Below are 286583 nucleotides of genomic sequence, written 5' to 3'. Positions count from 1 at the left end.
CCCGGGGAACTTTTTTCTACAGCCATGGACTAATCTATAAAGACCTTATAGTGAGCCACAGGGACATTGCAGGGACATTTCCCGGGACATTGCAGGGACATTCCTCAGCCTGTCCCTGGAAATCCAGGAGAGTATATAGAGGACCGGCTGTGACGCTGACTCTGGAGAAGGGTGGAGGGGACACCTGGCCCGGTTACAGGCGGTGACGTGTGATCAGATCTGGTTACATCTGTGCCCAAAGTAGCATCTGGAAGTCATGGAAATAGCCGGTGAGCAGGCTTCCCCTCCTGTCTGGGGGGTTCATTTGGCATCCCCGGTGATTTCACCACCGACAGGTGCGGCTATATATATGACACATCTGCCCCCCCGCCCCACCCACCCCTGTCCTGGGCTGATCTCCGTCTCCACAACAAACTGAAACAAAGTCCTAATCACATGCCGGATACAAGTCCCTGACTCAGAGAGCATCTGATGTATCCAACTATGGCTCCAACACTGGCCGTGGGGCTGTACACCAATGCTGGGCAACCTGCTGGCTTTTTTGGGGGGCCGCTTGCAGCCCAAAGAGGGCCAATCAGATCACGGAGTTGACTGTGCGAAATTTGCTTGAAAAAAAAAATTATTTTATTTTTAAAGTTTATTTATTAATATTATTTTCTTTTATTGTAAGAATGTGGGAGTATTTTAGTGTTTAATTAGTACAGACTGTATACAGACGGGGGAGCAACCTAAAAAAAAAAATTAAGAAATCTGCAGTAACTTAAATTTTTACATTCTTGTTGGGTCCAATGCAGGCCCGGACTGGCCATATGCCCAGTGGGCCGCGGCGGCCCGTGGGCCGCAGGTCACGTCTCTGTAATGTAGGGGGGGTCTGTATGGGCTGTATTGTAGAGGGGGCTGTAATGTAGGGGAGTCTGTATTGTAGAGGGGGTCTGTAATGTTGGGGGGTCTGTAATATAGGGGGGTCTGTACTATAGGGAGGGGGTCTGTACTGTAGGGAGATCTGTGTAACATGCAGGGGGTCCAGAACTGTTAGGGGGGTGTCTGTGTAACAAACAGTGGGGGGGCTGTTTAATGTAAAGGGGTCCAGAGGTGCGGTGCTATGTAATGTAAAGGGGTCCAGAGGTGCAGTGCTATGTAATGTGAAGGGGTCCAGAGTGCTGTGTAATGTAAAGGGGTCCAGAGGTGCGGTGCTGTGCAATGTAAAAGGGTCCATAGGTGCGGTGCTATGTAATGTGAAGGGGTCCAGAGTGCTGTGTAAGGTAAAGGGGTCCAGAGGTGCAGGGTGCTGTGTAATGTAAAGGGGTCCAGAGGTGCAGGGTGCTGTGTAATGTAAAGGGGCCCAGAGGTGCAGGGTGCTGTGTAATGTAAAGGGGCCCAGAGGTGCAGGGTGCTGTGTAATGTAAAAGGGTCCAGAGGTGCGGTGCTATGTAATGTAAAAGGGTCCAGAGGTGCGGTGCTGTGCAATGTAAAAGGGTCCAGAGGTGCGGTGCTGTGCAATGTAAAAGGGTCCAGAGGTGCGGTGCTATGTAATGTGAAGGGGTCCAGAGTGCTGTGTAAGGTAAAGGGGTCCAGAGGTGCAGGGTGCTGTGTAATGTAAAGGGGTCCAGAGGTGCAGGGTGCTGTGTAATGTAAAGGGGCCCAGAGGTGCAGGGTGCTGTGTAATGTAAAGGGGCCCAGAGGTGCAGGGTGCTGTGTAATGTAAAGGGGCCCAGAGGTGCAGGGTGCTGTGTAATGTAAAAGGGTCCAGAGGTGCGGTGCTATGTAATGTAAAAGGGTCCAGAGGTGCGGTGCTGTGCAATGTAAAAGGGTCCAGAGGTGCGGTGCTGTGCAATGTAAAAGGGTCCAGAGGTGCAGGGTGCTGTGCAATGTAAAAGGGGTCCAGAGGTGCGGTGCTATGTAATGTGAAGGGGCCCAGAGTGCTGTGTAAGGTAAAGGGGTCCAGAGGTGCAGGGTGCTGTGTAATGTAAAGGGGCCCAGAGGTGCAGGGTGCTGTGTAATGTAAAGGGGCCCAGAGGTGCAGGGTGCAGTGTACTGTAAAGGGGTCCAGAGGTACAAGGTGCTGGAACCCCACATCCCATCATTAACCGCCGCCACAAAGCGCCCCTTTGTCCCTCCTACCTGGGCAGATCGATAGCCATTGGCTCCTGCTCCTGTTATTTAAATCCAGGGACAAGGGAGCGGGGGCTGAGACCCGCTGTCTGTGTCAATGGAAGAGGAGCCAGGAGCGTCGGCGGGGGGGGGGGGGGGGGGGGGGGATCAGGGCTGCTCTGTATAATTCTATTGCACAGAAAAGGTAAGTATAGACATGTTTGTTATTAAAAAATGTAAAAAAAGAATAACTTCACAACCACTTTAAGGATGTATATATTGTTTTTCTGAAATATGATCCTGTTGGTGTATATTGTGACATCTTCAATAAATCCCCTATCATGGAGGCTTCTATAGCTGATGACAGGCGCACTTTACTCTCACCCACCCATCTTTGTGAATGGAGTCTTTACGTCCCTCCTATTCTAGATTGAGGCCCCTCCTATTATAGATAGAGGCCCCTCCTATTATAGATTGAGGCCCCTCCTATTATAGATCGAGGCCCCTTCTATTATAGATCGAGGCCCCTTCTATTATAGATTGAGGCCCCTCCTATTATAGATTGAGGCCCCTCCTATTATAGATTGAGGCCCCTCCTATTATAGATTGAGGCCCCTCCTATTATAGATTGAGGCCCCCCCCTATTATAGATTGAGGCCCCTTCTATTATAGATTGAGGCCCCTCCTATTATAGATTGAGGCCCCTCCTATTATAGATTGAGGCCCCTCCTATTATAGATTGAGGCCCCTCCTATTATAGATTGAGGCCCCTCCTATTATAGATTGATAGATCCCTCCTATTATAGATTGAGGCCCCCCCCTATTATAGATTGAGGCCCCATCTATTATAGATTGAGGCCCCTCCTATTATAGATTGATAGATCCCTCCTATTATAGATTGAGGCCCCTCCTATTATAGATTGAGGCCCCTCCTATTATAGATTGAGGCCCCTCCTATTATAGATTGAGGCCCCTCCTATTATAGATCAAGGTCACTCCTATTATAGATTGATAGATCCCTCCTATTATAGATTGATAGATCCCCCCTATTATAGATTGAGGCCCCTCCTATTATAGATTGAGGCCCCTCCTATTATAGATTGAGGCCCCTCCTATTATAGATTGAGGCCCCATCTATTATAGATTGAGGCCCCTCCTATTATAGATTGATAGATCCCTCCTATTATAGATTGAGGCCCCTCCTATTATAGATTGAGGCCCCTCCTATTATAGATTGAGGCCCCTCCTATTATAGATTGAGGCCCCTCCTATTATAGATCAAGGTCACTCCTATTATAGATTGATAGATCCCTCCTATTATAGATTGAGGCCCCTCCTATTATAGATTGAGTTCCCTCCTATTATAGATTGAGTTCCCTCCTATTATAGATTCTGATTCAGTGACTTCTCTGGGTGATTTCTCATTCATGACTTATTTATAGTCTGTAAGTACATAGCTCTGTATGTCATCATTCACCAAATCCAAAGGGGCTGATCATTAGTATATCATTAGTCAGCACATCACATCCATCAGTCCTCCAGATTATCTCTGATCCCCATCAAATTCTTCCAATGAGGGAACTTTAACTCACCTACCTCTATCTACATCTCCTGTACCTACCTCTATGTACACCTCCTGTACCTACCTCTATGTACACCTCCTGTACCTACCTCTGTGTACACCTCATGTACCTACCTCTACGTACACCTCCTGTACCTACCTCTGTGTACACCTCATGTACCTACCTCTATGTACACCTTCTGTACCTACCTCTGTGTACACCTCATGTACCTACCTATATGTACACCTCCTGTAACTACCTCTATGTACACCTCCTGTACCTACCTCTATGTACACCTCCTGTACATACCTCTATGTACTCCACCTGTACCTACCTCTATGTGCACCTCATGTACCTACCTCTGTGTACTCCACTTGTACATACCTCTATGTACTCTACCTGTACCTACCTCTTTGTACATCTCCTGTACATACCTCTATGTAGTCTACCTGTACCTACCTCTATGTACACCTCCTGTACCTACCTCTATGTACACCTCCTGTGCCTACCTCTATGTACACCTCCTGTACCTACCACTATGTACTCCACCTGTACCTACCTCTATGTACATCTCCTGTACCTACCTCTATGTACTCTACCTGTACCTACCTCTATGTACATCTCCTGAACCTACCTCTGTGTACACCTCCTGTACCTACCTCTATGTACACCTCCTGTACATACCGCTATGTACACTTCCTGTACCTACCTCTATGTACTCCACCTGTACCTACCTCTATGTACTTCACTTGTACATACCCCTATGCAGGGGCGGACTGACAACTCATGGGGCCCTCCCCCCGGCAATAGAATATTATGGGGCCCCTGGGCTTACAGATGGCCACCACGCCAGGAGGCAGCTAAAATCGTGGGATTTTCACATCAAAAGCATGTCGGTTTCGGACATATCAGGGACAGATGTAAAAACAAAGATTTTTACATACTGTCCCTGGTTTTACTGAGCCTGGCATCCCTGATGGGGCCCCCTAGTGGCATGGGGCCCTCGAGCAGTGCCCGAGTGACTCAATGGTCAGTCCGCCCCTGCCCCTATGTACTCTACCTGTACCTACCTCTATGTACATCTCCTGTACCTACCTCTATGTACTCCACCTGTACCTACCTCTATGTACTCCACCTGTTACTACCTATATGTATACTTCCTGGACCTACCTCTATGTACACCATCTGTACCTACCTCTATGTACACCACCTGTGCTAACCTCAATTTACTCTTCCTGTACCTACCTCAATGTACACCACCTGTACCTACCAAGATGTACATCATTTGTACCTACCTCTATGTATTCCACTTGTACTTACCAATATGTACACTGGCTGTACCTATCTCAATACTCAATATACTCTGCCTGTACCTACCTCTACGTATTCCACCTGTACCACCTAGACATAAACCATGTGTACCTTCCTCTGTGAAAACCTTATACTATGTATTCTCCCCCTGCTGATCTGTGCGCACCTCTTTTGCCCCCCCAGAAATCAGAGTTTCCCATAACCCAACCCCCCCCCCCCACGTCCCCTCTTCCTGAACTCCTCTTATTTTCCTGCCAGGGATTTTTCTGGAGTTCCCGATCCTGCTACGAGTTGCCACATCTTCCGAGAAGAGCGACCTGTGACAGGACAGACAATAACATCTATTTTTACTCTCTGTGATTGGAAGATGTTGGCGGCTCCGCTGTCGGGACAGTGCCAGCCATCACCTGCAGGCTAATTCTGTAAAGCTGCCTGTAAATGGCTGAGCAACAGCTAAATATATAGAGAGATGTGGAGGCCGACCCCGCTGACCTCCTTCTCAAACCCTACACAGTACAGATGGTATTTGTTCCCAGAAACCTCACCTCACTGTCATGCTGATCCTCGGGATTCAACGCCTTATGAATACCTGACCTGAAAGAAGCATGCAGCCAGTGAAGGCAGAACTCTGGATCTGCAGTAACAGGAGAAGGTGGACAGTAATGGGAGCCACATATCTCTGCCATGACGGGAGCGTAGTACATTGGAAGTCAAGTTTATGGCTGATGGGGGTGTCAGCCTGTAATGGCCTGTGTGTCTATGTGCTGCTGGAAGCTGACTGCTCTGCAGTCGCTGAATGTTGGAATGTTGGAGATGAGACTTTGGTTTCATGTAACAAGGTGTAAAGGTTCCAAGGTGGAGGTAAGGTGATCCACCGAGCTCCACCGCACCGCCTGCCCTCTCCACGCTATACGGCCCACCCAACAGGGAATTCCCCATCTCACTGGCTGACCGTGTCACAGGATATGAGATACGCTCGTTATATACTGCGTACAAACATGGCGCTGAATAAAACGACATTCCACTCAAAATCCAAAAGTAACCCCTTCACTTCGATATGAGACTAGCATGCAACAAAAAACTGACGAACGTTAAAATCTGATCGTTTCTACGAAGCTTTAGGCAACAAACCTCCATTGCAGTTCTCTACAATGCACGGACTGACACATTTTGGGCTGCCTTAAAGCAACGCAACATAAAGCGCGTTAAGTCATGCGCACCAACACACCACAACAATGTAAATGGGCCCAATGTATGCAGAGGCCCACAGAATACTCACCCTCCAACAGTACACACACCACCAGGCTTCCAGTGTTCGGATCCCCTGGGAACACCATCTCAAAAGGTTGGTAAGGTGTTCCCAGCTCCTCCCACTGTGGAATTTTCTGCTTGGTGGCACAGAGACTTGACCATCATGATGTCCCTGTCCCACCTCCCCCTCATTACTCTTCTGTGGTCTCCATGCCCAACATCAGCAGCAGTCTACCCAGTCTATCTCTCTCCCCACCAACCCAAACTTCCATCTGGGGCCATAAGGATTCTGCTCTGGTGCTGCAGCTTGTTAAAATGAATAAATTCATCCATCTATACATCTTTCAATCCATCCATCCATGAATCCCTCAATCCTTCTATTCATCCATAATTCAACCCGTCCCTCAATCTATCCATCTATCATTGAATCCCTCCATCCGTCCATCAATCAATCCATCAATAAATCAATCAATCCATCATTGATTCACTCAATTCATCAATCAACCCATCCACCCATCCATCATTCAGGAAATCCATCCATCAACCCATCAATCAATTAACCTATCCATCCATCAGTCAATCCACCCATCCATCATTCAGGAAATCCATCCATCAGCCCATCAATCAATTAACCCATCCATCAGTCAATCCATCTATCCATCATTCAGGAAATCCATCCATCAACCCATCCATCAGTCAACCATCCTTCAGTCAACCATCCTTCAGTCAATCCATCCATCAGTCAACCATCCTTCAGTCAATCCATCCATCATTCTGGAAATCCATCCATCAACCCATCCATCAGTCAATCCATCCATCAGTCAATCCATTCATCATTCTGGAAATCCATCCATCGGTCAATCCATCCATCATTCAGGAAATCCATCCATCAACCCATCAATCAATTAATCCATCCATCCATCAGTCAATCCATCCATGCAGCATTCAGGAAATCCATCCATCATTCAATCCGCCCATCCATCCATCCATCCATCAGTCAATCCATCCATCATTCAATACACCCATCCATCAATCAGTCAATCCATCTATGCAGCATTCAGGAATTCCATCCATCAGTCAATCCACCCATCCATTAGTCAATCCATCCATCAGTCAATACATCCATCCTTCAGAAAGTCCATCCATCTATCCATCATTCAATTCATCTATCCACCCATCCATTTAGTCCATCCATCTATTACAGTAATAAATCAATCAATCCATCAATGATTCACTCAATCCATCATCAATCAACCTATCCACCCATCCACCATTCAGGAAATCCATCCATCAACCCATCAATCAATTAACCTATCCATCCATCAGTCAATCCATCCATCAGTCAATCCATCCATCAGTCAATCCATCCATCAGTCAATCCATCCATCCATTATTCAATACATCCATCTATCCTTCAGAAAATCCATCCATCTATCTATCCATCATTCAATCTTTCTATCCTTCCTTCTATTCACCCATCCATCCATTCATCATTCAATCCTTCTATCCTTTATTCCAGGGGTGGCCAACCTTTTGACGGTAGAGGGCCACTTAAGCGATTTAGTAACCAGCCATGGGCCACAATGAGTGAGGCAGGCAGATGACAGGTCTGTGTCCAGTCTGCATATGCAAAGCAGACACACACACAGCCCAATCTACTCTATGGGCCCTCCAATCCAATCAGATAGAAGGGGGCAGAACCACTCCTGTTTTTTTTTTTTTAGCAGATCGGATTGGAGGTAGGCAGGTGTAAACGGACAAAAGTCTGTTTACATCTGCCTCTCCATAGAGGTGAATGGAGGGTCCGATTGGGTTGGACCGATCATGTGAAAGGGGCCTAAGGCTGCTTTTACACTGATGATCTACGGTCTATTGCGGCGCAGTGTACTTTGCCATAGTACTTTGCCATAGACGTCTATTATATCCTGCAGGTGTGGTGCACTTTCTGAAAAAGCTGCTTGCTTCTTCTACCGCCGGCTTTATTTACAACACTGATGCTCCAGGATGGCAGGTCTGCAACCTGCAACCTGGGCTTGCCAACTAGCCATCCCAGAGCAGGGGGTCGCGGGGCCACATCAGAGGGCTCCGCGGGCCACATGTGGCTCCCGGGCCACTGGTTGGGCACCCCTGCTCTATTCAATTCACCCATCCATCCATTCATCATTCAATCAATCCATCCATCATTTATTCTATCTATCTATCTATCTATCTATCTATCTATCTATCTATCTATCTATCTGTCTGTCTGTCTGTCTGTCTGTCTGTCTGTCTGTCTGTCTGTCTGTCTATCTATTCACTTAATTCATCAACCAACCCCTTAATCATAATCAATCAATCAAGTTTCTGTTGGAAATAAAATCTCAGTCCACTAAACTCCAGCTACAATTCCTGTAAAACACCATCTTTGATTGAACTGTTCCTTTAAACGCTCCCCTCCATTCTCCATTCCATGTCAGCATTTTTCCAGCGTCCTCCACTCCGGTGATGATTCATCGTTTCGGCCTCGGTCGTCTCTCCTCCTCAGCGTCCGCGTTATTCTGAGTTATCGGCGTTAAAGTGGTGATTTCTGTTAGACGTTCGGAGTTTAGGGGCCATTTCTCAGCACAATATTCCCATCACAGCCCCCAGCTGACGCGGTCAAGGTGAAGACAGGCGATGAAAAATGTCATAAAAAACAAAAATCAGCTGAAACAATGGATGAAAAATGGTCGCTATTTCACGCTTCATGTGTGGTGGAGACCGAGAGGCGAAAGAAATTCTGAGCGCAATTTGCTGAGCTTCCTTATAAATGGAGTTTAGGAGATGAAACCCACTTTTTGGCCGCGGTGATTATCGCACAATAATGCATCTATTTTGAATAGTGTACGAATGCACTAAGGCAATGCAGCTCCAACGTGCATTGCCTTAGTGCCTAGCCTGCCCATATACTGTCTTAGCCTGTCCATATACTACCCTAGCCTGTCCATATACTACTCTAGCCTATACTGTCTATATACTGCCCTAGCCTACCCCTATACTGACCTAGCCCGCCCCTATACTATCCTAGCCTGCCCCTATACTGCCCTAGCCAGCCCCTATACTGCCCTAGCCTGTCTATATACTACCCTAGCCTGTCTATATACTACCCTAGCCTGCCCCTATACTGTCTTAGCCTGTCCATATACTACCCTAGCCTATCCATATACTACCCTTCCCCTATACTACCCTATACTCAGGGTCGGCATTTGGGGTGTGCGAGCTGTGCGGCCGCACAGGGCGCCATGGGCAACAGGGGCGCTGTGCGGCCACCCAGAAGCGTACTAAGGGGGGGCGAACCGCCCCCGGGTACCACACACTGGGGGGTGTCAGACCGGCACCCACCTCCGCGATTGTATTACACCCGCGGTGGCATTTTTTTCGTCTGTGTATGTTTAGGTGACCAGGGGGCGAGGGGTGAAGATGGGGGGCGCCACAGGATTAGCTCGCACAGAGCGCCTGAACACCTAAGGCCAGCCCTGCCTATACTGTCTATAGCCTGCCCCTATACTGCCCTAGCCCGCCCCTATACTACCCTAGCCAGCCCCTATACTGCCCTAGCCCGAACCTTTACTGCCCTAGCCTGCCCCTATTCTGCCCTAGCCTGCCCCTATTCTGCCCTAGCCTGTCTATATACTACCCTAGCCCACTCCTATACTGCCCTAGCCTATCCATATACTACCCTAGCCCAGGGGCGGACTGACTATTCGGGCACTCAGGCACTGCCGAGGGCCCCATGCCACTAGGGGGCCTCTATCAGGGTTGCCATCCTTAGTAAAACCAGAGACAGTATGTAAAAATCTGTGTTTTTTAAAAATCACAAAAATTTAGCTGCCCCGCCTCTCCAGTACCTTTTCAGTGTGTGTGTATATTGTGTGTCTCTATGTGTATACTGTGTATGTATACTGTATGTGTGTGTATACTGTGTGGCCCCATAATCTATTGCCTGGGGACCCCATAATCTCCTATTGCCCGGGGGCCCCATAATCTCCCATGTGTTGTCAGTCTGCCCCTGCCATAGCCTGTCCATATACTACCCAAGCTTGCCCATTTACTATCCTAGCCTGTCTATATACTACCCTAGCCTTCCCCTACACTACTCTATCCTGTCTTTATACTGCTCTAGCCGGCCCCTATTCTGCCCTATCTCACCCCTATTCTGCCCTAGCCTGCCCCCATACTTCTCTAGTCTGCCCCTATACTGCCCTAGCCGGCCCCTATTCTGCCCTAGCTCACCCCTATTCTGCCCTAGCTCACCCCTTTTCTGCCCTAGCCTGCCCCCATACTGCCCTATACTTCCCCTATACTGCCCCTATACTGCCCTAGCCCGTCCCTATACTACCCTATCATGTCTATATTCTGCCCTAGCCTGCCCCTATACTGCCCTAGCCTGCCCCTATACTGCCCTAGCCCACCCTATACTGCTCTGGCCTGCCCCTATACTGCCCTAGCCCACCCCTATACTGCCCTAGCCCACCCCTATACTACCCTAGCCTGTCCATATACTGCTCTGGCCTGCCCCTATACTGCCCTAGCCCACCCCTATACTGCTCTGGCCTGCCCCTATACTGCCCTAGCCCACCCCTATACTGCCCTAGCCCACCCCTATACTACCCTAGCCTGTCCATATACTGCTCTGGCCCACCCCTATACTGCCCTAGCCCACCCCTATACTACCCTAGCCTGTCCATATACTGCTCTGGCCTGCCCCTATACTACCCTAGCCCACCCCTATACTACCCTAGCCTGTCCATATAATGCCCTAGCCTGCCCCTATACTGCACCAGTGGGCGTGATTTATTTCATTCTTGGACCCAAGCAGCACAATGTCTTGGGCCAGCCCTGGGCGTCTCTATGCACCTTAGGCTGCATTCACACCTAGGCGACAAGTAACGCCGCGTACGCGGCGTATTTTGCCGCGATTCGTTTAACTTTTTTTTTTAACAAATCATTTCCATTGCTGTCTATGGCCGAACGCCAATGCCGCCTGAAAAAAAGGGTCCGGGACTTGTTTTCAGGCGGCAGGCGTACGGCGTTTCGGCGTTCGGCGTGAGATATGAACCATCTCATGGACAGCAATGGAAATTCGCCCCTCCAGCGTATCGAGCGTCGGGCGTTTTGTCGCCAAGGTGTGAATGGAGCCTTATTCTCAATGCGCTTGCTAACGCACTTGCTTTGGCGAATGTTCGCATGCAACAAAATGAATGGTAACGTTTTTTTTTTTTTTTTTTAAGGGCTGTGCACTTATTTTGTACATTTTTCAGACAACCCACTGAAATGAACGAGCGACCCTAAACCTGATGCGCAAAACCGCATGCGCTCCGCTGCGCCTACATATGTGAAATACAAAAAATATTCCTAAAGTATGATGTCATGTTTTCTTCTGCATGGACAGATTCTTTATAATGAGATGCCCCCGCCAGAATGCGTCAGTGGCAGTGAAAGGGTTAATCGTTCCGCGCTCTGCGATGAAAGGAAGGTGTGTTGTGAACGTTGGGTTATAACAATGAGAGTGACGTCATCCCCCCCACATTGCCGTATAAGGCAGGATTCTCTGTATCCGGGGAAGCCCCCGATATGAATTATTCCGGAGGTGGAGGATTCTCTGTGCTGCCCACGCCTGCCATCACACATCTACATTAACAATGGCAGGACAGCTTGTCAATTACATTGCTGCAGAGGAAGCTACAGTGCAGGGAAGTCACATACTGTGTGTGAGGGCTGAGCGCCACCTAGTGCCGTGATAGTGCACTGCAGCACACAGGAGATGAGGATGAGCGGATGGATGGGATTGGTTATCCTTGAATGTCTGTTTATTAGGGACAGTGAGAACAGCAAAACCCAGAACAATTTGTGTCTCAATTGTGGCCCTGACATGATCATCCCACGAGGGCAGGGCAGTCTTAATAGCATCATGGGCCCCTGGGCAAAGTAATGCTGTGGGTCCCCTACAATGATGACAGTGGGGAAGATTCAGGTAGGGCTGCGCACTGTTACGGAGGCGCAGCGTACCGTTTTAACTCTACGCCTCCGTAAATTACTTGCGCTACGCTTCATTCACAAAGCAGTAGCTCCGTAATTTGCGCGGGCGCTCCGTAAAACTGCCCGGCGTAAGCGCGCGTAATTTAAATGATACCGTAGGGGGCGTGGATCATTTAAATTAGGCGCGTTCCCGCGCCGAACGTAGTGCGCATGCTCCGTCGGGAAACTTTCCCGATGTGCATTGCGGTAAATGACGTCGCAAGGACGTCATTTGCTTCAACGTGAACGTAAATGGCGTCCAGCGCCATTCACAATTTACTTACGCAAACAACGTAATTTTAAAAAATCGCGACGCGGGAACGACGGGTATACTTAGCATTGGCTGCCCCTGCTAATAGCATGAGCAGCCTTACGCAGAAACCGGTGAACGCAAACGACGTAAAATGCGAACGCAGGGCGCGCGTACGGTTGTGAATCGGCGTGAGTATGCAATTTGCATACTCTACGCTGACCACTACGGGAACGCCACCTAGCGGCCATCGTAAGAATGCAGCCTACGATACGACAGCATACGACACCGTGACGGACGGGGGCAATCTGGCGGCATTTTACAAGGCAAACTGGCGGCAATTGATGGGCACAGCGGCGACAATGGCATGGTACAATGGGTGAGTTTGGCATTGCACAGTGGTGACAATTGATGGCACAGTGGCAACAACTGATAGCACAGTAGCTGCATTTGGCATGGCACATTGGCGACAATGGCATAGCACAGTGGCGACAATTGATGGGCACAGTGGCGACAATTGATGGGCACAGTGGCTGCGTTTGATTGCATGGCACAGTGGCTGCATTTCATGGCATGGTACAGTGGTGACAATTTTATGGCACAGTGGCTGCGTTTGATGGGCACAGTGGCGACAATTGATGGGCACAGTGGCTGCGTTTGATGGCATGGCACAGTGGCTGCATTTGATTGCATGGCACAGTGGCGACTATTTTATGGCACAGTGGCTGTAATTGATGGGCACAGTGGCTGCAATTGATGGGCACAGTGAGGCTGCTATTGATGTGTTTTTTTTTCGCCCACCAAAAATTTTGAGCACCAGTCGCCACTGGGTCCTAGTCTGGGATTTGGGGGTTCTGGGTACCATGGAAGGACAGGGGGAGTGGCTGAGGGAGTCCAGGGGGGGTCAAACATTGGACTAAGTTAGCATTGCGCGGTTACCCATAATCCCCCTGTGTAGCGGCGTCCTTCACCCAGAGACCTCCCCTGGTGTACAGTGTTACATGAAGTCGCCCTCTTCAAAGCCGCACAATAATCTGTCCGATAAAAGACATTAATCCCCGAGCAATTAGTGCACAATGCTGGATACATTCACAGGGCTTCCTCCAGCCAGCCGCCAAAGGGGGAGGAGACGTCCAAATCACCACCATTATCAATGCCCTCCCTTCTGGGCGGAGCCCAAAACTTCTACATATCAATGAATAGAATATAAAGTCATCGGGACAGGAAGCCATGGGAAATCTGATATGGGGACATCACAGGCAATAATGAAAACTCACGGTAGCTTTAAATCTGGACTCCAGATAGAAAAGACACAAATGATCACAGAAAGTACCACCAAATGTGACCTAGTATCAGCCCCTTGCAGTCAATGTACAGCAGAGCTCAGACTGGGAGAGTGAGAAGCAGCACTACAAGCCAATCAATTGTGCTACAGTGTTCATTTGCTAACAAGGGACATGTTGATGGGAGAAGAGAGCAGAGTGACAGAGAGATTAGCGCATCAGCCTTTCCCATTTACTGTCCACTGACAGCCTGAGTTTGGAAAAGTGAGTTGAACGATGCCGGCTATCAATCGGCCTGGAAGATTGAGGACAACCTCTGTCAGAAAAGAAATACTGTCCAATCATAGGTTGCGGGCAGGTCCAGATTGACCTGGGCTCAAAGTAAGTGTGTGGAATAATATTGGCTAGCAGAGTGGCTAGCAGATTGAAGACATCTTGTGGCAGAAAAGAAGTACTGTCCATTCCAGTGGCGGCGGGTGCTCAAAATATTTTTTTTTGGGGGGGGGGGGGGGTGCAAACAAACGAAAAAAAAAAACATCAATTGCAGCCTCACTGTGCCCATCAAACGCAGCTACTGTGCCCATCAATTGTTGCCACTGTGCCATCAAATGCAGCCACTGTGCCATGCCATCCAACACAGCCACTGTGCCATCAATTGTCACCACTGTGCCCATCAATTGTTGCCACTGTGCCATTAAACGCAGCCACTGTGCCATGCCATCAAACGCAGCCACTGTGCCATCAATTGTCACCACTGTGCCCATCAATTGTTGCCACTGTGCCATTAAACGCAGCCACTGTGCCATGCCATCAAACGCAGCCACTGTGCCATGCCATCAAACGCAGCCACTGTGCCATGCCATCAAACGCAGCCACTGTGCCATGCCATCAAACGCAGCCACTGTGCCATGCCATCAAACGCAGCCACTGTGCCCATCAATTGTCACCAATGTGCCCATCAATTGTCACCACTATGCCATCAAACGCAGCCACTGTGCCATGCCATCAAACGCAGCCACTGAGCCATGCCATCAAACACAGCCATTGTGCCATCAATTGTCACCACTGTGCCTATCAATTGTCGTCACTGTGCCATCAATTATCACCACTGTGCCATGCCATCAATTGTCGCCACTGTGCCATGCCATCAATTGTCACCACTGTGCCATGCCATCAAACGCAGCCACTGTGCCATCAAACGCAGCCACTGTGCCCATCAATTGTGCCCAACAGTGCCGCCAGTTTGCCCCCCTCAAAAACCGCCAGATTGCTGCCCCCCCGTCCCCCCTTGTCCCCCAGCACTTACCTTTCTCAGGTCAGCCATCCTCCCTCAAAGTCTTCTCCTGAGTCCGGCCCTCGATGTCGCTTCAGCCAATCAGGTTACCGATAACCAGACCCGGTGAACCTGATTGGCTGAGACGAGTGTCAGTGTTAACCAGGGAACGCACACCCCCCTGCATCTCCTGGTTAACTATTTGGAAGCCGATTAGAGCCAACAGGCTGTAATCAGAAAGCCTGGCTCTGATAGGCACTTCCAAACACCAACAAACTGCCGTTATTCAGATGACCGCTTCTCACCAGGGGGCCGGCCATCTGAATAGTGGGCGGCAGCATTAAATCTCTATGTATTGTACACTTGAGTGACGGCGCAGGGGAGAGAGGGGGCGGCGCTCCTGCGCCCACTATGGACGCACCGCCGGTGGTCCATTCGTAGGCTGGGGCAGGTCCAGAGACACTGGGCTCAGATAAAGACTGTTGAATGATGTTGGCCAGCAGACTGAGCACATCATTTGGAAGAAACAAAGTACTGCAGGGGAAATCTCTGGCTTAAAGGTGAATATTGCAGAATGACCTGGGCTCAGAAAAAATGTGTTGATAGATGCTGGCTAGCAGACTGAGGACATCTTGTGGCAGAAAAGAAGCACTGTCCAGTCATAGGCAGGGGAATGGTCCAAACTCCAGAGTGATCTAGGTTAAGAGGAAGTGTGTGGAATGATGTTGGGCAAGAGACTGAGGACATCTAGTGGCAGAAATAAAGTACTGCATGAGAAATCTCTGGGTTGAAGGTGAATATTGCAATAAAAACTGTGTTTCTTTTAATTTTCTATCTCTATGGGTTTGAGCTTTGCTTTAACTCTTCACTGTTCTACCTAACACTAATATTTAGCTGGAATTGGACCACAAGGATGGGGGGGGGGGGGGGTTTAACAATCCATCAGCCATGAGATCTATGGCCTGGATTCGCATACATTGGCGCATATTTATGCCGGCGTAGCGTATCTAATATACGCTATGCCGATGTAGCGCAGAGAGGCAAGCACCGAATTCACAAAGCACTTGCCTCCCAAACTGCGCTGGGTTCCCTCGGCGTAAGCCGGCGTAGGTGGAAGTGGGCGTGACCCCATGCAAATGATGGGCTGAGTGCCATACAAGTACTTAAAACGAACGGCGCATGCGCCGTCCCGTGGACGTATCCCAGTGCGCATGCTCAGAATCACGTCGGAACTACTTCCTAAGATACGACAGATCACTGCCTACGACGTGAACGTAACCTACGCCTAGTCATATTCACGTACAACGTAAACGACATAAATTACGACGGCTTGTGTTCCCTTTGCATGGATGCTGCTGAGTTACACCTCCTTTATGGGGCATAACTTTGCGCCAGACGTAGGACTTTATGCGCACTGCGTCGGACGGACGGACCGTATTTATTGGGGTATAGCGCGCAACCCCTAAAGTTGGCCAGAAATTCCTGTGGAAAAAAGGATTTTGTACTTACAGTTTTGGTGTCTTGCGCGGCGTCCATCGGCGGCCTCGTCGGGTCCGGCGTCCGTCTGCGGCTTCGGGTGTCCTCTTCGTCGGGTCCGGCGTCCTTCTGCGGCATCCTCCTCGCTCGTTTCCCGCTTTCCCGCGCCGAGTTTGAATACTGCGCCGGCATATATCGAGTGCAGTACACTCGGGCAGGCTCGGCTACTGTCGCGCTCACGTCCTGTACGTCCAGGACGTGAGCGCGGGAGGAGCCGTGACTGGTCGACTATACACGAGTGTACTGCGCTCGGAATGTGCCGGTGCAGTATTCAAACTCGGCGCGGGAAAGCGGGTATCGGCGTATATCGCGCACCCACGTTTTGCCCTGATTAAATACGGTATATTCGTGAATCAGCGTATCTCCCTCATTTGCATATGTGAACAGAAAATCAATGGAAGCGCCACTTGCGGCCAGCGTAACTATGCGCCCACGATACGCCGGCGTAGGAAAGTTACGTTGGCCGGATGAAGCCTATTTTCAGGCGTATCTAGTTTTGTGGGCACAGCGCACAGATACGACGGCGCATATTTGCACTTACGCGGCGTATCTGGAGATACGTCGGCGCAAGTGCTTTGTGAATCCGGCCCTATATGTTCATTTTTTATATCTCCAGCACCATTCACATACATCTCAGCAGAAATCTTTGTGAAAAGTCTCCATCTCTGGGAATGTTATTGGAGTCGCTGTTGTGGGAGGAGCCTGCACACATGGAGTTGCCAAGAGTGGGATCATTAATCAGATTGTGTGGACACAGCGGAGGAGACACTCCTAGTCCTGAGCAGAATGCAGAGCCAGGGAGGCTGAGCGCCCAGCAGGTGAGAGATCGCAGAGTGAGCAGCTGCTTCCTATCTCTGAGCTGTCAGGCGCAATGACACGTCTGCCTCCTATTGGATAACAGGAAACCGTCTTCATCCCCGCCCGCATTTAACCAATTCAGTGCAGTGGTGTGTCAGACCTCTGCAGAGGGACCGCTGCTTCCACTGCAGATCAGATGAGAACACATCCATAAGGTGGGTACACCCGAGTTGAATTGATTTTGTCATTTTTCTTTTTTTTTAAAGAACATTTGTTCAGTTTTCTAATCATTAGTGGGGTCAAATCGACAAACATTTTCACCCGCAGTAACTAGAAAATTAGAAGGAGCGGGATGGAAAGCTTTGGTTCTGGTTTGGGAAAGTCCATTTATTCTATTAGCTAGATTCAGGTACGGCGGCGCATCTTTCCGGCGGCGTGGCGTATCGTATTTACGCTACGCCGCCGTAAATCAGAGAGGCAAGTGCTGTATTCACAAAAGCACTTGCCTCCTAAGTTACGGCGGCGTAGCGTAAATGGGGCCGGCGTAAGCGCGCCTAATTCAAATGAGGACGAGGGGGGCGTGTTTTATGTAAATGATTGGTGACCCGACGTGATTGACGTTTTTTACGAACGGCGCATGCGCCGTCCGTGTACATATCCCAGTGTGCATTGCTCCAAAGTACGCCGCAAGGACGTATTGGTTTCGACGTGAACGTAAATTACGTCCAGCCACATTCACGGACGACTTACGCAAACGACGTAAAATTTTCAAATTTCGACGCGGGAACGACGGGCATACTTAACATTGACTAGGCCAGCTATTTGTTCGACTAACTTTACGCCGGAAAAAGCCGTACGTAAACGACGTAAATAAAAAATGCGCCGGGCGCACCTACGTTTCAGAATCGGCGTATCTAGTCATTTGAATATTCTACACCGAACTCAACGGAAGCGCCACCTAGCGGCCAGCGTAAATATTGCACCCTAAGATACGACGGCGTAGGAGACTTACGCCGCTCGTATCTTAGCCTAATTAAAGCGTATCTGGTTTCCAGAATACGCTTAAATTTACGACGGCGCAGATTCAGAGTTACGACAGCGTATCTACTGATACGCCGGCGTAACTCTCTCTGAATCTGGCTATATATTACCAAACGTATTGGGACGCTTGCCTTTAGGCCCCTTTCACATTGAGGCGTTTTTCATGCGGTACAGCGCTAAAAAATAGCGCTGCTATACCGCATGAAAAAATCGTGCCCTGGAGGCTTCCATGTGAAAGCCCGAAGGCTTTCACACTGAAGCGGTGCGCTAGCAGGACCGCTCCAAAAGTCCTGCTAGCCGCATCTTTGGAGCGGTATTGGAGCGGGGTGTTTACCGCTCCTATACCGCGCCTTTCCATTGAAATCAATGGGAAACCGCAGTAATACCGCTCTGCAGAGGCGCATTGCGGGCGGTATTAACCCTTTTTCGGCCGCTAGTGGGGGTTAAACCTGCACCGCTAGCGCCCGAATATCGCGGTAAATACGACAGTATAGCGGCGCTAAAAATAGCGCGGCTATACCGTCACCGCACCTCCGCTGCCCAATGAGAAAGGGGCCTTACACACACATAAACTTTAAAGTGGTTGTAAACCCTTACAGACCACTTTGACCTACAGGTAAGCCTAGATTAAGGCTTAAGAGCCCTTTCACACTGGAAACGCCTATAGCGGAGCGTTATAATAGCGGTAAAACACTGCTATTTTACCAAGTTTTTACTGCGTTTTCAATTCATTTCAATGGAGAGGGGCGTTTTTGGAGCGTTTTTTTTCAGCGCTCAAAAGCTGCTCCAAAGATGCTGCTTGCAGGACTTTTCTCAACGCTCCTCCAGCGCAACGCCTCAGTGTGAAAGGGTCCATTGAGATGCATGGGGAGCGTTTCATGAGCGTTTTAATAGCGCTATTTTTACCGCGGCAAGACGCCACAAAAACGCACCAGTGTGAAAGGGCTCTAACTGTAGGTCCAAGAAATATCTCCTAAACCTACATGGTTAAGGAGATATTTCCAAGAAAGATGGCAACGATGTCTACGGCGCATGCGCTGTAGACAACGGCACGCAGGCGCACTGAGCGTGCCGCTACTAACGGCATCATGCCGTTAGTGGCGGCTCCCACGTGCGATGTCATCGCTGCTCCGGCCAGTCACATCGCTGGAGCAGCGACACCCGGAAGTCACTCCGGGTATCATGGTGGCGACAGAGAACGTGTCCAAGGACCGCTGCGGGGGCTTCGTTCTCAGGTAAGTAATATATAATGAGCTAGTATGCTATGCATACTAGCTCATTATGCTTTTATCTTGCGGGGGGGGGGGGGTTTCCCACAAGAGACTTCCACTTCCACTTTACTTCCACTTTAATGGCATCCCAGTCTTAGTCCGTAGGGTTCATAATTGAGTTGGCCCCGCCCTTTGCAGCTATAACAGCTTCAACTCTTCTGGGAAGGCCGTCCACAAGGTTTAGGAGTGTTTATGGGAATATTTGACCATTCTTCCAGAAGCGCACTTGGATGTTGGACGCCTGCACAACTCGACCTCAATTGATAGAACACCTTTGGGATGAATTAGAGCAGAGACTTCGAGCCAGGCCTTCTCTTCGAAAATTCGGAATTCGAAAATTTGGAAATTCGAAATTTCAGAAATGCAAAAATATGAAAATTCTGAGATTTCGGAATTAACAAATTTTGACAAATTTCAGAATTTTCTTATTTTTGCATTTCCGAAATTTCCGAATGCTCTAAAAAAACGAATTCGGAACTAAACAAGTTGCACATGTCTAGATTTTACACAGTGTCCCAATTTTTGGGGAATTAGGGTTGTAGTTGTACTTTTTACCATTATTTCTATTCTATTATTTCTATTCTATTATTTCTATTCTGTTTCAACTCTGTTGCAGATCAGGAGTAAACATGGAGGCTTTAGAACGCAGTGGGTGGTCTGAGCTGCATCACGCGGCTTACAAGAATCACGTCTCGCTGGTAGAACGTCTCATTGAGTCCTCTGGACCGGCAATCTTGGACACCACAACGGATGACTCCATTCAGAACACGCCACTGCTGCTGGCCGTCTCCAGCGGGAGCCATCAGATGGTGAACTTGCTGGTCAAACTTGGCGCAGTTGTTACTTGTATAAACAGACACCGGCAGGGAGTTGTGGAAATCTGCGCTCTTCAGGGCCACCTTCACCTTCTCCAATACTTCATTGGTCTTCACAACAAGAATCTGAATGTGTATAAGAAACTTATTGCCCTTCTGGACTCTGATGAAGAAGAAGAAGACCACGTCGTTGGGTCTTGTTCCATGATTTCTCAATTGACCAGCCCCTCGGGGGAGGGGTCAGATGGCCATCTAAAAGGTTTTATCGAGGAAGGCCTGGTTTCTGGGTTGGTTGGCGTCTTACGGAGAAGTTTTGGTGAGAAGGTCAAGGCTACAACATTATATCTGCTGAAAAATATCTTGAGGTGTAAAAATGGAAGGAGGAAGTTACTGGAGATTGGTGGAATCCAAGTCCTTGTGTCTCTCATGGACAGTAAGTTGAGGAATTTATTTCCCACCATAATGGACTCGGTATGTGAACTGAGTGCTGAGGAAGACTCTGCTGAAGAGCTCTCCAAAACCTTCATTCCAACCCTCAGAGAAGTACTGTCCGTCCTGGAAGAGGAGGCCCCGGAGGAGGTCCTACAGCCAATATTACAAGGGACGGGCCTCCTCGCGGCCTCCTCTCCTCCATGGAAGGATGCAATGGGGAGGCAAAGTGGTCTTCTCACCCTTATAGTAAAACTATTTCAGGTCTGCCAGTCAAAACCCCTTCTAATTTCATGGAGTGATGCTGTGGGACGTATCGCTGAAGGCCACCAAAATAACCAAAGTATTCTCATCAATGAGAACGCGGGATTGTGCCTTCACCACATGATGAAGTCCAAAAACAGAGATGTCCAGATGTCGGCCGTGGAAACGTTATACAGGTAAATGAATCTGAAAATGTATAGTAAATGCTCTGTATTAGTTGTCTCAATCAACCATGTGAGCACACAACTCTTGAATAAAGGAGGGGCCCTTACATTTGGGCCCCCGATCTCGTATGCCCAGGAAAGGTTGTGCCGCTCTAAGCAATAGAAGACACAGATGAAGGGCAGAAAGGAACCGTTTTACTTGCCAAAAGATCTGTAAAGTAACCACTTTAAGAACCCAATGGGCCAGATTCTCGTAGATTCCGCGGCGGCGTAGCGTAAGCCATTTAAATACAAGCCGCCCCCTTTGAATTACGCGGCCTTACGCCGGGCCATTTACACTACGCCGCCGCAAATTACGGAGCAAGTGCTTTGAGAATAGGGCACTTGCTCCGTAATTTGTGACGGCGTAGTGTAAATGGCCTGGCGTAAGGCCGCGTAATTCAAAGGGGGCGGCTTGTATTTAAATTAAGCGCGCCCCCGCGCCGATCGAACTGCGCATGCGCCGGCCGTAAAAATAGCCCAGTGCGCATGCTCCAACTCACGTCGGAAAACGTCAATGAAGCCGACGTGAGCGTAATTTCCGCAAATCCCTATTCGTGAACGACTTAGGAAAACGACGTAAACGACGGAAAAAGACGACGCTGTCCCGACGCCATACTTAACATGGCATACGACGGACCTTCATAAACTTACCCCCTCATATAGCAGGGGTAAGTTTACGCTTACGGAAACGACGTAAATGACGACGAGGCTGCGCAAAAAACGTTCGGGAATCGGCATATCAGGCTCATTTGCATAGACAAACGCCATCTAGCGGCCAGCGTGGAATTACATCTAAGATCCGACGGTGTAAGTGACTTACGCCAGTCGGATCTACGCCGTATCTATGCGTAAATGATTCTAAGAATCACTCGCATAGATACCCGGGCTCAGAAACAGAGATACGACGGTGTATCTGGAGATACAACGTCGTATCTCTTTTGAGAATCTGGCCCAATATGTATAACCACTTAAGGACCCACTACCCACTATATACGTCGGCAGAATGGCACGGCTGGGCACAGGCACGTACAGGTACGTCGCCTTTAAGAGCCCAGCCGTGGGTCGCGCACCTGTGACCGGGTCCGAAGCTCCATGACCGCGCCCACGGGACCCATGGACCCGATCGCCGCCGGTGTCCTGCGATCGGTCACAGGAGCTGAAGAACGGGGAGAGGCGAGTGTGAACACACCTTCCCCATTCTTCTCTGTGGCAGTGACACTGATCGTCTGTTCCCTGTTATAAAGTGACCTCAAGTTGTACACAAAGATGAAACAAATCCTCCTATATAAGTTGTATCTGTTTATCTGCGGGATTCTCTTCTCGACATCCCTTCAAAATGCTGAATTTATAAGCTTGTCAGAGGGTTCAGAAAAAAGGGGGCGGAGAGCTGAAGTTACACTCTGTGAGGGGAGCTCTGAGAGCTGATTGGAGGGAAGGGACATGACCCCCTCCCCATTCACACAGCACACAGCAACAGAGCTGAGGCTGTCAATCATGCTGGAGGTCCCTCCCCTGTCACCATTTTTCTCTCAGTGTCAATAAAAATTCATGATGATAGCAGAGGAACAAAGCAGTGGACAAAAATAACACTTAGTGCTCTTAATTGAGACAAGTAGACACTATAGAGGGACATGCTTTGTTCATATTTCTTGTTTGAAGTTTACAAACACTTAAACCCGTCTCATGTATTTATCTCAGGTTGGTGGAAGGGAATCCTCACACCAGAAGGCGGGTCCTGGAGTCAGGCAATCTATCCAGCCTCATCCACCTGCTGAGGAGAAGCAAATCTCAGCGTACACAGGAGGCGGTGGCCCGGGCACTGTGGACCTTGGCAGGGGACGAGATGGAGGCTCAGAGAATGGTGGCTGCCAGGATAGGTGCGGATCAGATCACCATTCAGAAGTACAATTCTCCGATGTGTAATTTTCGGACGCCAGACAGCGCCAATCCTGCTCTGTATACAATACAGAACCCTAATTATTATCAGCTGCACAGTGTCACCTGTCCTGTAATTTCAGGGTATAGAATTCCTCTTACTGGCAGCTCCAGGTCAAGGGAAAGTTCCTCCTACAGTTGTGCTCATAAGTTTACATACCCTGGCAGAACTTATGATTTCTTGGCCATTTTTCTGAGAATATGAATGATAACACAAAAACATTTCCTTCACTCATGGTTAGTGTTTGGCTGAAGCCATTTATTATCAATCAATCGTGTTTACTCTTTTTAATTCATAATGACAACAGAAATGAGCCTGATCAAAAGTTTACATACCCTGGTGATTTTGGCCTGATAACATGCACACAAGTTGACACAAAGGGGTTTGAAAGGCTATTAACCACTTAAGCCCCGGACCAATATGCTGCTAAATGCCCAAAGGCGTTTTTACAATTCGGCACTGCGTCGCTTTAACAGACAATTGCGCGGTCGTGCGACGTGGCTCCCAAACAAAATTGACGTCCTTTTTTCCCCACAAATAGAGCTTTCTTTTGGTGGTATTTGATCACCTCTGCGGTTTTTATTTTTTGCGCTATAAACAAAAATAGAGCGACAATTTTGAAAAAAATGCATTTTTTTTTACTTTTTGCTATCATAAATATCCCCGAAAAACATATATAAACATTTATTTTTTCCTCAGTTTAGGCCGATACGTATTTTTCTACCTATTTTTGGTAAAAAAAAACGCAATAAGCGTTTATCGATTGCTTTGCGCAAAATTTATAGCGTTTATAAAATAGGGGATATTTTTATTGCATTTTTATTCATTTTTTTTTTACTACTAATGGCGGCGATCAGCGATTTTTTTTTCGTGACTGCGACATTATGGCGGACACTTCGGACAATTTTGACACATTTTTGGGACCATTGTCATTTTTACAGCAAAAAATGCATTTAAATTGCATTCTTTATTGTGAAAATGACAGTTGCAGTTTGGGAGTTAACCACAGGGGGAGCTGAACATTTTAGGCTTCACCTAGTGTGTGTTTACAACAGTAGGGGGGTGTGGCTGTAGGTCTGACGTCATCGATTGTGTCTCCCCTATAAAGGGGATGACACGATCGATGCGCCGCCACAGTGAAGCACGGGGAAGCCGTGTTTACATACGGCTCTCCCCGTTCTTCAGCTCCGGGGAGCGATCGCGACGGAGCGGCTATAAACGAATAGCCGCGCCGTCGTCCCGGATCGCTCCCCGAGGGAATCCGCCCGCCGCACGCAGCGGGGGTCCCGATCGGACCCCCGACCCGCGGAAAGGCAAGGACGTATATATACGTCCTTCTGCCTGTCCGTGCCATTGTGCGGACGGAAATAGTCGTGCGGCGGGCGTTAAGGGGTTAAAGGTAACCGTCCTCACCTGTGATCTGTTTGCTTTTAGTTTGTGTGTGTGTATAAAAGGTCAATGCGTTTCTGGACTCCTGACAGACCCTGGCATCTTTCATCCAGTGCCGCACTGAGGTTTCTGGATTTTGAGTCATGGGGAAAGCAAAAGAATTGTCCAAGGATCTGCAGGAAAAGGTAGTTGAGCTGTATAAAACAGGAAAGGGATATAAAAAGCTATCCAAAGAATTGAGAATGCCAATAAGCAGTGTTCAAACTCTAATCAAGAAGTGGAAAATGAGGAGTTCTGTTAAAACCAAACCACGGTCAGGTAGACCAACTAAAATTTCAGCCACAACTGCCAGGAAAATAGTTTGGGATGCAAAGAAAAACCCACAAATAACTTCAGGTGGAATACAGGACTCTCTGAAAACACGTGGTGTGGCTGTTTCAAGATGCACAATAGGGAGGCACTTGAAGAAAGATGGGCTGCATGGTCGAGTCGACAGAAGAAAGCCATTACTACGCAAATGCCACAAAGTATCCCACTTATAATACGCCAAACAGGGATATTTCACACATTCCCTGTATACTTGTAGTTTTTTAGGCAGGTGTAGCCCACAGAGGGTCCTCAATCTGTTATGAGAAAAATAGGAGTCTGCCATTGTTTTATTTTTTTCCAAAATGCTAGTTGACTGGTTCTGTCCGGATTCCAAATACTTGACTGTGAGACCCGGGCGCAGCATGCAGTGTATCAGAGAAAGTGTTGCCGGCAGGATCAGCAGGTGGAAATAAAGCAAAAAAAAAAGAAAAACGAATGCAGCCACCACATCTAAGGACTGGTTAGCTGAGATATATTACTATTATTATATTGACTGCTGTGTTTTTTAAATGACAGATGTTTTTGTGTTGTTTCTCCAGGTGTACCTCTGCTGGTTGAATTCCTCTCCCTTCCGTCTTGTACACTGAACTTGATTGGGACCGGCGGTCTCAGCGCTCTGGTCCAAGGACCCTACGACGTGAGAAACGCGGTGATGTCTGCTGATGGAGCCCGCCATCTTGTCCGCCTTCTGAGATCGCAGGAGGAGGAGGTGGTGCTGAGCGCCATCCGAGCCCTCCAACACATCTGCCTTGGAGTCGGTATGTGGCACGCATAAGGAAAGGGTGCGAGGAAATGACATGCGTAATAATGTATATATATATATATATATATATATATATATATATATATATATACATATGCAGTGGAACCTTGGTTTAAGAGTAACTTGGTTTGAGAGTGTTTTGATTTGCAACCACCTTTTTTTTTCAATTCTGACAAGCAGAATTCAAGCTAAATATGCCTGCAGTACCTCATTTGGCCTGAGGTGCGGGGGCACATGAGCCGAAGTGTCCTCGGGCCTTTTTGACCGTTGTTGGTGCTCTCTGGCGCCCCCCCCACCTCTGGCCGCATTTGGTATTGCATCCCATTGAAGTCAATGCTGAACAAATTATTTTAGTTTACATTGATTTCAATGGGAAAACTCGCTTTGATATGCAAGTACTTTGGATTATGAGCATTCTCCTGGAACGGATTATGCTCGTAATCCGAGGTTCAGCTGTATATATATACATATTAGGTGGTAGATGTCCAAACATGGTCAACAGCTATCTGTTGGATATGATGTGAAATAGACTAGCAGGAGAGATCAGACTACACAGATTGTTTAACCTCTTGTCTTTGTAACTGACATTGATAATTCGATCTCCCGGAGTTCCTCTCTATCACCTACTATCTTGTGTTGTTCAGGTTTTGTTCCACATGTCAAGAACCAATGTGCCGTGGCCAGCTCCAGCGGACTGAAATTTCTCATCGCATTAATGCGGCACTGCGACTCCGAGCGGGTTCGGGTGGAAGCTTCTCTCGCTATCGCTGCCTCTGTTCTCGGTGGGTCGGCAAAATGAGACTCTATGTCTTTAAAGTTATTTTTCATGTATTATGTTATTTGACTTCTTTAGAAAGAAAGAAGAGAAAACAGAAAAAATGTGGAAATCCAACTCTGAGCTCCAACCCGACATATATCTGCAGGCTGGTCTGATGACATCACAGGTCCTTCCTCTTGTGTCACGGGGGGTGGTGGCCCATCCTATCTACAGTCTAGGTCGAACATGCCAAATTGCAGCCCCCCCCCAAGATGCATGAGTGTTACGTGTCAGCAAAAATCCCCTCCTCCCCCAAAAATTGTGAGCGCTAATCTGCATGCTTAGATCAAATTCTCTCATTTCACAATCCCCCCCACTCCAATAAAAATAAATCCCATTTCCCAGTACAAATCCTCTACCCCCTCAAAATTCCCCTCCAAGCTCAAATCCCCCCCCCCCCACCCTTAAAATCCCCCGTCCAGCAAAAATTCCCCTCCTCCAATCCCCCATCCTAGCACAAATGCCAAGCAATCATCCCTACTAGCACAAGTCCCTCTCCTAAAAAAAAATCCCCTCCTAGCACAAATCCCCCCCCCACCATATTACCTATTGTAGCAAAACCCCCCCAATCCCCCATCCTAGCACAAATCCCCCATCCTAGCACAAATCTCCCCCTCCAAATGTCCCCTCCTAGCACAAATGCCCCCCAATCATCCCTACTAGCACAAGTCCCTCTCCTAAAAAAAAAAATCCCCTCCTAGCACAAATCTCCCCACCATATTACCCTTTTTAGGCACCCCCCCTAAAATCCCCCATCCTAGCACAAATCTTCCCCTCCAAATGTCCCCTCCTAGCACAAATGCCCCCCAATCATCCCTACTAGCACAAGTCCCTCTCCTAAAAAAAATCCCCCCCCCCACAATATTACCTTTTGTATCTCAACTCCCCCCCCCCAAAAAAATCCCCCATCCTAGCACAAATCTCCCCCTCCAAATGTCCCCTCCTAGCACAAATGCCCCCCAATCATCCCTACTAGCACAAGTCCCTCTCCTAAAAAAAAATCCCCTCCTAGCACAAATCTCCTCCCCACCATATAACCTATTGTAGCACAACCCCCCCAATCCCCCATCCTAGCACAAATCCCCCATCCTAGCACAAATCCTCTTCCCCCCATCTCTCCTCCCAACACATATTACCTCAAATCCCCACTCCTAGCACACCCCCCCCCCCCCCCAAATTTCCTCCCCTAGAACAATTCTTGTCTCTCCTAAACCTTGTGGACAGCCTTCCCAGAAGAGTTGAAGCTGTTATAGGTGCAAAGGGTGGGGCAACTCAATATTGAACCCTACAGACTAATAGCTGGATTCAGGTACGGCGACCCATCGTTGCGGCGGCATAGCGTATCGTATTTACACTACACCGCCGTAAGTTTGCAAGGCAAGTACTGTATTCACAAAGTACTTGCCTGCTAAGTTACGGCGGCGTAGCGTGAATAGGCCGGCGTAAGCGCGCCTAATTCAAATGAGCATGAGGGGGGCGTGTTTTATGTATATGAAGTGTGACCTGACGTGATTGACGTTTTTTAAGAACGGCGCATGCGCCGTCCGTGTACATATCCCAGTGTGCATTGCGGCTAAGTACGCCACACGGACGTATTGGTTTCGACGTGGACGTAAATTACGTCCAGCCCTATTCACGGACGACTTACGCAAACGACGTAAAATTTTCAAATTTCGACGCGGGAACGACGGCCATACTTAACATTACTAGTCCAGCTATTTGATGGAATAACTTTACGCCTGAAAATGCCTTACGTAAACGGCGTATCTTTACTGCGTCGGCCGGGCATACGTTCGTGAATCGGCGTATCTAGTGATTTACATATTCTACGTCGAACGCAATGGAAGCGCCACCTAGCGGCCAGCCTAAAAATTACACTTTAAGATACGACGGTGTAAGACACTTACGCCGCTCGTATCTTAGCCTAATTTAAGCGTATCTGGTTACCAGAATACGCTTAAATTTGCGTCGGCGCAGATTCAGACTTAGGCTGGCGTATCTACTGATACGCCAGCCTAAATCTTTCTGAATCTGCCTATAAGACTGGGATACCATTAAAGTTCATGTGCGTGTAAAGGCAGGCGTCCCAATACTTTTGGTAATAAAGTGTATCTCTGATATCTTTGATTTGTAGACCTTTTATGTGATTGTAAATGTTGGCCGCCGTCCCCGCCCGCTATCTCAGCTGTTTGTTGTACGGACTGACTGACCCGAATGTATTTGATCTTTTCACGTCTCAGTGCCTGGCTATAAATGTTGGGGAAATATTTACCTTTGTGTCGCCGGGTTGTCGCAGTGACGGGGCGCTGTGTATCAAAGCGTGAATTGCTGGTTCTAGATCTGCCGTACAGTATGATTGATATCCGCTGGGGTGGACAAGTGCTCACATGCCTGCCGGACGGCGCGAGACGGGCGCAGTGTTTATTCAACAGAAAATAAATGTATAGACCACAGAATGTATACCTTGTCCTCCTAGGAGAGTATAGAGAGGTGGAAAATCTCTGCAATCCATAACAAAAATCTTTTATTTCTGGGATTATTTATTCTAACTATACTGTATATGGGAATTAGTGTTGTGTCAGTCTTTGTTATATATTGTACACAGTAACTTCTATACATTGTGACATGCTCAGGGCCGTCTTTAAAGCAGGGCAAAAGGGGAAGCTGCCCTGGGCCCTGTCATTGTTGTGGGGCGCAAAGTCATACCTCCCAACTTTCTGAGATGGGAATGAGGGACGCCTATCAGCAAAAGTATGCAGGCATAGGACACACCCCCTTGACACGCCCCCTTAAAGGAGAATTGTACAAAACAAAGATTGGTTAAACCCACAAGTGCTTTTTTTACCACTACTATTCCTTTATATTGGCTTTTGGAATTTACAAATGAAGCCATTTAGAAATCAGATGAAAAGTTTAGCGCTGGGAAATACTTTTTTGATAGATTAAAAGTGCATTTTATATACAACTATATAGAGATCAGACCAAAATGAGGGACACATGAGGAGAATGAGGGACAGAGGGACATTGCTCCAAATCGGGGACAGTCCCTCGAAATCAGGGACAGTTGGGAGCTATTTTTATTTTCTTACTACATATCCATTCAATACAGAAGTCATTTTGCAAGTCGTCTTGAGAGCGCCTTGCCAAATCGCCCCTAAAGTCGTGCCGCCCCAGTGTGAACCAGCTCTTTCATTAGACATGTGCAAGTCGTTTTGGTTCGAATAACATTTTTTGGTTATTTGTAGATTCGTATGTATCGAAATTTTAGGAACGAATTTAGTTAAAATTTGTTTTGTTTATTTGTTTTCTAATAAATTCCAAATTTTCAACGATTTGATTTAGAATTGGTCGAAAATGTATCGACTGATTCAAATTCTGTGTGAAAAATACCTTACCCATAGTGAATTTTTCACCCTCTGTGGTCAGTCTAATGCGATCGGAAATTCTGACAAGAAAAGTCCGATGGGAGCTTTTGGTCAGAAATTCCGACCGTGTGTAGGCTCCATCGGAATTTTTCTGTCTGAATTTTCGCCAAGAAAAATTTGAGAGCTGGTTTTCAAATTTTCCGACAAGAAAAGTTCTTGGATGAAATTCTGATCGTCTGTATGCAATTACGGCGCGCAAAAAAAACATGCATGCTCGGAGTCAATTTGACACATGCTCGGAATCATTGAACTTAATTTTTCTCGGCTCGTTGTAGTGTTGTACGTCACCGCGTTCTTGACGGTCGGAATTTGGTGACCATGGGCCAGATCCACGAAGCAGTTACGCTGGCGTATCTATTGATACGCCGCGTAACTTCTAGGTTGCTCCGGCGTATCTTTGTTTTGTATCCACAAAACAAGATACGCCTGAAGCTGGGCTAGATCCGACTGACGTACGTCTTAGTACGCCGTCGGATCTAAGGTGCATATTTCCGCTGGCCGCTAGGTGGCGCTTCGTCGATTTCCGCGTCGAGTATGCAAATTAGCTAGATACGCCAATCCACAAACGTACGTTCGGTCGGCGCATTTTTTTATGTCATTTCCGTAAGGCTTTTTTCGGCGTAACGTTACCCCTGCTATATGAGGCGTATTCAATGTTAAGTATGAACGTCGGGCCAGCATCGAATTTTACGTTGTTTACATCGTTTGCGTAAAACGTTCGCGAATAGGGCTTTGCGTAGAATTACGTTCACGTCGAAAGCATTGGCTTGCTGCAGGTTAATTTGGAGCATGCGCACTGGGATACCCCCACGGACAGCGCATGCGCCGTTAAAAAAAACGTAATTTACGTCGGGTCAAGACGTATTAACATAAAACACGCCCACAACTTAGTGATTTGAATTGCGCGCCCTTACGCCGACACATTTACACTACCCCGCCGTAACTTACGGTGCAAATTCTTTGTGGATACGGGAAATACGCTGTTACGGCGGCGTAGTGTATCTTAGATACGCTACGCCGTACGTAAACATGCGCCGCGCTACGACGCATGTTTGAGCCAAAATTCAGTCGGACAAAAATCCACGGTTTTCTTGTCGGATTTTCCGATCGTGTGTACGCAGCATTAGTAATTGTTCACCCCGGTCAGCTTTATTGAATGCTCAGCCGTCTTCAGTCTTTATTATAGTAAATCCTTTTTTTTGCAATGACCAGGAAATCCGGAAAACCTGGAACTCATCAGTAAGTCCTCAGGGTTCAGTTACAGCCACATTCTCCGTCTTCTGCACTCACCCAATGATGAGGTCCGCCTAACTGCCGGCGCGGCCATCGCCACCTTCGCCTTCAACAGCCCCAGCCAGCAGAAGGAGATTGTCCAGAGTGGCGGGGTGACCTGGGATGACTTCAGCCCCTTCCTGGAAACAGACGATGAGAATCTAGGAGCCAGCACAGCCTTCCAGGTATGAAGTGTATGGATCATTGCGTTTATATTGGATAGATTGGCGTCTACTGTATATTGGATGGTGTATAGCCAAGTAATTCTGATCCTTATAATACCGGACACAATGTAGCAGATATTATACACATCATGGCCCGGATTCAGAAACAAGATACGACGGCGTATATCCTGATACGCCGTCGTATCTCTGAGTGCGGGCCGTCGTATCTATGCGCCTGATTCAGAGAATCAGTTACGCATAGATATCCCTAAGATCCGTCTGGTGTAAGTATCTTAGGCTGCATAATCACGCTGGCCGCTAGGTGGCGCTTCCGTCTAGTTACGCAAGGAATATGCAAATCAGGTATTTACGCCAATTCAGAAACGTACGTCCCGCCCGCGCATTTTTTTACGTCGTTTACGTTAGGCTTTTTTTGGCGTATAGTTACCCCTGCTATATGAGGCGTAGCTAATGTTAAGTATGGCCGTCGTTCCCGCGCCGAGTTTTGAAAATTTTACGTCGTTTGCGTAAGTCGTTCGCGAATAGGGCAGGACGTCATTTACGTTCACGTCGAATCCAATACGTCCTTGCGGCGTAATTTTGAGCAATGCACACTGGGATATTTTACGGACGGCGCCGTTCAAAAAAAACGTCAAAAACGCGGGTCAAGTAAAATTTAAATAAAACACGCCCCCAACATCTCCATTTGAATTAGGCGGGCTTACGCCGCAACACATATGTTACGCCGCCGTAACTAAGGGCGCAAGTTCTTTCTGGATACGGAACTTGCGCCCAAAGTTACAGCGGCGTAAGGAAAGATGCAAGCATCTTTCTGAATCCGGCCCCATAAATCCATCCCTCATTTGCCATCATTTGTTGCCTTTTCCGTTGGCTATTAATTGGAACTCTAATATTTTTCTGTTCTGGTGGCCAGAGAAATTCCTAGAATATCCAGAAAAGACCAAGAAGAGAGAGATGCAAGGCCCCGAGGATAATTTTCCCACGGCGGCGGACTGACGGTGCTCTTGGTCAGAGTGTCTTTCCAGCACTAATGCACAATAAAAATGTAGACTATAGAGCCGGCAACTCGTACTTCCAGATAAGTTACTTTATTTCATTGAGTGAAATGTACAAATAGCAGTGGCTTACGCGTTTCGTCAATAAGGCTTAATCATAGCCATGGCTATGATGATCAAGGCTTGTTGCCGAAAAACTTAAAGGGTTAATAAAAGAAAAAAAACATTTGCTTTAAAATAACAAACATGTGATACTTACCTCCACTGTGCAGTTCGTTTTGCACAGAGTGGCCCCGATCCTCGTCTTCTGGGGTCCCTCGGCTGCTGTCTCTGGTCCTCCCCGCAAGAACTCACCACATTAATGCGAGAGAGCTCGCATGGTGGTGAGTCCTTGCGGGCGCCATAGCCGCTCACTCTATCACTCGGCTCCGCCCCTCGGCGCGCCGCGTCACTGGATGTGATTGACAGCAGCGCCAGCCAATGGCTGCGCTGCTCTCAATTCATCCGCTCTAGCCAATCAGCGGCCAGGCTGAGCGGCGAAGAGGATCTCGGGACCGAGCGCGGGACTTTCGAGGGGTCAGGTACATAAAACGGGGGCTCGGGGGAGGGGGGTGCGGCAACATCAGATGTTTTTTCACCTTAAGGCCCCTTGCACACTGGGGCGTTTTTCATGCGGTACAGCGCTAAAAATAGCGCTGCTATACCGCATGAAAAATCATGCCCTGCAGTGTTCAATGTGAAAGCCCGAAGGCTTTCACATTGAAGCGGTGCGCTAGCAGGAGCGCACCAAAAGTCCTGCTAGCCGCATCTTTACCGCGGTATAGGAGCGGTGTGTTCACCGCTCCTATACCGCGCCTTCCCATTGAAATCAATGGGAAAGCGCGGTAATACCGCCCGCAACGCAGGCGGTATTAACCCTTTTTCGGCCGCTAGCGGGGGTTAAAACCTCACCGATAGCGCTCGAATATCGCGGTAAATATGACGGTATAGCCGCGCTACAAATAGCGCGGCTATACCGTCACCGCGGCTCCATGCTGCAATGTGAAAGCAGCCTAATGCATAAATTGAAAAAAATGTTTTCCTTTACAACCGCTTTAAGCCACAGCTATTTGTACACTCCACTCGATGAAATAAAGCAACTTATTCGGAAGTACGAGTTGCCGGCTCTATATTCTACATTCTACATAACACACAGCTCCTTTCTGTATCTGCAATGTATAGAGCGTCCTGACTCTCCTGTAGTCCAAGGGAGGGGGCGAGCACGACACTCCACACCAGGGAGAAAGCCTTGCATTACTGTGTGGAGTTACAGACAGAAGAACAGGAAGTGAGGATTTCTCAGAAGAAATAAGGACATTTAAAAGCAAAATGGAAGGATGAGGTAAGTGAAGGAGGACTGCACTAAGGTAAAGGAAGACATTTAGGGAAATAACTTGTACCATACAACCCCTTTAAATAAAAAGAGTGGAGAGCCATGATGTCACTCTTGGAGACACTCCCCTGATGGATTGCAGACCCCCTTAGTGAAGGATGAAGTCATGTAGTATAATGATGACATCACACAAAGGCTTTGTGAAGTTCTAGTATTATGCCGCGTACACACTATCATTTTTCGGGTTGTAAAAAATTACGTTTTTTTTTAATGTCATTAAAAACGATCGTGCGTGGGCTCCAGAGCATTTTTCGGGTCCTGAAAAACGGGCAAAAAAAAAATTCGAACATGCTCTATTTTTTAACAACGTTTTTAACGTTGTCATTTTTCGGGTCGTGTGTGGGCTTTAACGACGTGAAAAATCTGTGCATGCTCAGAAGCAAGTTATGAGATGGGAGCGCTCGTTCTGGTAAAACTACCGTCTGTAATGGAGTAAGCACATTCATCACGCTGTAACAGACAGAAAAGCGCGAATCGTCTTTTACTAACACGGAATCAGCTAAAGCAGCCCCAAGGGTGGCGTCATCCGCATGGAACGTCCCCTTTATAGTGCCGTCGTACGTGTTGTACGTCACCGCGCTTTGCTAGATCATTTTTATTTCACGATCGTGTGTAGGTAACGCCGTTTTAATGATCAAGTTGAAAAGAAAATCGTTTTTTCTAGAGCCTGAAAAACTTAGTTTTTTACAACCCAAAAAATGATCGTGTGTACGCGGCATTATAGTGAATAATGTCCCCTCTATAAATGGCGTCTGTTTTCCTGCAGCTGGTGGTCTTGGCTCCGATTATTCCCGATAAAGATCCATCGTATACCTGCGCGGTGGGAATTCAGACGCTGATTGGGCTGCTGGAGAAATCACAATCTAACAAGACGCAGGCGCTGACAGCTGATTGTGTGGCCAGATTGTCGCACTGCCGGGCAGGTAACACAATGACCAACATGATGCATGTATTATATGAAGATGGTGATCCAGAGCTGTGTGCTGGCTCCATATGCCGGATAGTTAGGGTGAGATCTGAACTGAGAATACTCCTCCTAGTCCCTGATCTAATCTGGGGTTTGTCTCTAAGCAGGTGCTGGCTGGGGTATTTCTGTGCTGGTTATGTTCAGTACTTTTGGGATTAAGTATATTTTTTGCTTTGTATGTTGCCCAGCAGAGGTGGTGCTGTTTGGTAGGTAAGGGTTAACTCTGCTGGCCAGGTTTTCCCGGGCTTTTCTGAAGAGTGCCGCCCTCTGCTGGGCAAACATATAAAAATGGAACTGAATCTAGATCAAGATTTATTTGAGGACGGAACTGCTAAGATGTAAGCTGCCACTCTTCCGGGTTACCACTAGGGTGACCACATGTCCCGGATTACCTGGGACAGTCCCGCATTTTGCAGGTCTGTCCCGGGCACATTCATTCCAGGGCAATACAGTGTCCTGGAATGAAACTGACACAACTTGGGAAACAACTTGGATAGGGTATAAGGATTATGGGGTGTCCAACGTGACCTGAAGAAACATCAGATGAGGACAACTTTTTTCTCTATGTAAACAAAAAAAAAAAGATCTTGGACTGTACTCCCTCAGGAATAACTGCAGTTCTAATGCTTGCAGATACTACCAGCCCACCTGGCTGCCTTCACTACCAGCCCACTTGGCTGCTCTGAAGAATGCCCCAGCACAAGGGATTGGGATTTAGCTCAATGCTGTCCCTGGAAAGTATGCTACGCCGGGCACTCTCTCCCCTTGTATGTCCCTGGGTACACTGAGGTACTTACACTATCCCTTGCTCCCCACTGCACTGGGCAAGACTCCTGTTAAAGTGGAGGTTCACCCGAAAAGTTAATTTTTAACATTAGATTGAGGCTCATTTTGTGAAGGGGAATCGGGTAGTTTTTTTTAAATCGAAGCAGTACTTATCGTTTTAGAGAGCGATCTTCTCCGCCGCTTCCGGGTATGGTCTGCGGGACTGGGCGTTCCTATTTGATTGACAGGCTTCCGACGGGCTTCCGACGGTCGCATCCATCGCGTCACGATTTTCCGAAAGTAGCCGAACGTCGGTGCGCAGGCGCCGTATAGAGCCGCACCGACGTTCGGCTTCTTTCGGCTACTCGTGACGCGATAGATGCGACCGTCGGAAGCCTGTCAATCAAATAGGAACGCCCAGTCCCGAAGACCATACCCGGAAGCGGCGGAGAAGATCGCTCTCTAAAACGGTAAGTACGGCTTCGATTTTAAAAAAACTACCCGATTCCCCTTGACAAAATGAGCATCAATCTAATGTTAAATATTTTTTTTCGGGTGAACTCACGCTTTAAGGCCTCCTACTGCAAGATCTACAGATCTCCCCAATGCCAGCCAGGGTGTCTTCTGCAAAAGACCCAAAGGAAACAGAGATTCCTCTCTAAGGCTTCCTCTTCTTCATTTCCTCAGCTCCCAGCCTGGAGGCAGAGCCCCCCCAGGCCCCAGGGTCCCGTCCCCGGATTCACAACAGAAACCTCAGCACTCCATCTTCCACCTGACTCCCCTGCTGGCTAGGCTCCACGATATTTAGGGGTTATTCCAGCCACCCTGCCAGGGCGTTCTGCTTAAGGATTGGCCAGATGTCCTCAAGTTAGCAGCTCAGGACCTCCTACCCCCCCCCCCCCCACTAACTTCCAGAAGCTTCTCCAAGCTTCTAGAACCCAGGGGGAGGCAGTAGAGACCTGTCCTTCAACCTGACCTACAATAACGCGACCTAATTACAGACTCACACAACTACCATGAGTCAACAAATACATTTACCTAGACTAGTTGCACCCTAGAGGGTTCTACAGAAGCATACAGTAAGTTAAGCCACTACTCTTGGATTGCATACTCAGAAAGTGGTGAAGCTGAAGGCTCAGCATGAGAGCTAGGCAACTAGCATTTTCAGAAGCAGGTCAGTAATGGATGAAATTGCTAGAAATATTGACTATGGACCTGTGATCTCTCCATGTCCCCTCAGGTTTAGCGGCTGCCATGGTCTCCATAGATGTTGTCAGCTTCCTGTGCCGTCTTCTGTCCAGTCCATCCGGGCAGGTGAAGGGCTCCGCCGCCATCGCTCTGAGCTTCCTCAGTCTGCACCCTCTGGCTGAAAGACAGCTGCTGAGAAGGTATCTGAAATTGCAGATCTTAACTGAACATTGGTTTGGTAGCCCTAATCCAAATTTAAAGCAGAACGAAACCGATCGAAACGGTTTCCCAAAACAGTTACATTCATAGCCTGCTGTGAATGATAACTATTACAGTTGCTTGTGTTCTCAACCGAACTGTCAAGCCACCAAATAGCCAGTAATTGATCACATGGCAAGTGCAAATCAAATAGAGGCACAGGGCCAGATTCTCAAAAGAGATACGCCGTCGTATCTCTGAGTCTGGCCCGTCGTATCTATGCGCCTGATTCTTAGAATCAGTTACGCATAGATTTCTTTTAGATCCGACCGGCGTAAGTCTGTTACGCCGTCGGATCTTAACTGCATATTTACGCTGGCCGCTAGGGGCGCGTACGCTGATTTACGACCTAGAAATATGTAAATCAGCTAGATACGCAAATTCACTAACGTACGCCCGGCCGACGCAGTACAGTTACGCCGTTTACGTTAGGCTTTTCCCAGCGTAAAGTTACCCCTGCTATATGGTGGCGTACATGCGGCGTACCAATGTTAAGTATGGACGTCGTTCCCGCGTCGAATTTTGAATATTTTACGTCGTTTGCGTAAGTTGTCCGTGAATGGGGCTGGACGTCATTTACGTTCACGTCGAAACCAATACGTCCTTGCGGCGTACTAGGGAGCAATGCACACTGGGATATTCCACGGACGTCAATCACGTCGGGTCACAAGTTATTAACATAAAACACGCCCCCTTGTTTCAAATTTGAATTAGGCGGGCTTACGCCGGCCTTTTTACGCTACGCCGCCGCAACTTACGGAGCAAGTGCTTTGAGAATACAGCACTTGCCCGTCTAAGTTGCGGAGGCGTAACGTAAATCGGATACGTTACGCCCACGCAAAGATACAACGAACTACGAGAATCTGGCCCTAAGAGAGGGCTTGACAAATTTGCTTGGAATCTAGGAGCCAGCTAAAAAAGTTAGGAGCCAAAAAACGCGCCCCGTCCCGACAAGCTCGTGTGCAGAAGCGAACACATACGTGAGTAGCGCCCGCATATGAAAGTGGTGTTCAAACCACACATGTGAGGTATCGCCGCGATTGGTAGAGCGAGAGCAATAATTCTAGCTCTAGACCTCCTCTGTAACTCACAACATGCAACCTGTAGAATTTTTTTAAACGTCGCCTATGAAGATTTTAATGGGTAAAAGTTTGTCGCCATTCCACGAGCGGACGCAATTTTGAAGCGTGACATGTTGGGTATCAATTTACTCGGCGTAACATTATCTTTCACAATATAAAATAAATTGGGCTAACTTTACTATTGTCTTATTTTTTTAGGTAAAAAAAGTGTATTTTTTCTCAAAAAAGTGCACTTCAAAATCCAAAGTACAAACACGCATGCTCAGAACCAATGTTAACCATAAAGACCCATACACACGATCTGACTTTTTGACAATAACAGTTCAATGAATGTGTTTTATCGGACAATCCGCGTGTACGCTCCATCGGACAATTGTTTTCGTTTTTTCAACGGACAAATGTTCGCTGTGCATGCTCTCAAACTTTTCGGCAACAAATGTCCGATGGAGGATAATCCGATCGTGGGTACACAAGTCCATCGGACTAAAATCCAAAGTACAAACACGCATGCTCAGAACCAATGCTAAACATCAGACAACAATAGCAGAAGTTGCCCAAAGGGTGGCGCTAAAGAGCAGAAAAAACACTTAGTTTTGCGTTTGTTGGTTGAAAAAGTTCTGCTGTCTGTGTGCAGAACAAGTTCACGGCCAACGCCCTTGGCACAAAAAATCCACGTATTTGTCTGATGGAAGTCCGATCGTGTGTACCAGGCTTAGGTTGCCCACCTGTGGTCTCTGCATACTGTCCGTCCTCCTCTGACCATAGTCTCTGCTCTGGTTGCAGATGCCGGGAGGATCCTGAGATGATGAAAGTTTTAATCTTCTACAATAAGAAGCGAAGGTGGCCGGAAAACTTTCTGGAGCGCTGGAGACACATGAGGGCGCTGACTCTGCCACCCATCCGGAATCTGTCTACAGAGGGGCACACAGAGCCCAGGAGGTGAGCAGGGCCCATACTCATCCCCAACTTTTTCATTTTTGCCAGTTACAAGGGGTTCCCTCCCTGGGATAAGTTTCTGTGTCTGCACACCTACTGTGCCTATTATTAGAGGTTCCCACCATTCCTGCACACCAGCTCCACCCATTATGGGGGTCCCACTATCCCTGTGCTGAGTTCCTGGGTCTGTACACCTGCTATGCCAATTATAAGGGATACACGCCATCCCTGTACTTGGTTCCTGAATCTGTACACCTGTTATGCCCATTATAAGGGATACACGCCATCCCTGTGCTTGGTTACTGAAACTGTACACCTGCTGTGCCCATTATAAGGGATACCCACCATCCCTGTACTTGGTTCCTGAATCTGTACACCTGCTATGCCCATTATAAGGGATACCCACCATCCCTGTGCTGGGTTCCTGGGTCTGTACACTTGCTATGACCATTAGAAGGGATACACGCCATCCCTGTGCTGGGTTACTGAATCTGTACACCTGTTATGCCCATTATAAGGGATACACGCCATCCCTGTGCTTGGTTACTGAAACTGTACACCTGCTATGCCTATTATAAGGGATACACGCCATCCCTGTGATGAGTTCCTGGGTCTGTACACCTGCTATGCCCATTATAAGGGATACACGCCATCCCTGTGCTGGGTTCCTGAATCTGTACACCTGTTATGCCCATTATAAGGGGTTCCCACCATCCCTGTGCTAAATTCCCGGGTCTGTACACCTGCTGTGCCCATTATGATGGGTTCCCACCATCCCTGTGCTGAGTACCCAAGTAAGGAATGTTGTCAGGGAAATCTCACTGTTGGAATATCCAAGATATAAAAGAATCCAGGAACTGACAGAGCCCACCAAGTTTCACCTATAAATAAAATACCAGTTTTTGTGAAATTGGCCCTTTAACCACTTCACGCCGATATACGTTGGCAAAAGGGCACGGCTGGGCACAGGCACGTACCTGTACGCCGCCTTTGTCCTGTTCCTGATCCTGTTCTCCCGCGGACCCGATCGCCGCTGGTGTCCCACGATCGGGTCACAGAGCTGAAGAACGGGGAGAGGTGAGTGTAAACACACCTTTCCCCGTTCTTCCTAGTGTGGCTGTCACTGATCGTCTGTTCCCTGTGTTAGGGAACGACAATCAGTGACGTCACACGTCCAGCCACGCCCCCCCACAGCAAGAACACTCCCTTAGGGCACACTTAACCCCTACAGCACCCCCTCCTGGTTAACCCCTTCACTGCCAGTGTCATTTTTACAGTAATCAGTGCATTTTTATAGCACTTTTCGCTGTGAAAATGACAATTCGAACAAATGTGTCAAAAGTGTCCTATATGTCTGCCATAATGTCGCAGTCACGAAAAAAATCGCTGATTACCGCCATTACTAGTAAAAAAATTTTTTTATAAAAATGCCATAAATCTATCCCCTATTTTGTAAACGCTATGGCCCAGATTCACAAAGCACTTACGCCGACGTATAAAACGTTACGCCGACGTAAGTGCCAATATGCGCCGGCGTATGTGTGCGGCAGACCCACAAACCAATATGCGCCTAAAAACAGGCTACACCCCGCCGACGTAGCTTGCACACGCCGGCGTAGGGTGGGCGCACATATGGGCTGGGCGCATGGTGCTGCTCCCATTGATTAGCCATTCAAACATGCAAATGAGGGAAATACGCTGATTCACGAACGTGCGTGTGCCCGGCGCATGCTACGTGAGATGCGCGTAAGTTGTACGTCCGGCGTAAAGTTATTCCCCATAAATTAGGTGCAACCTGGCAACAGACATGCACAGGTCTGCACCAGGGAACACAAGCCGGCGTATTGTGCGTTGGACGTGTGTCTGGCTGGGCGTACGTTATGTTCATGCGTACGCAGTGATCCGACGTAGCATAGGCAGTTGTGCCGGCATGGTTGTGAGCAGGCGCAGGGGGGTGCTGAGTATGCGTCCACGTCACGGCGCATGCGCCGTTCGTGATACGTACCTATCTGGCGCTCGGCCCATCATTTGCATGGGGTCACGCCCACTTCCACCTACGCCGGCGTGCGCCTTCGAAACCTACGCCACGCTGGCGCAGCGTTGGGAGCACTGGCTTGCTGAATGCAATGCTTGCCTCTCCGCGTTACGTTAGCGTGGCGTACGGTGTGTGCTCTACGGCGGCGTAATGTGCGCCTTGCTCTATGTGAATCTGGGCCTATAACTTTTTAACTTTTGCGCAAACCAATCAATAAACGCTTATTTACCAAAAATATGTAGAAGAATACGTATCGGCCTAAACTGAGGAAAAAAAATATTTTGTATTTCTTTTTTGGGGGATGTTTATTATAGCAAAAAATAAAAAATGTTGATTTTTTTTCAAAATTGTCGCTCTATTTTTGTTTATAGCGCAAAAAATAAAAACCGCAGAGGTGATCAAATACCACCAAAAGAAAGCTCTATTTGTGGGAAAAAAAGGACGCCAATTTTGTTTGGGAGCCACGTCGCACGACCGTGCTATTGTCAGTTAAAGCGACGCACTGCCGAATCGCAAAAAGGGGCCGGGTCCTTTAGCTGCATAATGGTCCGGGGCTGAAGTGGTTAAACTTTCCTTTATTTTTGTAAATACCATTTGCTGTATTATTATTTCTGTTCTTTTTCATGATAAAATTGTGAGGGTTTTCATTGGCTGGGAATAATGTTTCTCCAGTCCCAGGCGTATGCGAATATTTGTGACGTCAGCCGATGATCAGACGAAGATGGCGTGGAAGAATCCTGCGGTGAATGAGACCCCCACAGATCCATCACTTCCTTCCGGCGGGAATGTTGTCAGTTTTCTCCATCAATAAATGAACGGATTTTCCATCCTGAACAATGAAACAGCGTCATCCCCGTCCGCATTAGAAGATCCGCAGCAAGACCGTGACCAGATTTATCTATAGAGAGAGATCAGAACCAAGTCACCACAAAAGAAATCTCTTTATTTTAGGGAGGATACAGAGAAAAATATAAAGCGATATTTCAGGTGTTGATGACTTTCTCTCCTGTCACATGACATCCAATATCCAGAGCCAGACGGCGAGGTGACCAATGGGATCACATGAATCTGATTTCCAGAGACGGCGATCAATGACATCACTGATCACCCAATATGGCCAATAATACATTTCACATGAATTGTTACTTTGTATCTTATAATCCACACTTCATCTGCAAACAATAAAAATACCCTATTTCATGTACTTACCTGCTTGTGTCCTGTACATTAGATAAATCCTTCAGATATAGAATTTGGGCTAGATTCAAGTAGCTGCGCCCCTTCTTACGGCGGCACAGCGTATCGTATTTACGCTGCGCCGCCGTAAGTTTGAGAGGCAAGTGCTGTATTCACAAAGCACTTGCCTTGTAACTTATGGCGGCGTAGCGTAAATGGGGCCGGCGTAAGAGCGCGTAATTCAAAAGATGATGAGGGGGCGTGTTTTATTTAAATTATGGTGACCCCGCGTTTTTTACGTTTTTTACGAACGCCGCATGCGCCGTTCCTGAAAGAATCCCAGTGCGCATGCTCAAAATTCCGACGCAAATCGTCATTGCTTTCGACGTGAACGTAAATTACGTCCAGTCCTATTCGCGAACGACTTACGCAAACGACTTAAAAAATTTAAATTTCGAGGCGGGAACGACGTCCATACTTAACATTGGCTGCGCCACCTAATAGCAGGAGCAACGTTACGCCGAAAAAGCCTTACGCAAACTACGTAAAAAAACTACCGCCGGGCGCACGCACGTTTGTGAATCGGCGTAACTGGGTAATTTGCATACTCTACGCCGAAAACGATGGAAGCGCCACCTAGCGGCCAGCGTGAGAATGCACCCTAAGATACGACGGCGTAATAGAATTACGCCAGTCGGATCTTAGGCTAATGTCGGCGTATCTAGCTTTCTGAATACAGAAAGTAGATACGCCGGCGCAGCTTTGAATTTACGCGGCGTATCTATGGATACGCCGGCGTAATTCTTTGCTTAATCTAGCCCTTTGTATTCTTCTATCCATCCAGACGATGAGATGTGTTCTGGAATCCTCCTTTATATTAACCCATTCCCTGTAGCCAAAAATCAGCTTTATTCTGTGCTGATCAGTGGCGGCCTGTCCATTAGGGGAGCAGGGCCCCCCCCCCCCCCCCAATCCATATGCCCGGCCCCTAATCTCCATGTAGGGTGCCAGACGCATGGATTTCAATGTGGGTTGTTCTTTTTTTTTTTTTTTTTTTTTAAGCATGTGAGAGCCGGAGGCTCTAATCGCATATCTCCCACTTATTCCCTGATTTCGAGGGACTGTCCCTAATTTGGAGCAATGTCCCTCTGTCCCTCATTCCTTTATTTATTTATTAACATGATATCAAAAAGAGACAAACATGGTCATAAAATACATCAAAACAATAATATCAAGCAATAGACATATTGCGGGACCAACCATACAGGTCACCGAGCTAAGATGGTCCCCAGATAGAGGATCACGGTGAAGAGGGAGGTCAAGCAACGCGGAATCTCAACTAGTTTCGCAACTGGGTTGCTTCGTCAGGAGAATTCTAAAAATGATACATAGTTGTTAGCATAAGGGGCTATATATGCAAATGATAAACATACATAGGCCAATTAAATGTCAGCAAACAAATATTGGAATATCGGCAATATATAAAAAGACATTACTTAGGTGAACAAGAGCTGTGTGGCTTACCTATAAAAAGAGCACCAAATCGCTCGGAAGTCGCAGCCAACCGCGGGGGAAAGCCTCCCACGGCGACCAAGGGGGACAACTGCGGAGGTGGACCTGTTTAATTGTATAATATAGGTATACCATGAGTTGAGACTAAGGGCCAGATCCTCAAAAGGGATACGCCGGCGTAACTGCTGTTACGCCGGCGTATCCCTGTTTCTAACTATGGAACTGATCCACAGAATCAGTTTTCCATAGTTAGGCAGAAGATCCGACATGTGTAAGGGACTTACACTGCCGGATCTTAGGATGCAGTACCGCATCCGCCGCTGGGGGCATTTCGTGTCGAAATGCCGCCTCGGGTATGCAAATTAGCACTTACGGAGATCCACAAAGCTTTTCAGCTTCGTTTTTTCTCCGCAAGTTTTAGTTTGCAAACGCAAAATTAGGGCTGCTTTTACAAAGTGTAAACTGCGACGCGATTTTTTTTTTTGTTTTGAATTTTTTTTTTTTTGCCGTATCTTTTTTTTTTCCGACGCAACTTTATTGACCCGTCGCGATCCACAAAGCTCGGCGTAACGTAATTTCGCGCTATGCACGTCGGGAAAATGACGTCACGAGCATGTGCAGTACGGCCGGCGCGGGAGCGCGCCTAATTTAAATGGGAATCGCCCCCATGAAAAGAGGAACGCCTTGCGCCGGCGGAATTTAAGTTACACAGCCAAAAATTTCTAGGTAAGTGCTTTGTGGATCGGGCACTTAGGTAGAAATTTTAAGGCAGTGTAACTTAAATGGGAAAATTTAGGTTACGCCGGATCTTTGTGGATTACCCCCTAAATTGTTATATAACAAGATGATAGTGAGGAAGTGTCACCGTGGTGGATTACACACAAATAATGTAAAGTGGGTGGGGGAACCATGGAACCCAGGAAGCAGGAAAAAGGGAGAAAAAGAACAGAGGGGAAAGGAGAGGGGGGGGTGAGGGGTGGAAAGGGGGGGGGAGGGGAGGGGGAAAGGGGAGGGAGAGGGGAAAAAAGGGTTGCTGGATGGAGCAACGCAGAGTCCTAGGGCCTGGTGTCCAACACATCTTCTACAGGACTCAGCCGGTTTAAATGTCCCCAACAACGTGACATCATCGCGAGGCGCCGACGCATGACGTCAACACGTTAGACCGCCGGCATGATGCGATTGCTAGGTCGGACCAGGGCGGGCACAAGGTCGACGATTGGAGGAGAGCCCGCGGGGGGGGGGGGGGCGCCCACCAAAATGAAGAGGAAATAGGAAGGAGCAACACAGCGCTGATACTATTAGTAGACATGTATATAAACAGAATTGTACAAAATAAACATTGGTAATGTATATAATACAGTTTAATTGGGTATATAAGTACCCTACATAGAAATTAATTAGTACAGGGCATTTAACATTAAAAAGCCCATAATAATGGGCAGGCAGCAATTCTTAAAAAGACATGAATCTAAATATCAATGAACAATACAAAAGAGACAGAGAATTGGGATATGAGCATTAACCAGAAGGAACAATCATAGGGGACAATGGGGGGGGGGGAGCATAGAGAGAGACAGAGAAGTAGGGCTAGTAAATAGTGTAAAGATGTAGTTAGTTCTGTAGAACCAGGTTCTTTAATTACAGAAATGATTTAAACTAATTAACTTCATTAAGGTATCATGGCATTCAGCCGCTCAATCCAGAGTGCTTCTCTTTGCAATAGCACTCTGTCTCGATCCCCCCCCCCCCCTTGGGTCAATGGCCAATACCTCTAGGGTCATAAATTGTACCGCTAAAGGATTGTATTTGTGGTGAAGGCCTATATGCCGGCCAATGGTGGTCAATTTTCCATTGGTCGAACAATACAGGTGATCACCAATGCGTTGTCGGAATTCCCGAATGGTCTTACCAACATAAAATACATGGCAACTGCACAGCATCAAATAGATCACACCAGTAGTCTCACAATTAGCTGAGAATTGGGGAGAGAAAACTTCTCCATTAGGGAGTCTCTGTGTGTGTCCCTCCAGGATCCAAGGGCATCTAGGGCAATGCCCACATCGTGATGTGCCCCTGAACGAGGTACGTCAGTAGCTTTGTAGTGGCTACTGGTCAGACGGTCCTTAAGTGACTTGGCACGTCGGAAAACTATTTCCGGGGTGGTGCCCACGTGTTTGTTAAGGGTGTGACGGTCTGTCAAAAGATTCTTGTGCCTATTCAGGATGCTGCGCAGTTGGCCATGATGGGCTGAAAATTTGGCAATGATCCTTGTGTAGGTTGCTTGGGAGTGCGTGGGGTGGTGTATAAAAGAGAGGTTCTGGTGCGGGCATTAGCCTTATTGAAGTCCTTCCTTAAGGTGGTAGGGGTATACCCTCTCAAGAGAAGACGTTCTCGTAAGGAAGCAGCCTGGGCATAGAAGTCCTCATCTCGCGCGCAGTTTCTATGTTAGCGGAGATACTGTGCGAACGGAATGCTGCGCACAAGGGATTTAGGATGTGCACTGGAAGCGTGTAACAATGTGTTACCAGGTGTAGGTTTACGATATAAATCTGTGCCCAGAGAGCCATCAAAGTTTTTGGTGATCAGGAGGTCTAGGTAGGGAATCTGTTTATCGTTAGAAGAAACAGTGGCCCAGATTCAAGAAGCACTTGCGCCCGCGCAACCATAGTTGCACGGCACAAGTGCTTACTTGCTCCGGTGTAACGAGTGCTCCTGATTCAGGAACCTCGTTACACCGAATGCAGCCTAGGATGTGATAAACATAAGCCTCCTTATGCCTTCACATCTCAGGCTGCATTCTTGCGTTGGCCGCTAGGGGGCGCGGCCTTTGTGATTGGCATGTAGTATGCAAATTGCATACTACCACCGATTCACAAAAGTTGCGCGGGCCCTGCCTACGCAAGGTACGGAGTTTCCGTACGGCGCCTTTAGCATAAGGTTGCTCCTGCTAATAGCAGGCGCAGCCAATGCTAAAGTATAACTGCGCCTCCCACTCGCGACGTTCAAATTTAACGTCGTTTACGTAAGTGAACCGTGAATGGCGCTGGACGCCATTCACGTTCACTTACAAGCAAATGACGTCCTTGCGACGTCATTTGCCGCAATGCACGTCGGGAAAGTTTCCCGACGGAGCACGCGCTGTTCGCTCGGCGCGGGAGCGCGCCTAATTTAAATGATTCCCGCCCACGGCGGGATCATTTACATTAGGCAGCCTTGCGCCCGGCTGCTTAGCATATTGCCCGCGCAATTTACGGAGCAACTGCTCCGTGAATCGCGTGCAAAGCGCAATATTTGCTTGGGCGCAGAGAAAAAAATTTGCTCTTTGCCCACACAAATATTGCGCGATTCTACTTGAATCTGGGCCAGTGAAAGATAAATGGTCAGAGTTTTGGTTCATTGTGTGGACGAATTCACCCAATAAGGTTAGGGATCCCATCCACACAATGAACAGGTCGTCAATGAAGCGATACCAACAAAGTACAGCCTGTAGAAAGGTATGGTAAGCCTCATTGGCCAACGTCCTTCTCTCCCAGGCCCCGAGATATAAGTTGGCGTAGGCAGGGGCACAAGATGTGCCCATTGCCACGACTTGGCATTGCAAGAAGTGTTGATCCTGTGTGGAACTTTAGACTCATAAATCTGCTGATTGCGCTTGTGAAGATTATATGTACAGAGGGGCGTGTCTGTCCTGTCATGGGGCCATCAGCAACACTCCGAGATACTCAACAGTTATAATAATCTCATTCCAAATATCAGAAGATCTGACTGCAGGTTGGAGAAGAACGGCGGAGGAACGATGAAGGTGTGCGCTCTCCTCTGCCTGTCCTCATTGGTCCTCCTCAGGACAGGTGAGATCTCAGGTCACCTAATGTATATGATTGTCTTCTATACTTCAATTAGTGATCTCCCCAGTCCCCTCTGGATGGAATTATTGGAGATATGCCTCCTTCGGTGAATTACGCCTGGATCTCCTTCAACTTGCCGCCCAGGTACCGACTGACAGGTGATCAATCCCTCAGTGTCCGGCTACTTTGATCCCCGGTGGTTTGTCGAAGCCCTTTTGGATCGCCAGCCTCTCAATGGCGCTCCTCAGACTGACTCCCCACCGAACAGCAGTACAGCTTGGGATCCTCAAAGGTGGGAACCCAGTCGATCACTGGGTCCCCGTCGCTGTTCAGATACTCCAGGCCAACATGGTCCCAGAACCAGGAACATGACGTGGCATGCATGCCCCTGTCCAGGTAGGCCATAACACTGGGGCGCCGTGATGTGGCAACCCTAAAGTTGGGTGCCACACTGGACGAAGAAGACCCAGAACCAATGGCGTCTGCCTCATAAATACCCCTCCCCAGCATGCACAACGAGGTCAAACCCTCCTGATTGGCTGCTGGGAAAGAGCACCCAAACCTTGACTCCACTGCTGCCACCTGTAGCACCGGGGTTGGAAGAACACCCCAACGCAACAGAATAGCCCACAGCACAGCCCAACTGAGACAGAGACCCTGTTTTGCACTTAACAATCTGGATCAGAGTTTAACTACACTCTGCTCTTACCCTAAAATTTAACTAGCACCGGTACCATAAAGTACACAATCGCTACATGTATAATATGGTTGCGAGCTCTGTGCTACTTCCAGCTCCAGAGTGGTTTTAGCAGTTATCTCCATTTGCAGGCAGTTCCAAAGCCTAAACCCCCAGCTAACTCCAAGCAGATCCTGGAAATCCCAACTCCAGGCACATCCAGAAACCCCCAGCTCCCAACAGATCCAGAACCCCCAGCTCCCAACAGATCCAGAAACCCCCAGCTCCCAACAGATCCAGAACCCCCAGCTCCCAACAGATCCAGAAACCCCCAGCTCCCAACAGATCCAGAACCCCCAGCTCCCAACAGATCCAGAACCCCCAGCTCCCAACAGATCCAGAAACCCCCAGCTCCCAACAGATCCAGAACCCCCAGCTCCCAACAAATCCAGAAACCTGCAACTCCAGGCAGATCCAGAGACCCCCAGCTCCAGGTAGATCCTTAAAATCCCAACTCCAGGCAGATCCAGAAACCCCCAGCTCCCAACAGATCCAGAAACCCCCAGCTCCCAACAGATCCAGAACCCCCAGCTCCCAACAGATCCAGAAACCCCCAGCTCCCAACAGATCCAGAACCCCCAGCTCCCAACAGATCCAGAAACCCCCAGCTCCCAACAGATCCAGAACCCCCAGCTCCCAACAGATCCAGAACCCCCGGCTCCCAACAGATCCAGAAACCCCCAGCTCCCAACAGATCCAGAACCCCCAGCTCCCAACAGATCCAGAACCCCCAGCTCCCAACAGATCCAGAAATAGAAAAGATTTTGCTACAGTTGGGCATTTAATAAATGCTAATAATATCTTTTACTTGTCAGGAATCCAGTTTACAGAAGGACTTATCTGAGGGATTGAAGTTATCTCTCAGTAGATAATAAGCATGAGACACTCGATATCCCTGGTGCCCAACCTGTGGCCCTTTAGTACTTGTTGTGTTGTGGCCCTTGGACCCCAGCAGTCTGTAGTGAGGGGGGGGGGGTATAATTGTATAATTTCTCTGACATCTCCACCTTTTATCATTAAAAAGCAAAAAGCCATCTTTGAGCTCCAGTCAGTGACTTTGCCTCGGCTGTGATGATGTAATCAGTCTGCTGCAGGTAGGAGGAAGCATTTCCCCAGTCTCCCCTCCCCCAGTGATCAGACTGCACATTGTAACTTTTTAGCAAGGTGAGAATCTGCAGCAGAAGCTGATCTGTCAGATATTAGTGAAGACACCCAAGAACTATACAGGCACCAGGATATACAGCATGATTGTGTCATCTCTGAGCCCAGAAAGTAGATGGTGACCCCCAGGGTAGGGTGACCACGTGTCCCGGATTGGAAGGGTTACACTGTCACGTTATTCAATATAGACTGGGAATGGGATCACCAGGGAGGACGGTGAGCAATCTCTCTCTGTGTTTTCTCTGATTTCAGGCCAAGCAGAGGAAAGGCCATTGGTGGACACAAAGTACGGGAAGCTCCGGGGGGTCATCGAGCCGGTAAAGGAAACTCCAAGAACTGCAGATGCTTTCTATGGGATCCCCTTCGCCAAGCCTCCAGTGGGCTCACTGAGATTTGCATATCCGGAATCGATCGAGCCCTGGGAATCCACCCGAGACGCCTCCCAATATCCTCCCATGTAAGTGTCAGGAATTCACCATCTGAGCCTCTTCATGTGTTCTGCCCCATCTTCTAAAAGGGTTCAGATCAATCCGCCAATAACAGATGTTTCGGGTTTGGGTGGATGCCGGTTGAGTCAGCCACCAGATCCCTACACCAACCCTGGAAGTCCGATCCCCATGCTGGGGGTTCCAGCTCCACCCACCTTCCCCAGGGCCATTGTGATGGGGTCTCTCTTATTAATCTCTAGATTTGCTATTTATTCTACATTACTGAGAATGCAGCAGAAGGAGTGAGACCTCTTTCCGAAGGTTTTTAAAGGGGTTGTAAAAGTTCATGTTTTTTCACATTAATGCATTCTATGCATTAAGGTTAAAAAACATCCAACGATTGCCACCCCCCCCCCCCCCCCAGCTCCCAGTTTTACTTACCTGAATCTGTGGAATGCGTTCAGGGGCAGACTGACCATTCAGGCTCTTGGGCAGTGCCCGAGGGCCCCATGCCACTAGGGGGCCCCATCAGGGTTGCCAGCCTCAGTAAAGCCAGGGACAGTATGTAAATATCTATGTTTTCTTTTACATCTGTCCCTGAAATGTCCCTTACCGACATAATTTTGGTCTAAAAATCCCAAGATTATTGCTGCCCCGCCTCTCCAGTACCTTTTCAGTGTTTGTATGTGTATTCTGTGTGTATGTATACTGTGTGTATGTATTCCATGTGTATGTATACTGTGTGTATGTATACTGTGTGTGTATGTGTACTGTGTATTCTGTGTGTATGTATACTGTGTGTGTACTGTGTATTCTGTGTGTATGTATACTTGGTGTATGTATACTGTGTGTATGTATACTGTGTGTGTGTACTGTGTATTCTGTGTGTATGTATACTGTGTGTATGTATGTATGTATACTGTGTGTGTGTGTGTGTGTACTGTATATTCTGTGTGTATGTATATTCTGTGTGTATGTATACTGTGTGTGTGTGTGTGTATTCTGTGTGTATGTATACTGTGTGTGTATGTGTATTCTGTGTGTATGTATACTGTGTGTATGTGTATTCTGTGTGTATGTATACTGTGTGTATGTGTATTCTGTGTGTATGTATACTATGTGTATGTATACTGTGTGTGTATGTATATTCTGTGTGTATGTATACTGTGTGTGTGTGTATTCTGTGTGTATGTATACTGTGTGTATGTGTATTCTGTGTGTATGTATACTGTGTGTATGTGTATTCTGTGTGTATGTATACTGTGTGTATGTATACTGTGTGTGTGTGTGTGTGTGTGTGTGTGTGTACTGTGTATTCTGTGTGTATGTGTATTCTGTGTGTATGTATTCTATGTGTATGTATACTGTGTGTTTGTATACTGTGTGTGTGTGTGTGTGTGTGTGTGTGTGTGTGTGTGTGTGTACTGTGTATTCTATGTGTATGTTTACTATGTGTGTGTGTGTGTGTGTGTGTGTGTACTGTGTATTCTGTGTGTATGTATACTGTGTGTATGTATACTGTGTGTGTGTACTGTGTATTCTGTGTGTATGTATACTGTGTGTGTGTGTGTGTGTGTGTGTATGTGTATTCTGTGTGTATGTATACTGTGTGTGTGTGTATGTGTATTCTGTGTGTATGTATACTGTGTGTATGTGTATTCTGTGTGTATGTATATTCTCTGTGTATGTATACTGTGTGTTTGTATGTGTATTCTGTGTGTATGTATACTGTGTGTGTGTGTGTGTATGTGTATTCTGTGTGTATGTATACTGTGTGTGTGTGTGTATGTGTATTCTGTGTGTATGTATACTGTGTGTATGTATACTGTGTGTATGTATACTGAGTGTGTGTGTGTGTGTACTGCGTGTAAAAAAAATTGGAAAACCATTTATCATTTTCCTTCCACTTCACAATTAATTATGTGCCACTCTGTGTTGGTCTATCACATAAAATCCCAATAAAATACATTTACTTTTGACAAAATGTGGAAAATGTCAAGTATGAATACTTTTCAAGGCGCTGTAGTAACAAAAATCCTCAGACAACTGGAGAACATGTCCACACAAACTACTAGTCACTAAGACAATATGGGGATAAAAAGTACTAAATGCCAAGGTGTTACGATATCCCCTTGGTGTCTAATTGTTAGACACCAAGGGGATATGAACCAAATAACTGCTAGCAGTCAAAGGAATATGAGCGCAATGGGCACTGCTAGATGCCAAAAGGATATAGGAGCAAATATTAGTAGTTACCAAGGGGATATGGGCACAAGAACTTCTAGATGGCATGTGGATATATACACAAGAACTGCTAGATGGCATGGGGATATGGGCACAAGAACTGTTAGATGGCATGGGGATATGGGCAAAAGAACTGATGGCATGGGGATATGGGCACAAGAACTGCTAGATGGCATGGGGATATAGGCACAAGAACTGCTAGATCCCAAGGTGATATGGGCACAAAAATTAGTATACACCAAGGCGATGTGGGCACAAGAACTGCTAGATGGCATGGGGATATGGGCACAAGAACTGCTAGATGGCATGGGAATATGGGCACAAAAACTGATGTCAAGGGGATATGGGCACAAAAACTGATGTCAAGGGGATATGGGCACAATAATCTCTAGATGTCAGGGGGGTACAGACATAAAAATGCTAGAATTCATAGGGATTGGGGCATAAAACTTCTGAGTGTAAAAGCTGCTAGATGTCCGAGGAATAAGGGCACAGAAAGTGTTAGATGCGAGGGGGTCATCTGCCACTTTGCGGGAACCAGTGACAGTAATACAGTGCTAAAAATATGCACTGTCACTGTACTAATGCAACTGCCTGGGAAGGGGTTAAACATCAGGGGCAATCAAAGGGTTAACTGCGTGCCTAGCCAGTGTTTTGGAGTACTGTGTGAGGTGCCTTTACTAGGGGAAAAGAAGGATTTTGTTCCCTGCTTTGCAGGAACACAGAATCCACCCCTTCCCCCTGTCAGAATGGAGATCTGCCTGGTTTACATAGGCAGATCTCAGTTCTGTGTGTCTTACCGATGATTGGCGGGTGCCAGGGGATGTCCAGTGCCCGGCACCCGCAGATTGGCTTCTGCTGTGAATAATCACAGCAGAAGCGTCCCACCAGCGCCCCCTGTAGGCGGAAGTACAAAATCATGTATATATACGTGATTCTGCACAGGAGAGCTGCCCTGTAGCACTAAAACTATGGGGCATCCCCCCTGCTGAACTAATGGGGCCCGGACCCTGTACAGGAGGGCCGGCTGTACCCCTCCTATTAGCAGCCTTGTATAGGAGGGCCCGGCTGCCAAACTGATCGCACAGCCTGCACATTACAGCAGCAGAGACACAATCCAGGTATAGTCTGCGTCTGCGTCATCATCATCATCCGCGTCCACGTCAGCGTCTTGTATTTTGGTCTTTCAGGTGTTTGCAGGACATGGGGATGATGGAGGGAATGGCCACCTACTACAAATCTACATTTAAGATGCCCCCGGTGTCGGAGGATTGCCTGTATCTGAATATATTCACTCCGAGCGACAGAGAGAAGGAATCAAAGTTACCTGTGAGTATCGCAACAAAAGAGGAGGCCGCTGGTGATAAAAACGATGGGCCAGATTCAGAGAGACTTACGCCGACGTATCAGTAGATACGCCGTCGTAAGTCCGAATGTGCGCCGTTGTATCTTTGTGCGCATTCTTAAAATGAGATACGCCTCACTGTTGCCAAGATACGACCGACGTAAGTCTTCTATGCTGTCGTATCTTGGGTGCATATTTACGCTGGCCGCTAGGGGCGTTTACCTTGATTTACGCGTCGAATATGTAAATGAGCAAGATACGCCGGTTCACGAATGTACGTACGCCAGTCGAGTGAGTGATAGTGATTTGTACTTTGTATCAGTTTGTGACGTCACCCCGCATTCTTGTGTTTTTAGGTCATGCTCTTCATACACGGGGGCGGGCTGGTGTTGGGTGGAGCCAGTCTCTATGATGGTTCTGCGCTCAGCATCTACGAGAACGTGGTTGTCATTTCCATTCAATACCGACTGGCAATTCTGGGATTTTTCAGGTAAAGGTCAAAATGTTTCCTCCTAAGTTAAAAAAGCAAAACTCCCATGAAGGTCCCGATTTTTAATTATTTTTATGTATTTCTTTCTCTCCCCCCCCCCCCCCCCCCAGTACCGGAGATAATGAGCTACCCGGTAATCTGGGTTTTATAGACCAGGTAGCGGCCCTCCATTGGGTGCAGGAGAACATCGCTGATTTCGGGGGTGATCGGAACTCTGTCACCATATTTGGGCAGTCCGCCGGGGGAGTCAGCGTCTCTGCTTTGGTAAGTTCCAACTTGTCGACTATTTGAGGCAATATAAATATACTTTAAAACATACCTCCCAACTTTCTGAGAAGGCAATGCGGGACACCTATCCATAAAGTATGTAGGCATAGGACACACCCCCGGCCACATAGGACACCTCCTGCCACATAGGACACACCCCCTGCCACATAGGACACACCCCCTGCCACATAGGACACACACCTGCCACATAGGACACACACCCCTGCCACATAGGACACATAGGACACCCCCCTGCCACATAGGACACACCCCCTGCCACATAGGACACACCCCCTGCCACATAGGACACACACACCCCTGCCACATAGGACACACCCCCTGCCACATAGGACACACCCCCTGCCACATTGGACACATAGGACACACACCCCTGCCACATTGGACACGCAGGACACACACCCCTGCCACATAAGACACATAGGACACACCCCCTGCCACATTGGACACACACCCCTGCCACATTGGACACGCAGGACACACACCCCTGCCACATAAGACACATAGGACACACCCCCATGCCTCATAGGACACATATGACACACCCCCATGCCACATTGGACACATAGGACACACACCCCTGCCACATTGGACACATAGGACACACACCCCTGCCACATAGGACACATAGGACACACACCCCTGCCACATTGGACACGTAGGACACACACCCCTGCCACATAAGACACATAGGACACACCCCCATGCCTCATAGGACACATATGACACACCCCCATGCCACATTGGACACATAGGACACACACCCCTGCCACATTGGACACATAGGACACATACCCCTGCCACATTGTACACATAGGACACCCCCCTGCCACATAGGACACACCCCCTGCCACATAGGACACACCCCCTGCCACATAGGACACAACCCTGCCACATAGGACACACACACCCCTGCCACATAGGACACACCCCCTGCCACATAGGACACACACCCCTGCCACATTGGATACATAGGATACACGCCCCTGCCACATTGGACACATAGGACACACACCCCTGCCACATTGGACACATAGGACACACGCCCCTGCCACATTGGATACATAGGACACACACCCCTGCCACATTGGACACATAGGACACACACCCCTGCCACATTGGACACATAGGACACACGCCCCTGCCACATAGGACACACACCCCTGCCACATTGGACACATAGGACACACACCCCTGCCACATTGGACACATAGGACACACGCCCCTGCCACATAGGACACACGCCCCTGCCACATTGGACACATAGGACACACGCCCCTGCCACATAGGACACACACCCCTGCCACATTGGACACATAGGACACACGGTATTTATTATCCTTCCCTGTTCTAGGTGCTCTCTCCTTTAACAAAAGGACTCTTTCACAAAGCCATCGCTGAGAGCGGTACGGTGGAGATGCCGGGGATGGCGGTCAGTAAGCCGGAGGAACTCACCTTCTACCGTGATGTAAGTCCACCATCATACATTGCTTTGTACAATAATTGTGCAGTGGACAGTATATAAGAACTATATAAAAGGATAATAATAATGTGTGACTGTAGGGGGACATTAGAGTGTAAGCTCTTCTGGTGCAGAAATGGATGGGAATGGCTCATTGTTTTCTGTACAGCACTGCAGTGTATGTGAGAGCTATATCAATGGATAATAATAATCTGTGACTGTTGGGGAACATTGAAGTGTAAGCTCTTCTGGTGCAGAGACTGATGGGAATGGTTAAGTGTTCTCTGTACAGCACTGTGGTATACGTCACTATGTATACGTGACTGTGTTGGGGCATTAGAGTGTACATTTTTGTTTATTAAAAATCTTACAAACATACAACATAATACAACCCTATTTACATATATACAAACAAATAAATATAAATGAATATATACATAAATAAACAAAAACAAACATACTTACATCAACAAATAAGGGAATTTTTTTTCCCCCGTAAATAACATAAATAGAACGATATACAAAGAAATATAATTCTAATATCTATAAACGACTAAACTATGCAAAACACAACCCTACTTCAACCTAAACAACCCCCCAGGCTAACACTGATCCCATCCCATGCATGCAGTCTTTTCCAAAGAATCCAACCTTATATAACAAACTTGGGGACGTGATTGGACAGAAAGAAAAGCCGCACACCCAGAGATTGACAGACAGCAGCTATGAGGACCTGACATTCCTCCAAGTCTTTGTCCAGGCCCCCGGCCGCCACCTGTTCCTCTCAAAACCCTGAATCTTCCCAACTTCACCCAGAATGTTGTGCGCCAGCACCTCGACAGGAAGGATTTTTTTTTCAGAGTGGAGACCTGACACCGTGCATTCCATATGAAGTAACGGAATACTAAGCTAACTAGAAAAAAGGTCTCAAAATCAAAATCCCAGTGAGTTTGGAAGGCTCCGTATGACCACTCTGCATAACTTAAAGCGGAGGTTCACCCTAAAAACAAGTATATACCATTCAATCCAGCATACTGCCGACATGTACAGTATGCTGTTTTTTTTTTTTTCGGTTTACATACCGTAGTATAGGTATTTCCCCCCGGCTTCCGGGTAGTGAATCCCGCGGGAGTGGGCGTTCCTATTCAGAGATTAAGTGATTGACGTATGACAAAAGCTTCACCCCCGGCGCAAAAGGCGCGTCACCAGTTTCCGGAAAAAGCCGACCGTCGGTGCGCAGGCGCCGTATAGCGCCGTATAGAGCTGACTCGACGTTTGGCTTCTTTCGGAAACTGGTGATGCGCATTATGCGCCGGGGTGAAGCTTTTGTCATACGTCAGTCTCTGAATAGGAACGCCCACTCCCGCGGGATTCACTACCCAGAAGCCGGGGGGAAAATACCTATACTACGGTATGTAAACCGAAAAAAAAGAAACAAACAGCATACTGTACATGTCAGGAGTATGCTGGATTGAATGGTATATACTTGTTTTTAGGGTGAACCTCCACTTTAAAGGGGTTGTAAAGGTACAACTTTTTTTCCTAAATAGCTTCTGTTACCTTAGTGCAGTCCTCCTTCACTTACCTCATCCTTCCATTTTGCTTTTAAATGTCCTTATTTCTTCTGAGAAATCCTCACTTCCTGTTCTTGTGTCTGTAACTCCACACAGTAATGCAAGGCTTTCTCCCTGGTGTGGAGTGTCGTGCTCGCCCCCTCCCTTGGACAACAGGAGAGTCAGGACGCCCACTAACACACAGCTCCTTTCTCTATCTGCAACTTAGAGAGTGTCCCGACTCTCCTGTTGTCCAAGGAAGGGGGCGAACACGACACTCCACACCAGGGAGAAAGCCTTGCATTATGGTGTGTAGTTACAGACAGAAGGACAGGAAGTGAGGATTTCTCAGAAGAAATAAAGACATTTAAAAGCAAAATCGAAGGATGAGGTAAGTGAAGGAGGACTGCACTAAGGTAAAGGAAGCTATTTAGGAAAAAAAAATTGTACCTTTACAACCCCTTTAAGCGGGAAAGGAATGGGCATTAGAGTGTCAATTTTTGTTTATTAAAAATCTTGCAAACATAATAAAAACATATTTACATATATACAAAATATATACAAATATATATAAAAACAAAAATAGCTCACATCAGCATAGCAAAAACATAAAGAAAATGAAATATAACAACCTAAACAAAGCCATAACCTCCACCTAAAACACCTATGAAACCATTACACATTGATCCCATGCATGCAGCCTTTTTCCTAAAATCCAATCTTATATAAAAATGTAGGGGACACGAAAGGACAGAAAGAAAGCCGCACACCCAGAGACTGACAGACAGCAGCTACGGAGATCTGATATTTCTCCACACCTTTGCCCAGGCCCTCAACCGCCCCACCTGTCCTTCTCAAGACCCAGAATCTTTCCAACCTCACTCAGAATGTTGTGCACCACCACCTCAACAGGAAGGATTTTTTTCAGAGTGGAAACCTTACATCGTGCATTCCATATGAAGTAAGCTAACTAGAAAAAAGTTCCAAAATCAAAATCCCAGTGAGTTTGGAAGGCTCCGTATGACCAATCTGCATAACTTAAGCGGGAAAGGAATGGGCACTAGAGTATAAGCTCCTCTGGAACAGAGATGGATGGGACTGGCTCAGTGTTCTCTGTACAGCACTATGGAATATGTCGGAGCTATATAAGTGGATAATAACAGTGTGTGACTGTGGGGGAACATTAGAGTGTGAGCTCCTCTGGTGCAGAGACTAATGGGAATCGCTTGGTGTTTGCTGTACAGCACTATGGAAAATGTTAAAGCTATATAAATTAACAGCAATTTTTTTTAATTATTATTATCTTTTACACATGACAGGCTCACTTTATCGGCAGTTTTTTTGTCACAATTCTTTAAATCAAATTTTTTACAAAAGTTTTTACTTATGAGATTTCTGATGGGGATTTGTGTGCCCTCCCTGCAGGTGGTGTCGGAGGTCTCCGGCTGTGACGTGTCCTCGGTGGTGGAGTGCCTAAAGCTGAAGTCGGAGGAGGAGATCTTGTCTGCCACTGAAAAACTGGTACGTCAAATTCAAGGACAGGCTCAGAGCTGCATTGCGTATCTTTAGATACCAGGGGGCAGATCTACAAAGAAATTACGCCGGCGTATCTATTGATACGCCGGCGTAATTTCAAAATTCCCACGTCGTATCTTTGTTTTGAATCCTCAAAACAAAATACGACGGCATCTCGGCTAGATCCGACAGGCATACGTCTTCGTATGCCTTCGGATCTTAGATGCAATTTTTCGGCGGCCGCTAGGTGGCGTTCCCGTCGAAATCTGCGTAGAGTATGCAAATTAGCTATTTACGGCGATCCACGAACGTATGTCGGCCCCGCGCATTTTTTTCCGTCGTTTGTGTTCGGCTTTTTCCGGCATATAGTTAAAGCTGCTATATGGTGGCGTACGCAATGTTAAGTATGGCCGCCCTTCCCGCGTACAATTTAGAATTTTTTGCGTAAGTCGTTCGCAAATAGGAATTTGCGTAGAATGACGTCACCGTCGTAAGCATTGGCTGGTTCCGGTTTAATTTCGAGAATGCGCACTGGGATACCCCCAGGGACGGTGCATGCACAGTTAAAAAAAAAAACGTTGTTTACGTCGGGTCATGACGTATTAACTTAAAACACGCCCCCATCACATCGATTTGAATTGCGCGCCCTTACGCCGCCAAAGATACACTACGCCACCGTAACTTACGGCGTGCTTTCTTTGAGGATTCGGAAAAAAAAAGTAAGTTACGGCGGCGTAGTGTATCTTATATACGCTACGCCCGACGCAAATATGCGCCGATGTACGTGGATCTGCCCTTTAGTGTTTTGCTTTTAGGCCAAAAAGTAAAATGTTGGTCTCGTCTGATCAGAGCACCTTCTTCCCAATGTTTGCTGTGTCCCCCACATGTTTTCTGTGTCCCCCACATGTTTTCTGTGTCCCCCACATGGCTTCTCACAAACGGGACTTCTTATGTCTTTCTTTCACCAATTAATTTCTTCTTGTCCCTCTTCCATAAAGATCAGATGTGTGGAGAGCACGACTAATAGTTGTCCTGTGGACAGATTCTCCCCCCTGAGCTGTGGATCTCTGCAGCTCCTCCAGAGTTCCCATGGGCCTCTTGGCTGCTTCTCTAATGAATGCTCGCCTTGCCCGGCTGGTCAGTTTAGGTGGACGGCCATGCAGTGTAGTTGGATGTTATTGAAGCGTTGTGACTCTGCACAGTATCCATCACGTCTTTCTTTTTCTTCAGGGATTCCTGCCGTTGCCGATCTGCGTGGACGGCGTCTTCCTTACTAAACCAGTGGAGGAGATCTTGGCCAACAACGAGAGCAACCGAGTCCCCCTCCTCCTGGGCGTCTGTAACCATGAATTTGGATGGATTCTGCCCCTGGTAATATCATCCATACCCCATCCCCCGTCAATCATCACCCAGACAGGGACCTGCTATTCACAAGGTTCTAGAGCCAGGGCTCTCACACTGGCAGCCCTCCAGCTGTTGCGAAACTACAAGTCCCATGAGGCATTGCAGGGCTGACAGTTACAAGCATGACTCACACAGGCAGAGGCATGATGGGACTTGTAGTTTCGCAACAGCTGGAGGGCCGCCAGTGTGAGACCCCCCTGCCCTTGAGAGAGTGAGAACAATGTAACAGAGGCTTCCACAAGACAAGAATTATGTGTTCACTCTCCCAATCAATAACATGGATTATTTGTAACTCTCATCCTGTTAGCATTAGTAAATAGATAGGAAAGTACTGTATATCATATTTACTTGTTCTAAACTTTTATTTTTGACATTTCTTCAGTTTTTTCCTGGGGTCTTGCCTAGGCAAATGATGTCATACATCCCAGGAGTCTTCAGGAGAGGATGAGGGGTTTTGTCAGCTAAGCACACCTCCCTGCATGTATGCCTGAGCTAAGGGCAGATAGATTCCAGGATGTAAATGCTACATCAATCATTTGCCCCCTTCTCAAGGTGGCCACAACCAAAAATGCTAGGGGGGGGCTGTTCAAAGTGATTGAGTGCTGCAATCTCAGCCGCTCTTGGATGTGTCCTTCTGAGCAGGGCCATCTTAATAGCATCATGGGCTCCTGGGCAAAGTAATGCTCTGGGGCCCCCTACCAGCTTGCCCTAATTTACACAGCAAAGTATAAATAGTTAAATGAATTAAGTATAGATTAATTAGTACTTTCAATAAAATCGATTTTAAACAATAAAAAAAATGCCATAAATCAAAGACAAGACAACGCAAAGAACGCGGTATGGGGGAGACAGGAGGGCACAGTACAGGTTCTGGGACACAGCCATCCCGGGACAGCTTAGTAAAAAGCGTGACTGTCCCAGCAAATCCAGAACAAGTATGATTGGCAAGATTATCATGGGGCCCCCAAGCACCTAGGGCTCCTGGGCAATTCCCAGGGGTGCCCATTATAAAGGCAGCCCTGCTTCTGAGCAATAAAACATTGACAGAGGCTCTGACCCTTCTCTGATCCATAAAAGAAAAAGCAGCTGGGCCCCTAATGTTCTGAAAGACCCCCCATCCACACTCAATGAGTAATCATTTCTAGTCAATGGTTTTCATGATGAATTTACAGTGACCATCAGCTCCATCTAATGGCCATAGTATTGTTTTATTTTTGATTATTTAATAAAAAAAATAAAAAAAATTCCTTCTATTATTATTATTATTATTATTATTATTATTATTTTTATACAGGATTTATATAGCGCCAACAGTTTGCACAGCGCTTTACAACATCAGGGAAGACAGTACAGTTACAATACAATTCAATACAGGAGGGATCAAATTAGTTGTTTATTGGGTGTCAAAGTGGCGGCCCTCCAGCTGTTGTGGAACCACAAGTCCCATCATGCCTCTGCCTGTGGGAGTCATGCTCGTAACTGTCAGGGCAAATAGCTTTGCAAGTAGTTTTTATAAATCCACTCCAAAATGTATAGAGGTTTATTCCACAGAAAATGTTCCCCCTCCCCGTGTTCTTCATGGAGGGGGTTATTATCACATCATAGGAGTGTGACTTTCTTTTTGTGTCGGCAGATTTTCAATATGACGGAAATAACAGAAGGAATGAATAGGGAGTTGGTACAGCAGGCGCTCGAAAAACTTATCATGCTGGTGAGTTACGGTGGGGTTCATAAAGGTTTAGCGGCACAAAACTCAAATTAATTATATAATAGACATGTACACTACCGAAAAATATGTCTGTTTTTAGTTTCATTCGGTTTCTTTCGTAAATTCGTAAATTCAAAAATTCGGAATTCGTAAATTTGAAATTCAAAAATTTGGAAATTCGGGAATCCGAAAATGAGAAAGGAATTTCGAAAACTTGAACGAACAAAAATCCAAAAATTCGAAATAATAACTAACTAATAATAACTAACTATTAAATTATAGGTTTTGGAATTTTGGAAGGTTGGACCCAGCTCGGTACCCACACAAGTGTTTATTGTATGGTTGTAATATGTCGTTTGTATATGTCAATGTTATGTGTATGAGGAACTTATGAATTTTAAAATGATTAGTGAATTTAAAAAATGTTTTTAAAGTAAATATGTAAAGTTCTTCTATTTATGTGAAAACAATAAAAAATAATTTAAACAGGTTTTGGAATTTTCTTTCAAATTTGGCTGTTAGTGAACGTAAGAAATACAAATTTATCTGAAGTTACGAATTATCCGAAATGAAGAATGCTGCATCTAAACAAATGGAATGAAATAATAATAAATAATAATATGTTTTGATATTATTATTATTATTATTATTATTATTATTATTGTTATTTACTATTATTCATTTGTTACCTTCCATTTGTTTAGATACGGCATTCGTCATTACGGATAATTTGTAACTTTGAATAAATTCGTATTTCTTACGTTCACTAACAGGCAAAATTGAAAGGAAATTACAATACCTATAATTTAATAATTAGTAATAGTTAAGTTATTATTAGTTAGTTAATATTTCAGATTTTCGAGTTTTTGAATTTTCGTTCTTTTGAATTTTTTGGATTTTCATTCTTATTTTTGGATTTTTTTAATTTTCGAATTTCCGAAATTTAGAATTTTCGAATTTTCAAATTTCTGACAATTCGGAAATTCGGATGTTTTCAAATTGATGAATTTGTCTAAATCCGTTCAAAAACGAATTTGGAACCAAAACTAATTGCACGTGTGTATTCTATAACATTGATTTAACTTTATTTTGTTTATACTTCCAATTTATTTATTTTATTTGTTTCTTCATTTTTTATTTTATCTTATTTGTTTGTAATTTGTTTCTTCATTTAATGTATTTATTTAACAGATACAGTATATTGTTCTGTAGTGTCCTATGCAACTATTCAGGTTGCACTGGGAGGATAATTATCACACTAATAATACATGACATCTACTATGACATCACAAGTCTGTTTAGTATGTCTGTTTTTCAAAGATCTTTGCTAATTTATTATTTATATAAATGCAAATATGTGAAAGCATGAAGGGCCAGATTCAGGTACATTTACGTTGCTCCGCGGCAGCGTAACGTATCTGATTTACGTTACACCGCCGCAGGTTTACAGCGTAAGTGCCTGATTCACAAAGCTCTTACCTGTAAACTTGCGGCGGTGTAACGTAATTCCGCTAGCCCGCCTAATTTAAATGGGGCGAGCACCATTTAAATTAGGCGCGTTCCCGCGCCGAACTTACTGCGCATGCTCCGTCGGGAAAATTACCCAACGTGCATTGCGCTAAATGACGTCACACGGACGTAATTTGTTTAGACGTTAACGTAAATGGCGTCCAGCGCCATTCACGGACGACTTACGCAAACGACGTGATTTTTTTAATTTCGACGCGGGAACGACGGCCATACTTAACATTGCTTAGAACACCTAGGGCTCAGCCCTAATTTTACGCGGCGTATCTCGACGGAAACGACGTAAAGTTAGAGCGACGGGTAACGCGGACGTTCGTGAATCGCCGTAACCAGTCATTTGCATATTCTACGCTGACCGCTATGGAATCGCCACCTAGCGGCCGGCCTAGAATTGCATCTTAAGATCCGACGGTGTAATTCAATTACACCTGTCGGATCTTAGGGCTATCTATGCGTAACCTGATTCTATGAATCAGCCGCATAGTTAGGACGGGCGGATCACAGAGATATGACGGCGTATCAGGAGATACGCCGTCGTATCTCTTTTGTGAATCTGGCCCAAAGTGTCCACTCTGTTCCACGGCGCCCTCCACTGTCACCTTCCAGATCCAGCGCTACGTTGCGCAGACCACATTGGAGCTGCTGGAAAACAATAATAATAATTTCACCTGTTCTTACCTTTATTGGATTAGGTGAGATCTAAGATGAAAATAAACTAACCACAAAATCCTGAGTAGATGTCAGCCGTTGTGGTTATATCAGAAAGTTAGCAAGGGAAGAGTGATACTAATTGTAGGTTATAAGGGGTGCACACCCCAATTGATAATATATTTAGCAAGGATACCCCAAGGAGCTTTAATTTGCAGCAAAAAAATAATAATAATGTTCTATGGTATCAAAAAGGTATTTTATTGAAAAAGATTTTCCACAGAGAGAACATCTCATGAAATCAAAACATGAGTTCTGTGATATACGGTAGTTTAAAAACATGTACATATTAATACAGCCGTATGAGTTCATTTACAACATTGCATGATCATTTTATAATAAAGTCATCCTAAAAACTCAGACACGTTTCAACTAGGGTTGTCGATACCGAGTATTTGCGGGAGTACTTGTACTCCTGCAAATGCCCCCGATGCCTGGCCGAATACTCAGCCCCCCCACGCCGCCGCTACGCCGCAACGCCGCCGCCGCTTGGTTAATACGGGTGGGGAACATTACATCTTTCATTTGAATAGCTGTAGTGTTTTCCGCCGTGCCGCGTATAGACACTCCCCCTTGCTCGGGATTGGACGGGTGATCTGTCCAATCCCGAGCAAGGGGGAGTGTCTTTACGCGGCTGTCACTCACAGCAAGGGGGCGGAACGGACTAAGGTTTTTCTTTGTAAGTCTGTTTTATTTCACTGAACAATAAAAGAGGATTGCTCAGAGCTGGATTAACTCTGTGTGGCAAGATTGGGCACAGATGATATGAAATCTTATACTCTACATTGTGACATAAAAAAAAAATACAAATTTTCGGTTTTACATCCACTCACCATTTAATATGTGGCTTCTTCAGTGATAACACAGCATTTAAATGTGACAGTACACTGGTACAGATCTTTAGAACATATTTCATGAACCTCCATTAATGAAAGAACTGACGTCCAATGAATGAAAGGGGCGGGCCAGGAACAGCCTGGGGAGGAAAGAGCTAGATGATGCTGGGCATCTTCTTTCAAGGAAATGGGGCGGATTTCTATCTAACTTGCTGCAGCCTCTAATGCACATGGTGAGGGTTACAGTTTCATATCCACCTTCTATCACTGCTCTGATTATAATATATTTCTATCATTTGTAGAATTTGAGCCCTGATGTGCTCCCGTCTGTCCTGGATGAATATCTCTCTGATGTCAGCGATCCGTTTGCATTCCGTGACCGTTTCCTGGATCTCTGCGGAGATGCTCTGTTCATTGTACCTGCACGTAAAGTCGCCAACTATCACCGTGGTATGGGACCCCTGCCATACACAAATTATTAACCACATAAATAGATACTTGTCTCTAGATTGTAAGGTCAATATATATATATATATATATATATATAAAACATTTGACGTGTGAATGCCTCAATATGTGTATTTTCTATAATCATCAGCTCCATCTAGTGGTCATAATGCAGTATTAAGCTGATTAAGGTATTTCAGGAAAATGCTGCATTGTGGCCACTAGATGGAGCTGATGATTATAAGAAATACACATATTGAGGCATTGGCACAGCTAATTTTTATTTTTGGTTTCGCAATCTGACAGAAAAGTTAACATTCCAAATCCCATTCCGGTTTGCTGTAACAAAAGGCCAGTGAGCAGCAGAGGAGTCTCTGGGTGTGTTCAGGACCACATGAGCCATTGTAGATTGTGTGATCTGAGCCAAACGTAGTGATAATAATGAGAAGAGAGGCTGAGGACTGGAGGTGTTGCAGGTTCACTACAAGAACTTCTACTGTTCCCATTTTAATGAGAGGTCTACCAGAGAGATTCTGGGCCAGATTCAGATACGAGTTACGACAGCGTATCTCCGGATACGTTGTCGTAACTCTGAGTGTGCGGGGTCGTATCTATGCGCCTGATTCGTAGAATCAGTTACGCATAGATTTCCCTAAGATCCGACCGGCGTAAGTCTCTTACACCGTCGTATCTTAGGCTGCATATTTACGCTGGCCGCTAGGTGGCGTTTCAGTCGAATTCCGCGTCGAGTATGCAAATTAGCTAGATACGGCGATCCACGAACGTAGGTCCGGCCGGCGCATTTTTTTACGTCGTTTCCGTAAGGCTTTTTTCGGCATATAGTTACCCCTGCTATATGAGGCGTATCCTATGTTAAGTATGGCCGCCGTTCCCGCGTCGAATTTTGAAAATGTTACGTCGTTTGCGTAAGTCGTTCGCGAATAGGGCTTTGCCTAGAATGACGTCACCGTCGTAACCATTGGCTTGTTCCGGTTTAATTTCGAGCATGCGCACTGGGATACCCCTACGGACGACGCATGCGCAGTTGAAAAAAAACGTAATTTCCGTCTGGTCAAGACGTATTTACATAAAACACGCCCCCTTTAAACTAATTTGAATTGCGTGCCCTTTACGCCGCCTAAGTTACGCTACGCTGCCGTAACTTACGGCGGAAATTCTTTCAGGATACCAAAAAAAAAACTAAGTTACGGCGGCGTAGCGTATCATAGATACGATACGCCGGACGGAAGAATGCGCCGATCTACCTGGATCTGCCCCTCTATGTTTACTGACAGCGGGGAAGAGACAAGGGGGGAATGTCGATTGGTCGATTGGTAAAACTAATTCAGATCATTATCTCATGGATAGGGTCAGCTTCAAAAAACCTTCTATGATGGGCTACACTCAGTGGCCTTGATTAAATTAAAACCCCATGACCTGAGATATGTATATGTAAGTAACTGGTATATTGACTTTGCCTAAGCTGAGATGATGTCATCAGTCTGCTGCAGGTAGGAGGAAGCATTTCTTGTGAAGTTGGCCTGACTCTCCATCTCTTATTGAACAGACTCCGGACTTCCTGTCTATTTCTATGAATACCAGCACCGCCCGTCCCTGTTTGATGGAGTCCGGCCGGACTTTGTGAAGGCGGATCACGTGGATGAGATTATCTACGTGTTTGGAGGTCCCTTCCTGAGAGACGGTGTTCTCTTTGCCGGTAAGCAGAACTCACAATGCCGCCATCGAGGGGGATTATTTATGGGGGGATTTCTTTGGCTCAGATGTGTGGGGGGGGGGGGCAGTGTGATGAGTCAGGCCAGTCAACATGGAGTCAGTAGTGCTCTGTCCAGATGTAGGAAAATAGGGAGAGCCGCTATGAGAACTGTCACTAAGTTCAGGTTCACTCGGGGGCTGCTCAGTAAAGCGTAAAGTAGGGTTATATCCTATCAGTTGCCATTTGTGTCCCATTGCAGAGATTTCCCTTCACTTCCTGTCTCATCGCCAACCAGTGAAATGAAATCCCTTAAAAGTGAGGGAATCCTGGTGTGTCACCAGCAGGGCCGGCCCTACCATGGGACCCGATGGTACCATTGTACCAGGCAGCACTTTCAGGGGGGCAGCAAATTTCCTGCCCGCACGCCATCCCATTCCGCCAGCTCCACTCTCCACTCCACTGTGGGGCTAATTGCCGCCCGACCGCTCCTCCTGTTGCGCTCTCCGCTCCACTGTGGGGTTAATTGCATGAATAGAGCCATAACAGGTCCTTTTTATACTCCTATATACATGTATAGAGCCATGATAGGTCCACTTTAGTTATCACGATATAAAATAATGGATGTGGGGGCATTTTAGTGGGCGTAATTTTTTTTTGGGGGGGGGGGCAGCATTTCATTCTTGGTACCAGGCAGCAAAATGTCTTGGGCCGGCACTGGTCACCAGAACTGTTCCCCACTCTGGTGTCAACCCGAAATTTGTGATTTTCTTTTATTTTCACTTTTGATGATAATGGTGAACAGGACAAATAAAGAAGGTGCGTCTCCCCCAAGGGTGGCAAAGACAGCAATAAAAGCTGACATGGAATCAATAGATACGCTGACGTAACTTCTTTGTGGATCTGGCCCATAGTGTTTACAAAATAGGGGATAGTTTTATGGCATTTTTATAAATATTTTTTTTTTTTTACTAGTAATGGCGGCGATCAGCGATTTTTTTCATGACTGCGACATTACGGCGGACACATCGGACACTTTTGACACATTTTTGGAACCATTGTCATTTTCACAGCGAAAAGTGCTATAAAAATGCATTGATTACTGTGAAAATTACAATGGCAGTGAAGGGGTTAACCACTAGTGGGCGCTAAGGGGTTAAATGTGCCCTAAGGGAGTGATTCTTACTGTAGGGGGGCGTGGCTGGACGTGTGACGTCACTGATCGTCGTTACCTATGACAGGGAACAGACGATCGGTGACAAGCCACAGAGAAGAACAGGGAAGGTTTGTTTACGCTCACCTCTCCCCGTTCTTCAGCTCCTGTGACCCGATCGTGGGACACTAGTGGCGATCGTGTCCCGCGGGCGCGGTCACAGAGCTTCGGACCGGGTCGCGAACGTGCCGCAGCTGGGCAACGTACCTGTACGTGCTTGTGCCCAGCCGTGCCATTCCGTATATCGGCGTTAGCCGGTCCTCAAGTGGTTAACAATTTTTTTTTTTTAAGTCTTCAGATCTCCAATGTTCAATTTAAAGTGTATTCAGTCAATAAAATGGTTGTGTTGTTTTCTTGCCAAGGTGATGCAACGGATGAAGAGAAGGTCCTCTCCAGAACCATCATGAGATACTGGGCCAACTTTGCATGGAACGGGTAAGAAGACTTTGGGCCAGATTCTTAGAGGAGATACGACGGCGTATCTCCAGATACGCCGTCGTATCTCTGCGTCCGGCCGGTCGTACCTATGCGCCTGATTCTTAAATTCAGTTACGCATAGATATCTATTAGATCCGGCAGGCGTAAGTCTCTTACGCCGTCGGATCGTAACTGCATATTTACGCTGGCCGCTAGGGGCATGTACGCTGATTTACGCGTCGAAATATGTAAATCAGCTAGATACGCAAATTCACGAACGTACGCCCGGCCGACGCAGTACAGTTACGCCGTTTACGTTGGGCTTTTTTCTGGCGTATAGTTACCCCTGCTATATGGTGGCGTAAGTGCGGCGTACCAATGTTAAGTATGGCCGTCGTTCCCGCGTCGAAATTTGAAAAAGTTACGTTGTTTGCGTAAGTCGTCCATGAATGGGGCTGGACGTCACGTCGAAACCAATGACGTCCTTGCGGCGTACTTTGGAGCAATGCACACTGGGAAATTCCACGGACGGCGCATGCGCCGTTTGTGAAAAACGTCAATCACGTCGGGTCAAGCCTGATTTACATAACACATGCCCACCTCTTCACAATTTGAATTAGGGCTTACGCCGGCCTATCTACGCTACGCCGCCGCAACTTTTTTTTGAGAATACGGCACTTGCCTGTAAAAGTTGCGGATGGCGTAACGTAAATAGGATACGTTACGCCCGCACAAAGTTAAGCCATTCTACGTGAATCTAGCCCTTAGTGGTCCTTCCTGCACAGAATCATTGATGTTGATTGGTAGATCCCGAGGACGAGGCAGCAGATCCAACACAGGTCTTCTCTGAGAACTTTATAGGACATTAACGATCTACAAATCCTATAAAGATATCACTGAATTGGGGCATTCTCACAGTCAGGGCCGGCCTTAGGTGTTCAGGCGCTCTGTGCGAGCTAATCCTGTGGCGCCCCCCCATCTTCACCCCTCGCCCCCTGGTCACCTAAACATACACAAAGAGGAAAAAAATATTTGTTACAAATAATTTGTTTAAATGTAACTTTACATTACACAGCACCCTGCATCTCTGCACCCCCATCCAAGGTTTTTCCAACGGAAAATCCGATCGTGTGTACGTGGCATTAGAGTTTTTTTCTATTATAAATAGACCTCTAATGCCGCGTACACACAATCGGAAATTCCGACGAGAAAAGTCCGATGTGAGCTTTTGGTCGGAAATTCCGACCGTGTGTAGGCTCCATCTGACTTTTTTTGTCGGAATTTCCGACAGCATAGATTTGAGAGCTGGTTCTCAATTTTTCCGACAGGAAAAGTTCTTGTCGGAAATTCCGATCGTCTGTATGCAATTTCTACGCACAAAAAAACACGCATGTTTGGAATCATTGAACTTCATTTTTCTCGGCTCGTTGTAGTGTTGTATGTCATCGCGTTCTTGACGGTCAGAATTTTGTGTGACCTTGTGTATGCAACACATGTTTGAGCCAACATTCCGTCTGAAAAAAATCCACAGTTTTCTTGTCGGAATTTCCGATCGTGTGTACGCGGCATAAGAGTCAGATAGATCATGAGACACAAATGCTTTGAATATAATGCTCTGTACTACAATGTGAATCTTTTTTTTCTGGCAGGAACCCCAATGGACCGGATCTGGTAGAGTGGCCTCTGTATGACACAAAGGAACAATACTTGGAAATTAACTTGAAGCAGAAAACATCGGCTCGGCTAAGGGAGGACAAGTTCCAATTCTGGAGTAGGATCCTTTCTGGGACGTTGGAGGAGATGAGGGAACACTGAGCTGTAGACCTCCATCGATTCTCTATATGTCACTCTCATTCTCTCTTCTCTTTTATGACACCCCAAGATGAAGGAACCCACATTCACTTTACATTTTCATCTCCCTCCATTTCTTTCTCTATCTCTTCTGCTCTCTCTTCTGGCCTCCTCTCCCTCCTTCTTTATCTTCTGCTCTCTCTTCTGGCCTCCTCTCCCTCCATCTATCTCTTCTGCTCTCTCTTCTGGCCTCCTCTCCTTCCATATCTCTCTTCTGGCCTCCTCTCCTTCCATCTATCTCTTCTGCTCTCTCTTCTGGCCTCCTCTCCTTCCATCTATCTCTTCTGCTCTCTCTTCTGGCCTCCTCTCCCTCCATCTATCTCTTCTGCTATCTCTTATGGCCTCCTCTCCCTCCATCTATCTCTTCTGCTCTCTCTTCTGGCCTCCTCTCCTTCCATCTATCTCTTCTGCTCTCTCTTCTGGCCTCCTCTCCCTCCTTCTTTATCTTCTGCTCTCTCTTCTGGCCTCCTCTCCTTCCATCTATCTCTTCTGCTCTCTCTTCTGGCCTCCTCTCCTTCCATCTATCTCTTCTGCTCTCTCTTCTGGCCTCCTCTCCCTCCATCTATCTCTTCTGCTATCTCTTATGGCCTCCTCTCCCTCCATCTATCTCTTCTGCTCTCTCTTCTGGCCTCCTCTCCTTCCATCTATCTCTTCTGCTCTCTCTTCTGGCCTCCTCTCCCTCCATCTATCTGTTCTGTTCTCTCTCTTCTGGCCTCCTCTCCCTCCTTCTTTATCTTCTGCTCTCTCTTCTGGCCTCCTCTCCCTCCATCTATATCTTCTGCTCTCTCTTCTGGCCTCCTCTCCCTCCATCTATCTCTTCTGACCTCTCTTCTGGCCTCCTCTCCCTCCATCTATCTATCTCTTCTGATCTCTCTTCTGGCCTCCTCTCCCTCCATCTATCTCTTCTGCTCTCTCTTCTGGCCTCCTCTCCCTCCATCTATCTCTTCTGATCTCTCTTCTGGCCTCCTCTTCCTCCATCTATCTCTTCTGCTCTCTCTTCTGGCCTCCTCTCCCCCCATCTATCTCTTCTGCTCTATCTTCTGGCCTCCTCTCCCTCCATCTATCTCTTCTGATCTCTCTTCTGGCCTCCTCTCCCTCCATCTATCTCTTCTGATCTCTCTTCTGGCCTCCTCTCCCTCCACCTATCTCTTCTGATCTCTCTTCTGGCCTCCTCTCCCTCCATCTATCTCTTCTGCTCTCTCTTCTGGCCTCCTCTCGTTCCATCTATATCTTCTGCTCTCTCCTCTGGCCTCCTCTCCTTCCATCTATCTCTTCTGCTCTCTCTTCTGGCCTCCTCTCCCTCCATCTATCTCTTCTGACCTCTCTTCTGGCCTCCTCTCCCTCCATCTATCTCTTCTGCTCTTTCTTCTGGCCTCCTCTCCCTCCATCTATCTCTTCTGCTCTCTCTTTTTGCCTCCTCTCCTTCCATCTCTCTCTTGATGTTCCTCCCTTCCGTCTTCTCCTCACTCTCTCCATCTGTTTTTTTTTCCTTCCACCTTTTTCCAACAACATGTTCATATTTTGCCTTGACCCCCAACCCATCAACACCCCCATTCAATTAAAAATAAAATATTTTTGTTTTCAGCATATACCTTTAGATCTAATGATATCATCACTGTGCCTCTGTAATGCAGTCAAATCATGGCTGGTGGGAGGGGCTTGTAGTGTGCTGTACATAGATAGGTGGGGACAGACAAAGGTGGGTTAGGACAGAAAAAGGGTAGGTGGGGGACAAACAAAGGTGAGTGGGAACAGAAAAAAAGTGGGAGGAGACATAAAAAGGTGATCGGGGACAGAAAAAAGTTGCAGAGGACAGACAGAGGTGGGTGGGGACAGACAGAGGTGGGTGTGGACAGACAGAGGTGTGTGGGGAACACAAAATGGGTGGGGACAGACAGAGGTGGGTGGGGGAAAACAAAAGGCGGTACTGATTTCTGCATTGGAAATAATTGAGATGATGATGCTGATATGATGAGGATATTGGTGAGGTTGATGATGATGATAGAATGATATGATGATGAAGATGATGATAGAATGATATGATGATGATAGAATGATATGATGATATTGATGAAAATGATTATGTTGTTCATAATAATATGATGATGAGAATATTGATGAAGATGGTATTCCCATTCCATCAACCACGACAGCTTATTGAACACTCCACAATCTAGCAGACACGATCCATTTAATTTCCCAGAATAACGAGACAATCTCCGTTCTCTGAGTCAAATAGGTAGATTCACGTAGAAAGGCTTATCTTTAGGGCGGCCTAGCCTAGCCTGTTTAGGCTACACCGCCGTAAATTAGTTAGGCTAGTAGTGATTTTCAAACCACTTACCTGCTAATCTACGGCGGCGCAGCCTCAAACGAGCGGGCGTAAGGGCGCCTAATTCAAATGACTTGGAGGGGGGCGTGTTGTATGGAAATGAGGCTTGACCTCACGTTTTTTTACGTTTTTTGACACTGCGCATGCGCCGGGCGACTACATTTCCCAGTGCGCATTGCGGCTAAGTACGCCGTACGGGCCTATTGATTTCGACGTGGACGTAAACTACGTAAATCCCGATTCGCGGACGACTTACGCAAACGACGTTAACTATTTCGAATTTTGCGGCGGGAACGGCAGCCATACTTAACATTGGCTATGCCACTAGAGCATAGCTCTAACTTTAGGCGGCCTATCCCTTACGGAAACGATGTAATTCGACGGCGTAGGCCTGGCGTACGTTCGTGAATCGGCGTATACCCTCATTTACATAATCTACGCCGGCCGCAATGGAAGCGCCATCTATCGGCCATCAGAAACATTGCAAGCTAAGATAGAACGGCGCAAGTCGGCCTATCTTAGCTTTGCTTAAGCGTATCTCTGTTTGAGCATACGCTTAAACAAACGCCGGCGTAGATTCAGAGTTAGGTCGGCTTATCTACTGATAAGCCGACCTAACTCTTTGTGAATCTACCTAAAAATGTATATGCTTTAATGGTTAGCTCTCAGGTTTATATACAGTTACAAGGCATGTTTCAGTAAGCACAGGAACAATCAAACTCTCCACCCCCAACATCACTCAATGCTTCAATCACATTCTTTTAGATAATTACATAGAGGAGTTAATTATCCCCCAGACGTTATGTCTCCGACAATAAGTGATTCACCTGTATAATACACATTTCTATGTCAGACGTTTTGGCACCGATCTGACATAATTACTACAGTTGACAAGTACATTCCACACAGTATTAGCATACCTAATGAGAGATCTTTCAGGAGCCTCAATTAACATCTCAAAAGCATGTGTCCTCACATTGAATGAAAACACTCCACTGACCTGGTGTGGGTCAGCATGAAGCAAACTGTAATATCGCAAGATATCCTGCAATATGAATTATCAGTAATGTCCCATCTCATGTAATTTATAATTAATGGGGTAGATTCAGGTAGCAATTCCGCCTGCGTATCCATAGATACGCAGCGTAATTGCTAAGTAGCGCCGGCGTATCTACTTTCTGTATTCAGAAAGCTAGATACGCCGACTGTAGCCTAAGATACCACTGGCATAAGGCTCTTATGCCGTCGTATCTTAGGGTGCATTCTGACGCTGGCCGCTAGGTGACGCAACCGTAGTTGTCAGCGTAGAGTATGCAAATTGCATACTCACGCCGATTCACAAACGTACGCGCGGCCGGCACTCGTTTTTTACGTCGTTTGCGTACGTCGTTTTCGCCGTAAGGCTGCTCCTGCTATTAGGAGGCGCAGCCAATGGTAAGTATGGACGTCGTTCCCGTGTCGCGATTTTCAAATTTTTCGGCGTTTGCGTAACTCGTTCGTGAATGGCGCTGGACGCCATTTACGTTCCCGTCGAAGCCAATGACGTCCTTGCGATGTCATTTACCGCAATGCACGTCGGGAAATTTTCCTGACGGAGCATGCGCAGTACGTTCGGTGCGGGAACGCGCCTAATTTAAATGATCCACGCCCCCTACGGGATCATTTAAATTACGCGCGCTTAAACCGGCCCCTTTTACGATACGCCGCCACAAATTACGGAGCAAATGCTTCGTGAATGAAGCGTAGCTCCAGTAATTTACGAAGGCGTAGCATAAAAACGATGCGCTGCGCCGCCGTATCAGTGCGCGCCCCTACCTGAATCTGGGCCAATATTTCTCAGTCACCCTATGCCCAAATGGGGCACAGGATGACCCTAGACCCAAGAGTTATTAGTGATGCTGGCACAGGAGTACCCTTCATCCTTCAAAAGTCTCTGGGTGTCATGGGTCATTCTGTTACATTGATCATAGCACCCAACTGTCCCTGGTTTCGAGGGACTGTCCCTAAATTGGAGCAATGTCCCTCATTCCTCCTCATTCCTCCTCATTCGCCCCTTATTTTGGTCTGATCTGTATAGATGTATATAAAATGTACCTTTTATCTATCAAAAAGTGTTTCCCAGTGCTAAACCTTTCATCTAGTTTCTAAATGGCTGCATTTGTAAATTCCAAAAGCCAATATAAAGGAATAGTAGTGGTAAAAAAAAAGCACTTGTGGGTTTAATAAATCTTGTTTTTTTTGTACAATTCTTGTGGCAGGGGGTGTGTCCTATGCCTGCATACTTTTGCTGATAGGTGTCCCTCATTCCCATGTCAAAAAGTTGGGAGGTATGCCATACCTCCCAACTGTCCCTGATTTGGTACAATGTCCCCTCAGTTGTCCCTCATTTTGGTCTGATCTATATGGTGGTATATAAAATGCACTTTTTATCTTTCAAAAAGTATTTCCCAGTGCTAAACCTTTAATCCAACTTCTAAATTGCTGCATTTGTACAGTTAAAAAGCCAATATAAAGCAAAAGTAGTGGTAAAAAAAAAAGCCCTTGTTGATTTAATTAACCTTTTTTTGGTTAATTCTCCTTTAGGGGGTGTGGCAGGGGGCGTGAAAAAACAACGTAAAAAAAAATGCGCCGGGCGCACATACGTTTCTGAATCGGCGTATCTAGTAATTTGCATATTCTACGCAGAACTCAACGGAAGCGCCACCTAGCGGCCAGCGTAAATATTGCACCCTAAGATACGACGGCGTAGGAGACTTACGCCGCTCGTATCTTAGCCTAATTTAAGCGTATCTGGTTTCCAGAATACGCTTAAATTTAGGACGGCGTAGATTCGGAGTTACATCGGCGTATCTACTGATACGCTGGCGTAAAGCTATCTGAATCCAGCTATCAGATTGTAATGTGTGTGGTCACTTTAAGAAAGCTGGCAGTTTGTATAAAGGAAAAAGTACAAATTGGCTGAGAAGAGATTTTTCGGTGATCGTCGCCCGGAGAGAATCGTTCCTATTGGATGTGGTCTTTGTCCCAGGCGGTGTTTCACGTTTCATACAGATGGTAGGTTGCACTTCGCTCCACATAACATGAGAAGCAGATACAGGAGTGTGTGGAACTTTAGACTCATGAATCTGCTGATTGCGCTTGTGGAGATTATATGTACAGAGGGGCGTGTCTGTCCTGTCATGGGGCCATCAGCAACACTCCGAGATACTCAACAGTTATAATTATCTCATTCCAAATATCAGAAGATCTGACTGCAGGTTGGAGAAGAACGGCGGAGGAACGATGAAGGTGTGCGCTCTCCTCTGCCTGTCCTCATTGGTCCTCCTCAGGACAGGTGAGATCTCAGGTCACCTAATGTATATGATTGTCTTCTATACTTCAATTAGTGATCTCCCCAGTCTGGTTACTCTATGTTTCTGGAGTATTTTATATACTGTATGTAGCATTACCCCCGGAGGAGATGCTGGTTGTTTTGGGTGGCACATTTACCTCATGGCTCCCCCGAATTCCTAGGGGTGAATGATGCGTATTGCATTTGGTAGAAGTAAAAGGAATGTCCAGACAGGTGCTCTTTATTACCCAGCCGCGTAAAAACAATAAACTTGTGGTGAGGAAAGTAAAGTTGAAGAAGAAAGGAGAATTGCAGATTCAGGCGTAATGATAGGAAACAGTCCTACTCCAAGCAGATCCTGAAAATCCCAACTCCAGGCAGATCCAGAACCCCCAGCTCCCAACAGATCCAGAACCCCCAGCTCCCAACAGATCCAGAACCCCCAGCTCCCAACAGATCCAGAACCCCCAGCTCCCAACAGATCCAGAACCCCCAGCTCCCAACAGATCCTGAACCCCCGGCTCCCAACAGATCCAGAACCCCCATCTCCCAATAGATTCAGAAACCCCCCGCTCCCAACAGATCCAGAAACCCCCAGCTCCCAACAGATCCAGAAACCCCAGCTCCCAACAGATCCAGAACCCCCAGCTCCCAACAGATCCAGAACCCCCAGCTCCCAATAGATCCAGAAACCCCCAGCTCCCAACAGATCCAGAACCCCCAGCTCCCAATAGATTCAGAAACCCCCCGCTCCCAACAGATCCAGAAACCCCCAGCTCCCAACAGATCCAGAACCCCCAGCTCCCAACAGATCCAGAACCCCCAGCTCCCAACAGATCCAGAACCCCCAGCTCCCAATAGATCCAGAAACCCCCAGCTCCCAACAGATCCAGAACCCCCCAGCTCCCAACAGATCCAGAAACCCCCAGCTCCCAACAGATCCAGAACCCCCCAGCTCCCAATAGATCCAGAAACCCCAGCTCCCTACAGATCCAGAAACCCCAGCTCCCAACAGATCCAGAAACCCCCAGCTCCCAACAGATCCAGAAACCCCCAGCTCCCAATAGATCCAGAAACCCCAGCTCCCAACAGATCCAGAAACCCCCATCTCCCAACAGATCCAGAAACCCCAGCCCCCAACAGATCCAGAAACCCCCAGCTCCCAACAGATCCAAAAAACCCCAGCCCCCAACAGATCCAGAAACCTGCAACTCCAGGTAGATCCAGAGACCCCCAGCTCCAGGTAAATCCTTAAAATCCCATTGGTGTCAGCAGGAGGAATGGTGCCCCATGTTTGGTGTCAGTGAGAAGAATAATGCCCCATCATTGGTGTCAGTTGGAGGAATAGAGCCCCATCGTTGGTGCATGGGCCAATTAAAGGAGAGTGAAGGACTGCAGTTTGGGCATCACAGTTATAGAATGTTTGACTTCACTACAAGTAAAATTAATTTATTATTATTTTTTTATTTTGGTAAAACCAACTGATTTCTTGAAATGCCCTTCCCCCTTCAGGTAGAGTTCACCTCACTTCCTGTCTCTGTGACACCAGGATATGAATGATGGGAGAGTTTATCACTGAGACAGAAAGACACAAAATAGAAAAGATTTTGTTACAGTTGGGCTTTTAATAAATGCTAATAATATCTTTTACTTGTCAGGAATCCAGTTTACAGAAGGACTTATCTGCAGGATTGAAGTTATCTCTCAGTAGATAATAAGCATGACACACTCGATATCCCTGGTGGTGTCCCTTTAGTACTTGTGTTGTGGCCCTTGGACCCCAGCAGTCTGTAGTGGGGGGGGGGGGGGGGTATAATTTCTCTGACATCTCCACCTCTTATCATTAAAAAGCAAAAAGCCATCTTTGAGCTCCAGTCAGTGACTTTGCCTAGGCTGTGATGATGTCATCAGTCTGCTGCAGGTAGGAGGAAGCATTTCCCCAGTCTCCCCTCCCCCAGTGATCAGGGATTTATGATTTCTCCAATCACAAGCAGGGGGCGGTGATTGTGCTCCTCCAGGCATCCCTGACCAGGACAAGTACCGTCAGTGAGTAAAGCGGTGATGTGGCGGCCTTTTTTGGGGGCATCAGATTGGCCCGGGGGGTGGCTGTGTCAGTTTCATTCCGGGACACTGTATTGTCCTGGAATGAATGTGCCCGGGACAGACCTGCAAAATGTGGGACTGTCCCGGGCAATCCGGGACACGTGGTCACCCTAACCAGGATATACAGCATGATTGTGTCATCTCTCAGTCCAGAAAGTAGATGGTGACCCCCAGGGTAGGGTGACCACGTGTCCCGGATTGGAAGGGTTACACTGTCACGTTATTCAATATAGACTGGGAATGGGATCACCAGGGAGGACGGTGAGCAATCTCTCTCTGTGTTTTCTCTGATTTCAGGCCAAGCAGAGGAAAGGCCATTGGTGGACACAAAGTACGGGAAGCTCCGGGGGGTCATCGAGCCGGTAAAGGAAACTCCAAGAACTGCAGATGCTTTCTATGGGATCCCCTTCGCCAAGCCTCCAGTGGGCTCACTGAGATTTGCATATCCGGAATCGATCGAGCCCTGGGAATCCACCCGAGACGCCTCCCAATATCCTCCCATGTAAGTGTCAGGAATTCACCATCTGAGCTTCTTCATGTGTTCTGCCCCATCTTCTAAAAGGGTTCAGATCAATCCGCCAATAACAGATGTTTCGGGTTTGGGTGGATGCCGGGTGAGTCAGCCATCAGATCCCTACACCAACCCTGGAAGTCCGATCCCCATGCTGGGGGTCCCAGCTCCACCCACCTGCCCCAGGGCCATTGGGATGGGGTCTCTCTTATTAATCTCTAGATTTGCTATTTATTCTACATTACTGAGAATGCAGCAGAAGGAGTGAGACCTCTTTCCGAAGGTTTTTAAAGGGGTTGTAAAAGTTCATGGGCCAGATTCTCAGAAGAGATACGACGGTGTATCTCTGTTTTTGGCCCCGGGTATCTGCGTCTGATTCCTAGAATCATTTACGCATAGATACGGCGTAGATCCGACAGGTGTAAGTCACTTACACCGTCGGATCTTAGATGTAATTCGACGCTGGCCGCTAGGTGGCGTTTACGTTCAGTTCTCATTTGACTATGCAAATGAGCCTGATACGCCGATTCCCGAACGAATTTGCGCTGCCTCGTCGTCGTTTACTTAGTTTCCGTAAGCGTAAGGTTACCCCTGCTATATGAAGGGTAACCTTACGCCAGTCCGCCGTATGCCATGTTAAGTATTCCGTCGGTTACGTCGTTTTACTAAGTCGTTCGCGAATACGACTTTACGCCAATGACGCTCACGTCGGCGTCATTGACGTTTTCCGTCGTGAGCTGGAGCATGCGCACTGGGCTATTTTTACGGCCGGCGCATGCGCAGTTCGATCGGCGCAGGGGCGCGCTTAATTTGAATACAAGCCGCCCCCTTTGAATTACGTGGCCATACGCCGGGCCATTTACACCACGCCGCCGCAAATTACGGAGCGAGTGCTTTGCGAATATGGCACATGCTCCAGAAAATTGCGGTGGCGTGGTGTAAATGGCTTACACTACGCCGCCGCCGATTCTATGAGAATCTGGCCCTACGGCAATATGGGGATAAGGGGAAGGGGTTAAACATCAGGGGCAATCAAAGGGTTAACTGCGTGCCTAGCCAGTGTTTTGGAGTACTGTGTGAGGTGCCTTTACTAGGGGAAAGAAGGATTTTGTTTCCCTGCTTTGCAGGAACACAGAATCCACCCCTTCCCCCTGTCAGAATGGAGATCTGCCTGGTTTACATAGTCAGATCTCAGTTCTGTGCGTCTTACCGATGATTGGCAGGTGCCAGGGGACGTCCAGTGCCCGGCACCCGCAGATTGGCTTCTGCTGTGAATAATCACAGCAGAAGCGTCCCATCAGCGCCCCCTGTAGGCGGAAGTGCAAAATGATGTATATATGCATGATTCTGCACAGGAGAGCTGCCCTGTAGCACTAAAACTATGGGGCAGTCCTTAAGTGGTAGAGTCCCATCCCCCCTGCTGAACTGATGGGGCCCGGACCCTGTACAGGAGGGCCGGCTGTACCCCCCCTATTGGCAGCCTTGTATAGGAGGGCCCGGCTGCCAAACTGATCGCACAGCCTGCACATTACAGCAGCAGAGACACAATCCAGGTATAATCTGTGTCTGCGTCATCATCATCATCCGCGTCAGCGTCAGCGTCTTGTATTTTGGTCTTTCAGGTGTTTGCAGGACATGGGGATGATGGAGGGATTTGTCACCTACTACAAATCTACATTCAAGATGCCCCCGGTGTCGGAAGATTGCCTGTATCTGAATATATTCACTCCGAGCGACAGAGAGAAGGAATCAAAGTTACCTGTGAGTATCGCAACAAAAGAGGAGGCCGCTGGTGATAAAAACTTAAAGTCTAAATAAGTTTAAAAAGAAAAAAAAAACACATATATACTTTAAGTTTCATATCTCAATTGTTTCCTTCTCTTTCTTTAAAAAAAATGGGTTCCCCCCATAAATACCCTAAAATCAAACCAACGATCCACATCTGCTTTTCATTTCAATTCATTCTACTCTCACAATATCTCCCTTTGTATCCCCCCATTGAGATGTACTGAGAGCAGGGAGAGTAAGAGATTATTTCACTGGCATCCCTTTAGATGAGCATGTTCCTCCCTGATGTCCACTGCAAGGTACAGACTGATGAGCTGTGCTGATCAGTTGCTTGATAACTCTTCCAAAAACAGGTCTGCTAGAAGGTAATCAAGCAATTGATGGGTAGAATCAGGGCCGCCATCAGGGGGGTACAGGCAGTACACCTATAAGGGGCCCGGATGGCAACCCCCCCTTTTTTTTATTATTATTAAAGGGCCCAGAGGCCCCCATGGCCCCGGATGGCAACCCCCCCTTTTTTTTATTACAATTTTTTTTTAATTTCTTTATATATATATATATATATATATATATATATATATATATATATATATATATATATATATATATATATATATATATATATATATATATATATATATTATTTTTTTTATTTTTTTTTAGAATTTATTTTTTATTTATATATATATATATATATATATATATATATATATATATATATTTGTTACTCAACAATTGCTACATAAATAGGAAGAGTGATAGTGATTTGTACTTTGTATCAGTTTGTGACGTCACCCCGCATTCTTGTGTTTTTAGGTCATGTTCTTCATACACGGGGGCGGGCTGTTGGTGGGTGGAGCCAGTCTCTATGATGGTTCTGCGCTCAGCGTCTACGAGAACGTGGTTGTCATTTCCATTCAATACCGACTGGCAATTCTGGGATTTTTCAGGTAAAGGTCAAAATGTTTCCTCCTAATTTAAAAAAGCAAAACTCCCATGAAGGTCCCGATCGCCCCGCCATGCTGCTGTAAAGGCCCCCAACACATGGCGTGTCCCTGCGCTGCATTGCTGAAAATGTTGAATGCACATTTTTAATTATTTTTATGTATTTCTTTCTCCCCCCCAGTACCGGAGATAATGAGCTACCCGGTAATCTGGGTTTTATAGACCAGGTAGCGGCCCTCCATTGGGTGCAGGAGAACATCGCTGATTTTGGGGGTGATCGGAACTCTGTCACCATATTCGGGGAGTCCGCCGGGGGAGTCAGCGTCTCAGCTTTGGTAAGTTCCAACTTGTCGACTAACTGAGGCAATATAAATATACTTTAAAACATACCTCCCAACTTTCTGAAATGGGAATGAGGGACACCTATCCAAAAAGTATGTAGGCATGGGACACACCCCCTGCCACATAGGACCCCCCCTGCCACATAGGACACCCCCCTGCCACATAGGACACACCCCCTGCCACATAGGACACACCCCCTGCCACATAGGACACACCCCTGCCACATAGGACACACACACCTGCCACATAGGACACACACCCCTGCCACATAGGACACACCCCTGCCACATAGGACACACCCCTGCCACATAGGACACATACCTGCCACATAGGACACACACACCTGCCACATAGGACACCCCCCTGCCACATAGGAAACCCCCTGCCACATAGGACACACCCCCTGCCACATAGCACACACCCCTGCCACATAGGACACCCCCCCTGCCACATAGGACACACCCCCTGCCACATAGGACACCCCCCTGCCACATAGTACATACCCCTGCCACATAGGACACACACCCCTGCCACATAGGACACACCCCCTGCCACATAGGACACCCCCCTGCCACATAGAAAACCCCCCTGCCACATAGGACACACGCCCCTGGCACATAGGACACACACCCCTGCCACATAGGAAACCCCCCTGCCACATAGGACACACACCCCTGCCACATAGGACACACACCCCTGCCACATAGGACACACCCCCTGCCACAAAGGACACATAGGACACACCCCCTGCCACATTGGACACATAGGACAAAACCCCTGCCACATTGGACACATAGGACACAACCCCTGCCACATTGGACACATAGGACACACACCCCTGCCACATTGGACACATAGGACACAACCCCTGCCACATTGGACACATAGGACACACACCCCTGCCACATTGGACACATAGGACACACACCCCTGCCACATTGGACACATAGGACACACACCCCTGCCACATAGGACACACCCCCCTGCCACATAGGACACACCCCATGCCACATAGGACACACCCCCTGCCACATAGGACACACACCCCTGCCACATAGGACACACACCCCTGCCACATTGGACACATAGGACACACACCCCTGCCACATTGGACACATAGGACACACACCCCTGCCACATTGGACACATAGGACACAACCCCATGCCACATTGGACACATAGGACACACACCCCTGCCACATAGGACACACCCCTGCCACATTGGACACAAAGGACACACCCCCATGCCACATTGGACACATAGGACACACACCCCTGCCACATAGGACACACCCCTGCCACATTGGACACATAGGACACACAGTATTTATTATCCTTCCCTGTTCTAGGTGCTCTCTCCTTTAACAAAAGGACTCTTTCACAAAGCCATCGCTGAGAGCGGCACGGTGGAGATGCCGGGGATGGCGGTCAGTAAGCCGGAGGAACTCACCTTCTACCGTGATGTAAGTCCACCATCATACATTGCTTTGTACAATAATTGTGCAGTGGATAGTATATAAGAACTATATAAATGGATAATAATAATGTGTGACTGTAGGGGGACATTAGAGTGTAAGCTCTTCTGGTGCAGAAATGGATGGGAATGGCTCAGTGTCCTCTGTACAGCACTGCGGTGTATGTGAGAGCTATATCAATGGATAATAATAATCTGTGACTGTTGGGGGACATTAGAGTGTAAGCTCCTCTGGTGCAGAGACTGATGGGACTGGCTTGGTGTTCTCTGTACAGCACTGCAGTATATATCAGAGCTATATAAATGTATAAAATAATAATAGTGTGTGACTGTTGGGGAACATTGAAGTGTAAGCTCTTCTGGTGCAGAGACTGATGGGAATGGTTAAGTGTTCCCTGTACAGCACTGTGGTATACGTCAGAGCTATATAAATGGATAACAAAAGTATGTGACTGTGTTGGGGCATTAGAGTGTACATTTTTGGTTATTAAAAATCTTACAAACATACAACATTATACAACCCTATTTACATATATGCAATAAAATAAATAGAAATGAATATATACATAAATAAACAAAAACAAACATACTTACATCAACAAATAAGGGAATTTTTGTTTTCCCCGTAAATAACATAAATAGAACAATATACAAATAAATATAATTCTAATATCTATAAATGACTAAACTATGCAAAACACAACCCTACTTCAACCTAAACAACCCCCCAGGCTAACACTGATCCCATCCCATGCATGCAGTCTTTTCCAAAGAATACAACCTTATATAAAAAACTTGGGGACGTGATTGGACAGAAAGAAAAGCCGCACACCCAGAGATTGACAGACAGCAGCTATGGGGACCTGACATTCCTCCACCATTTTTGCAGGCCCCCGGCCGCCACCTGTCCCTCTCAAAATCCTGAATCTTCCCAACTTCACCCAGAATGTTGCGCGCCAGCACCTCGACAGGAAGGATTTTTTTCAGGGTGGAAACCTTAAATCGTGGATTCCATATGAAGTAAAGGACTACTAAGCTAACTAGAAAAAAGGTCTCAAAATCAAAATCCCAGTGAGTTTGGAAGGCTCCGTATGACCACTCTGCATAACTAAATTATGGAATATGTCGGAGCTATATAAGTGGATAATAATAGTGTGTGACTGTGAGGGAACATTAGAGTGTAAGCTCCTCTGGTGCAGAGACTAATGGGAATCGCTTGGTGTTTGCTGTACAGCACTATGGAAAATGCTAAAGCTATATAAATTAACAGCAATTTTTTTTTTTTATTATTATTATTATCTTTTACACATGACAGGCTCACTTAATCAGCAGGTTTTCTGGCGCAATTCTTCAAATCAAATTTTTTACTGAAGTTTTTACTTATGAGATTTCTGATGGGGATTTGTGTGTCCTCCCTGCAGGTGGTGTCGGAGGTCTCCGGCTGTGACGTGTCCTCGGTGGTGGAGTGCCTAAAGCTGAAGTCGGAGAAGGAGATCTTGTCTGCCACTGAAAATCTGGTGAGTCAAATTCAAGGCTCAGAGCTACGCATCTTTAGACACCAGGGCCCAGATTCACATACAAACGCCTATCTTTAGGTGGGCGTAGCGTATCTCAGATACACTACGCCACTGTAACTTAGAGCGCCATGTCCTGTAATCAGAAACAACTTGCGGTCTAAGTTACGGCGGCGTAGTGTATCTGACATGGCGTAAGCCCGCCTAATTCAAACTAGTCTGTTAGGGGGGCGTGTTGTATGTAAATGTGTTGTGACCCCGCGTAAATGACGCTTTTTACGCGAGCATGCTCAGTATCATGTCGAATTTTCAAAGTAAATTACGCCCACTCAATGCTTAGTCGACGTGAACGTAACCTACGCCCAGCCCCATTCACGGACGACTTACGCAAATGACGTAAAATACGACGCTGTTTGTACGTTTCCGACGTCCATACTTAACATGACTTACCCCTGCTTTATGAGGGGTAACTTTACGCCGGTCTGACGCCTTACGTAAACGACGTATCTTGATACGCCGGGCACGAGTATGTTCGTGAATCGGCGTATCTAGGTAATTAGCATATTTGACGCGGAAATATACGGAAGCGCCACCTAGCGGCCAGCGTAAATATGCACCCTAAGATACGACGGCGTAGGAGACTTACGCCGCTAGTATCTAGGCAACTGTGAGGCGTATCTGATTCTATGAATCAGGCGCCGCCGTAACTCCTTTGTGAATCCGGGCCCAGGACTCTTGGCACAAAGACTACACACCAATATATTTTTTTCCTTTAGGCCTCATGCAAATTGGATGTTTTTAATGTGGCTGTTAGGGGTATCTGTGTTTTTTTTTGCCTCTAAACACCCCTCCATGTTAGTCGGTATGTCCATGAACACATAGATGTTTAGAGGAGCTTAGAGGCAGATAGATTAGAAGGCAACGGCCAGACAAATTCACTAAATCGGTGAGTGATCGGTGCTTTGGCTTATGGTGTCATCCTAACACAACAGTATAAGTGGAACAGTGGAAAGCTGGCAACTTGTAGACCCAAATATGCTAATTTTATTAATGCAGGGGGAGTAGAGAAGATACAGAGGCGTTTACGTGTTTCGTCACGTTACGTCTTACTCATAGCCAGTTTAGAGGCAGGGGCGTTTAGAGACCCACTGCTAGGGCATCCAGGAGCAGCAGCATTTTGACAGAAAAATAAACGCTTGACGCCTGTAAACATGTGTAGGTTGATATAATAACTACACTTATTAACCACAAATGTACTGCGGGGGAAGCAGCGGCGGCTGTAGGCAAAGCGACGTACCCGTACATTGCTGCCTACTTCCAGGTTCCCCCACCCGGGAGCCTGTCAGCAAGTCCTGGCCAATGATTCACAGCCGGCCCCTGCTGATCAACTGTGTCCAATCACAGCCCAGAGCTCTGTGTTGGTAAACAACACAGAGCTCTGTACAGAGGGAGTGATCTGTCAGTTTCACATCCCTGCAAAGAGAGATCTATTAGTAAAAGCAGCACACTTTACACATATTACACATAAGTACACTTTTAACCCCTTGATCGCCCTGGATGTTAACCCCTTCCAAGCCAGTGACATTAGTACAGTGACAGTGTATAGTATTATCACTGATCACTGGTGATGTCAGTGGCAGTTAGTCAGCTCCCCCCAGCGTCAGTTAGTGTCAGATTTCCGCTGCACTATCGCAGTCCCATTATAAGTCGCTGATTGCCGCCATTACCAGTATAAAAATAAATAAAAATTCAAGTATATTTTCTATCTTTTGTAGGTGCTATATTCTTCATACAAACCAATCAATATACAATTATTGGGATTTTTTTTTTTATAAAAAAACATCTAGCAGAATACATTTTGACCAAAATTTATGAAGACATTTGATTTTTTTGTTTTTTTATTGGATATGTTTTATAACAGAAAGTAACATATATTCCATAAAGGGCAGATTTGTGGAGAGACCACTAATAGTTGTCCTGTGGACAGATTCTCTCCCCTGAGCTGTGGATCTCTGCAGCTCCTCCAGAGTTACCATGGGCCTCTTGGCTGCTTCTTTGATTAATGCTCGCCTTGCCCGGCTGGTCAGTTTAGGTATACGGCCATGTAGTGTAGTTGGATGTTATTAAAGCGTTGTGACTCTGCACAGTATCCATCACGTCTTTCTTTTTCTTCAGGGATTCCTGCCGTTGCCGATCTGCGTGGACGGCGTCTTCCTTACTAAACCAGTGGAGGAGATCTTGGCCAACAAGGAGAGCAACCGAGTCCCCCTCCTCCTGGGCGTCTGTAACCATGAATTTGGATGGATTCTCCCCCTGGTAATGTCCTCTATATCCCATTCTCCACCAATCATCACCCAGACAGGGACTTGCTATTCACAAGGTTCTAGAGCAGGGGTATTGAATTAAAATTCATGGAGGTCCGATTAGTAAAATTTTCTTCCAGCCGAGGTCCGCATCGCAGTTTTGTGCGATTACCCCGATACTTTACATCGCAGCCCAGGGGTGCAGGCATGACACACCATTCGTTTGAATGGGCTGCTGCGCCTGTGTTTCTGCTGGGAAAAGGTCCTGGCATCTTTTTAAAAAGGCAGCCACATGGAAACTGCATGATGCGTTTGTACCATGCAATTTCCATGTGCAGAAAATTGCACTTTGCATTTTAGTGCATTCACGTTTTCTGTGCAGCACCTCATTTTGTGCGCAGCTGCATGTTCCCTTCACATCTTCCCCACCACAGCCCTGTCCCCCTTCACATATCACCCCACACAGTATTACCCCCCTACACAGTATTGCCCCATCACATATGCCCCCCACACAGTATTACCCCCCTACACAGTATTGCCCCATCACATATGCCCCCCACACAGTATTACCCCCCTTCACATATCCCCCCACACAGTATTGCCCCTTCACATATCCCCCCACACAGTATTGCCCCATCACATATCCCCCCACACAGTATTGCCCCATCACATATCCCCCCCACACAGTATTACCCCCCTTCACATATCCCCCCACACAGTATTGCCCCTTCACATATCCCCCCACACAGTATTGCCCCATCACATATCCCCCCACACAGTATTGCCCCATCACATATCCCCCCCACACAGTATTACCCCATCACATATCCCCCCACACAGTATTACCCCATCACATATCCCCCCACACAGTATTACCCCATCACATATCCCCCCCACACAGTATTACCCCATCACATATCCCCCCCACACAGTATTACCCCATCACATATCCCCCCACACAGTATTGCCCCATCACATATCCCCCCACACAGTATTGCCCCATCACATATCCCCCACACAGTATTGCCCCATCACATATCCCCCACACAGTATTACCCCCTTTACATTACCCCATCACATATCCCCCCCCCACAGTATTGCCCCTTTACATGACCCCCATCACAGATCCCCCCACACAGTATTACCCCATCACAGATCCCCCCCATACAGTATTGCCCCATCACATATCCCCCCACACAGTATTGCCCCATCACATATCCCCCCCCACACACAGTACTGCCCCCATCACATACCCCCCCACACAGTACTGCCCCCTTTACATGACCCCCCCTCCACACACACAGCACTGCCCCGCTCCCCATCCTTAACATTTTCATACATTTTCCTCCCTTCCCTCTCCACTCCTACCTTTCACAGAGCGGAGGGTGGGAGGCGGGACAGTCGTGGACTGAAGGCGCGGGAGCTGTCGGGTTGACTTCCCGGCGAACTGGTGATTGGCTGCTAGGACCGCCTCCTAGCAACCAATCACCTCCATCTAACATGACAGGCAGCTACCTCTCTGGTCCCGCCCACGGTCCGGGATTGTCCCGCCTCCCGCCGTCTGCTCCTCTTCTCTGCTAACAAAAGCGGAGAAGGCTGGGGACAAAAGCGGCAGCTAAATGGCGCGATCGCCGCGGTCCGGAAAGAGCAGCAGCTCGGTCCGGACACGGACCGCGGGCCGCCATTTAGTGATGCCTGTTCTAGAGCCAGGGCTCTCACACTGGCAGCCCTCCAGCTGTTGCGAAACTACAAGTCCCATGAGGCATTGCAGGGCTGACAGTTACAAGCATGACTCCTACAGGCAGAGGCATGATGGGACTGGTAGTTTCACAACAGCTGGAGGGCCACCAGTGTGAGACCCCTGCCCTAGAGAGAGTGAGAACAATGTAACAGAGGCTTCCACAAGACAAGAATTATGGGCCAGATTCACAAATGAGATACAATGGCGTTTCTCCTGATACGCCGTCGTATCTCTGTTTCTATCTATGCGACTGATTCATAGAATCAGTTACGCATAGATATCCCTAAGATCCGACAGGTGTAATTGTTTTACACTGTCGGATCTTAGGATGCAGTACCGCGGCCGCCGCTGGGGGGAGTTTGCGTCGTAAACCAGCGTCGGGTAAGCAAATTAGCAGTTACGGCCGATCCACGACGGTTTTTCGCGTTCGCTACGTCGTCCGTAGTCAAGTTTCCCGTCGCAAAGTTAGTCGTTTTTTTTGGTGCCTTAACTTTAGTCAGCAAGTGTATTGCTGTCTAAAGTATGGCCGTCGTTCCCGTGTCGAAATTAAAAATTTAACGTTGTTTGCGTAAGCCGTCCGGGAATACGGAAGTACGATACGCGCGTCGCCGTTCAAAAAAATGACGTCACGGCGCGCAAAGCACGGCGGGAGTTAGGAAACGGAGCATGCGCAATAGGTCCGGCGTGGGAGCGTGCCTAATTCATGGAGGGGGTTATTATCACATCATAGGAGTGTGACTTTCTTTTTTTGTCGGCAGATTTTCAATATGACGGAAATAACAGAAGGAATGAATAGGGAGTTGGTACAGCAGGCGCTCGAAAAACTTATCATGCTGGTGAGTACGGTGGGGTTCATAAAGGTTTAGCGGCACAAAACTCAAATTAATTATATAATAGACATGTACACTACCGAAAAATATGTTTGTTTTTAGTTTCATTCGGTTTCTTTCGTAAATTCAAAAATTCGGAATTCGTAAATTTGAAATTCAAAAATTTGGAAATTCGAGAATCCCAAAATAAGAAAGAAATCCAAAAACTTGAACGAAGAAAAATGCAAAAATTTGAAATAATAACTAACTAATTATAACTAACTATTGAATTATAGGTTTTGGAATTTCCTTTCAAATTTGGCTGTTAGTGAAACGTAACAAATATGAATTTATCTGAAGTTACAAATTATCCGAAATAAAGAATGCTGCATCTAAACAAATGGAATGAAATAATAATAAATAATAATACGTTTTAATATTATTATCATTATTGTTATTTACTATTATTCATTCGTTACCTTCCATCCATTTAGATACGGCATTCGTCATTACGGATAATTTGTAACTTCGGATAAATTCGTATTCGTTACGTTCACTAACAGCCAAAATTGATAGTAAATTACAATACCTATAATTTAATAATTAGTAATAGTTAAGTTATTATTAGTTAGTTAATATTTCAGATTTTTGAATTTTTCGGGTTTTTGAATTTTCGTTCTTATTTTGCTTCTTTTGAATTTTTGGACTTTCATTCTTATTTTTGGATTTTCGAATTTCCGAAATTTAGGATTTTCGAATTTTCAAGATGTTTTCAAATTGATGAATTTGTCTAAATCCGTTCAAAAACGAATTTGTAACCAAAACTAATTGCATGTGTGAATTCTATAACATTGATTTAACTTAATTTAGATTATATTTCCAATTTATTTATTTTATTTGTTTCTTCATTTATTTATTTTATCTTATTTTTTTTAATTTGTTTCTTAATTTAATGTATAACAGATACAGTATATTATTATTTGTTATTTAGTATTATTCATTCGTTACCTTCCATTCATTTAGGTACGGCATTCGTTATTTCGGATAATTCGTAACTTTGGATAAATTCGTATTTGTTACATTCACTAACAGCCAAAATTTAAAGGAAATTACAATACCTATAATTTAATAATTTGTAATAGTTAAGTTATTATTAGTTAGTTAATATTTCAGATTTTTTGAATTTTTCGGGTTTTTGAATTTTCGTTCTTTTGAATTTTTGGACTTTCATTCTTATTTTTGGATTTTCGAATTTTCGAATTTCCGAAATTTAGGATTTTCGAATTTTCAAATTTCTGACAATTCGGAAATTCGGATGTTTTCAAATTGATGAATTTGTCTAAATCCGTTCAAAAACGAATTTGGAACCAAAACTAATTGCACCTGAGTATTCTATAACATTGATTTAACTTAATTTAGTTTATATTTCCAATTTATTTATTTTATTTGTTTTTTCATTTTTTATTTTATCTTATTCATTTTTAATTTGTTTCTTCATTTAATGTATTTATTTAACAGATACAGTATATTGTTCTGTAGTGTCCTATGCAACTATTCAGGTTTGCACTGGGAGGATAATTATCACACTAATGATACATGACATCTACTATGACACAAGTCTGTTTTTTCGAATTGCTAATTTATTATTTATATAAATGCAAATATGTGAAAGCATAAAGTTTCCACTCTGTTCCACGGCGCCCTCCACTGTCACCTTCCAGATCCAGCGCTACGTTGCGCAGACCACATTGGAGTCAATGGAAACGAAAATAATTAGTTCCGCATTGACTTCTATGGCACTCAATGTGGCCAGAGGTGGGGGGCGCCAGAGAGCTCGAGAACTTGGAAAGGCTCGGGAACTGAGTATTTCCAAACGGCTCCGCTCGGCTCCGGTGCCCCCGCACCTCTGGCCAAATGCGGTATTGCACACCACTATGGCAAACAGAGTCAGGATTTTCCCAAAAAAATACTCGTATTGGGCAAAGCTTGTTAACCGTGTTACTCCCAATCTGAGGTTTCAATGTAATTTCAAGGGGTACGAATACTTTTTTAAGGCAGTGTATGATATATAAAATACACATATGTAAACACACAGATAGGAAACAGTTATATTTAGAGTAACATACACTTTACGTGTTTCACCATTTAATATGTGGCTTCTTCAGGGATAACACAGCATTTAAATGTGACAGTACACTGGTATAGATCTTTAGAACATATTTTATGAACCTCCATTAATGAAAGAACTGACGTCCAATGAATGAAAGGGGAGGGCCAGGGACAGCCTGGGGAGGAAAGAGCTAGATGATGCTTGGCATCTTCTTTCAGTGAAATGGGGCGGATTCTATCTAACTTGCTGCAGCTTCTAATGCACATTGTGAGGGTTACAGTTTCATATCCACCTTCTATCACTGCTGCTCTGATTATAATATATTTCTATCATTTGTAGAGATTGAGCCCTGATGTGCTCCCGTCTGTCCTGGATGAATACCTCTCTGATGTCAGCGATCCATTTGCATTCCGTGACCGTTTCCTGGATCTCTGCGGAGATGCTCTGTTCATTGTTTCTGGACGTAAAGTCGCCAACTATCACCGCGGTATGGGACCCCTGCCATACACAAACTTAAATTATCAACCACATAAATATATATATATATATATATATATATAAAACATTTGCCGTGTGAATGCCTCAAACATTCACAATTTGCTGTGCCAATGCCTCTATATGTGTATTTTCTATAATCATCAGCTCCATCTAGTGGCCATAATGCAGTATTTAGCTGATTGAGGTATTTCAGGAAAATGCAGCATTGTGGCCACTAGATGGAGCTGATGATTATAAGAAATACACATATTGAGGCATTGGCACAGCAAATTTTTATTTTTGGTTTCGCATTCTGACAGAAAGGCTAACATTCCAAATCCCATTCCGGTTTGCTGTAACAAAAGGCCAGTGAGCAGCAGAGGAGTCTCTGGGTGTGTTCAGGACCACATGAGCCATTGTAGATTGTGTGATCTGAGCCAAACGTAGTGATAATAATGAGAACAGAGGCTGAGGACTGGAGGTGTTGCAGGTTCACTAAACTCCCATTTTAATGAGAGGTCTACCAGAGAGATTCTGGCCCGGATTCACGTAGGGCTGCGTAAATATAAGCGGGCGTAGCGTATCGTATTTACGCTACGCCGCCGCAACTTAGAGAGGCAAGTGCAGTATTCACAAAGCACTTGCGTCCAAAGTTACGGCGGCGTAGCGTAAATGTGCCGGCGTAAGCCCACGTATTTCAAAGTCGGCTAGTGTGGGCGTGTTTTATGCTAATGAATCGTGACCCGACGTGATTGAAGTTTTTAACGAGCGGTGCATGCGCCGTCCGTGAACGTATCCCAGTGCGCATGCTCCAAATTACGCCGCAACTACTCAATGCTTTCAACGTGAACGTAACTTACGCACAGCCCCATTCACAGACGACTTACGCAAACGACGTAAAACGTAAAAAAATTTACGCTGTTCAGACGTCCATACCTAACATTGGTACGCCTCATAGAGCAGTGGTAACTTTACGCCCAAAAAAGCCTTACGTAAACGACGTAAAAAAATACGCCGGCGTAACTCCTTTGAGAATCTGGGCCTCTATGTTCACTGACAGCGGGGAAGAGACAGGGGGGGAATGTCGATTGGTCGATTGGTGAGACTAATTCAGATCATTATCTCATGGTCAGCTTCAAAAAACCACCTATGATGGGCTACACTGAGTGGCCTTGATTAAATTAAAACCCCATTTCCTCAGTCTCCCTTTACCCAGTGATTAGTCTGCTGCAGGTAGGAGGAAGCATTTCCCCAGTCTCCCTTCCCCCAGTGATTAGTCTGCTGCAGGTAGGAGGAAGCATTTCCTCAGTCTCCCCTCCCATCCCCCAATGATTAGTCTGCTGCAGGTAGGATGAAGCATTTCCTCAGTCTTGTGAATTTGGCCTGACTCTCCATCTCTTATTGAACAGACTCCGGACTTCCTGTCTATTTCTATGAATACCAGCACCGCCCGTCCCTGTTTGATGGCGTCCGGCCGGACTTTGTGAAGGCGGATCACGTGGATGAGATTGTCTACGTGTTTGGAGGTCCCTTCCTGAGAGACGGTGTTCTCTTTGCCGGTAAGCATAACTCACAATGCCGCCATCGAGGGGGATTATTTATGGGGGGATTGGTTTGGCTCAGATGTGGGGGGGGGGAGGGGCAGTGTGATGAGAACTGTTCCCCGCTCTGGTGTTGTAACGGCACCCCAAATGGGAAAGGGGTTAAAGCCGTTTAGGTGCCGCACGTCCAAACAAAATTTATAGGTAGCGATGGTCAGAGGCAGAGCAGCCTCAGCCCAGACTCCATCCAGGCCATGCCCACCAACTCGTTTCGCCTGCCCACGAGGCTTTGCCATGGAGGTCCTCCAAGGCTGAGTCCAGTGGACAGGGCGAAACATGTCAGAGCGGGCAAGGCCTGGATGGAGTCTGAGCTGAGGCTGTTGTTACCATCACTACCTATGGGTTTTGTTGGATGTGCAGGAAAGATCCTTGGGCCAGATTCACGTACAATTGCGCCGGGGACACGTAAGCCATTTAAGTTACTCCGCCGTAAGTTTTCAGGTTTAGTGCTCGATCCACAAAGCACTTACCTGGAAACTTGCGGCGGTGTATCGTAAATGCGTCCGGCGCAAGGCGGGCCAAATAGAATGGGGCGAACTGCGCATACCTTAACATGGTGGAGTACTTTTACACCATATTAAAGGTGCCCTATCTTTGCGACGGAAATCTAACACTCGCGACGAAGTAACGACGGGAAAAATTTTCGTGGATCTCCGTAACTCCTAATTTGCATACCTGACGCTGGTTTACGACGCAAACTCCCCCCAGCGGCGGCCGCGGTACTGCATCCTAAGATCCGACAGTGTAAGTCCATTACACCTGTCGGATCTTCTGCCTATCAATGCGTAACTGGTTCTATGAATCAGTCGCATTGTTAGAAACAGAGATACGACGGCGTATCAGGAGATACGCCGTCGTATCTCTTTTGTGAATCTGGCCCCTTCTTCTTATTTGCATATTTCAGAGGAAATTTAGATATTCACGTATTTATTTTGCTTGGTTAGTCAGTCTATTTCTTGGCCTATTCCTCTTTGTTTCGGCCTCCCATCTTTTTTTCTTGCGCAGTTAGCACTTCACGCGCACTTCATTGAGGGTCACAGATCATCCCCATCTATTCTGATTTTCATGGCAGTTTCCGTTGGCTTTCGTTCTTTATTCTTCAACCTTAGTATCCTCCTTTTACCTTCATACTCCTCCTGGTACTACCAGCTCCTCCTGAGCTCTCAGGAGATGAATGGCCCACAGAGTAAAGGGTAATGACCTTCTTCTTTTTGCTTGGTGTCCATCCTCTGAGGAAAGGGCTTCTACAGAGGCCTGCTATGCCGTGCTATGAAACATCCCCTTTTAGCCGGCCTACATTTACAGCCGTGTCTCGTGTTCTTTCAACCGCTCCCCTCTGAGGATTCAGTCACACAAATCTTCCCAAATTCAGGCTTTGTCTGCTGTGCTGCCTACCTCTTTAGATAACTCATAGTGCTCTGGGAATTTTTTTCTGGTCATCTGTTTGATGTTTATTGACAACAGAAAAATTGTATGGGCCAGATTCAGGTAGGAGATACGACGGCGTATCTCCAGATACGCCATCGTATCTCTGAGTGTGCGGCGTCGTACCTATGCGCCTGATTCTTAGGCCCCGTACACACGATAGAATCCATCCGCTGAAAAATCTCAGCGGATCGGTTTCAGCGGATAGATTCTATGGTGTGTACATTCCTGCGGATATTTGTCCGCGGAAATTTCCCAATTCCAGCAGATAAAAATTTGTAGACATGTCTACAAATCTATCCGCTTGAATCGATCCCAACGGATTGATCCGCTGGTCTGTACAGACTCACCGGATCAATCCGTCCGAAGGGATCCCCCGCATGCGTCGTAATGATTCGACGCATGCGTGGAATTTCTTATATGACAGCGTCGCGCTCGTCGCCGCGTCATCATCGCGGCAACGGCGTGACACGTCATCGCGAGGGGATTTCGGCGCGGATTTCGATCCTATGGTGAGTACACTCCATCGGATCCAAATCCGCTGAAATCCTCGAGAGGATTTATCCGCGGAAACGGTCCGCTGGACCGTATCCGCGGATAAATCCTCTCGTGTGTACTAGGCCTGAGAATCAGTTACGCATAGATTTGACTAAGATCCGACCGTATTAATCACTGTAATCAGCCGTATTAATCACTGTAAACCAAATAGGAGACGTAAAGAGCATCTGAGAACGGAAACAACGGAGACACCGGAAGTAACAAATTAAGGGCTAGTCACTGCAACACAGATAGGAATATCCTATGCTACCGGATCCTACACACGTCTTCTCAGTTCCTCTGATTGGATGACGTCACACGTCTGCAACGCCAGCTGCCATCTGAGGGGACAGGCAGCGCTGCAGATGGACAGTGCCGTAGGTCTGATGTTTGCACAAGGAGCATGGGTGTGCTGCTGCACTCTTCGGGGTGTGCTGCCGGCGAAGAGCGCGCGACCCACAGCTGGGCACTTAAAGGGCAACGTACCTGTACGTGCTTGTGCCCAGCTGTGCCATTCCGTATATCGGCGTTAGGCGGTCCTCAAGTGGACCGCCTAGTTTTTTGTTTTTTGTTTTTTTTAAGTCTTCAGATCTCCAATGTTCCCTTTAAAATGTATTCAGTCAATAAAATGGTTGTGTTGTTTTCTTGCCAAGGTGATGCAACGGATGAAGAGAAGGTCCTCTCCAGAACCATCATGAGATATTGGGCCAACTTTGCATGGAACGGGTAAGAAGACTTTGTGGTCCTTCCTGCACAGAATCATTGATTGGTAGATCCCGAGGATGAGGCAGCAGATCCAACACAGGTCTTCTCTGAGAACTTTATAGGACGTTAACAATCTACAAATCCTATAAAGATATCACTGAATTGGGGACATTCACAGTAAGAGCCGGTTCACACTGGGGCCGGGGGAATGGGGCTGGGGCAGCACGCCTTGCCGAGCGACTCGGCAAGGCGTGCTGCCCACGACTTCAGAGGCCACTTGCAAAAATGACTTCTGTATTGAAGTCAATGCAAGTCGCCCTGAAGTCGTCCCAAAGTCGTACAGCAACCTTTTTCTAAGTCGGACGACTTGTGTCACTCCTATTAGAACGGTTCCATTGTACAGAACGGGACGCGACTTGTCAGGCGACCAAGTCACCTGACGAGTCACCCCTGTGTAAACCGGCTCTAAGGGCCTTATTATCCAAAAATGTAACCAATCTGATTCTCTCTAGAACTTTTACATTGTATGTCTTCTTACAATGACCTATGTGTTTCCTATGCGCCTTAGCTCCATCTAGTGGCCATATTGCTTTTATTTACTACGGCCTATCACAAAAGGACATTTACTCAGAAGAGAAAACAGCCTAAAGAACAATTATTTTTGCCCAATTCGCACAGAATGATTGTGCTGATACACAAATGGCTAATGCCCCGTACACACGATCGGATATTCCGACAGCAAAATTCCGATGTGAGCTTTTGAACGGAAATTGCGACTGTGTGTATGCTCCATCGGACTTTTGCTGTCGGAATTTCCGCCAACAAAAGATTAAGAGCTGGTTCTCAAATTTTCCCACGGACATTTCTGCAAAATTCTGACGCATGCTCGGAAACAATTCGACGCATGCTCGGAAGCATTGAACTTCATTTTTCTCGGCCTCGTCGTAGTGTTGTACGTCACCACGTTCTTGACGGTCGAAAGTTCAGAGATCTTTTGTGTGACCGTGTATACGCAAGCCAAGCTTGAGCAGAATTCCGTCGGAAAAAACATCCAAGGTTTTTCCGACGGAAAATCCGATCGTGTGTACGTAGCATTTGAGATTTTTTTTATTATAAATAGACCTCTAATGCCGTCTACACACGATTGGAAATTCCGACAAGAAAAATTCTATGTGAGCATTTGGTCGGAAATTCCAACCGTGTGTAGGCTCCATCTGACTTTTTCTGTCGGAATTTCCGACAGCAAAAATTTGAGAGCCGGTTCTCAAATTTTCCGACGGGAAAAGTTCTTGTTGGAAATTTCGATCGTCTGTATGCAATTCCGATGCGCAAAAAAAAACATGCTCGGGAATCATTTTGACGCATGCTCGGAATCATTAAACATAATTTTCCTCGGCTTGTTGTAGTGTTGTACGTCATCGCGTTCTTGACGGTCAGAATTTTGTGTGACCGTGTGTATGCAACACAAGATTAAGCCAACATTCCGTCTGAAAATAAAATTCTTGTCGGAATTTCCGATCGTGTGTACGCGGCATAAGAGTCAGATAGATCATGAGACACAAATGCTTTGAATATAATGCTCTGTACTACAATGTGAATCTTTTTTTTCTGGCAGGAACCCCAATGGACCGGGTCTGGTAGAGTGGCCTCTGTATGACACAAAGGAACAATACTTGGAAATTAACTTGAAGCAGAAAACATCGGCTCGGCTAAGGGAGGACAAGTTCCAATTCTGGAGCAAGATCCTTTCTGGGACGTTGGAGGAGAGAGGGGAGCACGCTGAGCTGTAGACCTCCATCCATTCTCTATATGTCACTCTCATTCTCTCTTCTCCCCATCTTCTCCTTTATGACCCCCCAAGATGAAGGAACCCACATTCACGTTACATTTTCATCTCCCTCCATTCCTTCCTCTATCTCTTCTGCTCTCTCTTCTGGCCTCCTCTCCTTCCATCTATCTCTTCTGCTCTCTCTTCTGGCCTCCTCTACCTCCATCTATCTGTTCTGTTCTCTCTCTTCTGGCCTCCTCTCCATCCATCTATCTCTTCTGTTCTCTCTTCTGGCCTCCTCTCCCTCCATCTATCTCTTCTGTTCTCTCTCTTCTGGCCTCCTCTCCATCCATCTATCTCTTCTGCTCTCTCTTCTTGCCTCCTCTCCCTCCATCTATCTGTTCTCTCTCTTCTGGCCTCCTCTCCATCCATCTATCTCTTCTGATCTCTCTTCTGGTCTCCTCTCCCTCCATCTATCTCTTCTGCTCTCTCTTCTGGCCTCCTCTCCCTCCATCTATCTCTTCTGCCCTCTCTTCTGGCCTCCTCTCCCTCCATCTATCTCTTCTGCTCTCTCTTCTGGCCTCCTCTCCCTCCATCTATCTCTTCTGACCTCTCTTCTGGCCTCCTCTCCCTCCATCTATCTCTTCTGATCTTTCTTCTGGCCTCCTCTCCCTCCGTCTATCTCTTCTGCTCTCTGTTCTAGCCTCCTTTCCCTCCATCTATCTCTTCTGCTCTCTCTTCTGGCCTCCTCTCCCTCCATCTATCTCTCCTGCTCTCTCTTCTGGCCTTCTCTCCCTCCTTCTATCTCTTCTGCTCTCTCTTCTGGCCTTCTATCCTTCCATCTATCTCTTCTGCTCTCTCTTCTGGCCCCCTCTCCCTCCATCTATCTCTTCTGGCCTCCTCTCCCTCCATCTATCTCTTCTGCCCTTCGATCCCTCCATCTATCTCTTCTGCTCTCTCTTCTGGCCTCCTCTCCCTCCATCTATCTCTTCTGCTCTCTCTTCTGGCCTCCTCTCCCTCCATCTATCTCTTCTGGCCTCCTCTCCCTCCATCGATCTCTTCTGGCCTTCTATCCCTCCATCTATCTCTTCTGCTCTCTCTTCTGGCCTCCTCTCCCTCCATTGATGTCTTCTGGCCTTCTATCCCTCCATCTATCTCTTCTGCTCTCTCTTCTGGCCTCCTCTCCCTCCCTCTATCTCTTCTGCTCTCTCTTCTGGTCTCCTCTCCCTCCATCTATCTCTTGTGCTCTCTCTTCTGGCCTCCTCTCCCTCCATCTATCTCTTGATGTTCCTCCCTTCCGTCTTCTCCTCACTCTCTCCATCTGTCTTTTTTCTACCACCTTCTTCCACCAAGATTTTCGTATTTTGCCTTGACCCCCCCCCCCCCCCCCCACCCATTAACACTCCCCTTCAATGAAAAATAAAAATATTTTTGTTTTCACCGTATACCTTATTTTAGATCTAATGATATCATCACTATGCTTCTTTATGCAATGCAGTCAAATCATGGCTGGTGGAAGGGGCTAGTAGGGTACTGTACATAGATAGGTGGGGACAGAAAAAGGTGGTATAGGTCAGTAAAAGGTAGGTGTGGACAAACAAAGGTTGGTGGTAACAGAACAAAAGTGGCAGGAGACATACAAAGGTGAGTGGGGACAGTTGCAGTTGCAAGGACAAAGGTGGGTGGGAACAGACAGAGGTGGGTGGGGAACACAAATTGGGTGGGGACAGACAAAGGTGGGTGGGGACAAACAAAAGGCGGTACTGATTGCTACATTGAAAATAATTGAGATGATGATGCTGATTAGGGATGAGCTTCAAGTTCGAGTCGAAATCATGTTCGACACGAACATTGCCTGTTCGCCTGTTCGGCGAACAACGAACAATTTGAGGTGTTCGCGGCAAATTTGAAAAGCCGCGGAACACCCTGTTAAAGTCTATGGGAGAAATCTAAAGTACTAATTTTAAAGGCTAATATGCAAGTTATTGTCCTAAAAAGTGTTTGGGGACCTGGGTCCTGCCCTAGGGGACATGTATCAATGCAAAAAAAAGTTTTAAAAACAGCCGTTTTTTCGAGAGCAGTGAATTTAATAATGCTTAGAGTGAAACAATAAAAGTGAAATATTCCTTTAAATTTTGTACCTAGGGGGGGTGTAAAGTAAGCATGTGAAAAAGCGCATGTTTCCAGTACTTAGAACTGTCCCTGCACAAAGTGTCATTTCTGAAAGAAATACAGTCATTTAAAACGGACTTGCGGCTTTAATGAATTGTCGGCTCCTGGCAATTCAGAGAGGATTCATTCATAAAAAATAAAAAAAATAGCGTGGGGGTCCCCCCAAATTCAATTTCCAGGCCCTTCAGGTCTGGTATGGATATTAAGGGGAACCCCGCCGTCAATTTAAAAAAAAAATGACGTGGGGTTCCCCCCAAATATCCATTCCAGACCCTTCAGGTCTGGTGTGGATTTTAAGGGGAACTCCACCCCAATTTTTTTTAAAAAATGGTGTGGAGTTCCCCCAAAAATCCACACCAGACCCCTTATCCGAGCACGTTAACCTGGCCGGCCGCAGAAAAGAGGGGGGGACAGAGTGCGGCCCCCCCTCTCCTGAACCGTACCAGGCCACATGCCCTCAACATGGGGAGGATGTCCCCATGTTGATGGGGACAAGGGCCTCATCCCCACAACCCTTGCCCGGTGGTTGTGGGGTCTGCAGGCGGGGGGCTTATCAGAATCTGGAAGACCCCTTTAACAAAGGGGACCTCCAGATCCTGCCCCCCCCCTATGTGAATTGGTAATGGGGTACATTGTACCCCTACCATTTCACGAAGGAAGTGTAAATAGTTGTAAAAAAAAACACACGCACACTGTAGAAAAAAGTCCTTTATTAATAAAAAAATAAAAAATAAATCCAGCGGTAGTAATCCACTCGGTCCCGACTCCCCGCTCCAACGTTGTCTGTATCCAGCGACGGGTGATCTCCTCTCCTGTCCAGCGATGAGAAGATCATCCGGAATCCAGAGCGCAGCGTCGCCCGCCTCCTCTCTCCGCCGGACACAGCCCGGCAAATGACGCGGGTGAAGCTGTGACATTTCTTTTATTGGTGAGGCGGGGCCATCCGTCACGTGACCCCGCCCCCTCTGACGCAAGGGGGAAGCCAGGCTTCCCCAGTGACGTAGCAGAGGCTGCGTCAGAGGGGGACAGGGTCACCCGACGGGTGGCCTGAAGAAGCATTCTCCTGAAGAAGCAGATAACTACGAAACATGTTGGTGGCCTACACCATATGCAATTAGTGGAAATACCCCTTGAGGAACTCCTCAGGTAGAGGTGCCTCCCTTGATGGGAATGTAGGACATGTTAAGAGGGAATTGTATTGCCTGTATCTTGTTGTGCTGATGGTTTATCTTTTTATATATTGTATGTGTGTATACAAATAAAATTTAGTGTTTTAAAAAAAAAATCTAGTAATGTTCTTTGATGTTACCGGGAAAATCCTGTTGCCCTATCTGTCCAATTTCCTCTCTATATTATTTGAGATGTGGGTACCTATAATTTAGAAATCAAACCAGCTCCATACAATTAGTTCTTAGTTATTGTATTTCACTGGATGGGGCATTGTGCTCACCGATGGATATAAGAGGGACTTTTTTGGGGGATTTAACATTCTTTTCAAATGTTTGGGTGTCTTTCTTTTCTTGGTTATATATATTTTTTCCTGAATGGCGTAGCAGCACTATGTAACCCTTACCTATCTAGAGCGATTTCCAGCTGCTGGTCGCTGCAACACCCACTCACACTCAAAGCCATTTTTCAGAAATGTGGATGGAGAATAGTGTTTGGATTTCTTACTCAGTGGGGGGGGGGTGGATTGGGTTCAAGGGCCCCCCTTATTTTTATAGGGGCTTCTAGATTCTGATAAGCTCCCTGCCTGCCAACCCCCACAACTGCCAGCATTGAGTTGTAAGGAAGAGGCCCTTGTACTCATCATGGGGACAAGGTTCTCAGATTAAAGCCAGGTACACACTATGAGTATTTTTTTCATTAAATCAAAAAAACATCCTAAGTAAGTACAGCGATCTCCCCCACTGAGCTGTTGTGTTTCCGACTGAACACCAGAACACTATGATCAGCACTCTCTGCCATTGGCTGAGAGAGCTGATCGGGAGCCAATCGGCTGCCGGTTTTCCAAACGGCCGGCTTCTATGGGATGGGCTTCTTTACACACAGGTCGAATGTTGGCTGGTTTTTATTGAACCGGCTGAGGTCTCCTGACATTTGGCCTATGTCTACAAGCTCTGGTGTGAACTTTTAGGGGTATATTATGCAAAAATATATATATAATTTTTTGTTTTTGCATGGGGACCCCCCCTTAAAATCCACACCAGACTCAATGGGCTAGATTCACATAGATCAGCGGATCTTTAGATCCGCGTGATCTATGTGATTTAAGATCCAAGTTTGAGAGGCAAGTGGGTAATTCACAAAACACTTACCTCCAAACTTGCGGCGGCGGATCGTAAATCCCCCGGCGGAATTCAAATTCCGCGGCTAGGGGGAGTTTACTATTTAAATCAGGCGCGTCCCCGCGCCAATTTAAATGCGCATGCGCCGTCCGCGATTTTTCCCGGCGTGCATTGCTCCCACTGACGTCGCTAGGATGTCAGTGGTTTCGGCGTGAGCGTAACTTGCGATGAGCGGGATAGAGAGTCGGCGTATGCAAACGACGTAAAAAAATCGATGCGGGAACGACGGCTATACTTAACATTGGCTGCGCCTCATAGAAGCAGGGGTAAGTATACGCTGGGAAAACCGCTACGTAAACGTCGTAACAACACTGCGTCGGGCCCGTGTACGTTCGTGAATTGGCGTATCTCGCTGATTTACATATTTCTCAACGTAAATCAGCGAGAACGCCCCCCGCGGCCATTTTTAAATTGCAGTTAAGATCCGACGGTGTAACACAGTTACACCTGTCGGATCTTAGGCATATCTATGCGTAACTGATTCTATGAATCAGTCGCATAGATACGACGGGCCTAAGTCAGAGATACGACGGTGTATCAGGAGATACACCATCGTATCTCTTTGTGAATCTGGCCCAATGTGTCTAGCATAGGCGTGCGCACAGGGTGTGCCTGGGCGCACCCTAATCACCCTGTGCTGGGCAGATTCCCTCTGCTGCTTGGTTGTGAGAAAGAGACTGGGGAATCTCAGTCCTCAGTCTTTTTTTTTGTCTCAAAGGTGAGACATCAGGGGCTTATTTAGACCCCTGATATTTCACCAAAGCCCCCAATGGAGCACCTAAAAAAATTGTAAAAAACAATTATAAAAATGATTGTATAAACATATTATAAAAAAGTAATAATAAAAAATAAAAAATAAATGAACTACTGACATCGTCTACTGCTCTACTGACGCTGTCCATTGTCCTATATATATATATATATATATATATATATACACACACACACACAAACACACATGTGTGTTTGAGCTTTGGGGTGCACACCCTAATGCAATAGGCTGCGCACACCTATGGGGTCTAGTATGCATTTTGGGGCGGACTCTTCACATTTTTTACATTCTTACTGTAAGCTACAACAAAAAAAAGCGACATTTACAGATAAAAAAATTAATGATCCTCCAAAGGTCCCCCAAATATTTTGTTCTATTTTTTTCTAATAGAAGCCTGAAGGGAAATGTCATTTGTGGCCAATTTATTTTGTATTTAGTGCCCTCATGCTATTTTTCCTTCTAGACCAGTAAATGGGTATTTTTTTGTTTGACGGATTCAGTTCCCATTGATTTCAATAGTGTTTGGGTTCGGCATTTGAACTTCTTTGAAGACCCTTCTGGAACTGAACTCAGGGCAGTCCAGCTCATTTCTAGTGACAGCGGGCGGTTCCTGGCCTGGATGCCAGCAGGGGCCCGGGGGAGCAGCTCAGTCCAGATTTTGTTTTAAAGACTGAAGTGGTTAATAACTTTGCTCCACAGAGCTTGGAAAGCTTATCGAAGTGCATTTGGAACTTTAGACTGGTGGTCAGGTTTATTTGGACCGAGGGGTGTGTCTTTCCTATTGTGTAACAAATAGAAACACTGAGATATTTAACAATGCAATAATCTCATTCTAAATATCAGAATCGCTCGCAGACTGACCCGGGGCAACCTCAAAGGGTTGGAGGAAGATGAAGTTCTGCGCTCTCCTCTGTCTGTCCTCGTTGGCCGTTCTCGGGATCGGTGAGATCTTTATACTTATTTCAGAGAGTTTCTTTGTCCTCTAGTAATGTTTACCAGCTTCTCTGATCTTGTTATATTGTCTGTAGTGATTTATACAATGTATATCAGAGTGGGTAGTGCGCCATGTCTCCCAGCTCCAGAAACTAGGGCCCAGATTCAGAGTGTGGGCGCACATTACGCCGCCGTAGAGTAACCAATATCCAGAAAAACGCATTTCAAAAAAGTTATAAATTGATTTGCATTTTAATGAGTGAAATAAGTATTTGATCCCCTATCAATCAGCAAGATTTCTGTCTCCCAGGTGTCTTTTATACATGTAACGAGCTGAGATTAGAAGCACTCTCTAAGACCCCATTCACAACTGAGCATTTTGTAGCTTGAAGCCTGAAGCTACAAAACACTGGAGGGGAAAAAAATCTATTATTCGCTATAGATATGGTTCACATCTCCACTACCAAACGCCTGAAGCTCAAACAAGTTCTGGGACTTTTTCTTAGGCAGATTTGGGTGGTTTTCTGCTTTTTACATTGGTGACCTTTTGACCTGTACAAAATCGCCGCAAAAACGCGGTAAAATTGCGCGACTTTCTGCCTGAAAACACTATGCTCAGGTGTGAATGGGGCCTTAAAGGGAGTGCTCCTAATCTCAGCTTGTTACCTGTATAAAAGACACCTGTCCCAAGACACAAATCAATCAGATTCCAATCTCTCCACCATGGCCAAGACCAAAGAGCTGTCTAAGGATGTCAGGGATAGGGATGAGCCGAACAGCCCCCCCCCCCCCCGTTCGGTTCGCACCAACATTTAGAACCCCATTGACGTCTATGGGACTCGAACGTTCGAATTCAAAAGTGCTCATTTTAAAGCCTAATATGCAAGTTATTGTCGTAAAATGTCTTTGAGAACCCGGGTCTTGCCCCAGGGAACATGTATCAATGGAAAAAAAGTTTTAAAAACGGTCGTTTTTTCAGGAGCAGTGATTTTAATGATGCTTAAATAAAAAAAATAAAAAAAAATGAAAAATTCCTGTCGTTTTTTCCAAGACTCCTGAAAAAACGACCGTTTTTAAAACTTTTTTTCCATTGATACATGTTCCCTCGGGCAAGACCCGGGTTCTCAAAGACGTTTTCACAGGCATACTATAGACACCCAGCAGGCACAATATTTAAAGGAATTTTTCATTTTTTAAATTTTTTTATTTAAGCATTATTAAAATCACTGCTCCTGAATCTTTAGGTGCAAACTACAGAGCACACGGCCAGTACACACCAAGTAGCTTTAGGTGCAAACTACAGAGGACACAGGCAATAAACCAAGTAAGAATACTGCAGCTAGCACAATCACCTGTCTGCCAGTAAATTAGGAAGAACTGATCTAGCTAAATTATCCAGTGTATAAATATATGTACAACACCTGGGATGTATATATATCCTCTACACACTAACATTAACTGACTAGCCTGCCTGCCTGCTCTATCTACCTGCAAAAAATGACACTCTCTCTGTCCTCTCTTAACCACCGCAACACACTACACAAGGCCGACCTTTTATAGTGTGGGGCGTGTACTAAACCCCCTGAGCCATAATTGGCCAAAGCCACCCTGGCAAAATCGCAATAAGCGTTTATTGATTGGTTTGCGCAAAAGTTATAGCGTTTACAAAATAGGGGGTAGTTTTATGGCATTTTTATTAATATATTTTTTTTACGAGTAATGGCGGCGATCAGCGATAAATTTTTTTCGGTACTGCGACATTATGGCGGACACTTCGGACACGTTTGACACATTTTTGGGACCATTGGCATTTTTATAGCGATCAGTGCTATAAAAATGCATTGGATTACTATAAAAATGCCACTGGCAGGGAAGGGGTTAACACTAGGGGGGCGGGGAAGGGGTTAAGTATGTTCCCTGGGTGTGTTCTAACTGTAGGGGGGGTGGACTCACTAGGGGAAATGACTGATCGCTGTTCATACATTGTATGAACAGACGGTCAGGCATTTCTCCCCCTGACAGGAGCGGGAGCTGTGTGTTTACAGACACAGCTCCCCGGTCATCGCTCTGTAACGAGCAATCGCGGGTGCCTGGCGGTGATCGCACCTGCCGGGCACGCGCGTCGGGATCAGGGACAAGCGGGGGGCGCACACGCGCCCCTAGTGGCCGCTTCACGAGGTGACGTTATACTACGTGCTCTAGCGCAGGGGAGCCGACCTGCCGCGGTAGAACTGCGGCGGTTGGTCGGCAAGTAGTTAATGTTCTCACAAAACATGCAAAGCAAGTGAGGTTAAAAAATGTCAATTCTTCTCTGAAGATATAAAGACAATTCAGAATCTAAAAGACCGTTTCTGTACCATCAATCCTTTCCCCGCGGTATCCAACAAGTACGGCTTCCGTAGGGATGAGTGGTGCTGTACACAATGCAGAAAGTCATACAGATCCCCTTTGTGAATTGTATTAGGTGGAGGGTGAGTAGTGGCCACCAGGCTGGATGTTGTGTAATCTTTCCATATGATCTGATTTCAGGCCAAGCAGAGGAAAGGCCATTGGTGGACACAAAGTACGGGAAACTCCGGGGGATCAACGTGCCAGTAAAGGAAACTCCAAGAACTGCAGATGCTTTCTATGGGATCCCCTTCGCAAAGCCTCCAGTAGACTCATTGAGATTTGCATATCCGGAAGCACCAGAACCCTGGGAATCCACCCGAGACGCTTCCCAATACGCCCCCATGTAAGTGTCAGGAGTTCACCATCTGAGCTTCCTTGTGTATTCCAATCCATGAAACCCAAAAGGTTCCAAAAGAAGAGGCTAATGCCGCGTACACACGACCGTTTTAATGACGTGAAATATTTTTTTTATTTTTTATGTCATTAAAAACGATGGTGTGTGGGCTCCAGAGCATTTTTCACGATGTAAAAAATGGGCATTAAAAATTTCGAACATGCTCTAAATTTTCGCGTCGTTTTTCACGTTGTGAAAAATGGTCGTGTGTAGGCTTTAACGACGGGGAAAAAAACATGCTTTCTCAGAAGCAAGTTATGAGACGGGAGCACTCGTTCTGGTAAAACTAGCGTTTGTAATGGAGATAGCGCATTCGTCACGCTGTAACAGACTGAAAAGCGCGAAGACTGAAAAGCGCGAATTGTCTCTCACCAAACTTTTACTAACACAAAATCAGCAAAAGCAGCCCAAAGGGTGGCGCCATCCGAAATGGAACTTCCCCTTTATAGTGCCGTTGTACGTGTTGTACGTCACCGCGCTTTGCTCCAACTTTTTTTTTCTTCTCGATTGTGTGCAAGGCAGGCTCAACGTCGTTTTTTTCTAGAACAAGAAAAACGGTCGTGTGTATAAGACTTCAATGAGAAAGGAGCAATTTCTGACTCTAAGGCCCCTTTCGGGGCACACTGGGGTGTTTTTCGAGTGTTATTGGAGCGTTATTCGAGTGAAGCCTCATCTGCAATCCCAATGTGAAAGCCCGAGTGCTTTCAGAGCTCTTTCACACTGCCAGCGCCCGAAACGTTTTAGGGCGTTTTTGCAGTGCCTCAGTGTGAAAGGGTAAGGCGGTTTTTACAGCGCTTTTCAATTCATTTCAATGGAGAGGGGCGTTTTTGGAGCTTTTTTTTCAGCGCCCGAAAGCTGCTCCAAAGATGCTGCTTGCAGGACTCAGTGTGAAAGGGTCCATTGAGATGCATGGAGAGCGTTTTATGAGCGTTTTAAAAGCGCTATTTTAACGCTAAAACGCTGTACAAACGCTTCAGTGGGAAAGGGGTCTTAGATAAGCAACCACTGACAAGGGGTAATATATTTCCTACTTCATACTAAGGGCATTCTTCCCACTGGCCACCAATGTAAGGGGCATGCTTTCCACTGGCCACCAATGTAGGGGCATTCCTCCCACTGAGCCCCAATGTAAGGGGCATTCTTCTCACTGACCATCAATGTAGGGGCATTACTCCCACTGAGCCCCAATGTAAGGGGAATTCTTCTCACTGACCATCAATGTAAGGGGCATTCTATCCACTGGCCACCAATGTAGGGGCATTCTTCTCAATGATCAACAATGTACGGGGTATACTTCCCATAGATGGTTTAAATCTCGACTGTTCCCTTCTGAACCGGCCAAGATTCGAACCATCTATGATCGGCTTAAGTCTCCTTCTTCAGGACTATGAATGAGGTCATGTTACCTTGTATATAATACACACTGGAGCACTGCGGCTATGCAGTCCCAAAGGGGAAGTGGGGAAGAGCGAGGGTGAATGCACCCTCAAAGCATAGTGGTCAAAGCATTAGATCAGGGGTCTCCAAACTTTCCAAATTGCAAGTTTACTGTCCTTTGGACCTTTATGTGGCATCCCTCCCGCAGTGCTATTGCGTTCTGCCAGCAGGGGGCATGAGGAGCCTTCCCAGTCAGAAGAATACAATGATTACTGTTAGCGGCTATAGCCACCAGCAGTAATCCTATGTAGAAAAATCCAACCAGCCTGCCCATACCTAGGCTCCATTTATGACTTACATTCACATTTATGCATTCTAGAACGAGCGCAAAATCGCATGCTTTCCCGAGAAATGTGGCGCATTTAGCAAATGCCTGGCAATGCCACTGAGGCTGGTTCACACCAACAGGTGCAACCGAGGATGCGCGTATATCTGCGCATTGCTCATTTCAATGGGCTGCCCTTCACACAAGAAGTCTCTGATTCTTTTTCAAGAATTCCCCACACTGAAATGCATGGTGCTGTGGCACTGCGCAGTTTTACACGTGCAGGGGGTGGCATTAACTATTATTTTGGTTCAGTGCGGCGCATTTTTGAAAACAGTCAGAGACTTCTTTTCTGTATTTTTCACATTTATGGCAGCCCTACACGTGATGCATGGGAATGCGCTCAAAACGCACAGAAGTGCGCACATGCTCGGTCGCACCTTTAGGCATCAACCCAGCCTAAAGGTCCATTTTCCTTTTTCTTTGGTGTAAAGCCTGCCACTAGGATGTGGCACTGTACGTACTATAACACCAGCCAACTCGCCAATCAGTTAAAGCGCATTTGATTATTTTTGGGGATCTCAGAAGCAGCAGGACACTGAAGGAGTGTATGGATTTTTGTTTTCTTCCAGGTGTTTGCAGGAAATGGGAATGATGGAAGGGCTGACCCACTACTACAAATCTACGTTTACGATGCCGCCGCCTTCAGAGGATTGCCTGTATCTGAACATCTACGCTCCAAGCGACAGAAAAAAGGAATCAAATTTACCTGTAAGAATTGGGACAAAAGAGTACTGTGAACAGTGATCTGGCTGTTACTTCTCCCTGAAAAGCAGGAAGAAAAAACAGCCAGATCAGTAAGTAAAAGCAGCACACAATACACACATTATCAAGCACACAGTTAACCCCTTGAATGCCCCTATATGTCAACCCCAGCCAGTGTCATTAGTACAGTGTACAGTACAGTACAGTGAAGTAACGTATGCCAATCATAACGAATAATCCGAAAAAAAACGAATGAACCGAAAAGTAAACTAAACACATTTTTCGGTCGTGCACATGGGGATGTAGCAAAATACATTTTGGCCTAAATTTATCAAGAAATTTTATTTTTTAATAAATATGTTTTAACAGAAAGTAGAAAATGTTTGGATTTTATTTTCTCCAAATTTTCAGTCTTTTTTAATTTATGTAAAAAAAAAAAAAAAAAAAATGTAATTCATTCATGTCATTCTACTCTCTTCTTGTGTTTGTAGGTGATGGTCTTCATACATGGGGGTGCGCTGATAATAGGCGGAGCCTATTATGACGGTTCAGCGCTCAGCGTCTATGAGAATGTGGTTGTCGTGTCCATTCAGTACCGGCTGGGAATTCTGGGATTTTTCAGGTGAATAATCCCCCCCCCCCCCTTTAATTTAAATAGAGCATGTTGTGGTTTTCTTGAGATGGACTTAAAGATGAACTCCGGGCAAACAGCTAAATACACAGATTAAATACCGTATTTATCGGCGTATACCGCGCACTTTTTTGCCCTGAAAATCAGGGCAAAATCGTGGGTGCGCGGTATACGCCGATACCTGCTTTCCCGCGCCGAGTTTTGAACACTGCGCCGACTTATACCGAGCGCAGTACACTCGGGTATAGTCTGGCAGTCTCGGGAACTTCCGCGCTCACGTCCTGGACGTACAGGATGTTAGCGCAGAAGTTGCCGAGACTGCCCGACTATACCCGAGTGTACTGCGCTCGGTATAGGTCGGCGCAGTGTTCAAACCTCGGCGTGGGAAAAGAGCGAGGACGCTGCAGAAGGACACCGGACCTGCCGCAGAATGACACCGGACCCGCCGAAGAGGACACCGGACCTGCCGAAGAGGACACCGGACCCGCCGCAGAAGGACACCCGAAGCCGCAGAAGGACGCCGGACCCGCCGAAGAGGACACCCGAAGCCGCAGAAGGACGCTGGACCCAACGAGGCTGCCGATGGACGCCGCGCAAGACACCAAAACTGTAAGTACAAAAAAAACTTTTTTTTCCACAGGATTCAGGGTCACTTTAGGGGTGCGCGGTATACGCAGGAGCGCGTTATACCGCGATAAATACGGTACATATATGAAAGCTGTTTTACCTGCCAAAGGATTTGTTAATACAGTTCTGGGATTTACTCTGCTCTCTTCTCCTATGAGCACACTCCTTGCACTGCAGGCACCTGATTGGCTGCTTCCCTCTTTCCCAGTCTTTGCTCTGCAGTACAGGGACTGCAGGAGGCTGATATCAGGTCATGTTCAAGGACTTACACTGCTCTTAGGGATGTCCCGATACCGATACCGAGTATTTCCCCGGGTACTTGTACTCTGGGAAATGCTCCGATGCTTCACCCAATACCTGGGCAGTCAGGGTGATCGGTGCGGCAGGGGAGTTGCAAGCACTGATCTGCCCCCCTTTCAGCTGCTTTAGTTAAAGTTATACAGCAGTGATTAGTGCTTGTAACTCCCCCCAAAGCCGCACCGATCACCGCTGACTGTCCCTGTGTCCTCCTCTGTGCTGCTCTCTCCCTTTGGGTCCTTGTCCCCCTCCTTGCTGCAGTCCGTGCTCCGTGCTGTCCCCCTTTGGTGCTGTCCCCCTCCGTGCTGTCCCCCTCCGTGCTCCATGCTGTCCCACCAACAGGGCTGATAAAAAAGAAAAAAAAATACAATAAATAAAAAAAATGAATTTTAAAAAAATTATAAAAATGTAAATAAAAAAAAACAAAAAAAAATTATAAAAAAAAATAATTGTAAAAATAAATAAATAAATAAATACTGCTACTGTCACATGACATTAAAAAAAGTATCAGTAATCGGTATCGGCGAGTAAAATCTGTGGAACCATGAGGTTCAGTGCCTGCAAACGCACCCACGGGGTGCCCTAACTTATTAAGATACCCATGTTTCAGTGCATTTTGGTTTGGTGCGGGAAAGCATGCACATCCACACACCTTCCCACACTATAATTGGTGTGAACCGACTTCAAATGATCGAAGAGCTGCAGTCATTTGTGGCCTTGATATCTGTCCAGAGTTCTGCTTTAATTAAGGTTCAAATTTCAATCAGTGGCCAAAGTTTATCTGACAATTCAGGGTGGAGACATTTCATTGGGTGACTTTTCTTCTGATTCATATTGACGATCAATACAAATTTGCAATTTATTTTGTTTTCCGAATTTTGCCAAATTCGTTAATTTGAAAATATCCGAATTATGAAAACCCCGTTTGACAATTTTTTTTCGAATTTTCGAAAATTTGTAAATTCAAAATTCTTAAATTTGTAAATTTGTAAATTTAAAGTTGTAAATTCGGAAATTCGTAAACTCGTGAATTTGTAAATTTGTAAACTTGCAAATTTGTAAATTTGTAAATTCGGAAATTTGTAAGTTTAAAGTTGGAAATTCGGAAATTCGGAAACTCGTGAATTTGTAAACTTGTAAATTTGTAAATATGAAATTCGAAATTCCAAAAACACGAAAGTTTGAAAATCTGAAATAATAACTAACTAATAATAACCTAACTATTACTAACTATTAAATTATAGGTATTGGAATTTCCTTTCAAATTTGGCTGTTAGTGAACAAATACGAATTTATGCGAAGTTACGAATTATCTTAAAAAAACGAATGCCATATTTTAAACAAATGGAACGTAATGAATTAATAATAATAAATAACTCTAATAACGATAAAGGGTTTTTATTATTATTATTATTATTATTATTAATAATTTCTTCCGTTCCATTTGTTTAGATGCGGCATTCGATATTTCGGATAATTCGTGTTCGTTACATTCTCTAACAGTGAAATTTGAAAGGAAATTCCAATACCTATAATTTAATAGTTAGTTATTTTAGTTAGTTAGGGCCAGATTCACGTAGAGCGGGCGCAATTTTACGTAACCGGTTTACGTTACACCGCCGCAATTTTTCCGATTTAGTGCCCGATCCACAAAGCACTTACCTGGAAATTTGCGGCGGTGTATCGTAAACAGGTCTGGCGCAAGTGACCCAATTTCAAATGGGGCGGGTACCATTTAAATTAGGCGCGCTCCCGCGCCGGACGTACTGCGCATGCTCCCGTCGCAAATTTCCCGACGTGCTTTGCGCGAAATTACGACGCGCCAACGTTTTGTGAATCGTGACGTGAAAAAAGAGTTACGCCGGGAAAATTTAAAAATTTAAAAATAATTCAAAAGCGACGCGGGAAAGACAGGCATACTTTAACATGGTGGAGTACTTTTACACCATGTTAAAGGTGCACTATCTTTGCGACGGAAATCTAACACTCGCGACGACGTAACGACGGGAAAAAGCTTTGTGGATCGCCGTAACTCCTAATTTGCATACCCGACGCTGGTTTACGACGCGAACTCCCCCCAGCGGCGGCCGCGGTACTGCATCCTAAGATCCGACAGTGTAAGTCCATTACACCTGTCGGATCTTCTGCCTATCTATGCGTAACTGATTCTATGAATCAGTCGCATAGTTAGAAACAGAGATACGACGGCGTATCAGGAGATATGCCGTCATATCTCTTTTGTGAATCTGGCCCTTAGTTAGTTAGTTAGTTAGTTAGTTATTATTCTTTAAAATGTTCTTTCTTATTTTTGAATTTTCGATTTTACAAATTCTCTTTACTCTCTTTACGAATTTTAGAATTTTCGAATTTATGAATTGCAATTTTAATGAATGACCCGAAAAAAAACAAAAAACGAATGAAACAAAAATGAACAAATTTTTCAGCAGTGCACATGTCTAATCATTACATAGTCTGAAGAATTTTATTTTCTCTCCCCCCCCCCCAGTACCGGAGACGACAAGCTCCCCGGCAATCTGGGCTTTATAGACCAGGTGGCATCCCTCCATTGGGTGCAGGAGAACATCGCTGATTTCGGGGGTGATCGGCACTCTGTCACCATATTCGGGGAGTCTGCCGGGGGAGTCAGCGTTTCTGCTTTGGTAAGATCCGTCTCTGCAGAGGATGAAGAACATTGATCTTGGCAAAATGATTTTACCATGAAAATTTGGATTTCCCAAGTTTTAATAAAGGAGAAAAATCCGGGAAGGAATCGGAGAAATAAAAACTCTTCTATAGTCTCTGCTGACCAGGAACTCCAGGCAGGGTCATTAGAGGAAAACTCCAGGCTGCAAAGACTACAACCTCTGTCTTGTGTTTGTTCTCATCTTCACCATCACAGAATCTTCCAGAATTTCTATATATTCATCAATAATATCTCCTCTTCCAGGTGTTGTCACCTCTAGCTAAAGGATTGTTCCACAAAGCCATCGCCGAGAGCGGATTCATGACCATGAGCAGCCTTGCCGTCAGTAAGTCAGAGGACCTCACTATTTACCAAGATGTAAGTCCGCCATCAGATGTGTGACTGTGTGGGGGACATTAGAGTGTAAGCTCCTCTGGTGCAGAGACTGATGTGACTGGCTCAGTGTTCTCTGTACAGCACTGTGGTATATGTCAGAGCTATATACATGTATAATAATAATGTATGCCTGTGGGGGGAAGGGGGGGGTTATAGTGTAAGCTCCTCTGGTACAGAGATGTGACTGGCTCGGCGTTTTACTGATGAGATTCCTGATGAAGCTTTATGTGTCCTCCCTGCAGTTGGTGGCGGGGCTGTTCGGCTGTGACGTGTCCTCGGTGGTGGAGTGCCTAAAGCTAAAATCAGAGGAGGATATCTTGTCTGTTGCTGCGAAGATGGTACGTCATATCCCAGGATGGCACGTTGGGTATCGTAGAAAGATTTGTTAAAGCTGAACCCCCGAGCAAAAAACTTTTCATGTAAATCTTTTACTCAATAGCCATAAAGGATATAAATCCACCTTGTGTGCATGAAATGTCTTTACAAACCCAGATATTACCTTAAAAAATTTGAAATGACATCATCACTGTGCTGCACATAGCATGCGCAGAGAGAAGAGCTGTGGGAGGGGCCCATTAGGCTCCACCCATTAAAGAAAAAGACATGAGGGGGAGGAGACAATACAAGTCAGCCTGAACAAGCAGAGCAGCAGTGAGCGGCTGATCACATGACCACCAGGGGAGGGCTGGCAGCCTTAGGCCTGGGGGGCAAGTCCAGTCAAGTGGCCCATAGAGTGTGGAAAAGTGATGGATCGAGGAAAACAGTCTAAGATTTTTCATGATCACAAGAGTCCGCACAGAGGCCCCCCTTACATCAGAGTCCGTACAAAGGCCCCCCTTACATCAGAGTCCGCACAGAGGCCCCCCTTACCTCAGAGTCCGCACAGAGGCCCCCCTTACCTCAGAGTCCGCAGAGAGGCCCCCCTTACATCAGAGTCCGTACAAAGGCCCCCCTTACATCAGAGTCCGCCCTTACCTCAGAGTCCGCACAGAGGCCCCCCTTATATCAGAGTCCACACAGAGGCCCCCTTACATTAGAGTCCGCACAGAGGCCCCCCTTACATCAGAGACCGCACAGAGGCCCCCCTTATATCAGAGTCCACACAGAGGCCCCCTTACATTAGAGTCCGCACAGAGGCCCCCCTTACATCAGAGTCCACACAGAGGCCCCCTTACATTAGAGTCCGCACAGAGGCCCCCCTTACATCAGAGTCCGCACAGAGGCCCCCCTTATATCAGAGTCCACACAGAGGCCCCCTTACATTAGAGTCCACACAGAGGCCCCCTTACATTAGAGTCCGCACAGAGGCCCCCCTTACATCAGAGACCGCACAGAGGCCCCCCTTATATCAGAGTCCACACAGAGGCCCCCTTACATTAGAGTCCGCACAGAGGCCCCCCTTACATCAGAGACCGCACAGAGGCCCCCCTTACATCAGAGTCCGCACAGAGGCCCCCCTTACAGAGTCCGCACAGACCCCATATACATCAGATCTGATGTAAGGGGTGTTCTGGGAAACTTGATTTATGGGTGCATGCTGTGGACTATTGTGTAAAGAGGGTCTCTGCTCGCCAAAGCCTGCCCCTCCTTCCCTTTAACAAAGTCCACAGAGCACCCCTTTTTATACACTGGGAGGCAGGAGAGACTAGAGAGGGTGAGCTTACCAGGATGGAGGCGCAGGCAGGCTGTCTGATGCTTTTTTGGGTTCAAACTTCCTGTCCAGTGCCCACACATGCCCGGGGAGTGTGGGCAGGGCAGACTCAGAAGGAGGAGGAGTAGATGAGCTCTATCTCTCCTCGTGTCTGTGCAGAGAGAGAAGGGGATGTCAGCGCTGGTGTGCGATGAGGCTGAGCTATGTGTGAGACGAGACATAGCTCTGCTCTGCAGCCATCTACCTTGGAGCTGACACAGGCACTGCTGCACAGTGGGAGGTGAGCAGAGGCTGTGACTTGTGTTAACAGAGCTCCAGCAGGCATATTCCTGCTCTGCAAAAACAGCATTTGGCAGTGGTGGCCGGTGGCTGTGCATAGTGTCACCAGCCCGGGGGGAGATTTCCACCTTGCCCCCCCTGCCAGCCCTCCCCTGATGACCACCATGGCTGGCTGTCACAGTGATCACGTGATGTGGAGCCGGTCCCGCTAAAGACCGAGAGTAGAGAAAGCGCTGCTGCCCATTGACCCACATGTGGACATTAATGCCCGCCTTCTTTTGCACCATGCGTTACGAAGGTGTCAGGAGGTTAAAGAACAACTCTGGTGTATTTAAAAAAAAATTGTATTCGTAAACGCAACAAAGTATTTGAATCTGCTTTCATATCCGCCTACAGAGCAGCAGAGGTTGAGAGGGAGGGGCAGTGCTAAGAGCCAGTCAGAGCTCTGGTGCATGTGTGCACATACTGACTGGAGGAGAGAGGAGAGTGAGCAGAGCGTTTATAAATATATATATATATATAGTAGTGATACACCAAAATGTTGGGCGCCAAAAATAAGGTTTTCAGCATTGTGCCAACAGAAAGTTGCTGATAATGACTGTAGTGACCTCTCGGAATTATTATCTGTCGTATTTTCTTTGTTCAGGGATTCCTGCCATTGCCAGCCTGTGTGGACGGCTTCTTCCTACCCAAACCGGCGGAGGAGATCTTGGCCAACAAAGAAAGCAACCGAGTCCCTTTCCTCCTGGGCGTCTGTAACCAAGAATTTGGCTGGATTCTGCCCCTGGTAATGTCATCTATATCCCATTCTCCACCAATCATCACCCAGACAGGGATCTACTATTCACAATATCATCATATAATCCATAACTCCAGCCAAGATTTTTATTGTTATTTTTGGATGGAGTGAGGTCAGGTCTTTACCTCGGTCTGTGACCCCCTTTGGGAAGATTCTCCCTCACTTCCTGTCTTTGTGACACACATACAAGAAATGGGGGGGCCAGCTGTCATCTGAACAGGAATATGCAGACAACGTCCAAAGTTCTATCTGTACCCCCACCAGGGCTGTCTTAATGAGAGGGCACACCTGGACACAGCCCAGGGGCCCCAGCTGCATGGGGAAGCACCTGCGCTTTCCCCAAATCAATGCTTGGGTGGCTATAGTGCTAGAGGTATCAGGGATGTATAGAGGCCACAGTGTATGGGGTATCAGGGATAGAATGGGGTCACAATACAAGGGGTATCTTATCGTATATGGTTACAGTGCTGGGGGGATATCTGGGGTGTAGAGGGGACAGAGTGCTGGGGGGATATCTGGGGTGTAGAAGGGGTTACCGTGCTGGGGGGATATCTGGGGTGTAGAGGGGACAGAGTGCTGGGGGGATATCTGGGGTGTAGAGGGGTCAGAGTGCCTTGGGGGATATCTGGGGAGTAGAGAGGTCAGAGTGCTGGGGGGATATCTGGGGTGTAGAGGGGTCAGAGTGCTGGGGGGATATCTGGGGTGTAGAGGGGTCAGAGTGCTGGGGGGATATCTGGGGTGTAGAGGGGTCAGAGTGCTGGGTGGATATCTGGGGTGTAGAGGGGTCAGAGTGATGGGGTGGATATCTGGGGTGTAGAGGGGTCATAGTGCTGGGGGGATATCTGGGGTGTAGAGGGGTCAGAGTGCTGGGGGGATATCTGGGGTGTAGAGGGGTCAGAGTGCAAGGGGGATATCTGGGGTGTAGAGGGGTAAGAGTGCTGGGGGGATATCTGGGGTGTAGAGGGGTCAGAGTGCTGGGGGGATATCTGGGGTGTAGAGGGGTCAGAGTGCCGGGGGGATATCTGGGGTGTAGAGGGGTCAGAGTGCCGGGGGGATATCTGGGGTGTAGAGGGATCAGAGTGCTGGGGGGATATCTGGGGTGTAGAGGGGTCAGAGTGCTGGGGGGATATCTGGGGTGTAGAGGGATCAGAGTGCCGGGGGGATATCTGGGGTGTAGAGGGGTCAGAGTACTGGGGGGATATCTGGGGTGTAGAGGGGTCAGAGTGCTGGGGGGATATCTGGGGTGTAGAGGGGTCAGAGTGCCGGGGGCATATCTGGGGTGTAGAGGGGTCAGAGTGCTGGGGGGATATCTGGGGTGTAGAGGGGTCAGAGTACTGGGGGGATATCTGGGGTGTAGAGGGGTCAGAGTGCCGGGGGGATATCTGGGGTGTAGAGGGGTCAGAGTGCCTTGGGGGATATCTGGGGAGTAGAGAGGTCAGAGTGCTGGGGGGATATCTGGGGTGTAGAGGGGTCAGAGTGCTGGGGGGATATCTGGGGTGTAGAGGGGTCAGAGTGCTGGGGGGATATCTGGGGTGTAGAGGGGTCAGAGTGCTGGGTGGATATCTGGGGTGTAGAGGGGTCAGAGTGATGGGGTGGATATCTGGGGTGTAGAGGGGTCATAGTGCTGGGGGGATATCTGGGGTGTAGAGGGGTCAGAGTGCTGGGGGGATATCTGGGGTGTAGAGGGGTCAGAGTGCAAGGGGGATATCTGGGGTGTAGAGGGGTAAGAGTGCTGGGGGGATATCTGGGGTGTAGAGGGGTCAGAGTGCTGGGGGGATATCTGGGGTGTAGAGGGGTCAGAGTGCCGGGGGGATATCTGGGGTGTAGAGGGGTCAGAGTGCCGGGGGGATATCTGGGGTGTAGAGGGATCAGAGTGCTGGGGGGATATCTGGGGTGTAGAGGGGTCAGAGTGCTGGGGGGATATCTGGGGTGTAGAGGGATCAGAGTGCCGGGGGGATATCTGGGGTGTAGAGGGGTCAGAGTACTGGGGGGATATCTGGGGTGTAGAGGGGTCAGAGTGCTGGGGGGATATCTGGGGTGTAGAGGGGTCAGAGTGCCGGGGGCATATCTGGGGTGTAGAGGGGTCAGAGTGCTGGGGGGATATCTGGGGTGTAGAGGGGTCAGAGTACTGGGGGGATATCTGGGGTGTAGAGGGGTCAGAGTGCCGGGGGGATATCTGGGGTGTAGAGGGGTCAGAGTGCCGGGGGCATATCTGGGGTGTAGAGGGGTCAGAGTGCTGGGGGGATATCTGGGGTGTAGAGGGGTCAGAGTACTGGGGGGATATCTGGGGTGTAGAGGGGTCAGAGTACTGGGGGGATATCTGGGGTGTAGAGGGGTCAGAGTGCCGGGGGCATATCTGGGGTGTAGAGGGGTCAGAGTACTGGGGGGATATCTGGGGTGTAGAGGGGTCGGAGTGCTGGGGGGAGATGTAGGGCGTAGAGGGACCAGAGGATTACTTTGCCCAGGGGCCCATGATGCTATTAAGACGGCCCTGACCCCCACAGCTTAAAAATGTTTTCTCCCAAAGCTGAAAAAAATGGGGCTATGCAAATGCTCCGACAATTCCAGTCCACATATAATAAGAAATCATTTCCTGTGTATGGCCCATACAAGAACCTCGGTGGGAGAGTTCCCACTGCCGCCATTTAGAGAACACCTTTTACCAATGTATTTTTTTTTCAATGAATACGAGGCGTTCTCTGATTGAATGAGGTGAAGAGTTGGGATGCTGATGTCACGATCTCCACCTTGTCCATTCAGAGGATGCTTTGCATTCGTTGAAGAAAAATATATATCGGTACTAAGTGTTCTGTGAATGGTGTCCCCCTGTGGTTATTATGCAGAATTGCAGCTACCAGGCACAGGACCCAGAAGATTGCTGCTATTACTGTGGTATTGTGACTGGCCCCCCAATATGTCACAGAGGGGGTTTTATCATATTATTGTTATTAATATTTTGACGTTGTACTGTTGTGACTCCCCCACCTCCATTCCCCAATACATTAAAGAGGGGGTAGTGTCATATTATTATTATTATTATGACGACGACATTGTACTGCTATGACCCCCCCCCCCCATCCTCCAATAAATCACAGAGGGGGTAGTGTCATATTGCTATTATTACATTGTACTGCTTTGCCCCCCAATATATCACAGAGGAGGTATTATCATATTATAATAATTATTAATATTAATATTATGATATTGTGCTCTTGTGACCCCGACATCCCCCAATAAATAACAGATGAGATAGTGTCATATCATTACATAGTACTGCTGTGCCCCCAATAAATAACAGAAGGGGTAATATATTATTATATGTATTAATAATATTGGCACAATGTACTCCTGTGACCCCCCATTCCCCAATAAATGACAGAGGGGGTAGTGTCTATAAATTATTAATAAGGCATTGTACTGCTATGCCCCCCCCCCCCATTCCCCAAAAGATAACAGAGGGGGTAGTGTCATATTATTATTACATTGTACTGCTGTACCCCCAATATATATCAGAGGGGGTATTAGGAAATTATGTATTATTAATATTAGCACATTGTACTCTTGAGACCCCCCCCCCCATATATATCAGAGGGGGTATTAGGAAATTATTATATGTATTATTAATATCACATTGTACTCTTGTGACCCCCCCCTATATTCCCCAATATATATCAGAGGGGGTATTAGGAAATTATTATATGTATTATTAATATTAGCACATTGTACTCTTGTGATCCCCCCCCCCATATTCCCCAATATATCACAGAGGGGGTAGTGTCATATTATTATTATTATCACATTATGCCGTCCTCCAATCACAGAGGGGTATATTGTCGTAATATTTTTTGTTCTATATTATTTTTATGAATATTATCACATCCCCCGATATGTCACAGAGGGGATTTTTATCATATTATTTGTATTAATATTATCACATTGAACTTCCTGTGCCCCCCAATCCCCTGATACATCACAGAGGGGTATTGTCATTCCTGTGACTTTGTATACTTTGTTGCAGCTAATCCGTTTGTCGGGAATAAGGGAGGGGATGGACAGGGAGACGGTATGGACGACGCTCAGTAAACTTCCCTTCCTGGTGAGTTAAGATGAGATGAATGAACATTTATAGACATGAATCTCGGTATAAATAAGTGACATTTCTTGTGTAATATGTGACTCACATCGCGGGGTTAATAATCTGAGCAGCAACAATGTATAACATTTACAATATACATCACATCTCTTTTCATGTGTCTATTAGAATATTATTCATTATAGATCTCAATATGCAAAAATCACACAGTGCCTGCCTTAGCTTCACCCCCTATTCCCCTCCTACAATCTCACTAAAACAATCAGAACTCCTCCCCCCCTATATCTACCTAATCAGATTGGATGAGACTTATTATGACATAAAGTAGCCAATAAAACATGGAGTGGATTTTCTCCTTCCCTGTACAAAGAGCATTGGGGGCCACCATTAGAGAAATCATGGGGCCCTGCACAGCCTTGCTGATGGGGCTACTGCCTACTTCTGGAACTGCATAAGTTAAGGAGTGGGACCAAAACAAGCTCTCTGATTGGACTAAATCCCTTGTCAGGTCACCTGTGGCCAGGTGACAAATGCACCCCGATGGAGACAGGGGGTGCACCGCAAGGTAGTGAACCCAATAGCAGACTGCTGCGGATGGACAGGAAACGTGAACCCAAGATTCCCCAGGGCGCGGAGTCTAAGGTCCAGCAGGTGTTCACCAGAGCCTCTAGTGGTGAGAATGGCCTTCGCTGCAACTGAACCCAGGTCGCGGCCCCTGGGGTCCCCCAGGTCACGCTCCGTAGGGAGAGAGGGGAAGCAGTCACTGAGGACACAATGGATGGTGATGGGTAAGCCGAGGTCGGGGCAACAGGCAGACAAGGGTAACCAAGGGACAGGCCAGAAGGTCAGGGTCACAGGCAAACAGGAGTACTCAGAGACGAGGCAAAATCGCTACACAAAAAGGTAAACGTAGCACACGGCAGACAGATGCCCATCTAAACGTTTTTTGAAATTAACGACACCTCCTGCCAACACCACCAACTGAGGAAGGGAGTTCCACATTCTTACTGCTGGTAGTTAAAAAAAAACACCTTGAAAGCAGCCTTAAATTCCTTGAAACCCTCTTCTCAATCAACCTCATTGAGCGGCCACAGGTCTTCTTTAGTGACCTGAGAGCGTATATAACTTGTACCACACTCGTTGGAAATACAGTTCAGTTTCAGTTTCACTTGCACATCCTTCCTCTATGACAGTGTCACCCTGTTATTTTGTATCTATTCTTTGTAGGAATTGACTCCTGAAATGCTTCCTTCTATCATGGATGAATACCTGTCTGATGTGAGCGATCCAATTGCACTCCGTGACGGTTTTCTGGACATCTGCGGAGACGTTCTGTTCATTCATCCCGCTCTGAAAGTCGCCAGATATCACCGAGGTGTGGGATGCTGATAGGCCGGAGTCAGTGCCTGGTTGGGTGTATTCAGGGGATGGTTATATTATCTAAGTGTACTTATGTGGGATGGGAGGGGGTCCAGCCGGGTGGTCGTGAGGGTTTTATGTGATCCAACTAGAAGGACAGATCAGCCAGTATAGTCTGCTTAGGGCCACACCCACATGGGAGGCCAGGGGTGGTAAAAAATACTGTTAAGTCATGATTTTACTTCCCTCTGACCACCCACCTATAGAAGAATATTCCACGGCTGCCATGTTTTGTTAAGCGTTTGAGGCAAAAATGTAACCCCTTGTTGCTTTTGGTGGGCAGTACGGCACCAACCAATTAGACCCATGCCCATGAATGGGGCAGCGCACCACCCTGCAACCACGTGCAATGCAATTGCAGCATAGTGGTCCGGGCTTTACAGGGTTGAAACAGGTGATAAGGAGGTGACATATTGCCTTCCAGCCCCCTTAAAACTGACCTGAGCCACAGATCACTTTTCAGAGGGGCGGCAAGGGCTACCGTCCATGTGAACGGGCCCTAATCCAGACCTGTCAATAACTTTATTAAAGTGTATGTGAACCCTCACCTTGTAAAACAACCCATCCAGTTTGTGTATACAGTGGAACCTTGGATTACGAGCATAATTTGTTCCAGGAGAATGCTTGTAATCTAAAGCAATCACATATCAAAGCGAGTTTCCCCATAGAAGTCAATGGAAACAAAGATAATTCGTTCCACATTGACTTCTATAGCACATGTGGCCAAGGGTGGGTGGGGGGGCACCAGAGAGACTCAGAAACCTTCAAAAAGGCTCTGGAACAGAGTATTTCCAAGTGTACTTCCGAACGGCTCCGAGTGTCCCTGGGTCCCTCCACACCTCTGGCCAAATGCGGTACTGCACACCACAGAGGCTTGAATCCTGCTCGTGTTGCGAGACAACACTCGCAACACTCGCAGGATTTAAAAAAAAAAATTGCTTGTATTGCGAAACGCTCGTTATCCGCCTTACTGGCAATCCGAGGTTCCACTGTAGATATAAAAAAAATTATAAATACTTCCCCCCCCCCCCTTTTTATAAGTGATCACATTCCCTTTGTTCTCAGCTGCATAAGAGCTGGAGGGCGAGAAGCAGCTTCCCAGTATGACTGTGTCATCTCTGAACCGGCATCTCAACCCAGGAAATAGTTGATGACCCTGGATGATGCCTGAATAAAGATGTCGCTGTCATTCTGGAGAGAAAAGCAGGTGAAGACATTGGCCTGGATTCAAGAAGCAATTGCGCCTGTGTAACCATAGTTACACAGCGCAATTGCTTACTTGCCCCGACGTAACGAATGCTCCTGATTCAGGAACCTTGTTACGCCGACTGCAGCCTAAGATATACGCGGCATAAGGCTCTTATGTCCACATATCTTAGGCTGCATTCTTGCGATGGCCGCTAGGTGGCGTTCCCCTTGTGCTCAGCGTATAGTATGCAAATTGCATACTAACGCCGATTCACAACGTTACGCGAGCCCTGCGTACGCAGTTTACGTTGTTTGCGTACGGCGTTTTTCGCGTAATGGTGTCCCTGCTATTAGCAGGGGCAGCCAATGTTACGTATACCCGTCGTTCCCGCGTCGCGAAATTTCAAATTTACGTAGTTTGCGTAAGTGATTCGTGAATGGCGCTGGACGCCATTCACGTTCACTTTGAAGCAAATGACGTCCTTGCGACGTCATTTGCCGCAATGCACGTCGGGAAAGTTTCCCGACGGAGCATGCGCTCTACGATCGGCGCGGGAACGCGCCTAATTTAAATGATTCCCGCCCCCTACGGGATCATTTAAATTGCGCGCGCTTACGCCGGGCATTTTGCCGGCGCGCCCACGCAATTTACGGAGCTACTGCTCCGTGAATCATGGGCAGCGCAGTAAATTTGCGGGGGCGCAGGGCAAAAATGTTGCCCTGCGCCTCCGTAAAAAAAGCGCAATTGTACCTGAATCTAGCCCATTGTCGGGGGGAGTACTGTGATCTCTGCAAGAAAGAATAAATGCCTGGAAGGGTTACACTGACACATAGCTGACCATAAATGGACTTGAAAAGATATATCTAATGACAGGTCCACTTTACACTCAATTTCGCTCTCTGTAACGTTGGTTTCACCATCCGTCTATTTCAGACTCCGGACTTCCTGTCTTCTTTTATGAATATCAGCACCGCCCGTCCTTGTTTGATGGTATTAAGCCAGACTTTGTGAAGGCGGACCATGCCGATGAGCTCATCTACGTGTTTGGAGGTCCCTTCTTAAGAGATGGCGTTGTCTTTGCCGGTAATATAGAATCCAGGAGGGGATGGGTTATGGTGGGACTGGTTTGGGCCAAATGTGAGTAGAGCCATTATGGTGAAAGCAGTGATGGGCCTATCGGTGGTGGGGTCAAGTGGTGTCACTAGGGTTGGTGTCACCGGTGCGGTAAAACATGGCGTCACCCCCCCTTCTGTCTAGGCTGCCCAGCACCCTGCAGGCAGCGCACGGTCACGGGGCGCACCCCAAACTGGCCCCTGTAAATGATAGTATAGGGTGGTATAGTGACAGGTAAGGGTAGGTTGGGGTGGTATAGTGGCAGGTTGGGATGGTATAGGGCAGGTTAGGGTAGTATAGAGTGGTATAGTGGCAAGTTAGAGTGGTATAGGGCAGGTTGGGGTGGGTACAGGGCAGGTTGGGGGTGGTACAGGGCAGGTTGAGGTGGTACAGGGCAGGTTGGGGTGGTACAGGGCAGGTTGGGGTGGCACAAGCCAGGTTATGGGTGGTACAAGGCAGGTAGGGCGTGGTACAAGGCAGGTTGGGGTGGCACAGGGCAGGTTGGGGGTGGTACAGGGCAGGTTGGGGTGACACAAGGCAGGTAGGGCGTGGTAAAGGGCAGGTTGGGGGTGGTACAGGGCAGGTTGGGGGTGGTACAGGGCAGGTTGGGGTTGGCATAGGGCAGGTTGGGGTGACACAAGGCAGGTTGGGGGTGGTACAGGGCAGGTAGGGTGTGGTACAGGGCAGGTTGGGGGTGGTACAGGGCAGGTTGGGGGTGACACAAGTCAGGTTAGGGGTGGTACAAGGCAAGTTGGGGGTGGTACAAGGCAGGTTGGGGTGGTACAGGACAGGTTGGGCGTGGTACAGGGCAGGTTGGGGGTGGCACAGGGCAGGTTGGGGGGGACACAAGGCAGGTTAGGGGTGGTACAAGGCAGGTTGGGCGTGGTACAAGGCAGGTTGGGGTGGTACAGGGCAGGTTGGGCGTGGTACATGGCAGGTTGGGCGTGGTACATGGCAGGTTGGGCGTGGTACAGGGCAGGTTGGGCGTGGTACAGGGCAGGTTGGGGGTGGCACAGGGCAGGTTGGGGGTAACACAAGGCAGGTTGGGCGTGGTACAGGGCAGGTTGGGCGTGGTACAGGGCAGGTTGGGGGAGGTACAGGGCAGGTTGGGGGTGGCACAGGGCAGGTTGGGGTGACACAAGGCAGGTTGGGGGTGGTACAGGGCAGGTTGGGGGTGGTACAACTGGGGTCATTGTACCCCTGCCTAGATATTGGAAGATATGGAGAGACTCTAGGAGAATTTTCGTTGTTTTCTATATCAGTTTAATGGGTCCAATTATATAGCAGCGGATGAACTTTCACCAAACACTCTCTGGTGAAGGATCAATCATTGCCATACAGCTGAATATTTTATGAATGTTGGAAGTTTCAATGATCACAGCGGCCACATTTGCTGCAGACATTATTATAAAGACAACCAGGCATTAATGGATATTTGTATGAATCTAGATCTCTTCTCCTAAAGCTTTTCCAGTGATAAAGATTGTTGTGTTTTTTTTTCCCCATCAAGGTAATTCGACTGATGAAGAGAAGGTCCTCTCCAGAACCATCATGAGATACTGGGCCAACTTTGCGCGGAATGGGTAAGAAGACTGTCCTGTACAGACTCAGGCCCGGATTCACGTAGAATGGCGCGTATCTAGCTGATTTACATATTTCTAGGCGTAAATCAGCGTACACGCCGCTAGCGGCCAGCGTAAATATGCAGTTAAGATCTGACGGCGTAACGACGGTCGATGTAATACAAATCTATGCGTAACTGATTCTAAGAATCAGGCGCATAGATACGACGGCTCAGACTCAGAGATACAACGGCATATATGGAGATACGCCGTCGTATCTCCTTTGAGAATCGGGGCCTCAATGTTGGTTTGTACGATTAACAAGGGCGGGAGATCCAACGTGGGTTTAGTGCCGAGCATAGATGGGGGACCAAAAGAAAATGAATCGTGAATGGCGTGCCTTAGATAATCTTTTGAGGACTGAGATCATCAGAAATGACCTTTTAACCAGATATTGCCCTGGGCAGTTTTTTTTTATTTTCTTACACAAGTTCACAATTGCACTAATACGGCTACAATCACCTTACACGTGTTAAAATTTGCATTTTTTTCTGAAAGATTACTTAGAACATCCAAACGTGATACATTTTCTCAAAGCAGAGTCCCTGGAGAATAAAATGGTGGCTTTTGCAATTTTTTACGTTACATGATATTTGCACAGCCATTTATCAAATACAAATTTTCTGGAAAAAAATTGAAAATTTCAAGGGGTGTGAATACTTTTTCAAGGCACTGTGGGCCAGATTCAGGTAGATTTGCGTAAAAATGCGGCGGCGTAACGTATCTCATTTACGTTACGCCGCCGCAAGTTTTACAGGCAAGTGCTTGATTCACAAAGCACTTGCCTGTAAAGTTGCGGCGGCGTAGCATAAATCCTCCGGCGCAAGCCGGCCTAATTCAAATGATCCGGGTAGGGGGCGTGGATCATTTAAATTAGGCGCGTTCCCGTGCCGATCGTACTGCGCATGCGCCGTCCCTAAAATTTCCCGACGTGCATTGCGCTAAATGACGTCGCAAGGACGTCATTGGTTTCGACGTTAACGTAAATGGCGTCCAGCGCCATTCACGGACGACTTACGCAAACAACGTAAATTTTTTAATTTCGACGCGGGAACGACGGCCATACTTAACATTGGTTGCCCCTCATATAGCAGGGACAACTTTATGCGTCGCAAAAGATACGGAAACGTTGTAACTTCACTGCGTCGACCGCGCGTACGTTCGGGAATTTCGCGTAATTAGCTAATTTGCATAGATGACGGGGAAAACGACACCTAGTGGCCTAGAGGCGAAAAAAAAAATTGCATTTAAGATCTGACAGCGTAAGAACGCCTGTCAGATCTAATGGATATCTATGCGTAACTGATTCTGAGGCCTCGTACACACCAGCGGATCTGTCCGATGAAAACGGTCCGCGGACCGTTTTCATCGGACATGTCCTCTGCCGGATTTTGGTCTGATGGCTGTACACACCATCAGACCAAAATCCCAGCGGAAAACAAACGCGGTGACGTGTCGCGACGTGGCCGCGACGATGACGCGGCGACGTGCGCGACCCTGGAAGGTCAATGCTTCCACGCATGCGTCAAATCACTTCGACGCATGCGAGGGATGGCGGCCCAGCGGACATGTCCAGTAAGTCGTACAGACGACCGAACATGTCCGACGGACAGGCTTCCAGCGGACATGTTTCTTAGCATGCTAAGAAACATTTGTCCGCTGGAAACCTGTCCGATCCGCCGGAAAATTGTCCGGTCGGCCGTACACACGACCGAACATGTCTGCTGAAACTGGTCCACGGACCAGTTTCAGCAGACATGTTCGGTCGTGTGTACGAGGCCTGAGAATCAGTCGCATAGATACGACGGCCCAGATTAGGACTTACGACGGCGCAAATGCCGTTGCGCCGTCATAAGCCCTTTGAGAATCTGGGCCTGTAGGTCTACCTGCTTAGTTAAATGTCCCACCACGCCACAAAGGGCAGTTTTCTATGCCGTTATAATATAACAGGGACCTTTGTTTATTTCCCCCCAAATGAGTATGAATTCACTTTAACATGACCTTCTTTACTAAATTGTTATTGATTTTATCCTTGGCAGGGACCCCAATGGACCGGGTCTGGTAGAGTGGCCTCTGTATGACACAAAAGAAGGATATTTGGAAATTAACTTGAAGCAGAAAGTATCCACTCAGCTAAAGGAGGACAAGTTCCAATTCTGGAGCAAGATCCTTTCCAGGACGTTGGAGGAGAGAGGGGAGCACGCTGAGCTGTAGACCTCCATCCATTCTCCCTGTCCTTCCATTCTCTCCCTCCGTCTCCCCATATCTCTGTCTCTTCCTACAAATCTTCTCCTTCTCTCAATTTCCCCTCCATCCCTCCATCTCATGTTCTGTCCCTTTACCTCTCCAACTCCTTCTTTCTTTCTATCTCTCCTCCGTCTCTCTGTCACCCCACTTTTTCCCCCTATCTCTATCACCCCTTCCGTATTTCCATCTCCCTCTCTTCCATGGGCGTCCGCTGAAACTTTTTCAGGGGGGGGGGGCGCTTCAGCAGCGGCAATACACAGTCGCATTTAACCCTTTCTTCAAACGCTAGCGGGGGTTAAAAGCGCCCCGCTAGCGGCCAAATAGCGCAGCTAAAACGATGGTAAAGCGCTGCTTTTTAGCTGCGCTTTACAGATAATGCAGCAGTGTGAAATAGCTCTTGAGATAATTCAGCTTCACTCAATGCCCATGTAAATATAGCCTAGAGAATGTACAGACCCCCCCTTCAGAACAGATGGACCCCCCCCTTCAGCACAGACCCCCCCCTTCTGCACAGATGGACCCCCCCTTCAGCACAGACCCCCCTCCATTCTGCACAGACCCCTTCATTCAGCACAGATGGACCCCCTTTAAGCACAGACCCCCCTTTAGCACAGATGGACCCCCCCTTCAGAACAGATGGCCCCCCCTTCAGAACAGATGGACCCCCCTTCAGCTCAGATGGACCCCCCATTCAGCACAAACCCCCCCTCGAGCACAGACAGACCCCCATCTCATTCAGTACCTCAGATCAGCCATCAGTGCGGCACAGGCACAGCAGGTGGGGAGGCGGCTTCATTCTGCTCGCTGTGCCTGTGTGACATCCGGCCTGGGATCCGCCCCTTTCGATTTTTCCAGGGGAGGTCAATTGCCCCCCCTTGCCCTATGGAGCGGATGCCCATGCTCTCTTCCTATCCATTTCCTCCTATTTCTATCTCCCCTTCATTTGCCCATCTCATTCTCTATCTCTATGTCTCCCTCCATCTCTCCGTCTCCTCCTTTGTTTTTCTATCTCATCCTTGGCCTCTCCATCTCTCCTCTGTCTATCTCCCCTCCATCTCCCCATTGCTCTCTCTGTCTCACCATCTCCCTCGCTGTCCCTCTACCTCCCCCTCCGTATGTCCATCTCCCTCTACTCCTATCCATTTCCTCCTCTTCATCTCTTCTCGATCTCTTCATGTCCTTCTTCTCTGTATTTCCATTATTCCAATTCCCACTCCATCTCCTTCTCTGTCTCTGCATCTCCCCTTCCATTTATCCAGTTTTTTATTTGTCTCTCCATCTTCCCATCTTTTTCACCATCTCTTCTTCGGTCTCTCCATCTCCCTCACTGTCCCTCCACCCCCCTCTGCACCTCTCCTTCTGTAGATAAGCCGGCCTAACTCTTTCTGAATCTACCTAAAACTCTGTAATGGCACTAATGGACATTTTCAGTAAATATCTTCAAAAACAGTTCTTCAGGTTCTGTCATCTCTTTATAGTTTATACAGAACTGCATTTGGATATAACTCTGACATATACCACAGCGCTGTATTGTACATAGAACACTGAGCCAGTCACATCAGTCTCTGTACCAGAGGAGCTTACACTCTAGTGCAGTGATTCTCAATTCTAGTCCTCAAGGCGCCCCGACAAGTCATGTTTTAAGGATTTCCCTCAGATGAAACAGCTGTGGTAATTACTAAGGCAGTAAAACTGATCAAATCACATGTGCAAAATAATGGAAATCCCGAAAACATGACCTGTTGGGGTGTCTTTAGGACTGGAATTTAGAAACACTGCACACTAGTGTCTCCCCACAGTCACAGACTATTATTATTATACATTTATATGTATTATAGTTTGACATTTGACATTAAAAATTAAAACTTCTTTATCTGAAAATGATTTCACATTTATTAACACAAAGAAATGACAAATATGGGCTGATGATGATAATTGTTATTTTTATTATCTGAAATTTCAATGCAGCTTATAAAAAAAAATTAAAATTTTCATCAGCATTAGAAAAGTGGAGGAGTTCTTCTTCTGGATCCAGAAGTATAAGTTGAGGAGCTTTTTTTCCAGCAGGGGGAGCCCTTCCTAAGGTCCACATGAAGTAGGAGGAGCTGAGAACACGGTGCGGAGATCTTGCTGCCATTCTAATGCACTTGCTGACATTTTTCAAAACGAGTTCTAATTTAGGCGTTTTTGCCTCCACATGAATATAAACATAAAACATTGCATCCCTCCACCTGCTGAGGAAAATAACATCTAAATTAAATTTCCCCAATCTGCAAGGATCCGAGCAGTGGTGGCTGGTGCTCAGTTTTTTTTTTTGGGGGGGGGGGGGCAAACAAACACAGCCTCACTGTGCCATCAAACGCAGCCACTGTGCCCAGCAATTGTCACCACTGTGCCCAGTAATTGTCACCACTGTGCCCAGCAATTGTAACCACTGTGCCCAGCAATTGTCACCACTGTGCCCAGCAATTGTCACCACTGTGCCCAGCAATTGTCACCACTGCACTGTGCCCAGCAATTGTCACCACTGTACCCAGAAATTGTCAGCACTGCACTGTGCCCAGCAAATGTCACCACTGTACCCAGTAATTGCCACCACTGTGCCCAGTAATTGTCACCACTGTGCCCAGTAATTGTCACCACTGTGCCCAGCAATTTTCACCACTGTGCCCAGCAATTGTCACCACTGCACTGTGCCCAGCAAATGTCACCACTGTGCCCATCAATTGTCACCACTGTGCCCATCAATTGTCACCACTGTGCCCAGCAATTGCCACCATTGCACTGTGCCCAGCAATTGTCACCACTGCACTGTGCCCAGCAAATGTCACCACTGTACCCAGTAATTGTCACCACTGTGCCCAGTAATTGTCACCACTGTGCCCAGTAATTGTCACCACTGTGCCCAGCAATTGTCACCACTGTGCCCAGCAATTGTCAGCACTGCACTGTGCCCAGCAAATGTCACCACTGTACCCAGCAATTGTCACCACTGTGCCCAGCAATTGTCACCACTGCACTGTGCCCAGCAATTGTCACCACTGTACCCATCAATTGTCACCACTGTGCCCATTAATTGTCACCACTGTGCCCAGCAATTGTCACCACTGTGCCCAGCAATTGTCACCACTGCACTGTGCCCAGCAATTGTCACCACTGTGCCCAGCAATTGTCACCACTGCACTGTACCCATCAATAGTCACCACTGTGCCCAGCAATTGTCACCACTGTGCCCAGCAATTGCCGCCAGATTGCCTCCCCGTCCCCCAGCACTTGCCTTTCTCGGGTCAGCCACACTCCCTCGATGTCTTCTCCCAAGTCCCGCCCTAGATGTCGCTTCAGCCAATCAGGTTACAGGTAACCAGACCCGGTGAACCCGATTGGCTGAGACGAGTGTCAGTGTTAACCAAGGAACGCACACCCCCCTGTGTCCCCTGGTTAACTATTTGGAAGCCGATTAGAGCCCACAGGCTGGCTCTGATAGGCACTTCCAAACACCAACAAGCTGCTGTTATTCAGATGGCCGGCGCCGACGCTCACCAGGGGGGCCGGCCATCTGAATAGTGGGCGGCAGCGGCGACAATACATAGAGATTTATGCATTGCATGCATCTCTATGTATTGTACCCCCGACGGCGTATAGCCCCCTGCAAGCCCCTCCCACCAGCCCTGATCTGGATTGCATAGAGAAGCCCAGAGGGGTTGATTTACTAAAGGCAAATTCACTTTGCACTACAAGTGCGTCTCTGTAGATCTGAGGGGGAAATCTGAAATGAGGGGAAGCTCTGCTGATTTTATCATCCAATCACGTGCAAGCTAAAATTCCATTTGTATTTTCTCTACATGTCCCCCTCGCTCCTCGGATCTACAGAGACTGGACTTCCAAGTGCACCTGTAGTGAAAAGTGAATTTGCCTTTCCAGAGACTCAGTGATTGGATGAAACAAGAAATATAATGAAAAAAGGAAAAGTTTTATTCCAAATTTTAAGAATAACCCACACTTCCTGTTCTGGTGACAACTGAGAAGGGATTTCTCATCACTTCCTGTTCTGGTGACAACTGAGAAGGGATTTCTCATCACTTCCTGTTCTGGTGACAACTGAGAGGGGATTTCTCATCACTTCCTGTTCTGGTGACAACTGAGAAGGGATTTCTCATCACTTCCTGTTCTGGTGACAACTGAGAAGGGATTTCTCATTACTTCCTGTTCTGGTGACAACTGAGAGGGGATTTCTCATCACTTCCTGTTCTGGTGACAGCTGACTGGGGATTTTGTATCACTTCCTGTTCTGGTGACAACTGACTGGGGATTTCTCATCCCTTCCTGTTCTGGTGAAAACTGACTGAGAGGGGATTTCTCATCACTTCCTGTTCTGGTGACAACTGACTGAGAAGGGACTTCTCATCACTTCCTGTTCTGGTGACAACTGACTGGGGATTTTGTATCACTTCCTGTTCTGGTGACAACTGACTGAGAAGGGATTTCTCATCACTTCCTGTTCTGGTGACAACCAACTGGGGATTTTGTATCACTTCCTGTTCTGGTGACAACTGACTGGGGATTTCTTAACACTTCCTGTTCTGGTGACAACTGACTGGGGATTTCTCATCACTTCCTGTTCTGGTGACAACTGAGAGGGAATTTTTCATCACTTCCTGTTCTGGTGACAACGGAGAGGGAATTTTTCATCACTTCCTGTTCTGGTGACAACTGACTGAGAGGATTTCCCAACACTTCCTATTCTGGTGACAACAAGACAATATTTCTCATCACTTCCTGTCTCGGTGACACAATTAGAAAATGTAGGGAAAGAGTGAAGAGATCGGTCAGGATCCTCATCAGTGCCAGATATAAAGATCTCCCCCTCCACCCATAACTAAAGACAATCATTGTGGGTGGAGTCTCCTTTCAAGTCCTGATGATGGAGGACGCCGGTCTGTAGTAACGATCAGAGGGGCAGATTCAGGTACCTTCACGGTTTTTGCCCTGCGCCCCCGCAAATTTACTGCGCTGCCCTTGATTCACGGAGCAGTAGCTCCGTAAATTGCGTGGGCGCTCCGGCAAAATGCCCGGCGTAAGCGCGCGCAATTTAAATGATCCCGTAGGGGGCAGGAATCATTTAAATTAGGCGCGTTCCCGCGCCGATCGTAGAGCGCATGCTCCGTCGGGAAACTTTCCCGACGTGCATTGCGGCAAATGACGTCGCAAGGACGTCATTTGCTTCAAAGTGAACGTGAATGGCGTCCAGCGCTATTCACGATTCACTTACGCAAACTACGTAAAGCTCAAATTTCGCGACACGGGAACGACGGGTATACGTAACATTGGCTGCCCCTGCTAATAGCAGGAGCAGCCTTACGCGAAAACCGCCGTACGCAAACGACATACACTGCGCACGCAGGGCTCGCGTAACGTTGTGAATCGGCGTTAGTATGCAATTTGCATACTATACGCTGAGCACAACGGGAACGCCACCTAGCGGCCACCGCAAGAATGCAGCCTAAGATATGCGGGCATAAAAGCCTTATGCCGCGCATATCTTAGGCTGCAGTCGGCGTAACGAGGTTCCTGAATCAGGAGCATTCGTTACGCCGGCGCAAGTAAGCAATTGCGCTGCGTAACTATGGTTACGCAGGCGCAATTGCACTCTGAATCCGGGCCAGAGTCTTTTCATGAAGAAACTCCACAGACTGGGATAGAAGGGAGAGACGTCTGATATGAGCTGTCGTTTCCACACAGTCCGAGGGGCGGGGCTGGGCTGGATCAGTGCCGCCCAGCCCCGCCCCCGGGTTCAAAATGTTGAACCTGGCAGAAAGTTGAACCCTGGCATGGTTCTGTCATCCGGTGGAAGTGATGTCAGAAAGGAGGCGGGGTCTTGCTATTTTCCAGTCTCCAATATGGAGGAGGAGGGAGAACGTTCCGCCCGGCCATTAACTCCGCCCAGCTGTGTGATCTGATTGGTGGATGAAGCAATCGCCTCAGAATCCCTGGATTGGGGGCGGGGCTTGTGGTGTCACTGGAAGAGAGAAGCCCATAGAAAGAGGTGAGAACAGGAGAAGTGCGATAGATAGATGCGGTCACCTGAGAGAGAGGGGAGTGCGGTCACCTGAGAGAGAGGGGAGTGCAGTCACCTGAGAGAAGGGAGAGAGAGAGAGAAGGGAGAGAGAGAGAGAAGGGGGAGAGAGAGGGAGAGAGAGAAGGAAGAGAGAAGGGAGAGAGAGAGAGGAGGGGGAGAGAGAGAAGGGAGAGAGAGAGAGAAGGGAGAGAGAGAAGGGAGAGAGAGAGAGAAGGGGGAGAGAGGGAGAGAGAGAGAAGGGAGAGAGAGAGAGAGAAGGGAGAGAGAGAGAGAAGGGGGAGAGAGGGAGAGAGAGAGAAGGGAGAGAGAGAGAGAGAGAGAGAGAGAGAGAGAGAGAGAGAGAGAAGGGAGAGAGAGAAGGGAGAGAGAGAAGGGAGAGAGAGAGAGGAGGGGGAGAGAGAGAGAAGGGAGAGAGAGAAGGGAGAGAGAGAGAGGAGGGGGAGAGAGAGAGAAGGGAGAGAGAGAAGGGAGAGAGAGAAGGGAGAGAGAGAGAGGAGGGGGAGAGAGAGAAGGGAGAGAGAAAAGGGAGAGAGAGAGAGAGATAAGGGAGAGAGAGAGAGAAGGGAGAGGGGGAGAGAGAGAGATAAGGGAGAGAGAGAGAGAAGGGAGAGGGGGAGAGAGAGAGATAAGGGAGAGAGAGAGAGAAGGGAGAGGGGGAGAGAGAGAGATAAGGGAGAGAGAGAGAGAAGGGAGAGGGGGAGAGAGAGAGATAAGGGAGAGAGAGAAGGAAGGGAGAGAGAGAAGGGAGAGAGAGAGAGAAGGGAGAGGGGGAGAGAGAGAGATAAGGGAGAGAGAGAAGGAAGGGAGAGAGAGAAGGGAGAGAGAGAGAGAAGAGAGAGAGAGAAGGGAGAGGGGGAGAGAGAGAAGGGAGAGAGAGAAGGGAGAGAGAGAGAGAAGGGAGAGAGAGAGAGAAGGGAGAGAGAGAGAGAAGGGGGAGAGAAGGGGGAGAGAGAGAGGGGAGAGAGAGAGAGAGGGAGAGAGAAGGGGGAGGGAGAGAGAGAAGGGAGAGAGAGAGAGGGAGAGAGAAGGGGGAGGGAGAGAGAGAGAGGGAGAGAGAAGGGGGAGGGAGAGAGAAGAGAGAGGGGGGAGAGAGAGAGAGAGAGAGAAGGGGGAGAGAGAGAGAGAGAGAAGGGAGAGAAGGGAAAGGGGGAGAGAGAGAGAGAAGGGGGAGAGAGAGAGAGAGAAGGGGGAGAGAGAGAGAAGAGAGAGGGGGGGAGAGAGAAGAGAGAGGGGGGAGAGAGAGAGAAGAGAGAGGGGGGGAGAGAGAGGGAGAGAGAAGGGAGAGAGAGAGAGAGAGGGAGAGAGAGATAAGGGGGGAGAGAGAGAGAGAGAAGAGAGAGGGAGAGAGAAGGGAGAGAGAGAAGGGGGAGAGAGAGAGAAGAGAGAGGGGGGGAGAGAGAGAGAGAGAAGAGAGAGGGAGATAGAAGGGAGAGAGAGAGAGGGGGGAGAGAGAGAGGGGGGAGTGCGGTCACCTGAGAGAGAGAGAGGGGGTGCGGTCACCTGAGAGAGAGGGGAGTGCGGTCACCTGAGAGAGAGAGAGAGGGGAGTGTGGTCACCTGAGAGAGAGGGGGGGGAGTGCGGTCACCTGAGAGAGAGGGGGGGGAGTGCGGTCACCTGAGAGAGAGGGGGGGGAGTGCGGTCACCTGAGAGAGAGAGGGGGGGAGTGCGGTCACCTGAGAGAGAGGGGGGGAGTGCGGTCACCTGAGAGAGAGAGAGAGAGAGAGTGTGTGGTCACTAGAGAGAGAGAGAGAGAGGGGAGTGTGGTCACTAGAGAGAGAGGGGAGTGCGGTCACCAGAGTCCCCCCCCCCCCCATTAGAATAAAGTGATGATGTAGACCCCCCCCCCCCCATCACCCATAACACAGCCCCTCCCTGAACACTCGGCCTGTTTACAGGTAACAGTGGAGAGGAGAGTCACTATTATCTATAAACACTCTCTGTGGGATGGAGGTGACACTGTACACCGCACATAAAGTGCCAGCTTCCCTGTCATAGACCGCACTGTCCTGTCACTGACGGGGGAGACCGCACTGTCCTGTCACTGACGGGGGAGACCGCACTGTCCTGTCACTGACGGGGGAGACCGCACTGTCCTGTCACTGACGGGGGAGACCGCACTGTCCTGTCACTGACGGGGGAGACCGCACTGTCCTGTCACTGACGGGGGAGACCGCACTGTCCTGTCACTGACGGGGGAGACCGCACTGTCCTGTCACTGACGGAGGAGACCGCACTGTCCTGTCACTGACGGGGGAGACCGCACTGTCCCTCACAGTCCTGGTGATCGGTGAGGGGTGGAGTTCCGGGATTGTCTCTCCATCCAATCATCTGAGTGTCCTGATTTCCTCCTCTGCAGATCAATATCCGATCTCGTCATGGAATTTCTGTGCAGAGTATTGATGAGAGGGGGAGGGGATAGATATCCAGTGACCGCACTCCCCGTGTACACACACCAAGCTTCCTATGGTGGTCACCACTTCTCTCCCCGCTACATCCTGATCTGTATGTACTGCACATATCCTGCTCCCCCCCCCCCCCCCCCGTATATTGTGTCTGTTGGTATATCCTGGGTCCCCCCTTCCCATATGTGTTTTATTATTTCATTCTCCCTCCTCCTCCTCCGTGTATCCCGTCTCTCAGCACTGCGTTTCCCCGAAAATAAGACCAAGTCCGATTATTAATTTTGGCTACAAAAAAATGCATTATTTATTTATGTTCAATAATCTAAAAAAAATATTCCCACATCAATAAAACAAATGTAAAAAGGTTCCTGTCTTCTCTCCCCCTCCCTCCCTCCCTGTCAGCTCAGTAGCGTATCTCCTTTACGGTACGCCGACGCAGCGCATAGAGGCATCCACTGAATTCACGAAGCCAGTGCTGCCAAAACTGCGCTGGGTTTCCTAGGCGTAAGCCGGCGTAGGTGGAAGTGGGGGTGAGCCATGCAAATGAGGCGTGACCCCATGCAAATGATGGGCCGAGCGCCAGACAGATATGTATAACGAACGGCGCATGCACCGCCCCGTGGACGCATCCCAGTGCGCATGCTCAGAATCACGTCGGAACTACTCCCTAAGAAACGCCGGATCACTGCCTACGGCGTGAACGTAACCTACGCCCAGCCCTATTCACGTCCAACGTAAAATACGACGACTTGTGTTCCCTTTGCATGGATGCTGCTGAGTTACACCTCCTTTATGGGGCATAACTTTACGCCGGACGTATGACTTTACGCGCACTGCGTCGGACGGACGTTCGCGAATCGGCGTATCCCCCTCATTTGCATATGTGAATAGAAAATCGATGGGAGCGCCAAATACGTCCAGCGTAAATATGCGCCCACTCTACCCCGGCGTAGGGAGCGCCAAATACGTCCAGCTTGAATATGCGCCCACTCTACCCCGGCGTAGGCAAGTTACGTCGGTCGGATGAAGCCTATTTTCAGGCGTATCTTAGTTTCTGAGTCAGGCGCACAGATACGACGGCGCATATTTGCACTTACGCGGTGTATCTGGAGATACGTCGGCGTAAGTGCTTTGTGAATCCAGGCATCTGTCTGTTGGTGTATTCCATGCTCCTCCCTCCCCTATATAACCTGTCTGTTGGTGTATTCCATGCTCCTCCCTCCCCTATATAACCTGTCTGTTGGTGTATTCCATGCTCCTCCCTCCCCTATATAACCTGTCTGTTGGTGTATTCCATGCTCCTCCCTCCCCTATATAACCTGTCTGTTGGTGTATTCCATGCTCCTCCCTCCCCTATATAACCTGTCTGTTGGTGTATTCCATGCTCCTCCCTCCCCTATATAACCTGTCTGTTGGTGTATTCCATGCTCCTCCCTCCCCTATATAACCTGTCTGTTGGTGTATTCCATGCTCCTCCCTCCCCTATATAACCTGTCTGTTGGTGTATTCCATGCTCCACCCTCCCCTATATATTCTGTCTGTTGGTGTATTCCATGCTCCTCCCTCCCCTATATAACCTGTCTGTTGGTGTATTCCATGCTCCTCCCTCCCCTATATAACCTGTCTGTTGGTGTATTCCATGCTCCACCCTCCCCTATATATTCTGTCTGTTGGTGTATTCCATGCTCCTCCCTCCCCTATATAACCTGTCTGTTGGTGTATTCCATGCTCCTCCCTCCCCTATATAACCTGTCTGTTGGTGTATTCCATGCTCTTCCCTCCCCTATATAACCTGTCTGTTGGTGTATTCCATGCTCTTCCCTCCCCTATATAACCTGTCTGTTGGTGTATTCCATGCTCCTCCCTCCCCTATATAACCTGTCTGTTGGTGTATTCCATGCTCCTCCCTCCCCTATATAACCTGTCTGTTGGTGTATTCTATGCTCCACCCTCCCCTATATATTCTGTCTGTTGGTAAATTCCGTGTTCCCCCCCTCCCTTATATATCCTGTCTGTTGGTATATTCTATGCTCCTCTCTCGCCTATATATCCTTTCTGTTGGTTTATCCCATGCTCCTCCTCCCCCTATAGTTCCTCTCTGTTGGTATATTCCACCCATGCTCCTCTCATTTGAATATATATATATTTTTTTTTAGTGGGTGGTCTTTTGCAGTGACCGGCGATGGGGAACACAGAAAGTAGCGTCTTCCAGAAGCGCCTGGCGCAGATCCCCCCTGCTGACCAGCTTGAAATTGAGAGCAGTTTTGAAAATCTATGCCAAGCAAAGAACTCCTCCAAGAAGGGCCTGGGATTGGCTGCTTTCCAGGTAGGTCTCCCATGGGGGGGGGGCGGAGCAATCAGCTCTCATCTCCTGGACCTTGTGGGGTAACTCCGCTAAATGAAAATAATGTGTAATGTTCCTCTGGACTTCTCCTCTCCCCACAATGCACCTTCCAGGTTCTTCCTACACCCCCCTCTCTTTCCCTCTGCCAATGCTGGTCTCCGGGACTTCTCCAGAGCCTCTCCTATGCTCTGGAACTCCCTACCCCAGTATGTTTGATCAGCTTTTCCCTGACCGTCTTTAGACGATCCCTGAAAGCTCACTTATTCACGGAAGCCTATCCCACCTCCACCTAAGAATGGTACCTGAAGTTGCTGTATGCTCCCCCTTTCACTGCAAAGCTGCTACACCATGTTTTACATGTTGAGGGGGGGAGGGGGGATTTTGGGCCTGGGGGGGAGTGATCTTTTTGTTTGGGAGGGGGTGAAGGTTGGTGTTAGAAGGGGGTATGTGGGCCTAGTTGGGAGTGAACATTTTGTGTTGGTAGAGGGGTTTGGACCTAGCAGGGGGCAATGTTTTTTTTTTTTTTGTGTTGGGAGAGCTGAACCCCCCCCCCCCCTCAGGGAAATTAATGGGGTAGATTTAGGTACATTTGCGCTTTTTTTGCGGAGGCGCAGGGCAAAGTTTTTGCCCTGCGCCCCCGCAAATTTACTGCGCTGCCCTTGATTCACGGAGCAGTAGCTCCGTAAATATCGTGGGCGCGCCGGCAAAATGCCCGGCGTAAGCGCGCGCAATTTAAATGATCCCGTAGGGGGCGGGAATCATTTAAATTAGGCGCGTTCCCGCGCCGATCGTAGAGCGCATGCTCCGTCGGGAAACTTTCCCGACGTGCATTGCGGCAAATGACGTCGCAAGGACGTCATTTGCTTCAAAGTGAACGTGAATGGCGTCCAGCGCCATTCACGAATCACTTCCGCAAACTACGTAAATTTGAAATTTCGCGACGCGGGAACGACGGGTATACGTAACATTGGCTGCCCCTGCCAATAGCAGGGGCAGCCTTACGCGAAAGACGCCGTACGGAAACGACGGAAACTGCGTACGCAGGGCTCGCGTAACGTTGTGAATCGGCGTTGGTATGCAATTTGCATACTATACGCTGAGCACAACGGGAACGCCAGCTAGCGGCCATCGCAAGAATGCAGCCTAAGATATGCGGGCATAAGAGCCTTATGCCGCGCATATCTTAGGCTGCAGTCGGCGTAACGAGGTTCCTGAATCAGGAGCATTCGTTACGCCGGGGCAAGTAAGCAATTGCGCTGTGTAACTATGGTTACACAGGCGCAATTGCTTCTTGAATCCGGGCCATTATCTACATGTACAGCACCATCTAGTGGCTGAAGGGGAGATTCACATCTGTAGGGATGGGAGTTTCCAGGTTGTATGATATTTTCCTGCAGAGAGGGAGCCTCTGATCTGAAATATCCCATCATCGTCTAAATCCAGACACCTCCCTGTTTTTTCCCAGGATTCCATCGGGAACTCCCTGCCCAGCGCCATGTCTAATCGGATCTTCCATGGTATACAGAGCCAGAACCCTGCAAGCAAGGCCTCTCCTGCCCCCACGGAGATAAGTATAGAGCAATACGCTTTGTTCATTGTCGATATTCTGAGAGGAACAGTGGATGAGAAAGGCGCCGTCGCCGTTCACATGATGACATCAGACAACAAAGAGGTAGTGACAGGACAAGAGGTGCAGAAGGTGAGCCGCCATGTTGTGTTATGTGTAGCTCCACATTGGGCCACCTCCCCGATACCAGAGTCATTGTGACCCCATAACACTCGTTGGCCAACCGCACAGACATCGGCGTGCTATGTGGCCAATGGACACTGGAAAGGTCTTACACCGCACCCGGAATCTGCCATATTACCGGGACCCTCATAATGGGGTGTGGTGCACACTAGGCATTTTAACCACTGGGGCATATATACCCCCTTCCTGCCCAGGCGAAATTTCAGCTTTCGGCACTGCGTCACTTTAAATTAAAATTGCGCAGTCATGTGACGTAGCTCATAAAAAAAATTGACGTCCTTTTAGGATGAATCAATTTCTAAACATATATCATAATAAAACCATTGTACAAGCTTTGACTTTTAGCTACTTAACCACTTAAGCCCCGGACCATATTTCTGGTCAAAGACCAGAGCACTTTTTGCGATTCGGCACTGCGTTTGCGTTAACTGACAATTGCGCGGTCGTGCGACGTGGCTCCCAAACAAAATTGGCGTCTTTTTTTCCCCCACAAATAGAGCTTTCTTTTGGTGGTATTTGATCACCTCTGCGGTTTTTATTTTTTGCGATATAAACAAAAAAAGAGCGACAATTTTGAAAAAAACACAATTGTTTACTTTTTTACTGTAATAAATATCCCAATTTTAAAAAGTTTAGGCCGATACGTATTCTTTTACATATTTTGGGAGGGGGAATAAATCACAATAAGCGTATAGTGATTGGTTTGCGCAAAAGTTATAGCGTTTACAAAATAGGGGGTAGAATTCTGACATTTTTTTTTCACTAGTAATAGCGGCGATCTGTGATTTTTGTCAGGACTGCGACATTATGGCGGACACATCTGACACTTTTTGACACATTTTTGGGACATTTGCATTTATACAGCGAACAGTGCTATAAATATGCACTGATTACTTTTATAAATGTGACTGGCAGGGAAGGGGTTAACACTAGGGGGCGAGGAAGGGGTTAAATGTGTTCCCTAGGAGTGATTCTAACTGTGAGGGGACTGACTGTGGGAGGTGACCGATCTGTGTCCCTATGTACAAGGGACACAGCATCGGTCTCCTCTCCCTGACAGGACATGAATCTCTGTGCTCTGTCATGTCCCTGGCTTTGTCACTGCCGATCGCGGGTACCCGGCCGACATCGCGGCCGACAGGCACGTGCATCGGCTTCTCAGTGACGCGACGAGCACATGCGTGCCCCCCCCCCCCCCCCCCAATGGCCGGAGGACCTGAGGCCGTAAAAAGACGGCCTCCCAGCATTGTAGAGCCGTCTTTTTACTATGGCCCGGGTCTGAAGAAGTTAATCCATTCCCCATGCAGGGCTGCTGTGCTTAGTGGCTCCGGGATGTACAGATGTTGTGCACATCCCTGTGCTGGCTGTGATTGCTGTCTGTTGCTAAAGCTGGACGTGTCGCAGCAAGCTGTGTGCTTCATCGGCTCCACTCGCAGTTCTTATTAGGAACATGCATAGAAGGGTGACACACATAGGTAGATTCACAGAGAGTTAGGCCGGCTTATCTCCAGATAAGCCGACCTAACTCTGAATCTATGCCAGCGTTTGTTTAAGCGTATGCTCAAACAGAGATACGCTTAAACAAAGCTAAGATAGAACGGCGCAAGCCGTTCTATCTTAGCTTGCAATGTTTCTGATGGCCGCTAGATGGCGCGTCCATTGCGGCCGGCGTAGATTATGTAAATGAGGGGATACGCCGATTCACGAACGTACGCCACGTTTCCGTAAGGGATAGGCCGCCTAAAGTTAGAGCTATGCTCTAGTGGCCTAGACAATGTTAAGTATGGCCGCCGTTCCCGCCGCAAAATTCGAAATGTTAACGTCGTTTGCGTAAGTTGTCCGAATCGGGATTTACGTCGTTTACGTCCACGTCGAAATCAATAGGCCCGTACGGCGTACTTAGCCGCAATGCACACTGGGAAATGTAGTCGCCCGGCGCATGCGCAGTGTCAAAAAACGTGAGGTCAAGCCTCATTTCCATACAACACGCCCCCCTCCAAGCAATTTGAATTAGGCGCCCTTACGCCCGCTCGTTTTAGGCTACGCCGCCGTAGATTAGCAGGTAAGTAGATTGTGAATCACTACTAGCCTAACTAATTTACGGCGGTGTAGCCTAAACAGGCTAGGCCGCCCTAAAGTTAAGCCAATGTGTGTGAATCTACCTAACAATGCGTACAAAGGCAGCGTTGTCACCCTGGAAGTGTGTGACCTTTATATTAACATTTGACAGCCATTAAAGCAAAAAAGGAATAACCACTTCACCTGGCTGGAGGTCCTATGACGTCCTGGGAGTGAAGTGGTTATACTGGGATGATGTCTGCACATGCAGGTATCATCCTGGTATCAATTTACAGCCGGCAATTCCCTGTAAAGCAGAAGTGACTTGTGGTGGAAGGGGCTTCCCCTGTGATTGCTTCAGCCAACAGCATTGGCTGCACTACATAGAAGGTGAGGAACTGATGTTTTTTTTCTCTCTGTGACCTCAAAAATCAGAAGCAATCAGGATTTTGTCACTTCCGGTTTTGGTTCTTAGTTCACCTGGCTGTTAACGGCCAGGGAAGTGACCGATCTGTGTCTGATGGACTGCACTCGAGGCCATGGAGAGATCTGGGGTCTAGTTGACCCCCTCCGAGCTCCCCATAAAGAGGACCTTTCACACCCAATGCTATCACAATGGATGTTGTCCATCCCTTGTGATGGCAATAAAGTTGGGGGGGGGGGGGGGAGATTTTAAATAAAATATTAAGAATAAAAAAAAATTCAAGCTCCCCTCTCTCCGGTTGCTCACATGCAAATCCATACACGTACATAAGGTCCCGCACGCATGTGTAAACGATGATCGCACCACACATGTGAGGTATCGTCCCAATTGTCAGAGCAAGAACAATAATGTTGGCTCCAGACTTGTGGAACTCTAAACTGGTAACCTGTAAAGGTATTTTAAAGATGTTTAGGTATTGTAGTTTGGCGCCATTTCACGAGCCTATGTAATTTTAAAGCATGGCCTGTTGGGTATCTACCGTATTTAGCCTAGGTTCACATCTATGTGTTTTTTAGTGCATTTTGCATTTAACATGGTTTCGTATGGGATATGTTCACATCTTTTGCCAATTATTATTATTATTTTTATTATTAGTAGTAGTATTATTATTATTAATTTATTTTTATTTTTTTAAATGGCATGGGGTCCTCCCCAAAATCCATATCCGAGCAGGCAGGCCAGGAAAGGGCGGATGAGCGAATCATTCCCTTTAGCATGACGGCGGAGCAGCCAGTCTTTGTGATTTAATAGAATAACGCAGAACTTGGTGAACATGCGTCATAACAAGGAACGACCGTTTCTCTTTCCCCAGTTCCTGGAGGATCTGATTTGGGCGGTGGTGTACGTACTACAACGAGAAAACGCATTGCGCGGCTGGAGCCTGGAAAACACCCACGACTGTAAATCAGGGACGCTCACTCTGGCCGCACAGCTGCTGTCACCGTTACATTCAGCAGGTATGTGATATTTCCACCTCCTGATTTTTTTTTTTTTCCCTTCCTTGTTTTATTGAGCTATAGACAATTCTTCTCACCTTCTGTGTTCCAGGTGAACAGACCGTTAAAGAGGTGGAGCGCCTTAGTTCCTCCTACACCCAGACCTCTATAACAGACTGGCTGTACAAGACTCCAATGGTTTCTATGTTTCTGCGGATCGTGGTGAGGCTGGGTTTGTCCATCATGAGGAAGAGAACAGAGCAGCAGCTGGACCTCGGCTCTCTGGTACCAAAATGTAAGAAAGGCAAGCTGACGTCCTTCTGCAGCCTCCTGGACTTCCCTTCCGTCATGTTTCTGAATTCTCACCTCCCCTCTGAAATGCAGCAGCGCTGGCGTCTTCTCTTCTCCACCCAGATTCACGGAGAGAGCTTCTCCAAGCTCTGTGGACAACTGGTGGACCAGGGACCGAGCCTGCTGGTTCTCCGGGACTCTGACGGCTCCATCTTTGGAGGGTTCGCCTCGCAGAGCTGGGAGGTAAAGCCACAGTTTAAAGGTGAGGTCCTAGGCTACCAAAATGGGGCAACAGTGGGGAACCAGTGCCATAATAGAGCTGTGACAGAAGACAAGTGCCACAAAAAAATAGCCAGGGCTGGGGACCAGTACCCTAACAGATCCAGCATAGGGAACCAGTGCAATGGCAGGGGACCAGTGTCATACAGTGCCTTGAAAACATTTTCGTACCCCTTGAAATTTTCCACATTCTCATTTTTACAACCAAAAACGCAAATGTATTTTATTGGGATTTTATGTAATGGACCAAAAAAAGTGGCACATAATTGTGAAGTGAAAGGAAAATGATAACTGGTTTTAATGATATTTTTTTTTTTTTTTTTACAAATATGTGAAAAGTGTGACGTGCATTTGTATTCAGCCCCCTTTACTGTGATACCCCTAACTAAAATCTAATGGAACAAATTGCCTTCAGAAGTCACCTGTGTTTCATTTAATCTCAGTATAAATACAGCTGTTCTTTGAAGCCCTCAGAGGTTTGTTAGAGAACCTTAGTGAGCAAACGGCATCATAAGGGGCCAAGGAACACACCAGACAGGTCAGGGATAAAGTTGTGGAGAAGTTGAAAGCAGGGTTAGGTTATAAAAAAAATAAAAAAAAATATATCTCAAGCTTTAAACATCTCACGGAGCTCTGTTCAATCCATCATCCGAAAATGGAAAGAGTATGTCACAACTGCAAACCTACCAAGACATAGCCATCCACCTAAACTGACAGGCCGGGCAAAGAGAGCATTCATCAGAGAAGCAGCCAAGAGGCCCATGGGAACTCTGGAGGAGCTGCAGAGATCCACAGCTCAGGTGGGAGAATCTGTCCACAGGACAACTATTAGTCGTGCTCTCCACAAATCTGCCCTTTATGGAAGAGTGACAAGAAGAAAGTCATTGTTGAAAGAAAGCCATAAGAAGTCCCGTTTGCGAGAAGCCATGTGGGGGACACAGCAAACATAAGGAAGAAGGTGCTCTGGTCAGATGAGGCCAAAATTAAACTTTCTGGTCTAAAAGCAAAACGCTGTGTGTGGCAGAAAACTAACACTGCACATCACCCTGAACACACCATCCCCACCGTGAAACATGGTGGTGGCAGCATCATATTGTGGGATGCTTTTCTTCAGCAGGGACAGGGAAGCTGGTCAGAGTTGATGGGAAGATGGATGGAGCCAAATACACGTCAGTGGACCAGTACCATAACAGAGCAAAGATATGGAATCTGTGCCTAAATAGAGCCACAACAGAACCAGTACCATAGGAGAGCTAGGGTAAGAGACCAGTGCCATAACAGAGCCAGAATATGAGACCAAGCACCATAACAGAGCAAAGATACAGGATTAATGCCTTAACAAAGCTCCAACAGGGAACCAGTGCCATAAGAGAGACGTGGCAGGGACCAGAGCCAAAACAGACAGAGCAAGGTAACATAACTGTCACTGAAGAGCAGAAATGAGGCGCTAGATTCAAACCTTCAGTAAGTGGGGAAAGACATTAATCAAGCCTGGTGGCTTGGGTTTATCAGCTTTTTGCAAACTGAGGGGCCCTTCAAACAAGGAAATTTTAAGAAATAACCGAGCCACGACAGGGGAACGTACCATAACCAAGTCCGAATAGGGGAGTAGTACCACAACAGAGCGAAGGTGACATAAGACAGCCAGGGCAAGGGAACAGTGCTATAAGAGCACAAGGACATGGGTCCAATGCCATAACTGAGCCAGGATAGGCGACCAAAGCCATAACTGAGCCAGGATAGGCGACCAGAGCCATAACTGAGCCAGGATAGGCGACCAGAGCCATAACTGAGCCAGGATAGGCGACCAGAGCCATAACTGAGCCATGATAGGCGACCAGAGCCATAACTGAGCCATGATAGGCGACCAGAGCCATAACAGGCGACCAGAGCCATAACTGAGCCCGTATAGGCGACCAGAGCCATAACTGAGCCAGGATAGGCGACCAGAGCCATAACTGAGCCAGGATAGGCGACCAGAGCCATAACTGAGCCAGGATAGGCGACCAGAGCCATAACTGAGCCAGGATAGGCGACCAGAGCCATAACTGAGCCAGGATAGGCGACCAGAGTTATAACTGAGCCAGGATAGGCGACCAGAGCCATAACTGAGCCAGGATAGGCGACCAGAGCCATAACTGAGCCAGGATAGGCGACCAGAGCAATAACTGAGCCAGGATAGGCGACCAGAGCCATAACTGAGCCCGTATAGGCGATCAGAGCCATAACTGAGCCAGGATAGGCGACCTGAGCCAGGATAGGCGACCAGAGCCATAACCAGTGCCTTGGTAGAGCAGTGACAACTCTTCAATTCCTCATCTCTAAATTGCACCAATAGTTCGTAAGATTATTATATCCTTTATTGTTTACAGAAGTGTTTCTAGTCATTAATAATCATTTGGTCACTATACTGGTACTTATTGTGTTATTGCCACAGTGACCAGACCCACCATGTGCCTGCTGGGGTGTTTCCCCTCCTCCCACACACCGCACTGACTGGCCTGGTGATGTTGGCAAAAAGCATAGGATTGAGCAACTGTCATTTTTTGTCTTTGGATATCTTAAGCCACATCTCTGGGGCTCTCCCCTTGATGATATTGTGGAACCTCCATTATGTGACAACTCTCAATTTTTTTGCCCCCAATAGGAGACAGCAGATGCTTCCTCTTTACTGTGTCCCCAAATCTTAATATCTACACCTACACTGGTTATAACGACCACTACATGTACCTGAACCACGGACAACAGACCATGCCGAATGGACTGGTGAGTGTCCGCCTCCCTCTGTCCATTTACCAATCCTGCATGCAATCTGTAGATTAACATTCCCATGCAGAGGGAATGTAATATTATGTCAGCTACTGTGTGAAATGGTAATCATATAAAGCCTTAAAGCGGTGTTCCGCCCCCCCAAAAAAATATTAAAAGCCAGCAGCTACACATACTGCAGCTGCTGGCTTTTAATAATAGGACACTTGCCTGTCCTGGAGTCTAGCGATGTCGGCACCGCAGCTAATGTTTCCATCAGCTGTCGGGTGCTGCCCCCGCCATTGCAGGTAAGGGTACCCGGCAGTGTAGCCTTTCAGCTTCACGCCGGGAACCCTACTGCGCATGCTGCTGACTTAAAAAAAAAAAAATGAGGGGTCGAACTCTGCTATCCTATAATAAAAAAACAAAAGCGTCAAATGTATTAAACAGCTTGCCAAATAATTGACGTACATGTCCTCAATGTCAGTGTGTTTGGTTTCCGGCAGGGCATGGGAGGACAACATGATTATTTTGGTCTGTGGATCGATAGTAACTTTGGGAAAGGACACAGCAGAGCCAAGCCGCGGTGTACCACCTATAACAGTCCCCAGCTGTCCGGGAAAGAGGATTTCGCTATAGACACCATGGAGGTCTGGGCACTTGGAGAGCTGCCGGAACACCTACAGGTAGGAAGGAAAAATCCTCAGTAAATTCGGCTTCATACCAGTGCTGTATCCACTATGAGCCCTCCATGTGATTTATGTCTGACTTTCATTTGCTGTTACCTTGTCCTAGGCACAGCCAGGCAACTAGCATTTTCAGAAGAAAGTAAGCCAAGGATAGCTCAATAGTAACTTTCTGTGCTGGTACTTCTGCCAGTCTGAAGCAGTTAAAGAAACTGTGCACATAACCTCAGATTATATTATTCAGGATTTAAACACTCACTGGAGTGCAGTGTAATTGCCGCTAAGTGAATTGGTAAACTGTTGATTCTTTGGAACATTACAGCTGTGCGTTAATTAAAAAGCCCGCCATTTATACCCTCCTCCTATCCCAAGTGGTCAGATTTAGTGCTTCTGTAGCTGGACATGCATGGATTCAAAATTCAGCCTGTTCAGTAGGGACCAGATGAATTTCGATCCATGTATGGGCAGGCTGGTTGTAGACACGTCTATTGATCGATGTGTGTACAACCAGCCTGCCTATTCCCCCCCCCCCCCCCTAACGCTGGCGACGATGATCATTAAACGATAATGGGTAAATGATAATGGCGCTGCTAATGTGTAATATGTACTCAAGTGTTGAATTAAAGTGATATGTGCAAAAAACATGAACAACTGTAGAAAATTGAAACGCCTTATAAAAAGTGCAAATGCCATAAACAAAGTGCAATAATAGCTGATCAAAGTATTACAGTAATAACTATGTGAGCATAATTAAAGTTCATAAATGTAAAGTTCATAAGATTTCAGTAAAAATTTGGAGTGAAAAAAGTGCTGCAAAAATAGTGCATAAAGCCAGGCAAATTCTTCGTGTCACTCTCGTGCCCCCCTCATGTGCTGCACTCACCAGATGACACTACCCATTAAAAGGTAACCAGCCTTCACCCCGTACCAAATGACTGTAATTGGGGTCCTCACTGTAGCCTCTTTGATTTCCTCTGCCCCAGTGAGCTCATGAAAACACAATGATACCCATAGCGTAACCCAGCTAAACTATTGTTCATTGCGCAGAAAATGGGTAGACTTACAAAAATCTGAATGAATACAGGTGTTGTGTACAAAAGTCAGGAAGTCCGGGTTGCGGTGCGTTACACGGACCAAACTAGATGTGACGTAAAGATGCAAATGGCTCTGTATTGCACGTTTTGTCACAAAGACGTCAGTGGAAGAGGCACCATATTGCTCCACCATCCGGTTTAGCTAGGGTGCGGTAGCCTAGCAACCTGAGACCATGTGACTTGGGCCGTTGTAATCTGACGGCGACGAGAGCTCCCTGCTGTCAGAATACACTACTACTACAGCGGGAAGGTTTTTCCTATCCACCTTGAATGTGTGGATGGAGGAATCAAAATCTTTTGTTCAGCCTGCTGGTTGAATGAACAAAAAAAGATGCATAGTGTATGGGCTACCTTAGGTTTTGGGCTTGTGCCCACCTGTCCATGAATTGTGTAACCACCTGCTCATGCTGCAGTACGTTGGCGGGACTGCAGTAGGCTGTATGAAGGGCTAGTGCCAGAACCAAGAGACGCGTTTACTGCATATTGAATGTCTTCTGAAACTTTCAAGGGGGTGAGAGATACCGAACGTTGGAGGAATTTGGGCAGTAGGAGAACCAGGGGCAGGAAAGCGTGTGCCAGGATGAAAATAAAAGCCGCTGCGCATGGAAACTGCATCTTTGGAGCCAATTTAAAGCCTGTATTCTCCCAATCACTAAAATCTTATATAAGCTTTGACACGTTTTTTTTTATTTTTTTTTTGTAAATCTGTTTATTGAATTTTAAAACATTCAACAAAAAGAAGAATACAACATACATTCCAACAGACATTGGTCATGACAAAAATTGGCTAAGGTACATACAGAAATATGATACGAGGCAATCTGATTACATAAAATAAGGTGGGGAGCTCAAGTCATCACAATGGTCTCATGGAGCCGTCATTCACGGGTAGAAGGACAACTCCGGGCTAAAAAAAAAAAAAAAAAAACCCCAGTGCAACTAAAACCCCCAGTGCAACTCAGAGACACATGATATATTAGGCCGCGTACAGACGAGCATACATGTACGATGAAACCGGTCCGCCGGACCGTTTTCACCGTACATGTATGCCCGGGGATTTCTGTATGGTGGCTGTACTCACCATCATACAGAAATCCGCGCGTAAACAATACGCGGGGCGTGTCCGCGCCACGACGATGACGCGGCGACGTGGGCGGCCCTGCCAGTTCAATGCTTCCACGCATGCGTCAAAGTCATTTGACGCATGCGAGGGATGGCGGGCGCTCTGACATGTACGGTAGGTCTGTACAGACGACCGAACATGTCCGAGCGGGCAGGATTTCAGCGGGCTGTTTTAAAACAAGTCCAGAAATATTTGCCAGCTGGAAAAAGGCCCAGCAGGCAAATGTTTGCTGGAATCCTGTCCGCTCGGACCTACACACGACCGAACATGTCTGCTGAAACTGGTCCACGGACCAGTTTCAGCAGACATGTTCGGTCGTGTGTACGGCCCATTACAGTCGTAGAATCCTATACAACAGCAGGGAACAAAGAATTAAGTGGAGTTTGGGTCTGCGGCAGCTTTGACACGTTTAAGTTGATTTCAAAATGTGTTTTCCACTTGTTAAATATGCAGCTTTCATGGAGATAATCTCTGGGGATCCTGCCACAGAGGTAATGTTCAGGCCCTTCCTGATATAGGGTGACTGCACTCTGTTGCTGTCTCCCAGTTGCTGTTCTGCTTTGCCGCACTCATCCCTGGAGGAGACTACCAGCGGCCCTTTCTTTCCCTTTCCTGACCCCCCAGGGCACCATTTCTCTCACTGCTACAAGGCCCTATTCCTGCCACTGTCCATGGGGCAGGAATATTGACTACATCCATGAGGCACCGAACTGTGTCCATGGGGCACCTAGCTATGCCATTAGGCACCCAATAACATCTGTGCGCTGCCTAACTACATCCATGAGGCAGGTATAGGTTGAGGAGTCCCAAGGATTCCCCACAAACCCGGAGTCTCCAATGAAAAAATGTGGGCAGGGAGGACTATACCGGTACTCTATGTAAAGGTTCAAAAACCTAAGTAGTTCATTTAAGGTAAGTTTAAGAAAATGTTTATTTACATATAGACATTAAGACAACAATAAATAAAAATTACATCACATTAAAACCCATTACAAACAAAACAAACTTGACCACAATCAGGTCACCGGTTGTGCAATCCCCATTTTGTTACAGACGGGGTAGGGTATCGGTGAAACAATTGGGATCGTGAGACCAAAAGTCTCGAGTCTCGACTAGTTTCGCTTCATCAGGAGACGGTCTAAAAACATAACATAAAACAAACATAAGGCATTAGAAACAACACATTGTTATTTGTATCTGGGGTTCTTTGTGTAAAAAGAGCGCCCCAAAGAACAATATAGCATATAATAGGGGAGGGGAAGAACATCCATGAGGCACTGAACTTTGTCCATGGGGCGCCTAGCTATGCCATTAGGCACCTAATAACATTCGCGGGCTGCCTAACTGCATGCATGAGGTGCCTAACTGTGTCCATGGGGTGCCTAGATATGCCATATGACACATAATAACATCTGCGGGCTGCCTAACTACTTTCCCCAACATCCTGTGTGTGCGGACCCTCTCGCTGTTGGGAACTTTGACTTCATAAAAAACAAATAATTTTTATGCTTTCAGGCCAAAAACAAGAAGAGTGTCCTGGACGCGAACCCGGAGGTGCAGGCTCTGCTGGAGATGACAGGAAGGGCTCGTCAGAGCGAAGGACTGAGGGATAAAGAAGAAGACGACGAGTAGAGATAAAGAGGATCCTCTGTGACAAGTTGTTCAGCTGCAGAGCCTCTGTAGGATGAGTTTGTATTTCCATATTGGGACCACATGGGGGCGACACAGCAGAGATCTAACTGGAGACCTGTGCTTCAGGATGTGTGCTAATCTCGGGAGTCTACTGGTTACTGATCAGCCCTGTGGCTTGCAGCTCCTGTTCCTCCTCTCTGGGAAGAAAGTTCTGCTTTATGTACTTTGACCTGCTTAAGCGAATTGCATTGAACACAAAGGAAGACTCTAATTTTGTGTTCAGACACAGCCAGATACCTCGACCAGCAGGACTGGCTGACCTATTGGGTGCTTCTTCCAGGTACCTCTCCCAGAATTGCATTTTCAGACACAGGTCAGCAATGGTAGTCTACATAACTCTAATAGGAAATCTTTCCTTGAAAACTAAACTCCAAACAGATACGATAAAAATAAAATGACACTTGGCGGAACTCATGTATTTCTTATACAATTTCTTTAAATGCAGCGTATGTAAATCCCCGATATCTGGCTCCTGTACAGCCACACTCAGACTGGGAGTGGGAGAGGGTTCATCATTCTGTGCTGACAAGCTGAAAGGAGGAGAGGTGAGCTCACGAGTCTGCTGCTGCTCCTGCATTGTCCAATCACAGGCTGGGGGTGGGACCTACCTAGCTGTGTTGGTTCTCCTGCAGTAGAGCAAGCGCCGGGTCACCAGTTAAATATCAGGACTGGCTGAACAGGAACAGAAATCCTTGTGGCAGGGAAGAGAGCTCTAATCAATGCCGCTGATAGGGGGGGACCACCAGTCCTCCTGTAGGGGGCCCAGGCACACAGGGGGGCCTGAACAGCAGGAGGAATCAGTGTGGATGGGCGAGAGTGTGTCTCTCCCTGCGCTGGCTTTCAGCTGCTGCAGGGAGAGACACAGACACAAGGCATCATTTCTGTAATTGCTCCCCCCCACACCAAACCCTCCCCCTGTTTTTCTTGCTTTTGATCCCCCCCCCTGGGTGCCCTCCTTTTACTGTGCCGCACCCACCCCCATCGCCCCCATCCCATGGCACTGTCAACTTCCCTGTCCTGTAAAATAATTAAATGTAAAAAAAATGTAAACATTGTAAAATAAGATTTTTAAATTTAATTTTTTTATGTAAAGAAATATATAAAAAAGGGCTATTTCACACAGGTTCCCTGCTGTGTTTGTGTCCGTTAATAAATATTTTGGTGTATTTTTTGTGAAAAAAATGTTTTGATATATTGGGGTGGCCCTGCCTGGTAAGCTGTATGGGGCCCCGTAATTTCTCACAGCAGCCCTGGCTCTAATAGAAGAATTTTATCTGAAGATCAGCTTTAGCTCATATCTACTGTGAGATGGAGGACACCGACACTCAGAGGAAGATGGGGTACCCGGGGTCCTGGGGGGAATGATCGCCTTCTCATTTTATTAGAGGGTCCGGATTTCCTTTCAGAGGGATCTCTTTTTTTAAAAGCGGGAGGGGGTAAAAAAGTAATCCAGGGCCACAAGGCTTCAGGGGCCGCGAGGATGTCACACCATAGGTCAAAGAATACAGTGGAATGCCAAGAATGTGAAAATTTATGGAAAAAAACTTTATTGATACAAAATAGACATAAAAAATAAAGCATGATGTTAGTGCAATGCATGAACAAAGTCTCAATGGAAATCAATGAACGCAGACATTTAGGGTTTATAGTAATCTCCTTTATTGACCAATATAAGTCATTAATCAACTGCCTGAGGAAAAAAAGTCCTAAAAGCTTGCACCTTTAACAACATCATAAAGGACTGGTACACTTTAGAACAAAGTGCATGAACCCTTTTTTGCCCTCCTCCTGACCCAACCCTCCTTCTTCCTCCACAGATACACACTTACCTCAATCTGGTGGTCGCAGTTCCACTGTTTGTTTACATCCAGAGGTGAATGTTGTAACAGACCTATGTATTCTGCCTGGACATTTATAATCTTCATGCAGGGAGGACTACAAGGAACTGCATGGCTTGTCACAATTGGATGTACCACATTGTATTCTGAGCTCAAAGGGTTAATTGGACAAGGGTCTCTTTCAGAGCTGAATGCCAATGTTCCCTTTGCATAGCTAATGAACTCTCTTTTGTGTAGGAACAGCCTCCTGTGAGGTGTATGCTGATGGGGATTAGGTGTGAGTGATAATTGTTTTAAAGGTTAATTGAATTCTATTGTCTGATCAAGCTAAGTTTAGGAGCCAAAACGTCTAGCGACTGATTGGCTCAAGGGAATGTCATTATTTCAAAGTATGTGTATTGAAGCCCCCCCTGGGTGGGGGGGGGGGAGTGTCATTTGTTTCTGTACAGTTTGTAACCAGATATAAGGAGGTAAAATGTGGCATTAAAAGTCAGTCTGCTTGACTCTGCAAACGTAGCCCGTCTCGTTTCTTGGAAGGGCGTTCGATGGGATATACCGGCGGTACCTGCATATCGCAGCTTGCCAGGGAAAAGGACGTCTCCAACGGCTAAGACCCTCTCACTATCAGGGTAGCCGTTACAAATGTCTACATTGTCCTGGCCGCGCCTGTGCACTACAGCCCCATAGACTTCAAAGTCCTGTTCGGATCTCACATTGGGGGAACGAGCGTTCCTACTTGTGATCTTAAAGGCGCAATTTATGTTTCCGCGTGTGGTGCATAGGATGGCCCATTCACTTAAATGGGCTGCCCTATGCCCCTTTCGTGTCCAAAAGAAGCTCCTGCTCCTTTTTTTGGGTGCCAAGCAAGGTGCGAAATTTTAAACACACTTTTTTCCCTGAATGTCGTGCCACAATCATGGCATAATAGCACCACACTTGGGGTGCCATTAAGAATAAGCGAGTTGCGCATTTTGCCATAATTTAAATTCACACAGGATCGTGGCAATTCCAAATCCCTAATGTGTACGGGGCTCAAGGGGTCGTCTCCGGCTTCAGGGCAAATCCTTATTGATTTCTATGGGGCTCTAATGCACCGGCTCGGTCAGCAAAGTGAAGATTTGCACTGCTAAGTGTAAACAAAAGGTTGGATGTAAAACAGACCATATGATAACAAATAGCTGGATGTAAACAGACAGTGTGTAAACAGACCATATGATGATAACAAATAGCTGGATGTAAACAGACAGTATGGCCCGGATTCACAAAGCACTTACGCCAACGTATCTCGAGATACGCTGCGTAAGTGTAACTATGCGCCGTCTTATCTGTGCGCCCTGCCCACAGTCTGAGATACGCCTGAAAATAGGCTTCCTACGACCGACTTATCTTGCCTACGCCGTCATATCGTGGGCGCATAGTTACGCCGGGCGCATTTGCCGCTCTAATAGATTTTCTATGCACATATGCAAATGAGGGAGATACGCCGATTCACAAACGTAGTTGCGCCCGGCGCATAATATACGCGGTTTTCATAAGTCGTACGTCCGGCGTAAAGTTATTCCCCATATAGGAGGCGCAACTCATGCAAAGGTATGGACCAGGGAACACAGCCGTCGTATCTTTTGTCGTTTACGTTGTACGTGAATATGACTAGGCGTAGCTTACGCTCATGTCGTAGGCAGGGATTCAACGTATCTTAGGCAGTTGTTTCGACGTGATTCTGAGCATGCGCACTGGGATGCGGCCACGGGACGGCGCATGCGCTGTTCGTTTTATGTACTTCTATGACGCTTGGCCCATCATTTGCATGGGGTCACACCTCATTAGCATGGCTCACGCCCACTTCCACCTACGCTGGCTTACGCCGAGGAAACCCAGCGTATCTTTAAGAGCGAGTGCTTTGTGAATCCAGTGCTTGCCTCTCTGCGCTGCGTCGGCGTAGTGTATATTAGATACGCTACGCCCGCCTAAATATGCGCCGATGTCTGTGAATCCGGGCCTATGTAAACAAATAGCTGGATGTAAACAGACCATATGATGATAACAAATAGCTGCATATGAAGAGACCATATATATAAACAAATAAGTGGAAGTAAACAAATGGCTGGATGTAAACAGACCATAAGATAACAAATATGTGGATGTAAACAAACAGCTAGATGTAAAAAATAAATATAACAAAAAAAAAACACCTTTGGAGGGTAGGTTAGGTCAAGAAGTGGAAGCCGTTAAATGCACATTATTTTAAAGTGCACTTATCCTTTAAAATGAGCCAATAAAGGGAATCACTTTAACTCCTGAAATCCTTCACATAATAAGTGGACCTGAGCATTGGACATGGGACAAAGTTCTTCACCCAGAGAAGATGTGTGGAGGTCCATCATGTAACACTGCATGTAACGTCACACCCTCTGATCAAGGGACGCACCCCTTTATTAAGTCTGAAGGGACCCCACTGGAACCTCTGGGGGGGGGATTCTAGTCAATGTCAGATTTCCTTCCCCGAGGAGAAGATGAATTCTGATGTCACTGGAATGTCAGTTCTGATCAATTAAACCACTGTGCTTATCTCACTGCTTCTTCACAATATTCATCAAAAGTAAAAAAGAAAAATCTGGACCTAAAAACGTTAAAAACAAAAATGTGTATATATTGAGGATTATCAGTCCTTAGATGTGGTGTCTTGATTTTCTTTTTTCAGTCCGAGAACATTTTCAACCAGTAGAGAAAAATACCTGTTGATCCTTCCAGAAATGCAGGGTCCTTGTCATTACTTGTTGGTGGGATTGAAAATATAAAATTAATCTTTCCTCCAAGCTATCTAAACGAATAATCTCCTCCCCTGCCATGTAATAGAGGAGGACTTGTTTGTTGCCCAAATCAGCACAGCCTTGGATGACAATACTGCACCTCCATGGATAAGATAGGGGAGGGAGCGTTGTCACCTAAAACACCACTGCCACATCTAAAGCCTCATAGGCCCCGTACACACGAGGAGACATGTCCGATAAAAACGGTCTGCGGACCGTTTTCATCGGACATGTCTCCTGGGAGCTTTTGGTCTGATGTGTGTACACACCATCAGACCAAAATCCCCGCGGACAGAGAACGCGGTGACGTAGAAGACACCGACGTTCTCAAACACGGAAGTGCAATGCTTCCACGCATGCGTCGAATCAATTTGACGCATGCGCGGGATTTCGGGACGCTGGTTACACGTCATAACCAGCGGACATGTCAGATTAGGTGTACTAACCATCGGACATGTTTCCAGTGGACAAGTTTCTTAGCTTGCTAAGAAACTTTTGTCCGCTGGAAACCTGTCCGCTAGGCCGTACACACGGTCGGACATGCCCGCGGAAACTGGTCCGCGGACCAGTTTCAGCGGACATGTTCGACCGTGTGTACCCGGCCATACACACGACAAGAGAGCTTTTGGCAGGGGAAAACCAGATGCGTGTCTGCTTCCTAGCAGTTTTCCCGTCAGGAAAACAGACGGGAATCCCAACGGGAAAAAAAGGGAACCTGCTCTCTATTTTCCCGTCGGGACTCCCGGCGGCTTTTTTGCCGCCAGCTTTACTAATACTCTATGGGAAACACTGTGAGGCAGTGCCCATGGAGCATACACACGGCCAGGATTCCCAGCCAAAGCTCCATGGCAGTTTTCCTGCCGGGTTCTCGGTTTTCCCCTCAGTTTTCACGGCAAACTTTTTACCGCCGTGAAAACCGAGTGTGTGTATAGGTCTTTAGGATAAAGTAACTACAAATCAGGTGCGTTTTTTTTTTTTGGAGGGGGGGTTAAACGTTTTGAAGACACAATTTCATACTTAAGCTGATCTTTATAAAATTTCCCCTGTAAAATTGTAAAAATCAGGACTTTCTAAAAATGTTGAAAGCACTTCTAGCTAACATGTAGTGTGTGTGTATATATATATATATATATATATATATATATATATATATATATACACACACACACACACACACACACACACACACACACACACACACACACACACACAATCAGTGAGCATGGTACAGTATGGTTGGGTACAATTCACATTCATCATTGGCTCCTCGTAGAACATAATCCTTTGGAGGGCTGTCACAATAGACATGGCTCTGTTGCAGTGAAAAGTGACCAGCAATCCGTTTATAAAACTACATTATTTTCCTTTCTTCACAGATTCCGGAAATAAATACTGAAAGCACTGCACCATATCATGCAGTGGTAATAATTCCCATATCAATCCTCCATGGGTCCTCCTTGACCAATCAACCAGCTAAAAAAACATTAGCGTCCGTTATATCGGTCTGATCAAGATGAAGCATTGATTGACCAGCCAGTGCACACAATGCTTATGATAGGGGCACCAAGTTTAGAAATAGTCACATGCTGGCACACTCTATGCCGTGGCATCCTGAAGACATCCTCCTGGCCTTTGCTGATTCAAATTAACCATGAGAAGATCCACAGTTACTGAAATGACAGAAGAAATTACTTGGGATCAGCCAAACAACATCCCCGGGTAAAACATATACAGTATATCAGAGAAAGACAGACAACTCACGTGAACAAGTCCTAGCTAAACCCCCCATTAGTTTTCTGGGAGAATGTATCTATAGTGAAAGACCTTCCGAAAGCAAATGTTAATAGGGAGAGGGTTCACAATCATTCCTCTACTGGTTGATGAGCCAGATATAGGGATACGCTGGCCCTCCAGGCAGAACCCTAGGAATGGAGTGTTGAAACTGGTTTTGCAAAATACAGTGTTTGACTAGAGGAGGTGTGAGAGTCACAGGACCAGACTGATTATTCATCTCTTCCCCCTCCCCCCTTTTTCTTCCCATCCACTCCCCCCCTCCGCTTCCCCTTCCTTCCCCTCTGCCGCCACCTCTTTTTTATGCCCATTCCCTTCCCTCACCACTATCCCTCCCTTCCTACCCCTCCCTTGCCTTCTCCTTCATTCCTAATCCTCTTTCCTCCCTTTTCTTTCTCCCTTCCTTTCACGCTCTTCCCTCCCCTTTCTCAATTTCTTTCCTTTGCCAATTCTGTTCCCATCCCTTTACCCACACCCCCACACCATTCCTCCACTTATTCTTAACACTTGCGCACAGTGACCACGTGTGTTTGCACCCCCAACTAGTCTTAAGGTATGGGTTCTAGATATCAATTATTATTCACTTCATATATTTAGGAAGTAGGTCCATTCACATGGATGTCCCCCCTGGTCACCGCGGGAGACCCCGTTTGGTGACCCACTTTGTCTTCGACTGGTGGGGCCCTTTAGGTAAGCAGCTGAGCCCTTGCTCCCCAATTCACATATCGTTGCTCTTGTTAATTGTATAATCATTAACTGATTGTCAACCCAATTTTCGATATCCTCCTATTGAAGCGGCACTGGCTGCGAAACTAGTTGAGAGAGATGATTGTCATGACCCTCAAACCCAATGTGATTTTTCTCCCCTTGGGGATCATTATACTGGTGTTGTGTATGGTTTGTCACTATTTTAAATTGTAAAAATCTTTGTGTCTTATTGTCGTACTCAATAAAATGTATTTTTGTTTTTAGATTTGTTTACATTTGATTTTACCTACTCACCGGTACCGCAATAGTCCTAACACCCCCCCCCCCCTTTGGTTCTTTGGTCTGTGGACCTTAGATCCGATTTCTTTACAATCCTAAAAGGTGTTCAGTAGGGTTGAGGTTAGGGCTCTGTGAAGGCCACTTGAGTTCCTCAACACCAAACCAGTCAAACCATGTCTATACGGAGCTGGCTTTGTACACAAGGGGCACAGTTATGCTGTAACAAAAAAAAGGGTCTTCCCCAAACTGTTACCACAAGGGAGGAAAAGCAAAATTGGCTACAGTTTCTTTGTATAACCTAATATTACCATAGCCTAACCTTTCAGTGAATGCATTTGAACTCCTTCATTTGGAGGGAGACCCACATAGGTGTGGCCAAATCCATGGGCCTGTGAAGCCATGACCCCAGCCAGTTCCTAGAAGAACAAAAGCTGGTTCTTTATTTGCCCAAATCCCTCAATTGACCCAGGACCCATTCATTTGGGACTAAAATTTCAATAAATCATTTCAAATTTGGTTTGTTTTCAATCATGATGGGTAGACTGGTTTCATCCTCACGGTTTCTAGCAATCACCATCCTCATGGTTTCGAGCGAATACATTTATAAGTCTAGTTACCTCCAGCAGATGGGCGATCCTTGGGATTCCTCTGTAAGAGGCGTTTGATGAGATCACTGAACTTATCAGGACATGAAGATGGAAAGTCGTTGTCTAGTGAGGCCCACCACTTCTCCTGCATCTCCCCCAGATTGTCTGCTGTCACCTCCAGGCCTGAAGAGAACATGAAACAATAAGTGTTAAAAGGAAAGGCTCTTCTCTTGAATGACAAGTAATGTGTGTATGAGATATATAACAGGATTTCTATCCATTCACAGGAGAGGAGTTTATACACAGATACCCTCTACAGCAGGGGTCTCAAACTGGTGGCCCTCCAGCTGTTGCAAAACTACAAGTCCCATGAGGTATTGCAAGGCTGACCATTACAAGCATGACTCTCACAATCAGAGGCATGAAGCAACTAAACAAGGAGTTTATTTTAGGAAGAACACAACACCCGGAGACATAACTAGAACCTTCAGGGTCCTCATCCAAGAAACCATGAAAGCCCCCTCTGAGCCCGGTGGTGGAATGCCAGGGACCAGTTGCAAGTGAGATCCTAATAGTTCCACCTTTGGTGTCAGTAGTTTTTTTATTCTTCTTCTTTTTTTTTTTTTATAGATTTTTTTCCCTCTCCAATATACTGCATTTTCTAGAATGCCTCTTGATCATTAAAAACTATTCATGGAATTTATTTTTATAGCATTCCAGCTGCGCAGTACTTTTTCACAATTGCCCGAAACCTTTGCATAGTTCTGTATTAGGTCGGCTCAGTTTTGTACACTAATACAGGAAAGTCCGGTCATAGACTCACCATGAAAGGGCGGTTTTCCTGTAGCGATTTCATACATCACCACCCCCAGGCTGGAAGAAGAGAGGACAATTATTATTTCAAAAGACATTGATGAGGAATATCATGGCCATTGTACAGACCCCTGACCCCAAGTATACACATAATTGGGACATCCCAAGCCTCCTATGAATTAGATTTATCCTTTGTTCACACCCATGTATTTTTTAGTGCAGAAATGCACTACAGTCCATTTACCATGCAATTGGTGTAATGCCGCGTACACACGATAATTTTTCGGCATGAAAAAAACAACGTTTTCGGCATGTAGAAAAAAACAACGTTTTCCAACTTCATCATTAAAACAACATTGCCCACACACCATCGTTTTAAAAAAATGCTCTAGCAAAGCGCGGTGACGTACAACACGTACGACGGCACTCTAAAGGGGAAGTTCCATGCGGATGCTGCCACCCTTGGGGCTGCTTTAGCTGATTTTGTGTTAGTAAAAGACGATTCACGCTTTTCTGTCTGTTACAGCGTGATGAATGTGCTTACTCCATTACGAACGCTAGTTTTACCAGAACGAGCGCTCCCGTCTCATAACTTGCTTCTGAGCATGCACGGGTTTAAAACGTCGTTTTAGCCCACACACGATAATTTTTTACAACCCGAATAATGACATCGTTTAAAACAACGTTAAAAAATGTAGTTGATGGAAAGAATGACTGCCAGGATACAGGGCAGACTAGAAGCCCACGACATGGTCTGGGGGCCCTGGCGCCTTCGGGAGGACCCGCCGTGATCAGGTAAACGAGCCAACTCGATGACCCTTCCCTCTTCTTTCCTCTCTACCCCTCATCTTATTTCTTTTCTGTTCCCTCTTTCCTTCTTCCTCCTATTGTGAGTACCCTTGTGACTCCCCCTATGTTTAAACGTCTTGCAGCGCACTTACATGTATTGATATGATATGGCATCTTCGACACCAGCTCCGTGCCAGCTATTGCCTAGAAACATGCAGATGGCCCGCATTACTTACTACTTGAATACCTGTAACACAGGCAGATGTGTGCCTTATTTTCTTGTCTCTCATCATGCTGTGTCTTATGTTCCTGTATGCTGTATGTAATCTTATCTTTTCAATAAAAAGTTATTTGACCAAAAATGCAGCATGTTCGCAAATTTTTTTTGTCGTTTTTCAGAACCCGAAAAATGATGTGAAGCCCACACACGATCATTTTAAATGACGTTTTTTTAATGCCGAAAAATGATCGTGTGTACGCGGCATGAGAGTTAGGACAGACAGAGAACGTGGGTTACTACGCAGCATGCAAGCAGTTCCTGTTTCCATGAAAGAAGAACACTTGCTCTGAGCGGGTTACTATGTAGCATTCAGGCAGTTCCCCGCTTGGCTTCCTCAAAAGACAAAATTGCACAATCTGAGGACGTTGTTTGTGACCGGTCACCAGGAGAAGAGTCAGGAAGAGGTACCAGTGTCTTCACAATAAATACTTCTACATTTCATCAGAGGGAAATTTACTGAATTGTGGTAAAAGCAAAAAAAAACATGCTTGGTAAAAGAAACAAAAACTGCAATAATGTATTATATATGTCATTTACCAAATCCAAAAAAATAAATAAACACACATAAGTCCTAAGCATAAGTAAATCCTTGTTCACACTGCTGCAACTTGCAATGCAAAACAAAGTCACATGACAAGTGAAAACACATTTATTTCAATGGTGGCCTTTACAATCAATCGACTCGAGTCGAAAGCAATTTTTAAAACGTTTTCTGCATTACTTTGATGAGACTTCAATGCGACTAAAGTCTTGTACACACTGTATGAAAATCCAATGGGGATTGTCGTTTGACAGGCCGTTGTCTGAAATTCTTACCGTTAGTACACTCCTTTAGACAATTGTTTTCCAGTTTTCGGACAACAAATGTTGGACGGCAGGCTAGTAAGTTTTTGGCTGTGTGGCTGTGTTCTGATAGTTAGGTCTTCTCAGCTTACTCTGCCTATAGCTCCCACTGTATCCAGGAAACTTGAGAAGTTTCCAGATGTAAGGTGTGGAGTTATACAGATGGCAGCATGAATATTGATGCATCCCCAGCCTATCTCAGAGAGACTGGCTTTGAAGGAATGCTGGGTCTATATTCAGTGAGCACACAGAGTTCTAGGTTTTTCCTATATAGGATTGTTCCAGCCTGGCTGCGGGGCAAACTATCTGGGGGGTCCCGGGCAACATTCTTGCATCTCCTACGGGAGTAGAGTCACAGTTCTATAGAGATGTTCTTTAGGTAGAAAAGGAAAAATCTTTGGGTGTAACTCGCTGGTGTGATTTGTACCTGGCAAATTGGAAAAGATGGGGTCTCCACTCCAATATTCACTCCAGTCAAACATTTGGCCGTATTTACTAAAGAATATGCTATGGTGGTGTATGGATTATGTGTAAAAAGGAAATCAAACATTTGCGGAATTTACTATGCGCCTGCCAGGATTGTGAATGCATATGTGCTGGCAGCAGCGTATGTAAGCAGAAGTTACAAAGGTTGGCTTGCTATAAAATAAATAATCTGGTCCTATAGCAGATCATCTGAGGATATAACATTATAGCTCCTTACCTGTAAATCTCGCTGCGTTTGTCGTATGCATTGATATCTTGCCATGTCTCGGGGGCGATGTACTCCAGCTCTCTGGCCTTCTTTCTTATGACCACATTGGAGGGTCTCCCGATGGACGATTCTGTCTTGGAGAGCTCAAATCCTGACAGCTGGGGACATCAATGAATGAATTAATGGCATGGCCTATATGATTGGGAAAATTGTAGAAGTTTGGGCCTTGTGTAGAGTCACTTTAAGTCAGGGGTGCCCACCTTTTTGAAGAGCAAGGGACACTTAAGCAACTTGGTAACCGTTCGCAGGCCGCAATGAGTGGAGTGGGTGGATGGCAGCCCACTCAGCTCTCTAGAGCCCACTCTACTCTCAGTGCACCATAGAAGTCTATGGCTTAGTGCAGGTAACCCACAGGTGCACTTCTCTGTACCTGTGGATCAGTTTGAAAGCAGACCAATAACCACTGCAGAACAGATATGACCATATATACACACACTGTGATTTTAGTAATAAAAACATACCTTTAATAACTATTCTATTTTATTCCATCCCAGAGCAGGAGGTCGTGGGCCACATCAGAGGGCTCTGTGGGTCACGTGTGGCCCACGGGCCACTGGTTGGGAACACCTGCTTTAAGTAGCAGTAGGTTTCATCGTCCATCTCGTCACAGTGGAGCTCGCCCACACTGTCACGGTGGAGCTCGCCCACACTGTCACGGTGTAACTCGCCCACACTGTCACGGTGGAGCTCGCCCACACTGTCACGGTGGAGCTCGCCCACACTGTCACGGTGGAGCTTGCCCACACTGTCACGGTGGAGCTCGCCCACACTCTTTGCAGTCACTGACTTGAGTCATTGTCTGCAAGCCTTGCGTGCCAAGTGTACTACAGGTATGTCTACTCTACACATTATACACTTTGTGTACGCGGACAGACAGCACTGCCCCCCCCCCCCCCCCCCCGAGACCCTACTACAGAAAAAAACTGACAATGAAAATCCATCTCAGAAGACTCCAACCCAACTATATCATTGAACCCAGCAATTTTGTAGCTATGTACAGCTGAATGGTCTATGACAGTGATGGCGAACCTTGGCACCCCAGATGTTTTGGAACTATATTTCCCATGATGCTCAGCTACTCTGAAGAGTGCATGAGCATCATGGGAAATGTAGTTCCAAAACATCTGGGGTGCCAACGTTCGCCATCACTGGTCTATGATATTAGTCCATCCTGTTGTTGAGGATATATGATCTGGTACCTTAACACAATACGTTCCATCCACCAAAAACTTGGAGCTGCTCAGATTCCCATGGAGGATGGCTTTTGCTTCAGTCTGATGCAACCTGTAATTAGAATGACCTCAATAAGTAATGGCGGGTTATGATAAAAAGGTAAGCTATGTTCACATTCCTTAAATTGTGAGTCAATATTTCACAATTCCAACATTACTGATTTCTAACACCTAATAAATGCGGTCACTTGTCTCCTGCAGCCTCTGACCATCTCCAAGCTAAAACAGCTTTGTCAGGAAATTCAATGATTCGAATTATGAGATAAAATGGAGATGTCTCACCTGTACAGCGCTCTGGCTGCATCTAGAGCCATAAGAACTCTTAGATCCCAAGGCAAGTCCGGTTCAGCCTGTAACAGTTCCCGTAGTGTCCCTTTCTCACATAACTCCATCACCAACGAGTAGCAGGTTTCTGGGCCTGAATCAAAGGATGAGAAAGGATGAGGATGGAACAAAGACAGGAGACCAGGATATAGAGAAAGCAGTAGGGGGTGTGTGTGTGAACAGACAGGAGACCAGGATATAGAGCTAGAGAAAGGTGAATGGACAGGAGACCAGGTCAAGAGAGCTGCAGAGAAGGGGAGAGAGGATGGAGTATGGGAGCAGATATAGGAGACCAGGACAAAGACCTGAAAAAAAAATTGAAGCAGAGATAGGATATCAGAACAGAGCTGCAGAGAATCTGTATGAGAATGAAGAAGACAGAACAGAAATCGGGGATATGGAGACAGAATTTATGTTACCGTCCTCACCTGAATTATCTATACAGATCCCGTAGAGTCGTAAAATATTTAAACACTCAAATCTCTTCATTGTTTGGCTCTCAGACTGAAATGTCCTCCGAATGAATCTGTAAAACAGAGAAATGGTCATCTTCTACCCTTCCTTCCATGAAATAGAAGAGGACCGGTCTGCCTCCCATGAAAAAGAAAAGGACCGGTCTGCCTCCCATGAAATAGAAGAGGACCGGTCTGCCTCCCATGAAATAGAAGGGGACAGGTCTGCCTCCCATGAAATAGAAGGGGACCGGTCTGCCTCCCATGAAATAGAAGGGGACCGGTCTGCCTCCCATGAAATAGAAGGGGACCGGTCTGCCTCCCATGAAATAGAAGGGGACCGGTCTGCCTCCCATGAAATAGAAGGGGACCGGTCTGCCTCCCATGAAATAGAAGGGGACCGGTCTGCCTCCCATGAAATAGAAGGGGACCGGTCTGCCTCCCATGAAATAGAAGGGGACCGGTCTGCCTCCCATGAAATAGAAGGGGACCGGTCTGCCTCCCATGAAATAGAAGGGGACCGGTCTGCCTCCCATGAAATAGAAGGGGACCGGTCTGCCTCCCATGAAATAGAAGGGGACCGGTCTGCCTCCCATGAAATAGAAGGGGACCGGTCTGCCTCCCATGAAATAGAAGGGGACCGGTCTGCCTCCCATGAAATAGAAGGGGACCGGTCTGCCTCCCATGAAATAGAAGAGAACCGGTCTGCCTCCCATGAAATAGAAGGGGACCGGTCTCCCTCCCATGAAATAGAAGGGGACCGGTCTGCCTCCCATGAAATAGAAGAGGACCGGTCTGCCTCCCATGAAATAGAAGAGGACCGGTCTGCCTCCCATGAAATAGAAAAAGACCGGTCTGTGTGTCCCCAGGAACTCACTCTTCACTCTGCACATTTTGATCCTTGAATACTTTGATGGCCACAGGACTGCGGTGGAGCTCTCCACCGTACAGGAAATGGGTGGGTCGCTCCAGCAATAGGTCTCCTCGCTTCAGATCTGTCGCCCGGATCTCTTTGATGTCCCATTTCGGCCGGACACCTAGAGATAGAAAGTGGAGAATGTCACGTTGCTTTACACTTTCCTTCATGCAGCTGGGGCCCCTGGGCAGTGCCCATGTGTGCCCTCTCAAAAAGACAGCCCTGCCTATTAGCAAAAATATGGAGGCATAGAACAAACCCCCTGCCACACTCCTTAAAAGGAGAATTAAAAATTATTTAAACCGACTAGTGCTTTTTTAAACCACATCCACTTTTCTTTTTTTTATACACATCTCAAATTTTGGGTAGAGGATATAGTATGGCTGCCTATGTAAAGGTTGGGGATTAGGCCTATACTGCCCCATGTGAAAGTTGAAGATGGAGGGAATAATTTTCTTTGTAGATATGAGTGCCATTTTCTTGGCTATATCAGAAATGTCTGGACTACTGACCATACGCCTACCTGTGTGCCACGGTGCTGGTGTTCTGAGTACTTACATGCTAAATTTATTTCAGCCATTTTAGCATTCAGTTTGCTCATTTCATCCTTCATGTTGTCCATCTTGTCCTCTATCTGGGGCACATGACCTGCATCAAACAGAAATAGAGACAACGTTTTCTTACATCTTCAATTGGGTGAAATCACAGCTGTAAGCTCATATGGAGAATGCTATGGAGCTCCCGTTCTCGTCACTGAAATGATCAGCCACCAACACTATAACATTCTCCACTCTTCTGGAGTGTAGCCTCGTACACATGACCGGTTTTCCCAGCAGGAAAACTGCCAGCCGCTATTGGCTGGGTATGCCAGCCGTGTTTATGCTCCCTTGCAGTTTTCCCGACAGGAAAACTGCCCGAGAGCCCAAATGGTCAGTCCGCCCCTGCTTACCTGCTCTGTGCCATGGTTTGGCATAGAGCAGCCCCAATCCTCCTCTTCTCGGTCTTCCGCTGGTGCTCCTGGCCCCTCCCCCCACCAAGTGCCCCCATAGCAAGCTGCATGTTACAGGAGCACTCGTGTATGCTCGCTCCTGAGCCCTGCCCCCTGGCTGTGAATGACAGCAACAGGAGCCAATGACTCCCACTGCTGTACCTGAGCCAATGAGGAGGGAGAGAGCCAAGAGTCCCTGCTCTCATGCACATCGCTTGATCGAGATTGGGCTTTAAATATGTATTTATATGGAGAGAAAAGAGGTCCGGCAATTCCGGATAGCGTCAATATAAAATCCACAACTTTATTTAGATTCACACAAGACACAAAAGGGAATCCAGAGCACAGGAGTATTGGCGGATTTCAGCCACACATGGCCTTAGTCATAAGGCCATGTGTGGCCGAAACGTGTCAATTTTGTGGCCTCTTTTCATCCTGCTATTTGAACTTTTAATTTGGGTTGCACATTCTTTTAATTTCTGCCTGACTAACTGTATGCAAAAGGCTTTTTATCTTGCATGAAGGTAAAACAAAAAACACCTTCTACCTATACAACCTCTTTAAACATGTGGCCTTTGGCACTATGCTGTTAAAACATGATACATATTCTGAACAGACAGACCTTTACTGCCATTTTCAGAAGATTTATAAAAATACGATCCAGCAGTGGCAGCTGGCGCTCAAATTTTTTTTTTGGGGGGGGGCACACACAAACTGAAAAAAAAATTAAAAAAACTTCAATTGCAGCCACTGTGCCCATCAATTGCCGCTACTGTGCCCATGGCTCTAATCAGGTGCTTCCAAAAAATACCCATAGATAGATTCATACATTGCATGAATCTATCTATGGCGATAGAGGGGGTTTCAGCAGAGAGGGGTCGGCGCCCGTGGGCCCTTATGGATGCACCGCCACTGCGATCCAGACCTACTAATACTTGTCTGGAACATGAAAGATCTGTAGAGAACCCTACATACATTAGCTAGATCATTAATACAGCTCAGAAAGCATTTATGATTAAATAAATGGCAACTCTATGGGCCAGATTCACAGTCAGCGGCGTAAATGTAGGCGCGCGCATTCTCAGTATCACGTCGAATTTTCAAACTAAATAACGCCCGCTCAATGCCTAGTCGACGTGAACGTAACTTACGTCCAGCCCCATTCATGGACGACTTACGCAAACGACGTAAAACACGATGCTGTTCCGACGTTTCCGACGTCCATACCTAACATGACTTACCCCTGCTTTATGAGGGGTAACTTTACGCCAGCGTATGTCTTACGTAATCAACGTATCTTGCTAAGCCGGGTGCACGTACGTTCGTGAATCGGCGTATCTAGCTCATTAGCATATTAGACGAGGAAATCTATGGAAGCGTCACCTAGCGGCCAGCGTAAATATGCACCCTAAGATACGACGGTGCAAGAGACTTACGGCGCTCGTATCTTAGCCGAATTTATGCGTAACTGATTCTAAGAATCAGCCGCATAGATACGACGGCTCTCATTCGGACTTACGACGGCGTACGTGGCGCTACGCCGTCGTAAGTCCTTTGGGAATCTGGGCCTATATGTCATTCTACATATCAATAGGTTGGGCTATGGTCTACATCAGGGGTCTCCAAACTTTCTAAACAAAGGGCCATTTTTTGTCCTTCAAACTTTAGGGGGTCCGGACTGTGGCCAGCAGGAATGGAAATTTTGCTGTCAGTGAGAGTAAACATTGCCACATTTAGTATTAGGGAAGCAATAGTGCCCCATCGTTTGTATCAGTGTCAATGGGAGAAATGGTGCCCTATTGTTGGTGTAAACTGGCAGAATAGTGTATCATATCAGTGGATGGAATAATTCCCCCAAGGGCCAGATAAAGGCAAGCAAAGGGCCGCATCCGGCCCCCGGGCCACAGTTTGGAGACCACTGGTCTACATGATCTGTAGGGGGCAACAAAAAAAAGAAACTCACTGTTGAGGTAAGTGCGGAGCTCCTGCAGGTCTTCCTCTATATCCTTTTCATTCTGCTTCTTCCTAGTATTCTCCATGAAGAACTGAGAAAATTTATATCGGTGTTCGGCAGCCAGCAGGACGGAGATCTGGGCGGCAGCATCCCCCAGGCGGTCGTTGATTATGTCAAATTCTTCCTTGATGCTGTTGGCCTGGAGTACCTGTTTCCACCAGGCGCGGTGGGAATATTTAATGACCCAACACATGGCGTTCTCTAGCGTGGTGGCCAGCTCCTCCACCACTGCCAGCAGAGCCTTTGACTTTTCCGGCTGCTTCTCCAGAGTCCTTGCAGTCAGAAGCAACATTTTGATCCTCCTCTCTAGGCGGCGGCATTGCTTCTTGTTGGAGCTGGCCTGGTCACACAGGCCATAGATGGTCTGAGCAACAGAGAAAACGTGACCCAACGCCTCCATCTCCTGCAAAGACAAAGAGGGTTAGAGAAGGAAGCATGGATGAGTGTGGAAGGTGCAAGGGTCAGGGCTTGGTCAATAAAGGACAACTGTCCCAAGACAGACTGGTAACCCATATAGACACTGAAGATGAGGGTCTAGTGTTTTTATAGGACAATATCATCCTTAACCTCTTCCTTACCGAGTCATTGTAAAATGACGTCGGCAGGAACCCTCCCTCATATGACGTCTTGGGCTTCCCGGGCAGCTAGGGGGCACACGCGCCGCTTGGGACACGATGCGTGTGCCCGGCGGCTGCAATGATGTATCCATAGAGACCTCGTTAGTCCATAAAAAGTATAGGCTGAGTATGGTGAATATCCCAAAATGCAATAGGCTGTGCACACCTATGGCCCGGATTCAGATACGTTGGAGTCTCTATCGGCGGGGCGTAACGTATCTCAGATACGTTACGCCGCCGTAAATTAGGGCGCAAGTTCCTTATTCAGAAAGAACTTGCGCCCTTAGTTACGGCGGCGTAACGTATGAGGTCCGACGTAAGTCTGCCTAATTCAAATCTGGATGATGTGGGCGTGTTTTATCTAAATTTCATGTGACCCCGCGTATTTTACGTTTTTTACGAACGGCGCATGAACCGTTCGTGAAAGAATCCCAGTGCGCATGCTCGAAATTATGCCGCAAATCGTCATTACTTTAGACGTGAACGTAACTTACGTACAGCCCTATTCGCGAACGACTTACGCAAACGACATAAAGTTTTCAAAATTCGACGCGGGAACGAAGTCCATACTTAACATAGGATGCCCCTCATATAGCAGGGGTAACTTTACACCGGAAAAAGCCTAATGTAAACGACGTAAAAAAATGCGCCGGGCGGACGTACGTTTCTGAATCGGCGTATCTGCCTAATTTGCATATTCGACGCGGAAATCTACGGAAGCGCCACCTAGCGGCCAGCGTAAATATGCAGCCTAAGATACGGCGGTGTAAGAGCCTTACGCCAGCCGTATCTTAGTAAAATTCTGGCGTATCTTGCTTTCTGAATACAGAAAGAAGATACGCCGGCGCTTTGTAGCACTTACGCGGCGTATCAATAGATACGCCGGCGTAAAGGCTACCTGAATCCGGGCCTATGACTCTAACACAATCATTTCAAAAGTCATTTTCAATCTTTCTGATCCTCCAGCTTCATTAAAATATTCCATTGTGATCCTGCCATAAAGGTTCTTGATCAGACCTGTCGTGGGGTGATAACGTTTTGTCCTTTTAACACACACACACACACACAAACAATGCAAGGCACGGTCCACTATTTCCATCAGGAAATGCCATGCAGCCATCACCGGAGTGCATGTAGAGAGCAGGAAGTGGCTGCAACGAGGCTGCAGGAGATCAGCAGCACTGAATTAATTAGGTTTTACATTTAGTTTAAGTCTCAGATTACCCTACACCCCCAAATTGTCTTGGCTCGTAGAAGCAGGCAAAAGTCCATTTCCAGTCTAAACCTACCAGACCACCACCAACCGGAGAGACCAGAATGTTCAGTCACACGTCCGAGACTCCAGGAAACTGCTGAGAATGCATGTTTACCGTCTGACTCATTTCTTCCTCAAGTATCATGTTCTGCAATGAAGTTTCTACAGCGCAAGAATATATTCCCAGCATGCTTCACTTCTTCAACCAAGATACACCACAAGGTTCAATGTTTTCTGTACAACATTGTGGTATATGTCAGAGCTATATCAATGTATAATAATACTAGTGTGTGACATTAGAGTGTACGTTTATTGAAAAGCTTCCAAACATACAACTTAATAAAAACATATTTACGGAATAATATATATTATATATAAATAAATAAAACACACACCCACGGTATAGAAAAGAATCACAAATAAAAAAATAAATGTTGTTGCTTTTTAGCCTGAAATGAAGACAGACACCATTTTTGTTTTATCCAGCTGTATATCCAACTCTTATAACATCCAAGTGAAAGATATAAACACCAACATGTCAAAAAATAGAATCACAATTAAACACTGAGGGCCATATTCTCAAAGAATTACGCCAGCGTATCAGCAGATACGTCGACGTAAGTCCGAATCTAAGGCCGTCGTATGTTTAAGTGTATTCTCAAACTGAGATACACTTAAACATGCCTAAGATACGACGGCCAGCGCCGTTGTATCTTAGGCTGCAATATCTACGCTGACCGCTAGGTGGCGTTTCCTTTGCGGTCAGCGTAGAATATGCAAATGACTAGTCACGCCGATTCACGAACGTACGCTTGCCCGTCGTAATGTTTTTACGTTGTTTCCGTAAGCGATACGCGGCGTAAAGATAAACATGCCCCCTAGGTGGCGTACTCAATGTTAAGTATGGCCGTTGTTCCCGCGTCGCAATTTGAAAATTTAACGTCGTTTGCGTAAGTCGTCTGTGAATGGCGCTGGACTCCATTTACGTTACCGTCAAAACAAATGACGTCCGTGCGACGTCATTTAGCGCAATGCACGTCGGGTAATTTACCCGACGGAGCATGCGCAGTACGATCGGCGCGGGAGCGCGCCTAATTTAAATGATCCACGCCCCCTACCAGGATCATTTGAATTAGGAGTGCTTGCGTGGGTGGACTTTACACTACGCCGCCGCAAGTTTACAGGTAAGTGGTTTGGGAATCAGGCACTTGCCCGTTAAACTTGCGGCGGAGTAACGTAAAGGAGATACGTTACGCCGCCGGATATCTACGAGAATCTGGCCCTAATCCCATGCAGCCTATTTTCCAAAAATCTAGGGGACATGAAAGGGCAGAAAGAAAAGCTGCATACCCCGAGACTGGCAGACTGCATCTCCGGGACCCGGGACCTGACATTCCTTGGAACAATTCTCTCCACAATCTGAAGGAATTCTCTCCATATTAAATCAAGCACAGACTCTGCATCTCCGGGACCTGACATGCCTTTGTCCAGGCCTCCTACCGCCACCTTTCCCTCTCCTGACCCCAGAATTTCCTCAACCTCACCCAGAATGTTGTGCACCACCACCTTGACTGAAAAGGCCCTACACCCGCCCTCACCCCCCTAAGTGAAAACCTGACCCAGAGCAGGAATAAACTAAGCTAACTAGAAAAACCTGTCTCAAAATCAAAATCCTGGCAAGTCTGAAAAAAAGCCCCATATGCCCACTTGGCATAACAAGTGGAAAAAGAAAAACCCAGAGCCCCACCCAACGGCTTATAGACTTTTATATTGAAGGGGCACTGAAGCAAGAAATGGTCCTTCGTCTCCTCCACCACACTCCACTCTTGGACAGCCACGGTTTTCCACAGAGAGATACTTCAGGCTGCCCTTCACATAAAGTCTGCCATGGAACAATTCTCTCCACAATCTGAAGGAATTCTCTCCATATTAAATCAAACACAGACTCTCCCTCATAATAGGGCCTGGGCAATCCTTCAAGGACAGTGGCTTGCTAAAGGCAGATTCAACAACCCTCCTCCCCAGGGCCTTCCTAGAAAGAGACTTCATTTCCTCCGCCGTCACTCGCCACCGCCAAAGCATGTTCAGGCACGGAGCAGCCCAAGCCAGGAGCTCACCGCGTCAGACCCTCAGGCTTTTCACTCGCCCACTGTTCTATCTGCTCCACAGAAAAGGCCTAAACCAAGGCTGAAAAAATACCAACCCACCCAGGCCCTTCCTATACGGGCAAATTACCAAAATTATGTTTCAAAACATCAGAGAAAAGAATATCACCGGGTTAACTCTACCTAGGCCACCCAACCAACTGGGAAGGTAGGTTACAGACCTCTTAACGAGGTTCAGTCTGTTCCCCTCATAACAGCTGGAAGCTGTAGAACTTCGCAGCTGTAGATCTCCGCATAGAGAGAGACTGGAAAAATACAGACAAAGCGGACATATAAAAATACCACGATCAGGTAAGTTTTAATCAGGTCAACCTTTTCCCTGTAAGAGTTTTCAATCCTTCAAGCTGGCAACTTTGGCATGGGCATCTTTTAAGAAAAATATAAATCGCGCTACCTCAACCACCCTTCTTGCCAGACACAAACGTATGCAAGTGGGTGATCTATAGTGATATGAGTGAAAGGCTGGCTGCTATGTCAGAAGCGACCTATAATGGTCACTAAGGTGCAGCATGCAGCTACCTCAAAATCCCTCAACAATCATAGTGATGGTGATTTACAAATACAATAGACGAAACCAAAAACAAAAGGAACCTTAAATCAACTGAATATAAATTTTGGCTCTGAATAAATTAATACACAGTCCAAAATGTTGACAACAGAAAGTCCATTAGATAGCAGGTAGTATATCAAACACCCGTGCATCTGTGCCACAATACGGATTTGTTCTGAACGTGTCCAAAAAAATGTGATATCTCCTCCACCAGACTTATAAATTGGCCTCTTACCGAATTCCCACGATCCCTTATGACAGGGGATCAGAAACAGCCTATAATAGGTCCCAATCTCGCGGTTTCAGATGTACAGTCCTGAAGGATCTCGTTCTCCAGAAATTTCCAGCAGTATCAATGCCCACCATGCAAAAAACAGTGACAGCTCCACATAGTGCATTAAATGTGTAGAATTTTTTAAAAAAAGTTAAAATTGCACAGTTATGCAGTTTAAAATTTGCCTTGAATCTAATGTGCCGGCCGGTACACAAAACTCTCAGGCACCCGTCCACTGGGGAAACGTCAGGAGCTTCTTGGGTGACGACAGCGTGCCGCTCGCCCTTCGTCCGTTTCGTAAAAAACGTACTTCTTCCAGGGGCATCTTTTAGCCTGCTTACGCAGGTTTGCAAGACAGTAATCACCGGAACCAAATTTGATGACAAAAACATTAATTTGCCCGGTTGCTCTGGGAAGGCGTCCAGCAGCCTAAAGCCTTCGCCTTTCTCTCTTCTCCAGAAAACCTCACATCTATCCTGATTGATGTTTGAACCTGATGCCTCAGCATACTGCCTCATCACGTAGACCACCTCCTCTATCCTCAGAGATAAAAAACACACACGTCATCAGCATAGGCCGTGCCCCTCAGAGGAGGCTCACCAGGAATTCCCAAAGGCACTCCGCACAACGGTCCACTCTCCAACCTCCGGATGAAGGGATCGATTGCGAACGCGTATAGCAGAGGACTCAAAGGACACCCTTGACGCACACCCAAGCCAACCTCAAAGAGTTGTCTGATCCAATCATTTACAAGCATGAAGCTCCCAGCTCCTCTGTACAAGGTCTTGGGAACAACTAGTGACCACTTTAACATGCATGATGCAAGGCATGGCTTATGGCTTCCATAAGGTAACCCACCTTAATTAATGCCATGCAGCCATCGCTGGAGTGCATGTAGACAGGAAGTGGCTGCAGGAGATCGGCAGCACTGAGATGAAACTAAAGCTTTAATTAAATTAGATTTTACATTTCGTTTAAGTCTCACATTAACCCAGGGCTCGACAAATCCCGGGCGCCAGGTCGCCATGGCGACTAGAAATAGGGTCCTGGCGACTTGGCTTGGAAGGTGGGCAAAAAAAAAAATAATATTCTTTTTTTTTGTGAACTGGCGTCATCTGGTGGTGAGCTGTTGGTATTACAAGTTATTACCACCAGATGTGTGAGCTGGCGCCATCTGGTGGTGGCCGTTGGTATTACAAGTTAAGCATTACAAGTTAAACAGCAATTCTAATGTAATTTTTCACTATTTTCACTTCTTCCCTCTAATTAGAACCCCCAAACATTATATATATTTTTTATCCCAACACCCTAGAGAATAAAATGGCGATCGTTGCAATACTTTCTGTCACGCCATATTTGCGCAGCGGTCTTGCAAGCGCACTTTTTTTGGGAAAAAAATTACACTTTTTTTAATTAAAAAATAAGACAACAGTAAAGTTATCCCCATTTTTTTTAATATTATGAAAGATAATGTTACGCCGAGTAAATTGATACCCAACATGTCACGCTTCAAAATTGCGTCCGCTCGTGTAATGGCGTCAAACTTTTACCCTTTAAAATCTCCATAGGCGACGTTTAAAAAACTCTACAGGTTGCATGTTTTGAGTTAAAGAGGAGGTCTAGGGCTAGAATTATTGCTCTCGCTCTACCAATCGCGGCAATACCTCACATGTGTGGTTTGAACACCATTTACATATGCGCTCGCTGCTCACGTACGTGTTCGCTTCTGCGCGCAAGCTCGTCGGGACGGGGTGCGTTTTCTGGCTCCTAACTTTTTTAGCCGGCTCCTAGATTCCAAGCAAATTTGTCAAACCCTGCGTTAACCTACACGCCATTAAACGGTCTTGGCTCATAGAAGCAGGCAAAGTCCATTCCCAGTCTGAACCTACCAGCAGGGCCGGGACAAGGGGTGGGCAGGAGGGACAGCTGCCCCTGACGCAATGATTTATTGCAGGGATGGGGGCACCCAGACCCTAACCCTAAGGGAAAGGGGGCGCAGTTTGGCATCTTTGCCCTGGGCGCTGGATGACCTTGTCCCGCCACTGCCTACCAGACCACTACCAATGGAGAAGCTGCTTGAAACTGCAGAGAATTCATGTTCACCTCATGACTCATTTCTTTCTCAAACATCACGTTCCACAAAGAAGTCACGGGTCTACAGCACAAGCAAATATTCCCAGCATGCTTCACAAGATACACAATGTTGTTTGAAGTTCTTTGTACAACACTATGCTGTATATCAAAGTTACCTAAATTAAAGAGGAAGTAAACCCTCTAAAACATTTCTTTAAAAAAAAAAAAAAACCTGCAAGAGAAAGGCATAATGAGCTAGTATGCATGGCATTCTAGCTCATTATGAATAACTTACCTGAGATCGAAGCCCTCGAAGCAGCTCTCGTTCCTCTCCTCCACCATGATACCCAAGTGACTTCCCGGTATCGCGTCTCTGGCGCTGTGATTGTCCGGAGCCGCAATGACGTCACGATCGCCTTCACTAATGGCATGCTCAGTGCGCCTGCGCCGTTGTCTATGCGCCGTAGACATCGGTGCAGTATTTTCTGCAAATATTTCCTAAACCGTGTAGGTTTAGGAGATATTTGTTGCACCTACAGGTAAGCTTTAAACTAGGCTTACCTGTAGGTTAAAGTGGTCTGTAAGGGTTTACAACCACTTTAATAGTGTGTGACATTAGAGTGTAAGCTCCTCTGGTGCAGAGACTGATGTGACTGGCTCAGTGTTCTCTGTACAGCAATGCAGTATATGTCAGAGCTATAAAGTTGTATAATAATAATAGTGTGTGATTGCAAGAAGCACATTAGAGTGTAAGCTCCTCTGGTTTAGAGACCGATGTGACTGACTCAGTGTTCTCTGTACAGCACTACAGTATATGTCAGAGCTGTATAAAATACCTCCCAACATTTTGAGACGGGGGACGAGGGACGCCTATTAGCAAACGTATATAGGTATAGGACACGCCTCCTGCCACACCCCCTTAAAGGAGATTTAAAAAAAAAAAAAAGTTAATTAAAGGGGTTGTAAAGGTAAACGTTTTTTTACCTTAATGCATCCTATGCATTAAGGTAAAAAAAATCTGACAGCATCGGCCCCCCCCCCCCCGCGAGCACACGTTTTACTTACCTCGCCGTTTGAAAGTCCCGGGCGCGTGCTTGTCATCATGTTCGGTTCCCAGCCTGGCCGTTGATTGGCTAGGCTGGGCAGATTGATAGCAGCGCAGCCATTGGCTGGCGCTGCTGTCAATCACAGCGGATGACGCGGCGCGCCGGGGGGCGGGGCCGAGTGATACAGTCGGCGGCTATGTATCACGGGAGCACACCCGCAATAGCTTTCCACCATGCGAGGGAGCTCGCATGAACGTGGAAAGCTTTTGCGAGGAGGAGCCGAGATAGCCGCCGAGGGACCCCAGAAGACAGGGATCCGGGTCACTCAGTGCAAAACGAACTGCACAGCGGAGGTAAGTATAATAATAATAATAATATGTTTGTTATTTAAAAAAAGTTTAAAGTGTCCCTTTAAATTCACAAGGGCTTTTTTACCACTACTAATTCTTTATATTGGCTTTTAAAATTTACAAATGCAGCAATTTAGAAATTGGATGACAAGTTTAGCGCCGGGAAATACTTTTTGATAGATAAAAAGTGCATTTTATATACAACTATATAGATCAGACCAAAATGAGGGACAAATGAGAGGGACATTGCTCCGAATCAGGGACAGTCCCTCGACATCAGGGACAGCTATGGTATAATAATCATAATAATAATGACGGTGTGTAACTGTGTGGGGCATTAGAGTGTAAGCTTTTCTGGTGCAGAGATTTGCTGTGACTGGCTCAGTGTTCTCTGTACAGCACTATGGTATATGTCAGAGCTATATAAAAATAGAGTGTGATTGCAGGCAGTGGCGTATCTAGGGTATGGCAGCCATGGCAAGTGCCATATGAAGAGGGCGCTGATGAGTGGCTGGGCAGCAAGGCACTTACCAGGGTCTGAGAGTCTCTTCTTCCCTCCTCCCGAGCATAGGCAGGATCTCGTTTTTAGCACCTTTGCTAATGGACAATGGCAGCGCTATCCCTGCTGCGTTCAGCCACAGCCCTCCCCTGGTTGCCCATTACATCTGGTCAGATTGGCAGCACACAAAGAAGAAGGAGGAACATCAGTTTCTCTCTCTCTCCTCTGTGAAAACTGAGGCCTTAAGTGATGAATTTATAGGGTTCTGCATTTACCTGGCCTTGGAGGGCAGAGGAGGGATCAGGGGTCTAATAAACCCCAGATTTCTCCATAAAGAGTATATGTCACTACCCAAGGTATCACAAGGGATGATAAATATCACTAGTTTTATTAGCTGTTTTTTTTTTTTTGTTAAGGTTATCTGAAAGGTGGGTTTCAAATGTTTTAACAGGGGCGCGGTTTCAGTGCTTGCCATAGGCGCTATTTTCACTAGATACGCCTCTGATTGCAGGGGGACAGTAGAGTGTAAGCTCCTCTCATGCAGAGACTGATATGACTGGCTCCGTGATTTCTGTACAGCACTACAGTATATGTCATAGATATATAAATTGATAATAATAGTGTGTAGTAGAGAGTGACTGTGGGAGGACATTAGAGTGTAAGCTCCTCTCATGCAGAGACTGAGATGACTGGCTCTGTGTTTTCTGTACACCACTGCAGTATATGTCAGAGCTATATCAATTTATAATAGTAGAGAGTGACTGTGGAGAGAACGTTAGAGTGTAAGCTCCTCTGGTGCAGAGAGTGGTCTCTGTACACCACTGCGGTATATATCAGAGCTATATAAATGTATAACAATAATAGTGTGTGACTGTGGGGGAAGATTAGAGTGTAAGCTCTGTGGTAAGGCATAAAATAAATGTTTCTATGTCTCTGTGAACAGGACAGAAGGATTACTTACTCAGTGTCCAGCAAGGAGGTAGATGTGGAGTCTCTCAGCCCGTCTTCAGCTTTTTTTTGTTCATCTTGGAATGTGACAACTCCCAGTTCCTGTATTGCGAAACTTCGAAACTTCCACTTTCGTTAGCTCTGCTGTTTTACATTGTATCAGCTGTTGTGCATCTCATTGTCTTTCCCATTGGAATTCCTATGTGTGGTCTCTGTAGAGCGATGAAATCCGGATCAGATTATGGGATGTCTGTGTGGAGTAGAATCCGTCATACAACCATCGATCCGGATCGATACGTGGAATCAATTCTCTATGGGAGGTGGAAGTGAAAAACTCCCCGGTTGCGTCATCCCGGGAGATGAGACGTCACTATGGTGGGAATTTCCCCATTCATTTCATAGGACGATGACCCAACCAGATGATACTTAGTTTCAGTTTCTGTTTATTTATCTGTTAATTTATATAGTTAATCGTTTTATTTATTTTATTTATTGATCGGTTGATCTTCTTGAACATAGGGCTTGGTTTACCCCTTACAGATTCCATACGAGCCATGGTTAATTTTTTTAGTGTTTTTCACGCTTTCCCATGTGTCGTGTATAGGGAAGCCCATTGGGCCAGATTCACAACCAGCGGGCGCAACGTAACTTTTCTGATTTAAGTTACACCGCCGCAAATTACACAAGTTAGTGCCCGACCCACAAAGCACTTACCTGGAAATTTGCGGCGGTGTGTCCTAAATCAGTCCAGCGCAAGGCGGGCCAATTCAAATGGGGCGAGTCCCATTTAAATTAGGCGCGCTCCCGCGCCGGACGTACTGCGCATGCTCCCGACGCTATTTTCCCGACGTGCTTTGCGCGAAGTTACGTTGCGCCGAGTTTTGGGAATCGCAACGGGTAAAAAAGAGTTGCGGCGAGAAAAATAAAAGATTTGAAAAAAATTTAAAACCGACGCGGGAACGACGGGTATACTTTTGCATGGTAGAGTACCTTTACACTTTTGTAAAGGTACCCTATGTTTGCGACGGCAAACTAACACTTACGGCGACTTAACGAAGGGAAAAAGCTTTGTGGATCTCCGTAAGTGCTAATTTGCATACCTGACGCTGGATTACGACGAGAAATGCCCCCAGCGGCGGCCGCGGTACTGCATCCTAAGATCCGACAGTGTAAGTCCATTACACCTGTCGGATTTTAGGACTAGCTATGCGTAACTGATTCTATGAATCAGCCGCATAGTTAGAAACAGAGATACGACGGCGTATCAGTAGATACGCCGTCGTATCTCTTTTGTGAATCTGGCCCATTCATTTTAATGGTCTACCTACCCAACGCACAAGAAACCTAGAAAATAAGTCCCTGACTAATTTCTAAAAACACGGCGCATGGTGCACGCATAAGCAGATGGGCGTATCTCTAACGTGAGCCGGTCGTTAAGCGGTTAAAGTGGCACTGCCCATAAGAGATACCTTCATTGGGTTGCCAGCTTTACGTCTCCTGTCACTCTGCATGTTGCCAAGGTTGGTGTCCCTCCACGATGGCCTGCTACATTAACCACTTAAGCCCCGGACCAATATGCAGCCTAAAGACCCAAGGTGTTTTTACAGTTCGGGACTGCGTCGCTTTAACAGACAATTGCGCGGTCGTGCGACGTGGCTCCCAAACAAAATTGGCGTCCTTTTTTCCCCACAAATAGAGCTTTCTTTTGGTGGTATTTGATCACATCTGCGGTTTTTAGTTTTTGCGCTATAAACAAAAATAGAGCGACAATTTTAAAAAAAAAGCAATATTTTTTACTTTTTGCTGTAATAAATATCCCCCAAAAACATATATAAAAACATTTTTTTTCCTCAGTTTAGGCCGATACGTATTCTTCTACCTATTTTTAGTAAAAAAAAATCGCAATAAGCGTTTATCGATTGGTTTGCGCAAAATTTATAGTGTTTACAAAATAGGGGATAGTTTTATTGCATTTTTATTTTTTATTTTTTTTTTACTACTAATGGCGGCGATCAGCAATTTTTTTCGTGACTGCGACATTATGGCGGACACTTCGGACAATTTTGACACATTTTTGGGACCATTGTCATTTTCACAGCAAAAAATGCATTTAAATTGCATTCTTTATTGTGAAAATGACAGTTGCAGTTTGGGAGTTAACCACAGGTGGCGCTGTAGGAGTTAGGGTGCACCTAGTATGTGTTTACAACTGTTTGGGGGTGTGGCTGTAGGAATGACGTCATCGATCGTGTCTTCCCTATAAAGGGAATGACGCGATCGATGCGCCGCCATAGTGAAGGACGGGGAAGCCGTGTTTACACACGGCTCTCCTCGTTCTTCAGCTCCGGGGAGCGATCGCGACGGAGCGGCTATAAACAAATAGCCGCGCCGTGGTCCCGGATCGCTCCCCGAGCGGACCCGACCTCCGCATGTAGCGGGGGGGGTCCCGATCGGACCCCCCACCCGCTAATAGGCGAGGACGTACCTATACGCCCATGTGCCTGTACGTGCCATATTGTGGACGTATATGTACATGCGGGGGTCGGGAAGTGGTTAATGTTGGTTGAAGCATGGCTGAAGCACGGCAGCCATCTTTAAACCTGGGGACCCCAAAAGTTGTCATTCCGCCCCTGTACACTAAACCCACTCAGGCGGGAGTGGCGCAGAGAAGTGTTACGCTTGGGAGGAGGACTGTTTCCTATCCTTACGCCTGAATCTGCTATTCTCCTTTCTTCTTCAACTTTACTTTCCTCACCACAAGTTTATTGTTTTTACCCGGCTGGGTAATAAAAAGCACAGCAAAGAGCACCCTTCTAGCGGACATTCCTTTACTTCTACTAAATGCAATACGCATCATTCACCCCTAGGAATTCAGGGGAGCCATGAGGTAAATGTGCCACCCAAAACAACCAGCAGCTCCCCCGGGGGTAATGCTACATGCGTGTAAAGGCAGGCGTCCCAATACTTTTGGTAATATAGTGTATGTAAATTGTAGTATTTGATTTCATTTTTACTACAGTGATCAATCGGAAAACATAGCACTTGTCACTTTTTTGTATACTTAGCACTTCAACCACTTCCTGCCCCGGCCTATAGCAGAATGACAGCCAGGCGGTAGTTCAGTTAACCTGACTGGGTGTCATATGACGTCCAGCAAGATAACGACGGCGCACGCCCATCAGTGGTGCGGCATGTCAGACACACCGCTACACCGATCTCGGTCAGCGTGTCAAATCACGATGTAAACAGGAAGATCCGTTTATTGGCTTTTCCTCACTCGCGTCTGACAGACACAAGTAGAGGAGAGCCGATCGGTGGCTCTTCTGACAGAGTGGGGCTGTGCTGATTGTTTATCAGCGCAGCCCCCCCCCCCCCCAGCGGAAACCTGCCCAGGACCACCAGGGATGGTCACCACACATGACCACCAGGTATGCCACCCTAGACCACCAGGGATATGCCAATCAGTGCCCAGGCAGCTGCCAATCAGTGCCCATTCACAATGCCTGCCAGTGCCACCAGTGATGCCTATCAGTGCCAGCCATCAGTGCCGCCTTTCAGTGTCAGTGCCTTTCAGTGTCTATCAGTGCCCAGCAGTGCTGCCTATCAGTGCCGTCTATCAGTGCCACCCATAAGTATCCATCTGTGCAGCCTTTCAGTGCCCATCAGTGTCGCCTATCAGTGCCCACCAGCGCCACCTATGAGTGCCCATCAGTGCTGCCTATCAATGCCCATCAGTGCTGCATATCAGTGCCACCTATCGGTGCCCATTAGTGCCACCTTATCAGTGCCATTTTATTGGTGCTACCTCATCGGTGCCGCCTTATCAGTGCCCATCAGTGAAGGAGAAAACATACTTATTTACAAAATGTTATAAAAGAAACAAAGAAAAACTTTTTTTTTTCAACATTTTTGGTCTTTTTTCTATTCGTTTAGCAAAAAATAAAAACCGCAGAGGTGATCACATACCACCAAAAGAAATCTCTTAGGGCCAGATTCACAAATAATTACGGCGGCGTAACGTATCCCCTTTACGTTACGCCGCCGCAAGTTTTCGGCGTAAGTGCTTGATTCACAAAGCACTTGCCTGTAAACTTGCGGTGGCGTAGTGTAAAGACGTCCGCCACAAGCCCGCCTAATTCAAATGGGGCGTGTACCATTTAAATTAGGCGCGTTCCCGCGCCGAACGTTCTGCGCATGCTCCGTTAGGAAATTTCCTGCCGTGCTTTGCGCGAAATTATGTCGCGCCAACGTGTTTTTTGAACGGCGACGTGCGTAACGTACTTTCGTTTTCCCGGACGTCTTACACACAAAAAAAAAAATTGAAATTCGACGCGGGAACGACGGCCATTCTTTAAAATGGCTGGTCTAAATGTAAGCCATGAAAAAGCAGGCTTATGTTTGCGACGGGAAAAACCGACTAGCGACGACGTAAGAGAATGCGACGAACGCGCGTACCTTCGTGGATCGCCGTAATCAGCTAATTTGCATACCCGATGCGGAAAACGACGCAAACTCCACCCAGCGGTCGACGAAGTATTGTATCCTAAGATCCGAAGGCGTACGCCTGTCGGATCTTAGCCAAAAGCCATTGTATCTTTGTTTGTGAATTACAAATAACGATACAACGCAGCAAATTTGAAAGTACGCCGGAGTATCAGCAGATACTCCGGCGTACTTTTTCTGCCAGAAGTCCGCCAAGCAAAGTAGGAGAGTTGGAAGCTTTGGCGCATGAAGAGAACTACGAATTCATTGGCTTCATTCTTCACACGATTGACCTTTTCTATGATCGCAGTGGTAGAGGGCGGTCGGACATGCTGGAAAATCCATCTTCCCCCAACACCTTTATCTGGAGCGGAGTGTCCATCCAGCAATGATTATAATGTAATACAATGGACCCAAAATCATGATCGAATAGATGTATAACCGAGCTGAATATATGACTTCCATCAAGACCAACCTATCATGGGATAAATAAATCAAATAAATACATAAATTAACGTATTTAAATAGGAATTTAAACAAAGTACAGTAAAACCTTGGTTTGAGAGTAACTTGGTTTAAGAGCGTTTTGCAAGACAAGCTACATTTTTGAATACATTTAGACTTGATATACAAGCGATGTCTTGATATACAAGTAGCGTCACGTCATAAAAGAGAAGAGAAACACCTCTAAAGGCCCGTACACACGGTCTGACTTTTTGCCAACAAACTTCAAAATCTGCATGTTTTTAAATTTGTCCAATCGTGTGTCCGCTCCATCGGACCAAATTTTTCGGGTTTCATCGGACAAAAAGTTTGGTCTGCAAACGGACAAACTTTTCGGCAACAAAAGTCCGATGGTGCCTAGTCCGACCGTGTGTACAGCAAGCCATCGGACGTTTGTACAAAGTGCAAATACGCGTGCTCAGAACCAATGTTAAAATCAACCAACAATAGCAGAAGTTATCCAAAGGGTGGCGGTAAAGAGCAGAAAAACCAAGTGATGTTGGGAAAGTTTTATAAAAGTTCGCAGAAAAGTCTGAGCATGTGTATGCTATGGGTGTGACCGGACAACCCCCCTCGGACAAAAATCCAAGGGAAAGTTTGTTTGATGTCCGACCGTGTGTACGAGGCTTTAGTGTAGCAATAGTGTTACATTTAATGAAGGTACAACAATTTAGCAACATATTGCTACACTTAGAGGCGTCTCTCTTCTCTTTAAGGCCCCTTTCACACTGGGGCTTTTTTCGAGCGTTTTTCAAGCGTTATATGAGCGTTTTTCAAGCATTATTCAAGCGTTTTTCGAGCGTTATTATAGCGTTATTCGAGCGTTATTACAGCGTTATTCGAGCGTTATTACAGCGTTATTCGAGCGTTTTTCAAGCGTTATTCGAGCGAAGCCTCATCTGCAATCCCAATGTGTTGGTAAAGCACCGCTAAGACCCTAAAGTTTTAGGGTATTTTTGCAGTGCCTCGGTGTGAAAGGGTAAGGCGTTTTTACAGCGCTTTTAAATTCATTTTAATGGAGAGGGGCGTTTTTGGAGCATTTTTTTCAGCGCTCAAAAGCTGCTCCAAAGATGCTGCTTGCAGGACTCAGTGTGAAAGGGTCCATTGAGATGCATGGAGAGCGTTTTATGAGCGTTTTAAGAGCGCTATTTTTAACGCTAAAACTCTGTAAAAACGCTTCAGTGTGAAAGGGGTCTTATACTCTGGAGCTCCTGATGGATTTTGCTTCTAATCCCCTTGTGGATGGATATTTTATGGTTACACATACTGATCACATTGCTATAATCTTTTTATAGGGATTATAAACTGAAAGACCTACGAATAAATGGTTGTGGAACGAATCATTTGAGTTTCCATTATTTCTTATGGGGAAATTCGCTTTGATATACAAGTGCTTTGGATTACAAGCATGTTTCTGGAACTAATTATGCTCACAATCCAAGTTTTTACTGTATCGTCTAGCTGGATCATCTCCTTGTGATGTAAATTAGAATATTCCCCCCATAGTGACGTCTTATCTCCCTGGATGATGTCATTGAAGAGTTTTTCACTTCCACCTCCAATAGAGAATTGATTCCACGTATTGATCCGGATCGATGGTTGTATGACGGATTCTACTCCACACAGACATCCCATAATCTGATCTGGATTTCATCGCTCTACAGAGACCACACATAGGAATTTCAATGGGATAGATGATGAGATGCACAGCAGCTGATACAATGTGAAGTAGCTGCAGCAGAGTTAATGAAAGTTGAATATCAGGTGTGTTCCTATACAGGCTGAAAGAGCTGACCACAGACTGAGACTCCACATCTCTGCCTGCACACCAAGTAAGTATTTCATTCATTTATAGTAAAGAAGGAATGTGCATTGTTTCCAGAGGACATAGCATGTATTCTATGCCTTACCACAGAGCTTACACTCTAATGTCCCAACACAATAGCCCATTGTTCTTATACAGTTCTATAGCTCTGACATGTGCTAAAGCGCTGTACAAAGAATGCTCAGTCACATCAGTCTTTGAACCAGAGGAGCTTACACTCTAATGTCTCCCGAAAGTTGCACACTATTATTATTTATAATAATATTACCGTATTTATCGCGGTATAACGCGCTCCCGCGTATACTGCGCACCCCTAAAGTTGCACCCAATCCTGTGGGAAAAAAAGTTTTTTTTGTACTTACAGTTTTGATGTCTTGTGCGGCGTCCATCGGCAGCCTCGTCGGGTCCAGCGTTCGTCTGCGGCTTCGGGTGTCCTCTTCGTCGGGTCCGGCGTTCGTCTGCGGCTTCGGGTGTCCTCTTCGTCTGGTCCGGCGTCCTTCTGCGGCTTCGGGTGTCCTCTTCGTCGGGTTCGGCGTCCTTCTGCAGCGTCCTCGTGTCCTCCCCGCTCGTTTCCCGCCGAGTTTGAATACTGCGCCGACATATACAGAGCGCAGTACACTCGTGTATTGTCGGCAATGCTCGGCAACTCTCGCGCTGACGTCCTGTACGTCCAGGACGTGAGCGCGGAAGGTGCCGAGACTGCCCGACTATACCCGAGTGTACTGCGCTCGGTATATGTCGGCGCAGGTATCGGCGTATACCGCGCACCCACGATTTTGCCCTGATTTTCAGGGCAAAAAAGTGCGCGGTATACGCCGATAAATACGGTAGTATTATTATTATTATTATTATTATTATTAACAATATATTCAAATATAAAGCTCTGACATATACTGCAGTGCTGTACAGAGAATGCCAAACCAGTCACATCAATGCTCTGCACCAGGACAGTCTCTGTATCAGAGGAGCTTACACTCTAATTTCCCCCCCACAGTCATATAATTATTATTATTTATATAGCTCTGACATATTCCATAGGGCTGTACAGAGAACACTGAGCACCTCACGTCAATGTTCTGCACCAGAGGAGCTTACACTCTCTCCCACCACAGTCGTACACTATATAACTTTTAGATGGCTCTGACCTATACTGCAGTGTTGTACAGAGAACACTGAACAGTGTTATCTTCTGTTTAAGGAAGAAGAGATAAATGTGTGACAGGGTAGCAGGGCCTGGACAAGGGGTGGGCAGGATGGGAGGCTGCTCTGGGCACTGTGGCATCATGTGAGCTGGGGAGGGGCACCACAAGGAGATTGGGGGATTTGTGTTGAGAAGGGGAATTTGGGGGGGCAGCAGGGGGTAAGAATTCTAGGAGGGCAAATGTGGGAGATGTGCTATGAGCGGTGCCCTGTGTTGGGATGGGGAAAAGGATTTGTGCTATAAAAGTGTAATTTTTTTTTTTTGGGGGGGGGGGGCAAATGGGGAAGAGAGAGAATTTCTGGGCAGTATGGGGGTACAAAGATTTTGTGCTGGGAGGAGGGGGGATTTTATGCTTGGGGGCAAGCATGCAGATTAGTGTGTGTGTGTGTGTGTGTGTGTGTGTGTGTGTGTGTGTTTTTGTTTTGTTTTGTTTTGTTTTTTTATTTATTGGGGGGGGGGGATATTTGCTGACACATAATGTTCATATATCTTGGGGGGGGGGGCATAATTTGACATGTTTGCCCTGGGCTCTCAATGACCCTATCCTGGCACTGCAGAGTAGGAACTCAGTTGGGAGATGTGGCCGGGGGGGCAGACAGAGCATTGGGAACCCTTAACAGGAAGTGCCTGAACAAGATTTTTCATAGCAGGATTACTTTAATGAGGTTCTCATTATACCAAAGGGATCTCCAAATTTTTCAAACATTGGCCCACTTTATTGTCCTTCAGACTTTAGGAGGGCCGGATTGCTGCCAGCAGGGGCAGAAAATGTCACAGGCCCAGCATCAATGAAAATAAATATGGCCTCAGGGTTGGTGGTCAATAGGAGGAATATCCCCCCTATTAGTAGAGGAAATAGTATCCCATTATTGGTATCGGTGGAAGATATAGTACCCCATTGTTGGTGTCAGTTGGAGGAATAGTGCCTCATATCAGTGGAAGGAATTGTGCCCCAAGGGCCGGATAAAGGCTAGCAAAGGGCCATATCTGGCCCTCGGGCCGCAGTTTGGAGACCCCTGCATTAGACCAAAGGGATCCGGGACCTTGCTACATTATTCAATTTTCTTATTCAGTTTCCTTTTAGGTTTATCTTCAATTATGTAATGTAAGGGCCTGATCGACTGCATACAAATTGAGTCTTTTGGTTTGACCTCCTATTATATGGTTTTAATAAATATAAATGAAAATTGTATAATGTCCTATGGCCAGCCTTAAAGCGGGGGTTCACCCTAAAAAAAAAAAAAATTTGTCTACCTTGCCATCCAGCATACTAGCGTCAGCTACAGTATGCCTTTTATTTTTTCCGCTGTACTCAGTTTAATCCATTAGTTAAGTTTCAGACTCCCGCGGGGAGTAGGCGTTCCTATGAAGAGGGGAACATGATTGACGGCCGGCTATGGCGCGTCACGCTTCCCGAAAATAGCCGAAATAGGACTTGGCTCTTCACGGTGCCTGCACAGTCAGCTCCTAGTCTGTGTGCAGGCGCTGTATAGCGCCGTGAAGAGCCGAGTCCTACTCCGGCTATTTTCGGGAAGCGTGACGCGCCATAGCCGGCCTTCAATCATGTTCCCCTCTTCATAGGAACACCTACTCCCCGCGGGAGTCTGAAACGAAACTAATGGATTAAACTGCGAGTACAGCGCAAAAAAATTAAAATAAAGGCATACTGTAGCTCAGGGATATGCAATTAGCGGACCTCCAGCTGTTGCAGAACTACAATTCCCATGAGGCATAGCAAGACTCTGACAGCTACAAGCATGACACAAAGAGGCAGAGGCATGATGGGACTTGTAGTTTTGCAACAGCTGGAGGTCCGCTAATTGCATATCCCTGCTGTAGCTGATGCTAGTATGCTGGATGGCATGGTAGAAAGTTGTATTTTAGGGTGAACCTCCGCTTTAAGGAAAGCTAAGAAGCTATTGTTCTAAAAGGGGGGGAGGGGGGGAGAGATTAGACCTTGCCCTTAAAGTGATTGTAAACCCTTTACAACCACTTTAACCTACAGGTAAGCCTAGATTAATGTTTGCCTGTAGGTGCAACAAATCTCCCAAACCTACACGGTTTAGGAGATTTTTACAAAAATCACGGGCGCCGATGTCTACGGCACAGGCGCAGGTTAGCAACGGTGATCTTGCCGTTCCTAATGGAGGCTGTGACTGGAGGCTCCCGCGTGCATGCGCAGGAGTGACGTCGCGGCTCCAGCCAATCGCAGCGCCGGAGCCGCGATAACCAGAAGTAACACCCGGGAGGGATGTCGGATGTATGCTATGCATACTAGCTCATTATGCCTTTGTATCGCAGGTGGTGCTTCCCTTTTTTTTTTTTTTTTTTTTTTTTGGCGCCAGTCTCCATCCTGGGACAAATGTTCTTTATAGACAAAGCCCTGACCCTCACACCTTCTACATCCCTCCATACTTTCTTCTCTAACCTGCTTTGTCCTTGCAGGAGATGGTGTTGTCTCAAGTCCTTGCTGTTGCCAAGACCATCTACCAGCTGTGTGACAAGGCCGGATCCAACAAGAAGCAATGCCGCCGCCTAGAGAACAGACTCAGAATGTTGCTGCTGCCTCTTATGACTCTGGACATGCGGTCGGATAAGTCTGTGGCTCTGCAGGCAGTGGTAGAAGAACTGGACACCTTGCTTAAGAATGCAAGGGATTGGGTCATTAAATATTCTCACCACTCCTGGTGGAAACGGGTACTCAAGGCCAATAGCATCAAGGAAGAATTTGGCCTGATAAACGATCGGCTGGGGGAATCGGCCACTCATATCTCCCTCCTGCTGGATGCTGAACAGAGGTACATGCTTGCCCAACATAAGGAAATACTTATCCAACAAAAGGAGATGATTTCCCAACAGATGAACATGTTATCTCAGTTCTTTTCAGAGAACACCAGGAAGAAGGAGAACCGAGAAGATCTAGAAGAAGATCTGAAGGCGCTCCGCACTTCCCTCAACAGTGAGTTTTGTCTTACAGATACTGGATAACATGGGGCATAACCACAATGCCTTAAAGTGGATGTAAACCCACTCTCATCCTTTCTAAACTACTGCCATAGTGCTGATCTATAAGGATATAGATGCTTCCTGCATGTATCCTTACCTGTCAAATGTCTCCCCTCTGTCTGTTATAAGAACTGAAAGACTGCAGATTCTGTGGGTGGATCTTGGTGGGTGGTGTCATGATGTCAGTAGACTCCCCGTCCACCTCTACCCTCCCCTTACACTAAATTCTGCTATGATCACTCACATTCAGTCAAAATCCAGAAAAGTAACCACATGACTTCAGAAAAGGAGTGGGGGTGGGAATTTAAAAAATAATGCCTGTCCAGGCTAGTGCATGAGATATGTAAATAACCTGTCACTCACAGCAAGGGGGCAGAACGGACTAAGGTTTTTCGCTCTTAGTCTGTTTTATTTCACTGAACAATAAGGGGATTGTTCAGAGCTGCATTAACTCTGTGTGGCAAGACTGGGCACAGATGATAGTTAATCTTATACTCTACATTGTGACGGCAAAGAAAAACATATTTATTTATTTTTCTTTTCGGGTTTACATCCACTTTAACTATAGCATGTAGAGTCGACTCTGTAGAAAACACAAATGTCATTAATTAAAGCTAGACATGTGCAGTTCATTTTGTTCCGAATTGAAATTCAGACGAATTTGCGTTTTTTAGAAAATTCAGACGTGTCCGAATATCTGCATTGCAATCGTACCGAATTGAAACTAATCTGAAATAACGGAAACATTTTAATTGATTCAAATAAGTTTTCAAATCAATTTTAACAGTTTTCCAATTTCCAAAGAGAATAAAATCGAATAGAAAAAAATATAATCGAAAATCATTGAAACGGAAAATTAAAAGCATAGAATGGAGTAAAATAGAATAGAAAATAAATAGAATATAACCATCTTCTGAAATTCCAATTTCAAACAGAATACATTTGAATATGTAAAAAAAAAAAAAAAAGGTATAGACTAGAAAAGAATAAAACAAAACAATCGAATATAACAATTTCCCACGATTCAAATTAAATCATTTTTTAATTTAAAAACAATAGATTGGAATAGAAATATAAATAGTATATAACCATCTTCCGAAATTCGAATAGTATACATTTTTAATAGAAAATAAAATGGAATAAACAAATAGAAAAATAATAGAATTAAGCAATAGAATATAATAATTTGCCAAAATTCAATTCAAATTTGAATAGATTCGACTAGGAAGATGATTATATTCAGTTATTTTTCTATTGTATTCTATTCAAATGTGACATGATTCTATTAGAAATAGAAACATTTCCCAAAATTCAATCTCATTAAGTTTTATTTTATTTGTTTCCGTTTTGCTCTATTATATTTTCTTTTCTGTTTTTTAGATGGTATAACTTTTCTGCACAAATCAATATACGCTTATTGTGTGTGTTTTTTTTATTTTTTTGGGGGGGGTTATTATAGCAAAAAGTAAAATATTTTATTATATATGTGTGTGTGTGTGTGTGTGTGAAAGTCTCTGCCACAGACCCCTCTCAATGAGCCTCAGAAGATACTTCTGCCACAGATCCCCTCTGGGTTGGTTTATTGGAGATATGCCTCCTTAATTGAGTTACGCCTGGATCTTCTCCAATTTGCCGCCCAGGTACCAACCGTCAGGTGATCAATCCCATGGTGTACGGCTACCTTGATCCCCCGGTGGTTTATCCAGGCCCTTTTGGACCGCCAGCCTCTCAATGGCGCTCCTCAGACTGACTCCCCAACGAACAGCAGTACAGCTTGGGATCCTCAAAGGTGGGAACCCAGTCACTCACTGGGTCCCCGTCGCTGTTCAGATGCTCCGGGTCAGCATGGGCCCGTAACCAGGAACACCACGTGGCACGCACGCCCCGGCCAGGTAGGCCATAACGCTGGGGCACCATGATGTGGCCACCCTAAAGGTGGGTGCCACACTGGACGAAGAAGACCCAGAACCAATGGCGTCTGTCTCATAAATACCCCTCCCCAGCATGCACAGCGAGGTCAAACCCTCCTGATTGGCTGCTGGGAAAGAGCACCCAAACCTTGACTCCACTGATGTCACCTGCAGCACCGGGGCTGGAAGAACACCCCAACGCAACAGAATAGCCTACAGCACATCCAAGCTGAGACAGAGACCCTGTTTGGCACTTTAACAATCTGGATCAGAGTCTAACTACACTCTGATCTAACCTTAAATTTAACTAGCATCGATACTATAAGTACACAGGCGCTACAGGTGTATTCCCTAATTTTGATGAATGAGGTGAACTTTGACTTCTATCATCCAAAAATGCAACATTACTGTTATATACTGTGTGGTGGTTTTTTTATGTATATTTATTATATTTTTGCCATTGATTGGGTGAAAATTCCCATGCAATGTGGACAGCCTCTTTGTACTTGGTAATCAACCCCTTTTTTTTTTGCAGGTAAAGTAATATTGGAGTCTGGAATGAAGAGCCTCGAAATCAAACGGTGTCTGTTGTGCAAGGATAAGCCAAGTGACCCGCTGTGGGAGGAAGAGACAAGTGACCTGAGAGTTAAACTGTCTCAAATTAGTATTGCATGTAAGTATTGAGAAGGCCAACACAGTGACACATCAACAAGAATATGATGTAGCAGAGGAAATGTCGCGCATTTCTACTAAGAAAATGCTCATTATAACCTTCGTTTTTAATTTCCAAATGAGAAAAGCAGGTGAGGCCAAATCCCCACTCTTTAGGAAGGCAAGCCTGGGGCGTAGCTATAGGGGTCACAGGGGTAGTGCTGGGACAAGGTCATTCGGTGCCCAGGGCAAAGATGTCCAATTGCACGCCCCCAACTGGGTGTAAAGAGTCAGTGTCATTTCAAAGTAAAAAAAATACCAGTCCCTCCTTCCAATAGAGATCACTCCGCATGCAGCAGGACTGGTGGGCGGGGTGGGCGCTGCACCCCAGCCGGATCTACCACAGACAGATCACATTTACAGAAGGAGAGCAGTGAGTCATCAAGAATCACGTTATTAAACGATGTGAAACGCGTCAGCTCTGTTACCCCACTGTTTGGAGTTTTTTTTGCTATTGTAGTTTTCGTTTTACTGGAATAAAAGGCACCATTTTTTACACTTTATTGGAGTGCGGCTGTCCATCATCTCCTCCCTCTTATTTGTGTAAATTTCATACCTGGCCTGATAGGAGTTAAGTGTTACCTTGTTCTTTGTAATCAAAGTGGAGCAGCTGTTGGATTACGGTGACAGCCAAGACATCAGAAGACATTGTGAGGCTGGGTTCACACTTAAAGCGGAGGTCCCACTTAAAAAAAAATATTAAAAGCCAGCAGCTGCTGACTTTTAATTTATGGACACTTACCTGTACATGGTGCCTGCGATGTTGGCAGCCGAGGCCGAGAAACATCTTGGCTGCCCCCTGCCGCCATCCTCGGCGAGGGAATCGGGAAATTAAGTGTTGTGGCTCCACTTTCCGGGTTCCCTACTGCGCATGTGCGAGTAGTGCTGCGCGTCTTCACTGGTCCCCACTGTGTTCTGGGAGCTGTGTGTCTCCCAGAAGCCAGCAGGGGCACAAAGTAGGTGCCGGAAGTGGCTTAGATCGCCAAGGTGATCTATGCCAGGAAGTGGCATACCCCCCCCCCCCAAAGGTGCCAAATGTAACACCGGAGGGGTGGAGGGTTCAATTTTTGGGTGGAACTCCACTTTAAGTGCGGAAGCGGCTCAGAGCAGGGGTCTGGTTCATCCCTGTTCTCCATTTTTCAGGGACGAATTGGGCCTGAATATTTGCCTGAATTCAGACCTGAAACTGAGCCAAAGACGCACAGGCCCCTGTGCAATCCGCTCCGCGGCGACCGCAGAGATATGTTACCCGGCTCCATCGAGACCCGGCCACATTCTCTGCACTAGTTTAAACCCAGCATAAAGCATGGCAGGTTACATATTCACTCGGCACTGAGTTCTGGTTTTATAGCCGAGTGGGAAAAATTGTGGGAAACAAAAGCGATGTATGATGCAGAGACACCACCACACTATACATGGAATTAGTTTTATAGACCATTTACTTTGCAAAGTGTAATTCTTCGATTTCTATCGCTAGGTCTCCGACCAAACTGGAACATCACAGAAATCCCGGTGAAAGATCTGGAGCGAGGAGACCTATTGCTGGAGCGAGCCACCCATTACCTGTACCGGGGAGAGCTCCAAAACACCCCGGTGGCCATCAAAGTGTTCAAGGATCAGAATGTGCAGACTGAGTGAGTTTCTGGGGACACATAGACCGCCGGTCCTCCCCATTTTATTTTATGGCAGAAGGTGACACGGTCTCTGTTTTCCAGATTCATTCGGAGGACATTTCAGACTGAGAGCCAAACGATGAAGAAATTTGAGTGTTTGAATATTTTACAACTCTACGGTATCTGTATTGCTAATTCAGGTGAGGACAGCAACATAAATCCTCTCTCCATGTCCTTGTTCTCTGTTCTTTCTGATCCAGACTCTCTTCAGCTCTATTCTGGTATCCCATCTCTTCTTCTATTCCTTTTGCAGACCTCCTGTCCTGGTCTCTTGTCTTTTCTCATCCTCTCTTCACCCTTCTGTAGCTCTTTGTTCTGGTATCCTGTCTCAGTTCCCATCCTCATCCTCTCTCCTCCTGATTCAGGCCCACACACCCGCTACTCTCTGGTGATGGAGTTGTGTGAGAAAGGGACGCTACGGGAACTGTTACAGACGGAACTGGACTTGAAATGGGATCAGAAAGTTCTTATGGCTCTAGACGCAGCCAAAGCACTCTACAGGTGAGACATCTCCGTTTTATCCCATAATTGGAGGCTTCGAATTATCTTACAAAGCTGGTATAGCTAGAAGATGGTCAGTCTGTTAGCGACAATTGACCGGATTGGTTAGTCTGTGAGGACACCCACCCTTCCGTCTATTGCCAGGGGATGGAAAAGCCAGAGCACTTTACCAAAAAGCAGGCCCCTGCATGTAGCTGATGCATACACACACCTACATATGCATATCTATAGAGAGAGAGCGCGCTCACCTTGCCAAGCGGGGGGTTACAGTCCTCTCCCTCATAGTGATGCCTCACTATGAGGGAGAGGACTATAACCCCCCCCCCCCCCCCACTTGGCAAGGTGAGCGCGCTCTCTCTCTATAGATTTATATTTTTCCCTGACATTTTTTGAACCATTAAAATTAAATGCAAATGAACTAATACACTGTGGCTGTGTGTGGTGAAGAGTCTAAGGATGAGCTTGGGCGTAATATTTGGATATAGCATATTTATTGGCGTACAACACGCACCTTTACTTTATTAGGGAAGTTTCAGGAATTAAAATAAAAAATAAAGAACTGTAAAGCAAAATAAGGGTCAGTGCCCATCTGCAGTCTCACACATGCAGCCTCGGCGGGGACAGGGAGGGGGAGCGGGACGAGCGCCAACAGATTACATACATGAGAATATCCTGTTTATGCAGCGGGCCTTTTTCATACAAAGTCTTGCCTCCTATGATGGACAGAACAGTGGTCCAATTGCGGCCCAGGAGACAGGACTTCCTATTGCAGAGGCCGCCGAGTAAACAGGAGATTCTCACTGTATGTAATCTGATGGTACTCGTCCCGCCCCACTCAGAGGATGCCAGAACTGAACGCTATGTACCCCCCCCCCCCCCCCCAACAAATCCCAGACAGGCTCGCATACAGAAGCTGACAGGCAAGGAGGGAGGGGAGAGAGGAGAGCTGTGGATGACGGAGGCACGTAAACTGACCATGGTAATTGAGGCTCGGCAGCCATGATTATCGTGGTCAGCACACACCTTTTTGGTGGGCGTGTGTTTTTATTTTTTTATTTTTTTTTCTTGTGGGGTGTTTTTTTTTTTTTTTTTTTTTTTTGTGGCTCCAGGCAGCACAATGTCTTGGGCCAGCCCTGCTTGCCTTCATCATAACGCTGTTACTAAGTGAGGCCCAAAACTTCTAATTGCAGGTTACATCAGACTGAAGAAAAAGCTATCCTCTGTGGGAATCTGAGCAGTTCCAAGTATTTGGTGGATGGAATGTATTGTGTGAAGGTACTAAATCTCTCCCCCAACAGTACACACCCCAATGAAATTAGGTTTGCCCTGCGGTAAAGACGGCCCTGTATAGGCCATGCCATTAATCCATCATTAATGTCCCCAGCTGTCAGGATTTGGCCTCTCCAAGACAGAATCTTCCATCCGGAGACCCTCCAATATGGAGAGAAGGAAGGCCAGACAGCTGGAGTACATCGCCCCTGAGACATGGCAAGATATCAACGCCTACGACAAACGCAGTGAGGTTTACAGGTGAGGCGCTACAGTTTTATCACCAGAGATTGTCTGCTTAATGGCCAAAAACATTATAGCCGTTCTAAATTTACTGTGTAGAAAATTGGTGGATCCAACAAATGATATCTCGATCAGTTTTACACGGCTTTGCCACACAGGTCAAGAGTAGGTTTGACAAATACAAATCTCATCACTACTAAGGATGTGAATTTCCCCAGAATAAGACATTTCAAACACTGGTTCCTAAGCCTAATCTATAAGAGAATAGGGCAGACCATGGATGATACAATTTTTACTTTCACCATGGGTCACCATTGTCGCCATTCTGCAAGCGTGCACAATTTGAAAGCCTGGCATGTTTGGTACTCTATTTACACGGCATCTCCTATTGTATTTTACAAAAAATTGAGTTTATTATTTTTATGCAATAAAGTTCATGAAAGTTAATTGTTGGTTGCCGCCACACACGCTTGACACCATCTGAACCAAATAAGTTTCTTGATCTCATCAGACCACAGGCTCCAGTAATCCATGTCCTTGGTCTGCTTGTCTTCAGCAAACCGTTTGCAGGCTTTCCTGTCAAGAATCCTGTCAAGAATCTTTTAGGTTTCCTTTGGGACGACAGCCATGCAGACCAGTTTGATGCAGTGTGCAGCGTATGGTCTGAGCACTGACAGGCTGACCCCCACCCCTTCAACCTCTGCAGCAATGCTGGCAGCACTATACGTCTATTTCCCAAAGACAACCTCTGGATATGATGCTGAGCATGTGCACTCAACTTCTTTGGTCGACCATGGCGAGGCCTGTTCTGAGTGGAACCTGTCCTGTTAAACTGCTGTATGGTCTTGGCCACCGTGCGTCAACTCAGTTTCAGGGTATTGGCAATCCTCCTTATAGCATAAGCCTTCTTAATGTAGAGCAACAGTTTATTTTTTTCAACCCTCAGAGAGTTCTTTGCCATGAGGTGCCATGTTGAACTTTCAGTGACCAGTATGAGAGAGTGAGAGCGATAACACCAAATTTAACACACCTGCTCCCCAGTCACACCTGAGACCTTGTAACACTAACGAGTCACATGAAACTGGGGTGGGGAAAATGGCTAATTGGGCCCAATTTGGAAATTTTTACTCGTGGGTGTTGTTTTAGACCTTAATGGCGCTGAGTTATTTTTGAGGGGACAGCAAATGTACACTGTTTTACAAGCTGTACACTCACTACACAACATTGTAGCAAAGTTTCATTTCTTCAGTGTTGTCACATAAAAAGATATAATGAAATATTTACAAAAATGTGAGGGGTGTACTTGCTTGTGTCAGATACTAGATGGGTAAGATATGTTTGAGGGTTCTAAGTAATTTTAAAAGGATTTTTACGTGTAAACAAAGTGCCAGAACAGGCTTGGTCCTTCAGTAGATAATTGTCATCTTCTCTTCCAGCCTGGGGGTGGTGATGTATGAAATCGCTACTGGAAAACCGGCCTTTCACAGTGAGTATAAGACCCGACTTCCCTGTTCTAGTATACAAAACCAAGCCGACCTAATGCGAAAAAAATGCTGCATGGCCGGAATGCTATAAAAAAGCAAAATCCACAATTCGTTTTTTTGAGTAAGACTGAGGCGTCTTAGAAAATGCAGTATAGAGGGGAGGGGTAGAATGACATGAAATCGATATTTGGTGTGACCACCCTTTTGCTTTTTTTTAAAGATTTAAATCCTAACTGAAGGGCATTGGTTTTCTCTGCGTTCTGTGTATTGGGGGTGCGTTGACGGTTTTTGTGCCGCTATACCACCGTATTTACCGCGATATTCGGCCGCTAGTGGTGCGGTTTTTAACCCCCAGTAGCGGCCGAAAAAGGGTTAATACCGCCGGCAATGCGCCTCTGTATAGGCGCATTGCCAGCGGTATTACCGCGTTTCCCATTGATTTCAATAAGAATGGTTATCTTTGTAAAATGTGGGGTGTGACTTCGAGGTCCAAAGTCGCACAAGTGTGAATGGGATCTTCAACTCCTTGTTTGGCTGGCTGTAGAGAGTATCTGTGTAAGCTCCTCTCCTGTGAATAGATTGAAAACTTGTGTACGAGATATAGCATGTTGTCATACGAGGCGAGGGCCTCCCTTTTAAACAACTATTATGTTTGTTCTCTTCAGACCTGGAGGTGACGGAGGACAAGCCGGGGGAGATGCGGGAGAAGTGGTGGTCCTCGCTACACGATGAACTTCCCTCTTCATGTCCTGATATGTTCCGTGATCTCATTGGACGCCTCATTCAGAAGAATCCCAACAATCGTCCGTCTGCTGGAGGCAAGTCCATTTTATACCAATTATTTACGTGTATTTTATATATAATAACTGAGCTCAATTTACGTAAATGGTGACGGCTAGAACCAGTGAGGATGTAACCAGCCTATAGGGGTCCATTAGGGTTGAACTCTAACCAAACTTCAACATTTATTCCATCTTAGTCCCAAGGGAAAAGGTCCTTGGCTGTTTTTTCAGTGTTTTTTGGGAACTAAAGAACCAGCTTATTTGACTTGACCTCTCGCAGGTCATCGTGGGAACCCCCGCTGGGGTTCTAGCATCTAATTGGAGGCAGGGTGCTTTTGCAGGAGGCAGTTTTACTGGTTGAGGAAGACCATTTTCTGTTACAGCATGTTGCGTCTCTGTGTGCAAAGACGGCTCCATAAAGGCCCAGTGTGACCAGTTTGGCATGTAGGAACACTGTTGGAATGAATAGGAATGCTAATGGTGTGCACTGCTAGGTCTTCTAATCCAACAGCAGTACCTGGCCTCACAAATGACCATAGATTCCCACAGACACACTTCAGAATCTTGTGGAAAGTCTTCCCAGAAGAGTAGAGGCTGTTTATAGCCACCAAGAGGGGTCAATTTCCTATAAATGGCCATGGTTTTGGAATTGGCTGTCTAAACAAGATCCTATAGGTGTGACATTGACAATGGGACCTTTGTAAATTCTGAAGGACTAAATCCTGGCCAGTCAAGGGACTAACTGGGGGCCCATAAACTGGTTGGCAGAGGGATGGCACCTTCAGGACCATAACCTAGATGGCTGAGATCAAATCGGTCCCTTGGCTAGTCCGTTCAGTTCCTTTAAGGTTTCTTGGAGAACATAGTTAACTAACTTAGGGTTTCGTTGGAGATGGTGACACATGTGCACATCATATACACATTCTCCCTGGAGATGTTGTTTGGCTGATCCCCAGAAATTTCTCTTGTCATTTCAGTAACTGTGGATCTACTCATGGCTCTTTGGAATCAGAAAATGTGCCCTGACCAGGAATTCCGCTCTGCTCGTGCCTCTTTGGAATCGGCAAACGCGCACTGACCAGGAATTCAGCGACGGAATAAATGCAAGTGTTTGTTTGCAGCTACCTGATTGGTCAAGGAGAACTTGTGGCGTACTGATATAGGAAATGCTACCACCGCACAATATGGAAGATTGCTTTTAGTATTTATTTTGGGAATCTGAAGGAACTGAAGATGAAGGAAGAAAACAATTGGGTTTTATAAGCTCTGTGCTATTCCCAGGCTTTAATGGGTAGATGTCCCGCAATCGGAGGCGGTAACGTTGCAAGACGGATCTCCACACATTTTATCTGGGAAAAAAAAGCTCTGTCCACGTCCAATGCTCGGCTCTGTTTAAATATGTGAAGCATTTCTTTGTATTTCACAAAGTCTGGAGTTAAAGAGATTCTCTAGATCAGAGATATGCAATTAGCGGACCTCCCGCTGTTGCAGAACTACAAGTCCCATGAGGCATAGCAAGACCCTGTCAGCCACAAGCATGACACCCAGCGGCATGATGGGAATTGTAGTTTTGCAACAGCGGGAGGTCCGCTAATTGCATATCCCTGCTCTAGATGCAAGCTTTTAGGACTTTTTATTTTTTTAAGGTCCCTTTTCTCGGGCATGTTACGCTTGTATAATTCCTGAGTTCCTTCTGAAGAAGGGAACAAGTCCTGAAAGCCTTCATTGTTAAGTAATGTCCAACTAGTCTTAACTGCTCCCTCCTCCATCCTAAAACCTATACTAAGCTGTATTTAAGAGATTTATATACTTTATTATTTGCAGCCTGCTCTGGTTACATGATTTTTCCCCCCGTCTGTGCCATCTGTTCACCCTGTGGACCATCTCCCCTTTGCTGTCTCGCCTTTCTGCCCCAAGGATTACCCTTCATTGCTGTGCCTTCTGTTTGCCCCGCTGACTATTCCTCCTACTGCCACCCTACCTGTACCCCGTATACCTCAATAAACACCCGCCAGTCGGGTTTTGTGTGATTTGCCTCCGCGTGTGTGTGCGTGCGCTCTCTTTGCACTCCAATCTCATCACAAACAATAACTGTACAAAATGAGAACTGCATCACTTCTGGCTGTCTGGGGCCAGGCTCCACATCACTGGGGAAGGGGGGGCGGTAGGGAAATGGGGCGATGATGTCGGCAAGAGCAGTTTGACCACACCCACTGTTCGCATAGCGACATTAGCGCTCTCGGTGTCCCAGGTATTTTATAATCCTATAGTGCATGCTATGAAAAAAAAAAGTGCCCTATGCTACTAAAGTGTTCGGATCTGACTTGAAGAAGAGGTGGCAATGTGTTGTGAACTGCATCCTGGAGTACCTCCAACTGCCTTGCAGACACTAGCCCAGCTCTTTTACTGCAGAAAAATGCTAGCCCACCTGGCTGCTGTTTTTTTTTTTTTTTTTGTTTTTTTTTTCCCCCAGTCTACCCAACTGACATGCTGGAGATCTTCCAGGGCAAGACTACAGAAGACTTAAAGCAGCGTTCCACCGAAAAAAGAAAAAAGAAATATTAAAAGTCAGCAGCTACAAATACCACAGCTGCTGACACTTAATATTAGGACACTTACCTGTCCAGGGTGCCTGCAATGTCCTCACCCGAAGTCGATCTGTCCCTCCGGCTCTCGGGTAGAGGCGCCACTATATTCGATAAGGGAATCAGGAAGTGAAGCCTTGTGGCTGGTCCAAGGAGCAAGGGCATCCCATAGGCAAAATAGATGATGGGGGTAAAAGGGAACAAACTCTGGCTCAGTTACAAGTCAGATTTCAGGCATCACCTGCAACAAAAATGTAATTTTTGATGAGATACACAATGGCTCTCCTGGGTGAAATCCTGTACGGGTACGTACTTCCCTATTTCGGCCACCAGAGGGTGTGCACGGCAAGGGACCTGATCTGCACGAGCGCCAGCATAGGGATGTGTGTATGTGTGTGTGTATGTCGTTTGTTCCTAGTAAGTAGGAACAGCGATATGTCTCCTCTCCTACTCGGTCCTATCCCCATACAGTTAGAACACACTGAGGGAGCACGCAGTTAACCCCTTGATCACCCCCTAGTGTTAACCCCTTCACTACCAGTGTCATTTACAGAGTAATCGGTGCATTTTTATAGCACTCATCGCTGTATAAATGTCAATGGTCTCAAAAAGTGTCCGATCTGTTGATCACAATAGTTTGTAGGCACTATAACTCTTGAGCAAACCAATCAATATACGCTTATTGTGATATTTTTGGTAAAAAAAAGAATATATTGGCCTAAACTGATTAAAAAAAAATGCTTTCATTTGGGGAATATTTTATTATAGTAAAAAATAAATTGTGTATGTGTATATATTTTTTATTAAATAACGCAAAAAATGTAAACCGCGGAGGTGATCAGATACCACCAAAGAATAGCTCTATTGGTGGGGAAAAAGACACACATTTTGTTTGGGTGCAGCATTGCATGACGGCGCAATTGTTAGTTAAAGTGACGCAGTGCCAAATTGTAAAAAGTGCTCTGGTCAGCAAGGGGGGAAAAAAATAAATCTTTCGGGGCTGAAGTGGTTAAAAAAACACTCCCTTTAGATTCACTTTCACGATTTTTCTGCATTTTGTGTTTTCCCTGTGGCCAGCGGTCAAAGTAGTTTTAGGTGTACATGAAGCCTAAGCTTTGGGCAACACATTGTAACAAGGACATAGGTAAAGGTGGTAAATAAACAAACATTGATGAATATTGTATTAAATTAGAACAGCTGTATATGTTCAATTTGGAGAAAATACATTTTACACAGTAAGAATGGTTAACCAGTAGAAGGTTTCCTTTAAAACAGTTGCACATTCACCACTCTAGATCAGAGTTTGAATTTAATGGGCATCAGTTTTTTTTCAGCCTTAATGCCGCATACACACCATCACTTTATGTGATGAAAAAAAACGACACTTTCTGTGAAGTAAAAAATGACGTTTTTGAAACTTCAATTTTCAAAGACGAAGTTGCCTACACACCATCGTTTTCTCACAATGATCTTGCAAAGTGAGGTTACATTCCACCACGTTTTACCATTGAAGCTTGCTTCATAAGTAGCTTCTGGGCATGCGTGGATGAAAAAACGTCTTAGAAAACGACGTTTTTTGCTACACACGGTCAATTTCTGTGAAGTAAAAAGTGCACTTTTGAAAAACGACACATAAAATTGAAGCATGCTTCAATTTATTTTGGTCGTTTTTTACAAGACATAAATTGACGTTTTCCCCCACACACAGTCAATTAAAGTGACGTTTTTAAAAACGTCATTTTTTTTCATCACATAAAGTGATGGTGTGTACGGGGCATAATACTTGAGAATGATGCGACAAAATGGTGGTCGGCTTACTGACTCTCCATAGCTCTGGTGCTGAGGGGAAACATTTAATCTCCACAATGATCAATCAGTTTATAGAGAAATTTGTAGTTCCTCTACAAATTCCTGACATCCCAAGGAAAGTACGGAGGTGACATTTGCTGATTCTTGTGTCTGTAACTCCGAAAATTTTCCATCGCATTAAGCAATCATCCATTTGTAAGTCCAAGGTGACCAGCTACACAGCTATGCCATGTCGGTGCTTCCACTAGCATACCCCAAGTCAGATGGATCAAAGTCAGGGAAGTCTACACTGGTGAAATTTGTACTAGAAGTTTTCCACCGAGTCCACCCGTCCTTGGTGTCCGATTCTCGTCTCTTCCGTCCCTTTAGCAAACTCACAATTTCTGCAATGACAGAAGAATTATATGGGATCAGTCAATAGTCACCTCTGGATATAATTCTATGTACAGGAATTGCGAAATAAAAGCTCCCATTAGGTAGAGACAGGTTGTAGCAGAATGTGTGTAAAGCCTCGTACATATGATCCACGATGTGTTGTGTTGGATAATCCGACCATGTGTATGCTCCTTTTAGACAATTATTGGCTGAATTAACGACAACAAAAGTTGGCTGTTCATGCTCGCCAACTGTTGGGCAATAAATCGGTTACGTTGGTTTATCCAATCGTGTGTACACAAGTCCGTCCGACTAAAATTTGATGTACAAACATGCATGCTCAGAACCAATGTTAAACATCAGCCAACAATAGCAGAAGTTGCCCAAAGGGTGGCGGTAAAGAGCTGAAAAACCATGTGGTTTGGTGAATGTTGGCTGAAAATGTTGTGTCGTGTGTATGCAGAACAAGTTCACAGCCAATGCCCTTCGGACCAAAATCCACGGAAAAGTTGGTTGGGAGTCCGATCATGTGTACGAGGCTTAAGATTAGCCTGATTTTTGCAAGCAATATGAAGGAAGGGTGAGGTCAATCTTCTATCATTACAAGGCAGTAAACCGGACTTAAAGCGGAGGTTCACCTGAAAATTTAATTTTTAACATTAGATTGAGGCTCATTTTGTCAAGGGGAATCGGGTAGTTTTTTTTAAAATCAAAGCAGTACTTACCGTTTTAGAGAGCGATCTTCTCCGCCGCTTCCGGGTATGGGCTGCGGGACTGACGTTCTGCTTCTTTCGGCTACTCATGACGCGATGTATACAACCGTCGGAAGCCTGTCGGAAGCCTGTCAATCAAATAGGAACGCCCAGTCCCGAAGACCATACCCGGAAGCGGCGGAGAAGATCGCTCTCTAAAACGGTAAGTACTGCTTCGATTTAAAAAAAAACACCCGATTCCCCTTCACAAAATGAGCATCAATCTAATGTTAAAAAAAAAATTTCGGGTGAACTCCCGCTTTAAGGCCCTGTACACACGACCGAGTTTCTCTGCAGAATTCAGCCAGAAACTCGATCGGAGCCATATTCTGCCGATAAACCCGGTCGTGCGTACACTTTTGGCCGAGGAAACCGACGAGGATCTCGTCGGGCCAAATAGAGAACATGTTCTCTATTTCCTCGTTAGTCAATGAGGAAACTTGGCTCGCCGAGATCCTCGGCGGCTTCACAAGGAACTCGACGAGCAAAACGATGTGTTTTGCCCGTCGAGTTTCTCGGACGTGTGTACGGGGCCTAAGCCTGGTACACACGATCAGATTATCGGACGAATAGTCATCCATTTTTTGTTGCATGCTAGTCTCATATCAAAAATGAAGGGGTAATTCAACTTCCAAAAATTCCCGTACGACAGCATACAACTTTGAAAGTGATGTAATGTGTTAAATTGTTTTGTAATGTGTTCTTTCTTTTCCAAGCATGTGCAGTCTTGCTCTTACAACTTTTTTCGGATGAAAACTGTACTAATGTAATGAAAATTGGACATTGTGTTCACATATGTTACATTTTTTTATAGCATGCACCTTCAGGTTTTGTCATCCGAAAAGTTGGAATCGGCTGTCATAAGCACTATACTAAATCAGATAATCGGCCGATTGTTTGTTGTACACAATTTTACTTTAAGAACTTTTTTTTTAAGAAAGATTTTAACAGACACTACAGAAATGTCAATATAAAAGGACACGGCTCCAACTGGAGTACAAACAATAGTTACATACCAGTGACATAGTCAATAAGGTACTCCCTGCATAAAGTACAATCAACATTCCTAACATGAAAAGACATTGGGGTTGATCCACTAAAGGCATATGTAACAGACCTATGTATTCTGCCTGGACATTTATAATCTTCATGCAGGGAGGACTACAAGGAACTGCATGGCTTGTCACAATTGGATGTACCACATTGTATTCTGAGCTCAAAGGGTTAATTGGACAAGGGTCTCTTTTACTGCTGAATGCTAATGTTCCCTTTGCATAGCTAATGAACTCTCTTTTGTGTAGGTAACAGCCTCCTGTGAGGTGTATGCTGATGGGGATTATGTGTGAGTGATAATTGTTTTAAAGGTTAATTGAATTCTATTGTCTGATCAAGCTAAGTTTAGGAGCCAAAACGTCTAGCGACTGATTGGCTCAAGGGAATGTCATTATTTCAAAGTATGTGTATTGAAGCCCCCCCTGGGTGGGGGGGGGGAGTGTCATTTGTTTCTGTACAGTTTGTAACCAGATATAAGGAGGTACAATGTGGCATTAAAAGTCAGTCTGCTTGACTCTGCAAACGTAGCCCGTCTCGTTTCTTGGAAGGACGTTCGATGGGATATACCGGCGGTACCTGCATATCGCAGCTTGCCAGGGAAAAGGACTTCTCCAACGGCTGAGGCCCTCTCACTATCTGGGTAGCCGTTACAGCATACTTCAGATTTTCTTGTGTTTACGAGCCTTAACTGTAATGTGCTGGCCCATTGCATATGACTCTAGGTTGGGTATTGATCTAGGTTGGGAATAGAACATGCTTTCCCATCTTATAAAAGTCAGTGTTGGACCAAATAAGACGTAGGATCTATGTGGGTGGGATAGCAAGCCAAGAGACCACACTCTGGCCAAGGAACGTACCAAATGCCAAACCCAGCTAGGATCTCATGCCACAAGTTTTCTTCCCTCAGGCCCCGTACACACGACCAAATTTCTCAGCAGAATTTAGCCAGAAACTCGATCGGAGCTGTATTCTGCCGAGAAACCCGGCCGTGTGTACACTTTCGGCCGAGGAAACCGACGAGGATCTCGTCGAGCCAAATAGAGAACATGTTCTCTATTTCCTCGTTGTTCAATGAGGAAAGTTGGCTCGCCGAGATCCTCGGCGGCTTCACACAGAACTCGACGAGCAAAACGATGAGTTTTGCCCGTCGAGTTCCTCGGACGTGTGTACAGGGCCTAAGTCAATCAAGATCCAGTACCTAAAGCCTATGTAATTCTTGAGACATTGAATCTTGACCAGACAAGGGACTGCATCCTAAGGGGTATAATATTTACTTGTAGCTTTAAGAGACCAGATTCTGGTTGAGCTTTCTAGTTTTGTGAGATGAAGTCACAGCAAGCTGAAAATCCAAACTATATCTGGCCTACATCAATGCTTCTTGGAAGGCTCACACCCTGAGCCAGCTAGGCATTTCACTTTGGAAGATATTCTAAAGTCTGGTTCACCTACAAACTTTATGGGCCCTTCTGACCAGTTACACCTCAGTCTTTCATTGCCACTCTCCAGTTGTGAGAATTTGGAGTGCCGTTTTGGCATAACCATCTGATGACCACTCTGAAGGAAAGTGAAATAATACAGATGACTTTAGTTACCTCCGGCAGATGGACGATCTAGAGGATCCTTCTGAAGAAGCGATTTAACGAGATCACAGAAATTCTGAGGGCAGAGCGAGTGCAATTCATCATCCAGTGAGGCCCACCATTTCTCCTGCATCTCCCTCAGATTGTCCTCTGTCACCTCCATGTCTGAGAGAAACAAGAAATAATATTGTGTCATTCTATGGCAGAAAATCCAGGTGTATGAAGTATAATATAACTCTGACATATTCTCCAGTGCTGTACAGAGAACACTGAACCACCAATCTATGAACCAGAGGAGCTTACACTCTAATGTCCCCCCCACAGTCACTCTCTAATATTATTATACATTTACAGTACGTAGCTCTGACATATACCACAGAGAACTGTACAGAGAACCCTGAGCCAATCACATCAGTCTCCGCACCTTAGAAGCGTACAATCTAATGCCTTGTCACAGTCGCACATGGTTATTTATATATATATATATATACAGTGTGTGTGTGTGTGTGTGTGTGTGTGTGTGTGTATATATATATGTGTATATATATATATATATATATATATATATATATATATATATATATATATATATATATATATAGCTATGACATGTACTGCAGTGCTGTAGAGAGAACACTGAGCCAGCCACATCAGTCTCTTCACCAAAGAAGCTTGCAATATACTGTCCCATCCCGAGTCACATGTGCCCTTTAGGGCAGAATCCAATACACTTTCGGGTATATTTTTGGATTATGGGAGGACATCAGGGTTGCTGAAGAAAACAAAACATACACATTACAAGAAATTGAAGATTTTTCTCTTCCAATCTAAATGTAGACCTGAAATTGGGTATTTTACTTTACCGCATTTTCCCAAAAATAAGACCTACCCTGAAAATAAGCCCTAGTTTAAAATGCTTGTAAAATCCTATAATCCACTCTATTACAGTAGTATATAATGAACAATGTGTGCGTTTTCTGTAATATAAATGCGGGGAAGAGAGCTCCGGCGGGTCACAGAAGCGAAAAGCGGCACTATAACGAAGATATTTGGCACAATTATATTACAGAAACACACATTGTACATTATATAATACTGTAATAGAGTTGATTATAGGATTTTACAAGCATTTTAAGTTGGTTCACACTGGGGATTCCTGTCAGGCAGGGAGAGAGAAAACGGCACATTACATCGTAAGACCTACCCTGAAAATAAGCCCTACTGTGTCTTTTGTTGCCAAAATTTAATATAAGACTCTGGCTTATTTTTGGGGGAACATGGTATATTCCCTACGACTGGATGGTTGGCTCAGACATCATGAATGGGGGAACTCACCCTGGAACGGTTGTCTTTTGGTAGCGATCTCATACATCACCACTCCCAGGCTGGAACAGAGAACAACAATTGACTCTCAATTATTTATTGAATCATAAATCTGACATATGATACCTGTACATTACACTCATCGTAAGATTTACTTCTCCAAACGTTATCAAAATATGTGATTACAAAGTTAAGTGTTGTTAATCATAAACATTTAAAATCATCCGAATCATCCAGTAAAGATCTTTGGGCTAGAATCTCTAGGACAGTGATGGCGAACCTTGGCACCCCAGATGTTTTGGAACTACATTTCCCATGATGCTCAATTTCACTGCAGAGTGCATGAGCATCATGGGAAATGTAGTTCCAAAACATCTGGGGTGCCAAGGTTGGCCATCACTGCTCTAAGAGAAGCAGATTGGTGGCCACCATGTCTATCTGGGATAGCCAATGCACTCTATAGCCAGCCTGGCACATACAAGATGGCTGAAGAATGGTCTGCAGGATAGAAATGCTGCCATGTACCTATAAGACCCTCTGTGTCTGAGGTCTGCAGTGTTCTGTTTTCACCACAAAACTAGGATAGGAGGTACAGTTAGAATTTTAGGTACCATTTTTAGGGTTGCACTTTTCCGTTTTAGTCCCCTTATAAACATATACATACCTCTTGTGAATGACAGGTTGGTTCTTTCCGACCATCCACGCCCAACCCAAACTCATTGCTGCTGATCTCCCCCAGCCTCTTTGTAGCCAGGTCTACATGTATTCCATCAAGGGCTGCATGGCATTTGTGACAGACCCAACCAGGACAGGGGCTTTTGGAGGGGACTGCAGGGTAGCTTCTTGCCTATTGACTATGGGACCTGGCATTTGAGGGAGCTAAAAGGATTCAGGAAGATGTCCTGTTATATAATGCAAGATGACATTACCACATTTAACAGTCAAGGAAGCCATGATGGTCTCTGCAGCCTTGAAAGCTGGTAATGGGATTTGGACAGCCCTGTGTCTTCTTTAATGTTGATTCTGGACTGTCTGGGGTGGACTCCCTGACTAATCAAGGCTTGTTTAGGTGCCTAGCTGTTAATTAGCTTGCGGTTGACTAGGTCACTGTTTAATTAGGTTACTGTTATCTGCTACCTCTTCATTAGATGTACTTATGATATTACTGTTTAAAGTTTGCATCGTTTTGATAATATGATCAAGCTCTTATGTGATTTTGTGTGGTATAAATTCTGGGTGAATATACAATAAAGTGAGTTCCAGTTTGCACCTAAGCTAATGTTGTCTAGTTCATGGGTGCAATTCTCAGCTATAATAGCTGGTTTCTGGCTCCAGAGTGGAGGAAGATGTACCTTGGTGGAGGCACCCAACATGGGTGCCAGGTGGACTGTTACAGCATTTCTCAGGGCGGGTTTTCTGATGGTGATGACATGCCTGTGTAATGTGTGTTGTAACAGCCACTTGTAGTCTCCATTGGAAACCCATGTAACAGGGTGACAACACTGAAGCATGTTTGCATACCTCCCGACTGTCCCTGATTTGGAGCAATGTCCCTCTGTCCCTCATTCTTCTCATTTGTCCCTCATTTTGGTCTGATCTATATAGATGTATATAAAATGCACTTTTTATCTATCAAAAAGTGTTCCCCAGCACTAAACTTTCATCTGATTTCTAAATTGCGCCATTTGTAAATTCCAAAAGCCAATATAAAGAAATAGTAGTGGTAAAAAAAGCACTTGTGGGTTTAACCAATCTTATTTTTTTGTACAATTCTCCTTTAAGGGGGCGTGGCAAGGGGTGTGTCCTATGCCTGCATACTTTTGCTGATAGGTGTCCCTCATTCCCATCTCAGAAAGTTGGGAGGTATGTGTTTGGGAGATGGGGATAGAGTTGTCACCCTATCACAGGAAGTGCCTGAACAAGGACCTTCATGGCAGGATCACCATGGACTTTGATTAAAGCTGCAGATTTGCAAATACTGAAAACTCTTGGTGAAGAAGAGTCAGCCTATTTCCCTGATGCCTACCACCCAACTATATTTACAGACAATTTTTTTTCATATATTTTGTGCTACTGAGAAGTAAGAACACCCCAAGGTGGGTTTGAACAAAGCTAAGAAATATGATGGGGATGTAGACTGGTGCAGTCTGTGTTCTCCACTGCAGGTAGCGCTCGACAGCAGTGGCAATGCAGTCGGGAGAGGGTCGAGAGAAACCGTTTTTCTCTGATTTCCTCAGTCAACCGAGCCAGTAATGTGATTGGATGCTCATGTCTCAAGTGACCATGGTGGCCATCTTGGGTCAGGTAGAGTCTATTCAAGACTCTGACCCCTGGGTTTAGCATGATTAATGCGAGTGGCTATTGTAGGTTCTCCATCTGGCAGGGACACTAGCAATAGGGAACGGTTTCTGAGGAGTAGGGAGAGAGCAGGGAACAGGTCTACCTTCCCCTTGGGGCTGGACTGGCCAGGTTGTACTCCACTCCTTGTGACAGAAGCTGACAGCATCCCTAAGTCCTCTTTTATCTCTGAGCTGTTAAAGTGACACCAAACAAGTGAGCCCCCCCCCCCATGTTTTCACTTTTGACCTGCTGTTCCAATACATAGTTCATTGCAAATCGAGACTCTGTGTGCTTACTGTCAGCCACACCACCCTGCACCTACTCAACAGGAAGATATCATCTCTGGAGACCCCAAGAGATTTAGGAAGTCAACAGGTAGTGGAACCTACCAGACTCCACCTAGATCTGAGATATGATTGGTTTCTGCTGTAGTGGGTGTCAAAATTATCAGAAAAGTGGACAGAATTGTCATTCCTCACCTGTAAATTTCACTGCACCGGTCATACACGCTGATATCCTGCAACGTCTCGGGGGCTACGTATTCCAGCTCTCTGAACCTTCTTCTTCTCTCCACATTAGAGGGTTTACCCATGGAATATTCTTTCTTGGTGAGCTCAAAGTTGGCGAGCTGAATTCATCAAAAGCATTATTAATATTGTGGTTTGCAGCCCATAGGACCTAAAGCACAGGTGTCAAACACAAGGCCCGCAGGCCGAATCCGGCCCTCCAGGCCATTTAATGTGGCCCTCGCGCCTCTCCTGCAGCTGCAGGAGAGCTCCAGCCCTCCTCTGGTCTTACTCCAGTACCTTACTTTCTGCTTTCAAGCAATGCATCCAGCTTCTTCCCAGCAGCAGCATAAGAAAAGGGGGGTGCACTGTGATGTAAGGGAGAGTGGGGGACTCAACTTCTGATGGTGGGGTGGCTCTTGACATCTAATGTAAGGAGAGGGGATGCGCTGGACATCTAATCTTACAGATACAACCGGCCCTTTTGAGGGCAATCATAATGCTGATGCGATCCACAATGAAATTGAGTTTCACACCCCTGACCTAAAGGGTCTTGTCAAGCAAAATTGATATTTCCATTTTGTGTGGATGGATGTAAGTTGTTATTATTATTATTATACAGGATTTATATGGTGCCAACAGTTTGCGCAGTGTTTACAACATGAGGGCAGCTCGTTAGAGCTTGCACTCTAGGAGGAAGGGTCTAGTGATACAAAGGGTAATAACTGTGGGGGATGATCTGATGGAGAAAGTAAAAGTACAGTTGTTAGGTGGAGGCCTGGATAGGCCTCTCTGAAGAGAAGAGTTTTCAGGGATTGTCTAAGAGCAAGCAGAGTAGAAGATAGTCGGACAGATTTGGGTAGAAAGTTCCAGAGGATGGGAGAGGCTCGGGAAAAGTCCTAGAGCATGGGAGGAGGTGGCGGGGGAACTAGAGAGCAGGGGGTCTTGGCAAGAACGAAGGGAACAAGCTATTAGAAGGCTCTCATTCCCTGTAATAGAGAATTTAGCACAATGAAGGAGACTCTAGAACTTGTAGATGAACTGGGAAACCTAATAGAGCAATCTCACTTGTAAAGTTCCCTGCTTGCTTACTGGCTCCAACATGTGGACAAAAACATTAGACTCACTGCTAGGAAAACAGGAAATCCTCAAAAATACTTGTGTATCTAACAGGAGCTCCGTCTTCCGTTCTTCTGCTGGATAAGCGAGTCATCTCTGAGAGAAACCAGCCCATGTGTGTAACACTGATAAACCTACACCACACCGCAAACTATGGAATAATTCATCCAATATTCGACTCTCGAGGCGAAATGTCAATGTTAGGTGGACTGACCCTTCAGAGCATGTACACAATATTCCTGTCCACAATTCCTGGTGCTGTCAGCTACGTGATAAACCTGCAACAACCTCTGATGGGTTGTACACAGAAATCTGGTGTCTTTCTACATTCTTCTGCACGGAACTTAAATCTCAAACAACATTATCAGCTGGAAACTACACCCCCTTCACGTGATGGAGGATAGGAGAGGGGAGTGTTCTGAAGTCTTTTTATAGGGTGACATCTCTGTTCCTCCATAGATACAGTGAAATGAGTGAGCGTTGTCACACTAGGACAGAAAGTGTGTTAATGGCAGAATCTTCAAGTGTAAATAAATTTTAAAAAGCCCCCAAAAAGAAAACAAATGCAGCCACCTCATCTAAGGATTGGCAAGCTGAAATCGTTTTTGTTGTTTGGTTTAAATACATTTTGGGGTCTATTTATAAAAAAATTAAAAAATAAATTTGCTAGCCAGCTGTCATTATTATGGAAACTGCACTGGACTCTGTGCCGAAACTAGACCTGCCTCTATTTGAACCCAGCCTGAGTATTTTCTGCCACTGCACCACGCTGCACCTACCCTCAAGTCTGTATCTAATGGATACAGGGAAAGCATAAGGGGTCTAAAAATGTCAGCACAGTATATTACATACGGAGAAGCCTAGTGAATGCCCAATAGTAGGCTAGGTGTTGTATTTGTTACCTTCACACAGAATGTCCCATCCACCAAAAACTTGGAGCTGCTCAAACATCCATGTACTGTGGGCTTGGCTTCAGTCTGATGTAACCTTGATATGAAGAGAAAACTGCAATTAGAGATTTTGGGTCAGAGTTATGCCACACTACAGGTCAATGGACACTCCATGGGAGATTCAGATAGAAGGCGTGCTTCAACAAGTAATACAACAAAACCATTGTACTGTAAACTTGTAAGGAGACGCAGCATGGTGTGAAGTAACCCATGTTACCCATGACTAAGTCACGTGTCTAGTGACGTAACGCGTGGGGGAGGAGCTACGAACGGGAATGACAGACTACACATCTAAATGAGGAGAACATCCATCCTGAGCGGCTTGTTTGTTGCCTGTTTTTTGTCCAGGGATTCGTGAGTGTGCCCACATAAGAATCTTGTGTCTAATCTGCTAATGGTGGTTATTGTATTGCGCAATCAGGTTCTTTCTGCTTGTTGTGCATGAGCTGTGTATATGTAGCAAGGTGTTACCATTGCATGCATCTTAATAGGCTGCAATTTGTGCTAATTAGAAATTTGGCTCCCTCTGGTGTCTGTTTTATGCTAGACTATTAAAGCTTGTTTGGTTCGGTTATTCATGGTATGGGCATTGTGGTATCAGAGACAGAGACCATATTGATGTGGGCAGAATTGAGACTACATTACCCGCAAGGCCACTGTACTACCAAAATGCAATACGCCACGCACAGCCTGATGGAAGGACTTATTTAAGACAAGCGCAAACTCAGCCCACTCTTTCGGGATCCCACCTTCCAGCCAACAGTAGGCCCAGTAAGTGCACCTAGGCCTGAGAAGCCTGGGCCTACAGTTAAAGAGAGCGGATCACCTAGCCAGAGAGGGATCCTTGCAGACAATTTCGCTGACAGAACCAAAGAGGGACAGTCTGAAACTCCTAGCATCCGGAGTCGCCTTTTCCACCGGTACCCAGGTAGCGGCCGTGCGGAAGACCAGGGGCCCACGTTACAGAGAGACTGATCACTGAAGGAAGGTTCCGGACTGAGGAAAACCAGTGAAGCGAGGCCTTGTTTGGTGAGCGGGCACTTGCCCATCAACATAGTTAACTGACTCGCAGGAGTGTGACTTTCATAGATTTGACTTGTTCTTGCTGGTGTCTGCAGCGCCGCAAGCAGGGACACACTGCCTCCTGAGAGCGATACGACGCCTTGGGAGAATTAGCGCTCAGTTTTACCACTACATTGTGTGTATCGAGTGTTTGCCCTTTTCCTTCCACCCTGTTTAATGGAATACAAATAAATAAGTGCACCAACGGAGCTAGCAGAAGATTAACTGACCCTTAAAGGAACAGCCACTCGTTTTCTCTATTTCCTTAAGTTGTTACTGCAGGACACGCACCAGTTGAACTGTCCACTAGGGGGAGCCATACAGTTGGGAGTCTTTGGCCCGGATTCAGAAAGGACATACGACGGCGTATCTCCAGATACGCCGTCGTATGTCCGAGTGAGCGCCGTCGTATCTATGTGACTGATTCTTAGAATCAGTTGTGCTTGAATTCGGCCAAGATACGACTGACGTAAGTCTCCTACGCCGTCGTATCTTGGGTGCATATTTACGCTTGCCGCTAGGGGCGCTTCCGTATATTTCCGCGTCGAACATGCAAATGAGGTAGATACGCCGAATTCAGAAACGTACTTGCGCCCGGCGGATTTAGCTACGCCGTTTACGTAAGGCGTCGGTCCGGCGTAACTTTACCCCTCATAAAGCAGGGGTAAGTCATGTTAAGGTATGGACGTCGGAAACGTCGGAATAGCGTCTTATTTTACGTCATTTGCGTAAGTCGTACGTGAATGGGGATGGGCGTAGGTTACGTTCACGTCGACTAAGCATTGAGCCGGCGTAATTTAGGGAGAAAATTCGACGTGATACTGAGCATGCGCGCGCATGCGCCGTTGGTTAGGCGCGTCATTTACGTGGGGTCACGATTCATTTCCATACAACACGCCCCCTACCAGCCTACTTTGAATTACGCGGGCTTACGTCGGCCCATTTACGCTACGCCGCCGTAACTTAGGGCGCAAGTTCTTTGTGAATACGGTACTCGCCTCTCTAAGTTACGGCGGCATTGCGTTTATGAGATGCGCTACGCCAGCAGAAACTTAGGCCATTCTTTCTGAATCTGGCCCTTTGAGTTTATTATAACTGCTCGCATCACATTGCGATTTTTGCTGTTTGTGCGAGACCTGGAAGGGGAGGTGTCCCAGTGCTGACGTCATTGCATTGAGAGATTCCTCCACCATACTGTCGCTCGGATCAAGGTATTTGGGTCTGATTGCAGGGATATTCTAAACCATTGATTTTACAGAGAGCTGTATGTAATTAATGTTCTTTGCATAACCAATGTTTTATTCTTTTGCCAAGTAAACACCTTATCACTGGTTAATCCATATCTTGGGTGGGACTGTAGCAGTTGTGTGGCAGGTGAACAACACCAAGGTAACAATATTTGACTACATTTGTCTGCTGTGTGGTATCATTGTGGACACCTATAGCCATTCAGGGTCCACAATCACATTATTGTCCATTTGCGCCAAGGTGGGGATCGAGCCAAACTTCAGGGGTTGACAGGCCCAAAATTAAACCAGCAGCTCCTTCTGGGGTAGTGCTACATATAATTAGGACTTTTGTTTATTGGATTCTTCCCAACCAACCTTTGCTCTTCTGGCTCGCCAATTATTGTTCCTAGACATGAGTTGTCATACCTGTACACCGCTTTGGCCACGTCTAGAGCCATAAGAACTCTCCGTCCCCAAGGCAAGTCTGGCTCTGTCTGTAGCAGTTCTCGTAGTGTCCCTTTCTCGCATAACTCCATAACCAGAGAGTAGGTGGTTTCTGGGCCTTAATCAGAGGAGGAGAGAAGATGAGGATGAGGATGGAACAGAGACAAGAGACCAGGACAAAGTGATAATGAGAAAATGAAGATGGGAATAGAGACAAGAGAGAAGAACATAGAGCTGTTCTGGAACCCCAAACAGAGGAGGACGGGGAACAGAGGCAGAATATTTCAATGGCGTTTAGCCGAAAAACTAAGAAGGAGGGAGGAAAAGGACAGCAACAGAGACAAGAGACCAGGATAGAGGGCTGTGGAGAGTTTGGAATATAGGAGGAGAGGAGCCTGGGACAAAGAGCTGAGAAGAGTCTAGGACATTGGAGGAGAGAGGAGGAGGAGAGGAGCGTGGGACAAAGAGCTGAGAAGAGTCTAGGACATTGGAGGAGACAGGAGGAGGACATAGGAGGACAGAGGAGGAGGACAGAGGAGGACAGAGGAGGAGGAGGAGGACAGGAGAGAGAACGAGAGCTGCATAGAGCCCCAGACAGAGGAGGGATGCAGGAGTGGGACAGAGATCTTCAGAGTCTAGAATACAACACAAATCGTTTTCCTTACCAGATTTATCGATGCAGACTCCGTGGAGCCGTAAAACATTCAAATACTGAAATTTCTTCAAATATTTACTTTCAGAATAAAACATTTTCCATGTGAGTCTAGAAAACAGAAAAATGTCTTACCTTGTTACAATATATGACACCAGGGAATATACCGTATTTGTTCCCAGGGCCGCCATCAGGGGGTACAGGCAGTACACCTGTAAGGGGCCCGGAGGTCCCAGGGGCCCGGATGGCAACCCCCTTTTTGCTTTTTTGTAAGGGGCCCGGAGGTCCCCAGTGCCCCGGATGGCAACCCCCCCCCTTTTTTTAATAAAAAATGTTTTAATTTGAATTTTTTATATATATATATATATATATATATATATATATATATATATATATATATATATATATATATTTTGTTTTTATTAAAGGGCCCAGAGGTCCTCGGATGGCAACCCCACTTTTTTGCTTTATATTTTTTTTTATATATATATATATATATATATATATATATTTATATTTTTTTCTTTGTAAATGGCCCAGGGGTCCCCAGGGCAACCCCCCCACTTCTCAATTTGAGGCGGCAACACCTCCCCCCCCCCCCCCCGGTTCTCTGCTCCAGGGGGCCCATGCCAGTATGTCCTTTACGTTACTCCGCTGCAAGTTTTCAGCGCAAGTGCTTGATTCACAAAGCACTTGCCTGTAAACTTGCGGCGGCGTAGCTTAAAGCCGTCCGGCGCAAGCCCGCCTAATTCAAATGGGGCGGGGACCATTTAAATTAGGCGCGTTCCCGCGCCGAACGAACTGCGCATGCTCCGTTTTAAAATTTCCCGCCGTGCTTTGCACGAAATGACGTTGCCCCGTGTTCGTGTTCCCGGACGCCTTACGCAAAAAAAAAATTGAAATTCAATGCGGGAACGACGGCCATACTTTAACATGGGCTGTCTATTTTAAACCACCTAAATAGCAGCCGTAACTTTGCGACGGGAAAAGCCGACTAGCGACGACGTTAGAGAATGCGAACAGCTAATTAGCATACCCGACGCAGAAAACGACGCAAACTCCACCCAGCGGGCGCCAAAGTATTGCATCCTAAGAACCGAAGGCGTACGAAGCCGTTACGCCTGTCCGATCTTAGCCAAATGCCGTCGTATGTTTGTTTGAGAATTCCAAGTAAATACGATACGACGCGGCAAATTTGAAAGTACGCCGGAGTATCAGCAGATACTCCGGCGTACTTTTTCTGTGAATCTGGTCCTTACTTTTCATCTTGTACACTTTGACCTTTAAATTGTTTGATGGCCACAGGACTGCGGTAGAACTCTCCCCGGTACAGATGGTGGGTTGGTCTTTCCATCATCAGGTCTCCTCTTTTCAGCTCTGTCATCCGAATTTTGCGGATGTTCAACCTGCTTGGCTGCTGATCTGGAAATAAAAAATAAAAATTCCTTCATTTTCTGGTGGTCAAACTACTAGGGAACACTCCAATGGGACAGCTTGTAAGGGAATTAATCCCTTTAGCCCCTGTACATTTTTTTTTTAAGTTTAGGATCACCAACACTGAATGCAGGCCTCTTTGTTTCTGTCCTGTGAGCTCACGATCTAAATATGTTTTATCTCCATTTTGAGCGCTCGGTGCAATTACTAAGCTGGCTGTATCTTCCAGAGACTTGCCTTTCGAGGTTTCTACTCCGGATGTAAGAGTTTTTTTTATTGCCAATGCAAGAAAAGCTGCAGTACCTGATAACATCCCCGCGTTTATTCTAAAAAACTGTGCATAACAGTAAGCAGATGCCTGCGGATATCTATAACAGATCTCCCTGGCAGGAGGCTATGCCATAGGGGTTGATTTACTAAAGGCAAAAAGACTGTGCACTTTTTAAAGTGCAGTTGCTCCAGTGCTTAGTAAATGGGCAGAAGCTCTGCTGACTTCCATCATCCAATCATGTGCTGCTCGCTGATATGCCGCGTACACACGCTCGGAATGTCCAACAACAAATGTTCGATTGGGAGCTTGTTGTCGGAAATTCCGACCGCGTGTAGGCTCCATCGGAATTTCCGACAACAAAAATTTGAGAGCTGGTTCTCAAATCTTCCGACAACAAAATCCGTTCCCGTAAATTACGATCGTGTGTGGACAATTCCGACGCACAAAATTCCACGCATGCTCTGGATCAAGTACGAGACGGAAGCGCTCGGTCTTGTAAAACCAACATTCGTAATGGAGATAGCACATTCGTCACGCTGTAACGGACTGAAAAGCGCGAATCGTCTCTCACCAAACATCTACTAACATGACTGGTAATGAACTTCACTTTAACCACTTCCATACCAGGCACTTACGCACCTTCCTGCCCAAGCCAATTTTCAGCTTTCAGCACTGTCGCAATCTGAATGACAATTGCGCGGTCATGCTACACTGTACCCAAATGAAATTTTTATTATTTTGTTCCCACAAATAGAGCTTTCTTTTGGAGGTACTTGATCACCTCTGCGATTTTTATTTTTTGCGCAACAACTAAAAAAAGACCGAAATTTTTGAATTGAGTTTTTATTTTTTTTCTGTTAATTTTTTTTGTAAATAAGGTCACTGATATGGCGGCACTGATGGGCACCGATGAGGTGGCACTGATGGGCACCGATAGGCAGCACTGATAGGCACTGATAGGCGGCGCTGGTATGCTGCACTGATGGGCATTCATAGGCGGCAGTGATGGGCACTCATAGGCGGCACTGGGCACTCTTTGTCGGCACTGATGGGCACTCATGGGTGGCACTGATGGGTACTTATGGGTGGCACAGATGGGCACTAATAGGTGGGCACTGGGCATAGATGGGCACTAAGAGGTGGCACTGATGGACACTGGGTGGCACTGATGGACACTGAGGGGTGGCACTGATGGCATTGCTGGGCATCATTCCAGCCAGTGCCCATGTTGCCAGTCAGTGCCCATTTGTGGGCACTGATTGGCATCGATTGTGTTATTTTATTTTATTTTTTTTTAGTGTTTTTTTTTTGCTCTATTGAGCATCGGGGGGCACTCCCTGGTGGTCCAGTGTTGGCATCCAAGGGGGGGGCTAAACAATCAGCGCAAACCCCCCCCCTGTCAGGAGAGCCGCCGATCGGCTCTCTTCTACTCGCGTCTGTCAGACGCGAGTGAGGAAGAGCCGATCAACGGCTCTTCCTTTTTACATCGTGATCAGCCGTGGTTGGACACGGCTGATCACGTGGTAAGGAGCCTCCGCCGGAGGCTGACATGTTGCCTCGACGTGTCTTCCGGGTATTGCAGCTCCAGCACTGTGAGTGGCTGGAGCCGCAAAACCGTCACTCCTGCACATGCGCGCGGGAGACTTCTTTCCGGCGTCCGGGCCTTAAGCTGAAAATCCCCTGTGCGCATGCGCCGCTGTATTCAGCGGCTCATTGCGAGGGGAATATCTCCTAAAATGTAAAGGTTTAGGAGATTTTATTATAGGCTTACCTGTAGGTAAGAGTTAAAAAAAATCACTATACAACCGCTTTAACCCGAGGCATGAACGGCAAATGGTCTGGGTTCTGGTTAAACCCACGTTCAACCTGTATCCCATGCCTATTCACCAGCACAGGGCAGAATGTACTGGATTCCACCAGTTAGCCCTGCACGATCCAGACCACTTCAAAATGCTTACTCAGTGGCCATGGCCCCCTTGGCCACTGCCTTATACGGCCTAGGGACAAACCCGGCCCATATCTTGTACAGACTTGAAGCGGCTCCACTTTCCGTACATGACAGTTTCCCTGAAGGGATTATCCCTGGTTTATGATATTCAAGGATGCCAAAGTTGGCAATGACTATTTCCAGCGTAAATGCAGATCACAGAGAAGAGATGGAGGTGGTAAGCGTGGCTGACCTGGCTCGGGCGCCTGAGGCAACAGTAAAAAAAAAAGAGAAGAGATGGCCATCATTTTCCCAACAGATAATTCACAATACATGTGAATATTGTGCTGACACATCCAGATAGGGGGGTCCTAGAAGGAAATGTGAGGTCTTGTGAGTACTTACTCGGATGTCTCATTTTGTGCATAAAACGATGAATATCTTTTATCCCAGCTGATACCTTGTCCAATCTGTTCACCATATGGATCTCTTGATCTGCAGGAAAGAAAAAGATAAAATGATGATAAATTATTGGCATTACGGCAAACTGCAGCACAACAATGACAGGCAAAGTCCAATCAACCAATCAGAAACCGATTCAAATCTGTTTGGTTCCCCTGGGTTGCTTTACTGGAGGCAGATTTATCATTCTCCCAGCAGTCACCAGGGCCATCTGGTCAACTTTTGGTTTTTGAATTTTTATATTGTCTTCTTAGCCCACATGATGAAGGCAAAACAAACCTCCATGCCTGAATACAGTTTTACAGCTTTGACATGTGCTAGTAAATCTGAACATTTCATCACAACTGCTTAGTTTATCTAGGTGAATGATACCGCATTTGTTTCAGGACATATGTGTTATGTGGGGGAGGGGTGGATTTCTCATTTTTTATACTGTGGATCACCTCATATTTTTGGGTTTACATCCACTTTAATGTGTTCTGTATACAATGTATCATTGAGGCTCAGTGTTCTCTATACATTTTATCACTGAGGCTCAGTGTTCTCTATACATTTTATCATTGAGGCTCCATGTTCTCTATACATTTTATCATTGAGGCTCAGTGTTCTCTATACATTTTATCATTGAGGCTCCGTGTTCTCTACACATTTTATCATTGAGGCTCAGTGTTCTCTACACATTTTATCATTGAGGCTCAGTGTTCTCTATACATTTTATCATTGAGGCTCGGTGTTCTCTATACATTTTTTCATTGAGGCTCCGTGTTCTCTATACATTTTACCATTGAGGCTCAGTGTTCCCTATAAATTTTATCATTGAGGCTCCGTGTTCCTTATACATTTTGTCATTGAGGCTCCGTGTTCTCTATACATTTTATCATTCAGGCTCTGTGTTCTCTATACATTTTATCATTAAGGCTCAATGTTCTCTATACATTTTATCATTGAGGCTCCGTGTTCTCTATACATTTTATCATTGAGGCTCAGTGTTCTCTATACATTTTATTATTGAGGGTCAATGTTCTCTATACATTTTATCATTCAGGCTCCGTGTTCCCTATACATTTTATCATTCAGGCTCCGTGTTCCTTATACATTTTATCATCGAGGCTCCGTGTTCTCTATACATTTTTTCATTGAGGCTCAGTGTTCTCTATACATTTTATCATTGAGGCTCGGTGTTCTCTATACATTTTATCATTGAGGCTCAGTATTCTCTATACATTTTATCATTGAGGCTCAATGTTCTCTATACATTTTATCATTGAGGCTCCGTGTTCTCTATACATTTTATCATTGAGGCTCAGTGTTCCCTATACATTTTATCATTGAGGCTCAGTGTTCTCTATACATTTTATCATTGAGGCTCCGTGTTCTCTATACATTTTACCATTGAGGCTCAGTGTTCTCTATACATTTTATCATTGAGGCTCGGTGTTCTCTATACATTTTATCATTGAGGCTCTGTGTTCTCTATACATTTTATCATTGAGGCTCAGTGTTCTCTATACATTTTATCAGCAGTCCATGTAGAATTTATTAATTTTGGCCCACCCCAGTTCTCAGGCCCACTAATTCCCCAGGTAAGTCCATTATGCAGCCACACTACCCCGGTCCCCTGTACTCCGGGGCTCTAGGGTGGTCACATGGTCTGCCATGGCACTGGTTCTTCTCATTCAGTCTCTGATAACTCACATTCTCATACTTACTGCAGAGTAACTGAAGGAGCTTCCTCCCATCCTTCTCCATGTCCTTCTGACTCTCCGTCGTCCAAGAACTCTTGTTATAGATTTTCTGGAATTTGTCTCTTTGTTCGATAGCCAGTAACAGAGAAATGTGTTCGGCGGCATCTTTCAGCTGGTCGGTGATCTCGGCGAATTTTTCCGTGATGCCCTTGGCTTTAAGTATTTGATTCATCCGGGAAATTTTGGAATATTTAAAGACCCAACTCTTGGCATTCTTGAGGGCCTTATCGAGTTCCTGCACCACGATCTGTAGGGTAACAGACATGTCATCTTGAGTCCCAAGAGTATCAGTGGTCAGCAGTAAGACTCGGATTTTCCTCTCCAGAAAGCGGCATTTCTTTACATTGGTCTTGGCTTGATCGACCAGTTCATAGATGGTTTCCGCAACGCTGAGCACGTGATCCAACATCTCCATCTTCTGCAAGGACAAGGGCAAGGGTAGAGAAAGTCATATGGACAAGTTCAGAATTCCATTCCTATTTTTTCTAAACATGGTTAAATATTCTAACATTTCGAATCACTTTTACAATTGAATTACCTGTATTCCTACAATCCTTGGCTCTACATGCTAGAAGGGAAGTTATAGTATTATTTATATAAAATTTAAAGGGTGATATAAAGGTATGATCATTTTGTCTTTTCAGATTAAACCAGCAGGTGGGGCTCTAGGCTCTTTTTGCCATATTTAATGTTCTACCTTTTATTGATTTGCTGTAAAAAAAAAAAATTGTTTACTAAGTTCAATAGCTAAAGATCAGTTTGTATACAGTATATAAATATTTATATCCATATATTTACACTGTAGCTGCTGAACTTTAATATAAGGATACTTACCTGTTCAGGGATCCAGCAATGGCCTTACCTGAGCCGATTCTTCAATCAGCATAGCAAGTAGGAAAACAGGAAGTGAAACCTTGCGGCTCCACAGTCGGTTTCCTACTGCGCGTGTGAAGTGTCCCAGAAGACTGAGGAGGAAGGAGGGGGTGTATTTCCGGTGTATTGTCACAGTTTGCTGCCTATCCTAGAATGCTCCGGAAGTCACGTGGCGGCCAACTGCGCATGCGCGATGCGTTCCAAACGCAAATGCGATGCGTTCCAATGGATTCACGACAGTGCACACCAGTGAAACCTCGGTCGGCATCCAGGCTCTTTCCTTAACATCCCCGTGGATTGGAGGATGTTAAAAAAAGAGCCAGGAGGCCGAGCGAGCGGAGCGAGCCGTCCAAGCGAAGCGAGGTCGTGAGGCCGACTGGCCACTTTCCTCTAAGTACACGTCGCCCTGAATGCCGGGTTCGCTGGTGTATACTGTCGAAAATCCATTGGAACGCATCGCACTTGCGTTTGGAACGCATCGCGCATGCGCAGTTGCCCGCCACGTGACTTCCACAGCATTCTAGGATAGGCAGCAAACTGTTACACTACACCGGCCCTGGTTTTGACAGGTACCCGCTCCCCCCCAAAGAGTGCCAAATGTGGCAGTAGGGGGGGCGTAAATGAACAGGACTTACCCTTTTGGGTGAATCTTCGCTTTAAGTCAGTACAAGGCTGGAAGCTGACTGTCAGTGACCAGGCTGTATTCATTAAAGTATAGCTAAAGAAAAAACTTTAGGGTGTAAGCTCCTGTGGTGCAGAGACTAATGTAAATGGCCTTGTTCTCTGTACGGCACTGCGGTATATGTCAGAGCTATATAAATGTATAATAATAATAATAATAGTGTGTGACTGTGGAGGGGCATTAGATTGTAAGCTCCTCTGGTGCAGAGACTGATGTGATTGGCTCAGTGTACAGCACTGCAGTATATGTCTGACCTACTGTATATAAATATATAATAATAAAATGTGGGTATGGAGTCGATTTTAGAGTGTAAGCTCCTGTGCTCCAAAAGCTGAGGTGAACATTGCTATGTGCCCCGGTAAATAATACAGAATCCGCCTATAAATAAGTGAAATAAATACTTACGCTTGGTATTTGGAGAAGTATTGAAGAGGGAGATGTGTAATTTCAGCCTCCTGTGTTTTCAGTCTCTTTATCCTGATGTGTGAAGCTCCGCCTCCATTGAGTAACTCTCCGACTACTTTAGGTTGTTCTGCATTCAGCTGATTTCCCGTCCATCAGTCATTGTGGGAGAAATTTCCCCTCACTTGGCCAGGGACAATCTTAAAATATCCTGACAGTCACACAAGCTGTCACAGGGACAGGAAGTGAGAAGAAATGTGCAATGGAGTCACAGACAGCAGTAAACCCCAACAGCTTTAAATTGTATGCACAGACATTTTTTTTTTTTTTTTTTATAGCTAGAACTAAGTATAGTAGTATAACTAAAGGGAAAACTTTTTTGAAATTATTTTTAGATTGGAGTGGAGAGGGATTAGAAACCCTGTCAGATTTTCTATTGCTGTCTGTGACCCCCCATAGGGAGATTCACTGGGCTAGATTCAGAAAGAGATACGATGGCGTATCTCCTGATACGCCGTCGTATCTCTGAGTTCCGTCGGTCGGATCTATGCGGCTGATTCATAGAATCAGGTTCCGCATAGATATCCCTAAGATCCGACAGGTGTAAGTGACTTACACCGTCGGATCTTAGGCTGCAATTCCAGGCCGGCCGCTAGTTGGCGTTTCGTTTTTTACGCGACTAATATGCAAATGAGGATTTACGCCGATTTTGAAACAAACGACAGCCCGGCGCATTTTTTTTACGTTGTTTGCGTTCGGCTTTTTCCGGCGTATAGTTACCCCTGCTATGTGAGTGGTATCCTATGTTAAGTATGGCCGTCGTTCCCGTCGTTCCCGCGCCGAGTTTTGAAATTTTACGTCGTTTGCGTAAGTCGATTCAGAAAAGAGCTGGGCGTAAGTTACGCTCATGTCGAAACCAATGACGTCCTTGCGACGTAATTTGGAGCAATGCACGCTGGGAAAGTTTACGGACGGCGCATGCGCAGTTCGTTGGGCACGGGGACGCGCCTGATTTAAATTTTACACGCCCCCTACCCGCCAAATTTGAATTCGGCCAGGGGATTTACGCCGCCGCAACTTTACAGGCAAGTGCTTTCTGAATAAAGCACTTGCCTCAAAAACATGCAGTGGCGTAACGTAAATCAGATAGGTTACGCGGATCTAAAGATCCGCTGACCTATCTGAATCTAGCGTCCTGTCCTCCTGATGATGATATGGGATGACAACATGATATGGGATGATATAAGATGGCACCTCTTTTAGACCTCTTTTAGGCCAGTGGCTGGAATTATTGCATAATGCAACTTAGACGCTCTTTTTTTCAGAGAATTCTAAAATAAATGGATGTCACCAGAAATCTTACACACGGAAAAACAAGAAATCCCACTGATAAAGAACGTGATGAGAAATCCAAGGTTTACTATAGGCTGTTCACTCTTCACGGAAAGTCGTCCTTTACAAGGGAATTTCCCCAGAGCTTAGACACTCTGCTCACTTCCATCATCCAATCATCTGCAAGCAAAAACTGTTTTTTTTTTTAAGCTCACGATTGGGCATTCTTTGCAAAGTGAAATTTCACCTCATTCACTAAGATAAGATCAGGGGAAAAAAATCTCTTGCAAAGTGCCATTTTTTTTAATTTATTTTTTTAGTAAATCAACCCCAGTGACCTTGGGATAAATAGAGAGAGCGAATCCTCCCAGCAGGGACAACGACAGCAATAAAAAAAGGTCATTCTGTAACTTTGTAACAATTCTCAGTGTCAGAGGCTGTGAATTTTGCATCATGGTTCTGTTCCGCTCTTCCCGAATGTTTCAAATCTTCAATAAAAATGTATTAAAATAAAAAAAATGGGGGGTTCTAATCTTTGCCAACGCTATACAACACAAAATACATATTTATTTTACACAAATTCTTCTTTAACTTGTGGCAAAGCAATAGGACAGTTTCCTTCAGGCTTTGCAATGGTTTGTGGCGTGAGAAGGAATAAGGAAGTGAGGACTTTATTTGTGAAATCAGATTTCCTTCCTCAATCTAGAGGAACTTTTCAGGGATCTGTTTTGACGTCACGCTGAAAAATGGAGAGCATTCGGTTTTATATTTGTCTGTTCTTCTTTCATTATTACTGATTAGGGTGACCACATTTCCAAACTACCATTCAGGGACACCCCCCCCCCCCCCCTTTCCCAAAAAGTTGTCAGTTGTCATCCCATATCATCATCAGATGTCATCTTATATCATCATCAGGTGTCATCTTATATCATCATCAGGTGTCATCAAAGATAATTTTCAGTTGTAATTTAAGGTCATTGTCAAGTGTCATCCAATATCATTTTCAGGTATCATCTGATATCCTCATCAATTGTAATCTGATATCATTGTCAGGTGTCATTCCATATCATTGTCAGGCATTATCCAATATCATTGTAAGGGGTCATCCCCTTTTATTATCAGGTGTCATCCAATATCATTTTCAGGTATCATCCAATATCATTGTCAGATGTCATCTGACATCATAATCAGGTGTCATTTGATATCATCATCAGGTGTCATCTGATATCATCATCAGGTGTCATATGATATCATTGTTGGGTGTCATCCCATATCATTGTCATGTGTCATCCAGTATCATTTTTAGGAGTCATTTAATATCATTGTCAGGTTTCATCCCATATCATTGTTAGGTGTCATACCATGTCATAGTCAGGTGTTATCAATATCATTGTCAGGTGTCATCCTATCTCATCTCATCATCAGGCGTCGTTTGATATCATAGTCAGGTGTTATCAATATCATTGTCAGGTGTCATCCTATCTCATCTCATCATCAGGCGTCATCTGATATCATAGTCAGATGTTATCAATATCATTGTCAGGTGTCATCCTATCTCATCTCATCATCAGGCGTCATCTGATATCATAGTTAGGTGTTATCAATATCATTGTCAGGTGTCATCCTATCTCATCTCATCATCAGGCATCATCTGATATCATAGTCATGTGTTATCAATATCATTGTCAGGTGTCATCCTATCTCATCTCATCATCAGGCGTCATCTGATATCATAGTTAGGATGACACCTGACAATGATATTGATAACACCTAACTATGATATCAGATGACGCCTGATGATGAGATGAGATAGGATGACACCTGACAATGATATTGATAACACCTATCTCATCTCATCATCAGGCGTCATCTGATATCATCATCATGTGTCATCCAATATCGTCGTCAGGTGTCACTGTCTTCTCATATCATTGTCAGGTGTCATCTGATATCATCATCAATTCCCCCCTCTTCCTCTTTGACCTTAAGGCTGGGTTCACACTACTACACTACTTTCATCCTACTTTGCTCTGCTACATTGGTCCTACATCCATCCTACTTTCATGAACAGGATACTACTTTGATCCGACTTTGTGATAGTCTGACTTGTTCTTTGACCAATCAAAACAATCCCAGAGTGAGATAAATTCCTTTTACTGCTGCTGTAATCACAAGTAGGATGTCAAAAGTCGGATGGTAAGGACTAGGCTCCTACTTTGTTCCGACTTCAATGATATTCAATGGGCTGAAGTAGGATCAATGTAGGACCAAAGTAGTACAGGGAGCATTTTCAAAGTCGGACCGACTTGTGTAGGACCAGTTAAGACAGCTCTCATAGGGAAACATTGATTTTCACACGTCATGCGACATGAGCTCCCAATGTAGGACCGTTGTAGGACAAGTGTGAACCCAGCCTCAGACTACTACACTACTTTCATCCTACTTTGCTCTGTGTTCAATGTTTCCCTATGAGAGCGTCTTGTAGCGTCCTACACAGGTCGGTCCGACTTTGAAAATGCTCCCTGTACTACTTTTGGTCCTACATTGATCCTACTTCAGGCCCATTGAATATCATTGAAGTCGGACCAAAGTAGTATCCTGTTCATGAAAGTAGGATGGATGTAGGACCAATGTAGGATAAATGTAGGACCAATGTAGCAGAGCAAAGTAGGATGAAAGTAGTGTAGTAGTGTGAACCCAGCCTTAATCCAGCCATGGCCCTAAGTTAGCCAATGAACCCAGTGCATGTCAGTAGCCATGTTGATCATGGAGGACACAAGAGGTGTGGGCACTTTGTAATGCTGCTGTTGGGGCAGAAGGTACTTTCTTGGCCTGATGCCCTGACCTGTGCCCCATGACTTGAACTATGGCCACTTGGGTCATTCTACCTTCACAGGACATCACACAGAAGAATCACAAATAAATAATTGACACATTCTGCATCTTTTATTGTTCTTCACACACAGCAAACGTCTGACTCCGCCCTCAGCGCTCCTCCACATGATCTCCAGAGGACTCTACAGCTCGATGTGCTCTTCGGTCTCCTCCGACATCTTCCGGATCTTCTCGGGGAGAACTTTGGTCCAGAAGTTGAATTTTCCATCTTTCAGTCTCCGAGCCACTTTCTGCTGAAAATCAATTTGCAGATAGTCTTCATCCTGGTCGTACTGCGGCCACCGAGCCAGGCCAGGCCCATTCGGGTCACTGCGGAGAATTCACATTTTTATTAAAGTAGATGGAATCCCAATCACTGAATCTCATTGAAGTTTTATCATGTTTAATGCAATTTCAAACATTTTCAGAGAAGTTCTAAAGACTCTTTTTTCATCAATAATTCATCCCTCTCCACCCAGTTATCATTACACAGATATGTCCAGAAATGTCACAAGACACATACAATAATGGGATCTTTGTTTAACTGCGGCCTCCAGCTACCTCTGCACCACTCCCTGAACTTCCAGGCAGGGAATGCGCACTCATCAAAAGTCATCTGATTCCCCACTTTGGGACAAATTGGCCTATCAAGTGTGCCCTAACCCCAATGGCCCGGATTCACATACCTGAGCGTATCTTAATGCCGGCGTAGCACATCTCATATGCGCTACGCCGACGTAACACAGAGAGGCAAGCAGAGTATTCACAAAGCACTTGCTCCCAACATTGCGCTGGTGTAACTTTAATTCCTAGGCGTAAGCCGGCCTAATTCAAAGTAGGTGGAAGTGGGCGTGATACATTTAAATGTACCGTAACCGCATACAAATGATGGGCCGAACGAACGCTTCCCAGTGCGCATGCTCAGAATCAAGTCAGAACGAACACCTAAGATACGTCGAATCACTGAACGTAACCTACGCCCAGCCCTATTCACGTAGTACTAAGTAAACAACGTAAAATACGACGGCTGTTCCATGGTCCATACCTTTGCATGGGATGCGCCTCCTATATGTGGAATAACTTTACGCCGGACGTATGCCTTACGTAAACGGCGTATATTACTGCGACGGGCGCAAGTACGTTCGTGAATCGGCGTATCTCAGTCATTTACATATTCAACGCGTAAATCAATGGGAGCGCCCCTTGCGGCCAGCGTAAATATGCGCCCAACATACGCCGACGTGGAAAAGTTACGTGGGTCGGAGGAAGCCTATTTTCAGGCGTATCTAGTTCTATGGGCACGGCGCATAGATGCGACGGCGCACATTTACACTTACGCAGCGTAGATACGTCGGCGTAAATACGTCGGCGTAAGTGTTTTGTGAATCCGGGCCATAGTATTCTTTTCATAAAACCCTACCAGGCAATGTAGCCACCTGAAAACCAGATATCTGGGCATCCCAATATTGGAAAAACTGTACTGGGAAGAAATTAAATGTTTTAAAGTTGAAGAAGCAACAGGCAAGGTAAGACTTTATATACACTTGCAGTTAAGGGGGTGGTAAAAACACACGGTTAAACCATGCAATGGCAGTGGATGGGGGTGTACACTTTGCATCACAGAGTGGCAAAAATTATCCCCCTGTTGAGTTCAGTGGGCAGTACCACCCGCCAATGCAACCCACTTAACTGAATGTGACTGTGTCCCAACCAACCCACACCCATGTGCAACACTTTTGTTTTTTGATGGAATAGAGAAGGATTAGATCTCCATTGGGATTTTATTGCTGTCTTCCCATAGAGGAGACTTCCTGTCTTGGTGAGAAAAGAGTTGTCTGTGTTAGCAAAGCTGAGCCAATCACATTTGGGGGGGAGTCATTGTGCCCTACCTGGTTCGAGCAAAGTTGGCCCAGTATCTCATGACAGTTTTGCTGAGTTTCTTCTCCTCTTCTGGGTAATTGTCTGGAAATTAAAACGGAACGTATTACCGGTAATTCTGTTTGCTGCAAAATACGAGCATACAGCCCCACCGCCATGCATACATGATTTAAAGAAAGCGCCATCTCTCAGGAAAGGACCTCCGAACACGAACACCAGATCATCACCGTGATCGGCCTTCACTAGGGTGACCACGTGTCCCGGTTTGCCCGGGATCGTCCCGTAATTGAAAATGTTGTCCCGTGTCCCGGTAGCCTTCAATCCGGGACAATAGAGTATCCCGGAATCAAAGTATCAAACACGTTGGACTGCCTGCCGGCTGCCACACTCACTGCCGCAGTCAGTGCCACTGTAATTACAGTCACTGGTTGCTAAGGCCGCCCCGCTTGTAGCAACCAGTGACGTCACCGTGACCGTGCCCAGCTCTCTCTCTCTGACTCCACCCCCACCTCCTCCTCCTCTCCTCCTTCAGCCGCGGTTCTTTACAGAGAGAGCAGCTCAGCACTACCGCGGCGCAGACCTCTTCCACCACGCTCCGCCTCCACTGCTCCATGCTCCAACCCACTGCCCAGCCCAGCGCAGGCCACCACCGTCCGTCCCGCGACCTCCCGCTGCCGCAGGGCAAGTGGGCAACTCGGTGCACTGTTGTAAATTGCAGGCCTGGCTCCTCCTCCTCCCGCCCGAGCGGCCCGACTTACTGCCTCCGCCTGAGACTCCTGAGTCCCCTCCTGTCTGAGTTAGAGAAGACCGCCCGGCGCTGGCTGAAGACTGCCCTGCCCCACCACCAACAGATGCAGACTTCATCCATATCATCATCTTAAAAGGTGAGCAAATAGGGGCAATTGACACTGTCTGGCAGCATCTGATGGGGCACAGTAGTGACAATTCATGGGCACACTGGCAGCATTTGATTGGGCACTGTAGCGACAATTCATGGGCACACTGGCAGCATTTGATGGGGCACCGTAGTGACAACTAATCGGCACACTGGCAGCATCTGATCTGATGGGCACAGTAGCGGCAATTGATAGGCACACTGGCAGAATCTGATGGGGCACAGTAGCGACAATTAATGGGCACACTGGCAGCATCTGATGGGGGCACAGTAGCGACAAATCATGGGCACACTGCCAGCATCTGATGGGGGCACAGTAGTGGCAAATCATGGGCACACTGGCAGCATCTGATGGGGGCACAGTAGCGACAAATCATGGGCACACTGCCAGCATCTGATGGGGGCACAGTAGTGGCAAATCATGGGCACACTGGCAGCATCTGATGGGGCACAGTAGCGTCAATTGATCGGCACACTGGCAGCATCTGATGGGGCACACTGTTGGCAATTGCTGGGCACACTGGCAGCATCTGATGGGGGCACAGTAGCGACAATTCATGGGCACACTGGCAGCATTTGATGGGGCACAGTAGTGACAATTAATCGGCACACTGGCAGCATCTGATCTGATGGGCACAGTAGCGGCAATTGATAGGCACACTGGCAGAATCTGATGGGGCACAGTAGCAACATTTCATGGGCACACTGGCAGCATCAGATTGGGCACAGTAGCAACAATTGCTGGACACACTGGCAGCATTTGATGGGGCACAGTAGTGGCATTTGATGGGGAACAGTGGCTGCATTTGATGGGGCCTAGGGCCCTCTTTTGATCTTGCACACGTGCCCGCTGATTTCATGATACGCCCCTGCCCCCCAAAAATATGTAAAAAAACATATATTTTTTAGGGGGGGGGGGGGGTGTCCCTGAATGGCAGTTTGGAAATGTGGTCACCCTAGCCTTCACCCACTGCGGTCTACTGTGCTCAAACAAGGATGGACGGTGCTGGAATTCATAAAAGTAGACGGGGGATCCAGAATCTGAAGAGGAACAAGACAATGGGAACAAACATGAATTTGAACTTTATTTAAAGGTCCACACACAACTGATATTTCAGTGCATTTCACCTCCCAGGAATTTATTTGTGAGATCTTTGTGACACTTGCTGAGCCCATTATGAGGGGTTTCCACCATTCCTGCCCTGAGTTCCCTGGTCTTTTTAACTGCTGTGCCCATTATGAGGGGTTCCCACCATCCCTGTGCTGAGTTTCTGGGTCTGTACACCTGCTATGCCCATTATGAGGGGTTCCCACCATCCCTGTGCTGAGGTCCCGGGTCTGTACACCTGCTGTGCCCATTATGAGGGGTTCCCACCATCCCTGTGCTGAGTTCCTGGGTCTGTACACTTGCTCTGCCCATTATGAGGGGTTCCCACCATCCCTGTGCTGAGTTCCTGGGTCTGTACACCTGCTGTGCCCATTATAAGTACAGGCATACCCCACTTTTAAGTACGCAATGGGCTTTATTTACTAAAGCTGGAAAGTGCAAAATCAGGCTCACTTCTGCATAGAAACCAATGAGCTTCTAACCCCAGCTTGTTCAATTAGGCTTTAGTAATAAAACCTGGAAGTAGAAATGGGAAAACCTCAAGGTGGATGCGAACACTGGAACCACAAGAGATAGAAGCAATGATAAGGAGATCTCATTGAGATATAGGACACCAAACCATGACACCGTTCAGCAGGCTCCACCTGTAACACTTTACTTCTAGGCAGGGCCACCATCAGGGGGGTACAGGCAGTACACCTGTAAGGGGCCCGGAGTTCCCCAGGGGCCCAGATGGCAACCCCCTTTAAAAATATATATATATATATTTTTTTAGGGGTTCGGAGTTCCCCAGAGGCCCACAGGGCCCCAGGTGGCAACCCCCCTTTTTTTTATTATTTTTTTTTTATAAAAAAATATATATATATTTTTTAATATTTTTTTTTTTTTTTTTTATTAAAGGGACAATTTTTTTTTTTTTTTAGAGGTCCGGAGGTCCCCAGGGCCCCGGGTGGCAACCCCCCCTTTTTTTTTTTATAGGTCCGGAGGTCCCCAGGGCCCCGGATGGAAACCCCCCTTTTTTTTATTTATTTTTTATAAAAAAAAAAAAATTTAATATATTTTTATTTTATTTTTTATTATATTATATTATATATATATATATATATATATATATATATATATATATATATATATATATATATATATATATAATATATATATATATATATATATATATATATATATATATATATATATATATATATATATATATATATATATATATATATATATATATAATTAAAGGGCCCAGAGGTCCCCAGGGCCCAAATGGCAACCCTCCTTTTTTTATAAAAAAAAATATATATTATTTTATTTCTTTTATTTTTATTTTTAGTTCTTTTTATATATATATATATATATATATATATATATATATATATATATATATATATATATATATATATATTAAAGGGCTCAGAAGTCCCCAGGGCCCCATGTGGCAAACCCCCCATTTTTTTATTTTTTTATAAATGTTTATTTGTTTATTTTTGTTTATATATCTTTTTTTTTTTTTTTAAAGGGCCCTGGATGGAAACTACCCTTTTTTTTTATATAAATGTCTTTTTTTTTATATATTTGTTTTTATTACAGGGCAACCCCCATTTTTTTGTAATTTCTTTTTATAAAAAATAATAATAATTTGTATATATATATATATATATATATATATATATATAGGGCCCAGAGGTCCCCAGGGCCCCAGATGGCAACCCCCCTTTTTAAATATTTTTTTAGATATATATATATATATATATATATATATATATTTTTTTTTTCTTTCTTTTTTTCTTTTTATTAAAGGGCCCAGAGGTCCCCAAGGCCCCCGGATGGCTACCCCCCCCCCTTTTTTATATTTTCATTTACTTCTTCTCAATTCGTAGCAGCCCCCCCCCCTTTTCAATTCAATTTCAGGCGGCAGCAGACCCCCCCCCCCCCCCCCCCCCCCCCGCCGGTTCTCTGCCCATGCCTGAAGCTGTGTAAGGGCCCCATAATTCCTGATGGCGGCCCTGCTTCTAGGTGATACTAAAAGGTCAGTTTAGGTGTAAACATTGCTCAGCTGAGTCTTTCCTTAACAATTTGACTGAAGACCATAAAGAGGTATCTGAAGTCTCACACCTCTGTGAAGTTTTGCTATCTTTAGGGCTGGCATGACAAACATGACATCGCCCTGCAGGTCTAGAAAGTGATCTCGGTTTTCCAGGGGGTCGTCCGTGCTTCCGAAGTATTCGTCCAGCAATGTGTAATCCAGACCGGTGATCTCCCCCTGCACACACAGCAAAGACCATATTAATAATTGATCAATTTCAAAGGTCCCCCAAAAGAGGAGCTATACCAAAAATGTCCTAGCATCCTCTGCTTTCCTTGCATGGCTGTTTTAAAGGTGACCTGTCAGGATCTGTCACTTGTCTGAGTTGAGGTCGCAATTGCCCCGAGAGCATCGCACACCATGATGTATGTGTCATATGCGAGCTCCGTCTCTGCCAGCCTCAACTGTGACATACTGTATGGCTGCCATCCTGATGGGTTCAAATAAAACAAACCCTTTCTGATATTGGGCAAAAGGACCTTGTACGTCAAGAACATGTGGAAATGACCTCAAACAAAGAATACGCTTAAAGGGGTTGTAAAGGTAAAACATTTTTTCCCTAAATAGCTTCCTTTACCTTAGTGCAGTCCTCCTTCACTTATCTCATCCTTCCATTTTGCTTTTAAATGTCCTTATTTCTTCTGAGAAATCCTCACTTCCTGTTCTTCTGTCTGTAACTACACACAGTAATGCAAGGCTTTCTCCCTGGTGTGGAGAAAGCCTCCTGAGGGGGGAGGGGGCGAGCAGGAGTGTCAGGAAGCCCACTAACACACAGCTCCTTTCTCTATCTGCAAAGTAGAGAGCGTCCTGACCCTCCTGCTCGCCCCCTCAAGAGGCTTTCTCCACACCAGGGAGAAAGCCTTGCATTACTGTGTGGAGTTACAGACAGAAGAACATGAAGTGAGGATTTCTCAGAAGAAATAAGGACATTTCAAAGCAAAATGGAAGGATGAGGTAAGTGAAGGAGGACTGCACTAAGGTAAAGGAAGCTTTTTAGGGGACATTTTTTAAAGGGGTTGTAAAGGTTTGTTTTTTATTTTCTAAATAGGTTCCTTTAAGCTAGTGTATTGTTGGTTCACTTACCTTTTCCTTCCCTGCGGGGAGACGCTGCGAAGCAAAAGGTAAGTGAACCAACAATGCACTACCTTAAAGGAACCTATTTAGAAAATAAAAAACAAACCTTTACAACCCCTTTAAGGTTTGGTGTGAACACAAGTTCAGACTGGACTATGGCTGTTCAGGTGTTTGGACAAATGCCTGAACATTTATGCATTTGACTGGAGCCAAATATCATGTATAATAGCAGTATTACTTCTGCATTTCTACATCACAGATTCTTGCTGCAAATGGTTGTTAAGGATGACGGCAGGTGCAGGCATCGCCGAGTCCTTAACAACTAGTGATGTTACCAACCCCATTCATCTACATGGCTGGAAATCCCTGGAAATTAAAGCAATTGAGGTGGAATAGTTAAAAAAAAAAATGTGGAGGTCCCCCCCAAAGTCCATACTAGACTCTTCACACCAGGCCACATGCCATAGAAATGAAGCGGGGGTGGGGGAGACCTCACCAGAGGGGTCTCCCCAGGCAAAGCACCTTTTTCCCATGTTAATGAGGACAAGGACCTCCTCCCCACAACCCTGGCCCAGTGCAATGGAGCTCTGTGGGTTGGGGGCTTATTGAAATTTGGAAGCCACCTTTAACAAAAGGAAAGCCCCCAAATTTTTGTGAGTAAGGGGTACATAGTACCTGTACTCATTGACAAACAAAATTAAACAGTAAAAAAACACAAACAGTTTTTGACAAGTCCTTTTTTAAAAGAAAAAGAAACAAAAAATGTGCCACATCCCACTGTCCATTACGTTGACCTGCAATATATATCCACATCTGTCATGATGCCCGACGCCTGCTGATTTGGCGGGGGGAAAAACACGCTAACACGCATCCGCTCCCGTCACTTTACATATGGTGAATGACAGCTGATATATACAAAGGGGACGGGATCAGTGTCATCTTAAGAGCATTATAGGCCCCCGGGCAATACAGTGCACTGGGGCCCTGTCTACACAATCACGCACGAGAATTTACTGACAAAAATCATAAAATTTACTGGCAGAACCACATTTTTTACTGCCACTGCAAAAAAAGTACCTAAAATTACAGTTTTCAGTGCCCAACAATGCAAATGTCAGTATTTAAACTATAAACATATAGCTAGTGCTATTAGAAATGTGTTTAAGTTAAACAAAAGTAAAAAAAAAAATGTCTTTATTGACATGAAGGTCAGGTTACTATAACCCAGCCAGCACAGAGTTTCCTCTTACATCAGAGTCTGCAGGATTCCCCCTTGCAGTGAAAGGGAACTCTTATGTAAAGGGGAACGCTGCAGATCATGATCTAAGGGGGGAACTCTGATGTGGAGGGGGGCTCTGGTGACCAGAGACAACCTTATATCAGAGTCCACTGCTTTCTCTTTCCCACTTACATCAGGGTCCGCAGACTGAGTTCCCCCTTGCATTGTAAGGGGGAAACCTGCAGACTCTGATGTGGGGGGTACTCTGGTGACCAGAGACCACCTTCCTTAGATTAAATACACTAAGGTAAGGGGGGTCACTAATATAGGAGGGGGAACCTTTATATCAGTGCCCCCTTACATTTTTGCATTCACTCCCCCCTTACATCAGCAACCCCCCGCACTCGTGGAGGACCGGATCTTCTCTGTGATTTCCGCGAACTGGGCATGGGCAGTTCTAACCCGTCACTCTCCATAATTTTTTACTGGGGTTGCTGGGCAGCCGGTGGGGCCCCCCAGGCAAGCGGGGCCCCCGGGCAACTTCCCAGCGTGCCCAATGGAAAAGATGGCCCTGGACGGGATCTCCCAGGTGAGATCATTGAACATATATGGACATAACCATTTATGGTCAATGATGTTACTGGAATCCCAACACTAACCTTAAAAAGTATTATTTTACAGAAAGAGTAGTGGGTGGTTGGAGAAGACTTCCAGCAGAGGTAGTGAGTCAAACAACAGTAAGTGATGCTTAGGACAAGCATACTGTAGATATACAGTATAATCAGACAAAAAAGGTTGAAGAAAAAGGGAAGGGGCAAACTGGATTTACCACTTAGTGTTTTTTGTTGCCCCTCTACCATGTTTCTGTTTGAACCCATCTCCCACCTTTCTTGTAATATCAGGCTGTCACCAATGGTTTTCGGGTGTAGAAAGCATGGGAGGGACACAAGACTCCATGATTGTGTGCCTGGTGGGGACAAATTCTTAGACTCTGAAACAGGTAAGATCTAATGTGAGTCTGGTGAGGTCTTACCAGGAACATGGAACGGCCCAGCTCGGATTGGATGGATTCCTTTGGCAGTCCGTCCATGTACTTCAAGTCCAAACTCTGTCCACAAACACAAAGATATCCACCATTACCACCACCACGATTCGCCCCACAGAGCCTCTTCTCCTCCTCACCTTCCCTCCTCATGGTGAGCAAAATCCACACCTCTGACCCCTCATAATGATAGGCTATCTTACTTTTGTTCACATTTTTCATTTTTTCACTTATAAATGAAGACAGAAATGAAGCAAGGGTTGTCTGCATAGATATTTTATAAAAGCAGGCTTTTAATTTATGCTAGATATCCTCTACTAATGTCAGTTTATATTTTAGACCAGTGGTCTCCAAACTGCGACCCAGGGGCCAGGTGCAGCCCTTTGCTCACCTTTATCTGACGCTTGGCTTCATCTGGCCCTTGGGACTCTATTCCTGCCATTGATACAAGAGACTATATCTCACACTGACACCAACAAGGGGGCATAATTCATACCATTGACACCAATAATGGGGCACTAATTCTCCCCCTAGTATCTGTTTACTCCCATTGACACCAGGACAATTTTTACCCCCACTGGCCAAAGTCTGGCCCCCCTACAATCGGAAAGGACAGTAAGCTGGCCCTTTGTTTAGAAAGTTTGGAGACCCCTGCTCTAGATGATGGGGCAGATAAAGATCTGCAGACTCAGAAAGACAGTGAAAGGTCACCCTTAGCATGAAGAATGGACGCAGGAATTGGCTTCAGAAGAAGGAAAGAGATTTTATATGGCAGCCATTAGATGCAGGTCATTCTGCTGTGGTAGAATTTGACATTAACATCTTTTGGGAGATTTCCTACCTTTGGGATGAGCCAACTAAATTCATGTACATTAATGCCGATGATAAATGGCACTTTGTTGTTTTCTTTGGCAGCCAATATCTCCTCTGCGGGCTTTGGCAGGAAAACTCCATCCACACAGGCTGGTATCGGTAAGAATGCCTGCAGAGGTGCAATAAAGGTGAGCATGAATGAGAACCTATCATATAAAAACCAAGCTCCGCATTGCATGCTTGGTGTCCTTCGAATTGAATCCTTTGAAGAAGCCCTCCAATTGATTGCAGGCCATACATTCAGGCATAATAATATAACAAGTGGAGAAGTTTGATGTAAAAAAAAAAAAATACAGAGGTGGAAATGATGAAGGGGATCAAGTTTGATGTGAAAGTACATACCGAGGTGGAGATGATGGAGGAGATCTCTTGCTCAGACTTCATTCGTAGACAGTCCACCAAAGAGGACGGCTCACATCCCGACTCATTAGCCACAAACTAGAAAGGAACCCAAGAGAATAGGAGAAATCATTACTCATCCATCCTTCATCTTTTATTATATCTGCTGCCTATTTATCCCGATGTCCTCCAAAATATAAAACAAATACCCAAAGTTCTCTGCACAGGATAAGATTTGGGGACAAGAATTAGCATGGCAACATTTTAGCAATGTGACTGTTCTACAGGGTGGGCCATTTTTATGGATACACCAAAAACAAAAGTTGGATTCAAAATAGCCGACTTCAAAATGGCCGCCATGGTCACCACCCATCTTGAAAAGTTTCCCCCCTTACATATACTAATGTGCCACAAACAGGAAGTTGATATCACCAACCATTCCCATTTTATTAAGGTGTATCCATATAAATGGCCCACCCTGTACATCGATCTTTAATAAATAATAGAAAAATATGAGGAAATGTTACAGGAAGAAGTGCAGAGACATTGAAGTCATTATTTTGTCCCCCTTGTTGATGGTCGTGGTGATGTAGGAGTCAGGAAGAAATTTACTTACATCCCTGTAAAAAATGAGCTCCTCTGTTGAGCTGACCATGAGCCCTGGCATTATGGCCACTCCACTCTGTGCGATGGCACGATGGAACAAACCTTTGCCCAACGGGGAGAGAACCTGAAATTATACAAACAGATGTTCATTTATGTAGTTCTATGTTTTAAGTGTTATCAATACATACCGACATTCACTGATTGTAGCTAAACCAGGCCTGGCCAGCCTTCAGCCTAAAAAAACAAGCCAGTCCTACCAGCCAGGACTTCCTCTAAAAATTCGATTGGTAGTGAGGTAGTGATAAAGAAGTGACAATAGTGATAGAAAAGTGACAATAGTGATAGAGAAGTGACAATAGTGATACTGAAGTCCCCTAAAGCCCTGTACACACGATCGGTTTGTCTCCGATCGTGTGTGGGCCCCATCGGTTTGTTTTCCAACGGTGAAAAAAAATAGAACATGTTTTAAAATTTTCCTATGGATAAAAAACTGATAGAAAAAAACGATTGTCTGTCCATCGAAAGAAAAATCCACGCATGCTCAGAATCAAGTCGACGCATGCTCGGAAGCATTGAACCTCATTTTTCTCAGCACGTCATAGTGTTTTACATCACTGGATCTTTGACTGATGGTGTGTAGGCAAGACTGATGAAAGTCATCTTCATGTGTGGGGGCTTTAGTGTGTGGGGAAAATGGAAGAGTCATACTGAACTCCACCATTATTGTCTCCACATGGCTCTATAACAAGCAGTGTTAGCATCCAGAAACAATATTTAGGGAAAGTCAAGAGAGGTCAGTTTTAAGGGTCGAGGCTGAGCTTATAATTGATGTTTGCTAAATTTCAGAAGCTGACGGGAAAACGTACCAGTGCAGAGACGCTGACTCCACCCGCCGACTCTCCAAATATAGTGACAGATCCTGGGTCACCTCCGAAATCTTGAATGTTCTCCTGAATCCACCGCAAAGCCGCCACTTGGTCCAAAAGTCCATAGTTTCCAGAGGCCGTCTGCCCATCTCCGGTGCTGAGATACAGATTGGGATTTTTTTACAGAAAATCAATAAAAAAACAACATGCATTCAATACTTTCAAGATCAAGTGGCGGAATAGAAGATGATTGGACATCGCTGGACATTTTTATTTTTAAATTTTTTAATAAAGGACTTGTCCCAAGCTGTCTCTTGTCTTTTTTACAATTTTTGACACTTTTTTTTTGTGAAATGGTAGGGGTACAATGTGCCCCTTACCAATTCACATAGCGGGGGGCCGGGATCTCGGGGCCCCCTTGTTAAAGGGGATTCCAGATTTCGATAAGCCCCCCCGCCTGCAGAACCCCACAACCACCGGGCAACGGTTGTGGGGATGAGGCTCTTGTCCCCATCAACATGGGGGCAAGGTGCTTTGGGGTGGGGGGCGCAGGGCATGTGGCCTGGTACGGTTCAGGAGGAGGGGCGCTCTCGTCCCCCCTCTTTTCCTGCTACCTGCCAGGTTGCGTGCTCGCATAAGGGTCTGGTATGGGTTTTTGGGGGGACCCCTACGCATTTTTTTTTATTTTGGCGCAGGGTTCCCCTTAAAATCCATACCAGACCTGAAGGGTCTGGTATGGATTTTGGGGGGACCCCTATGCCATTTAAAAAAATTGGCACAGGGTTCCCTTCACTATTCATCCCAGACCGGAAGGGTCTAGTATTGATTTTGGGGGGACCCCCATGCCATTTTTAAAAGAAAAATGGCATAGGGGTCCCCTTAATATTCATACCAGACCCAAAGGGCCTGGCAATGGACTGGGGGGGAACCCATGCCGTTTTTTGTTCAATGAGTTTTATTTATATTGCCGTGACCCGACAATTCACTACGGCCATGAGCAGTTTTAAACGACTTTCTTTCTTTTAGAAATGTTATTTTGCTGCAGGGACTGTTCTAAACATGGGGAAAATGCACCACTTTACAGGCATGCTATAGACACCCCCCTGGTACAAAATTTAAAGGAATATTTAAAGGAACTTTTATTGTTTCACTTTAAGCATTATTAAAATCACTGCTCCCGAAAAAACTGCAGTTTTTAAAACTTTTTTTTTGCATTGATACATGTCCCCTGGGGCAGGACGCAGGTCCCTAAACACCTTTTATGACAATACCTTGCATATAAGCCTTTAAAATGAGCACTTGTGATTTGTGATGTTCGTGTCCCACAGGAAGAAGAAGGGAGGAGGGAATACAGCTCAGTAAGATCGGTCAGCCAATAGTGTGAGGGGGAGGAGAAGTTTTTGTACTCAGGTAACATGCTCTTTGATCATTCTGTGTTTGTCTCTCCTAGATTCAGATCAGTAAAATTCAGATTATAGAAGTAATCAAAATTTTAAGAAATCCAAAGAATCTGCACTTTCTACATAAGTTAGGTGAATTTTACAAGTTGTTGTTTTAGTAAAGGATTGTCACTTCATGGAAAGAGAAATTAGACATACTGAGACCTACCTGAGGAATCCCAGAATTCCCAGTCTGTACTGGATCGCCACGTATACCACGTTTTCATGAGCGCTCAGTGCAGAGCCATCATACAGAGAGGCGGACTCCAATACCAGCCCCCCGCCGTGTATGTACACCATGACCTGGGGGAAGGAGAAAGCAGATTACTGTTGGCCCGTGTCTGAGATGAGAGCATTTAGAGTCCTGTTGTTTGCAGTTAACCTGGTGATAGTATGAGGGTGCTCAGCGTTTGGGGGCACTTACCGGTAGTCTGTCATTGTCACCTCGGTCAGATGGAGTGAAGATATTTAGGTACAGACAGTCTTCAGACACCGGAGGATAAGTGACATCCACTTCTATTAACTTCAACATTTTTTTGGTCATTTCCATCTGCTGGAGGCACCTGGAAAAAGATAGTGACTAATGTATAACTGTAAGGGGTGCAGAGTATGTGACTGTCTCTGGGCCCATCAGGTTAGGGGGCCCTTTATACATGGCTGCTACCCTTGGAGGAGTGAGAGAGCCCCATTGGGGGATCAGAAGGACTATACTGGTGGATTGACAGGGTCATACTGGAGAAGTGGGAGGACCACTTTGCAGCAGTGGAAGGACCACATTGGAGAAGTAAATGGGCTATTTGAAGGTATTGGGAGAACCACACTGGAGGAATGAAAGGGTCACACTGGAGGATTGGGAGGGTCACACTAGAGAAATGGAAGGACTACATTGCAGAATTTGAGGGACCTCATTGGAGAAGTGTAAGGGCCATTTCAGGGGTTTGGGAGGACCACACTGGAGTATTGAGAAGGCATCACTGGGGTAGTGAGAAAGCCACACTGAAAGAGTGAGAGGACCACACTGGATCAATGAAAGGGCTACACTGGAGGAGTGAGAGGACTACACTGGAAGAGTGAAAGCATCACACTGGAAGAATGAGAGGGCTACACTGGAGGAGTGAGAGGACTACGCTGGAAGAGTCAGAGCGCTACACTGGTGGAGTAGGAAGACCACATTGCAGGAGTAGAAGACCCAATTAGAGAAGTGAGATGGCCACTTTAACAAATTGAGATGGCTACTTTAACGAATTGAGGGGTCAACATTGAAAGAGTGAGATGGAAACTCTGGAAGATTGAGAAGACCATACTAGAGGAGTGAGAAGGCCACACTAAAGGAGTGGGAAGGACAAATGTGGCCAAAGAAACAGTAGTTTGATGTGCTTCTTCTAGAAAGTTCTAGTTTGACTATGGTAACTCTCCATCTGGAATATTCTATTGAACCAATAAGATGTCAGCTCATATCCCAGTGCTTACATGGGTGGATATTCTGCAGCTTCTCTAACTGACTTCCAGGGTTCGGGTGGTTCTGGTGCTGCAAATCGTAGCGGCCCCACTGGTGGTTTGGCAAAGGGGATTCCATAGAAAGCGTGTACAGTTCTGTCCACCTCTTTTACAGTTAGCGTTGTCCCTCTGATTTCTCCGTACGTTGTTTCCACCAGGGGTCTACCACCATCTGCTTGGTAATAAAAGGAAGGACATGAGTTTTAAGGAAAATTATGTGATATGATATAATGTAGATAATTCCATCAATGTGTTCTTATTGTCAAAAAACCTCTGCTATTGTGTGTAGTGTGGAAGCTATGTTTCCTTAATTTGTACTTTTACATACCTTGGGGAGTCCGAGGTCACAAAGGTGACACCTCCAGTCCATGCACCCCTGAGTAGTATGACACACGTGCAGTGGAGTGGTGCAAACATCTGTGACGTGTCATACTTTCCAGAGTCAGCAACAGATAGGAGTGTACCAAATCAGCCATAGATGAAGGGTCAAACCTGTGCCCTGTGACCTGATCATGTTACCCCCATCAGGGTTAATTTTGTCGACTAAAATATTTTAGTCAACTAAATTAAAGTGGTTGCAAACCCTGTTACACCACTTGTTCCTACAGGCAAGCCTTATTATAGGCTTACCTGTAGTAACAAGTGGTGTAACAGGGTTTGCAACCACTTTAATTTAGTTGACTAAAATACAGATAAGTTCCCACTGATACCATTGATCTTTTAAGCTACCTGTAAGGAGGTATTTCTTCCGATTGACGACAAGTGTAGGGAGCACATGAAGCCTCGTACACACGACCGAGGAAGTCGACGGGCGAAACACATTGTTTTTCTCGTCGAGTTCATTGTTAGGCTGTCGAGGAACTCGACAAGGCAAGTTTCTCCATTCCCGTCGAGGAAATAGAGAACTTGCTCTTTTTGGCTCGTCGAGTTTCTCGACAGTTTCCTCGACGAAAATGTACACACGACCGGTTTCCTCGGCAAAAAAAAAATCTTCCAGCAAGTTTCTTGCTGGTTTTTGCCGAGAAACTCGGTCGTGTGTACGAGGCTTAACACTATTGTATCATGATCTGTAGATATAGACATTCTTAGCAGGGGCTCCCTGAGACCGAAAAGTTATTAGTGTTCTTCTATGTTGAAAAAATTGAGAAAGGCTGCTCTAGGTAGCAACCTTTATATCATGCCCATTCAGTGTGATAAAGAGAAAACTCTACAAAACTAACCAATCACAGAAATGTAGAACAAGTGCCTGAAAGTGCATAATTTGCTTTGAACGTCAGCACCATCCAGTGATCTTAATGGGGTATTTACCGGATTCAGTCTATTCTGCATGAATCATTAAAATTCAACCTGGAGAGGAAATAGCCTAATAACATTCTATTTCTGCCCCCATTCGCACAGAATCTATCTATGTTGCAGTTTCACAGTACAAATAGCTCTGCTTTTTTTTTTTTTTTTTTTAAATACACCAAAGTGTATCTAAAGCCAAAACCTTTTTAGGACATAAACTCTACAAGGAATACAGTGTATATTGACTACTATGGTGATGAGTGGCATCAACAAAGTTCCACATTTTCACTATACAGTAAAACCTTGGTTTGAGAGTAACTTGGTTTGAGAGCATTTTGCAAGACAAGCAAAATGTTTAAATACATTTTGCCTTGATATACAAGCGAAGTCTTGATATAAGAGTAGCGTCATGTCACAACTGAGTATAAAATAGAAGAGAGGAGCAATATGGTTACATTTAATGAAGGTACAACATTTAGCAACTTATTGCTACACTTAGAGGTGCCTCTCTTCTCTTTTATACTCTGTAAAAAAAATGCTTTGATATACAAGTGCTTTGGATTACAAGCATGTTTCTGGTAAGAATTATGCTCGCAAACCAAGGTTTTACTGTATAACAGATATATAAATGAACCGCACAGTCCTACAATTAAAAATCAGGGTTTCAAAGTAAAGTTCGGATAGAAGTCAGCAGCCGTAGGATTTGTTTGCAGTCTGCAGTAGTGAGATCTCTGCATAGTTCTTGGGTCTGATCCCAGACAACATGATCACGTTACACTGTGTATATTTGTATTCATAATGTAAATAACAAAAAGTATGGTAATCGTGAAGGGCGTTAACGGGGGTGCAGAGCCGAGAACTCGGCGCAGGAATCTCAGAAATAGAGACAAAAAAAAAAGACAGTCAGAGGATTAAATAAAAACATCCCTTGTTGGTGGAATGGCCCTGTGTGGTCTCACCTGTCCCTTGACTCCCCTGGATGGCGAAGCACACAAGAAGGATCCAGAGGAACGCGTCCATGTTTGTGTGTTTTCTGTATTCCAATAACATTTAATCTGCCAGAGATCTGACCAATCAGAATCATGTGCTCCCTCCCGTGGACGTGAAAGGACAGAGAGATAATTGTTGTGACTAGAAATAGCAAAGTACAGATTAATGATTGCCAAGGATCTGGCTGTCTACTTCCTGGCTCTTTCTACCCGACAACAGGTTTATATATAATAAAAATATTTAACAGTTGGCATTAAATTAGCTGAGTTAATATTAACCACTTGCCCTCCAGAAAATGTACCTCCCTTCCTTACCAGGCCATTTTTTGCGAAAAGGCTCTGCATTACTTTAAGGCTGGATTCACATCTATGCAGTTTTAGTGCTTTTTGCATTTTGTAGATCTGCACTACAGAACGTGTTCCATAGGAAACCATGTTAAATGGGCTGTAGTGCAAAATGCAAAAAGCACTGAAACTGCATAGGTGTGAATCCAGCCTAACTGACAATTGCGCGGTTATGCAATTTATGTCCCTTTATCTAGAGCTTTCTTTTGGTGATATTTAATCACCTCTGCCATTTTTTATTGTTTTGCACTATAAACAAAAAAAGACAGACAATTTTGAAAAGAAAAATAATATTTTTTACTTTCTGCTATAAAACATATCCAATAAAAAAAATGTAAAAATTGAATTTCTTTATCAATTTAGGCTCGGTTCACATTAATGCATTTTTTCATGCTTTTTGCAGAAATGCAGGACATGTTTTGTAACATGGGTACCTATAGAACACATTCACATCAATGCATTTTTGTGCCTCTGCATTTTTGGAAAGGGTCAGGGAAGGTAATAGACTTTAAGGCCCAAATCACACCTATGCATTTTTAGTGCTTTTTGCATTTTGCAGATTTGCACTACAGTCCATTTAACATGGTTTCCTATGGAACATGTTCTATAGTGCAAATCTGCAAAATGCAAAAAGCACTAAAAATGCATAGGTGTGAATTAGGCCTAATGGATCCACATGCAAAATGCAAGTACTGCATTTTTCCCGCAATTTTACAAAGATTGTGCCGCAATTTCAAAGCTCCCAACTGTCCCTGATTTCGAGGGACTGTCCCTGATTTGGAGCAATGTCTCTCTGTCCCTCATTCTCCTCATTTGATGAAAAGGAATAGTAGTGGTAAAAAAAGCACTTAAGAGTTTAACAAATCTTGTTTTTTTTGTACAATTCTCCTTTAAGGGGCGTGGCAATGGAGCGTGTCCTATGCTTGCATACTTTTGCTGATAAGTGTCCCTCATTCCCATCTCAAAAAGTTGGGAGGTATGTGATTTGCATTTTTTTGCCTTACATTCACTGTATATGGCTGGTTGCTAAGGAGCGGGCCGGGAAGCAGGCTGACACATCCTTAACAACCGATGAGTTCCTGCTGAGAGCCCAATGTAAAAAAAAAAAATGCCGGCTCAAAAAATTCAGGGAAAAAACAGCATGGGGTCCCCCCAAAACCATAAGGGTCTGGAATGGATTGGGGGGTGGTCCCCATGTTGATCGGGAAAAGGGCCTCTTCTCCACAACCTTGGCTAGTGGTTGTGGGGGTCTGCGGGCAGGGGGCTTATCAGAATCTGGGGATCCAGATGTTGTGGAAATTTCAAGATGTATTTAATATGTATTATCATAGTATCACCCAGTGTTTAGTACTTCCGCAACCCGCTCTAAAGAGCTGACTGGGGCAGTCTGAGACTGGTTGAATCCCGTCTGGTAGTAGAAAATATCTTGAGGTTGGAGTGTGATGTTTGCGGCATGTCCACCAGCGAGGGGCCCTCTGTGTGCATTAGCACGGATGATCATTGAGGGGGGGATATGCTCACTCCGCAAGGACATTAGTGGTTATAGGCGGATGTGCGCTCTTGTCTCTGCTGTGTCTGATCAGCATGGTCGGGATTTTTTTTTTTTTTTTTTTTTTTTTTTCTTTTCAACCAAGGAATGTTTATTAACTCAATCTTGAGTGACTCTTTCAGATCTATCCTCAATCTTCCGGCATTGAAATTAAACCTGCTGGGTTTCTATGACTTGCTTTCATCATTTTTCTCAAGTCGCCAGATGTGTTTCTTGCATGTCTACATTGACGAAGACATTAAACTTCAAATAAAGGCAGCACCTTATGACTTGTGCAGAATCCCATGTGAATTTGTTTATTTCAATGTGTGACAAGTTTTGTGAATATTCATAATCAATATCTGAAAATCTACAAAACATTCACATAGAAACAGTTCAGTGTGTGCACCCTGCGTAGACATGTGAACCCCATGAGTCCAGGAGGCATTGCACAGTTTTGAGCTCAACGAAGAGGACATCGTTAGAGAAAAGTCTGCATCTTTTCTCTTGGTCTGCTATTTTCCATTCTGATCCTCTCTTAAAACTATACAGCTTATAGTGTCCACAACATGTGTAAACACAGCTTCTTCTCAGGTGTTTCAGTACTTTTTGGGGGAGTTTTCCACATTCATGCATATGGTTCTTTTGCATGAATTTCCCACATATGTAAAGCACTACCCTTTCCCAGATGTATTAAGTGCTATCACTTTTACTTCCCTTCACCTCCCATTGCCTGCTGTTCCACCTCAGGCTCCACAAGAGATGAGGCAAAAGCTGACTGCACAATTTGGAAACCAAATGACTCCAAAAGAGACATATTCTGCTGTGGGGAGAAAGGAGAGGCCAATGCTGACCCCAGTGCTGGCCCAAGGGAGGCACTAAGAGTGGGGCCAAGAGAAGGACCAAGAGCAGGGCCTAAAGCGGGACCTAGGGCAGGGCCTAGTGCAGGACCTAAGGTAGCCCCTAAATCTCCAAGTGGTGTCCCCATTGGCCTGGCATGAACTTTCTGTATGTGCTTGTTGAGATAGGCCTTTGATCGGAAAAAGCTTCCACACTCTGAACATGGATAGCGCTTCTCTGCCTCTCCCTCAATTTTCTTGGGAATCACCAAGTCACATGCAACATATGATCCATTAGAATTAGTCAGAACTCTCCTGTTCTCCATGTTGGCATTTCTCCCCCTCTCGATTACAAATGGTACAGAAGTTGCTAGGACCCTCACTGTGCTTCTTCAGATGGTCTGCCATATAAGCTGCCCGTAGGTATTTGCCACACACCTGACATGGTACCTTATCCTCATGACATGCCAAGTGTGAGCGCAGACGGTCACGTGTGGCGAAGGAAGCGTTACATGTCTCACACTTGTGCGGCCTCTCGGATGTGTGAACCTGTTTAATGTGTCCATTAAGGTGGTCTGGCCCCATCTAGGTTGTCAATTTGTAGCGCACGCCTGTAGATAGCCTCCATTCCACCTACAATAATGGTATAATCTGAATATGCGTTATTCTATGGAATAGAGCAAGGTAAGGATTCCTATCAGTGGTAATATGAGAGCTTGTGAGTGTTTTCAGAGTCAGGGAAGGCGTCCATGTTTTAAAAGCAGTACGGCTTTGTTTGCTACTAGCATGCATGCATTCAATGCTTGGACACGCCCATAAGACTTCAGCCAGGATTGTATTGTAGTCATGTGTTGTATTGATTGTATTCATGTATTGTATTCATTGTTTTCATGTATTGTATTCATTGTATAGGACATCCTGTTAGAGGGATGTCCTTATATTGTGTTTGATGTATGGAGGGGACATACTGTGATGACCACTCCCATGGGGGAGGTGATTAGCTGCTACAGCGAGCACTTCCTGTTTGTGAGAATAAAAGGAGCCGTGAGGAGCTGGGAAAAGCAATGATGGCGGCGATACTGAACTGAGAACAAGATGGTGATGTTTGGTTATTGAATGAATGGCAAACCGAATGCATGGTGAGTGAACCTTTTGGCTTAAAGGGTCACTAAAGGAAAAAAAAAATTTAGCTGAAATGACTGTTTACAGGGTATAGAGACATAATAGTTAACTGATTCCTTTTAAAAATGATTAAAAATAGATAAAAACCAATCATATAATGTACCTGCAGTTTAGTTTCGTTTTTGCTGTTGTTTGCTGGTTCTCTGATGTACAGAGAGCCAATAGAGGGCAGTGATACTTTGTCTAAAACTCCTCAGCACCAATCCAGTTTCGTTTTACACACAGTAATCACACCTCCTTGATTAGTCACCACCGTGAGAAATCTCCCAGTACTGTGGTGATCAGGAAACAGACAACCAGGAAGTGTCCAGAACAGAGAGGATTTACAGCAACATCAAAGCAAAAACGAACATTGAGGACATGAAACCAGGACTGCAGTAAGGTAAAGGAAGCTATTTAGCAAAAAAAAAAATTCCTTTAGTAACCCTTTAAAGGGGTTGTAAAGGAATTTTTTCCCCCTAAATAGCTTCCTTTACCTTAGTGCAGTCCTCCTTCACTTACCTCATCCTTCCATTTTCCTTTTAAATGTCCTTATTTCTTCTGAGAAATCCTCACTTCCTGCTCTCCTGTCTGTAACTCCACACAGTAATGCGAGGCCTTCTTCCTTGAGGAGGGAGGGGGCAAGCAGGCAAGTCAGGACACTCTCTACTTTGCAGATAGAGAAAGGAGCTGTGTTTTAGTGGGCGTCCTGACACTCCTACTCGCCCCTCCCCCCACACCAGGGAGAAAGCCTTGCATTACGGTGTGTAGTTACAGACAGAAGAACAGGAAGTGAGGATTTCTCAGAAGAAATAAGGACATTTAAAAGCAAAATTAAAGGATGAGGTAAGTGAAGGAGGACTGCACTGAGGTAAAGGAATCTATTTAGGAAAAATATGTTTTTCCTTTACAACCCCTTTAAAGATGGATTATTTCACTAAGACAAAATGTGTTACTATAAGGCCCCGTACACACGACCAAACATGTATGCTGAAACTGGTCCGCGGGCCAGTTTCAGGATACATGTTCGGTCGTGTGTAGGCGCGAGCGGGCCGAATTCCAGCAAACATTTGCCCGCCGGGCCTTTTCCCAGCGGGCAAATATTCCTGGACGTGTTTTAAAACCGTCCGCTGGAATCCTGCCCGCTCGGACATGTACGGTCGTCAGTACAGACCTACCGTACATGTCCGAGCGCCCGCCGTCCCTCGCATGCGTCGAATGACTTCGACGCATGCGTGGAAGCCTTTAAATGGCAGGCCCGCCCACGTCGCCGCGTCATCGCCGCGTCATCGTCGCGGCGACGACGCGGACACGCCCCGCGTAGTGTTTACGCGCGGACTTCTGTACGATGGTTAGTACAACCATCGTACAGAAGCCCTCTGGCAGGCATGTACGGTGAAAACGGTCCGACGGACCGGTTTCACCGTACATGTTTGCTCGTGAGTACCCGGCCTTAGAGACACAATATCTGTCTGTGTACTCTGCATACAGCCTGATTTCGCTAACACAGATTCGCCCCCCATACATTGTAAAAAAAAAGTAGTGTAGTGTGACAAAAGACAAGAGACAGTTTTTGACAAGTCCTTTATTAAAAACGTATGTTTTTGGGGTGAATGGGTACCCATTCACATGGGGGGCCGAATCTGACTTCCCAACCTGCTCCTTAGCAGGTCGGGAAAAAAACATGCAAAATGCAATTTACTGCAAAAATGCGGTAAAAAAAAACAATGCTGCATACTCAGTACGTGATTAAATCAGGTGCTGAAAGTTCTGAAAATAATCGAGGGTGTAATAAGATGTTTTCAGCTGAGAAATCGATATCAGCATTGATGCTGAAACCTGACATTTTCCGACCTCTAGAATTGGGAGCTTTAATTATTGGTCTACGAGACTTACAGAGTTGGGAGAGCATTTTATTGGACATTTGTAAAGTGCAAACACCATTACAGAGAAAAAAAATTAACATTTGTCAACCTGCCATCCTCCACCCAGAACTCAATTATCAGTCTTTAGTGTCATTAAAATTAAGGTGAAAGGTTTGGGAATGGTGATTTATGTTTTCCTAGGATGATGATACGGAAGGTTATACAGTGTGCTCTCATGCCTACTCCAATATCTTCTGTGTCTTCTCGGCAAGTGTCTTCAGGATCTTCTCGGGAAGAACTTTAGTCAATAAGTTGAATTTTTTCTCTTTCAGTCTCTGAAAAACTTTCTGCTGAATATCAATCTGCAGATAATTTTCATCTTCATCGTACTGTGGCCACTGAGTCATGTCGGATCCGTTTGGGTCACTGTGGAGACAAGGAGGAAATTATATTTTTACTAAGAATTTGAAACATAGAAGAGTGAGGGCAGAAAAAGACTAATGATACATCCAGTTTGCCACTTGCTGGTGACCCCTATATAGAGAAATCAGGACCTCCTTCCTATTACTGGTGATCCCTCTAGTGATAACTAAATATTCACAGTATATAGAGCAGGCATGTCCAAAGTCCGGCCCGCGGGCCAATCGCAGCCTGTGTTTCAGTTTTGGTTATTTGGACATATATATCTTTTGTGGCCTCTCGACGATCTCCCAGTGACGGGGCCACAAAGATGTATATGCCTTGGAGAACAGGGAGGAGGCGGAACGAGCGCCGTACACACACAGAGAATAATTTCCTGTTTACGGCCGGCCTCTGTAATAGGAAGTCCCATCTCCGGCACTGCCATCGGACGACTGTTCTGTCCATCAAAGGAGGCGGGACTTTCTATTAAAGAGGTCGCCGTGTAAACAGGAAATTTTCCTGTAGATAATCTTTGGCGCTCGTGAGTGCATTCCTGGCAATGGTGGGTGCATTCCTGGCAATGGTGGGTGCATTCCTGGCAATGGTGAGTGCATTCCTGGCAATGGTGGGGGCATTCCTGGTAACGGTGGGTGCATTACTGGCAATGGTGAGTGCAGTCCTGGCAATGGTGGGGGCATTCCTGGCAATGGTGGGTGCATTCCTGGCAATGGTGATTGCATTCCTGGCAATGGTGGGGGCATTCCTGGCAATGGTGGGGGCATTCCTGGCAATGGTGAGGCTACATTCATGGCAATGGTGATGCTACATTCATGGCAATGGTGAGGCTACATTCATGGCAATGGTGGATCTGCAGATGGGCACCTGTGAGGCTACAGATGGGCACTGACCCTTATTTTGCTTCACAGTTCTTTATTTAAAATAAAAAAAATCCTGAAACTTCCCTCTTAAAGTGAAGGTGTGTGTTATACGCCAATAAATACGGTATATACAAATAATACGCCCAAGCTCATCTCTTTCAAAGAATGTCAGGCAAAAGTTCACTTCATCAAATCTGGCCCTCTTTGAAAAAAGTTTGGACACCCCTGAATTATAGAGGAATCCAGTCCTCTTTTGTCCTACTGGTGATCCTTCTAGTGATAACTAAGAGCCAGATTCACGTAGAGCGGCGTATGTTTAAGCGGGCGTAGCGCAGCTCATATGCGCTACGCGGACGTAACATTGAGAGGCAAGCCGAGTATTCACAAAGCACTTGCTATTATATTTACGCCAGCGTAACGTAAATAGGCTGGCGTAAGCCCGCCTAATTCAAAGTAGGCAGGTAGTGGGCGTGTTGTATTAAAATGAATCGTGACCCCATGTAAATGCATGGGCGTGTGAACGGAGCATTCGCGCGCATGCTCAGAATCACGTCGAATTTACGCCCTAAGATACGACGGCTCAATGGCAACGACGTGAACGTAACCTACGCCCAGCCCCATTCACCTACGACAGAGGTCCTCAAACTACGGCCCTCCAGTTGTTCAGGAACTACAATTCCCATCATGCCTAGTAATGTCTGTGAATGTCAGAGTTTTACAATGCCTCATGGGATGTGTAGTTCTGCAACAGCTGGAGGGCCGTAGTTTGAAGATCCCTGACCTACGACTTACGTAAACGACGTAAAATCCGACGGCAGTTCCGACGTCCATACCCTAAATGACTTAGGCCAGCTTTTTGGTGGTTTATCTTTACGCCGGACGTACGCCTTACGTAAACGGCGTAGCTTACTGCGACGGGTGCAAGTACGTTCGTGAATCGGCGTATCTCGCTCATTTACATATTCAACGCGTAAATCAATGGAAGCGCCTCTAGCGGCCAGCGTAAATATGCACCCAAGATACGACGGCGTAGGAGACTTACGTCGGTCGTAGGAAGCCAAAATTCAGGCGTATCTTAGTACAAGAATACGGCGCATGGATACGACGGCGCATCCATGGACTTACGCGGCGTATCATTAGATACGCCGGCGTAAGTCTTTCTGAATCCGGCTATAAAGGTTTATATAGAAGAATCAGGACCTCTTTCCTCCTGCTGGTGATCCCTCTAGTGATAACTAAAGATCTATATAGAGGAATCAGAGTAGTGTAGGGTTGGGTCCTCTGTTGGAATTGTATTGTTGAGTTCACATTGGGCAGATATAACTTCTTGTCAAATGGGGAGAGGAGTCACCATGGCTTACCCTGTTCTAGCAAAGTTGGCCCAGTATTTCATCATGGTTTTGCTGAGTTTCTTCTCTTCCTCTGGATATGTATCTGGAAAAGAAAAGAAAACAGAACAATTTAATTTAATTTCAGCCAGATTAAGCTTGCTGTCCATGAGTCGTTCATATGCTTGTCAAATGTCATGGATTTGCCAGTACTGTCCCAGATCTTGGTCCTCTGTTCCACCAATGATATTACAAATACGACCAAAAATCCGAGGTCATATCTCAGAGGTATATTGCGTTTTAATTCAGTGTGGGGGGGGGGGGTAGACACTAGACACTGTGAATGCTGCCTTACCTTATGGAATAGGGCGAAGGAAGAGCCGGGGCCGCTCCAGCAAGCACACAGTGGGACATTCTCCTCCCGGCCGCACAGGAACAGGAAGTGTGTCTTGAGACACGATTGGCTAGGGAGTTCTTAGACTCCCTGGCCTATAGGGGCTTCCTGATTGGCTGGGAGGAGGATAAGTGTGGTAATAGTGAAAATTACTTCGCTATAGTCACACAAGTGGGTGAACTCAGGGCGCAGTGTAGTGAAGCCTATTAGAGCCTCTTTTTTAATCACATGCTTGAAAAAAAAAAAAAAAAACACCCCTTTCATTGGAATCCAGGGGGGGGGGGGGGCACTCAAGCGGAATTGATAAAACATTGCCAGAAGGGAGGAATATTAGGCACAAGAGACCAAAGTGTCTTCTGCAAAAAATGAAGATGATCACTGCGTAACCTGGAAGAATTGGGAATTTGGCGGCGGTGATTGTTGAAGGCTGGGAATGTGGTGTCTTGACCAGTCATCAACGGATGACAGCACAGAAGGAGGTAGGTGCATACTGTGCATTCTTGTAGATTATGGCAAAAGCTGCCCCCCCCCCCCAATCAACAAATTTATAAAAGTCTGCCAGATTGTCTCTCTATAGGATTGTCATACAGTTTTAGTTTGTTCCCCCCTCCAAACCAAACAAAATAAAGCCAAAGTCCGAAGGTCCTGATGGGGGACTACTGAAAAAAAAAATTCCAGCCCAACGTACGTGATTTATTGAGAGCGCTGTGTGTCACGAAGGGAACTCCGAACACAAGCAAAACCTCATCGCCGTGATCGGCCTTCACCCACTTTGGTCTACTGATCTGAAACAAGGACGGACGATGCCGAAATTCATAGAAGAAGACGGGGGATCCGGAATCTGCCAAGGAACAAGAAATATATTTTGTATAAATCTCAGCTATGGGCTCACAAGTTAAATATTATATACATACCTCCCAACCACCCCGGATTCTGCGGGGCTATTCCAAGGTTTCAACTAAATCCCGGCATCCCACAAGTCTGGAGCTGGAGTCCCAGGACTAATGTAGCTGGCAGGGGCATGCTAGTGCTGGGAATCCAAGGCACCTGCCTCACATCTCCTGCCCTGGGACCCAGATGCAGTGATCGCCCGCTCTATTACTGTGACAGGCAGTCGGTGGGGAGAGATGCCGGTTGCGTGTCTCAATAATACACTTCAGAGCTGAGGGAAGCTTCCTCTAGGATCCTCTTCTGCTCTGACACAACAGAAGGAGCCTATGAGAAGGGATGCCCCCCTGGAGTGAGCCACGGTTATCTGAGATCTAATGGTTGCACTGGTGGAAGGGGGATTGGGGTGGAAAGGACATTTTTTTGCCGGAAGGGAGAATTTAGGGGGGAATTGTGCAGGAAAGGGATGAAGATTTATGCTGGGGGTATTTTGTAACCTCTAAACACAACAAATTATTCACAGATATACACTGTTGCCATATGGTTTTTGGGTAATCTAAATTAAATAGAGATATATATGTATATATATATATATATATATATATATATATATATATATATATATAGAGCTGTGTATGAATATATATATATATATTGTAATTATGAATATGTTTCTCTTAGTAGTGGCTGAAGACATTTTATTCAGCATACAAAGTATATTGTTCATTTAGCATGCTAAGTCATGGCATTTAGCACATAGCAAAGCCTTTGTTAAGTTACTAGACAATACGGAGTCAGTGAGTTGAACCCCTTTCTGTGACTGACCCCATGCTGGGATGTTCAATCAAGATAGCCACACCCTGTTAACCCTGGGAAAATTATAGTCACCAGGATTTGCATGAAAGGGGGCTGACTTATGTAGTCAGGCCTCCAATCGTGATCCTAGCTAGGCCAACCAATGGGACGTCAGCATAGAGAGATATACTCCACAGCACAGATTTATGGAGCTCACTTTATGGACACCTGGCCTTAAAGTGGAGGTTCACCCTCAAAAAAAAATATGACATCACATGGAGTCGAGCCATCCTACCGAAAGAATGCCGGTGTTTTTTTTTTTTTTTCTCAGCACATACCTCGTTATCACGATTTTCACCCCCCGGCAATCCCGCGGGACTGGGCGTTCGCAAGCACTGCCTGTGATTGACAGGCTTCCGAACGGCGCATACTGAAAAAAAAACCCGAACGTCGGTGCGGCTCTATACGGCGCCTGCGCACCGACGTTCGGGTTCTGTCGGCAACCTGTGACGCGCAGTATGCGCCGTTCGGAAGCCTGTCAATCACAGGCAGTGCTTGGGAACGGCCAGTCCCGCGGGATTGCCGGGGGGTGAAAATCGTGATAACGAGGTATGTGCTGATAAAAAAAAAAAAACACCGGCATTCTGTCGGTAGGATGGCTCGACTCCATGTGATGTCAGAATGTTTTTTGAGGGTGAACCTCCACTTTAAGGATGGGTCTAAAAGGGTAACTATGATATAGGCATGTTATATTTACATTTAGCAACTGCACACGCTTGTAATCTAATGTTTTAGAGGAATATGCTCTAGATTCCTTCATGTAAATGTATGTATTTTAACCTATGGTCTTGTTTGAGACTATAGATAGGTTCTGTGTGTTAGATTAGACTTTGTATAAGCTCTAATAAATGTTTATTGTATTGAAGCTTTCAATTCTTGTCAAAAGAACTCTTACTTAACTCTTATCATAGCTTTGAGATATTAAATCTTAAAATATAGCTTTTATTTTGTAACAACACTGTTGTGAATGGAGCCTTAAAGGGGTTGTAAAGATATATATATATATATATATATATATATATATATATATATATATATATATATATATACACACACATATATATATATATATATATATATAATTTTTTTTTTAAATAACAAACATTTCATACTTACCTCCACTGTGCAGTTCGTTTTGCCCGAGTGGCCCCGATCCTGGTCTTCTGGGGTCCCTCGGCGGCTGTCTGGGCTCCACCCCTCAAGAGCTAACCCCCTTCTTGGGAAGCTCTCTCCCAAGGGGGTTAGCTTGCGGGCACGCTTCTGTGATACAGCCGGCGGCTATAGCCGCTGACTGTATGACTCGGCCCCGCCTCCCAGCGTGCCGCATCATTGATTGGATTGACAGCAGCGGGATGCAGTGGCTGCGCTGCTATCCATCTCCAATGACGAGCCGCCTCAAGCTGGGGTAAACCATCGCGGGAACGAGCCCACAGAGTTTCGTGGTTTAGGTAAGTAAAATGGGGGGGCTGGGGTTCCCGAGAGTGCAAGGTGTTTTTTCACCTTAAGGCATAGGATGCATTAAGGTGAAAAAACACAAAGCTTTACAACCCCTTTAAATTATTTATCACTATCTGTTATCTCTCCATCACTGCATTTATAAGATCCCTTCACTGAAACCCAAAATCCAATTTGAGGTATTCCCACCATCTCTGCATTGAGTTTCTCAGGCCCCATACACACGAGAGGATTTATCCGCAGACACGGTCCAGCGGACCGTATCCGCGGATAAATCCTCTCGAGGATTTCAGAGGATTTCTATGCGATGGAGTGTACACACCATCGCATTGAAATCCGCGCTGAAATCCTCTGCCGATGACGTGTCGCGCCGTCGCCGCTATTATGACGCGGCGACGGGCGCGACGCTGTCATATAAGGAATTCCACGCATGTGTCAAATCATTACGACGCGTGCGGGGAATCCCTTTAGACGGATGGATCCGGTAAGTCTGTACAGACGAGCGGATCCATCCGTTGGAATGGATTCCAGCAGATGGATTTGTTGTGCATGTCAGCAAATATCCATCTGCTGGAAATCCATCCCAGGGGAGATTTCTCTGCGGATAAATATCCGTTGGCGTGTACACACCATAGGATCTATCCGCAGAAACCCATTTGATGGGATTTATCTGCGGATAGATTCTATGGTGTGTATGGGGCCTAAGTCTACACACCTGCTGTGTCCATTATGAGGGGTTCCCACCATCCCTGCACTGAGTTCCTGGGTGTGTACACTTGCTGTGCCCATTATGAGGGGTTCCCACCACCCCTGTACTTTGTTCCTTGATCTACTGTGCCCATATTATGCCGCCTTAAGCTTCCAGCTGTCAGTCATAAACACTTTGCTTGGTGGTTGGTGAACTACATGGAAAGTTGTTTCCTAACTCTTCTGTTACATTCCACCACCATCCATAGTGGAATGGATACAGTGGGTGATGCCATGGCCACCTGCAGAATGTGAACAATTCTGACTATTTTAGGGACTGTTGCTGACACAGCTAATCCATCACAGGTCACTCGGGGCAGGACAGAAGACACTTTGAGAGCTCAGCTTTTTACCTGGTTCTGACCAACACACCTATGGAATACTGAAGGGGAGTGGCTACATACAGGTCCCAATATTTAGAATTTTTCCCATGTGCCTGACCAGGGCCGATCCTAGGCAGGGTGCACGGGGTGCTCCGCTCCCTCCTCCTTGTCTGTGTCCAGAGGCGGAGCGCATGTAGCGGGTGCAGCAGTTCTCCATCCCGCTCGCTCTCTCCGCTGGCAACTGACAAGAGCGCATACCTCCCGCTGCCCCCGGAATCTGGGCTGGGTACCACAGCGGAGCCTAATACCGGAACACGTTTCGGTACTAGACTCCACTTATTAATTCTGTCCGGTGCTCCTGTCTGCCCCACCCCCTCTGCGTGTGTCGGCTCTTCTCCCATAGGCGGTGTGATGAGAGGCTTCTGGGTTGGCCAGAGCTTCTGCCAATCATCCCGTACACTCCCAGAAATGCTCTCTGAGTGCCACCAAAATGCCACATATGGGGGACATCTGCTGGGGGGGCTCTGATGGGGGACACCTGCTGGGGGGGCTCTGATGGGGGACACCTGCTAGGGGGGGGGCTTTGATGGGAGACACCTGCTGGAGGGGGCTCTGATGGGGGACACCTGCTGGAGGGGGCTCTAATGGGGGACGCCTGCTGGAGGGGGCTCTGATGGGGGACACCTGCTGGGGGGGGCTTTGATGGGGGACACCTGCTGGAGGGGGCTCTGATGGGGGACATCTACTGAAGGGGGCTCTGATGGGGGACATCTACTGGAGGGGGCTCTGATGGGGGACACCTGCTGGAGGGGGCTCTGATGGGGGACACCTGCTGGGGGGCTCTGATGGGGGACACCTGCTGGAGGGGGCTTTGATGGGGGACACCTGCTGGAGGGGGCTCTGATGGGGGACACCTGCTGGAGGGGGCTCTGATGGGGGACGCCTGCTGGAGGGGGCTCTGATGGGGGACACCTGCTGGGGGGGGCTTTGATGGGGGACACCTGCTGGAGGGGGCTCTGATGGGGGACATCTACTGAAGGGGGCTCTGATGGGGGACATCTACTGGAGGGGGCTCTGATGGGGGACACCTGCTGGAGGGGGCTCTGATGGGGGACACCTGCTGGGGGGGCTCTGATGGGGGACACCTGCTGGAGGGGGCTTTGATGGGGGACACCTGCTGGAGGGGGCTCTGATGGGGGACACCTGCTGGAGGGGGCTTTGATGGGGGACACCTACTGGAGGGGGCTCAGATGGGGGACACCGGCTGGAGGGGGCTCTGATGGGGGACATCTACTGAAGGGGGCTCTGATGGGGGACACCTGCTGGAGGGGGCTCTGATGGGGGACACCTGCTGGAGGGGGCTTTGATGGGGGACACCTACTGGAGGGGGCTCTGATGGGGGACACCGGCTGGAGGGGGCTCTGATGGGGGACATCTACTGAAGGGGGCTCTGATGGGGGACACCTGCTGGCGGGGGCTTTGATGGGGGACACCTGCTGGACGGGGCTCTGATGGGGGACACCTGCTGGAGGGGGCTCTGATGGGGGACACCTGCTGGAGGGGGCTCTGATGGGGGACACCTGCTGGAGGGGGCTCTGATGGGGGACACCTGCTGGAGGGGGCTCTGATGGGGGACACCTGCTGGAGGGGGCTCTGATGGGGGACACTAATGAAGACTTTTTAGGGGAGCATCTCTGTGTTTGAGTCGTAGCCATAGAAACATGTGTAAAGGGGAGGAGTTGGTAAGATGACCACGCCCATGTGGGGACGCCATAAATATTTCTGCACCCAGGCGTCTGTGACCCTAGGATCGGCCCTGTGCCTGACTGTTAGAGGAATGGGAACAGGGTGGCTGATTTTCTGAAACATCGCTGGATTGATATCACATATACAGATTAAAACAGTGCTCAGGTGAGTTCTTCAATAACAATTGAAATGAGGGCCATGAAGGGGGATCTGGAGCCTCACACCTCTGTGAAGTTTTGCTATCTTTAGTGCTGGCATGACAAACATGACATCGCCCTGCAGGTCTAGAAAGTGATCTCGGTTTTCCAGGGGGTCCTCCGTGTTCCCAAAGTATTCGTCCAGCAATGTGTAATCCAGACCGGAGATCTCACCCTGCACACACAGCAAACACCAAATCATATTCAGATTTACGACTCCCACCCTCCCTGGATCCCGACTACATGGCTAATGCTCATCCTCCACATTACAATCTGACCCAACAATGAGGGGGATTTACTAAAACTAGTGCACACACAATCTGGTGGAGCTGTGCAGAGTAACCAATCAGCTTTTAACTTCAGCTTGATCAGTTAAAGCGGGAGTTCACCCATTTATTTATTTTTTTACCTTTTCCCCTTAGATGGATGCTCATTTTGTCTAGGGGAATCGGCTAGTTGTTTTAAAATATGATCCGTACTTACCCGTTTTCGAGATGCATCTTCTCCGTCGCTTCCGGGGTATGGGTCTTCGGGAGCGGGCGTTCCTTCTTGATTGACAGTCTTCCGAGAGGCTTCCGACGGTCGCATCCATCGCGTCACTCGTAGCCGAAAGAAGCCGAACGTCGGTGCGGCTCTATACTGCGCCTGCGCACCGACGTTCGGCTTCTTTCGGAAAATCGTGACGCGATGGATGCGACCGTCGGAAGCCTCTCGGAAGACTGTCAATCAAAATAGGAACGCCCAGTCCCGCAGCCCATACCCGGAAGCGGCGGAGAAGATGCATCTCGTAAACGGTAAGTACGGATCATATTTTAAAACAACTAGCGGATTCCCCTAGAGAAAACGAGCAGGAATCTAGGGGGAAATAGTGTCCTGTGCGGGTGAACCTCCGCTTTAAGCGTTGACAATAAAACCTGGAAGCTGATTGGTTACTATGCACAGCTGCACCAGATTTGTTGTATCTCCCCCCAATCTCTGTACAATCTTTTTCGATCTGTGAAGGTTCTTATTTATCCAGATCATAGTGTAGCTAGAAGTAGCTTCTTCAAAACACTTCTTCCATTTTGACTGTATTTTCAAGATTCATTCCGGATTATCCAAGAAGGGTCTAATGGACTTTCCATAGAGGTTTATTATTCACTTTGGACTTTTATGTTTTGGTTTTGTTCACATTCAATTTTGCACTGACTATTTTACCTTATCAGGTTCATACTTTATTCACTTGCTCACTTAGCGCCACACTTTTGTCTTTTATTTCCATTTTGCACTTTATATCTAGTGACGTGTTGGCTGTTTATTTTGTTCTCTATGCACATTTTTTTTTTTTTTTTTACCTTTTACTACATTATTGTTGTATACTTGCATCATTATGGTCCTGGATCAAGACACACTACATTCCACCCACACACTTTTGGGGTGGGCGCGCTCAAATCATGGCCACTTTGTGGGTTGGTCCTGCCCAGTCCCCCTCTAAATAGGCAGTGACTACCCTACATTAGGGTGACCAGACATCCCTGGTTTCCGGGGACAGTCACCGGATTGAGGACACTGTCCCCAGATCAAGTCTGTCCCCGGTTTTGTCCCTGGATTGTATTTGAACAGGGGCTGGGGCAATTTCAAAGACAGTCAGTGCAGAAGTAAAAAAAAATATTCTGAATTACACACCCTTGTTCCTCCACTCCTACTAGCTTAGGGGGGTGCATTTTTTCCCATTATCTGTGTCCCTTTCTGATGATCATGTGCTGGTTCGGGTGCATGCCCATTCAGCTCTGCTCGCATTTTCTTCTGCCTTGGCTCAAGTCCATGCCAGCCTCCTGCCTGCTTATCTCCTTGCCTTCCCCGGCGGAGTGATCTTCCTTTGCTCCCCACCCAGTAGTAGCCGTGGCCTAGAGAATAAGACTTGACAGGCTTGTTTGGCGGATGGCGGCGGTGACCAGGGGCAGAGAGTCGCTAATTGCCGTCATTACTAGTAAAAAAAAAAAATATGTCCCCGGATTTCATTTAAAAAATCTGGTCACCTTACCCTACATACCCACTTTATGGTTTGGTCCTGCCAAGATCTTCTAAATATGTTGGAATTGCCCACTCACGCCCCATAATTACAATTAAAGCATTTTATTTTACTGTGCTTGTGCGGTAACTCAAATAAGGTCAATGCTGTGATCCCAGGATATGACCCGGAACACAACATAGGTGGAAAAAATGGCCAAGATGCAAGATTGTCCTGGGACATCTGACACATATATTGTTGCTAGATCCAAAAGAGATTGTACATTCAGATTGTAACATGTGTGGTGAGCATTTTCAAAACTATGATAATGTATCTTTGGGGCATTTTATGGGCTTAGTATAAGGGGCTAGGGAGATTTAAAACTTAAAACATCTTTCCATGGAAACTAGGGGTGGAGTCTGGTGGGCTTGTTATACCCTTTATAGCAGGGGTGTCAAACTCAATTTTATCGTGGGCCGCATCAGCATTATGATTGCCTTTAAAAGGGCCGGTTGTATCTGTAAGATTAGATGTCCAGCGCATCCCCTCCCCTTAGATTAGATGTCAAGAGCCCCCCCACCATCAGAAGTTGAGTCCCCCACTCTCCCTTACATCACAGTGCACCCCCCTTTCCTTATGTGGGAAGAAGCTGGATGCATTTCTTAAAAGCAGAAAGTAAGGGTCTGGAGTAGGACCAGAGGAAGGCTGGAGCTCTGCTGCAGCTGCAGGAGAGGTGCGAGGGCCACATGAAATGGCATGGAGGGCCAGATTCGGCCCGCGGGCCTTGTGTTTGACACCTGTGCTTTATAGACTACAATGGGGAGATTTTCTGTCAATAGTCCCTAGCCCTGCTCATCTTTACATTTGGGAGGTACAAGAAAGCGTCTATGTTTGCCTGGGGGGGGGGGGGGTCAGTTAACATCCAACAGACTTCCAAAGTCTCAGAGGCCTTACCAGAATCGGAGAACGTCCCATCTCTGTTTGGATCGATTCCTTCGGCAATCCGTCCACATAAGTTGCACCCAGACTCTTTTAATAAACACATAGATTACCAAAGATCCTCTTCACCTCATGAATACAGTATGTTATCAAAAAATACTGGAGGAACATTTGCATTCATCAGCCAATAAGCTGCGTATGGGACGTACTTGGACATTCCAACATGACAATGATCCAAATCACAAGGCCAAGTCCACCTGTCATTGGCTACAGCAGAATAAAGTTAAGCTTCTGGAGGGGCCATCTCAGTCTCCTGACCTCAATATCATTGAGCCACTCTGGGGAGATCTCAAACCTTCAGTTCATGCAAGACAGCCCAAGAATTTACAGGAACTGGAGGCTTTTTTGCCAAGAGGATTGGGCAGCTTTACCATCTGAGAAGATAAAGAGCCTCATCCACAAATACCACAAAAGGCTTCAAGCTGTCATTGATGTTAAAGGGGGCAATACACAGTATTAAGAACTGGGGTATGTAAACTTTTGATCAGGGTCATTTGTGTAGTTTCTATTGCCATTATGATTTAAAAAGAGTAAACACAATTGATAATAAATGGCTTCAGCCAAACACTAACCATGAGGGAACGAAAAGTTTTTGTGTTATTATTCATATTCTCTGAAAAATGGCCAAGCAACCGTAAATTCTGACAGGGTATGTAAACTTATGAGCAGAACTGTATGTAACTATGTAACATAAGTCAAAATGATTGTCTTAATATATGCTACTTTGATACAACAGTATCAGACTTCAGATACATTTTAGCCAAAGTTGCATGAAAGTTGCATTTAAGTTGCAAGCAAGTCACACTGGAAGTCGCATTACTTTCAAGTCGCAGCAGTGTGAACCAAGTCTTAGAGGTCACACAGTAAATGGAGGGTGGAGGCAGGAACTGGCTAAGAGGAGATTTAGAAGCAGGTTGTTCTGTGCGGGCTTATTTTGGGTAATTGTTCCTACCTTTAGGGCAAGCCATCCAAATTCCTGCTCCGTTACGCCAATGATCAATGGCACTTTGTTGTTTTCTTTGGCAGCCAATATCTCCTCTGGGGGTTTAGGCAGGAAAACTCCATCCACACAGACTGGTAACGGCAAGAAATTCTGCAAGGGTGCAACAAATGTGAACATGGAGAACCTGTCATGTAAAAAATTAACCTGAGCCAGGGCTGATCCTAGGCAGGTGCGTGGGGTACCGTGCACCCAGGCGCCACAGAGGTGGGGGCACTGAGACACCAGACTGCTCCCCTCCCTCCCTCCTCTTCTCCTTGTCCATGTCCAGAGGCGGCTCTCTCCGCCGGTCACCGCCGCCACCACTGTGTTTCCTGCCCAAGCCCGTCCCCCCTCCCTCCTCCAGTCAGAGGAGTGTCTGTCTCTGTGTGGAGAGAGACCAGCCATGCAGTGACGTCGCTGGGGGGGCGGTCCGTACCTAACCTGTTTCCTTTGTCCGTGGTAGGGGAGCATCTCTGTGTTTGAGTCGTTGCCATAGAAAGAATTGTAAAGGGGAGGAGTTGGTAAGATGACCACGCCCATGTGGGGGGGGCGCCAGAAATATTTCTGCACCCAGGCGGCTGTGACCCGAGGATCGGCCCTAACCTGAGCAGGACATGGTGCTCTCTAATGTGTGCACAGGACAAGCTTGGAAGTTTGCACCCCCCAACCCTCAATTACCCAGCAGATCATAAATTCAGTTATACTATACAGTGGAACCTTGAATTACAAGCATAATCCGTTCCAGGAGAATGCTCGTAATCCAAAGCACTCGCATATCAAAGCGAGTTTCCCCATAGAAGTCAATGAAAACGAAAATAATTTGTTCCGCATTGACTTCTATGGCATCCAATACAGCATGTGGCCAGAGGTGGGGGGCGCCGGAGAGCCTTGAAAATGTTCGGAAAGGCTCGGGGACAGCTCGGCTGAACTCGGAAAGGCTAGAGCACGGAGTATTTGCAGGTTTTTCTGAATGGTTCAGCTCGGCTGTGCTCGGCTCCGGCGCCCCCGCACCTCTGGTCAAATGTGGTATTGCACACCGCTGTGGCTTGAATCCTGCTCGTTTTGCGAGACAACACTCGCAAACCGAGTCAGGATTTAAAAAAAAAAAAAATGCTTGTATTGTGAAACGCGCGTTAACCGCGTTACTCGCAATCCAAGGTTTCACAGTGAAGGGAGGAGAACATAGCATACTTTGTTCGACATAATAGATGAGATCTCTTGTTCAGACTTCATCCGTAGACAGCTCATCAGAGAGGACGGCTCACATCCCGACATATTAGCCACCATCTGCAAATGAAACGTAGAGATTAGGAGGAATCATTACATTTCTGTCCTCCATGTTTTATTATTACTGATGCTATTTGTGCCCTGCAAAACCTTCACAGGTACTCAGTATCTTCTGAGCAGGACCAGACCAGCCATGAGGTCAGGGATTAGGGTGGTATATATTGTACTGAATGGGTATTCCACCTAGAAGTGATATTTAGTTTAAGGTGGAGCCTGGTGGAATAAGTCCCATCTAAACCTGGGATCAATTCAAACCTAGCTCATCCACTTTGACTGGACCCTTTTCAAGCCTCAATGCATGAAAAACATACCTGCATTATTTGTAACTATTCAGGTGTCTGTGTCCGTGTCCTGTTGAGCGCCGGCCATCTCAATAACAGTGGTGGGTGTGTTTTGGAAGTGCCTGATTAGAGCCAAAGGCACTAATAGGCTTCCCAATTACAGCCTGTGGGCTCTAATCAGCTTCCAAATGGTTAACCAGAGGGCGCACGGGCTGTGTGTTTAACAGTGCTGTGTTAGGGAATCGCTTCCCTAACACTGACCCGCCTCTCAGCCAATCAGGTGCACTGGGTCTGCTTACCGGTCACCTGATTGGCTGAAGTGACATTGAGGGCAGGAGAAGACATTGAGGGTACGGAGAGAGCGTGGAGAGGACGGCACTAACCCGAGGAAGGTAAGTGCCGGGCTGGGGGGGAAACTGGCTGCATTTGGGGGCACAAACTGGTGGTAATTGGGGGCACAAAGTGGCTGCATTTGGGGGCACAAAGTGGCTGCAACTGGGGATACAAACTGGCTGCAATTGGGGGGACAAACTGGCTGCATTTGAGGGGGCAAACTGGCTGCATTTGAGGGGGCAAACTGGCTGCACTTGAGGGGGCAAACTGGCTGCACTTGAGGGGGCAAACTGTCTGCACTTGAGGGAGCAAACTGGCTGCACTTGAAGGGGCAAACTGGCGGCGTTTTATGGGCACATTGGTTGCGTTTCATGGGCACAGTGGCGGCAATTGATGTTTTTTTTTTCAGTTTGTTTGCGTCCCCCCAACAATTTTGAGCACCAGCTGCCACTTCAACACAGGCATACTAAAATGGGCAGAGGATTTTGGGTGTGCTGATGGGCAGTTGTGTTTCTCTGCATTGTTTAAGTTCAATACAAAGTGGGAAATGACTTACATTTCTGTAAAACATGAACTCCTTTGGTGAGCTGGCGATGAATCCTCGCATTATGGCCACTCCACTCTGTGCGATTGCGCGATGAAACAAACCCTGGGCCAACGGGGAGAGGACCTGAAATCACATGGAAAGATGTCCATTTAACTCTTCACATTGTGGCTGTTTTCTACCACATTCACACATGCATACGCTGGACAGGCAGAGTGGGCATAGGCTCTGCATGTCCCTACTAAATGCAACAAGTTACAATAAAGGTGACATTGACACGGGAATGAGAGAGTTAACTGGAGAACAGTTTAGAGGTTCAAGTGTACCTGGTGTACATCACACAGCAAAGGTTCCCCATGTGTGCCTAGGGTAGCCTAGAAGAACCCACCCCAGGATAGGCCTCTCATGTGACCCACACTTGGTGCCCATCGAGGAGGAGAACACGGAGAGAGTGTCTCCTGCCTGCCATACAAAGTATTGATGTTGGATGAGAAGATATGGCTCACCATTGGTGTTCCAATTCATCCCAAATGTGTTCAGTAGGGTTCAGTAGGGTTCAGGTGATGCAGAACATTCAAGTTCCTCCACACCAGACTGGTCACACCATGTTTTTTTTATTCTGGAATTCTTGCAATTTAAGCCCAGGTTCACACTGGGTACGATTTGGTACGATTTGAGATGCGATTTCACATGTCAAATCGCATCTCAAATCGGCGGCATTTGCCGGCAATTGTCGGCAATGGCACTGTCCTAATCAGTGCGACGCCGCATCTGCGGCGCTGCACCGATTTCAAAAAGTAGTTCCTGTACTACTTTTTGCGATTTCGGGCCGCGATTTACATTGAACCCTGCACAGATGTCTCTTAGGCTAGGTTCACACTGCTGCGAATTCAAAATTGCGGTAAAATCGCGATTTTACGGCTGCGATTTTGCCGCGATTTAAGAGACATCTGTGCAGGGTTCAATGTAAATCGCGGCCCAAAATCGCAAAAAGTAGTACAGGAACTACTTTTTGAAATCGGTGCAGCGCTGCAGATGCGGCGTCGCACCGATTAGGACGGTGCCATTGCCGCCGATTTGAGATGCGATTTGACATGTGAAATCGCATCTCAAATTGTACCAAATCGTACCCAGTGTGAACCTGGGCTCTATGTAATTTTCTCAATTAGCCAGCGGGCCATACACGGAGAGAGTTTTGTCCGGTTCATCAGGAAATTCACTAAGTGGGTGGCCCTGTCGCCCTTTGCCAACGTCCCTCAAGTAAAAATGGTAAGGAACCGAGTGGAAATTGTCATCCAATCAGGTACAGGCATTGTTCGGGTATTTTGGACACTGGCAGTAATATAATAAATATATTCCAATATATTTTTATTGATTTTCTTAACTTCAAACAATCATCAAAACAAAAATACATACACAATATCATGTCTGCAGTCTCTGACCATCTCCTATATCATGTCTGCAGTCTCTGACCATCTCCTATATCATGTCTGCAGTCTCTGATCATCTCCTGTACTTTGTCTGCAGTCTCTGACTTTCTCCTGTACTATGTCTGCAGTCTCTGATCGTCTCCTGTACTATGTCTGCAGTCTCTGATCGTCTCCTGTATCATGTCTGCAGTCTCTGACCATCTCCTATATCATGTCTGCAGTCTCTGACCATCTCCTATATCATGTCTGCAGTCTCTCATCATCTCCTGTAGTATGTCTGCAGTCTCTAATCATCTCCTATATCATGTCTGCAGTCTCTAATCATCTCCTATATCATGTCTGCAGTCTCTGACCATCTCCTATATCATGTCTGCAGTCTCTGATCATCTCCTGTATCATGTCTGCAGTCTCTGACTTTCTCCTGTACTATGTCTGCAGTCTCTGATCGTCTCCTGTACTATGTCTGCAGTCTCTGATCGTCTCCTGTACCATGTCTGCAGTCCCTGCCCGTCTCCTGTATAATGTCTGCAGTCTCTGACCATTTCCTGTATAATGTCTGCAGTCCCTGCCCGTCTCCTGTATTATGTCTGCAGTCTTTGACCGTCTCCTGTATCATGTCTGTAGTATGTCTGGGGGTCTTTCTAACACACTCTTTAACAGAAGCCCTCTCTGTGTCCATCAGAGAGGCCCCCCCTCCAGGTCCCAATAAAGTACTCTGCTTCTCTTCCTGTATTTTGTTTATTGTTAAGAGACCATGTAAGGATCCCAGGGTAATGAAGACTTTGTGGGGGAGCATTTCTGCGGTTGAGTCGTTGCCATAGAAACATTTGCAAAGGGGAGGAGTTAGTAAAATGACCACGCCCATGTGGGGGCGCCAGAAATATTTCTGCACCCAGGTGCCTGTGACCCTAGGATCGGCCCTGGATGAATTCCAGCAATGCTCAGAAGAACTTACCAGTGCAGAGACGCTGATTCCACCCGCTGACTCCCCGAATATAGTGACAGATTCGGGGTCACCCCCAAAATTCTTAATGTTCTGCTGAACCCACCGCAGAGCCGCCACCTGGTCCAAAAGTCCATAGTTTCCAGAGGCTGTCTGAGCATCTGTGTCATCTGTGCCGCTGAGATATTGACAAAAAGATTAAAATCATATCATAATGTGTATCAACATTATAGCCTCCTTTTCAATTAGCTCCGTTACAATGTAACACGTGGAAGAAGGAGGAGAGACCATAGCTCAGGACTAGGAGCTGATAAGAGAGTGGCATACAGTTCAGCCAATAGGGTGCCAGGAGGAGAATAATCCTTTGCTCTTGGGTTACATGCTGTTGGTTCGCTCTGTGTTTCACTCCCCTACAATGTAGATCAGTACAATGCACTCTATACAAGTAAATAAGTGATTGATGTCCCGTATACTGTGACCTACCTGAGGAATCCCAGAATTCCCAGTCTGTACTGGATCGACACCTGCACCACGTTTTCATAAGCGCTGATTGCGGAGCCATCATGCGTAGCGGCGGTCCCCATTACCAGCCCCCCGCCATGTATGAACATCATGACCTGTGATAAAGAGAGGTTACAGTCTGTATTAAATAAATTTACCATCCTGGGAAAGTATCAGGCTGTGGGAATCTGACCCTGGGTTACGTCTTAGTTCTTAGCATTGAGGAAGGAATGAAAGGGATTGAATTCAAGTAATTGTAATATAAGCCGATCTGTAGATTTTTCATCTATTAGTGAGCTTTTTATATTGTATTTATATAATCCATACACTAAAAAAACGATACACAATAAGAACATTATTTACACTGCTTAAAGGGGTTGTAAAGGTACAGTTGTTCCCCCTAAATAGCTTCCTTTACCTTAGTGCAGTCCTCCTTCACTTACCTCATCCTTCCATTTTGCTTTTAAATGTCCTTATTTCTTCTGAGAAATCCTCACTTCCTGTTCTTCTTTCTGTAACTCCACACAGTAATGCGAGGCTTTCTCCCTGGTGTGGAGTGTCGTGCTCGCCCCTGTAGACGTCCTATTGGATCGAAACGCGTCGGGCCATGCATTTTGCTCCTCATATTGCTTTTAATACTCATGAATTGTGATCACCTTTTTTTATATTTTATTATGTGTATTGTTTTTTTTTTCATTAAAACCTCTCTATGACCTACACCATTGGAGCCCCCATTTTTTGCCACTAGTTACTAACATCCATGCATATTCACCCTGCTGCCAGACATCCCTACGTCACACTTGTAGACAATGAAAAGTATTTTTCTTTGTTTTGTTATTTTATTTGGGGTATTAAACTTGGTTGGGGAAATGATATGGGATGCCCATAAAACAAATTGGTATTTGCAATGTTAGAGCGGATCCGGCTTTACATTGACAAATGGTTCACTCATTACCTTCCTTTGCAAATGTTATAGCGGTTATGCTTATTTTCTTTGTATTATCTTGAATAGAGCAGAAATGGTGGACTCTAATCTTGACAGCGTTACATCAAACCATTCTCCTCCTCTGCACTCTCCCTGCAGACTTTTACCTCCAGGACACTTCTCCTCCTGCACATCACTTTCCTGTCACATTAGACATCCTGTCCCACCATCTTGATGAAGATGGATGGACATCGCGGGACACTTTTTTCCCTTTTTTCTTGTCAAAAACTGTGTATTGTGGTTTTTACTTTTTGACACTTTTTTTGGTGAATGGGTAGGGGTACAATGTACCCAATACCTATTCACATAGGGGGGCTTCCAGATTCCGATAAGCCCCACATGCAGACCCCAACAACCACAGCCCAGGGTTGTCGGGAAGAAGCCATTGTCCCATCAACATGGAGACACCCTGCAAATTTGGTTGTTAAGCGAACGGCGGAACAGGCAAATGTTCTAATGCTTGGGCCGAACCATTCGCCCTTCCCTATTTAGGAGCACACAGTGAACACCAGTGAAACTTACAGGTAGCTTGGCGTTGTCTCCTCGGTCAGATGGAGTGAAGACATTCAGGTACAGACAGTCCTCGGATGTGGAAGGAAGGGTCACCTCTATATTCATTAATTTCAGAAAATGTTGTAATTGTTCTGCATTCTGGGGGCACCTGAAAAGAGATGTACAACAGGAAGAGGTGAAAAGGGTCTGACTGAACCTGGACTCATTAGCTTTGGGGGGATGTCCCTTACTCTATATAGCTGCAGCTACCAGTAATTCTCAACTGAGTGCTAACAGATGAAGTATTTCTGCATAATGGGCAAAACCAGGTGTATGGACCCGGGAACTCAGTGTAGAAATGGTGAGGACTCCTCAAAATGGGACCTGAGAACTCTGTTTAGGGATAACAGAGGCCCCTCATAATGGGCACATCAGGTGTATAGATCTGGGAACCCATTGCAGGGATAAAGGGAACCTGTAAAAATGGTCATAGCAGGTGTATAGCCCCAGGAACTCAGCACAGAGGTAGTGGGAACCCCTCATAATGGGCACAGCAGGTATACAGATCCAGGAACTCAACACAGAGATGATGAAAGCCCCTCATAACGGGCATAGCATGTGTACAGACCCAAGAACTCAGTATAGGATTGGTGGGAACCCCTAATTTATGGGCACAGCAGGTGTACAGACTCAGGAACTCAGCACAGGAATAACGAGAATCCCTTATAATGGGCACAGCAGGTAGACAGACCCAGGAACTCAGCACAGATAGTAGGAACTTTTTAATGGGTTCTAAGGTGCAGAGATCTCACCAGTAGAGTCCACAGAGATAGAAGAGTCTGTAAGGCCTTGTACACACGGGCAAACATGTACGATGAAAACGGTCCGCCGTACCGTTTTCAGCGTACATGCCCGCCCGAAGATTTCTGTATGATGGCTGTACACACCATCATACAGAAATCCACTCGTACACGATCCGCGGCGACGAGGCCGCGCCATCGCCGCGACGATGACGCGGCGACGTGCGCGGCCCTGGCAGTTCAATGCTTCCACGCATGCGTCGAAGTCATTCGACGCATGCGAGGGATGGCGGCCGCTCGGACATGTACGGTAAGTCTGTACAGACGACCGAACATGTCCGACGGACAGGATTCCAGCGGGCATGTTTCTAAGCAAGTTTAGAAACCTAGCCCGCTCGAAAACAGTCTGGCGGGCAAATGTACGCTGGAATCCTGTCCGCTCGGCTGTACAGACGACCGAACATGTCTGCTGAAACTGGTCCGCGGACCAGTTTCAGCAAACATGTTCGGTCGTGTGTACGGGACCTTAGAGTTTTATCTATCCGGCATCCTCCAAATACTGAAATATCAGTTCTGTTTTCTGAAATCAAGAGATTCTATTGAGTGAATGAGATGACAGCTCACATCCTGGGACTCACATGGGTGGGTTTTCTGTGGCTTCTTTCACTGACTCCCAGGGTTCGGGCGGTTCTGGAGCTTCAAACCGTAGCGGTCCTACCGGTGGTTTTGCAAATGGGATTCCATAGAAAGAGTCCACGGTTCTATCCGTTTCTTTTACTATTCGCGTCGTCCCTTGGAGTTTTCCATACCTTGTGTCCACCACGGGTCTACCGCCATCTGCTGGGCATGAGAACATAACACATTGACTATAGTCTATATAGCAGCCCTTCTCAACCTTTTTACTCTTGAGGAACCCTTGAAAAAATATCTAAAGCCCCATACACACGATCGGAATTTCCGATGGAAAAAGTCAGACGGACTTTTTCATCGGATATTCCGACCGTGTGTATGCCCCATCGAAGTAATTATATCGGAAATTCCAATGAATTCCATCGGAGTTTAGATAGAGACCATGTTCTCTTTTGGTTGGACAAATGTCCGATCGTGTGTATGGGGCTTAATTCTCTGGAAACTCCAGCTAAAGTCAATGCATTGCAGGTCAATGGGAAAAATGTCCCTAAGGCTGATTTCACACTGAGGAGCTTTGCAGGCTCTGTTGCGCTAAAAATAGTGCCTGCAATGCGCCCTGAAAGAGCCGCTCATTTCTATCCAGTGTGAAAGCCTGAGGGCTTTCACACTGGAGCGTTGCGCTGGCGGGACGCTAAAAATAGTTCTGCCAGCCGCATCTTTAAGGCGCGGTAGGAGCGGTAAAAATACCGCTCCTATGTTGCCCCTGCCCATTGAAATCAATGGGGTAGCGCCTCTGAACTGCCCGCAAAATGGTATTTAAGCGGGTGGGTTTAACCCTTTTTTGCCCGCTAGCGCCTGCAAATCGCGGCAAACGCGATGGTAAAACGCTGCACACCAAGCGCCTCAGTGTGGTGTTCAGAATACCAAAAAATTATTGGTGTCATGCAAATCACCCTTAGGGCTCTTTCACACGGGCGGCCCGTTCAGGTCCGCCTGCAAGTTTTTTAGGCGGACCTGAACGGGCGCTCCGTGCTCCTCTATGAAGCCGCGGATGTCAGCGGTGACATGCCCGCTGACATCCGACCCGCTCCCATCCGCCAAAGTGTGACGGAGGAAAAAAATACTAGCGGATCGGATTGGGTGAACACGGACATACGGTCTGTGTTCATCCGATCCCCCCCATAGGGGAGGGCGGAGAAAAGACAGGGCGGTCCCTGCACAGTGTGCGGGGACCGCTCTGTCATCCGCCGGCTTAGCGGGGATCAACGGAGCAATCCCCGCTGAGCAAGCGGAGGTTCACGGGGCGGATCATCACTGATCCGCCCCGTGTTAAAGGGGCCTTAAACTGGTGTTGGCTCTGGAAGTATGCACTATCGAATAGGAGTCAGCCTCAGCTCAAGGAACCTCTAGCATCTTGTGGAAGAGCCCTGGTTGAGAATAGCTGGTCTATAGTATTGACAAAGTACTATTGATTTATTGATCTTAATGTAAATATTCTTATCGATATTTGTAGATAATCCCAATAAATAAACTCTTATATAACCTTTACGATAATAACATCATTTCAAATGTCATTTTAAATTCCTTTAAATCTGCCATGAAAGTCCTTATTCAGGAACGCTGGAGGACGCGGGCCACATCAAAAGGCTCCGCGGGCCACATGTGGACCCCGGGCCACTGGTTGGGCACCCCTGTACTAGAGGAAGCGCCAATCCTGCAGATTTCAAATGAAAAAAGGATTTAGTTCTGTTTAAACATACCCTCTCCCCATCCACTCATGTATGGTACCATCTGTAGGGTCGATATTATTGGAATGCTTATACGGTAGATCTATAATTTAGAGGTCAATATTTAGGGGGGTAGGTACAGTGCATTCCGGAAAGTATTCACAGCGCTTCACTTTTTCCTCATTTTGTTATGTTACAGCCTTATCCCAAAATGGATTAAATTCATTATTGTCTTCAAAATTCTACAAACAATCCCCCACCAACGTGAAAGAAGTTTGTTTGAAATCTTTGCAAATTTATTAAAAAGAAAAAGAAAAAAATCGCATGTACAGAAGTATTCACAGCCTTTGCGCAATACTTTGTTGACGCTCCTTTGGCACCAATTACAGCCTCAAGTCTTTTTGAGTATGAAGCTACAAGCTCGGCACACCTATTTTTGGGCAGTTTCTCCCATTCTTCTTTGCAGGACCTCTCAAGCTTCATCAGGTTGGATGGGGAGCGTCGGTGCACAGCCATTTTCAGATCTCTCCAGAGATGTTCAGTCGGGTTCAGGTCTGGGCTCTGGCTGGGACACTCAGAGTTGTCCTGTAGCCACTCCTTTATTATCTTGGCTGTGTGTTTAGGAACGTTGTCCTGTTGGAAGATGAACCTTTGCCCCAGTCTGAGGTCCAGAGCGCTCTGGAGCAGGTTGTCATTAAGGATGTCTCTGTACATTGCTGTATTCATCTTTCCCTCCATCCTGACTAGTCCCCCAGTTCCTGCCATTGAAAAACATCCCCACAGCTCGATGCTGCCACCACCATGCTTCACTGTAGGGATAGTCATGGCCGGTGATAAGCAATGCCTGGTTTCCTCCAGACATGACGCTTGCCATTCAGGCCAAACAGTTCAATCTTTGTTTTATCAGACCAGAGAATTTTGTTTCTCATGGTCAGAGAGTCCTTCAGGTGCCTTTTGGCAAACTTCAGGAGGGCTGTCATGTGCCTTTCCGTCTGGCCACTCCCCCATACAGGACTGATTGGTGGAGTACTGCAGAGATGTTTTTTTCTTCTGGAAGGTTCTCCTCTCGCCACAGAGAAACACTGGATCTCTGTCAGAGTGACCATCGGGTTCTTGATCACCTCCCTGACTAAGGCCCTTCTCCCCTAGTCGCTCAGTTTGGCCGGGCGGCCCGCTCTAGGAAGGGTCCTGGTGGTTCCAAACTTCTTCCATTTACAGATGATGGAGGCCATTGTGCTCATTGGGACCTTCAATGCTGCAGAAATGTTTCTGTACCCTTCCCCCGATCTCTGCCTCCATACAGTCCTGTCTCGGAGGTCTACAGACAATTCCTTGGACTTCATGGCTTGGTTTGTGCTCTGACATGCACTGGTAACTGTGGGACCTTTATATAGACAGGTGTGTGCCTTTCCAAATCATGTCCTATCAACTGAATTTACCACAGGTGGACTCCAATCAAGTTGTAGAAACATCTCAAGGATGATCAGTGGAAACAGGATGTACCTGAGATCCATTTTGAGTGTCATGGCAAAGGGTGGGAATAATTATGTACATGGGATATTTTCAGGTTTTATTTTTAATAAATGTGCAAAGATTTCAAACAAACTTATTTTACATTGTCATGATGGGGTATTGTTTGTCGAATTTTGAGGGAAATAATTAATTTAATCAATTTTGGAATAAGGCTGTAACATAACAAAATGTGGAAAAAGTGAAGCACTGTGAATACTTTCCGGATGCATGGTGATACAGTTTGGAGAAGGGGTTTCTGCACTGAGTGTGATTTGAACAGGAGTGGTATTCTGCCTGGCTTACCAGTGCCCATCAATGCTGACCACTAAACTCACCTGCCTGACACCCTGACCCTTACACTGACCTACCTGACATACATACACTGACCTACCTGACACACTGACCATTACAATGACCTACCTGACACACTGACCATTACACTGACCTACCTGACATACATACACTGACCTGCCTGACACACTGACCATTACACTGACCTACCTGACACACTGACCATTACACTGACCTACCTGACATACATACACTGACCTACCTGACACACTGACCATTACACTGAACTACCTGACATACTGACCATTACACTGACCCACCTGACATACATACACTGACCTACCTGACATACATACACTGACCTACCTGACATACTGACCATTACACTGACCTACCTGACATACATACACTGACCTACCTGACATACTGACCTACCTGACATACTGACCATTACACTGACCTACCTGACATACATACACTGACCTACCTGACATACTGACCATTACACTGACCTACCTGACATACATACACTGACCTGCCTGACATACTGACCATTACACTGACCTACCTGACATACATACACTGACCTGCCTGACACACTGACCAATCAACTGACCTACCTGACATACATACACTGACCTACCTGACACACTGACCATTACACTGACCTACCTGACATACATACACTGACCTACCTGACATACTGAATATTACACTGACCTACCTGACATACATACACTGACCTACCTGACATACTGAATATTACACTGACCTACCTGACATACATACACTGACCTACCTGACACACTGACCATTACACTGACCTACCTGACATACTGACCATTACACTGACCTACCTGACATACTGAACATTACACTGACCTACCTGACATACTGAACATTACACTGACCTACCTGACATACATATACTGACCTACCTGACATACTGACCATTACACTGGCCTACCTGACATACATACACTGACGGTAGTGGCATACATTTTAGTGTGTGTGTGTGATTTCATTGAAATTAATTGAACTAAAGATTTAAGTGTTTGCATTCTGAGACTTTGGAATTATTTCACTATAATATTTCACCGTTACTTTATATTGTATATTATTTTGCACAAATTCATGATAAAAAAATATAGAAGACACTGTTTGGTGAATTAACCAAACATATCACTTTTTGATTGGAATGACCCTGCTGTATAAAACAAAGACAAGAAGTGAATGATGATAGAATCTTACCTGTCCCTAAAGATGCCTGGATGGAGCAGCACAGAAGAAGGGTCAGGATCAGAGCTCCCATGGTTGTGTGAGTAACGGGAGAAAGAGGCGTATTATGTACATGCAATACCTGCCAGAGGTTTGCACAATAAGTGTTACTGGCAGTTGACTTTTTAGGACATGAAAACCTGGAGAGTACCCAAAATCCTCATTGATAACACCCTACTGTGACTGCCTCTAAGGACAAAGTACCCATCGGGTGAGTGGGGAGGGGGTCATATTCCCAAAAGTCCAGCAATAAGGTCAATTCTGCAATTGGATCCGCCATCTTCTATTTGGTCTTTGGCTGCAACTTTTTCTGTTATTCCTTTTAGGAATATCAGAACTTGGACTTGCTCCATCAAAAACTTGTACAGAAATTATGAAATGTTCAGGTCTATGAAAATATTTTGAATGTTTTCTTTATAGAAACAATGATTATATTAGAGTATTTACACCAAAGATCCATGAAGGATCCACAGTGATCACTGATACGGAAAGCTCAGTTTTCATGATCCTCCATAGGGATCCTTTGTAGAATGATAGTCCATTAACAGCTTAGATCCACGTTAAGACCCATACACACGATCTGACTTTTTGACAAACAACGGTCCGACGGACGTGTTTCGTCGGACAATCCGACTGTCTGTATGCTCCATTGGACAATTGTTTTTGTTTTTTCATCGGACAAATGTTCGCTGTGCATGCTCTCAAACTTTCCGACAACAAATGTCCGATGGGGGATTATCCGATCGTGTCTACACAAGTCTATCGGACTAAAACCCAAAGTACAAACACGCATGCTCAGAACCAATGCTAAACATCAGATAACAACAGCAGAAGTTGCCCAAAGGGTGGCGGTAAAGAGCTGAAAAACCACGTGGTTTGGTGAATGTTGGCTGAAAAAGTCCTGCCGTGTGTATGCAGAACAAGTTCACAGCCAACACCCTTCGCATAAAATTCCATGGAAAAGTCAGATGGAAGTCCGATCGTGTGTATAAGACTTAAAGCCTCATACACACACGATCGGATTTCAAACAAATGTTTCCGTGGATTTTTGTTCGAAATGCATTGGCCGCGAACTTGGTATGCATACACATGGCAAGACTTTTTCAGCAAACGTTCCCAAAATCACGTGGTTTTTCAGCTCTTTACCGCTACCCTTTGGTAAACTTCTGTATTGTTGTCTGATCTTTTGCATTGGTTCTGAGCATGCGTGTTTGTACTTTGGACTTTAGTCCGATAGACTTGTGTACACATGATCAGATAATCCTCCATCGGACATTTGTTGTCGGAAAGTTTGAGAGTCCGATGGATTTCTGTACACGCGGCAGGACTTTGCACCATAGGACTTTTGTTGCTGGAAAGTTTGTCCGTTTGCAGAGCGAACTTTTGTCCGATGAAAACCGAAAAAGTTTGTCCGATGGAGCGTACACACGGTCAGATTTTTTTTTAAATCTGGGAATTATGATTTTTTTTTTGTCAAAAGTCTGACCGTGTGTATGGGGCTTAAGACTTATGCAATGATAGGACACCGCTTGCTCATGGCCAGCGAACTTGTTACGGAAAATAAACCATACATGTCTCTCGGTAGCAGGCCTGTCGGAACAGGAGAGGCAAAGCAAGCAATTGCTTGGGGCCCCCGAGCTTGCGGGGGGCCCCCAAGCAGGGCCCTTGCGGTGACACCATCCCGACTCCCGAGGTTGAGGAAAGCCCTGTCTTTTTTTTTTTTCAGCTGACACGGCTGGAACACATCCAGCGCCGCAGCATGCCCTGGCCTGACGTGTGCCCTTCTTCCTCCTCCTACTTCCTCCTGCTGAGCCTATCACGTGTCACTATCTCGTCCCAGGCGGCGCGACTGCACACTGTTTTCTCCTCCAGCTGCCGCCCGGGACGAGTCAACGCTGAATTGTGAGCTGCAGTGCTGCCGCCCGCCCTGCCCTGGACCTCGGCTTGCGATGACGGGGTGTCTGCCGCCGGCCTGAGCCTAAGGTGAGGTGTGATAGCCTTAGGTGAGGGGGGTTGCCATTGTGTCACCACGCCACCCACTTGCACCCCTGTGCTGTGAGAGGAGTGTACATTTCTGGCGCCCTGAGCTGGTCTGATAAGGGGAGGGGGGGGGCTATATTATCTATACAGTACACCCCCCCCCCCCTTATCAGACCAGCTCAGGGTGCCAGAAATGTACACTCCTCTCACAGGGGTGTAAGTGGATTGCGAGGTGACAATTATTATCAGACACAGCTATATAGTTACAGTAGCTTACTGAGCCACCCACCCTGAGCTGGTCTGATGGGGAGGTTTCTCTGTGTCCACCACCCAGGCAATGGCGGTGCACCCATTAAGGCTGGCCCCTCTCTCCAGCCACCCCCTTAATGAATAATGGATAGATTTATGCATTGCATGAATCTATCCATGGACACCGTCACCACCGCCACCCCCTATTCATGCATCCGGCCCCTTTTCTGAAGCCGGGTGGCTGAATTCATAGGCTTCAAAAGCACATTAGTGGCATTTAGTGGGCACAATGGCTGCGTTTGATGGGGCACAGTGGCTGCGTTTGATGGGGCACAGTGGCTGCGTTTGATGGGGCACAGTGGCTGATTTTATGGTACAGCGATGTTTTTTGCAAATGTTCAATTGTTCGTATGTGGATCGCTGTGCTGTGGTTCCTGTAGACTTTGTGGGTGTGCGGGGGGGGGGGGGGGTTGGGGGCCTCCATGTCCATTTTGCTTGGGGCCCCCAAATTCCTTCAAACGGCCCTGCTCGGTAGGAACCAACGCATTGCTGGGAAGTACCAAACCCTTCATGAGGATCGTGTGCATTTGTTTTCATGTGTTTGATACTTTGTGGCACGTGGGGGGGGATCAGTTTTTATGACTCAACCAGTTTCTGTTTAATATTTAAAAATAATAAATCCGCGCCAATTTTCTAAAAGTGATTAATTCAATTAAATTATTAAGCTGCTCCTCTAATAGTAAAAAATAGAGGGCCAGATTCAGGTACATTTACGTTGCGCCGCGGCGGCGTAACGTATCTGATTTACGTTACACCGCCGCAAGTTTACAGCGTAAGTGACTGATTCACAAAGCTCTTACCTGTAAACTTGCGGCGGTGTAACGTAAATCCGCTCGGCGCAAGCCCGCCTAATTTTAATGGGGCGGGCACCATTTAAGTTAGGTGCGTTCCCGCGCCGAACGTACTGCGCATGCTCCGTTGGGAAAATTACCCGACGTGCATTGCGCTAAATGACGTCGCAAGGACGTCATTGGTTTCGACGTTAGCGTCCAGCGCCATTCACGGACGACTTGCGCAAACGACGTGAATTTTCAAATTTCGACGCAGGAACGACGGCCATACTTAACATTGGTTAGTCCACCTAGAGGGCATCCCTAGTTTTACGCGGCGTATCTCGACGGAAACTACGTAAAGTTAGAGCGACGGGTAACGCGGACGTTCGTGAATCGCCGTAACTAGTCATTTGCATATTCTACGCCGACCGCAATGGAATCGCCACCTAGCGGCCGGCCTAGAATTGCATCCTAAGATCCGACGGTGTAATTCAATTACACCTGTCGGATCTTAGGGCTATCTATGCGGAACTGATTCTATGAATCAGCCGCATAGATACGACAAGCGTATCTCAGAGATACGACGGCGTATCAGGAGATACGCCATTGTATCTCTGCTGTGAATCTGGCCCAGAATTCTTACTAAGAAGTGATAAGTGAAAAAGGAGGGCGCTAGAAAGTGATTATAAAAAACACTCATAAATATTAAATATACTAAAGTGAGAAAAATACAAACCATAAAAGTGGATAAACCAGTGATATACAATTAGTGGTAATAAATCTTTAAAATAAATCACCAAAAAGTATTGCACACATAATATAAGTCCATAAAGAAAGTGACTCTTTCGAAGGAAAAAAATTCAAAGCAAAAAAGATAAAAAATTGACCCAATTGAAAAAAAATAAAAAATTTGATTAATTTCCAAAATCCATCCACCAACAAAAAACAAAATCTTGCTGTAAAAGGATTATTGTCCAGACAGTGCAAACTTGTTCCTTCACCATACGCAAGGACTTAAGACACCCAAAGTGCACAGAAGGGGAATGTGCTTACCAGACTCAATAGGATCTTTTTGATTAGAAAAAGATCTCATGCGCTTAGCAGAAGCGTGCCTGCACACTTGGCCATAAACGGGAGATGTGGGTATTGGCTCAAGACCTCCATTGCAGAGATGGAACATGAAATGAAAAAGCCAAAACTTCCATAGTGCAAACCATTTAATAAAAGAATAAAATGACAGAACAAAAAAGGCCAAATGGCCGCTTACATTAAAAGATGCCCAACCCAGCACTGGGGCTGCAGACTCGTAAGGAATAGCACTTGTGGTTCCTCCACTTCCTCGACGGCGTGCGTTTCACCAGTCGGAAGCTCAAGCCAGATTGCCTGATGTGACGTAGGGGGTACACGCGACCAGACTGCGCCGCGACGTACGTTTTGTAAAATTAACGTCTTCAAGCGGGCATGTATATCACTGGTTTATCCACTTGGGAGAATTTTATGATTTGTATTTTTCTCACTTTAGTATATTTAATATTTATGAGTGTTTTTTATAATCACTTTCTAGCGCCCTCCTTTTTCACTTATCAGTTTCTGTTTAATGACAAAAAAATGTTTTGTCTACTCTGAGCTCGGTGTCCTCCTTTTTATACATTATGAAGCACTGTCCATATTACTTTATATTTACCACTACCAGCCAGCGGGTATCACTGCGACAGGAAGTGATAAGAAATCCAAATGTTTTGAGCTGCCACCAGAACAAGAATAGAGGGAAAATCTTTCAGATAAGACACCTGAGGATTTCACTCACTTCGTAGAGATTTACTTTTATTCCCAGGTTGTGACTCCAGAACAGGAAGTAAAGGGAAATCTCCCCTGGGAAACAAAATTAAAAAAATGAAACCTTACACAGGCTCACCCCATTCACTACTCTATCCAAAATTAAATACATGCACTTTATTACTTAAGTACCAGTGGCAGCAGGTGGTATATTTTTCTTTCGGGGGGGGGCAAACAGTCCGGCGCCCTGCATGTAGATTAGGGGGTCAGACACATGGATGGGGGGTGGCGCCCGTCATTGTTGTGTACACTATACATTTTCACACTATACATTTTCGCAACAGGTAGTGGCTGCAATAAAGCTACAGGAGATCAGCAGCACTGATATGTAACAAAGGATAAAAATAGGTGAATACAAGGATTTATTTTTTATGTCAATTGCTAATGATAGACAGTGCCCAGAGCAAACACAATTGCCTCCAGTTAAGGTTTACATCTACACTATATTGCCAAAAGTATTGGAACGCCAGCACGCACATGAATTTTAATGGCATCCCAGTCTTAGTCTGTAGGGTTCAATAATGAGTTGGCCCTTTGCAGCAATAACAGCTTCAACTCTTCTAGGAAGGCCGTCCACTCCAAATGTGTTCTATCGGGTTGAGGACTCTGTGCAGGTCAGTCAAGTTCCTTCACCCCAAACTTGCTTATCCACACTGTATTGCCAAAAGTATTGGGCCACCACTCCAAATCATTTGTTGGAGGGGGAGTTAGAGTGTGGGGTTGGTTTTCAGGGGTTGGGCTTGGCCCCCTTAGTTCTAGTGAAGGGAACTCTTAAGGCGTCAGCATGCCAAGACATTTTGGACAATTTAATGCTCCCAACTTTGTAGGAACAGTTTGGAGAGATGGCCCCTTCCTGTTCCAACATGACTGCGCACCAGTGTATAAAACAAGGGCCATGAAGACATGGATGAGCAAGTTTGTGTAGAAGAACTTGACTAGCCTGCACAGAGTCCTAATCTCCGTCCGATAAAACACCTTTGGGATGAATTAAAGTGGAGACTGCAAGCCAGGCCTTCCAACATTAGTGCCTGTCCTCACAAATACACTTCTGGAAGAATGGTCAAACATTCCCATAGACACACTCCTAAACCTTGTGGAACCAGTCCCCCAAGAAGAGTTGAAGCTGTTATAGCTGCAAAGGAAGAGCCAACTCAATATTGAACCCTACAGATTAAGACTGGGGTGAACATTAAAGTTTGTGTGAGTGTAAAGGCAGGTGTCCCAATACTTTTGGCAATATAGCTATAACTGGAGGAAAATTTGTTTGCTCTGGGCACTGCCGATCATTAGTAATTGACATTAAAAATGAAAATCTTTGTTTTCACCTATTTTCATAATTTGTTACATATTAGTGCTGCTGATCTCCTGCAACTTCTTTGAAGTCACTACCTGTTGTGAAATTTTGGGGTCCAGATCACTGGCCAGCTATATCGTTGTAAAAACATTTTTTATTTCTCCACAAAGTGCAACCAAAGCAGCTTTTCTTCAGCACAAAATAAACAAAACAGTCGTTAAACTCTGGTACAAAGCAAAATGTTGGCTCACCACCAGCATACACTTGTCCTCATACAAGGTTCAATTAGGTAGATTCAGGTAGAGTTAGGCCGGCTTATCAGTAGATAAGCCGGCCTAACTCAGAATATACGCCGCCGTATGTTTAAGCATATGCTCAAACAGAGATACGCTTAAACATATCTAAGATACGACGGCTTGCGCAGTCCTATCTTAGATTGCAATTTTTTGGATGGCCGCTAGGTGGCGCTTCCATTGCGGCCGGCGTAGATTATGTAAATGAGTTTGTACGCCGATTCACGAACGTACGCCCGGCCGCCGCAGTCTATTTACGCCGTTTCCGTAAGGCCTTTACAGGCCTAAAGTTATTCCACCTATTAGGTGGAATAACAATGTTAAAGTATGGCCGCCGTTCCCGTCGCGAGATTTAAATTATTTACGTTGTTTGCGTAAGTCGTCCGGGAATCTGGAGTTACATCGTTTACGTCCACGTCTAAATCAATAGGCCCGTACGGCGTACTTAGCCGCAATGCGCACTGGGAGATTTAGGCGCCCGGCGCATGCGCAGTAGCCAATAAACGTCAAAAACGTGTGTTCAAGCCTCATTACCATTAAACACGCCCCCCTCCAACCCATTTAAATTAGGCGCCCTTACGCCCGCCGCATTTACACTACGCCGCCCTAATTAAGGAGGTAAGTGCTTTGAGAATACAGTACTTGCCTCTCTTACTTAAGGCGGCGTAGTGTAAACACGCTAGGCTATGCCGCCGCAGATTAGCGCGCCCCTACCTGAATCTACCTAAAAGAACTTGCGTGCTCCAGGAGTCCAGAAAAGGGTCAAAAGTAGCCCAGCAACATTGAAGCAGACAAACAGCCCACAGTTCTATTACCACTGTGTTCTGTTCCACACAACAGAAAGCCCACAGGGTGTTCCAACCCATTGACCTCCAAACCTTCACTGGAGGCATCTGTTTGGACAATACATCCCCTAGAAAAATTTGGAGCAACCAGCACTGGATGTTGGTCCAAGGCTTAAGCTCCAAAAAAAACTACTCATCTTTGTCATTCCACTTATATATATATATATATATATATATATATATATATATATATATATATATATATATATATATATATGTTTTAGGCTGGGTTCACACTATTGCGAATTGGATGCGGTCATCCAATTCACAATAGCAGGAGATTTTGATTTTGGGGATCCAACAATACATTACAGCCGCAAGCAATTTTTAAAGATATTTTTTCCTTTAACTGTGGTACTGTTATGAACATGGGAAAGATGTGCTACTTTATAGGCAGACTAAGGAAACCTCCCAGGCACAATA

At 46.2% G+C, this 286583-nt stretch overlaps 9 protein-coding genes across 17 annotated transcripts; 5 read left to right on the top strand and 4 right to left on the bottom strand.

Annotated features, from left to right (window-relative positions):
* Positions 1-17264: 17264 nt before the first annotated feature.
* LOC120917809 (ankyrin and armadillo repeat-containing protein-like) lies at positions 17265-42436 on the top strand. The gene is made up of 10 exons (XM_040329362.1): positions 17265-17606; positions 20320-21387; positions 23116-23294; positions 25651-25869; positions 26519-26656; positions 31329-31573; positions 34767-34923; positions 36973-37120; positions 39044-39199; positions 41904-42436. Exons 2-10 carry the CDS (start codon positions 20333-20335, stop codon positions 42040-42042), a joined length of 2436 nt encoding a protein of 811 aa, XP_040185296.1. The 5' UTR covers positions 17265-17606; positions 20320-20332; the 3' UTR covers positions 42043-42436.
* A 5106-nt stretch (positions 42437-47542) lies between these two features.
* On the top strand, positions 47543-70946 carry LOC120917808 (fatty acyl-CoA hydrolase precursor, medium chain-like). The gene is made up of 13 exons (XM_040329361.1): positions 47543-47767; positions 49914-50118; positions 53524-53662; positions 54035-54168; positions 54279-54432; positions 55808-55921; positions 58894-58989; positions 60214-60354; positions 62021-62098; positions 65469-65616; positions 67181-67330; positions 68900-68972; positions 70604-70946. The coding sequence occupies exons 1-13, from the start codon at positions 47716-47718 to the stop codon at positions 70767-70769; spliced, it is 1650 nt and encodes a 549-aa protein (XP_040185295.1). The 5' UTR covers positions 47543-47715; the 3' UTR covers positions 70770-70946.
* Positions 70947-76367: 5421 nt separating this feature from the next.
* LOC120916838 lies at positions 76368-129111 on the top strand. The gene is made up of 27 exons (XM_040327782.1): positions 76368-76471; positions 78869-79073; positions 80705-80843; positions 81687-81820; positions 81997-82150; positions 83507-83620; positions 85053-85148; positions 87321-87461; positions 89948-90025; positions 92448-92595; positions 93995-94144; positions 96802-96874; positions 98469-98639; positions 104757-104855; positions 104942-104964; positions 107376-107580; positions 109966-110104; positions 110590-110720; positions 114160-114313; positions 114601-114714; positions 114975-115070; positions 117309-117449; positions 121480-121557; positions 122782-122929; positions 125096-125245; positions 126786-126858; positions 128937-129111. The coding sequence occupies exons 1-27, from the start codon at positions 76420-76422 to the stop codon at positions 129109-129111; spliced, it is 3381 nt and encodes a 1126-aa protein (XP_040183716.1). The 5' UTR covers positions 76368-76419.
* Positions 129112-135057: 5946 nt separating this feature from the next.
* Positions 135058-155074, top strand: MEAK7 (MTOR associated protein, eak-7 homolog). Of its 5 annotated transcripts, none has more exons than XM_040329360.1 (9): positions 135058-135187; positions 139779-139948; positions 141432-141665; positions 145070-145214; positions 145306-145746; positions 148411-148529; positions 149018-149197; positions 152930-153093; positions 154924-155074. In XM_040329360.1, the coding sequence occupies exons 2-8, from the start codon at positions 139805-139807 to the stop codon at positions 153044-153046; spliced, it is 1380 nt and encodes a 459-aa protein (XP_040185294.1). In that variant the 5' UTR covers positions 135058-135187; positions 139779-139804; the 3' UTR covers positions 153047-153093; positions 154924-155074. The 5 variants fall into 5 exon arrangements, with proteins under 5 accessions (XP_040185294.1, XP_040185293.1, XP_040185291.1 ...); XM_040329359.1 differs by lacking the exon at positions 154924-155074 and adding an exon at positions 137577-137722 and having other exon boundaries at positions 139796-139948; positions 152930-153520; XM_040329357.1 differs by lacking the exon at positions 154924-155074 and adding an exon at positions 137577-137722 and having other exon boundaries at positions 152930-153520.
* Positions 155075-159118: 4044 nt separating this feature from the next.
* Positions 159119-180596, bottom strand: LOC120917805 (mixed lineage kinase domain-like protein). 2 transcript variants are annotated; one of them, XM_040329354.1, is made up of 11 exons: positions 180315-180596; positions 170474-170927; positions 168081-168170; positions 167484-167643; positions 166583-166680; positions 166113-166248; positions 165798-165882; positions 164548-164696; positions 161943-161992; positions 161150-161302; positions 159119-159424 (listed from the first exon to the last, which is right to left on the bottom strand). In XM_040329354.1, the coding sequence occupies exons 2-11, from the start codon at positions 170922-170924 to the stop codon at positions 159351-159353; spliced, it is 1446 nt and encodes a 481-aa protein (XP_040185288.1). In that variant the 5' UTR covers positions 170925-170927; positions 180315-180596; the 3' UTR covers positions 159119-159350. The 2 variants fall into 2 exon arrangements, with proteins under 2 accessions (XP_040185288.1, XP_040185289.1); XM_040329355.1 differs by lacking the exon at positions 180315-180596 and adding an exon at positions 172431-172630.
* Positions 180597-187008: 6412 nt separating this feature from the next.
* Positions 187009-201419, top strand: LOC120917804 (mixed lineage kinase domain-like protein). The gene is made up of 11 exons (XM_040329353.1): positions 187009-187119; positions 190759-191272; positions 193765-193902; positions 195418-195574; positions 195656-195753; positions 195979-196114; positions 197305-197389; positions 197499-197644; positions 199063-199112; positions 199776-199928; positions 200870-201419. Exons 2-11 carry the CDS (start codon positions 190762-190764, stop codon positions 200968-200970), a joined length of 1575 nt encoding a protein of 524 aa, XP_040185287.1. The 5' UTR covers positions 187009-187119; positions 190759-190761; the 3' UTR covers positions 200971-201419.
* A 2838-nt stretch (positions 201420-204257) lies between these two features.
* LOC120917803 (mixed lineage kinase domain-like protein) lies at positions 204258-225565 on the bottom strand. The gene is made up of 11 exons (XM_040329352.1): positions 225471-225565; positions 223475-223928; positions 221709-221798; positions 218931-219093; positions 217685-217782; positions 217002-217137; positions 214237-214321; positions 212189-212337; positions 209382-209431; positions 208059-208211; positions 204258-204669 (listed from the first exon to the last, which is right to left on the bottom strand). The coding sequence occupies exons 2-11, from the start codon at positions 223923-223925 to the stop codon at positions 204509-204511; spliced, it is 1536 nt and encodes a 511-aa protein (XP_040185286.1). The 5' UTR covers positions 223926-223928; positions 225471-225565; the 3' UTR covers positions 204258-204508.
* Positions 225566-229723: 4158 nt separating this feature from the next.
* On the bottom strand, positions 229724-247017 carry LOC120917802 (cocaine esterase-like). 3 transcript variants are annotated; one of them, XM_040329349.1, is made up of 14 exons: positions 246845-247016; positions 244572-244773; positions 243526-243664; positions 243271-243404; positions 241663-241819; positions 240807-240920; positions 240194-240289; positions 239820-239960; positions 238970-239044; positions 235673-235820; positions 233408-233487; positions 231716-231788; positions 231563-231635; positions 229724-230003 (listed from the first exon to the last, which is right to left on the bottom strand). In XM_040329349.1, the coding sequence occupies exons 1-14, from the start codon at positions 246933-246935 to the stop codon at positions 229817-229819; spliced, it is 1710 nt and encodes a 569-aa protein (XP_040185283.1). In that variant the 5' UTR covers positions 246936-247016; the 3' UTR covers positions 229724-229816. The 3 variants fall into 3 exon arrangements, with proteins under 3 accessions (XP_040185283.1, XP_040185284.1, XP_040185285.1); XM_040329350.1 differs by having other exon boundaries at positions 244572-244770; XM_040329351.1 differs by lacking the exon at positions 238970-239044 and having other exon boundaries at positions 246845-247017.
* A 5627-nt stretch (positions 247018-252644) lies between these two features.
* Positions 252645-278922, bottom strand: LOC120917792 (pyrethroid hydrolase Ces2e-like). 2 transcript variants are annotated; one of them, XM_040329336.1, is made up of 13 exons: positions 278804-278922; positions 274031-274232; positions 272623-272761; positions 271098-271231; positions 270627-270792; positions 268254-268367; positions 266988-267083; positions 265767-265907; positions 264770-264844; positions 261853-262000; positions 256303-256455; positions 255254-255326; positions 252645-253038 (listed from the first exon to the last, which is right to left on the bottom strand). In XM_040329336.1, exons 1-13 carry the CDS (start codon positions 278862-278864, stop codon positions 252852-252854), a joined length of 1689 nt encoding a protein of 562 aa, XP_040185270.1. In that variant the 5' UTR covers positions 278865-278922; the 3' UTR covers positions 252645-252851. The 2 variants fall into 2 exon arrangements, with proteins under 2 accessions (XP_040185270.1, XP_040185272.1); XM_040329338.1 differs by having other exon boundaries at positions 274031-274229.
* Positions 278923-286583: the final 7661 nt, after the last annotated feature.

Source organism: Rana temporaria, chromosome 11 (genome assembly GCF_905171775.1).
Source record: "Rana temporaria chromosome 11, aRanTem1.1, whole genome shotgun sequence".
NCBI lineage: Eukaryota > Metazoa > Chordata > Amphibia > Anura > Ranidae > Rana > Rana temporaria.
Note: the sequence above shows the minus strand (reverse complement) of the source record. Positions and strands in the feature narration are given on the sequence as shown.

What these genes read in the sequence shown, in the direction of transcription:
- LOC120917809 (XM_040329362.1), top strand. Translation starts at nt 20,333, where the DNA reads ATGGAGGCTTTAGAACGCAGTGGGTGGTCTGAGCTGCATCACGCGGCT. An exon ending in TATCGCTGCCTCTGTTCTCG is followed by an intron (nt 26,657 to 31,328) that starts GTGGGTCGGCAA and finishes TGCAATGACCAG; the next exon opens with GAAATCCGGAAAACCTGGAA. An exon ending in GGGCACACAGAGCCCAGGAG is followed by an intron (nt 39,200 to 41,903) that starts GTGAGCAGGGCC and finishes ATGTTTCTCCAG; the next exon opens with TCCCAGGCGTATGCGAATAT.
- LOC120917805 (XM_040329354.1), bottom strand. Translation starts at nt 170,924, where the DNA reads ATGGAGGCGTTGGGTCACGTTTTCTCTGTTGCTCAGACCATCTATGGC. An exon ending in GCTCCGCACTTACCTCAACA is followed by an intron (nt 168,171 to 170,473) that starts GTGAGTTTCTTT and finishes TGTTTGATGCAG; the next exon opens with GTCATGTGCCCCAGATAGAG. An exon ending in GCAGCCAGAGCGCTGTACAG is followed by an intron (nt 165,883 to 166,112) that starts GTGAGACATCTC and finishes TTCTAATTACAG; the next exon opens with GTTGCATCAGACTGAAGCAA.
- LOC120917808 (XM_040329361.1), top strand. Translation starts at nt 47,716, where the DNA reads ATGAAGGTGTGCGCTCTCCTCTGCCTGTCCTCATTGGTCCTCCTCAGG. An exon ending in TCGAAAAACTTATCATGCTG is followed by an intron (nt 62,099 to 65,468) that starts GTGAGTTACGGT and finishes TATCATTTGTAG; the next exon opens with AATTTGAGCCCTGATGTGCT. An exon ending in GCCAACTTTGCATGGAACGG is followed by an intron (nt 68,973 to 70,603) that starts GTAAGAAGACTT and finishes TTTTTCTGGCAG; the next exon opens with GAACCCCAATGGACCGGATC.
- LOC120917803 (XM_040329352.1), bottom strand. Translation starts at nt 223,925, where the DNA reads ATGGAGATGTTGGATCACGTGCTCAGCGTTGCGGAAACCATCTATGAA. An exon ending in GTGGCCAAAGCGGTGTACAG is followed by an intron (nt 214,322 to 217,001) that starts GTATGACAACTC and finishes CTTCATATCAAG; the next exon opens with GTTACATCAGACTGAAGCCA. An exon ending in CGGTGCAGTGAAATTTACAG is followed by an intron (nt 209,432 to 212,188) that starts GTGAGGAATGAC and finishes TCTCTGTTCCAG; the next exon opens with CCTGGGAGTGGTGATGTATG.
- LOC120916838 (XM_040327782.1), top strand. Translation starts at nt 76,420, where the DNA reads ATGAAGGTGTGCGCTCTCCTCTGCCTGTCCTCATTGGTCCTCCTCAGG. An exon ending in AGTCGCCAACTATCACCGCG is followed by an intron (nt 92,596 to 93,994) that starts GTATGGGACCCC and finishes CTTATTGAACAG; the next exon opens with ACTCCGGACTTCCTGTCTAT. An exon ending in AGAGGGGAGCACGCTGAGCT is followed by an intron (nt 98,640 to 104,756) that starts GTAGACCTCCAT and finishes TCTAAATATCAG; the next exon opens with AATCGCTCGCAGACTGACCC.
- MEAK7 (XM_040329360.1), top strand. Translation starts at nt 139,805, where the DNA reads ATGGGGAACACAGAAAGTAGCGTCTTCCAGAAGCGCCTGGCGCAGATC. An exon ending in GTCACCGTTACATTCAGCAG is followed by an intron (nt 145,215 to 145,305) that starts GTATGTGATATT and finishes TCTGTGTTCCAG; the next exon opens with GTGAACAGACCGTTAAAGAG. An exon ending in AGCTGCCGGAACACCTACAG is followed by an intron (nt 149,198 to 152,929) that starts GTAGGAAGGAAA and finishes TTATGCTTTCAG; the next exon opens with GCCAAAAACAAGAAGAGTGT.
- LOC120917802 (XM_040329349.1), bottom strand. Translation starts at nt 246,935, where the DNA reads ATGTTATTGGAATACAGAAAACACACAAACATGGACGCGTTCCTCTGG. An exon ending in GTGACAATGACAGACTACCG is followed by an intron (nt 243,405 to 243,525) that starts GTAAGTGCCCCC and finishes TCCTTCCCCCAG; the next exon opens with GTCATGGTGTACATACACGG. An exon ending in AGCTCATTTTTTACAGGGAT is followed by an intron (nt 240,290 to 240,806) that starts GTAAGTAAATTT and finishes GTTCCTTTCTAG; the next exon opens with TTTGTGGCTAATGAGTCGGG.
- LOC120917792 (XM_040329336.1), bottom strand. Translation starts at nt 278,864, where the DNA reads ATGGGAGCTCTGATCCTGACCCTTCTTCTGTGCTGCTCCATCCAGGCA. An exon ending in GGAATTCTGGGATTCCTCAG is followed by an intron (nt 270,793 to 271,097) that starts GTAGGTCACAGT and finishes TCAATATCTCAG; the next exon opens with CGGCACAGATGACACAGATG. An exon ending in TTGGATGGCTTGCCCTAAAG is followed by an intron (nt 264,845 to 265,766) that starts GTAGGAACAATT and finishes GTTTATTAAAAG; the next exon opens with AGTCTGGGTGCAACTTATGT.
- LOC120917804 (XM_040329353.1), top strand. Translation starts at nt 190,762, where the DNA reads ATGGTGTTGTCTCAAGTCCTTGCTGTTGCCAAGACCATCTACCAGCTG. An exon ending in GCTCCGCACTTCCCTCAACA is followed by an intron (nt 191,273 to 193,764) that starts GTGAGTTTTGTC and finishes TTTTTTTTGCAG; the next exon opens with GTAAAGTAATATTGGAGTCT. An exon ending in TATCTGTATTGCTAATTCAG is followed by an intron (nt 195,754 to 195,978) that starts GTGAGGACAGCA and finishes CTCCTGATTCAG; the next exon opens with GCCCACACACCCGCTACTCT.